Here is a 288,358-nt window from a genome sequence, read left to right as displayed (position 1 = left end):
GGCTGGAATTACTTGTACATCATGTGCAGGCAAATAGTCGTCGTAATTCACAGCAACCAGCAAAATTGTACGAACAGTAATGTGTGCATGTGGGCTTCACATCCAAGAAGTCATCTCCTTGGGCAGTCCCTTGGGATCGAGGATTATTCGCTTCCACTCCAGTCTTGAAAGTTCAGAGGTGCCTGACGAGGCCGATTTGGAAACTCGAGATCTTCCACAGATGGAGCAGGAAGCGCCTGACAGGGTGCGTGGGTGGATAGTTTGTGAGGTGATGTGCTCCATCCATCACTTAGACAGGGCTCTTAATAGATGGGGTCCAATTTCCCAATACCATCCTGGATGCTCCTTCTCCACTTTGAGCAGTCGTGAGTCAGACATTCCCAGGTGTTAGCAGGACATGGCATTCTTTCAAGAAGGCTTTGAACACATCCTTGAATCTTTTCCTTTGTCCCTGGAAATCTCTTAATACTACAGATATGGGAATATGTTTCGGGAGTCTGGTGTTCAGTCTGTGAACAACGTGATTTGCACATCGGAGTCCACCGAATGTAATTAGGGCCTCAGTGTTGGGAACGTTAGGCTGGGAGTCTATGTGCTTCTGAATCTGGACAATGTCACCATCAACACAACTTAAACCAGGTTTTAATCGCATACAGAGAGCCCAGTGGTCACATCTAGAGGAACCTTCTCCCAATTTGTGCTATTTAAAGGAACCATCCAGTCCTTGAGGTTCTGCTGGTAATTGTTGGACCCAAAAGGTTTGAGAGTTCTTGAATGGAATGCGAAGGGCAGAATTTGACATTGAGGCACAAAATGAGAGACTAGGACAGGTGAGACACAGCTTGGTCAAAAGTTAAATTTCAGGAATTGTCTTAAAAAGAGACAGATAGGTTTAATGTGGAAATTCCAGAGTTTAAGGCATAGGCAGTTGGAATCTTGGAGACCATTATAAGAGCAATTAAAATCAGGGTTTAGTGCCTTCTGAATCACTGTGAACTTCTGAAACTTAAATTATTTTAATAATTTTACACTACCTTGCCTCACCTAGCTTTTGATCTGACTAACTTGCTGGTGATGTAAGCAATGCTGAGTTGTGCAATCGATCCTTTTGTCTTCCTATTTAAAGAAAGATATTATTTCATTGAAAACAGTTCAGAGGAGGTTTGCTAGCATGATCCTGGGTCTGGAGGGATTGTCCTATGAGGAAAGATTAAACAGGCTGGGACTCCTCTCACTGGAGCTTAGAAGACTGAGCGGCCATCTTATTCAGACATGCAAGATAGGAAGACTAGATGCAATAACAGCTGAGAGGATGATTCCTCACATAGAGAGGGTCCAGAACCAGAGGACATGGTCTCAGAATAAGGGGCTGCCCATTGAAGACTGAGATGAGGAAGAATTTCTTCTCTCAGAGAACTGTGAGTTTTCAGAACTTTGTCACAGAGAGCTGTGGGGGGAAAGTCCTTGTGTATATTTAAGGCTGACATAGATTTCTAATCAGTAGGGGAATTAAGGATTATGGGGATGGACAGGGAAATGGATTTGAAGAACTTTGGATCAGCCATGATCCTACTGAATGGTGAAGCAGGCCATAGAGACATGTTACGATCTCTTCCATATGTTTCAATGGTGATTTAGATCAACTGATTGATGTTAATATAAGTTTTCCCTTGAGCAGCCTTGAGGTATAGCTAATGGTTTGCACTTAAATAATGTTAAGAGTAAAACTTATTGGGAAATGCTGACAGCTCTGCATCAACAGTTGCTTTTTATGCCTGTAAAACAAGTTAAGGACTCCTTGCAAATTTGGATGCCATCATTCTGCCTTGGGGTTTCTGACTCTGTTCCAAGATTGGATTCCAGATGGAGTCTAGCAGCAGAGGGTGAACTTAGTGCAACTCCCCAGCAACCTGCTAAAAGAGCAGTGAACCCCTTTGTCAAATGGAGAACAGCTGAAAGGGAATCAGACAAGCATGAGGTAATGTACACTACTTTGAATTTATTGCACTAAGATGAAATTTTTTTAGTGTTTTTAAATGTTCCAAAAATTTTAATGTTTTATTTTTAACATTTTAATAGTGTTTTTTTAAAAATAGTTCATTGATTTGTTTACAGTTTTTGAAATGTTTTGAATGTGAGAAACATTCAGAAACATTCGAAGTCCTTGACAAGTTTGACAGGGTGTAGCTTAGCTGGCTGTCAAAGTCTTTTCATGTGTTTCGTGAACAGAGTTTGATCTGGGCCATCTACGTAAGGCCTTGCCACCATGCATTCAGGATTAGTCGAGCTTTGGGCCATAAATTTACACTGGCAAATCTGGAAAACGTATCTTCATACTTAACCTTGTAGGTCAGCATTAACGGTCGGTGGCTCTCTGCTAAGTTCTAGATATGATGGTGCAATTAACTGTTCTTGACTGCCTACATTATCTTGGACAGTCAGAGTACTGATTATTGATGACATAGGGTTACATAATACACAATTTGGACACATGTTTCAAGCCCATTGATTGCTTTGCATTCAGTGTAATATCCTGGCTGGTACTGGAAAATCTGTTAAGTAATATAAGACAGTTGTGAATAAATCCAATAAGCAATGCTGGATAATTTTTTTATGTGAGAGTCGTTAGTATGTGAAACCCAATATCAAAAGAAATAATTGAGGTGAAGATCATGGGGAATATAGGAATAAAAGGATATACTGATTGTCAGGATAGGTGGACTTTTGGTAAACAGAGGATTCAAAGGTTATGGGGAACAGCAGGAAAGTGTTGAGTCCAAGATCAGATTAGCCAGGGCTGGCACAGTGGTGCAGCTAGTACAGCTGCTGCCTCACAGCTTCCGCCTCACAGCTTCCAGCGAGCTGGGTTTGATTCCAACTTACAGTGCTGTTTCTATGAGGAATTTGCACGTTTGCCCTGTGACTGTGGATGGTTTACCACATGTAGTTTCTTTTGGTTTCTTTTCAAATCCCAAAGATGTGTGGGTTTCCTCTGGGTGCTCCGGTTTCCTCCCACATTCCAAAGATGTACAGGTTAGGAAGCTGTGGGCATGCGATGTTGGCACCGGAAGCGTGGCGACACTTGCGGGCTGCCACCAGAACATTCTACACAAAGATACATTTCATTGTGTGTTTTGATGTACATGTGACTAATAAAGATCTTATCTTATGTGCAGGTTGGTGGGTTAATTGTCCACTGTAAATTGTCCCTCGTGCACAGCTGAGTGATAGAATCTGGGGGAAGTTGATGAGACTTGATGAAGTTGACAGTAGTGTAGCGGTTAGCGTAACACTATTACGGCGCCAGCGACCCAGGTTCAATTCCAGCCACTGTCTGTAAGGAGTTTGTATGTTCTCCCTGTGTCTGCGTGGGTTTCCTCTGGGTGCTCTGGCTTCCTTCCACATTCCAAAGATGTATGGGTTGGGAAGTTGTGGGCATGCTACATTGGTGCCAGAAGTGTGGCGACACTTGCGGGCTGCCCCCAGAACACTCTACACAAAAGGTGCATTTCACTGTGTGTTTCAATGTACATGTGACCAATAAAGATATATCATCATCATCAGAATGTAGGGAGAATATGGTTAATGTAGGATTAGTGTAACTGGATGGTTGATGGTTGACATGGACCTGGTGGGGTAATTGGTATTGGTATTGGTTTATTATTGTCACTTGTACCTAGGTACAGTGAAAAACCTGTCTTGCATACCGATCGTACAGGTCAATTCATTACACAGTGCAGTTACATTGAGTTACTACAGAGTCCATTGATGTAGTACAGGTAAAAACAATAAAAGTATAGAGTAAAGTGTCACAGCTACAGAGAAAGTGCAGTGCAATAAGGTGCAAGGTCACAACAAGGTCATGAGGTCATAGTCCATCTTATTGTATAAGGGAACCTTTCAATAGTCTTATCACAGTGGGGTAGAAGCTGTCCTTATTTCTGGTGGTGCCCTCAGGCTCTTCTACCCGATGGAAGAGGAGAGAAGAGAGAATGACCTGGGTGGGTGGGGTCTTTGATTATTCTGGCTGCTTCACCAAGACAGCGAGAGGTAAAGACACAGTCCAAGGAGGGGAGGCTGGTGTCCGTGATGCGCTGGGCTGTGTTCACAACCCTCTGCAGTTTCTTGCGGTCCTGGGCAGAGCAGTTGCTGTACCAAGCCGTGATACATCCAGATAGGATGCTTTCTATGGTGCATCGGCAAAAGTAAAGGCCTGTTGCTGTGTTGTACCTCTCCCTCCCTGTGATCTCTTGAAAGGTGGATCTGGCTGGATGGACCACAGGGCCTACTCTCTTATTTCTTATGTGTCTGTGGTGGGGGGAGGTTTATTTGGAGCATGGGCTTCTTGGGATGAAAAGCCTGTTTTCCCATTGCATGTTATGTAATCTTATGTCATTAGTAATCAGTATCCTACTATTAAAGATCATGTAAGCAGTGCAAGGACAATTTATTGGACCATTGGATTTAGAAGTGTAAAGATAAATACAAATGATACTCCATATTTCTGACAAATTGTTAACTATAAATAAAACTTACCTAAAAGTGGTTGGCTATTACATTCTTACAGTCTTTTTAGACTCTGAGTCATTTCATTTGAGACTTGATTTCAGCACATACACTCCTGTTATTCCATGTCAGATCTAAACTAAAATAAAAAGAAGCAAAAAATAACATTGCTCCACCTCATTGCTGAACATTTTTTTCTCTCTCCTGCTCATTTTCATGGCCTATGTTGCTCTATTTTAGCTCTTCATCTGTGAGGTATTCCTACACTGACAAAAGATCATTGACCCGACACATTATTCCTATTTTGATCTCTCCAAAGATGTCGTGTGACCTGTTGTTTCCAGCAAATTTTAGTTCATTTTGTGACTGCTGCTGATCAGGATGTGTTTGGAAACCCAAGAGCTATTGAGCTGGAGATTGTAGAGAAGCATTTCACACTCTCGCTCCATTAGTGTAGCAACACATAAAACAGGCAAAGAAGCACAGTGTGTTTCTGACTGCCGCATTTACTCATTTTAGTCTTACCCAATCAGAGATATTCCCTTTGTTCAACCCATCTCTCCCCCACCTCCTCTGCTCCTGAAAACTAACTTGTCTCAGACCTGAAATTTAAATCTGTTCCTCTTTACAAAGATACTGCCTGACCTGCCAAGTGTTTCCAGAATTTTCTGTTTTAATCTCTGATGAAGCAGACAGGAATTAGAGGAATTGGGTACAATTTGTTTATTAACAAGAAGAATAGTTAAAATGGGATGTCGGTTAAGATGGAACACAATAGATCTTTCTTGCAGTGCAGATAAAGTTTAATGCCTATCCCTGATGGAGGGAATTCCTGTTATTGGAAAGGATTGAACGACTACTACACACTAAAACTTTCCAAGGTGTTTCACAGGAGCATAATCAAAGAGAATTTGACATTGAGTCATGTCAGGAGATACTAGACAAATGCTCAAAGAGAAGTTTCAGTTTATGTCTCAAAGGACATGACAGATTTACAGAAGAAATTCCTAGAGTTGAACTTCATGACAGCTGCAAATGTGGGACCAATTAAAATTCAGCCAAGATTTGGGAGTGCAGAGAGGGTTGAATGATAGAAGAGTGAGATAACAGAAGTAAAATGAAAAATCTGATCTAAAATCCGAAGGTGAAAGTGAGCCGGTATGTGTCATTACAGTCTACTGGTAAAACTGTTGCTTAAGTGGATGCCAATAAATGGCAGTGGTTGTAGTGGTTCTTGTTGTATTTACAGTTGAGATTTACATGAACCGACCTTATTGTCAGCTTCAAGTAACCATAACCTTTATTGACTGCAGTTTGTTCTCAACTAAACAGAAGGCATGGTACAAACAACTTAACAAGATGTAACAATATGACTCGTCCCTATGGAAGTAACAACCACCAACCTTAAGGTAGCACCTCACTTAGCAGCTGACAGACAGACACCACAGAGGTCCAAATGCATAAAAAATGCAAATTTTGAAGATCTAAAATAAATAGCAAGTGCTGGGAGCTCTCACCAGGTCAGACAGCATCTGTGGAAAGAGAAACAGAGGTAATATTTCAGGTCAATAATCATTCATCATTGAAATGTTGACTCTTTCTCTCCTCACACATGCCTCTTAACCCGCTGACAATATTTTCTATATTTATTTCAGATAGAGCACAGGAGTGATGGAAGGTGAAGGGAAATTAATGATACATTGGCAGGGAAGCAGGAAGTGGGTCACTTTGACAAGATGAATACACGAGAGGTGAAAGGAGAAAAACTAGAACGAATTTCAAGTTCAAGTCTGGGCCATGGGGAGAATGTGGAGGAGCCTTGGCCCAAGCTACCAGGGCAAATGAGGGAAGTGGCAGGTGCATGTGGCTGATCTCAAGTTAAACGACTCAGAACTCTCTGGGCTTCTTATGGTTATTGGTGGTGATGTAGGTGGGGAAGACGGGAAGATGGAGGAAGGAAATAGAATTTACTTTCCATTTTTGACTGGCATGGAAACAATGGCTTCCTTTCGTGAAGCAAATCTTGATGACTCGTGATTCTTTGAGAAGGGTTTAAGGTGACTGTTTTAACAGTAGAAGAAAAAGCGAGGGTTACCTTTTTTATTTTGGGATTTGGAGAAGAAACTCACAGTATACAGAGGTTCAAGAAGGTGGCTCACCACCACCTTCTCACAGACAGTTAGAGATGCAACAAATGTCATCAGTGCCTACATCCTTTAAATGAATAAAAACAATGAATTTATTGTTATTTTCCGAAGATAACACAAACGCAGTGACAATGCTCTGAATTAATTTGGCAAGGTTCCAATTGTGGATTAGTGGCTCCGACAAAGAATCGCAGAGTAGGAAGTAACACATAGCTCTTAGTTATAAAAAGACTGAATTAAATGAGGTGACAGAGCAAGCTACAAGTGAGATCAGAAGCCTGCTACCCCAGCCAATAGTCCCCAAGGCTTTGCTAATTTTAATATTAATGACTGATAGGCAAAATGTATAAGTTGCAAAATGGTAGAAGGGCAAAAAATGAGGAACAGTGCTGCTAGTGCATTGGAACAAGAAAGGTTAAATGAAAATCCAACTGAAATTGCTCAAAGTTTTGATGGGTTTTGACAAGACAGAGAAGCAAAATGATTTCTACTCATTGTCACTGATAATTAGGGGTATAATTATCTGATAATCACCAAAAGAATGAGGATTCTCAGGGTTGTTAGGACATGAATACCCCTACGGTTTTGGTCCCATGATAGAAAACAGATGGCTAAATGTTCAATACAGTGGAGCACAGATGTGCACCGCCCTTCCTTTTGGTAAGGGCTCCTGTACAGGCATCCCAGGGCACACTTGTACTGTGCATGATGTGACCATAAGTTACAGAGTCATTATGCAAGGAATTGTGCACCAACAATCAAGCACCCATTTACACTGATCCTAAATGATTTCCATTTTTATATTCTGGAGTGTGGTTATGTCCTCAGGCAGCCAGGCCAATGGCCCTGTGACTTCTGTCCATCAGTGTGTTCACTTCTGATTTCCATTACCCTCAACCTTTGAGTCATTAGGCTTCCCTGCTTTTAGGCTCTTGTTCTGGTTATAGGAAAGATGTGGAAGCTGTAGAGAGGGTGCAGAGGAGATTTATCAGGGTGCTGCCTGGATTGGAGAGCATGTCTTATGAGGATAGGTTGAGTGAGCTACGGCTTTTCTCTTTGGAGAGAAGGAGGATGAGAGGTGACTTGATAGAGGTGGACAAGATGATAGGAGGCATAGATCAAGTGGACAGTCAGAGACTTTTTCCTAGGGCGAAAGTGGCCAACACGAAGTGGCATAATTTGAAGATGATTGGACGAAGGTATAAGGGGGATGTCAGAGGGAAGTTTTTTACACAGAGAATGGTGGGTGCATGGAACGCACTGCCGGCAGAGGATGTGGGGGCAGATACATGAGGGACATTCAGGAGACTCTTAGATAGCCACATGAATGATAGAGAAATGGAGGGCTGTGTGGGAGGGAAGGGTTAGATAGATCTTAGAGCAGGATAAAATGTCGGCACAACATCGTGGGCTGACGGGCCTGTACTGTGCTATAATGTTCTATGTTCTATAATGACTTTGGTAGGCACCATGTGTGATGGAAAAGTTGGAGCTGGATGTCACTACAAGTGGCCTTCTTCAAATCACGACAGTCTTTGACTCCATCAATCAAGAGGGACTGTAGAATACCCTCCTCAAATTTGTCTGACTCAAGAAATTCGCCTTCATCTTGCATTTGCTCCAAGACATTATACAATTCACAATACTAACCAAGAGCTCTGCAACAGAAGCAATGTGAGTGAAGACCAGTGTCATACAAGGCTGCATCATTTTCCTTATGCTTTTCTCAGTCTCTCTTGCTGCAATTTTTTACCTCACCTCCAACAAACTTCCTTTGGGAATGGAGCTTGCCTTCAAAATTATTGGGAAAATGGTTAATGACAACGACGCTCCAGAACCAAAGTCAGCCAAACATCAGTGGTTGGAGTACTGCAGCCAAACTGCAGCATGTATTTGGTGCTTGTGTTTGTGCATGCTTGGAGACCAAGCTCCAAGACATCAGCAACTCATTCATCAAAGCATATGAGAGGATAGACCTTCCACTTGACATCCTTAAGACAAAGGTACTTGACCAAACTGCCCCCTCTGCACCACGCCGCCTTCTGATAACAAAGATTCAAAATGAGACACTGGAAAATGTGGACTACTTCTCATACCCTGAGAGATACCTCTCAGCAAAGGCAGACATCGATGATGAAATTCAGCGCTGCCTTCAGTGTGCCAGCACAGCCTTGGGCTGATTGAGAAAAAGGATATTTGAAGGTCAAGACCTTAGACCTGGCACAAAACTCATGGTCTACCAGACAGCAGTGATTCCTGCCCTCTTAAATGCTTTTGATACCTGGACCTCCTACAGCAGGTGCCTCAAGCTGCCAGAAAAATACCACCAGTGTGAGTGACTTAACATCAGGTTACCCTCCCAGGCTAATATCCCCCATACTGGGGCCCCTGTTACTCTCAGTTGGACACACCTTCCACATGCCCAACACCAGATTCCTGAAACAGACACACTATTCCGAGCTCTGTTGAGAAAGGAGATTATCAGGTGGACGGGGAAAACGATTCAAGGATGTGTTCAAATCTTCCTGGAAGAAGTGCAACATCCTTCCCCCACCAATAAGAACATATGACCCATGACTGCTCAAAGTGGAGAAGGAGCATTCAGGATGGTACTGATTCAATTGATTCAAGGTCATGCATCAGGAGCACACACATGCTCTGCGTAAGTAGCAGAAAGAGTGCACCTCCTCACAAAGTACCCACTGCCCATTCAGGCGGACATATCATGCCACGTCTGTGCAAGCGTCTGTGCTTTCCACGTTGGCCTCATCAGCCACCTCAGAAGTGATAAAACAGGAGTGAAAGCAGGTCATCCTTGATCTTGAGACACTGCGACTCTAGTCTTTAGCTACATTATAATGACCTCCTTTTGTAACCAGGTGAGACTCAGCCAGAGCTTGACTGATTTCAATCTATTTGGTCATGTCCAGCTCAATGATCCTGCAACAGCCAGTGGGAATATAGGGACCGGACAAGGACATTCAGCCCCTCTAATCTGCTGTTCTATTGACTCAGATAATGACTTATCTGTATCCTAACCTCATTCGAGGCATGTTAGCATTATAACTATGTTAGATTAAAGAAAGCTCATTCACTGGTGTTCTTTAGGAGAGAAAATTTGCCGTCCTTCTCTGATCTGGTCTATATGTGACTCCAGACCCAATTATATGGTTGAGCCTTGACCATCATCTGAATGGCTTCGCAAGCCACTTAGTTCAGGGACAATTAGGGATGTGAGATTAATTGGCACATGTTCTCTTGCCAGTGATGTCCACATCTTGTCTAATGGATAAATATTCTGCAATAACCTCGCCTTACAAAAATCTGCTGATCTAAAATTCAAAGGTGAAAGTAAGCCGGTATGAGTCATGACAGCCAACTGGTAAGAAGGTGGCCACAGCTATGTTTCTGATTACAGGAGGCTGGTATTGGTTTATTCTTGTCACATGTACCGAGATACAGTGAAAAACTTCTGTTTTGCATGCCATCCAGACAGATCATGCCATACATAATTACATCGAGGTAGTAAAAAGAAAACAGAATGCAAAATATAGTGTTGCAGTTACATAGAAAGTGCAGTGCAGGTAAACAAATAAAGTCCAACGGCCACAACGAGGTAGATTGGGATACTAAGATTTTAAGAGTTCATCTTTTAGTGTATGAGAGGTCCGTTCAAGAGTCTGATAACGGTGGGATAGAAGCTGTGCTTGAGTCTGGTGGTTCGTGCTCTCAGGCTTTTGTACCTTCTGCCCGTTGGGAGGGGGGGGAGAAGCGAAAATGACCAGGATGGGACGGGTTGGCTGCTTTCCTGAGGCAGCGGGGAGTGTAGACAGAGTCAATGGAGGGGAGGTTGGTTTGCATGATGGACTGGACTGCATTCACAATTCTCTGCAATTTCTTTCTGTCTTGGGCAGAGCAGTTGCCATACCAAGCTTTGATGCCTCCAGATCGGATGCTTTCTACGGTGCACCTATAAAAATTGCTAAGAGTCATCAGGGACATGCCGAATTTCCTTAGCCGTCTGAGGAAGTGGAGGTGTTGGTATGCTTTCTTGGCTGTAGGTAGGGGACTCAAGTTAGCAAGGTCTCAATGTGCATAAAGAATAAGCACATTGTTAAGAAGTAATACAAATTAGCCCTGATATTTTGTATCAAATGAAAATGCATATTTTTCATCCAAAAGTGTGTGAATTTATTTAGTTATTTCTTTGAAGTTCACTTGCTCGAGTTTATACTGTATAAAGTGGATTACTCTCTTAAGAGAGAAACATTTGGATAGCTTGGGGAAGAGGCTTCACAATTGACTAATGGAGTGAGTTGTTTCATACAAATTAGTTTCAATGAAAGCAAAGTCAATAATTCCTTGACATCTCTCTGGAGCTGCAGCCAATGGGTTTCTGGAAGTGACCTGCTCTCCCTCCTGGGCAAATACCATATTATCTGGTGAGAGTGGGCCTCTTCATTTTGATTCACACTTTACCAAGAATGAAAAACATCTGGAATCACTAAGCGCATACAGCAGACTATAGATATCCTTGCAGCCTGTCTTAAAGATATTTTACTTCTTCATTCATCTGCTCACATGGTTCCTGGGGCCTCATAAAGCATGTTCTCCCCTGCTGAATAAAGATATCTATGCCAGGGGTGCAGGGGGTGACTCTGTGTCAATCTAACCATCCTCACACATTGTTTGGACTACATAATGCAGGGCTCCTTGATTGGCAAAGCATAAACAAGTCATAGCAGTCTCCTGAGCAGAGACAGACTCGTAAAATTTTGTGGTTAGTGTCATGGACCAGATGCACAGTGATTAAACGGAACTCCTTTTGATTTATAAAACTCAGGAGATACTTAAATTTCCCCTTTGATGCATGAGTTTCAAGGGCACTGCATGCCTGGGACAACCCTGCTGGCTTATAAAAGTTGAGTGCACACTTTTTTATGTTCTGCATGTTTATTAGAGAAACAAGATACAATGATATAGCTGTCCAAATAGAACATCTATCACCATCAGAATACATTGATGCACACCTGGGTACCACTGTGTTTGAGTTCAACCAAAGGGGTTGTGGAGTGTTCATACATTAATGACATGGGAGGCCATTTCGGCCTATCAAGTCTCTGCCAGTTCACAGAGCAAACCCATTCCATCATTGATTTTCCCCTTAACCTATTCTTCCCACATTCCCACCAACATTTCCCCAGATTCTACCACTCACCCACGCACAAGGGATACTTTACAGTAGCTAATTAATCTACCAACCTGCACATCTTTGGGACGTGGGAGGAAACCAGAGTATCCAGGTGAAACCTGTGCGGTCACAGCGAGAACGTGCAAACATCACACAGACAGCACCTGGGATCGGGATTGATCCTGAGTCACTGGAGCAGTGAGGCATCAGCTCTACTAGCTGCATCACTAAGTCAATTTTTACTGTCACTGTCAAGGTTATGTTCCCAGTTGAAATGGGCTGCAACTTCAGAGCCAGCGTAACTCTGACAGAAACAGTGAAGCTCTAATATATCGTTAAGGAAGCCATACTGAGAGGATTTTCAGGTAAGGCGTAGGCCCCTAATTCTATTATACTCCACTCTCTTACTCCATAGTAGAATTACAAGGATATACCCAGAGGACATTATTTCCTCACTTATTAAAAATTTCAATGGTCCTGTTATGTATCTAGGAACTACAGAAAGGATCCTTTCCTTTCACCGTCTATGGAAAATATGAACCCAAACTCTGGCTGTAACATTGGGGAATCCCTCTCAGAATATGTGCAGGGCTTCCCACAACACATTCACAACGGTGTGTTTCCTTGGGTCAGAAATAGAAAACCACTTTCTATTGGTAGACCTGCTGCCTCACAGCACCAGAGACCTGGGTAAAATCCTGACCTTGGGGGCTATCTCTGTGTTGGCACGTTCTCCCTGCACTCAGGGTTCCTCCTGAGTGCTCTGGTTTCCTCCCACATCCAAAAGATGTGTGGGTTGGTATGTTAATTGACCACTGCAAATTGCCTCTAGTGTGTAAATGAGTGGCTGAATCTGCAGGAGTTAATGAGAATGTGAGAAGAGTAAAACAAAATGGGCTTAATGTAGGATTAGTGTAATTGGGTGGTCGATGGTCAGCACAGGCTCAGTGGGCCGAAGGGTCTGTTTCTGTTCTGTAACTCTCTAAGACTCTATGACAATGGGATTTGGCTACAAGACTTAGTTGTGGTAGGATGACTTCAGCCAAGTGGGCTAAGGCAATAGTAGTTCCCAGTTCCCTGGCGTTTAAGAGTACAGGGTTGTCGTTGAATACTTTTCTGCCCTATTTCCCTTATTTATCTGATAAACCAAACAAATAGAGGGTAATCCAAATCAATGTGTTAAATGGAAGTGAGATGAAGTGTGCTGATATTATTAAAAGCTGTGTATAAAAATTGTGCCTGAGCTTACTCATAGAGACATGGAATTTCTATGCTGTTACAACTGCAGAAGACTGACGTGGTCGTTTGAAGTGAGAAGATTATTTGCAGGAAAGGGAACAGAGGTTCTTCATAACTGATGGACCATCTTTGATATTTATTCATGGGATGCGGGTATCACCAGAAAGGCCAGCAATTATTGGTCATTATTTGTTGCCATTGATAATATGCTGGTGAAATAATTTTGTGAATCTTACAGTCTGTGTGGAGGAGATGATCCTACAGTGTTGTCAGGTGCAGAGTTCCAGAATTTAGACCCAGCTATGAAGGAATGGCAATCTGGTTCCTGGTCAGGACGCTGTAAAACTTGGATGGGAGCTTGTGGGTAATGGCATTCACAGGAACCATGTTTTCTGGTATATGGACAGCAGTGTGGAGATGCTGTTGCATGAGGGTATGAGGATGATGTTCCCACTTACTACCTCACAGAGAGGAGCAGTGCAGTGCAAGACTGGGGGATATGGCCGCTGGAGATTATTCTGTGCCTTTGATCATCCATTCCTTTCAATAAATTACATCTGACCACACATATTCCTTGTGGTGCTCGACATGAGAAGTGCCAAACTTAAAGAGTTGTCAGGGTCCACCTCTCCAAATCTGTCACATACCAGTCCTGCTGAATGTGATGAAGTGTATAGTGTCTTTGGTGCTTCCACCTGGGGATGAATTTCCAGATGTTGGACTTCTGATAAAACTCCACTTAAAGTATTTCAAATTAAGATGAAAGCCATGACAATCCAGCAGTAGCACACAAGGCTGGATGTGAAACAGGCTAAAGAAACACTATTGTATGAATCACAGTGGTGTAATTCAGTAATCTATATCCAAGATCCTCTAGTGGTTCAAGTTAACACACAGCAATTATTTTCAAAGATAATTTAAGAACGGCAGACTTTTTTAATATAATTATGAGAAACAGGAGGATAACTGCAACTACTGGTGATAAGCATGCTGTTCACACAGCTGTTCTTCCAACTGTGTAATATGAAAAGTTTAATAGTGAAATAGACAATTAAACAAATTGAATTGGCAAGGTCAATTCACTGACCAAATCTGACTCTGTTTGATTCAATAAGTGCAGTGCAAGCGCCTTCATGTGGTTTGCAATGTCATGCTAAACATCTCAACCCTGCAGAGGGCACTTCCTCCTGCTAGTGGATGTGTTGGATTTTGCAGAGACAGTGTTGGTTGAATCTCTCCAGTCTCTGAGGTGTCTATTCTTGAGATGCCATTCTTCATATCTCTGAAGCACGCAGGAGGGCAGGGATAACTACTGCCCAGAGATCTCCTGCTTATTTCTGCATTTAAGACTTGATGCATTTGAGTCATTGACTATTCTTTTCTTCAGTGGATGAAGGCTGAGCTGGTGCCCTGGAGGTGTAGTACATTTGATCATGGAATGATGCCTTTGTTGAGGGATGGCACCAGAGATATGGAAAATTATCCACTTCTTCCAGGGATCATTGTGGATCTTGATTATTGGGGAAATAAACTGCTGGAGGAACTCAGTGGTCAAGCAGCATCTGTGGAGGCAGAGAATGGTCAATGTTTTGGGTCAAGACCCCGCATCAGGACTCAACCCCAACCACCGTCCATCCCTCTACCTCCATAGATGCTGCTTGACCCACTGAGTTCTTCCAGCAGTTTGTTCTTTGCTTTAAGTCCCAGCTTCTGAAGCCCCTTGCATCATCTGTGCCTTGATTATTGGGGAGTTATGTTTTGCAGTGGGGGTAAGTAGACAACTTTGTCTTCTGTGCACGCTTCGGTGAACAATTTGATAATTTGGAGAATAGTCCCTGAATTCAAGTGCAGAAGCATGATCTGCTCACTGTAAATCAATGACTCATATTTGTCTCGATAATTTACTGAGTATTGTGGCTGATGTCAGGGTGTACTCTCGTGATACACTGTGTGAATGTTTGCAGCCAGCCACAATACTTAATTTGGCAAAATACAAGTGTTGCCAGAGAGAATCTGGAAGCAAGCCATGTCTCAGCAATTCCAACTATTACTGGGACTACATTTGCTGAAGGAAATGTATGCTAAAAACTTGCTGAGTATCAACATGTGCTTTCACATCTATAATATAGCTGGTTTAGACTTTTACTTCCAGTTAAGTAAGAGGGTGATGGTTAATAAGAGTGGGTGGTGTGGATTTCTACATAGAGGGGTGAAACTCATTGGTAAGTTAAACATGGGAAGACCATTGGCAAAGTGCAAGGGCAGACTGTGGGACAGGTGGCAGAGTGGAAAATGCCGCTGCCAGCTTAAGCTTGTCCAGCACTGGACTCATGGACAAATATGACAAGCTCTGACAGAAGACCCCAGGTGGAAGGAATGTACCCCACTCATCTTTGACCCCGAATCTGATGGTCATTTATTTTAATTGAGGAGAAACAATAGAATAGGGCAACATCTGTGGGATAATCAAGAGCACAAACTAAACAATCCTCTCATGACTTTGTTCACACTGAAAAGTTCAGGTCAATGTTCAGTTCCTACGTATTCATTGGAATCCATCACTGAATTAGTAATAGCTTCATTTCTGATTTTCATTTTTGCTTTCAAATTATGCCCTTATCTAACTGGCATCACAATGTTGTTAACCTTACTTGTTCTATTTAATTTGAGTTAGTATGATGATTATTCCAGACATCTATACCTATAGAGACTTGGAAGAAAATTCTTCATTTAGTTAATACATCTTCAATGTGTGCCAGACACTCGTTGATACAGTTTAAGGTAGTCCACAGGATCCATATGTCCAAAGATAAGTTAGCTCGTTTCTATAACCATATAAATCCTATATGTGATAGATGTAAATCAAATGTGGCTTCTTTGACACATATGTTTTGGTCCTGTCCTCTTCTGGGAAAATATTGGAAAGACATTTTTAACATTATTTCAAACGTATTGAAGATTGATTTACAACCTCACCCTATCACTGCAATTTTTGGATTACGAAGGATAGAGTCTGGCCATTTATCTCCTTCCGCTAACCGTATGATTGCTTTTGTTACATTAATGGCCAAACGATCCATTTTGTTTAAATGGAAGGATCCAATACCCCCTACTACTTTTCAATGGTTTTCTCAAACTATATCATGTTTAAACTTGGAAAAAATTAGAAGTGGTACTGTTGATCCTTCGCTTAAATTTGAAGATATTTGGAGTCCATTTATTCAATATTTTCACATGATGTAGATCCCCTTTCAATAATCTTCCAACTTGGAGGAACAGACTTGACGACATAATATTGCTCTGTTTCTACTGAGAAATTTTAGCCCAGTTTTTTTTCTTTTTTTTGTTGTTTGTTTTTTTTTAAAAGGTTTTTTTTGTTTAGTTTATATTGTTTATAATTTTTTAAATTGATTTGGGTTTTCTTTTAAATTTATATAATAAATCTTTTTCTTTCCTCTATTTTATATTATATTTATTTACTAAGAGATCGTTGGATCTACAGATTTTTTTAAATATTTTATTGTTCTTTATGATTATATGCTATGATTGTTATCCTGATCTCTTTGTATTACATGTATAAATATTGATGCTATATATCAATCTGTATTAATTTGAAAACTAATAAAAAGATTGAAAAAGAAAGTATGATGATTATATGTGCAGGGTTACACAGGATCACCAACTTGTGTCAAACTTGAGCATCGCAATTCAGCTTTCTTTATCATTTTCAAAGATATTGTAACTTCAGAAGAGAGCTGTTTAACGGCTCGCTCACATTACTTGTGCTCCAGAACAATCAAATGGTTATATAGTGTTATGCAGGAAGATTCTGACTGCTCCACATGTGTCACATCATATCTGGCATTATCCAACCGAGGCTGAAAGTAACAACAATCTAATGCCAGCAGCACAAAGACTGATGTAGATTCAACTGAGTTTAGATTAGATCAGACATGAAGCCACATGCATGAAAATAAACTGATTATTCCATATTGTGTCCATAATGCAAACCAGTGGTTGTTAGTAACATGCAGGCACTCAGACTTTACCTCTTCATCCTATAATTCAGGGACTCCAGCAGAAAGGAAGTTATCTGATGTGATTGACACATTATTATTCCCACAGTCAGATGGGGCCATGGGATAGCATACCTAATGATACTTTTGATATTGTATGCAATCAGCATCTTTCCCTCTTTGGAGATGATAATGTGCAGTTCAATCAATGCTTCAAAGCCTGGGGCTTTGGAAAACATTTTGGTGCAGTTTCTCCCAAGACTCGTGTATTATTAATAAGGCAGCCTGGTGACTGGCTGGCTTTAGAAGGTCATCAACAATCTGACAGATATATATGCAAGACAAGTCAATTGATAGAAAACAAATTAATATGTAACTATTTTATTCAGAGGTAATACTTTGCAAGCAAAGAGTTGCAGAAGGCAAAATATTAGGCTTGCTTAAGATAAACCTAAGCACAGTAATTTTTTTAGTAAAAAAGCCCGGCCAGCTCACTGCTAGAACATTACAAAACTAATCTTGCTGGCCATGCTCTCTGCATTGCTTTCTTCGGATACTTATCATAAACTTCAGCTCATCCAAATCTCTGCTGCGTGTGTCTTTAATTCTGTTCACCCAATATTTGCTTTCCTGCATTGGCTCCCGGTTAAGCAATGCCTTGATTTTATAATCTTCATCCTTGTTTTCAAATCCCTCACATTTCCCTAGCCCTTTAACTCCCACTAATGATAAAATTACAAGATGTCTGTGCTCCTCTAATTCTGCTCTCTTGTTCATCTGGTAACTCAACATTGGACACTCTTTGTGGTTTTAATATTTACTTCTAAGAGGATGCCCAAAACTATACATAGGACTAACTAAGGCTAATCTGTTCCCCTGTATTTGTTGTGTAAGGAACAATGGTCAGTGCAGGAGTGGGAAAACTCGGTCACAGCTCTGGTCACTCAGGAGCTAAAGAACTGACAAATCTCAACTACTAGAGCCGGGGGACAGATGAATAGATCATAAAAATAGTATATAGTATATGGTGCTACCCATATAATTTATTTCAACTTCACATAAGCTGAAACCTCACTGTTGTTGACCCCACAGTAAAATCCCAATCTACATCTCCATTTGCCTTTGTAATTTGTACCTTGGCGTCAACAAAGGAGCATAACCTAATCAGTCTTTGTTCCTGCCCAATGTCTTAAATTTGGAATAACCCACATATTTTGTCACCTTAGATACTTAATATTTCATCCCACGTTGGTTAAGGTGGGAAGCATGTGGTTTGGTTATTACAGCTGAATTAGGTGTACTGTGAACATGGAACAGGTGTGACTAACCGTGAAATTCATGACTTACCACGGCTAAAAAATAAAAATTAGCTTTCAAGGACTGGAAACCAAGTCCAAGATATCGAAGGTCTGCTGAAGGAAAAACATACAAACTGAATTTGATATAAAATATAATACATTGAGTGGCTGGATAAAGAATGCTGAATAAAAATTAAAGGATACGGGATTGGAGAGTGGAATACTAACACCAAAAATGTGACACAAAAATGCCAGTATTGGACAAGGTGCAGATCCCTGGGTACAACGATACGGTTAAAGCTGACCCAAGCACAGCTCTAACAAAAGAAGATGTGAACAAAGCTGAAAGCTTTGCAAAGAAAATGGATCTTTTACAGCTTTAGTTCCACCAACGGCTGTTTTTGTGGTTTGAGATGCGATATAATCAATGGGGAAGGTGTATCTTCAGACACTTCAAATTTGGATGATTAGCATACCATATTCAAGAACTTATTCAAGGATCTAATACCACTGGTGTCGTTAATGCAAATGGAACTGACCCCTTCCTCAACTGCAAACCTGATAAAACGTAACCATGCCAAAGGCCATGCCGTGATTGGTGGGAAGCAATCAAAAGATTGGGTTTCACTTCTCACTGCCACACACATCTGGAACTGAAAACATGGCCTGTTACTCAACAGCGGGTTCAAAAAAGCCAAGATGCTTTAACACGTTAACCATGCGCCAGTTAGCTACACAGCAAGCCAGGATGACATTAACAATTTCTACTTCATGACTTCAACATCTCAGTTGCCACATGTAGTTACAAAGAAGCAAGAGAAGCAAGATCCTATTGTCATATTTTATTCACATTTATTTTGACAATTCAGCCCATGGAGTTGATGTCAGCTTCAGCGCATTCTTATCAATCCCATTGCCCCGGTTATTTCCCAATAGACTATCCTCTCATACTTGCCCATTGACCTCATTCTTCTAACAGCCACCTGCAGTCGATGAACTTAACACCAGAATATCTTCAGGATGTGGGTATAAACCAGAACACCTGAGGGGAACCTATATGGTTAAAGGAAAAACAATCTGCTGGAGGAACTCAGCAAGTCAAGCAGCATCAGTGGGGGGAAAGGAATTGTCGACGTTTCGGGTCAAGACCCTGCATCAGGATCCCTTCACATCAGGTCTCCCCTCCACGGCCTCCAACCTGAGAGAGCCCCAACCCCACACTTCCCGCTTCTCCCTCCTATCCATGATCCACAGACAGGACTGTCCTGCTAGGTCCTGCATGCCCTTGCCCCCTTGTGTCTCTAGGTTAAAGGACAACATGCAAACTCCACATAGACAGCATCAGAAGTCAGAATCAAACCCAGGTCGCTGGAGCAATTGGACAGCTGCATTACCTCCAATCTCACATTGCTGTCTATTGCTCATGGATAATTGCTCAGTTCATCCTCCTGTCCAAGGATGAACACTATTCAGTCAGTTTTTCTCACACCCAATTAAAGTTCATTTCCTCAGCCAATGGACCAGAGTGTAAGTTAAAAAAATCAAGATGTTTTCACTGCAAGAAGCTTGCCCATAAGAAAATCACCTGCCTGGAATCCAGCAAAATTTCAATGTACTTTTGCTTCAAGCAATCAACATCCTAAGATGGTGAAGCAGGAAATAGTCCAGAATTGCTTCATGCAAGCATTTGTGTTTGAAATGAATGATAACAAATTCAGAGCATTTTGCCATGTGAGATTATTGAACAAGATGCCAACACTACACTCTTCCCAAAATTAGGATTAGGAAAGGAAGAAATTTTGGCCACTAATGCTACTGCTGATGGTGACAAACCATGTGTTGTACCAAATGATAAAGACACTCAGATACAAACACAGCAGCATGTGAGGGGGTGCTGAGGAAGATGAGAAAACAAATGTCTGCATGTCACCATTGCCGTGGTGTTCAGTAATATAGACTCAATGCATGACCATTTTCAACAGGCTGCCAATGCAAGTGAAGCAGCATTTCAGTTACTGGACCAGCTTCCCAGTCTTGTAGAGAAGGAACAAGTGCCATGAATGAAGCAATTCTTGAAGAAAAATTGATAATGAGACCCATTATCACTCAGCAGTGATAACATATATACCATGTGGTCCACCGCCATCTTGGATCAACAACCTTTATGTGGATAATTCAGGTGGGTCCAGAAGCATTGATCTAAATGAGTGGAAACTGTATCTATTTGACATTGCTTAATTCTTAAGTAGGCATTTTTTTGGGCAATGTTTAACACTGAAACTGCACATGTAACTGTTACATCAACAGTAGCTCTACCAAGATAGTTTTGCATGACAGTAAACAGTGTGTTAGGTCTCCAAAGTGTTCTGTATAACTTAACTTCCTGTATAAATAATGCTGCACATAACCTACTAGCCTTTTGTGAAGATCTCTGAGTGTGCACTTTCTGTGAGCACCACTCATATAATCCATGGTGCCTTGCTGTATCCTCATACCTATCCTCAGTAATGGTACTTTTACTGTATAAAAGCTGCTATACAGGTTATTGTTAGTGGGTTAAAAATTCCCTGAGAAACCAACCGTGCCAATTTGTCTGTAACCACAGTTTCACTGTCAGTTACGGAGTGTGAGACTACTCTTTGTAAATACAAACTCTCTGAGACTCAGTAAACACCGAGAATTCAAAGAATACTAGCACATTTCCTAAGATGCCCCTCTAAATAAAATCACTCTCCTGATTTCAGTTGCCAATACTCCAGCACTCCCCAAACTCCCCATAACACTGCCCCCTCTCCTCTCACGTGGATTTCATGATAAGCTGAGATGGAGTTTGTCATTTCATGAAATTGCCATTAGTAATATTCAGCTAGTTCCCAATACTCTGCTGTGGCAAAGGTTGACTTGAATCTCAATGGAAAAAACAATGGTCTTATCAAGACATAAATTATGAGCAGAAAGAAGGAAAAAAACTGCAGATGCTGGAAGTCCGGAATGAAAACAGAAAATGCCAGAATACTCTGCAGGTCAGGCAGCATCTGTGGAGGGAGAAACAGAGCAATCTGAGATCTTAATCTCTTTTTCGCTCCACAGATGCTACCTGACCTACTAAGTACATATAGCATTTTCTGTTTCTATTTTTTAAAAAATACTTTAAAAAAATTATTTAAACAGCACGGTAACAGGCCCTTCCAGACCAATGAGACCATGCCACCCAATTACACGCAAGTTAACCTACTAACCCGTACATCTTTGGAATGTGGGAGCAAACTGGAGCACCCGGAGGAAACCCACGCAGTCACAGGGAGAACGTACAACCTCCTTACAGGGAATTGAACCCTGATCGGTGGCGCTGTAAAAGTGTTACGCTAACTGCTACACCACCATACTGTAACACAAACAGAAGTTTGTGTACCATACACAAACAGAAGTTTTGTGCAGACAGGACTGATGTGCAAGTCTACAAATCTACAGAGTGCGGTGTCTATCTAAATTTGTTGATAGTAACTGTTAATTAAAGGAGTATTTCACAGTTGCTTTTTAACGTAATCACAAGTTGATTGAGATCTTTAAAACATCAGCTAAGCTGCTCTTTAAACAAACATGACGAAATCAGAAAACGGTGAGATTCCCTAGGATGAAGATGAACAATGGAAGAATGTCTCCTGTAACAGCAGACTATCCTGTCATTTAAGCAACACCAGAAACAGAGGCTGATTTCCCCAAAGGTTATGCTTCACTTCAAGAGAGTTACACTGGGATCACTGTACCCAGATGAGAATAGATGTGGAAAGATGATCCACATGGATACATTTTGAAAATAGTGATCCTAAATTAAGCAAACTCTTAAAAGCTGTGATCTCAGTTGTTCCTCCTTGCACGCCATCAAGATAGAGAGGTCAAGATAAATCCAGTCACATGGCACAGAGAGAAAACAGAAGACAATGGTTTTGTAAAGAAAAGTCCTACCTTCACAGGATACTGTACACGGTAATTTTTCTGGATGGATTTGCAAACTGCTGAAATTAAATTCATTAAAAGCAAAGGTAACTCAAACCCCTTAGGATAGCATTGCAATTTATTTTGTCATTTCCACTGGGGATGTGGAAAACCTCATACTGACTGTTAGATCTGATGTTATTAGCCAGTGAGGTGTTGCAGTGTGGGGTACTTCATTAGCAATCTGTGAGAAGTAATAAGAAAATCACAAACATTTGGAATTAAGTCATGGCCAATATTGAAAAGTGCCTTCACATGAGGAGCAACCATTGTATTTTGGTTTTGAATGACTAAACACAGCTGCTGGTAATTTTGCTGCAGTATTCACATAGAAAAATAGAAATTCAAAGCAATTTTGAGTTCAGTTAATTTAACTTGTTTTACTAATTAATATTTAAGGGGCAGATATTCATGTAATTGAGTGAGACCCTCAATAGAGATATCATCTTCTTAAAATGACATGTTTGCAAGATGTCACTGTCTGCAGATTATTCAATCATTAGTTAAATTTGATTTAAAGTAAAACTGCCATCAAATAACTGTTAGAACTTAACAGATAAAAGGGAAAGTTTGACACCTGGTAGAACTAAGAAGTTGCCATTAATATGATTAACAAGATGTGTGACGCATGAGTGACCTGACTTCCCAGAATGCAGTGTGGCCCGAGTCCCAGTGACCTTCTGTGCTGCTATGAATTGTGGAATCTGTAGCATCCACAATCCTGCTAATAAATAAGTGACTCCAAACCTGAGCTCTCTCTAGCATAAAAACAAACGTTGTCTCAGATCCAATCAGTCCATGAATAGGACTTTCAGTACTGGTCTGCTCAAATTGGGGCAGGTGGTCACCTTGGCCATCACAGGATAAGAAAGGACATTTTCTGTAGAAACAGAAAATGCTGGAAGTACACGGGAGGTCAGGCAGCATCTACGGAAATAGAAACAGAGTCAACGTTTCAGATCTGAGACCCTTTGTCAGAATTGGGAAGGACAGAAAACAAGTTAGTTTGAAGTTGTAGAAAATGTAGAGGAAGGATGGACAGGACAAAGTGTGAGGCCAAGTGGGTTCATGTGAAAGTTAGAAGTAGATCCTGCTTCTTTATCTGTGCAATGTGAGCAGGACAGATTATAAATGGAGCCAAAGCCAGAGATGGAAGAATAGCAGAAGTGGCCAATTCTGATACAGACAAAGAACGAGCAAATTACCTAAAGTTGGAGAATTCATTATTGAGTCCGGAAGCTGCAAATGTGCTCAGACATAAGATTACATGTCATTCCTTAAGATTGCATTCGACCTCATTGTCACAGTACAGGATAAGATAAGATATCTTTATTAGTCACATGTACATCGGAACACACAGTGAAATGCATCTTTTGCGTAGAGTGTTCTGGGGGCCGCCCAGAAGTGTTGCCACGCTTCCGGCGCCAACATAGCATGCCCACAACTTCCTAATCCATACATCTTTGGAATGTGGGAGGAAACCAGAGCACCCAGAGGAAACCCATGCAGACATGGGGAGAACGTACAACTCCTTACAGACAGTGGCGGGAATCGAACCCAGGTTGCTGGTGTGGTAATAACATTACGCTAACCGCTACGCTACCATGGGAGGCCACAGGCAGAAAGGTCAGAGAGAGAGTGGGATGTAGAATCAAAGTGACAAACAACAGGAAGCTTAGGGTTACTCCTGCAGACTTAACACAGGTGCTCAGCGCTCGATCCATGCCTGGTTTCTCCAATGTAGTGAGGCCACATTGTGAACACTGAATGAAATGCACTATTTTGGAATAAGTGCAAGGGGATTGCTGCTTCACCTGGAAAGACTGTTTGGGTTCCTGGGTGGACAGAAGGGAAAGGGTTAAAGGACAGGTGTTGAAATTCCTGCAGTTACATGGGAAAGTGCCATAAAACGAGGTTAGTGGGGATGGAAGAGTGAACCAGGGAGTTGCAAAGTGAGTGACCACCTCCCTCCACCACCCAAATGCTGAAAGGGGAGAGGAGGAGAATATGTGTCTCCCTTCAATTACTCTGACAGATCTGTGAGTTTAACCTGAAGAGTAGGAATGGAGGCAGTGAATAGACAGGGCTGTCACCCTGCAGCCTGTGGAGCCTTGAAAAAGATGCCACTCAGGGTGATTCGCATGGCAGCGTTCCGAGCCAGGAAACCCAAGCTCCTTAGAAGGCAGGCACAGCGATTAAAATCACTTCCCGACAGGAAACCTGGAGTGGTCATAGGTAAACAAAATTACACTGTCTCAATTATTACGGTTTGTTAACCTCTTGGGCCTCTTCTCTCATCAACGATGATGTCCATTGGGCCCAGAAGGGGAAGGATAAGAGGAATTCTTGATGGACCTGGAATGACCCAGGGACTGCTACAAATGGTGTGGTCTCCACCATCCAACTTGGAGTTTGGACACAAGGACCGGGAATGTGACAGATCTGGGCTGCACAAACGTTGGTCTCCAACACTGTGGAGGAGATCTGGATGTGCATCCTCCTCCATTCCTGAAAGCCGAGAAGAGCATGAAAGAAACAACCTGGTCCTTAAGTGAGAATTGAACCTTGGCCCTTCCTCACAGTATTGATGTGGATCCTCTGACTGTGCACAGTCCGTTCAAGAACTCAAGACAGTGAAGATAGTTATTAGGAAGTAAAGAGGGATCTCGATCAGCTGGGTAAGTGGGCCAAGGAATGGCAAATGGAGTTTAATCCAGATAAGTGTGAGGTGTTGCATTTTGGGAAGACAGATGAGGGTATGACTTTCACAGCGAATGGTAGGGCCATGAGGAGTGTTGTAGAAGAGGGTCCTAGAAGTACAAGTACATGATTTCCTGAAAGTGGTGTCACAAGTAGACAGGGTGGTGAAGGTGGCTTTTGGCACACTGGCCTTCATCAGTCAGGACATTGAGAGCAGAAGTTGGGATGTTATGTTGCAGCTGTACAAAACGTTGGTGAGGCTACTTTTGGAATATTGTGTTCAGTTTTGGTCACTCTGCTATAGGAAAGATACCATTAAGCCAGAAAAAGTGCAGAAAAGATTTATAATGATGTTTCCAGGACTTGAGGGACTGAGTTACAGAGAGAGGGGTTGAGCAGGCTAGGACTTTATTCACTGGAATGTAGGACAATGGGGGTGATCTTATAGAGGTGTATAAAATCACGAGGGGCATAGATAGGGTGAATGCACTCAGTCTTTGTCCCAGGCTTGGGGAATCAAGAACTAGATAGGTTTAGGGTGAGGGGGGGAAATTTAATAGGAACCTGAGGGGCAATTTTTTCACTCAGAGGGTGGTCTGTATATGGAATGAGCTGCCAGAGGAAGTGGTTGAGGCAGGTACACTAACAACAGTTACATGGTGTTGGATCCGGTTATTTTCAAATCCGCAGGTTCTTTCAGGAGTCCAAGAATGAGTTGAAATCAACTTGGTGCTTCACGAAATTTTATTGGAAAAGTTTACAACAAAGAAACAGTCACAGAGCACACGGCACTAGCTTTACTACTAGGAGGTGAGCTGAGACAAAGGAACTAAAATGAGCTGGCGGTGAGGGGGAAGAGAGCAAGAGAGCGATTAACAAAAAACGACACCTTTTATACCTGAGATAAAATGTACTCCTGAGCTAACAATAGTCTAATCAGAAAACCTATTAGATAGCTGTGGCAAAATCAACCAATGAGAAAACATGTATTCACCTGATGGACAAACCAATAAACTAAGAAGCGGCCATTCCTTGTATGGCCACTTGAGGTGTATTTAATACTATACATGTTAAAAAAAACTACCTAAAACAAGTCAAATCCAACAATGGATAGGAAAGGTTTCCAGTGATATGGGCCAACCCCATGCAAATGGGCACCTTGGTCAGCTTAGATCGGTCAAGCCAAAGGGCCAGTTTCCATGCTGTACGACTCTGTGACCCAAGGCCTTGCCTCAAGTCTATGCAGATCTTAAATTTTGCATAAATTAAGTAATTTGTGGATCAGTGTTCGCTTTTCCGTGAACAAAATTAAATGATTCAAATGTAAGTGTTTTGATTTAAGAATAGATTAATATAGTAAAGGTCTGATAACCCACTGTCCAAACATTCGGAAATGCTGATAGTTCAGCATCTGGCTTACCAGGTAATGTTTGCCAAATTTCCTTGTGGCTCACTGGGGTTGCGGAGTCATAGAATCTTACAGCATGGAAACAGGCCACTCAGCTCATCATGTCTAGTGGTCACCCACCCATATTAATCCCATCTTCCGGCACTTGGCCCACAGTCTTCAGACTTCACAGTCCTCGGCATTTCAAGTGCTCATCCAGACATTTCTTACATGCTGTCAGCGACTCTGCTTCCACCACTCTCTCACACAGCACATTCCAGGTACTCACCAAACTCAAGGTGAAAATGGTCCCCCTCAGATTCTCTCCAAGTCTTTTACCCCTTTCTCTAAATCTATGGCCTCTAATTTTATCTAACTCTGATATGGGGAAAAGTTTTCTACAGTCTACCCTATCCATACACCTCATAATTTTATATACCTCAATCATGTCCCCTCTTAACCTCCTCCACACCTAGCCTCTCCTCATAACTGAAACACTCCAATGCAGGCAAGATCCTGGTGAATCTCCCTCGAACCCTCTCCAGCACTATTACATTTTCTGCACTCTCTTTAAACTTACTAAGCTCACTGGAAATTTATAATACTGAATAACGGCTAAAAAAGTGAATTAAAAAAATGTTGAGGTGTTAAGAATAACATCAATTGTCTGGAAAATCCGCTAGCCTGGCACCACCAAAGTCCTGAACATGCTGGAGTATCAGTTTTACCGTACAGGCGACCCCTACATTACAGCCATTTGGGTAACAGAAAATTTACCCTCCAAAATTCACAGATCACTGCCCAAAAAATTGAGATATGGAATAACATTGGCTTTCATGCAATTTATGTGTTAAAAAAGCAAATAAACACAAAATTTATTTTTTTACAAATTGTCTTTCTTGACGTGTGTGGAGATGATGTGGTTTCACGTTATGGAAAATTGCGCTACGGACTGTTTTCTAAGAACGCATTCCCCGTAACATGGGACTCACCAGTACTGGCTCTACAATTTATCATAAATTCTATATTCTGCCTCACTGTGGACTTGCCAATTGATAATCAGTCCAGTGATCATATAGTTTTGCATGGTGAAATTATTGCTTATTTTCTTACATTTTCTTAATTTCTACTCTAATGCCTGCACATATTGGTAATCGATGGCAGTCAGCTGCTCTCAGCCAGGATGCTTAGTTTGTTGTAAACCTTTCAAACAAAGGAAGATGACGCTGGTTAAGGTAAACAAAAGAGTGAAAGAGCCTCTGGAGAGAAATAATAAAATCATTTAGAACAGTTGAAAGGAGATGATTGATAGGCCATCAATGAATGCATCCTAATACAGAGGCTTAATCCTCTGTGGGATTGAAAGATTCCGATCTCTAACCAAAGCTCCATTTTGCGTTTAATAGCAGAGGTCTCAAATGAGGAATCATGATTATCTTTCTCATTGTGTCATTTACACTATCAATGCTTTGGAAACACAGTGCAAAAGTAATTATTGAAGGAAGAGAAAGTGGGACCAAATTATGAACCCTACAAGGAAATCCTTTCCTGCCCCTGTGACATTGATAAAGAGAATTGTCTTCCAATGACCTTCCGCAACATCTCTTTTGACCTTCAATAATCCTTTCAAAATCGATTTATTTGACATCACCTTCAGACAGCAGCTGTTCTTCTTTATTCTACAAAGAACAAGCACCATTACTGAAGGGTGAGTTGAGCCCTGAATTAAAGATGCTGTATTAATTCAAACTGTTGAAGTAACTCCTCAAAGAGAATTTGTACTGTCAGATGATTGTAGTGCCCTTTTCTGGAAGAACAATGCTATCTACTTAGGATTTTTTAAACAAAAGAAAGACAAGAAAGAAATGTGTTTTTTCGTGTTAAAATAGATTACAGTTCACCTTCAGACTGTTAAAGTTGTACAGGTCCTCCCCAGGTTACAGCAAGGTTCTGTTCCTGTGAGCTGTTTGTAACCCACCTGGCAGAAGATGCCTGCAGCCCTGCAGCAGCTGGCAAATCCATACCGCCGGACTCCCAAATGCTCATTCATAAGTACAGGCTGCATTTAAGTCGGCATTCGTAAGCTGGGGAGAACCTGTGTAAAGAGCCAGAACTTCAGTTGCGAGGTTTACAGGCAGAATTGTTAGGTGTCCCTGTGCTGAAATGCACGTTGTGAGTTCTCTCAGTTGTCAGCATGTAGCCTAACATGTGCAATCTCTGCAGCCAGCTCTTAAAGTGATAAAGTGAAATAAAAGCAAAATTCTTTCAGCTACATGGGGTGCTAATTATCTTCTTCTTTTTTCCCCTGGGATCAAGGATGACTTGCTCCTATTCTGTGGCTCCTGAGGTACTGCTGAGTCCAGTGTATGAATCACAGACTTTTCCAGAGATGGGGAAGGGGGTGCCCAGTGGGGTGGATAGTTTGTGAGGGGATCTGCTCCTTCCACTGTTTATGCTGGGTTTCTGTACTCTTGACACATGGCCATGAGCTTCTCAGTGGTATCTCACATGCTTCTTCCCTATTTTGCATGTTGATGGGTCAAAGGTTCCCAGGAGTCAGTGGGGATGTTACATTTTCTTCAACAAGGCTTTGGGGATATTCTTGAATCTTTTCTTCGACCCATTTGGGAATCTCTTCCTGCGACTGTCTGCAAGAGGGATACTCCCCTCTGGGATAAAGCCAGGCACTCCTGGCAGGAGGTTGCCAGGGAAGTCTCCGTAAAAGACAATGAATGGCTGCACTTTGGGGAAAGGCGCAATGCAGGAAATCCCTGGACCTGGTCTGCCTACTCCTGTAGTGAAGGAAACATTGATGACGTCCTCCTTCCATGAAAAGTAACTTCCCTAATGCAGCAGCAAGCAGCAAACCGTGAGGTGTGGCAGAAATGAGCAGCAGCCTGGAATGAAACTGACAGTAAGCCTGACTCTGACCTTCAAGAAAAAAGCAGTCAAGGTGTCAAAACCTCGTCAACATCACCTAAGCTGGTAACTGAGACCTGTTACACTGACCTGCTAATCATTTTCTGTTTATATGACTTGTATACACTTATAACATCACCTAAGCAGGTGATGTATAAAACAGCTCAAGTGATGTCACTTGAGGTTAAGTACCATGGTATCTTCAATGTCCATCTAAACAAGGTTTATTTAAATATCTCCTCCACAGGGTGGAACCTCTGACTTTGTGGCAGTCCCCAAGCACTTCTCCAGAGTAGCAGGACCTTAATGTTGTTTTCCCTTAGAAAGGATACAATTCCACCCCATCTAAATCTGGTTTCAGTGGGGAAAATAAAGAATATGGGGAGAAACTTGCCATTTTTTAAAAGGATTAAGCAACCTTCTCTTTTATACTCCTTGCATAAAATAAATGTAAACTTACCAGTGATTATCTCTGCAAGCTGGAGAGGCCACATACTAAACTCATACAGAACTCCTCAACAACATTCCCATCTTAGGGGCTATACTGCCACCTGCTGCTGTGGATGATGATTCAGTTAATCTCCTCAAAAAAGGGAGGAATTGTTTCTGGTGTTCTGCAGAACAGGAGCAGACAGATTTAGTGCAAGTCAGAAAAAGATCAAATTGAGCAATAGCTTAACACATCTGACCTAAAAGGAGCAGCTGAAAAGCTGGCATCGGTTACACTGATGGGACGAACTCATAAGGAAGATGTTATTCAAAACTCCAAAGGGGATAGATAATTTGGTCCTTGATAATATATTCAAGATTTCATTGAATTATAAAGCCGGGGGGGGGGGGGTCAAAGGCTTAATTTTAAAAATACATTTTGTGCAGAAGATGATAGTTGTGACACAGGTTACCCTGGAGACAGGTTACATGGGTACCTTGTAAAGAAAATATTAATGGAAATCAGTTTTCCAAATTTAACATTAATTCAATATTGTCTGTCATACTGGAGTTTAATACCACAGATGCTGAAAAACTGAAATAAAAACAGAATATGCTGAAATATTCAACAAGTCAGGCAGCATCTGCAGAGAGTGAAACACAATCAAATACTTCAGAGAGTGAAACACAATCAAATGCCTGATGGAAGGTCAGTGACTTGAAATATGCTTCACTCTCCACAGATACATCCTGACCTGCTGAGCATGTTCTGTTTTTACTTACGGCTTGATCCTAAACAAAAACAAAATCTTACTTTTACACACGTGAAGAAAGATGTATGTTTTGCAATTTGCAAGGAATTAAGTCTCATTCAGCTAAAGACAAGAGCCAACTGGTCACACCGTGCAACATTTGCAGGATGTGAGCTGAGTGTGGGGTGATCCAAAATAGAAAATCTGTCCTTCAAGCATGATGTTAAACCTTCACCTTCTGCAGAAGGGGTGGAGCCAATTGATTGTTGAGGGGGGAGGGAGAATTAATAATTTAAGAATAGAGAGCACATCCCTAAATCACACCAGATGCTGTTTTTAAGGCCACGGGTTTTAAGGTGTCCAAGTATCCCACTGTGGAAAGATGGGGCACAATATTAATATATTTAAATCAGGCTCCCACAATGTTATAAGCTGCCTACAGAGGTTTGTCTGGGTCCTAGAAGAAGTTCGAGGGAGGCCAGAATGGCCTGTTGTACAAGCTGAGCACCTTTTACAATGCTGCTAATAGGCTGAGAGGAGTAGAAATGTTTACCCCTGCTCCTGGGAACTCCACTGTACCGATTGCTGGCTCCCTCTGCCCCAAGCCCAGCTTCCCTGAATGTGGGACACTTCATCCTCCCCACCAATCAGATCTCAAACCTTACCCAGACTCATTACTGGAGACCAGCCCCCAGAGGGGGACCTATTTGCAGCCTCTGGGCTGGTGAGCAGGAGGTGAATGAACATGGAGTTAATGAGGTTCTACTGTGAAATTCAGCAGAATCGCCACATCTCTGGCAGTGCTGGTTTCTGCGGTTCTTTCTGACGTCATTGACCCTCCCACAAACCAGAGCCTTTATCCGCTCATCAAGAAGGCTGCGAGTGTGCAGTCTTGTCACAAACATTACTTCCTGCACAAACATAAAAGGCAGTGCAGTTCCATCTCTTGCATTTAATCTCGATGTCCACCAGACTGGAGACTTAGCAGGCCACCGCAGCCAAGGCTCCAGAAGTTTTCTCATGTAAATTAATCAAACAGGCTTCGGGAACCAACCAATTCAATGCACTTCCAAACTGCCTCATGAAACTCAATATCCAGTTAGATTGAGTCAGGTTTTTTTAATCTCAAAATAAACCCAATTCATAAACAAATATATACAAGAAATATAAAACAGAACATGGCTTTCTTTACATTCATTGTATTGCCCAGTCTCTACCTTGATAGTACAAAAAAAATTGTTAGATAAAATTCCAGAGTAGTAATTCTGGATCTAAACACTCAGTACACCCAACAAATTGAGTACTTTTTTTAATGCACAGAGACATGGGGAAACCCACAAATTACAATAGGCCGGGTAAGCATTTTGCGTCTGTGATGCTTCATTTTTGTCATTTTCGTGTTGGTTTCATATACTTGCTCCATTTGTTCCTTTTCAGAATGAAGCCATTGCTGACAAGGTCAACATTTAATGCCCTTCCCAAGCAGCCCTCGAGAAGCCGGTCAAGGATGCTCTAGAACCAAGGTCCTTTACTTGTTACTTGAATTGAATTCAGAATTATGGTTTCCACTCCTGAGAGATTCAGAGATTAGTAATCCTATTGTTTGTTGCAGGCTGTTAGATGCATTCATTTTCCAGGCGTAAAATAGAATGATAAATCTTAGCTTCTAAGTATCTTTAGCAGAAATAAAGCTTGAGCAATGGGCTAGTTTACTATCAAAGTTGATTGGTTATGAACTGTAAAGGGAGCAGTGAGCTCTGAGCTCTGCTGGAAGTGATTTTGTTTTACTGGTGACAGATGTGCCAAATCCTGGTAGACCCATTTTCAACATCAATAACAATAGGTTCTTTCAAATTCATACCACTGCCGAGACTATCCTTACAGTAAACTTTCCTGGGTAGCCACTGCTGTTAATAGTGTGTGGATGAAGAGGTAAGTTTGGTAATTTTAAAGAAAAACTTTAGACTCATTGTCCCAATGTGCTTCGCAGTTAACAAAGTGTAGTTAGTGTTGTAATGTAGGGAAATGGAGCTGCTAATCTGAGCACAGCAAGCTCCCACAAACAACAGTGTGACGATCTATACCAATAATTTTGATTATAGCACAAATATTGGCCAGAACACCATGAAATCCCCCAACAGATGCTGAAATGCTTCTTATGGGGGAGGTGGTGGGACCTCAGATTAGCATTTTATCTGCTGATCCACATATGCCACACAAACTGTGCAATGGTTGCATGAAACACAAGTGACACAATGATTAAATTTATATCTTCACCATGTCATGGCTTAATAAACAAACAAAAAAAATTTGCTCAGTATTTTGTCAAGAAAAGCATGCTGCCTTAATAACCAGTTCAATATCCACAGAGGACTTCCTGCAGCCAGAAACTGAGGCAGGTTTTTGAGTTCTGTGCAGGTTTAGGGCAGCTCGCCTCCTGGCGGTGCTCTTCAGGAACTGCATGGTCAGGAAGCCACCGTTTCTAAAGCAAGACATTAATGTTGGCAGTGTTGAGAGATGAATGTTTGGCACCTTCAAAAAAAATTATTCTTTGCTATTTCAGTAGAAACAATATCTAGTTAGAATAACTCAGATTTTTTTTTAAAATCTCAAAACAAACCCAATTTGTAAAAAAAATATATACAAGAAATGCAAAACAGTACCTGGCTTTCTTTACATTTGTTTTATTGTCCAGTCTATACATTCATAGTGTTGTAAGTCTCTACGTTCATAGTATCACCAAATTAATACATCTTATGTACGAAGAACCAATGCCATTTATACACTTGCATTTTCTGGTCACTTCCAAGAGCTCAGGGTATTTCAAAGCACCTCATGGGCAATGAAATAGTATTAAATGAAGATGCTGCTGAAATGTAGGAAGTGAGACGGACAGTTTGCACACTGCAAGCTTCCACAAACAGTAACAGAGAGACTATTTTAGGGAATAAATGTGGCCAGGAATAACTGCCGATTCTTTGAAATAATACATGAAGACTTTCATATCTACCCAACAGGTAAAGATAATATAAGTTTAACATGTAATCTTAAAGATGGAATCACTAACTACTGCATTGGAGAGTCAGCCTGAATTATTTAGTTCTGAAATGGGACAAAACAATAGTTGTCTGTCCTGGGGATGAGAGTGCTCTCCTCAGCTGCATTTAACAATGTTAAGTATTGCTGTTGAGAAACACTGATACAATAATTACTTACTAACAAAGTGTTCCATAAATAAAACCGTGAGGCCAACTTCCCCAAATACTTTCGCTGTGACAGTGGTTCTGAGGGATCTTTGGTGATGCAGTGGATTCAGTGAATGGGGTCACTTTGGCAAAGAGTTGAACCAGAACCAAGAACAACTGTCTCCAGGTTTATCAAACAATTCAATGAAGAGACAGTGCAGCATTTTTGTGGCTGGTACTTCAGCTAATACCATTGCCTAATAGCGACCAGTTACTTGGGACTGAAACTCAACATTAATGTTAATTTCAATTGCTACTTAAAGAGATACTTTCCATATCACATTACTTTTTTATTCATTTTCAGGATCTGGGCATTGCCTGCCAGGGCAGCATTTATTGCCCTTCCATAATTATCCTTGAGAAGGTGGTGGTGAGCAGTCCTTCTGCTGAAGTTACTCCCGCAGTGCTGATTGGGAGGGGTTTTGATGATTACACTCAGTGAAGGACTGGTGATATATTTCCAAGATCGAAGGTCATAGCTAACATACCTAACAACATCACAGGTTGCAGTGACCATGTTTCCGCCATTGTTGAAAGAAATTGGAGCTTTTGTATGCAATCTGTGACTTTTGCTTTTCACTCATAGAAAAGCTTGGCGCACTTTGCATAGGTTTTGGGACTGAGGAAGCATTCTGTAAAATAATTCACTGATACTCCCTTTGCCTCCTTGTTCAGATCACTTCTAAGCTGCATGCTGTGTTTGGGACTCCCCTCTGTGACAGTTTTTTCCTCTACTGTACTGTGGCTGCCATAGAGAAAGTTCTAAATGTGATGACTCACTTTCCAGCAGTCTGTGCAGTAATGAGGCAGTAGTTGCAAGTTCAAGTTCTGGATGCAGCCCCTGGCAGGAATCTCACCATCCCATTTTGGTTCATGAATCCATGTGCTGATCACCACATTTTTACTTTTAATTTTTTTTTGTGCAATTTCATGAATATTTTCAGAAGGTCCAAGTGCACATTTGCAATATATGCAGCACATGTTTATTGCACCAAAAGAGGCTGAAACGCAAAGTTTAGGCAAAGGTGTCTATCAGAATCAGAATCAGATTTATTATCAGTGACTTATATGACATGAAATTATATCTAATGTTTATTAAATGATTTTGATGCAATAACTAATTGATGTATTCACATGAAGTCCTTTTATCTTATATTTTAATTGCATTTTAACACTCTAAATGACAGATAGATAACATGCTGAATTGCAAAATAAACCTCTGAATTATTCAATAGTAAAGTCCCAATGCATGACCCTTCCCCTTCTTATCGATTTTGTTATTGATAACCAGGGTGAGTGAAGTCCCACAGCAGCAAATCAGATGAAGTAAAAGACATTTCTGAACTGTCATCATCAGCAATATAGAGTTTGTATGTTTTAAAAAGGAAGAGTTGCTTTTGCTGAGCACTTTTCATATCCTTGGCAAGCAGCTAAGTGATTTGTAGCCAATGACTTACTCAAGGTATAGAAGGTGTTGTTTAATATGCAAGTGATAGCTGAAGTGCAAACACACTGCCCACACAAAGCACTGGGGTGAATTATAAACTGTGCTCCTCTTTTTCTATTGGTTGCTGGATAAATGTTGGACATTGCGCTGAGAGAGTTTACTGCTCTTTGATAATAGAGTGTTCTAAGGTCACCTACACCCACATGAACAGAAGGATGAGACTTTGTTTTACTGTCTCATTCAAAGAGTGTCTCACTCCCTCTGTGTGTGAGCTCATGAGCTGGAGCTTGAACCCATAAATTCCTAACTCAAACTTAAGCATACATCTGGTTTTTGAAATATATTTGGTTTCCTAGATATATTGCACAAATTTTGGCCACACAGTGGAATTATGTAGGAACTCCATGACATTTTCCCAACCTTTATATAATTCCGTAAAATTTGCAGTGCTTGATAATATGACAACACAATAAATGACTTGATGCAGGTAAGAAATTATGAGGATGTCACCTTCCCCTTTACCCTCTTCATCATTTTAGCGGAAAATATATAACACGTTTACACCATCCCCAAGCACAGTGTACAAAAAGAAGTTAACTAATCTTGCTCAAACCTTTCCTATCAAGATCCCATTCACCTTTTTTGACAGGAGGGAGTTCGGGGAGTAGAATGGGAAAAGGTGCTTAGGATTGTTCCACCTTTCATTTGGATCGTAATTGTGATTCATCTTTACCGCATCGGGTCCATAACTCTTAGTACCTTTGTCATACAGAACTTTAGCAATGTCAGATTTAAAACGTGCATAGCAATAGCCTCAGTGGGGGAGTGAGTTCCAGATTTCCACCACTATTTATCTGATGGAGCGTTCAGTTATACAACCTAACATTGACTATGCTTTGTTGATTCATACAGGTTTTGCAGACAGTAGTGTGTGGTTTTATATTACTTTAGGTTCTATAAATGGCAGCCTTTACCTTTTATCTATTTTCAAAATACTTAGTGGCAAAAGGAACAGAAGTACAAATCCAGGCATTGTGGGGCTCTGGGAGAGGTTCTGCCACAATCTTTTTTGTCAAAAAGGAAATGTAGACATAACTTAAGACCACTTTGTTGGCCACTCGCACGTTGTGTGATGATGTTGGGATGTGTGCTTTTGTGCTAAACAGAGAGAGGTATGGCAGTGTGCAGTTTTTGTCTGCCTCGTATTATAGACCTGTTTCTTGAAGTGGCTCTCCAGTATTGCCTGAAGCTCACTGCTACACTATACCCTGTCCAGTTTGTGTTGTTTGATAGATTCCTCTGCACTAGACAAGCAGAAAAACAATAAAGCTTGTGCACGCATGGTTGATTTAAAGTCACGGCTCACAATTTTGGTCACTGTATGTTGTCTAACAGCTGGAGTAAGGTCAAAACAGGTCGCCGAGCTAAAGGGAAACAGATATCTTAACTCCACTGAGAAAATGACAAAGAAACAATCTGGTGTCAGACATGGTGGCCTGCCCACCAGAGGTGGTTGAGTATGGTCAGAGCCTCAGTGCTGGATATGATAGCCTAGGAGGGAACATAGACATTGTTATAGATTACATTGGAATTACATTAAAGATACAGACCATTTGGTCCATGCTGGTATTTATATTCCACATACCTACATCTAAATACATTAACGTAAGCTTTGATTCCTTCATCCCCATTTCCCAGCTTCTCCTGATATAAATTATAATCCTTGACCTTGAATTAGGAAAAATGGTAGTGGATGATGTCTGGTATATTTTTGGCACAAGGTCAAGGAAGGGTGTTTTCTAAGTATTTTAGAACTTTTACAAGTTAGAAATTTGTGGGTGAAAGTAGATACTGTCAAAAAGTAATGGGCACTTTCTCAGGGCAAGGATTGGAAAGAGAAATTGGTGACATCTGAACACCGTGACTCTGGAGGAACATTGAGATGTTTATGGAGAATCATTTAAACCAGGTGGTTGGGATGGGGTAGGGAGTATCTGGAGGCACATGGGGTTGGGAAGAAGCTCTTCGCAGAATAGGAAGAAGTCAACAAACGGACATGGACAAGGAAGCCCAGAGAAACCATTTAGAAAATACAATCTGCTGCTTCACTAAATTATTTCCAAAAGGAGAGCTACCATCATTTCTCAGTCTCCCCTATATGTAACTAAAATCCACCAATGTGGTTGTCTCTTAACACCTTCTGAAAATGACCAAGCAAGCCACCCGTTCATTGCCAATTAGAGACAGACCTTAAGTGTTGACTTTGCCAGCAATATCTACAACTTGGGGAATGAATGAAAAATAAATAAAAATTTGTGACCTGATCTGACAACAACCCAACCTTGCAATGTTGAAGGTTACATTCCAAATAAAGCAAAGCTCTAATCCCTGGTGCTTTGTTTCCACTTCCTCCGAGCCCTCTCCTTCAGTCACCAAACTCATCCAATATGCTGACATAGTCTTTGCTTCAGTCAAAATCTAATAGTGCATTCCACATCCTCACAATCCTTAATGTAAAAAATGTTCTCCTCCTGCTCTCTGTCCTCAGTCTATTAAATGTAATTTTATTCAGAAACCAGATACCAGGAACAAGCAGACACTGGAGGCCAAGAATGGAAACAAATTTACAATGAAATGTATGGACGTGAATGCGAAAAGTATTAGGAACAAGATTCTAAAATGTTTTGGCAGTGGAGAATTACAGTATAGTGGAAATATCTGAAGCATGCCACATCCCAGACAGTGTTAATGAATACAATCTATGGGTATAGAGTGTTTAGAAAAACTAGTGCAGACAGGAAAGGAGAGAGTGTGGCCCCATATGTCAGGGAAACCTGAGACATCAGACAAGTTGATCCTGAGGAGGTTGAAAGCTATGAAGTGAATTCCTTGATGTGAAGGGAATAAATCTAATACAAAGAGTATCAGGTTAGTATTAAATTATGGCTTTTTGTTTTATGAAGTGATAAGAAGGATATGTGAACACAGGAAATGTATTTAATGGGTGAATTCAATCAACCAGAAATAGTTAATACCCAGGTGGTTTTGTAGTCTGAGTTAATAAACATAACAGTTGACCCAGAGTGGAAGACAATTCGCTAGAGGCAAGCACATCTTGACAGTCACAGTTAGTGACCTAGACAAGCTACAAGGAAAGGAAGCCGTGATGTAGGTGATAGACACCACAGTACAAGTAAAGCTAACTTTAAAAATAAAGAGAAATTTTTAGACAAGGTGCATGTGACTGTGTGAGAGGAGGGGGTTGCTCAACAAGAGAAAATAAGATGATGAAGGTTTAACAAGAAGTATTAATAAGAAGATTAACAATAAGGATGAAGGGAAGTGAAGGGGATGCTATGGGATGCCTTAGGGATCAGTGCTGGCTCCAGTTGTGTCACTGCCTTATAAACACAAGCTCATTTGCACATAATACGTAACTAACCTCATGAAATCAATTTTTATGTGCTAAATAACTGATTGGAAGTGGAAAATTGATAAAGAAACATAATGGGCAATGAACAGCAATGTGTGATCTCTGGGTGCTCAGTGCTTCACTCACTGTAGCTAAGAGTGCAGCAGTGACACCAGTCAGCATGAAACACAAACTTAACTTGACTCCTGCAACTTTTGAGTGAACATCCATGATGAAGGAACAGAATGGACCCCAAACAGAGGGGCAGGTCTTTACAGGAGAATGAAGGTCTGTTTGAGCACATATTAAAAACGCAGTCTTTACCAGAGCTGTAACTGTGGAGTCCACTAGTGAAGGCCTTCATAGGCTCTTCTCCAATGGACCAAATGTCTTGATGTTCCAAGTGAGACCTTCATTCTTTACAGTGAGTGCTCAAGGGCTCTGATTCTTCTTCTGGGTATCTAATTCTGACACCACAATGATCAATCATCATGTAGGGGAACAGGCTGACAACCCTCACTAAGAGCTCCTCCAATGCAGACCCACTTCTTGAAGCAGAGATCTTCATTGAGAACTGTCACTTTCCTGTACTGCTGCAGGATTCCCTACCAGCTCCTGATTTTATGCATGATTACTCTTTGCGCATTTTGTACATAAGAAAATCATCATTCCATAGCCACAGTAAAAACTGGCACCAGTTCTCTGGGCAGTGACATTTTGCACAATTTTCCATTCACTTTAGAAGTCCCACTCCACTGTGCCTTGGTTAGCTGAGGGGAGAGCTCAAGTAGCTTCAGGTTGATTTTAATTAAGTTGCTGTCTCCAATGTTATTAAGTAGAGGAAAGAAAATATAATTTTTTTGGGTCATCAGTAAGATAAGGATTTTTACATCTAACTTCACCAAGGATTTTATCATATTAGTCTGTTTAATGGATATATCATTGCAAAACCAGCTGCATTGCTTAGAACAGCAACACAGATTTTTATCTGTTATGACAGCGATATCCCAACGATTTCTCTTTCTCTCTGAAAATGTAGTTAAAGTGCTTCAGGTAAAATGATATGCAAGAGGCTTATAAATATCAGCAGGAATCATTCCAAACAATTCATAGGAAGATTCCTGTGGGCAGCAGATGGATAAACATTACCACTAAGTTACTTATCGATTTGTTGTTTCGGGTCATCGTTTGAAAGCCTTTGAATTCTTCATTTCTCTAGAGGAATTAAATTTAGGTAATGTTTCTGACTTCAAATAATAAATATTCTTCTCAAATGGCATTATTAGTTTTGTTATGGCATTTTTTTTTAACAAAGGTCTTCAAGACAGTAGTTCTCAAAGAAGTAGCCTGGGTGAGCAGATTAGGTCCAACCCAATATATACCCTTAAATCAACTGAATCTGAGAGTTTTCTCACATCAGTTCTCTGCTCACTTTGCTTTGAATAAATATCCTAAACCTTTAGGGTAGAAGATATCTCCTTAAATGTGCCCAAACTGAATTTGAATACCATAGGAAATCATCCATCGCCCCGAAGTCAGCGTGTGCCTGCCCCTGGGCCACACCCTTTGAACCACCACTTTGGCATGGCTGAGGCTTTTAAGACACCCTGCAGAACTCACCTAATGGCTTTGACAGCCAGTGAGGTTCATTGCTTGTGAATATCTTTGGCATTCCCAAACATACAGTAACACTCAGGGTGTGTTAAAACATGGAAAATATTGTTAAATCAATTTTTTATTTTATACTTAAATGGCAAAAATATGCACAGCCTAGAAATAAATTTAAATTTTGAAACTAACTCAAATAAACAATTGTAAGTAACTGCTTTACTCCCAGAAACCCATGTCTTTCACTCATTTAACCAGTTACCACTGCACTTGAACACGGTCTAATGTGATGAAGGTTCGTATTATACTTCATAACAGAGAAGGAGGCCATTTGGCCAATCAAGTCTATGTCAGCTCTGGAAGTAATTGCATCAGTCTCATTCCCCCACTTATTTCCTTCTAATCTATTCTCTTTCACATACCCATTAATACCATAAAAGGGGCAACATTGCATTATAAGTCATTCATGCTTTCGGTGTCACCTACTGTAAGAAGGATCATCAGGTGATCAGCAGCCAATGCATCCCACCTGCATGCTGCCATTCATCTCTGCAGATCCAACAAATAATTGGGAGAAACCATTTTCATTTCCTCCACCTTCTTCATCAAGGATCCCTGCAAGTACCCTGGTCATCCTCAGTTCAGCCTGAAACTACTTACTCATGAAGCTGCTGCAAACCTGTGCAACATTGATCTATGCTGTAGCTATTTACCCTTCAGCTATTTACCACACTGTCTGGTCAACAGGTTGGCCCAAATAAAGTAGCAGCCTTTGATGTCCAATCATATTGGCACTAATATGCGTTGGGGTCATTTTTCCCTTTCAAAAGGGGCTGAGAGCTGAAGGGAATGAGGTAGCTGATCATACACGTTCTATTAGATTTTCACTTGCATAGGCTTCAGTAGAAAAGGATAAGTGATGAGTGACTTATTGACAGCTGACAGTTTTCTGTCTTTACTGCAAACAAAAGCATAAGAAGTGCTATTTTCTCTAAAGTTCATGTTGCTGAGACACTACTCTCAAACACAAGCATTCATCATATGCACAATCCTAAGATTTCCTGCATTAAGAAATGTATAGATATCCTGTCACTGCGGAGGAAAATGGCTCAAGTTTTGGAATCTGCTTATTAGCTTTTCTAAAAAGAAACAGAGTTGTCATTTCACTACTGCTCATTTGATGCAATATTTGAAGCTCATTTTACTTCCAGTAATAACTGTATTCCCTCCTTTTTGTTGCGCTGACACTAATGGTGATGTGAATCATCTTTGATTAGATTTTGTTTTTCAAATCAGAAGGTCTGCTCTGTTGATGATGGTTATCAATGATAATTGGATCATTTGTACTTTTGCTCAGTGCATATATATTTATGTTTTCACTTTATCATTAGTATTTGCCAAACCCATGTGTGTTATTGTACTATTTTAGCTACAGAAAGATATTTTGGATGGTTTAGGTGTCAAATCTGATATATAGTTGGAAGCAATTTTCTTGTTTAGTAAATACTTGGTGGCAAACTGAGCAATCCTCAGTCAATGTGAAGGAGGGACTATTAGACCATAGAACATTACAGCACAGTACAGGCCATTCAGCCCACGATGTTGTGCCGACCTTTTAACCTACTCTAAGATCAGTCTAACCATTCCCTCCCACATACCCCTCCATTTTTCTGTCATCCATGTGCCTACCTAAGAGTCTCTTAAATGTCCCTAATGTATCTGCCTCTACTGGCACCCCAGGCAGCACACACCTACCACTCTCTGTCTAAAAAACTTACCTCTGATATCCCCCCTGTACTTCCCTCCAATCACCTTAAAATTATGCCTCCTCGTGTTAGCCATTTCCACCCTGGGTAAAAGTCTCTGGCTGTCCACTCGATCTATGCTTCTTATCATCTTGTACACCCCTATCAAGTCACCTCTCATCCTCCTTCGTTCCAAAGAGAAAAGCCTGAGCTCACTCAACCTATTATTATAAGCAAACTCCAGATCATAGGGACAAGGATCACTAACTCCTCCAGATCTGTTGGGAGAGAAAATGGCTTGTGAATACTCATGAAGGTTTTCCAGGAAAGACCAGGTCTCTTTAGTTTTTAAGACAGCTTGGAGTCATACAGCAGGAAAACAGGCCCACTGAGTTCTCACCATCCATCAAGCACCTATTTACACTAATCTTAATTTATTCCCCCCACATTCTCATTATCTCCCCCCAGATTCAACAATTGATCCACACACGTGCAATACTCAAAGGGCAATTTAGGGGGCCTGATTAACCAACCAACCAGCATGCCTTTGGAATGGAAACTGGAGCACCAGGGAAATCCCATGCAGTTACAGAGAGAACCTACAAACTCCACACAGATAGTACCAGAGATCAGGATCGAACCTGGGTTCCTGGAACTATGAGGCAGCAGCTCTACTGGATGCAGAACTGTGCTGTCCATGATGGACATCTAACACAGAGAGTATTGCAGTCAAAGCTTAATTGATTTTGCCACCATACCTTAGTCTCAGTTCTGCATTGTAATCACATTCACCATGGACTGAATTCTGGTCAACACAATGTAAAACACAGAAAAAAGCATTAGCACTGATCTTTGGGAATGGCATTACCAGCGACTCACATATCAACAAAATGCTCTAGATGTAGAGGGGAAAATGGTTCTACTGAATTTTTTTATATTGCACTGGCATTTTCTTGCTAACTTTCACATTTAATTGTTGCGTCCAATGGATTAACTCCCCTGAGACCATTTGCTTATGTTAAGAATTTGTGTAAGGCAGCAAGAAATCAGACAGTTAGAATTGCTGCAAAACTATTCCTCACCTTACTATGTGAAAACTGATGACCATACTGAGACACATTTATCACAAGTCAATGATCTTAGGAAGCAGCCAAGGGAACTGCTGGCCAATGTACAGAATGTAAAGATTAACATGGAATAATTCTGCATGTACTAGCCATCCAGTTACTCCAGATTTATGTTAGCAGTAGCTACTTTTTGTGTGTGATAAGAACAAATTTGTATTTTCACAGTTATTATAATAACAATCTAATGCTTTATCATCGTGATCATTAAGAAAATTATTGATGAAAATTAGGCCTGAAATATTGTGCCCAGGGTATGCTTTTCAAATTGCAACTTTGTTCTCCACACCCATTATCTGCCCTTCATTCCCCACGTTACAACACTGACTACACTTCAGAAGTAGTTTGGCAGATTGTCAGAAAAGGCTCTATATAGAATGCAAGTCCATCATTTTCTTTTTATGTGATAATTGCTGTATTTTGAAGTTTCTTGATTAACTGTAAGCACATAAGAAACAGGGGCAGGAGTAAGCTAATTGACCCTTTGAACCTGTTCTTCCATTCGATAAGATCATGGTCGATCCAGCCTTGGCTTCAACACCATTTCTCGCTCTCTTCCCCTACAAACTGTTAAACTCTATTAACTGCGCCATGTGGCACAAATGTTTAATCCAAATGAAAAAAAATCCCAAAATTATGATGACTTGATTTATTTTGGTCAGATTCCCCCTTATAATCAGTAGTTTAGTCACAGTGCACTTTATTACAACAGCTTCATTGGTGAGGAAAAGGCAGGTTGTAGCTAATTACATTAAAGGAAAAGGATCAATAACACTCAAAGGGACTTGATGATTAAAAGCCTGTGTCATGAATAGGCAGAGCAATCTATCACTCACAGGGATAGTGCTTCTACAAGTCTCAGAGGAAACAAAGGTTTTGTTGATTAGATTGGTTTATAAGAGGCTCAAAAGTTACAGTAATAATCCAAATCAAGGAATTGAGTTTCTTTAAAAAAAGTAACAATGGAGTTATTTGTAAAGATGATTTCAGTGCTTCTTGAAAGGAGAATGCTGCCCTATAAAATCCCTCATCCAAATCTATTGTGACATTGGGATGAAATACCAACCAGCTGTTGCTCGGCCCCTAAGTAAACTATTTACTTGTTACTGACTGCTAATGCAGCATAGAATTACAGAACCAGGACTTGTTTGCAGTTGGGCCCAGGATGAACCAGGTTTATGAGTATAAATCCAATGATGGCAACTAGGGAATTCCAATTCAGTTAATGTAACAAAATAAAAGCAAAAGGCTAGTGACAGTAATGAAACTACCATTAAAAAAAGCATTTCTGCTTCATTGATTCCTTTAGAGAAGGAACTCTGCTGTCCTTACCCAGTCTGGACTGTACGTGACCCCAGACTCACAGTGATGTGATGGATCCTGAATACCCCTTGAATGGCCTACAAAGTTTCCTCAGTTACACCAGATTGCAATGAGTTCTTTAAGAAAGGAACCATCATCCTCAGGGAATTCGAGGAAGGACAATAATTACTGGCCTTGTCAGTGACACATCTCTTGAATAAAGAAAACTTTATCATGCAGAAAGAAGCCATTCAGTCAGGCTTTGTGCGTTCCCATTCTCTGTGAGAACATTCAAAAGCTATTCTCACTGGCTCACAATCTCTCACAGTCCCTTATTTTTCCCTATCCCATATGTTTCAGCAGATTTTCCTTTACACTGTGGAATGGTCTTTTCCTCACTCACCTCTTGAAGAGTTCTTGCCTAGGAACTGAATGTTATTAGAAACTGTTGGTATGGCCTCTGTTACTGATGCCACGTCTTTATGATAGATTTTATTAAATTAACAGAATTTGAATTCCCGAGTTGTATGGTGGGATTTAAACTCATAAACCTGGATTAGTCTGTGCTCACATGCAATGGAGCTCAATTCCCTATTTTTTGGTTCTGCAGCTTTACAGTGCTGCAGTTTAATCAAGGACCTGCCATTGGTAGTTCAGTAGTACACGAGGCTCATTGCACTACAGAATGGGATAAAGCGCTCGAAGGTGCCCGAGGGAATGGAAGTATGTATATTGGCTAAAGAGGACCTACCTGAGACTGGTTCCTGGATTCCATGGCTTGGGACCTGTCAGGCAGCTTCCCTTTGGATAACAACAAAGTAGGCCATTCATGTGTAAATGGCAGTTCTGGAAGTGACATCATATGGCACGTCCTTGGGGGTTATTAGAGATGGGTGCAGAGAGAATGCAATGTGTGGTGGATGGGTTGTAATGGGTAGTGTGGTCTAGCAAAGCCAAGTAATAGAAGCTGAACTATTAAAATAACATGCTTTATTGAAAAGACAGTCATTCTCCGTCAATGGCAACACATGGTGCACTTCATTCTTAAAGGTACCCTTACATATATGTACATGGCAGATCAGGTGTACACCAGTGCGTGTTTCAGAAATGGAAGTATGTGACATGCAATGAACAGGTTGCTCTCTATCTCCAATGTGGGATAGTTGGAGTCCAAATGGATAGGGTGTATAATAGGTGGGCAGTACATTAGGAAGAACACAGCTGGGAAGAACACAGTATTTACATCGAGTGGATAATTGCAGGCAGAGTGGACCATCAGCGATTGGTTCAATCTCACATTACATTTTCAAAAGTTAAAGTTACACAGAACATGCAGATGAAATTAGATGTGTTTAAGGCCATGGCTGATCCAGAATTATAAAGGAGAAGAGGAGAGGGTCAGGGATTGGAAAGGAGGCCTAAAGCATTCCCGGGGTTGAGACAAAAGTCAGCTGTCCAGGAGTCACGGGGCTATGGCTGGTGGTAACAAGGTAGGACAGCCTCCTTCCTGGCCTTTTCTCTATCTTGGACAAAAATCACCATCCACTCCTGAAGCAGATATCACTAACTGACCATCTGAAAATAAAAAGAGAAAAGCTAAGCCAAAACACAGATGGACGACAGGCAAAATGACCAGTTCTAATACAGACAGAAAGAAAGGCATAATTATCAGAAGTTGGAGAATCTGACATAGGCTTCAACATGCCCAGACAGAAGATAAGCTTTGTTCCACAAGCATGCTTTGGGCCTTGTAACTGTGTGGGAGACCACAAAAAGGTCAGAGTGCGAGTGGGATGGGGAATTAAAGTGTTGGGTGACAGGAAGCTAATGTGGACTAAATGCAAGTGCTCAGTAAAGTGATCACCTGATCTGCACTTGGTTTCTCCTATTAGAGTAGACCACATTGTGAACACTGAATGCTGTACACTAGAACAGAAGAAGTACAAGTGAATCCCTGCTTCACTTCTATATGCACTGCTAAATGGTTGGACAGAAGCAAAAGAACTCCTACATGTGGGGGTTACAAATGCTGTGGTTGCATCACATGTAAGAAAATGTATATACCCAAAATTTGGATAGAAGCCATTTCTGACTATTCACTGGTAAATAAATGAATTCAGAAAATCATAGAATAATCCCAGGCAGAAAGAGTCCATTTGGTTCATTGAGTTGGTCATTTTCCTTTATTAGAATAATGTGTGAAGGGATCATTTACTGTATAATAATGATGTGTTCCACAATTCACAGAGGTTGGCCAGTAGAATAGCAGCAGAATCTCAGCCCAGGGAGAAGCACTGATGAATATTACATACATTTTGTCCTCAGGAATCTCTCTAGTAATGTTATTTCTCCATAACCTGTCAGGGTGTATTTGATCTGTTTTAATTTTTTTGTTATCTTCAGCCAGTTAGGAACTCCCATTGTACTTGCCAAGGTTCCCACTTGCTTAAGGACAGCGCTGACCCTTATTATATTGTTCAAATATCCATTTTTTTGCTTTAGGTTTGCTGAAAACTGGTTTTGTGGAGGAGGAATTACTAATGGGCACATGAATGGGAAGTTACACTTGAAATTGCCTGCCTTCAGGCATTCATTTTACCAATTTCAATTTACACTCCAAGTTCCTGCCAGTCTCATTAACATTCACTAGACAGTAAAAGTAGGCAAAAATCAGCGAAAAACAACTGAGTCATGAGAAAACAAACCCAACTCATACTGTATATTCCTCCTAATATATGAAAATTAAAACTTTAAATCAAGCCATTATTCCTACACATTAGGTGAGGACCGGATTGGAATCCTGCAACTTTTCTGTTTTAAGCTAACATACTGTCTCCACAAAAATGGGTTCAATCGTGCTGAGATACAAGGATTTATGGAGCAGGGCAACTGGGGAGCAGTGTTAGCGTATGGATCCTGAAATGAGCCTGGGTAACCTTGAGATCTAATGCTGGGCAGGCAACCTGATTTTATTGGAATCTGGATGCAAAAAAATTCCAGCACCTCGATGGATAGCTTGAGTTTTGTTACCTCCAGCCATTTTGATTTTTAAATTCATTCTCTTCACATGGATGTTGCTGGCGAGTCCATCATTTGTTACTCTGGGTTCTGAATGGACAACAGATTGGCTTGGTCAATAAAGAGAAGGGAAATTATTCCAGTGTCCTGGCCCTCAATCAACACCACTGAACAGGATTACCTGACTTGTTTCTCATTGCTTTCTGTGGGAGCTTGCTGTGCACTTCTTTACTTCTGTTAGAATTTCATACCACTTAATAGGAAATAAACTGCCTTAGGTTCCGTCATGAGACACCCTATGTAAATGCAAATCATTCCTCTTATTTCCAGACTATTTTTGGACAATTAAACTTAAATTTTAAGCAGCCATATTAGGATTAGCGTTTACACAATCTGGGCTATTAATCTAAACCTGTGGAAAATTAATTTCAAAACCTGCTTGATATCATTCTGTATAGATTTTGCAATAACTATGAAAGATTATTCAAAATAGAATGTTGGTTGTCAAAAATACTGGTTCTTAGATTGCTTTAATGGACATATTAGGGTTGATGTGGGTGGAAATTCATTAATAACTAGTAATGTGATTGAATATCCTCTCATGCTGATGCTACTGCAAATATCATATAAAATGATTTAATTAAACTCTATGTTCAATCAAAACCATCTTTTCTTTAACTGAAAATCAATCTAATAATCTACATTGTGGCTCTCATTATTTATTAATTTCCTCCTCTGCAAACTGCTGTCAATAATGACATTTGGGGTAATTTCTTTAAGACAGACTTCTGCGGTTTAACAAATGTTGGGTGATGGAATGATTCATTATTCTCTCCAGCAATTCGTTTCAGACCCAATTTTGAAAGATCACATTGGATGACCTCATCTGCTTCTATGTGAATCCATAACAGTTCCACATTTTCTTCGGTACTCAACCAATTCATCATTTATTTAAACTGTTAAGATGGATATTAAAGCTAGATGTTAGACAATAGTCCCCCAGGGTCTATGTTTGAAAAGTTGAACAAACGTAGGGAGATAAATTTGATAGCCCTCAAAAACAGACATGGGGATTGTTATGTGCGATTAACCTGCACCCATTGATTGCAATACAGGCAGAAATCCAACTTCACGCTGTCTGGTCATCCTGATGCTTTCAGCATCCAGCAAGTATTTTCCGTGCCGTTATGCATCAGCAAGGGGTCAAAATTAAGAGGGACTAGCTGGACTTATAACTAGCCTCCTTCTCTCAGAAATGGCTGTATCTCTTAAAGCTGAACTCACTTCTTAAAGCTAGCCCATGTCTCTTGACCTAAGCTGCACCTCTTAAAGGGGACGCGCATTGTGTCCAGGGAAGGTGCCGGCTGTCAAGTACAAAGTGAATCATTGGACAGAGTCATAGAATCATAGAGTCATACAGCACAGAAACAGGCCCTTCGTCCCAACTGGTTCATGCCAACCAAGATGTTCACCTGAGCAAGTCCCATTTGTCCGTGTTTGGCCCATAACCTTCTAAACCTTTCCTATCCATGTACCTGTCCTACTGTCTTTTAAAAGTTGTTGTTGTACCTGCCTCAACCACTTCACAATGGGAAACACTGATGAATGTTACAACACTACATGGGGTGGGCTCATAGATCTCTGGAGACGGCATTGGAGACCTTGGCGGAGAAGGTCCCCTACGGGGCACTAGTGAGGCCTCATTTGGAATACTGTGTGCAGTTTTGGGCCCCATATCTTAGGAAGGATGTGCTGATGTTGGAGGGGGTTCAGAGGAGATTTACAAGGATGATTCCCAGAATGAAAGGGCTTACATATGATGAGCGTTTGTTGGCTCTTGGACTGTACTCACTGGAGTACAGAAGAATGAGAGGGGACCTCATAGAAACATTTAGAATGTTGAAAGGACTGGACAGAGTAGATGTGGCCAAGCTGTTTCCCTTGGTGGGTGAGTCCAGGACCAGAGGGCACAATCTTAGAATTTGAGGGCACAGGTTTAAAACAGAGTTGAGGAGAAATTTCTTTAGCCAGAGGGTAGTGAATTTATGAAATTCTTTGCCACGTACAGCAGTGGAGGCCCGATCATTGGAGACGTTTAATTTTTTAAAAAATTTTATTTACAGCGTGGTAACAGGCCCTTCCGGCCCAACGAGTCCGCGCCACCCATTTTAAACCCAAATTAACCTACCCGTACGTCTTTTGGAATATGGGAGGAAACCGGAGCACCCGGAGCAAACCCACGCAGACACGGGAGAACGTACAAACTCCTTACAGACAGCGATGGGAATCGAACCCTGATCACTGGCGCCGTAATAGCATCGCACTAACTGCTACGCTACCATATAGTTATCTAATTAGTGAAGGTATCAAGGGATATGGGGATAAGGCCGGAAATTGGGGCTAGAAAGGAATAGTTTTTTTTTCTCATGGACATTTCCCCCATTTCTCTTTTTTTCTTTAACCCTTTCTTTTCTTTGGAGCAGACTTGATGGGCCAAATGGCCTACTTCTGCTCCCTTGTCTTGTGATCTTGTGAGAAGTTGCAAAGTAGGAGGAATGACGTGTATCCCACAAGATGCCAGGAGGCCCTCCAAACACCAGGTCAGAAGCCAATGAGAACAGCCTACTGTGGTGGGCAATGTCATGCATCAAGCTGCAATGCCTTCGATAGTCTGATGCAAGCAGTTCAACGTCCTCACTTGAACAACTGAGGTCAGTGAATGCAAATCCCATCAGCTGCTTCACCATTCTCAGGCTTTGCACAAAACCTCATATCTCATTACCCACCACCGGTAATATCTATTCATCAGGATCCATTGCCTCACCATCCATAGCTTCACCTCACCTTCACATACTTAGCCTTGCCCAACCAATCACTGCGCCATAACGGTAGTCTTGTCTATTTACAATTTCAGATACTGAAGACAACCAAGAGAACAGCAAACAAGAAGACCCACCAACAAACTTCCAACTCAGATGCTGGAACTGTCCTGGTAGGAGCTACATAGGGTGACTCTGGACAACATGGCCTATGGCTAAGCATAGCTCAGGTGCCATCTTGTCCCAGTGAGAGGTCATGGACAGGTTTTGCTGCGGTGGATTCAGGTTAGGGCTTTGATGGGGTGGGCTACAGAAGGCAACTAATGGGGTTGAAAAATGAAATGCTCGGTGCAGTGAGAAGCCTCCAGAATTCTACAGTTTAATGTCAAAGTATAAGGCACCAATGTGGCAAAGTGACTGGTATAGAGTTTGGAGCCCATCCTTTCTGGAATGGAGAGGAGCTCCACAATATTTTCCCTCATATAGACCCAAACATCTGATGCCAATATCACAGCATCCACCACAGCACAAGTGGATGCCACCCAATGTTTTACTGCTGCAGGGGAAGTCAAGTATGGCACCCATGCTGCCATTCAAAGGTACCTTGCTGCCATAGAAGCTCCAGCATTCAGCAGGTCCAGTAATGTTTCACACCAGCCAACCTGTTGGTCTGACAGCATTTACTTGGATTTTTGCAGCACCACCCTGGAGGAATGGATGTGGCTCCATGACAGGGCAGTGGTACCGTGGAGCATCAGAGACTCGGTGGATTGGCTGTGGCTTTAGGGAATGGCAGTGGCTCAGTGCTGAAATGTACGGGTAATGATCTGTATCGAATTACAAGTTATTGAAAAGGACAGGGACCAAATGGAGCAAATTTTGTTTCACTTTGCCAACGTTAGACCATTAACATGCAAATTCGGAGCAGGAGTAGGCTACTCAACTCCTTGACCCTGTACTGCCATTTGCTAAGATCATAGTTGATTTGATTATAATCTCAACCCCCCCCCCCCCCCGTTCCTGTCTCCCCTTGGTAATGTTACATCCCCTTGCTTATGAAGGATTTTGCCATCAAAGTATTCAAAGTCTCTGCTTCTACCATCTATAAAAAAATAGCCTCAATCTCTGTCTTAAATGGACAACCCCTTATTTATAAACTGTGACCCTTTGTTCTAGATTATCCCACAAAAGGAAACATCCTTTCCACATCCATTCTGTTCAGACCCCCCCCAGAATCCTACATGTTTTAATCCTGTCCTGTTTCACTGTTTTATTTTCCAGCAGATATAAATGATGGAAGTATTAGATGTTAAGGACACATCACTCGTAATGAGCTCTGCTCATTTACCTGCTTAAATTTGGGTAAATTTAACCTTCAATTTCTAGCCGAGCCATGGTTAGATGGAACGTATGTTCTGTCTATAATATCTTCTTGAATAAGTAATAGGGTAATATGTTCCAGTGAATTGCAGTACATTAGAAAGGTTCCTACACTTGAGGGTTGCAATATTCTACTTAAATTTTAGAAAGGTAAAGACCCACTGAACTACAACAGATGAATATTAAATATTGATTATGTTTACAGAAAGCAGTACAACTTTTAAGTCTGAAATCATGAAAGTGGCAAAATATCCAAGGACTAAGGATGGAAAGGTTGCTCATCCAATGAGGTAATTCAATGAATCACTGGTGGAAAAAGTCTCCAGGCAAAAACTGCTCCAATCTGACAGAGCCAGAGTTACTGGAGAAGAGGAGGTGGCTCCTGACAAGCCAATAAACACCTGACATATCTCGGGAGGATCATTCATTTTGACTGCAGCATTATTATCTCATTTCCATCATCTGATTGCTGCCCTAAATAACCATTTGGTTACAGGTTGTGCTCACGGCTGTTGACCTAATGTTCAGCAAAAGAATTATTCATGTGAGAATGAAACACTGGCTTGTGATGAGACAGTGGTTAAAGAGATGGAGGTGCACAATTAGTCTTGATGTATGCTCAACTTGAGTGCAGAGCACTTGATTCCTTGAGGAATTTTAAGGCACCTTCTGCTATAATGAAGGTTAACACTAAGACACAACAAGACAACACAGGACAAACCGCTGAAGATTTCTAACGTCCCTGCTGTATGATTTTGCCCCTGGAGTGATTTTTATTCAAATATTGATTTTTTTTATTTGTTAATATCCTGTAAACAAGTGTTATTGTTAAATTGTGTTATTTAAGCTGTAAATAGTTAAATAGAACATTGCAATTTTATCAACATATTGCTCAAGGTGGACCCCAGTAACACTGGGGTATTAAAATGCTCTATAGCTGATACAGTAGCATTATTATCTCATATAATAGTGGGATGATCTGTGTCACAGCTGATATGCTGGCACACAATAATACTATTGAGTACCAACAACTGATATTAAGTACTGTACCCAGAGTGTATTACAGGTGATACTGTCTGTACTCAAGCTGTACTTCTGCTGATAGTGTCTGCACTCAGGCTGCATCAGAAAGTATCTCAAACATTGTTTAGTGAATATTTCACAATTGTGAGAAAATTTCTGATCTTGATATAACTGAACATCTTCTCATAAATACTTCAGTCAACTGCAGACTACAGTCGGTGATACTTATGTTTAGTTAAGCACATCGTTTAGGATAGTGAAGACCAGGCTGGGTGAAGGTAACTATCTGGGGTCTCTCCCTTTGGTGTTGAGTAATTCCCACGTTGGAGAAATCCGAATGTGACCTTCAGCTGCAGTGCAAAATTCATAAAGGGCAGGAAGCAAGATTGTTGTGTGCCTGATAACATTTTTATTTTTATACTGTCTTTTAGATACCATGATAAAAATTGAAATGCACTTTAATGTACATATAACAATTAATGCAGTACAAAGTACATGTATTCCAGAGCCTGATTTTAGATAGAGTCATCACAGTGAAGGCAAACGCATTTCATTTTGAAAATTCTCAGCAAGAAGCTCATTTGGTGCTTTTATAAAACATTTATACAAATAAAAACTGGCAAACATCACTTGGCCACACAGGTCACCTACTGGCACTGGCGAGGACTTGTGCTCAGCCCACAAGACCATTTTATAGAATAAGTACAAATCATTATACATGCACAAACTGCAAATATTGATGCCCAATATACGGTGAACATATCTTAAAAAAACTTCACATTAAAAGGTTATTCTGATATGCTTACAATATTAAGTTTAAGGCAGCATTGATCTACACGGGCCACTCCACCACCTCAGCATGTATTCAGATAGCAAATATATACATATAAACAGAATCCTCACCTACATAAGTATCATAACATGGGCAGAACTGTAAAACACATAGACCAATTACTCTGATACATACATGCATATTTTTATTACTGCTAGTAGCATGCACCAATATTTGATGTAACTTCACACTGTACAGTACATACAGAATATAACAACTGGATACACTGACCACTGTAAAACTTTTGCCTTTATATCACTTTAGCTGAGCTGTCAAGGGCAATATATAGCTGAGAGTCAAAATAACATGTGCCACAACGATAATGGCTTTAGTGCAAGTAAAATGGCAGTGATTGTATGGGAGCTTTCTCCTCTATCACCCCATGTGATTTTTCTCACCCCCACCCCTGACATGGGTTGAAGTCTGCATGGGCGCAAGCATTGCTACATCACTATGCATAACAAACACTAGCAATAACTGAAGCTTGGTTCTCAGCATTCAAGCTTGAGTTCAAAATAATTAAGAAGATTACACACCCGTCCCTAAGGCGTTTACAAGCAGGAGGTTCCTGTTTTTCTAGCTGCTCTGTGTTTCCATGATCCTTAACACAAATTGATTTGGTAGAAAATGAGTTCATACAAGGTTTGCTGGGTGTGGAAGTAAATAACTGGGGTAACTCACAGTGGCCAGCCTTAGCTTCACCGTTTCCAATGCTGCATTAACCAATTATCTTGGACTAAAATGAGCACAGTGGACACTTGCAAAATGTGGCAGGTGAATGCTAGCTGCAAATTAAAGATTTTTCAAGAACTGCAATATAGGTGAGGCTTAATACCCCAAAAAAATCTAAATCACACCTTTCCCAATGCCGTAGCAGTTCTTAAATTTATTCGTAATTTTGACAAAAATTGACAAGCTTGTTGGAGATTTACCAGTTTTACTTCAGTGAATATATTCGATTCATAGCAAGTGCCACTGACCTAGCAGCTTCCTATGCACAACCTAACTCTTCTGGAGGCTTATTTATGGTAGTGTTGCCAATAAATAGTCCTAATCCCAGAAGATGCTGTAAACATTATTTAGCGGTGGACTAAATTAGCATCATACTTTAAATATCTGCCTCCATTAGCGGTTGTGCTGGATTAATTGTACTGTAAGGAGGTGGTCAAGGAAAATTACATTAAAATGTTGTGTTGTAAATCCATTCAATTCAATATTAAACACCACAGGTGTATTTGACTCATACTGACAGCCGTGCTACGTAAGGCACTGGATGTTTGGGGTAATGCCATCAATCACCTTTTGAATAATCAAATCAGAACTTAGAAACTGGTCTGGATGGGGTCTGGGGGTGTTGGCAAGTGGAATGTTATGAAGGGGAGGCAATCCAATCATTTCTAATTCACCTTTAAACTTAAACAAAATCTTTATCCATGCAACTGGGGGAACTATTACTGTTGAAACTTCTGGTGCTCAATGAATTATTTCATCACACCTACAATGTGATTTAGTTCTGATGGCACAAACATGTGTTGGAGATAAATTCAAAGAGCTGATTGTTTACCTTGGCCACCCCTCCTCCCCAACGTCCCCCTGCCCACGTTTCAGCATCCAATGACTTCTGAGTTTTGAATGAAATGTTTTATATTCCTGCAAACTTCCAAGAACAACTTTAAGCCCCTTGGCTTCAAATGTTTACAAAATAACTTCTTTCTTAACTCCACCTATTTGTAGGTACGATAGGCTCAGAAAATTCCTGCATTGTAACTGGTCTTTATGTCTGGACAAAGTGGTTAATTTAAACATTAACAGCTGCAAAGCAACTGATCCTCTGGTGACGTTGCTAGCTATCAGATATTTTGCAGTCATGAACACTTATACACAAACTCCCATGATTTTTGCCTTTAAGATTGTTAATAAATAATGCTGCTCAACAAATAAAAATGCTCCCTATTCCATGGCTACATGTACAATAAATACCTCTCTTACGGTGAAAGATGGATATCTAGATAGTTACCAAAAATTATGTATTCATTTTATCAATCATCAGTTTATATGTATAGGGGAAGACTATAATAAAATGCAGATGGTTTTGCATGCACACCGACCGTTAAGATACACTCATTTGGTGACATGATCTTTAAAATCACTGCAAAAGCTTCCTAAGCATCTCATTCATGGAATTTTTCTTCCCAGTTTGTAACAAGTGAGAAGCAGCAGAAGCAATATAAATGGCATTAAGGTCAAAAGCCTAACCTGATGCCTTACATTAATATTATGGTTTTTACTAAAATGAAACTGGCCAGCCTTTTTACCTGACGGAATAATAATTATTTCCATACTCAGTGACCTATGATGCACCCTGAATACTATGACCAAGAGGATTTCAGGTTGATGCAGCTCAGAAGTTTGATCAATCCACAAGGAAAGTAGACTTAATAATAAATCAGCAGAACGGGTTTAAATAATATATAAATCATTACAAAGAAAAAAACCAGATGATCACATTTGCTCCACAGCATCTGTGACTCTCAGACATCACTTAACTGCAATAATAGCCTCCTGACAACAAAAAAATGAAGATTTACAGCTCAGACTGAAGCAGCAACTCTAGCTAGAAACAAAATAATACTGCCCTGCGCAGCAGTTCCGCTGAACTAGCTTACGGCAGTACAGGGATGCGTTAAGCTGATGCTCGGGTCTGTGGAGCAGGCCCATCTTGACACACACTTGATTGCATTGAATCACTTTGCAAACATTTATTGTTGTTAACTTCCCATGGTACAATTACATGTTAACAAAACACCTTCTCCAATGAGCAGGCAGGCAGGGTTAAGAATGCAGTCACTGCTCATGCACTTCAAGGTGCTTTCCCTCAGCTTCCTTACACCAATAACAGATGACATCCCCTTCCTTGTTTTAAACAGCAACTTTCCCCAAAGTTGCCTTAGATATGATTTATTTGTGATAATGGTGCAGCTCCTCCCCCAACAAGTGTCATTCACAGGCCTCTGTGTGTACGTATTTCAATTGGCCAAGAGGTGAATTGTATAATTTAGTCTCATTTAGATCCACAGTACATCTGGACCCATCTGTGGCATGCTGCACATAGAGCACAAACTGATATGTCTCATGTCTGGTGGCAATAAATGACTCAGGGAATGGACATCTCATTGGCCTGCTCTTTCTCTCTGCTTTCAAAAACTTGATGAGCACGTTCAAGGTCGTGTACGACATCCAGAAGCTTGGCTGCTGCTGCCATCCGTTGATCATGGAAGGAGCCACTCTTCTCCACGCCTGCTGTTTGTGACAGGTTTTGGTTTGTTAGTTGCGAGTTTCTGAAGCAACCCAACTAAACACTCCCTCCTGATGTAAAGATAATTTTATGGTGTTGATGGTAATAAGCATTTTTATAACTTTGAATTTTAAACCATGGAATATTCCAGATTTTTGATTAATGGAGCACAGGACTAGCTCCGCTATGAAGCTGGGCCAGATCGAGACTGCTGTTGCCTTTTCTGTTTGTTCCTGGGCTTTATCAAGAAAGAAACTTTTACAGTACTGAGTTGTTTTTTGCACGTAACTTTTTGTTTAGGAACACTTCCTTTGGAACCTGTAGTAAGTGGATTTTTAAAGAAATGCTCTAACTATTTCATTGTGCGTTATAAATTCTTTCAAAAGATACTATGGATAATTTTGCCATGTGTGGCTCCCAGACCACCCTTCTCCCTATGTTTATTTTCACAATTCTCAGTCATCCGCTCCCTACCCCCCCAACCCACCAAACTATTCCCCCACCGCCCCCGTTGCCCTGATCACATTGTCTGGCTGTAGGGCACTACCCCTGAGCAATGACTATCGGAAATGCAGTTCAGGGATGGGCAGAGAGAGATGGCTGGGCTTTTCCTACTGCCTTTGCTGTTTGTTAACAACTTTGATCAGAACAAGTTGTGATGGATTTTCACTTTCCAGGCCCCGAAAAGGCTTATTGCTAACTTCTGCTTTTTAGCTCAGCAGCGTGACCTGTCCAAAGGTCAAGAAGTGGTTGCTCATTAAGCTAAAATCCCTCTTGCAAGAACAGCAGAAATTATCCAAGGCTCAAGATGCTTGTTGTCTGCTAAGTTAAACTTCTAACCAATATTCCCTGCTCAGCCCCTTAACATTAACAAGAGAACGATGGGGTCCAGTTTACTTCATTAAACCCTCCAGTCACCTGGTTTGGAAATGTGGTTGAAAAAACATCACAGGCCAATGATGTCAACTCAGTGAAAAAGCAGCACAATGTTACAAAGCAGTCAGGGTAGGTGGGGGGGGAATGACAGAGAGAAGGAGTTACAGAAAGAAGACCTAGAATTCATTCCTCAGCCTTTGGTTTTTGTGACGGACGACTTGTTTGTCTGCTACTTCTTGGTATGACTTTTTAGCTTGTAAGACTTGTACTTGTGTTTGGAAATCCTTTGTAAGTTACAAGTCGTTGTTAAGAATTACTTATTGGAATTAAATGTGTCTCACTTAAAATAAAATAAACTGTGTTTAAACTGCTTTGTTAGCTGGAAGTATCTTCTCCTTGGTTGGGAGGAGGAATGCATCGCTCGAAATAGTGATTATTAACAGCTAGACCTTTCTGTAGAGACTAAAGTAGTGAAGTAACCTGGTCCTTGAAGTGCAGGTTGGTACAGTATAATCTCCCTATAGTGAGGGTACTCGTAGATACCTATGCCAGATAGAACTTAAGGTCTTGACTTAAGTTAAGAGCTCTCGGATGGTACACTCAATATCACCACAAAGTCAAACTCCATCAGCGAGACAGTTCTGGTATTGAGCCTACTGCCAAATGGCTGAAGGTGAACCCCATAACTTGATGGGAAATTGGATGTTCAGCTTCTCATAGAAGTCCCCAAGTTAACTATAAATTTTTTTACATGTACTATGCAAGAGTTGCTGGGATTTAATTGCAATAATGGGTTGACCCAGGGACTAACTTCTAGTTCACTTCACCATTTTTCCTTTTGTTCCATCTGTTTAAAGTAGCAATAGAATCATTTATCAGTTCTGAGAATGTATTTAAATTTTTTTAAAACAAAAGGAGATACTATGGACAGATTTAAAGGCACCTGCTTGATATTAAAGGATGGTTGTAAACCACTCCTTTGAGAGTTATGATATCATCAGGGCACTCTGCAGAATTAGTCTTAACTTCAGTGTATGCTGCTATATAAAGCCGTGATCAGACCACAGCTAAACTACTGTGAGCAATTCTGAGCACCACACCACAGTAATTGGCCCAAGAGGATGTGCAGTGCAGGTGTAACAGAGTCTGAATTCCAAGTTAGCAATTAAGAGGAGAGTTCACCAAATATAGGAATGTAGTCCCTGGAATTTAAGGTTAAGAATGATTTGATTGAAGATACGAAGGGGAAATGATTAGCAAGCAGAAGTTTGTAAGAAATTTGGAACTCTTGTCCGCAAATGGTAGTCAATTGTTAATTAATAGATTTTTGTTACTAAAATTATTAAGGGACATGGGGAAAAGGCAGTTCTAAGGAGTTGGGTCACAGGACAGTCATGATCTCACAGAATGGCAGAACAGGCTCCGGTTCCTGAGCTGTACGCTACTTGTAAGATATGCAGCTTTCAGTCAACATTATTATTAAAAAAAATTTTCTACAGTATAATTCTCTACAATGAAAACAGTGCTACTCAAACATTTACTAAATATAGGACTTATAATGCTTAATAATTCTAGAAAGCAAACACTTGTTTCTTGAATAAATATGTTTCCATTGTGTAAAAGTTTGTTCACCTTCTTTAATTCCATCACTGTCCATTCTGTCCCCTTGCTCCTTCACTGTGCCTGTGTCTAAAGATTCAAGGTATTTCTTTCTAAAAACAGAAAACAAAGTTAGTAAAGTCTTCTAGTTTGAGTGTATAATTATTTTTGTTAAAGAGTAAATGTATTATTATTTCAGTTTAATTTGAAATCATTTCCAAATGACATTGACTATCATCTGTCACAACTCATAAATTTATAATTATTCTCAATTCCTGTTTGTTAGAACCTTCAGGGAGGAAAAAGCACCAGACAAAATAAATGCTATTTTAATCAATGGAGATAGAACCAGATACCCAGCCGTTTATAGCTTGTGGAAACAATCTGGTTTTATTTTTAACATGTTATGTTATTTTTGAAATGCAAGAACATACTTCAACATGCATCTGTCAATATAATGTAGGATTTGCCATTTTTTGACAGAGATTGCAACACCTTACCTTTAAACCTTTCAGTTCCACTAACTGTTAAGCATTGCAATTAATACGAAGTTTTGTACTTTTTTGCTAGTTGAACTTTTTGTTTAATATATCAGTTTTTTCTAATATTGTGAATGGATATTAACTTTGAGGGAGGAAATTTACAAGTAATTAACTTAACAGTCACATTTGTTATAGATAAGTCATTGAAAACTTCACGCTTCAACTTACTGCTTAATTTGCAATGATGGTAAATTGTCGCCCCCTAGTGGAATAACTTATGGTTTCAATATCCTGATATTTTTAGGTACTTCTTGATTTCAGTTTGATTGAGCGATTGATTTTATCAAGACTGAGTTGTTAAAGATGGTGGTAATGTTATGATACATTATTTTATAATATTACATTGTTCAGCTGAAAAGGAAATTATTAAACTGTTGCATGTATCTGTCCAGTTGTTGTGGCAGAGTGTTGCCCATTTCTTTTTTCATTTAGGTAAATCTATTACTATAATTTAACTCTTCTGATAACTAGGCCAGTTATATATTCATTCTTACCATGGACATAAATATTGTGAAAAATGGATATGCACTTAACTACAAAGTCCTATACTATGCCACTACCAAAATTAAAACAGAAAGCTTTTCATTATTTGCTGTGTTCATTCTCAACAACTGCATTTTTCTTTCGTAGTTTTATATCATTTAGCATTTTTGTTATATATTGAAATTTGCTTTGAGTTTTAAGAGTTAGAAGCATTCCTAAAGAGTCTGTAAGCTCTTGTATGCAACTGGGATAGAGAAGGGTTGACAGATATACATGTGAATGGGTTGTACTTCAGCACATTCACTATCTCAGAGGGTTGCTAGAGGTAAATACATTTTTGACAGATCGAGGAAAGGAGGGCTATGGGGAACTGGCACAGAAGGAGGAGTTGAGGCCTGGGGTAGATCAGTATTGGGGCAAGCTTGAGGGGCCTGGTGGCCTACTCCTTTTTTTTGTGTGTGTGTGTGTGTGTGTGTGTGTGTGTGTGTGTGTGTGTGTGTGTGTGTGTGTGTGTGTGTGTGTGTGTGTGTGTGTATTGGTTTATTATTGTCACTTGTACCGAGGTACAGTGAAAAGCTTGTCTTACAAACCAATCGTACAAGTCAATTCATTACACAGTGCTGTTACATTGAGTCAGTACAGAGTGCATTGATGTAGTACAGGTAAAAACAATAACAGTACAGAGTAAAGTGTCACAGCTACATAGAAAGTGCAGTGCAATAAGGTGTGAGGTCACAACAAGGTAGATCGTAAAGTCATAGTCCATCTCATTGTATAAGGGAACTGTCCAATAGTCTTATCACAGTGGGGCAGAAGCTGTCCTTAAGTCTAGTGGTACGTGCCTTCAAGCTCCTGTATCTTCTACCCGATAGAAGAGGATAGAAGATAGAATGTCCCAGGTGGGTGGGGTCTTTGATTATGCTGGCTGCTACACCAAGGCAGCGAGAGGTAAAGACAGAGTCCAAGGAGGGGAGGCTGGTGTCTGTAATGCGCTGGGCTGTGCCCACAACTCTCTGCAGTTTCTTGTGGTCCTGGGCAGAGCAGTTGCCATACCAAGCCGTGATACATCCAGATAGGATGCTTTCTATGGTGCATCAGTAAAAGTTGGTGAGAGTCAAAGGGGACAAACCAAATTTCTTTAGCCTCCTGAGGAAGTAGAGGTGCTGGTGAGCTTTCTTGGCTGTGGCTTCTACGTGATTTGACCAGGACAGGCTGTTGGTGATGTTCACTCCCAGGAATTTGAAGCTCTCAACCCTCTCGACCTCAGCACCATTGATGTAGACAGGTGCATGTACACCACCCCCTTTCCTGAAGTCAATGACCAGCTCTTTGTGTGTGTGTGTGTGTGTGTGTGTGTGTGTGTTGTTTGACTGGGATAGCCAGTCAATAGAGGTCTTACTCAGGACACTGCAGGCCTTCCAACTTTTAAACCACTGATTACCAGCATTTCATTGGGCCAAGATGACTCTGTGTGACTCTAGTAAGATCAGTGGGACATTGGCGGGCTCCCAGGGAACATCTATTGTTCAGGTGTAAGGGCAGTTAAGGGTCAGATTGGATCTAGTCACCTTCTTGGAGAACGGTGTCATCGTGATATTCAATGGGGGGTAATAGAAGCACCCAGGGACCATGTTAATGGTATGGCATTAAGGATGCTATCGATAATTCCCACTGTGCATATAGTAGGGGAGGTTATGGGATGGTTGTTATGCAATATCCAGACATGAGGTCACTATAGGTTACTTGAGCCAGCAACTTGTGGTTGGAGTTGGTCTAAACCAGTTCCAGGCAGCATTGTCTGCCCAACCCTGCAGCGATCCCATTATCTCCCCTACTACAGTGTGGCATTCGTTAACCAGGCTGGTGAGCACTATCCCACTGTTTGAACGACAAGCGATTAAAGTAGCTGTTGTTTCTGTTAACACTTGTTAAAAGTAAAGACTACAGCTACCTCACTCTGTAGCTCCAGAGCTTGGCCATCTAAATGGGATGCACTGGGTAGATGCCAAAAGTGATGGACAGAAGTATATTGGACAGCATTCTGCAGGGGAAGTGCCAAGAGTTTTGCATGCAACTATTCCTGTTTCTCCATGTAAGTGTGTGAAGCCCAGACTTGCCGGCCACTCATTTCCAACAGTTTCCCAACAGCACCCCCATGGTGGACTCCTCATGTAGTTCAGTGATGGAGCACAGTCTCCTGCTTTATCTTGGAACATGTTCACTGAGCCTCACTGTAAACCCAACACAAAACCCGAACATTTGTTTCCTTAAATGGAGACGAAGAAAGGGAAACATCATATGACCTACATATGTACATATGCATATGACAATAAACTTGACTTTGATATGTTTAGTTTAATTATGTATGGTCAAGTTATTAATTTTGAATTATTCAGGAATTATTTGATGCTTGAGCTTTTGCTCAATATTTTAAAAAATAAGTTGTTTTTAGTGTTGTTAATAGTTTCTGAATGTCAAAAGACATTCAGAAACATTTAATATTTTTTGATACATTTGACAGTCAATTAAACCAGAGAATGTGGTTTACCTGGCTGACAAAGTTTTTCACCTCTTTCAAAAGCATCGCTTACTCCAGCCTCCCCAAATGATGGCCCAGCCACTGAACTAGGCTTAAACACCAGGCAATGGCAATCTTGAGAGTTCAAAACCATGGGAGATCTGGAAGAGACTAGTTAGTGTCCACTACATTGGTCTGCAATGAGCATGGATGGTTTGTTGCTGGCAGCAAGTTGTGTTCTGGTTTGAAAGGAAATAAAACTACATCTTTATATTGTTACATGGGTCTGATCTGCCCACTTGTTGTGGGGAAATAATAACAATTTCCTTTCTCATCTAAAAGGCAAATCTAATTCTTGCAGTAACTAACCAAGTTTTAAATTAACCCACATTATATATTCATTCTTACTATGAACATAAATATTGTGACAAATGAGCAAACACTTAAATATAAAGCCTTGACTTGCACTAATATTGAAATTTAAAAAGGAAAGTCTTTCAGATTCTCCCCTTCCTGTGACCACGTTAGAGCATTAGGATGATACCCCCATGTAATACTGCAGTGGGGGAGCAACAGTGAGTGTACTGTGTGACTTACTTCAGCTTTTCTCTGCCTTGCAGCAGCTGCTTGTAAACAGTCTGAGTTTCGACGTCAGGGTCGAGGGGGTCACTCCAATCACCGAGAGTTACAGCAGAATGCGTGCGGCTGCATCCCTGCACTGTTAAGCAAATGGAAAGTATTCAACACAGATGGACCATCAAATATTGTAGTCATTCTGTTTGTGTTATGATGTGTTTCCTGATATTGTGGGAAATAGGAACAGCTGCTCCTTGTTAAAAAGCTGTTCAGAGATTTAGTTCAAATACAAAACTTGCTTGAAAGCTACTGCAGGCCATGGAAGGATAATGTGAACACTCAGATGAGATTAGGAAGCATCTTCCAGGCTGTAGTTCCGAAAATAAAGCAGTGTAATAAACCCAAGTTATCTACCTGGAAAAACAGTAGAGATACTGACAAGTTCATGCTTTAGATTCCATAACCATAGTCCAGCAAAGTAACAAAGAGAGTGAGCAGAACCTAAAAAAGGTTGCTCCATTGAAACAGTGATTTAATGATAAAATCACTCGGGTCAACTAACTGGATAATATGCTGAATATTGTTGCATTACCAGTTTTCAAGGGCTAAATTATAATATGGGGTCTGAATAAAGGTTGCCAACCTGAAACATTCAATGGAAATATGTCCTTGCTACACGCACAACATGTGCAACTATTGTAGTATTTACATGTTGTAATCCACTTGCAAAATTCAGTTCCACTGATTTCCCAATTTGTTCATGTGGCCAAGGGTAGATTCCTTTCTGATGACTCTTTCCAGGATTGTCTGTTTATACAAAACTAGACCTTCATGTCATTATCACTCTATGCTTCCTTTATTCCAGTACAGCATATTTAAAACTGCATTTTCAAGCAAATTTGCCACAAAGCCCAATGCACAAACACGACAAATGATCATGGTTGTGATTGTCTTTATCATCTGAACCATGGTGTAATTGAATTGAATGTTTTCACTTGTGTTGATTAAAATATAATCAGATCGCTAGAGTGGCAACTGTAATCACCATGTACAGCAGACTAATTAAAATCTACCTGCAAAATAAATTATATGAAGACATTTAAATCGCAAAAGAAATTCCATTATAAAATCAAATGTTAAGAGTGAAATCAATATCATGTTCAGCTTTTTTGAATGATTATTTCACTTTCTGGTTATCTCAGACTAAATACCCAGTTACCATTCAGGGACGTGTAATCGAACATAAATTGAAGACCCATCATAAAGGAAACTTGAGTGCAAATGTATTACACACATAATTGTAGTTCATCTGAATTTCCTTGCTCCTCTATAGCTGTCTGTCAACCTCTGCACCCCAGTGCATCTTGACTCACATTAATGGTTTCGCACCCAGATTAAAGTGCCATTCATGTCAAATAATAGCTATTATACTGATTCAAAACAGGTGTGTGTTAAGTCAAGATTCTGGACAGAACAGGAAATAAGATACATTTCCAATGAATTACTTCATTGCTTTGAGTATTAAAAATTGAGACTTGCTCTGTGTTTTTATGTTATCAATATATATCTAATTAAAAGTGAGAAACTTTCTAGACTTAATGTTCTGAAGCACTCTGGGGAGAAATTCGTCTTTGGATGCTAGTGCTAAATCCACAGAGCATAATGGCTGCATTGCACTCTAATTCAAAAGTTCATTTCTATTGTTTTTAATACTACATTAGTTTCTTAGTGCTTCTGGCTGAGGCCAAATTTCCAGGCAATGTAGCCAATGTACATGAATGATAGGTGACTCAAAGCTTTAATTTTCAAACATAAAGAAGGAATATACACTGTGAGTCTGGCGCTTTCCTCCAAACCCATTGATTTATGCTGACGTGGGTTTGAAAAACTTAACATATTGGATAATGGTAGGTATAAGGTACTGGAATAATGAAGAGGAGGAAAAGTCAATAAGTCCCTTGGATCAGTAAACCAACATCCTTGGGCTGTAAATGAGTTGACGCTAGAATAATGGATGCAAGAATGGTGATCTGCCAACATTCCTTTCACTCTGCAGCAGCCTCATTGAATTGTAAGGCAACTAATCCGACGCCACTTTTTAGAAAGCATAGAACTGCAGATCAGTTAGACTGAGAACTGTTGTTGGCAAAATCCAAAAGTCCAAAAAAAGCTAAACCCAGCACTGAATTTAAATAAATTTGAACAGTACATGTGACTAATAAAGATATTTCACCTTATCTTAATTGAAAATGTCTAAGAACATCTCATGTCTAAGAACTTCTCATTGGAGAGGAGGATGAGGGGAGACATGTTAGAGGTATACAAGATATTAAGAGGGATAGAATGGACAGCCAGCACCTCTTTCCCAGGGCACCAATGCTCAAAACAAGAGGGCATGGCTTTAAAGTAATGGGTGGGAAGTTCAAGGGAGATGTCAGAGGGAGGATTTTCACCCAGAGAGTGGTTGGTGCATGGAATGTGCTGCCAGGGGTGGTGGTGGAGGCTGATATGTTGGTCAAGTTCAAGAGATTGTTAGATAAGCATATGGAGGAATTTAAGATAGAGGGATATGTGGGAGGAAGGGGTTAGATAGTCTTAGGTGTGGTTTGAAGGGCGGCACAACATGGTGGGCCGAAGGGCCTTTATTGTGCTGTATTGTTCTATGGTTCTAATACTGTTACCTTTCACAGCCATTCTCATTCATTGAATACAATGGAGAAGTCAATCTAAACTGGAGCAGGCTGTTGGAACGGATTCCCCATCAGCAGTGCTGGGGAACCTTCGCAACTTCCTGCTTCCGTGCTGAAGCTGCTGACGAGACCAGTGTCGGTATACAATCGGGAGAACTGCTGCCAATAATGCATAGCAATTTCACGACTTCTGCACAGTGCTAAAATTCCAAAATTGCTGTCACTTACTGTACATAGAAAACGCCAGCAGCTATACAGGTAATCTATTTGTTGTCTGTCCTTAAACCAGTGCACTAACCAATACGTTATCCCAAATTCATTTTATGCTTCATATTTTTTAAGAAGCCTGTGACCTTTTGAAAGTCCACGTACACTAAATCTACAAGTTTCCCATTATCTACCTGCCAGCTACATCCTCATAAAACTCCATTAGATTGTTAAACATGATTTTCCCTTTTGAAAGCCAGGTTGACTCTGCCTGAGCATATAACGGTTTCCCAAGAGCCTGTTTGCAGACTGCTGCTGTCAGACCAACCAATCGGTCATTCTCTGGTTTCACCTTCCTCCCCTTTTTGCAACATTCCAATCGACTAGCAATGGTCCAGAAACTCAGGAATGCAGGAAGATTGTTAACAATGAATCCACTAACACTCCAACCAGTCCTTTAGAATTCTAGGAATCAAGTTGTTTGTCCAGAGGATTTGTTCACTTTCTCCAGTCATTAGATCTGTGGGTTCCCACTATTTCTTCTACAAATTATTTCCTCTGTAGTAAGGACACATGGAACACATTTGTTTGATAGCTTAGCCACTCCTTTTTTCCTTTCCATTATACTTTTTCCTGCCTTTGCCTCTAACCAATATTTACTTTTGCAACTTGCTTTATTTTTTTCCTTATGGCCTAGAAGGAGTCCATTCGGCCCATCAAATCTGTGCCTCTCAGAGCAATCCCATTCCCCACTCATCTCCCTATAACCTATTCTCTCTCACATAGCCGTTAACAGCCCCCTGATTCTTTTATCACCCACCTCCTACACTTGGGGCAATTTACAGTAGCTGACTAACCTACCAAGCAGCACATCTTTGGAAGGTGAGAAGAAACCTGAGCACCCAAGTGAAACACGCTCAGTCACAGGGAGAACAGACAACGCCAGAGGTTCGGATTGAACTCGGGTTACTGGAGGTGTGCAGCAGCTCTAGGTGCTGTTGCCAAATCGTCACCACAGAAAACAAAAATGAAAAAGGTTTATCCCAACCTGGTGACCCAAAACATATTTTCTAAATTTAATGCAGTTGCACCAGCCTTTCTAATGTATTACAATTTGCAATTTGCATAAGAAATATTTATTCAATTCAATTAACTTAGTGACGAGAAAAATAAGAGAAAATCCTTGAATGCTTTTTGGAATGACTACTCTGACAGGAAAAATTCAACATTGAGAAATATTATGTCACCCAGCAATTAAACTGCAAGAAATTGTTTTGCTAATTGATTTAATAGAATTTTGTCGAAACGGAGGTTACATTTTCACTCAGGTAATTATCTTTCTCCTGAACGAAACTGTCCTCCGATATCTAAGCTCCATTTTGATCGGGGAGATTGTTACTGACATACCGGTCTTATCTGTGTGCAGACAACACGTCCAACGGTTGCTCCTGTAAGAACCTGGATGGAAGGAAGGAAGCATACGTTGATTGTAGATACTGGCTTTCCTGATAGCCGACAGCCACTGATTCAGTTCATTAACATTCTAAAAGAGATAATATGCAAGTCAGCTCTAATTATTAAAAAGATATGGCACTATCCTATTATCCTTATGCCATCAGGTTAGTCATTTAAAAACAACATTTTCTGCTTATGGGGTTTTCACTTACCTTGCTCGTGTCTAAAGAAACCCATCATGCATTGAACAGCAGTTCAGTACCATATTGATACAAAGATTGATTACGTTAATTTGCAATATTAGCATTATATCCCATAATAATGACAAAAAAGACTGTTTATGAGCATCAGTTCTTGGCAAAGTACACTAAGAACATTTCTCAAAAAGGAAATATGTTTTTTACTCTGGATTTTATCCTTTCTCCTCATCATGACTTGCAGGGTTAGAGAAAAGCTCACACTCATAAGATGCCCATTGTTCCCATACTGATCCTTTCCAAGAGCTCTCCAACATTCATCATTCCCTGCACTTCCCCACAGCCTTGACATTTTTTCTTTGTTTAGCATTTCTCTACCATTGGTGAGGACAAGAATCTCAGTCCCTAGCATCACAACCCAGAACTCATGAGGATGTGAGCAAATCGTGTGTGATCAATTGTGAATGAGAAACCAGGGTGCACAAGTAAAACGTTATCATGCCTAATCCAGTAGGATTATTGATCAGAAGCAATTGTATTCCGCTTTGGAGTTTATATTTTACAAACCCACTGCTCTGCAACCCTCCCCCAAAAAAGGCAGGCAAAAATGCACATTGATTAGGTTTATAGAGATAGTTTGCAGCATTTCTCTTACAAGACAATCGATCAGCCATCAACACATAAAGATCTGCAAAGTAATGTTATTATATTTCTAATGAAATGCTAATTTATTTCCATACGCTTCCAAGAATATCACCATTGAAGCTTATAACATAAGAGGTCATCTGGCCATTGTGTCTGGGTCAGTTCTTTGGTTCAATGATCCAAAGCAAATGCCTTCACCTGCACTCTCCACATGGGACTGTGACTCCCTCTGATTCAAATCTTTGTCTACTTTTCCCTTAGAATGCAGAAAGCTCCCTGCCTTAACTGCTCCCTGGGGCAAAACAAACCATGCTTCAATAATTCTCCACATAAGCTTTTCCTCCAGTCATCTCCATGGCAATATTGAAGTGATAGTCTCTTGTCACTGATTCTTCAACCAAAAGAAACAGTCTTACCTTGTTCACACATTAAAACCTATATTAATTTAAAAAATCTTTATTAAATCTCCCTGTTCCAGTGGAAGTACAGCCCAATATCTCAAATCTTGATAAAATGTAGTAGATTTAATTTAATCATCTCTGACATCATGAATATACTCATATGAATATCTTGCCATTGTTATAAATGGAAATTAAATAAAATCCAAGCAATTGCTCCACATTGATACAACACACCATAACCTAATTCAGGAACTTTCTATTATCCTACTATAGAGAAGGATAAGGAACGTTGATCTTACACCAGCATACAATACACATGAAAATAATGATCTACTTTTATATTTATGATGAATAATTGTACAAGTTAAAAACTTTTAACTCACAATTGACAATTAACCTTTCTAAAATTTACACTTAAAACCTCTGTCTAGAGGCTTTCTGTCATTTTTAATTATTGTAGCACCATGTTATAAAAGAAGCAGAACTAATATTTTTAAAAAAGCTCTTGCAATTCAAAGTAACATTTTTACCCATGTGTTTTCTAACTGAAGCACTCAAGAGATCATGAATTCTGAAAATTTAACATTGATTAACCAATTAATTACAACAGGAACCAACCTTTTCTGCTAGAAGTTGATTGCTGGCACATAGTCACTAGAAGTTCATCCAAGTCCCCTCATTGATTATATGGGTAAAGTCACAATGAGTGAGGAGGTACTTGGCAGGTTTCTATGCCATGATGAGTAACCATTTTAAGATGAGTAACTGTCCTTAGATTGGGAAGCAATGGGAGGGCTCCTCATATAAGTTCAGCTTGTTTTTTTCCTTCCTTTTTGTCTCCCTCTGGGAGTGGAGGACACGTCCAGGCTGTCTGCTGGACTTGTCCTCCTGCTCTGCAGTTTGCAACTCCCACATTCTTTGGTCTCTGTGGTCTATGTTCTCACTCTCTAACTGCTCCCATTCACTCATTGACCAGGTAATCTTGTTTGCAGCTTATTCCCATTGTCACCCTGGCTTTACCCTATCAGAGACATCACCTCTCCCACTCTCCCTGCAGCTTTACAAGCTTCCTTTGTCTCCTTTTCAGTTTTATCATAGGGTCTCCGACCTGAAACATCAACTCTGTTTCTCTTCCCACAGATATGGCCTGACCTGCTGAGTATTTCCAGTATTTTCCATTTTCATTCTGTCTGGGAGGGCTCCTATCAGCTTCAGTACACCAGGTTATGGTAGAGGAAAATAATTTAGCCACGTTTTCCAAACCCTGATATTCCCCCTGTGTGCAAATTGGGAGCAAAGCTGAGGACAAGATCAGTCTTGATAGTGATGTTTCTCAAATTTTCAAATATCTCACATTGCATATGATGAATGGCTTTAGGTACAAGCTATTCTTTGAAAGGTGAAAGAGGAAAATGCTGAGAAGGAAGGAGGTCCTGCAACACCAAGCAACATTTTTATATCTCAACTCAAGGACCAATAGTTCAATGAAAATGGGGGTTATTCAAGTCCATCCAGCTCTGTAGCTAAGTGAAAATTCCCCTTCCGTATCCATTCCCCCTTCAGCTCACTGCTGGTTGCCGGGACTCAGTTTCTGGCACTCCCTTCCTAAAACCTTCTATCACTCACTATTCTTCAAGATCTTTCTCAAAATACATTTATCTGATCATGCTTTGGCTACTGAGTCTTCGTTTGGTCAACATCTGTTTTCTTCACAATTCTGTGATCCATGTTCTGGAAGGACAGTGAACCAATAGTAATGTACTCTCCCTGACCAACATCCCCACTACTGAGGCCCTCGTTACTCTGCCAGATATGCTCATAAAGTTTTACAGCACAGAAACAGGCCCTTTGGCCCAACTTGTCCATGCTGACCAAGATACCCCATCCAAGCTAGTCCCATTTGCCAGTGTCGGTCCTATAACCTTCTAAGCCTTTCCAATCCATGTAGCTGTCCAAGTGTCTTTTAAAAGTTGTTATTGTACCTGCCTCAACCACTTCCTCTGGCAGTTCATTCCACATACATACCACCCTTTGAGTAGAAAAGTTGCCCCCCATGTTCCTATTAAATCTTTCCCCTCTCACCTTAAACCTATGCCCTCTAGTTCTTGACTCCCGAACCTTGGGACAAAGACTGAGTGCATTCACTCTGTCTAAGAAGAACTAAATTTTTATGTGTTCGATGCTTATGTTTTCTTTTTATAAATGCAAACTACAGATTAAACTCAGTGGACGACTGCTGGATTGCCAGCTGTTACTGGGGCTCGGGGTAGCACTTTCACAAACCAAACTCCTTAACCATTGAGCCTTGAAATTCCCTGACCTGAAACACAGCCAGCATTTTCTCTATGTAACATACTCCCACTTCATACAATCAATCTTGTGTCACCTTCCACCATTACATCTCATTGAAACCTACCGAATATTGAAAGGCCTGGACAGAGCGGACGTGGAGAGGATGTTTCCAGCAATGGGAGAGTCCAGGACCAGAGGGCACAGCCTCAGAAGAGAAGGACGTTCCTTTAGAACAGAGTTGAGGAGGAATTTCTTCGGCCGGAGGGTGGTGAATCTGTGGAATTCATTGCCGCAGACGGCTGTGGAGGCCAAGTCATTGGGTATATTTAAAGTGGAGGTTGATAGGTTCTTGATGAGTAAGGGCATCAAAGGTTACGGCAAGAAGGCAGGAGAATGGGGTTGAGAGGGAAAAATAAATCAGCCATGATCGAATGGTGGAGCAGACTCGATGGGCCAAATGGCCTAATTCTGCTCCTATGTCTTTTGGCCTTATTACAGACTTGGGGTGCTACATTTATCCATTTATAGTGATGTTTGGCAGATACCGAGAGGAGGGAATGCCAGTGGCTCTAGCCGTGATTTGTAATGTTCGAAAGGAATGTGTCTCTGCTACTCCTGGTGTAAAGTGAACCCAACAGTTGTTTTGTTGTATTTATTACCGAAGGGGAGAGAGCTCTATCCCTGCTGCAACCCTGAAACATGTAACAGATTTCAGTCCCTGGACGTCCCAGGCAGATGTTGGTAAGTTGTCTGAAATCAGCCCAGTCCAAAGCAGGGCTAGCATTTGTCTACAGATCATTTGGGCCTCCCGATGGCTACATGTACCAGTGGTAACAATGGCAAATGTGGCTGTTTCCCACACAGTCATTCCAGATTGCATTCAGTTGTTCAGATAAGCTGCCGGTCTGAGAGATCATCAGACTGGTTCAATGAGTCCTTCAGATCTCCCAGGTTACGATTTACAGGCAGCAACTTCAGTTCAGTCCTGTGTGTGTCCCATCTCTCCACATTCACTTGACATCTCTGAAAACCTCACCACCTTCTCATTGTGTGGAGGGTTGCAGTAATTCTTTCTGCAGGCTTTCCCAACAGGTCTGATTATTTAGCAGAGCTTTCTGCCTTGACCATTCAGATATAACTATATCACTTCTTTTTACTTTTTCTTGTTTCTTAGTGACAGGCCAACATGATAAAGAGAAAAAATAAATCCTCTTTCTGTTGCTTCAGTTCTTTTGGCAAATTACTTGCTGCAAAGTCCCCCTGCGGAGGCAGCTTCATCTGCTCTGGCCACTCCATCCTCCATCCTACAATGCACAGTGTGTTGAAAGGAGCCCAGGTGTGGAGTTTATAGTCACTTGGCTCTGTTCCTACCTTGTGCTGACTTAATAGGTTTAAATGTACCCATTAAGACAGCACATGGTAGGAGTTTATATGTATCTGCTACCATATGAATTCAAAATCAATCTTTTTCAAGCCTTACCATTTACCCTCCTTTTCCCAAAGTGGTCCATCGAGTATTCCTCAAAAAACAAGTTGATGCTCCAAGCAAAACTACATTTAAAGTCAATATCGCTGCATTCTGACACCATGTCATCCTGTTAGTTTGCTCTTTTAATAAAGTATGGCTTATCATGTTCTGTGTGTCCTTGGTGAGTCACCTCAGAAAATAATTTCTGGGCTACCCACAAGTCTGCAGAGTGCTTGTCCTGGCAACACCCTCTAACCTGAAAATGTTTGGAGTATACTGTACATGTGTGGAATCTATAATATTGTTGCACACAATCATTGTTGCCTTAAGCTCTCTGTATGTTGCAAGAATGCATGGTGCTGAATGTTCTGCTGTAGATATGTCTGAAAGAAAGCCAGAGGAAGGATCTTCACTGATGTTGTAAGACTTACTTTTGTTCAACAAAATACCTTTGTTTGTTAGTTTGAATTACCAACTAGTTTCCAGTACCTTAGACAGAGATCGACTCTAACAATTGTTGCATTACCATGAGATGGCACTAGATGGCACATTATCTCTCACAGTGTCCACAGTAGGCTTTACAGACCATGCCTCTAAACTTCAAGATTCTTTCGGCAAAGCAGGGATTAATAAGAGAAAAGAGTCTCAGTATTCTTACCTTGCATTGGATGTACATTATGTGTAGTTGTGCCTCATTGTCCTGTGTAATGATCTGCATCATGTGGAGCTGCTGGAAGGCATTTTCGTCCACTCGCTCAACTGCACAGATACACTGGACTGGGATGGATGACCTCACCTGACACACGTCAGACAGAAAGGAAACACAAGGGGAAGCCTGTGTGAGTTCGAAGATCCCGATTTATCAGCTCATATCTAATTCAGGCTGGGGACTGGCATATTATGAGAAAAGATCCGACTATCAGCTGAAACAGGAAAGAAAATGGTTAATCCAAATTGAAGAAAATAGTTAAATGTGAAGTGCAAATGAACTTAAAGTTGAAAGACTGTATTTGGAAGATCATTGTGTGACAATAGAAGAATTTAAATTATATGTTTGTATTGACTCTGTAGACTGAATGCCGAGTCCACATAAGCTGCAGGAACAATCACTTCCGGCAGTAGGTTACTGAACAACACAGGACAGCGAAATAATAAATTAAGTAACACCACCCACCTTACTGGAACAACAAGTGCCAGTGAATTAATGGCATAGCATTGATTTTATTGAGGCAAACTACGGAGGCATCTCTTGGGTCCTGTCTATCCCACTACTATTTTGGTGGTTTCAGGGTAGAGGCAGCAGGAGTAGAACAGTTCTGCCGGCTGGTGCTATCTAATTAGCTCTGCTCCCTTCATTAGGTCATGCTTTCTGGCTGGATTTCCCTCTGAATCATCTTCAGAAAGAGATGCAGTGATTACAAGACTGAGTCCAGCGCCCTGCCAACTCTCTCACCAGTCAGCACCAATCCTCACTTAGATCACTGGATCTGATAATCTTGCTGCCTCCATGGCAGAACATTTAGAACCACCTGCCAAGGCATCATTATTCAGAGAAAGTCAAGCCAACTCATTGAGTTCGTAGCTCAACACTTTAAACCATCAATCTAACTGACACCAAACAAAAAGCATCTTACATAAATTCCCAGCACAAGTTGAAAGCAGATTATTGATGGCTAAGACCGGTTCACTATGAGCCGTAAACTTTGATATCATTCAATCCAATGAGCAAACAAAAATTAAAATACATTTTTCTTAAAGAAAGCAATCTCATCAGCAGAATCTTAATATTGTTCAGACCAGAAACAAAGTTAATTTAAATATCATTCCAAACTATATGATGCAGACTTGGTTTTCCAAGGTCCATCCATACAGGCAATTGGGCCTCCTTTTGGGAAACAAGTGACTCTTCCAGGGTAATTCGGCTGGAGAATGGGAATGAGAGAGATAGATGGATAGTGACAAAGAAGGACGACAGACAGAGCAGGGAGAAAGAGATCAATAGGAGATGAAGAGAGGGGCAGAGACAAGGAAAGACAGAGTTAAAGATTCAAAGGGTGAGAAGGAGATCAGAGACAGAAAAACAGAGAGTGGCAGTGAGAAAGAGAAGCAGAGTGAGACTGAAAGAGAGAGAAACAGAGAGAAAGAGAGAGAGAGAGAAAGAAAGAAAGAGAGAGAGAGAGAGAGAGAGAGAGCATCCAAGTGCATTTACAGAAAGCGTATTGAACAAAATCCCGAAATTCATCAGAGTCTATTGGAGGTGATCAGGTTTTCAACAGAAGACCCTGTTTCTCCCTTTATGAAGTGGTCTCCACTAACTCCCTGACCACTTTATTAAAGGTAGGATAGCTTTGGCCTTCCCTTTAATATAAATCCAAACTGGCCTTCTTCAGAATTGCTGTTCTGCCTGTAATAAAGTGTAATTCCCTACATATACAAGAAATATGATTCCATCCCTAGTTATTGAATGATAGAACCATCTTGGGAGGAGTCCTGACACCAAGTATCACTGCACAAATGGATGGGATCAGTGACTACAGCAAATTCAAGTAAATAACAAAGTTATGTTACTTAAGATGAAAATTATTGGATGCACACAGTGATAGCATTGTATAGCACCTGGTATAATGTACTCATTAACAGACAGTGGTAGTACGTCTGTGGAGTCATGGGAAACAACATGACAAGAATTGGGTTTTATCTCAGTTGTTTTACTCGATGCTCTCAAATTCCCTTAGGGATTCTGCCAGAATTCACTCCACTTCTCCCATGGAATGTACATATTCCAGTCAAGATTAGTATTTATTTTCCTTGAGTCTAATAGCTTCCCGGGTCAGTTCAGAATTAAGCACATTGTTGTGGGTCAGTATCACATACATGCCGGACTGAGCAAGGACCAGCAGACATTATTTTCCCGGTAAGTAAGTGAATCGGATGGATTTTCATGACAATCTAATAGTTTATTGGTCACCATTACTGATACAATCTTTATAATTCCAGATCTATTTAATTAAATTTCAGTTCTCCAGCTGGCTTGGTGGGATTTGAACTCATGTCTCCAGATCAATAGTTCACATGTCCACATTACTGGTCCTGTAACAAAACCACTATATTACCATACCCAACCAGAAAGAGGCGAGCAAGCAAGTTCCAACAGTCCTTAGCCAACCAAGGACTTGGACTTGAGACGTAATATATAAAATCTCTAGCCAACTCTTGCTAGAGATTTTGTACATTACATAGCCAACCAAGACTGAGGGCAAAGAGAGGATGGGGAGGGATCTGGGGCAGAGATTCCCTATGCTAGGATCACTGGAAGAAGAAGAAGGAAAGGTATGTTGTGAGGATATATATCAGTCATCAGAGAAGTGAGGGTGAACCCCAGTGATGAGGCAGTTAGGGCAGGAAACAACCTGAATGTTTGGAGAGGAAGGAATTGCATTTGTTTTAAAATTTATAGTTTTGTATTCTTTACGTAGAGGTCAGAAAGTGTGGGGAGAATCTGGGCATCACGTTCCCCTGATACTGGGCAAGATTCACCCCATGATGAAAAGGTAGGTGCTGGAGTGACACATTATGGCATGTTCCCTGTTCCTGCTGACCCTGTGAACTCCTGCAAGGTCAGGACTGTCTGGTCTCAGCAGGTATCAGCCCAATGTAACTATTAGGATCACAATGCATTTAAATGCAAACTAAAGAAAACCAATAAAGACAACCCATTCCCTATTAACAACATTTACTTCAGGCAGTGAAATATAATTTATTTGACAGCTGCTGCTTTCCCCCTTATTTCTTTATGTTCACATTGCATCTTGATCATGTTGCTTTCTCTATTTGTTAAAAAAAGGGTATTGTTTAAGCTCAGAACATTTTGCTTAATGTTAATAGTTTTGAAATTACAATTAGAAAATACTTCAAACATTCAAATGACATTCTTCTGTTTGAGATTTCAATGGCACACCAACCCATTTACCATAGATGAATTAATGCTGTGGTTAAACCAGTAGGAGAATGTGCAAGAAATAAAAATAATCCAATGTGTCCATAGTCATGCTCAACAGCAGCTTTGTTCCCCTGGAGGCACTTAGGTTTTATATCATGTACTATAACTTCCTGAGTCATGATTGATGCATTGGAAAAGCTGAACAATCTCATTGAAATGGAAATAAATGCCTCCATGTCGTCAAAAACAACCTAGGCAGACAGCTAGCATGCTCCTGCAAGGTCTGCTGTCACAGCTTTCAGAATCACTGCACTTTGTGTGATGTCCATCTCATTCGAACGAAGTTCCCAATCAATATCCATAGGTATCGAAGCATCACGTTACTGCCATGCATGTAGAATACACAGGAAGAATTCAAACCTACTGTGATTATCAACTGCTGTAATACTTGCTTACTTCTTTAAACTGACAATATCTTATTTTATTTTTAGCTTTCACAGCTTCAAATTGAAGTGTGGTTATAAAACCCAGTGTGCTTTGTATCACTGCAATCTTTTCTGCATAATTAAACAGCAGTAAGCTATGATGCATGAACTAAATTTGGACAGCCCAGCTCAGATTGGTAATTCACTGCAATTGAGAACTAATGTTGAACCATTCCATGGGGACCACTCTGCCCTCCACTTTGTGCCAGAAATCAGATCCAAGTTGTCAAATTTTATCCAGGATTGAATAGTTTAGATCTGTACGCACTAGAAAATTACTATTTATTCAAGAGTTTCTAACACGAGATACAGATTCTCAACCCAGCCCATAGAAGTTTTTGAAACCAACAATCCCAAACATTAAGCTACGAAACCAATAACAAATATGATTGATATGTAAACGCTTGGGATGTAGGATAAGCAAAAGTTGTTGGATAAATCTTTGACCAGAATGGGAGAGTTTTCACATAGCAAATTGGAGATTAAATACTGCAGCCACACATTGAAAATTGAGTTGATTAAATTTGGAAAAAGCAGGAACTCAACATAGCGTAAAGCTGATGGAATTGATAAAGCTCAGTCTGATTCAAAATCAAAACAGCCATGAAACTGAAGTTTAAAAAAAAAGCTAGTTTGGTTCATTTTGTGCAGGTAGTGTTCAAAGTGCACACCACTCTTTCCTTTTGAAGGTTTATTTTTAAGGCAGGTCCAGGCACTGCAAGCTCTAAATGTATGAATCATGTGTTATTGTTACAGCTCTCCCCTCTTACCTGCCAATCTGAAGACTTGGCGTATGACAGGCTTTCACTGCTGAGCCAGAAATAGCGCTTTTTGAAAGTGAAACGAGTGACAAGGTTGACACCCTCAGCCTTTCGTTTGTGCAGGTAACCTTCCTTAATGGTTACTGAAGGATGGAACACCAGGCGTTGGTGCAGGTCAGTAGCTAGGGAAAGACAGGACAGACAGATGAGGTGTGGTGCTCTTTCTGTCCTATTCTGCAGAGACCTCAAAAGAATTCTTAATTTAAGAAACAAAGGCAAGTAATTCCAATGCGCCACACTCTGCTATCATGGGAATGCCTCACAATGCTGCACATTCCCAGACTCCAGATACTTCCAGTGGGCATCAAAGGACAAAAATTCAAATCACTATTGCAAGGTTTTCCCATTGTACAAAAACAGGTGCATGATTCAGACAGAATGCTAAATTAATTTAGATTGAGCAATCCTTTGAACATTGTTAATGAGATTAGACAAAGGTATAAAGGCTCAGTGATTCTGATTTGTTGAGGCAGCCCTCCATTATTCTCACCTGGGGCACTTTTGATCCCGCCTCACCTACTAAACGTCACAGGTTTTTCTGACAGTGTTTGCTTGTTCCCATTGGACACACCTCAAACGTTGATGAGCACACTCTTGCACAAAGGAAAAGTATCTAATTTTGAAACTGTCAGAAAGGAGTAAGAAAGAAGGATGGCAATATTGAAGGTCATTTTAAAGCCTATTAAATTCCACATTTGGGATGCCAGAGTTGGGGAGTCAGCAGCTGATGCAGAGGACAAAAAGGTGTTAAGACCAGCAGGAGCAGAAAACCTGATAGAAAGACTGCAAATGTTGGAAATTCTCAGCAGGTGAAGAAGAATCTGTAATTTCATTGCAACAAGGATATCACAGAGCAGCATCATTCAAAAAGGGGTCAGAATTACGGAAAGGGGCAGAGATAAACGAAATGGAATGAGAAAAGAAATAGGATGACCTGTAGAGTTTTCAAGAGAAGATAGATGCTTAACTAAGGAGTGATTTAGCACAAGGTGCTGCGAGGCACATTGGGAGAAATGAAGGAATTTTTAGACACTTATGATGCATAGTGAATATTTGCAGATATCTGGGACCTGGGTAGGTAGGAAAAGAATTATTAAAGTACCACTGATACCTCAAAACCATAAATACTGAAAAACCACGGAATACTGTGGATGCCGGAGTCCTGAAACGTTAATTGTCAGCAGGTCAGGCAGTTCCTGTGAAGAGAGGAGGAGAAGGGCAGAAACAATGACAGTGACTGCAAAGCCACTGGCTTTAACCATCAGCACTTCATGAAACCGACAGCAAATCTGGGGTTTCTGCATGAGTTACTTAACCTGGAAATCCCAAAATTGCTGCTGGTGACTCCGTCCTCCACACATTGTGCTGGTTGCAGCCCTCTTCAACAGAATTAAGGGAAATCATTTGAATTGATGTGAATTTCAGATACTTACAAACTAGTTCTCCTTCAGTAAATCTATTGCACTTTGTTGCATGAGTTCTAATTGCCATGCTAAGAGCTAATTAAGTGCTTAGCATATTCTCTGGCCTGGGGAAACTTATTTTATGTACGACATCCTTGCTCCTGTACTCAAAACCTCTTGCAATGAAGACCAACATATCATTTGACTTTATAACTACTGACTGCACTTGCATTTTGCTTTCAGTGACTGGAATGCATGGACTCCTAGGTCCCTGTGCAAATCAACATCTCCCAGTCTATTACCACCATACGCTACCTTTCTGCTTTTCCTTGTGAAGTGGATAACTTTACATTCATCCACGTTATACTGTATCTGCCATACTTTTTCCCACTCAATTTGTCTAAATCACATTGAGGCCTCATTTTATCCTCCTTAAAACTCACAGACCCACCCAGTCGCATGTTGTGAGTAAACTTAGATATATAACAGACCATTTCCTAACGGTCCCTTAACTACTAGATCATCGGTACACACAGCTAGATCTAATCGAGTTTGTTCCTTCACTGATTCCTGAACAAACTGATCTAAAAGAAGCATCTCTTATACAAAAAGTCCTAGCTTCTGATTTTAGATTCTCTCTCAAATGATCAATTTCAAATTATCAATACTTGTTATTCTGTTTTTTGCACTATTTTGTTTTGTAATTTATAATAATTTTATGTCTTTGCACTGTACTGCTGCTGCAAAACAACAAATTTCACATCATCTAAGTCAGTGATAATAAATCTGATTCTGAAGTTGACTATTAATATTTCCTGGTTTACTACTACTATAAAAATGAAGCAAATCAGAATACGGTAAGTATTATTAAAATGTTAAGGCCAAAGGTTTCATTTGGAATAGCAATTCATTTCATTTAAAGGAACAATTCAGTTTGTTTTCTTGCTCTCCATACTTTAACTAACAAGCTAGATACAAACATTTTTTGTTAAACTAAACCAGGCATTCAAGAGCAAAGCTTAGTTACTGAATTATGTACCTGGAGTAAATTCATGAATAATCCTGTCATATGTACACACACAGGTTTTATTTCTCCATTCATAGGATACAGGCATTGCTGGCAAGTTGCTACTAAGTGCCTTTCAGAGTTAAAAGATAAAAATCATCAGATAACATTGTTGTGGGTCCAAAGTCACATGTAAGTCATACTAGGTAAGGAGACTGAATTTCTTTAAAGAAAATTAAGGAACTTGGAGTTTTGCAATAATCCAGCAACTATTACCAGTTAATTTTTTATTGTATGTAGTTAATTCACCTATCAGAGTGCTTGGTGGGATTTGAGCCCTTCAATCTTTATTCAAGGGGCTATAACTTAATTCATTAAAATAACTATTCTGTTACTGCGCACACAGATATGAAGATTTAAGTCAGAGATGTAAATCTGCACTCTCCAAAAACAAATCAGTGGAGGTCAGCGGTTATTTGCTTAATTGCCAGCAGGGGGAGTAGGGTTACATACACTGCAAAATTGCACATGTACTTTGAGTAAAAGGAATGTTCGTGTTTTATCCATCACACAGGATCAACTATAATCAACAGAACAAATTGTTGGCACAATGATACAGAAATATATGGAATGTGCTGCTTCAGAGGAAACATTTCAAAAAATGAGTCAAAATCCTAAGTTATTTATTCAGCACTGCTTTACCGAAGATACAGTGACACGATGGGAGATGGCCACCAAGTACCAGTAAGTGATTCTCTACAGTTAAATCAACTACCCAAACACTAATTAGGAGTCATAGAGTCATACAGAAACAGGCCTTTCAGCCCACCATATCCATGTTGATTATCAAGCACCCATCTGTACCCATACTTGGTCTGTAGTATTCTATGTCTTGGCAATTCAAGAGCTCATCCAGATATATTTTAAATGCTTTGAGACTACTGCCTCTGACTGTGCATTCCACACTGCAACCACCACTGGGTGAAAACATTTTTCCTCAGATCCCCTCCAACCCTCCTACTCCTTGCCTTAAAACTATGTCCTCTGGTTTTAGATGTAATCATTATGAAGTAAAGTTCCTCATGATCCACCATATCAATACCAAATAAGGCTTATAAAATAAAACCAAACATAAACATTGAACATGGAAACACAATACTAAAATTGAAAGATAATATAAATTTGAGCACTGTACGATGGAAAAAAATCAGTGACACAAAGGTGGCAATTATAAAGTTGAGGCCCAAAAGAGGTGTGAAGTCATCAGATAGTGCCAGTGCCTCCCAAAGCCCTAGGCCTCAATAGACTACTGAGGGTCCCAACTTCCATTTTACTCTCTCTGCTAGCTCCAATATTAAGCTCAAAGATCAGTTGACTTCCATGTTGGGTTCAAACAGGCTTGCAGAGGTCAGTGGTCGTTTTTTGCAAAGACCCATGGACTCAGGAGGAACATTGTGGGCCCATCAATAAAAGAAAATCAAGTTTCCTCTGTCACTTATAAGCTGGCTCCTTTGCTCCCTCAAGGACTACACTCATTAACTAGATTCATCAACATCTGAACACCAGGTATTCTAGGACCTTGAGGAGCATTTGTTTAGCAGGCTCCTGCAGGTTTAAGGTGTTTGTATGAAGGCCATTCTCCATAATATGATGTGGTTCTTCTGCTGTACTAAATGGAACAGAATTGGAACAAATCCAGGTGCTCAGAACTAGGGATCAAAGCCATGATATGGCTCCTCAGAAGCAGTTAAACTACTATTTGTAACCTCATAGCATGGCATATTCTTCACCCAACCATCATCATCAAACCAGAGAATTTTTCACTGCAGCTGAACTACTGGATAGTGGAAGGCCCCTGCCTGGGTCTGGGACAGGGGTGGGTGGGGTTGGAAGGGAGGAATTGGTCTCAATATCAACTCCCAAGAATGAACACACTGAAAACAGAGACACAAGAGACTGCAGCTGCTGGAATCTTGGGCAAAAAACTCAGCAGGTCAGGCAGCATCTATGGAGGCAGGGGGTTAGGCGATGTTTCAGGTCGAGACCCTGCATCGGGACTGAGAGTGTAGAGAGGAGATAGCCTGTATAAAAAGAGGAGAGGGAAGGATGAGACAGGGGCTGGCAGGTGACACGTGGAACCAAGAGAATGCATTTGAAGACTGCAAATGTTGGAAATTCTCAGCAGGTGATGAAGAATCTGTAATTTCATTAAAATGAGGATATCACTGAGAAGCAGCATTCGAACTTGGATCAGAATTAAGGAAATAAGCAGAGAGAAAAAAAATGAAATGAGAAAAGAAATAGGATGACCTGTAGAGTTTAAGAGAAAATAGACGGTTACCTGAGGAGTGATTTAGCACAAGGTGTTGGGAGGCACATTGGGAGAAATACAAGAATCAGAGACACTTATGATGCATAGTGAATATGTGAACAGTTTCAGACACCTGGGACCTGGGTGGATAGGAAAAGAATTATCAAAGTTCCACAGATACCTCAAAACCATAACTACTGGAAAAAAAAGCAAAACTCTGTGGATGCTAGAACCCCAACATAAATTAATTGCCAGCAGTTGCTTTTCTTGCTAAAGTTGGTTAAGAGCAGTCCTGATGGACAGGTGAGGTTTTTTTTAAGAAAGCAACCCACTTGTAAAGGATGCCATTGAGAAAGTTGAAGGTTATTTCTGGTGCAGGGGCTGAGCATTCCTCCCCAGTGATTCTCTGGCTGTTGCTCTGGACTGAGTGAGGACTGTATTGTTGGATGCCTTGCTCTAGATAAGTGGTCAGTCAACCCACTACTATCAAGGCACCTGTTCAGCTACTATTGGAGTAGTGTACTGTGCTTCACTTCCTTTTCATGATACTGCTCACGTTTCACACTGTATGCCTGCATAGCACCCACCTAATACTCTGTTAACCTCCAGCTTCAGGTGGACAGTTTATGGAACTGAGGTGCAATAAGGCTCATGAGCAATGGCTCTTAGGGTGTCAGTTTCATGCCAAGCTAGTCTCGGCTGAGCCACTGCCTAATTATCAGATTAATAAATCCAAATTATACAAATTTTTAGTATAAATTTTGCCCTCCATTTTAGATTGAGGAAGAAAATTAATAAATAGGTAAATTCGTACACAACAGATCACTTAGGGTTTTGTAAGACTGCACGCCATGTTAAGGCATAGAACCTACATGGATCTGTGTAGTCAGGAGCCCACTTGATAACATTTTTGCCCCAAGGTATAACAAATTAGAACATGACATTGAGTAAAATGTGGTAGTGAGACCCACTAGGTTTTGGGCCATGGTCTACAGATGCCCCATCTCATTTCATGTGGAACCTTTGCAGCCAATGAAGGGGAGAATGTCAACATTACACCACTGTGTACCTCATCAGTGTGCAGGGGAGGAGGTACAGGAGCCTGAAGACCCACACTCAACATCTTAGAAACAGCTTCCTCCCCTCTGCCATCAGATGTCCGAATGGAAATCTGAACACTACCTCGTTATTCCTCTTCTGCACTGTTGTTTTGTAACTTTTAGTAACTTTTGTGTCTTGCACTGTACTGCTGCTGCAAAACAAGAAATTTCACAACATGTGTCAGTGATAATGAACCTGATTCTGATTCACAACGGACGGCCAAACTCTTGTCAGGTGATGGGTAGAATCACAAAGGGTTTCCAAGTAGGGTGTGGTGTGGCTGTAACTGTAGGGGAAAGGCCTGCAGACATCCAGTCAGACATTCTGGCCCGATTGTGCTACTGCAAGGTATACGTATAAGGGCAGGCACGGTAGAGTAGCAGTTAGCATGACACTATTACAGCATCAGCGACCCGGATTCAATTCCAGCTGCTGTCTGTAAGGAGTTTGTACGCATGGTGACACTTGCGGGCTTCCCCCAGAACATTCGACGCAAAGATGCATTTCACTGTGTGTTTCGATGTACATGTGACTAATAAAGAAATCTTATCTTAGTTTATGTTTTTGTTGATAAAGCACTTTGGAGAAGTTGCATCTTCAGCTGCCAGTACTAAAGCAGAGTCCTGTTCCAGGGTTTTGACCTGAAACGTCAACAATTCCTTTTCCCTAGCCCATGCTGCTCAACCTGATGAGTTCCTCCAGCAGATTGTTTGCTGCTCCAGATTCCAATAACTGCAGTCTCGTGTGTTTCTGCCTGCTGGCACTACATGTGTGAGAGGATGAGTTAACAGCATTACCCATCTCTGCACACTTGGTTCCACCGACTATAACAGAGCTGCACTGTGGCCCACGAGACCCCTGCCCCTGGTCTGGCTAAAGTCAGGAAGAAAGATTTTCCCTTGTAGCTGTGGTGAAGGTAGAAAGGTGCAGCAGAGATTTCTGGGCTTATTGTGGATGATTGTCCCACTACATCATAAGTCGTGGTGTGTCACTGGTTCCTAACTCACTGGAAGTTGGCGGCCACAGGTGTCCCAATGCAGTCAGTCTTCAAGGCTCAGCACCCATCGCATCTCATCAGATTCAGGGCACCTGAGCCCTGAGGTCATGACGTGACGCAGCTTGTGCCAACAGCATTGCACACAAGTGAACGGTCTCACTGCAGCGTGTCAGTGAGAGGCAAATCATCAAGGCATTCGTAGCTCATGCACCCGGACTCAGTACAGAGTCACAGTTGGTGCTGCACATGCAGGTTCTCAGGATATCAGCTGAAAGCTGATCTACATGAAAACTACCAGCCTGCATTAAATGTAAGTCTAGGAAAGTGTTAGACTTAAATTATTCACTCCAAGCCCGTACTGAAGGGACAACAGCTCAAGTGCTGGGCAGCGCAAGAGTACCAGTAACCAATGCCCCAGAGGCATGACCCTAGTCCTTTCCCCCTTCATCTGAAGGAATGTAATCACGCTTTCAGTGAAACACCTAAAAATTAAGCACCAAGCCCAGAAATACCGAATCACCCAGGCAACCTGTATCTCAGCAACAAGCTGTTCTTCAAATGAACGTTGTCAGACAGTATAAAAGAGAGGAAAGAATTTGTAGAAGATTGTCACTATAATGCTCCAAATCTAATTGGCAATATCAAGCTAATATCAATATTCAGTCCAATTCTAGATTTACTGTGGGTATATACTGCAAAACAGAGAATGCTAGAAATGATCAGCAGATTAGACAGCATAGAGCTATAGAGACCTACAGCACGGAAACAGGCCCTTCGGCCCAACTGATCCATCCTGACCAACATGCCCATTTAAGCTAGTCCTATTTGCCCGCATTTGTACCATATTCCTCTAAACCTTTCCTATCCAAGTATCTTTTAAATGTTGTTAAGATACCTGCCTCAACCTTTTCCTCTGGCAACTCACTTCCATAAACAGACCACCCTCTAGGTGAAAAAGTTGCTCCTCGGGTTCCTATTAAATCTCTCCCCTCTGACCTTAAACCTATGCCCCCTAGTTTTTGATTCCTCAACCCTGGGAAAAAGACTGCATTCACCTTATCTATGCCCCTCGTGATTTTATACACCTCCATAAGATCACCCCTCATTCTCCTATGCTCCATTGAATAAAGTTCTAGCCTGCTCAACCTTGCTCTCTGTCACTCTGTCCCTTGAGTCCTGGCAACATCCTCGTAAAACTTTTCTGCACTCTTTCCAGCTTTCCTGTATGTGTGGAGAGAGAAACAGAATTAATGTCAGAACTGGAAAAATAAGAAAACAAGAACTGTTTTAAATTCAGAGAAGGGGGAGGGGTAGAGGAAACATGGAGTAGTGCAAGAACTGTATAATACGAAACACTGAGCTTCCTGGAAACCTCACGTAAAGAAGAATGCTGGAAGTACTCTTACTGGTGATAAAACTGGTTATTGTAAAAGCAGCAAACAATTCTACAAATGTTATGTCTTATAAATTAAAACTTTCAGTTTTCAGTGCCAGGATATAATAACAACTCAATAACAGAAAAGGTTTTGAAATGGAGCACAAGCTTCTTCACATTTTTTACTTGTTCATTAAATTGAAAGCATGGTAGATTAAAGGTCACAGTGAAAGTTACTGGGGAATGGGATTGGTCAATGAGCTGTCATAGACTCAACGGGATGAAATGTCTTCCTTCTATGTCATAAAAAATATGGAAACTTAGAATTCGTGAACAACTTTGACTTATTTCTCCAGATAAAAGTTGTGCACCATCTCGCCTCCTCACATCCCCCCAAAAAACCCCTATCCATCTAAAATAATTCTATTCCACAGTGTTGGAGGACAGTGTACCAAGTTATATAGTGACCTCTGGTGATTCATTAGTGAAAACATAAAGATGCTGGAAATCCATCCCCAGATGATAGCACTAAAGGATCTTTATGGTAGCAGCACCATGTCTAAAAATCAATTGCCGTGACACCAGTGGAACTTAATTTCAGAAGCAAAGAACAAATTGCTACTACTAAATAGCAGATTTAACGCTGGTATCCAGGGACGCATTTCCAGACAAGGATGCAAGTCGCCCATCAAAGTTTTCTGCTATCCCAACCCTCCCAATAAAAAATTTTGGTAAGATTGATTTCTAGGTGGTTATGCCACAAAACTAAAACTAAATATTGATAGTTGATGCTATAAAATTCACTCTGGCTGCAAATTTGAATAAATCTGAATTTAGTCACTGTGTAAGGTGTATGCACATACTCAACAGCATGCATCTCATATGATTCAAGTAAAATATTACAGTTAAAAAAATCCTAACACAAGATTTTTTTTCAGGAAATGGTTTTGAAAAATGTTTAGTGAATTACAGGAAAATTCACTGGAAAACTAGTTAAATAATTTCCAACAAATGTTTGTCAAGGATTCATGTTACATTCAGTAGGAATTTTCAATTCCAATTTTATTAAGATTACAATCAGTCACCTTAATATTTTTGAAAGGTGATATTTATATTTGAATTTCAAATATATGAATACTTGAAAGCTTATATTTAGTTTAAGTGATGTCCACTTCCTGTGTAGGAAAAAAATACTCATAACTAACGATATAAATGAAAACTTTTCCTCCAAATTGGAACGAGTTCCTATTTAGGCACTTTTTATTTTTTTTAGAAATTATATATGGAGCTGTTCATCCAGTTCAATAAATTAGATCATTGAAACCAGTGATTGTTAGAGATTAATTACAGCTGTCACCGTAGGAAAGAAGTGGATGTCCTAGTTCATGATTAATTATTTACTACAAAGCCAAGAAATTTCCTCAAAAGCAAATCGAACAAAGTGCATTTGTTCAATAATCAACCCACTTTGTTGCTACGATTAATTCTGGTGACGGTGCTCGATTTTATTTTGCAATGTAATAAGATATTTCATATGCAGTCATTACAAATATTCAGTACCTTGTTACAGTGGAGGTACCAAGCACTTCCTGGGCTGGAATTTCCTGGAAGGTCTTGAAATAACTATTGTGTGAAACAGGACTGCATCATTTTTATGGAGGAAATAAGTGTGCAGATGATTTTCATCTATTTTATGCCAATGTGTTACTGTGTGCTAATTTTCTCAGCATCTAGTTGTTTCTCAAATGAGCTTAGCTTTCTCTGGCAACCATTCCATCTACCAATCACTGCACAAAAAAGAGTGCCTAGTATCTATTTAAAAACTTATTCCTCACACCCCTCAGTAAAAGTGAATGTGAAGATATTGGATTATTGTAAAAACCTGCTGGAGGAACTCTGTGCTGTTTGACCTGCTGAATTCCTCCAGCAGTTTGCTTTTTTGCTCCAGATTCCAGCATTTGTAGCCTCTTGTGTCTCTATTGTAAAAACCTGTCTGGTGCACTGATGTCCTTTGGCAGTGGAAATCTGCCTTCTGTACCGAGTCTGATCTTTATGTGACTCCAGACCCAGTTTATTGGACTCCAGACCAATGTGGTTGACATAATTTGGGGCAATAATGGACGGACAATAAATGCTGGCTTCGCCGGTGACATCCATACACTGGGGTTGAAAAAAATATCCTATCCATTCAATGCCACAGAACAAAAACTGGAAAGGAGGACTTGCGTTTATACAGCATCTTTTGGCTTCCTCTCAAAAGAAGTGTAAGAAACACAGCAGCCAGTTTATGCATAGCAAGCTCCCATAAATGCAAAGCAATGATGAACAGATAATCTGTTTCAGAAATGATGATTAAGGAATAAATATTTGTCAGAACAACACATCAGAAATGGTTCCCTTCCCTTCGAAGTAACACCATGGGATTTTTTTTCCTCATCTCTAAAAGTGCAGGCTTATCATCTCCTCTGAAGGAGCAGTGCCTCCACCAGTGGAGCAGTACTGTACTGGAACCTCCACCTAGAAATGTGAAGTATTCATAGCAGAGCCTTCTGACTCAGATCCTAGACTGCTTTGCAGCAGACTGGTACTCTGGACAATGCCTGCCTTTGTAAGAAGGTAATCATATTATGGAGCATGTAATTGAATTTAAGGTACACCATATTGTCTTCATTTAATCAAACAGAAGACTCACCACTTTCATTATCGATGTCTATTAGTTTATCAAGGAAATCCTTCACACAGCTTACACTCTGTAAAATGAATGGGTGTAGGGGGGTCATCCAGAGCTCTTTCCCATGTCCCAACTGAAGACCCAGGTTACCGATACTCTGAACTGCCTGAAAAGTTAAAACACAAAGAAACCCATTACTGTGGTAATACCATTTGCTTATCCATGTGCCTGACTGAATTGATTTTAACTTTATAGACCATGTGCAGTGATTGAAGGACATAGAATGAGGGCTGTAGGTACAAGATCAAATGTAAAAGATTCAGGATAGATAGGAGGAGAAACTTTGAATTCATAATGAGTTGTCTCATAGGGGAACGATACTAGAGCTACTGATTACAACAGAGAACGGATGAGGATAAATTCAATATGTGGTTCAAGAAAGGGGAGAATAATATAGGAATTGGATGGACACATGTGATGAAGACATTGCTTGCGGAGAGGAGAAGCACCGATGTAGATTGGTTGGATGAAACAGCTTCTGGTCCATTCTGCATATTAAAATTAAACTGACTATCTGGACTGGAGCTTGTCTCTGTTGAATGTACTCCTAAACGTGAAATCCTGTAGCTATCCAACCCTCTATCATTATATCTTGATCAGTCTATAAAGTGATTTTTCTGCTTCAGCCTGCCACTCTGATGAACGGTCTTACCTGAAACATTAACCTGAACTTTCTCTTTCAGATATGGGCTAATCTACCTTATCTCCAGCAGTTGCTATTTTTATTCCATTATTGACATAATCAGAAGGAACCAAGTCAGCTAAAACTTGTTTACATGCTAATTTGAAAGTAAGATGTTTTTATTGTATGATCGCTGTATAGGTTTAGTGGCTAATTGCTGAAATTATAATGGAAACTTTAATGAATAATGAATAAGGTGGTGTCATGAGGAATCCACGCAGGAAGAAGTAAACTCAGTTTGGTACCTGAACCACTTAATCGAGGATTGACAACTGGGATAGAATTATCTTACTGCACTCTTTGTGTAACACTAGAAACCCACTGAAAGGATGGTGAGCGTCCAAGCCACCAAATTGGGATCTCTTTGAAGCTGGGCAACAAATAGTAGCAGTTTTAATAAACAATAGATATGATGCAACCTTGTACTGGCAAAACCTCTGATCTGAAGCCAAGTATATCGAAGTAAATTAATTTAAAGCACAAGAAATAGAAGATTCTCGGTGCCTTTCTGTACTAATTCTTTAGACTGGAACGAAATCCCACACCACTGGCTTATAAAAGGACTTACAGGTATCATCTAAGTTTATCAAGGGAGGGAACTCCTATCGAATGACTAATAAGATCACCACAATAGATCTGTTGGAGCATAAAGAAAGAAAACTGGAAATGTTGACAATATTAATTGAAAACAGAAAATGCCTGAAATATACACCAGGAGTGTTGGTATTCCGACAAGAGATCTCTCCAACATGGTGAAGACCATAGTGTGAACAGCAGTGATTGTAAATGGTCCAGCTCATACCTCCCAGGGTATCCTTATTCATACCGTCACCAGTCCAACTTCCTGTTGCAGTTCTTCAGGGTATTTTTTTGTGCTGTTGGACCAGATGCAACATATGCCCAGCCCCCGTTGTCCAGAGCCATGAATATTCCTTCCACAATGGACACCACTTTGTAAATGGCAATTGCTGCTGGTGAAGCAGTGTGGTGAGAACGGTGGTGTGATTCAGTGACGCAGTGATTGTGGAATGCACGAATTCAATTTGAAATACACTCTGCAATAGCACCTGAAAATCTACAGCAAGGCACCAGATTTTTGTAAAAATCCAAATTACTTTTATTAATACCCTATAGGAAGAGAATTCTAGTTAGTGCAGCTGTTATACAACATGGTTGGTTCTAAGTGCCCAAGCACACCATTTAGTTGTGACACCATTATGGATAGGTCAAAAAAACCCTGCTTTTCCAGCATCACCACTTCTCTGCTGAGAAGGAAATAAAACTGGGAAAATTAAGCGTATATTTGCTGATAATTGCCGTTGAATATGTCCTCATTTCTGGACCAGTGACTCCTGGAATACTAAATGTGTTTAAGTACCAGTGTGGACAATGACCACAGAACATACTGTCATCACCCCCTACTCAACCAAGTCATTTTTAAGATTTCACTACAAACCCTGAACAGAGTGCTTTAACCTTTAGGACTGCTCACACTATTGGCAACAGCACAATATTCATACTGTATTTGCATCTATCTGATTCTCTACAGTGAACAGTTTGCAGAAAAATAATTACCTTTGCTATAAGCAGCAGTGTCCTCCCTGTTCTTGTGTCAGCGTGATGATCTCGGAGACCGAAGAGTTTTGGTGTTAAAATAGCTGGAGCAAAGAACCTCAGAAACAGGAAACCACTAATAGCCAAGTACTTTACATCCTAGAAATAAAGTGAAGAAAAAAATAAATTACTTCTATCATATAAGTGACCGTCACCTGAAAAGTGAAAGAGTTCCCAGGCGGCGGAAGATGCCTGCAGCCCCGCAGCAGTCAGCAACACTTCACCGCCGGTCTCCTAAACGCTTGCTCGTATGTAAGGCATGTACGTAAATCAGATGTTCGTAAACTGGGGAGGACCTGCAAAGCCATAAGTTGGAGGTCATATGAATTCAACGATTTCAAAAAGCATGTTCATCTTAGAGAGGCAGAGTTCTAGACTTGTGCCTTTAATAACATGTCTGTTCCCTAGCAATTACTGTCAAATTCACATTGTAGCGACAGTAAATGTTGAGACTTTCACCATTGTTCGGTAGTTTTAACCGCAAACTTTGGGGCGAGGCATTTTTCAGAAGAACGTTATATTTTGATCTCGCAGTCATAATTTATCAAACCACATTCACATTGGAATTCAACTGTACTTACACACCAGCATGTGCTTCTTTTAATCTTGTTAGACAAAACAAATGAATATGACTATACAGAACAGAATGAAACCACTTGGCCCATTGTCTTTGAAAAAGCTATCCAATTACGCTTGATCTACTTGCCAGAGATATGCTAGCATTGTCAGACACTTCTGAGTAGTCTGCCAGCTTTCCTTTCTCATATGCATGTCTAGTTACATTTTGCCATAAATTAAAGGAATGCCAAGACAACACTGGGACAGGCTATCACTACTCACAATGTATGAGCTCATATCATGCCATTAATGGGCTACAGCAACATTTCAACATGAAAGCAAGAGTGCAAAAAAATTAGTTTCCCAGCTTTTAAAATGTACTTGCAACTCCCTTGAGTTTGGTAGCTCAGAACACCTATTATTCAGCGTCAGAAACACAAAATCATTTTCTCAGTTGGTTATGACAGTGAAGGTGGCTTTGTTACTCACTGGGTAATCTGAACATGCTTCCAGCACTGACAGCAGAAATTGTTGTAACAATGACTCATTCAGAAGTGTCAAAACCAAAATAATCATTTTAATTTAATGCTGCAAGAACTTGTTTTCCAAGAATACATATCTCAGAAAGACTTGTTATTTAACATTCTTCAAATGTATTCTTGTGTCAGATTAACTGAAATTAACCCTACACGTTCTTAGCTACTTGATCAGGATGAGATCAGTGCTGTGCAACCTAGTGTCTTATCTGATCCCCAGCCTGAGCTTCACTCCCCAAATCCTATTCCTCTCCAAACCAGTGTTTTTGCCATATTGCCTCTCTCTGCCATCACTTCATCTCACTCAGGCCCAATGCTGTTGAAACACTTCCTCACAGTTTCACCACCCATCAGGCTTCTCTTACACCCTTGTCACCAGCCCCACAAGATCCATCTTACACACACTTCAAACTGCACCTCAGTTACAGTCCTGATCCTCAGTTGCTTCCTTTATGCAGTACCCTAGGGCACATGCCACATGAAAGGCTCAACAGAAATTCCATCTCAGTCCCTTCTCAGGCCTTGAACTCTCAGAGTAACAGTGGAGGCCTGGTTCCATTCCTTCTGTTGGCTACAATCAAGGCAATCACATATTCCACAATAAAATTTGTGATAAATGATAGTTCGGAATGCCTAGGACCAAAATATCGCCAGTAGTTCAACAAGATCATTCAAGAGGAGACCATTCCACACTCTCAACAGAACATTCCCATAGTGAGTCAAATAACAACCTGTACAGTACTCTGATGTTCACTGGGGTTTCTTACACTAGGGGACCTGAAGAGGAAAATAAATTTTGATCTGTTCACCTTGAATCTGTTCACTATCTTCTCCTCTGTAGATTCTACTGTTATCTATTGTTTGATGAGGCTGAGCTACCTCCAGGGACCAATGGAAATACTGTGAGTAATTTTCAAAATATCTTTGGAGAGGCTTTCTATTGTGGTCCTCAGTCCTCAGCGAGCGGATGATATGGTGCACTAGCCCTCCACCGACACATGGTACGGAGCTCAACAGCTGGGGTCACGATGTGAGAATGGGAGGTGGGGGAATCAGGACATGGTGGTGCTGCCAATAGTTGTGGGTAGGGGGTGCAGGGGTAAGATGAGACAGGAAAGTGGCTAACCAAGTCACTCCTCGTATACACTCTACCTGTGCTTGGACTGGATAGTAACTGAGACGTGGGGACCCTGAGCCTTCTCCAATGGGGAATGTTGTTTGAGATAGAGGGGATCAATAGAATGAAGGGAATTTGTTCATGAAGTCAGCCAAAATTAATTGGGAGAAGGTTGCCATTTTGCAGCAAAATAAATCAATGTAGATCAGTAATCCAATGCCACTGTTTCAACCAAGGTTTTATCAATTTTTGGTGAAATTTCAATTTCTAATTAACTTCAAGAGGTTACAAAATCATCGCATGGCTCAAGATGAGAGATTCTCTCCTGGTTACTCACTCATGGGGGTCACCTCAAAGTCTTGAGCCATGTGATGATTTTGTAACCTCATTAGGGTCATCACTCACACCTTCATTGTTTAATTATCCACTGGCTGGGTCTCCCTCATTGTTTATTCACCCACTCACCAGGTCTCCCTCATTGTCAAATTACCCTCTTGTGGGGAATTTCTTGATATCTAGTTTTCCCCTTGCTGACACTCACCTCATTCTCAGCTTCTGGAAATTGCTCTTCCACTCGTTTATGTAATTGCTTGAATGCTACCCGCATAACAGAAGGGCACTGCTCCACTGAGCTCACAATGGCATCCATCACATCAGTCAAGTAGGACTTTAACATCTCTTGGCTGCATTCTCGCACATTGGCTTCCGAAGGACCCCCTTTGAAAGAGATTCTCCTTTCAGATCAATAAAAAGATATTAGTCATTGTAGATATCTTCCATTTATGGGCTCCTTGCACTGTGCTGTTCTGAGTCGAATAGAAAGATTAATTTCATTAGAAAATTGTATTGCACATGTTCATTCATGGTTCAAATAGACTGTTACACCCAGATCATTTACTCCGATGTCTTTAAATATTCAAATACCACAATCAGAATAAAAAATAAATGAGATTCTAATATATAAAAAAAAGGAAGCAACCTTCATTTTGTTTACAGATTTGATTACGTAAGCAAATTACTTTGGTGAATTGGGGTCCCAGTTTACGACGAGGTGAAATGTTAAGACTTGGAGTTGTGTTGTTCCCTGGAAGCACCAGAATGAATTATGGAAAAGGTCAAATACTCAGGTCCTAACCTTGAGCTGGTTTCCATGGGAACATAGCCAAGGAAAGCACCACATGGAAAAAGGAGATAGTGTAAGGGGAGTCGGTCCAGGCTCTCCTCCCACTCCACCCAGAATCAGATTTATTATCAGTGACATATGTCGTGAAATTTGTTGTTTTGCAGCAGCAGTACAGTGCAAGACATAAAAATTACTATAACTTACAAAAATAAGCAAATAGTGCAAAAGAGGAATAACAAGGTAGTGTTCATGGACCATTCAGAAATCTGATGGCAGAGGGAAAGAAGCTGTTCATGAAACATTGAATGTGAGTCTTCAGGCTCCTGTACCTCCTCCCCGACGGTAGTACCATGAAGATGGTATGTCTCGGATGGTGAGGGTCCTTAATGATGGATGCCGCCTTCTTGAGGCACCGCCTCTTGAAGGTGTCCTCAATGGCAGGGAGGGTTATGCCTGTGATGGAGCTGGCTGAGTCTACAACCTTCTGCAGCCTCTTTTGATCCTGTGCATTGGAGCCTCCATACCAGGTGGAGCTGCAACCAGTCAGGATGCTCTCCACCATACAAGATTTGCAAGAGTCTTTGGTGACATACTGAATCTCCTCAAACTCCTAATGAAGTAGAGCCACTAGCATGCCTTCTGCATGATTACATCAATGTGTTGAGCCCAAGATAGATCCTCTGAGATGTTGATGCCCAGGAACTTGAAGCTGCTCACCCTTTCCACCGCTGACCCCTCAACGAGGACTGGTGTGTGTTCTCCCGACTTCCCCTTCCTGAAGTCCACAATCAATTCCTTGGTCTTGCTGACATTTAGTGCAAGGTTGCTGTTGCAAACCACTCAACCAGCCGATCTATCTCATTCCTGTATGCCTCCTTATTGCCATGTGAGATTCTGCCAACAACAGTGGTGTCATTGGCAAATTTATAGATGGCATTTGAGCTGTGCCTAGCCACACAGCCATGAGTGTAGAGAGAGTAGAGCAGTGGGCTAAGCACACATCCTTGAGGTGCACCTATGTTTGTCAGTAAGGAGGAGATGTTACTACCGATCTGCGCTGACTGTGGTCTCCCGATAAGGAAGTCAAGGATCCGATTGCAGAGGGAGGTACAGAGGCCCAGGTTTTGAAGCTCGTTGATTAGTACTGAGGGGATGATGGTGTTGAACGTCGAGGTGTAATCGATAAACAGCAGCCTGACGTATGTTTTGCTGTTGTCTAGGTGCTCCAAAGCCCAGTGGAAAGCCAGTGAGATTGCAGCTGCTGTAGACCTGTTGTGGCGGTAGGCAAATTGCAGTGAGTCCAGGTTCTTGCCAGTTTCCCAAAGGCAGAAGCTAGACAGGTGCCCCACCTATCACCCAAGGGTGAAGATGGCAAATTCATGAGGCAGAAAAAGGGGGAATTATCCTAAAAAATGAGTGAGTTCACTGCTAACAACAAACACCAAGGAAGTGGCCACATTATTACTGAACCTCATGTTTTCATAATGGTATCCAAATGGAGGAATAAAATAAGGCTTACAGTAATGCCACATTGTACAAAAAAGATGATACAGAGAAAGAATAAAATTAAGTTAGGAATCTACACATGATAACGGTCACAAAATATTATTTAATTTTTAGAAATGCAAGCTCTAAAATTGCAGGCTTGAATTATGCATTAAACAAATAATGCATGCAAGATGTAATAATTAGCTAGATTTGAAGGCATGTGCAATAACTTAAAGCTATGAAAATGCTTCAAGGTACACACAGATCTCTGGACTACAAATATTACCGCTGTTTTTATTATAATAAAGTAAATCAATAAAATGTAAGTGGGAGGATGATTTATTGTAAGAAACAGAGGGATTGATTAAATGAGGAAGAAACGGTATTAGATTTGGTTTGAGGAATAACTTCTTCCTACTTGAGTAAGTTTTACACAGCACTAAAGATGTTGGTTCAGTTTCAATACAGGAAGACTGCTGTGAAACTTGGGAGATCTAAATGTGAGGCAAATGATGTGGGATGTGGGAGTGGGAAGAGTGGTGTAGTAGCTGATAATGGTCATGATAGTTTTTAGTTACTGGGTTAATAATCTAGAGGGATTGCCTATTACACAGAGAACCAGTTCAAATCTTAGTGGTACATCCAAAAAGAACCAAAATTGGAATATTTTAAAATTACTTTGGTTAATCCAAGATCCTTGGAATGATGTGGGATACGTCCTCTCCCTCATCCAACATTACCCCTCCCCCAGGTCAATCCTGCTTTGAGTCAGGTTGGTTTATAATCCATGTGATACTGCACAGGGCAGCAAGCCTTTGGACATCGACCTGTTGGGTATCCAGACAAAATGACTCACCAACTAGCCACCCAGGAGTTAAAACCAATCCCTCAACACATCAGCTGATTGACCATCTGAGTCTGAGTCTTTCTCACACTAATTATATTTTCTATTGTTTCAGATTTCCAACAATGGGAGTTCATTACTTTTTATTGTTATCCGAAAGTATTTTAGTAATCTCATTACTCTCTAAATTTTATATTATTATGATTTCTCAAGGTACTGGTATATCTTCAGGGCTCAGTGAAAGACGAAGTTCTGGCCCAATAGACTGTACTGAAAGCTTACAGAGGGATATTGATAGGATGCAGAGCTGGGCTGAGAAGTGGCAGATGGAGTTCAATCTGGAGAAGTATAAGGTGGTATACTTTGGAAGGACTAACTCCAAGGCGGACTACAAGGTTAATGGCAGGATTCTGGGGAGTGTGGAGGAGCAGAGGGATCTGGGGGTTCATATCCACAGATCACTGAAAGTTGCCTCACAGGTGGATAAGGTAGTTAAGAAAGCTTACGGGATGTTAGCTTTCATAAGTCGTGGAATCGAGTTTAAGAGCCGCGAGGTAACGATGCAGCTCTACAAAACTCTGGTTAGACCAAACTTTGGAGTACTGTGTCCAATTCTGGTCACCTCATTGTAGGAAGGATGTGGAAGCATTGGAAAGGGTGCAGGGGAGATTTACCAGGATGCTGCCTGGATTAGAGAGTATGGGTTAGGAGGAGAGACTACAGGAGCTAGGGCTTTACTCTTTGGAGAGAAGGAGGATGAGGGGAGACATGATAGAGGCATACAAAATATTAAGAGGAATAGATAGAGTGGACAGCCAGCGCCTTTTTCCCAGGGCACCAATGCTCAATACAAGAGGGCATGGCTTTAAGATAATGGGTGGGAAGTTCGAGGGAGATATCAGAGGGAGGTTTTTCACCCAGAGAGTGGTTGGTGAATGGAATGCGCTGCCTGGGGTGGTGATGGAGGCTGATACGTTGGTCAAGTTCAAGAGATTGTTAGATAAGCATATGAAGGAATTTAAAATAGAGGGATACGTGGGAGGAAGGGGTTAGATAGTCTTAGGCGTGGCTTAAAGGTCAGCACAACATGGTGGGCCGAAGGGCCTGTATTGTGCTGTATTGTTCTATGGTTCTATGAATTTGGGAATAAACACAGGATATGGTACTAGGATACATAAACCCACAATATTTAAAAAAAACATTCAACTCTGAAGCAGATTTCCAGTGCACACAGCCAGATTAGTACATTGTGTGCCAGTCTAGAGAAAAGTAACCAAAGGTATCAGAAGCGTAACTTAGCAACCACAGTAAGGCAGTTCTATGTGGATAAATGGCTGCCTATTAAACGGTTTCATTACTTGCATCAAATAATATTCTGTTTTCAGTGTAATTAACTTCTTGATCTGTTTGACTTCTAAAGGAAGCCTTTGTTTTGGATTAAAGCCCATTAGAATTATTTCCATTCGTTACTTTCTCTTAAGAGTGTTATTAGTATTTTGACAAAACATTAAGAAGAAATGTCTATTGTGAGTTATTTATGCTGATAATTAAGTTCATGTGGAGGTAACAGGCTTCACTACAGGATACTTGTGAAGTTGCATGGTTTAATGTCAACTACCCAGCTGGTGAGGTGTGATCACTTTTGCAATTGTGAAAACTCACAAGGATTTCCATCCCTATGTTCAAGTGCTTGTCCTTTCACCATAGCAGCTAGTCAGACATACGAGAACACAGGTATAATTGAGCCATACCTTATTTTGTTAAGGTCAATCTTACAAGGATCCAGTTCGATATATTTCTTCTCATCAAAAATACGGTTAACAACTTGCCTCAGCACCTCATGTAAATATGGCATTCCCACCAACTGCAAGAAATGAAAGCCACCATTTAAGTCAGTGTACATGCAATCATTTTATAACTTTTACGTGACTTGCTGAAAGGTGAAGAAACATCCATTGAAAGAACTTCTCCCTCTTAGAGAATAAAATACACAATCCTTTTTTGCAGTATTATTAAAGATTTATTTTATCACTACAATGATCTTGTTGCACAACAGTTGCACAGTAGATCTCATGCTAAACCTGTTGCATTTCTTCCTAATTTTCTACAGCAGAATTTACCAATAACTTTAATTATTTAGATAATTAAGTGCAATTTCCTGATTCACCATCACATTCATTTTATATTGTTAATTATAGAACTCAGTTAGATTACAATGACTAATGTACTTCTTGATAATAATTAAGATAGAGCTACTAAGCACAAAACATTTGGCCGGATACTAACAGTAGAATCTAACCAAATGCAATGAAAAATAATGGAGTATTTATCCTCAAGAAATACCTAAAATATATAAGTTCCTGACAGAAGATGAGATTTTGGATGCAATTTAAGTACGAATGTCTCTTAACCTGTTGTACCCTGCAATTTGAACTTTCCTGATGTAATGCGTGGTCAGAACTTTGGCAGCCCTTCACAGTTTTATTTTTAATCTACTAGGTCAATCTGCAAATCTTCATCACTGCCTTGCCCACTTATAATAGAGAAATGACTCATGCTTTTGATTAAGATGTGCACAGACACACAGGACATCTTCTAAATTAATGCACAATTGACCTATTAAAATTCATTTAAACACATTATCTATCAATTATTTCTTTGATATAGAGAAGCATCCCAATGCCCAGAGGCATAAGCAAATAAAACAAAGGATGTTAAAGCATAAACAGAGGTATATGTTTGGCTGTATAGTTACAACTTATCGAAAGACCAAATCATGAATATAGCATTAGGTTGTTCCGGGCAAAGCATATTCTATTATCGATACCATTGAAGCCATTAGTGATCCAAATCAGTCACCAAAACAGTAGCAGTATGGTTTTCCAAAATAAAAAGGATTGTGATAACAAGTGTTAGGGGGCACTTTACATCAAGTTGGGAGACTCAGTGCCACTGAGTTTCCAAAGGACAAGGATTAGAGCAAGTTACATAATTCGCTGTGTGTATCTTCTCATCACATGCTGGGGAATTCTCCAGACTTACACAAGATGGCTGAAATCTACTTTTGCAGCAACATTAGCCTATGTTTCTTTAAAAAAATACACAAGGAACATAATGGACTGAAAATATTTGATATCTCCGAAGTTGCATCTTTCTGAAACATTTAGGAAGAAAGCGAGGGGCATGTTGTGGCCCATCATTGGCCCTTGTGTAGGAATGGAGCAAGGCCATAAGCAACTGCCTGTTCTACACCCACCCGACCTTCACATCTATTGAACTTGACTGGAAAATTAATTCCGTGGTATAAATTGGCTGCCAATTTGCTATCACAAGTTTCCCGCCATCCTTCTCCCAAGAATAATTTCACCCAAATTAATTGAAGGAAATACTGTTCCTCAGGATCAGGACGCTTGCTGATTTTGCACAGCTGCTGTCATGTCCATCTGTGTCTTCCTCAAATCCTAATGGGCTGGAAAGTGCAGTAAGAATGACAAGAAGGTTATCCACATTCACTGTAGGAATTGAGGACGTCTGACAGGGATTCCAGGAGTACATACGATGCAGTGAAATGCAGAATTCCATGAGATGCTCTCATGATACCCCGCTCCTCCATAGGTTGCACTGTGGCAAACCTTGCCAATAGATTCACCATTAAAATGAATGCAATAGTTCAAACTCACTGTATCTAGCCAATATTTACACTAAAACTATCTGAAAAAGGTAGTTGGTGGAACGATTTGTCTGGTTAATTCCAATAATGAATGAGACTCCCTCATGCTAAATAGTTACATGAACCCCATGTTGGTTAATACAAAAGGATGCTCACTGGTCAGCATGGATGATTTGGGCCGAATGGCCTGTTTCCATGTTGTATGATTCTATGATTTTAAGGTAAGGCTGGTGCATCCAGCCCTCTAATGTCCCTCTTTACGAAGGTAAATAATAAACACAGAACTACCAAACGACAAAATGAGATTTCTGGGGCTTTGACAAAGAACTTTCTATCCTCTCTAACCACAGGCAAGGTCCTGAAGGAATGGAGAGTAGACAACGCTGTCCCTTTGTTTAAGAAGGGAAACAGGGATAATTATAGGCCGATGGGCCTCACATCAGTGGTAGAGAAGCTACTGGAAAGCATTCTTAGAGATAGGATTTATTCACATTTGGAAGAACATGGGCTAATTAAAGACAGTCAGCATGGCTTTGTGCAGGGCAGGTCCTGATGTACAAACTTAATAGCTTTTAGAGGAGATGACCAAGGTGATTGATGAGGGGAGGGCAGTGAATGTTGTCTACATGGACTTTAGTAAGGCATTTGCCAAGGTCCCTCATAGTAGGATGATCAGGAAGATCAAGATGCAAGGGATCCATGGTGACTTGACAGTTTGGAGTCAGAATTGGCTTGCCCATAGAGGACAGAGGGTAGTGTTGGAAGGGTGTTATTCCGGCTGGAGGTCTGTGACCAGTGTTGTTCCACAGGGATCAGTGTTGGGACCTCTGTTGATTGTGATATATATGGCTTGGACAAAAATGTAGATGGGTTGGTTAGTATGTTTGCAGATGACACAAAAATTGGTGGAGCTGCAGACAGTAAAGAAGGTCATGAAAGGATACAGCAGGATATAGATCAGTTACAGTTGTGGGCAGAGAAATAGCATATGGAGTGTGAGGTGTTGCATTTTGGGATGTCAAATGTAAAGGGGAAGTATACCGTTGATGGCAGGACCCTTAGCGAAAGTGATATACAGAGGAATGTTTGGGTCCAAGTCCATAACTCCATGCAAGTGGCAATGCAAGTGGATAGAACGGTACAGAAGGCATATGGCACGCATGCCTTCATTGCCACGGCCATAGAGTATAAGAGTCAGGAAGTCATGATGCAGTTGTATAAAACTTTGGTTAGGCCACACTTGGAGGAACGTGTGGAGTTCTGGTCGCCAGGAAGGATGTGGAGGCTTTGGAGAGGGTGCAGAAGAGGTTTACCAGGATGCTGCCTGGATTAGAGGGTATTAGCTACAAGGAATGATTGGACAAACTTGGATTGTTTTCTCTGGAGCAGTGGAGGTTGAGGGGTGACCTGATAGAAGTTTATAAAATTATGAGAGGCAATAAATAGGATAGACAGACAGAAACTTTTTCCCAGGTACTACAATACTACAGGGCATAGCTTGAAGGTGAGATGCAGAAAGTTTAAAGGGGATGTACAGAGTAAGTTATTTTTTTGGTATTGGTATATTATTGTCACATGTACCGAGGTACAGTGAAAAGCTTGTTTGCATACCGATCGTACAGGTCAATTCATTACACAGTGCAGTTACATTGGGTTAGTACAGAGTGCATTGATGTATGTGACTGCTTTGAGACAGTGGACTGGTCCATGTTCAAAGACTCAGCTGCCAGCCTTGATGAGTATGCCACCACCATCACAGACTTTATCAGCAAGTGTGTGGAGGACTGTGTACCAAAGAGGACAATACAGGTGTTCCCAAACAGGAAACCATGGATGAACCGGGAGATCCACTCCCTACTGAAGTCGAGGACTGCTGCACACAAATCTGGCGATCCTGATCTGTACAAGAAATCCAGATGTGACCTTCGGAAAGCTATCAGGGATGCCAAGAGGCAATACCAACTCAAGAGAGTGGTAGGTGCCTAGAACGCACTACCATGGGTGGTAGTGGAAACAGATACGATAGTGGTGTTCAAGAGGCTTTAGATAGGCACATGAATGTGCAGGGAATGAAGGAATATGGATCACGTGCGGGCAGATAGAATTAATTTAATTTGGCATCGTGTTCGGCACAGACAATGTCGACGGAAGGGCCTGTTCCTGTGCTGTACTGTTCTATGTTCTATGACAAGCCATTCAACCAACAACAGTGGCTGATCCATTCACAAAATGGTACCACACAGTACACTCACTTCCGAAAGGTGCATTCACACCCAGATATTGAAATTCAATTAATTGCCCTTAAAAAGTAAAAGAAATAAACCCATTCAGACCATCAACTATTTAACATAAAAACTGTACCAATTGTAAATACACACTCTGGCTGCACTGCTCTGGGCTGACACAAGCAAGTGCATTCATGCTATGCCCATCCCTCATTGGATCTTTGGAGCTTTTGAACTACCTTCCTTATCTTGATGATAACCCTGTTTCTCTTTCCATAGATGCTGCCCAGCCTGCTGAGTGATTCCAACATTTTTTGTTGTTATTCCATGTAGACCTTGATCGCTGCCTCTCAGTGAAGGCAGACATTGATGAAATTCACCACCTCCTTCAAAATCCTCCAAGTTCATTGGCAGGATAGGCAATCCAACAGTAGCATATATTTCCAGATCAATATCCTTGCAGTGGGACCTAATTACAGCCACTTTGCTCTGAAAGGCAGGTGATGCTGTTTCCATGGTCAACACTCTGAGTCCTTTCCTGGCAAGAGATTACCAGATAGACAGGAGAAATGAATCAAGGATGTTCTCAAAGCCTCCTTGAAATAATACAGCAACCACACCAACAGGAATCCCTGGCCCGTGATAATTCAAAATGGGGAAGGACATTCAGGATACCATTGACCCCTTTGAGTCCCTTTGCCAGAAGCACACAGCAGCCCAGTGTTAACAGCAGAAGGAATGTAGCACCTCCCAACCTACTCATCTACCTGTCTTGCCAAGCACCTCCTTCCCCACCTGTGGCAGTGTCTGCAGGTACCTCAACGGTCTCATCAGTCACCTAAGAACCCAGAGAACTGGCTTTTAAGCAACTCATCCTAGAGCAGGAGGGGCTGCCAGAAGATTTAGAGCATTAAATGCTGACAGAGATCTATTCATATCAATAAGAAAAGAAGTAGTTATTTGTTCAAGAAGAGTGAACAATTAATTTTTGGGATATCTTATGATTTGTTGATTTTTTAAAAAATTATCAGCTTGTGGTCAATAACTGTAGAAAAAGGGTTATTTAGGAGGGCAATTCCATTAGTGTTTGGCACTCACTACTTCGATCAAGCATTGTTACAGTTCCTGCAACAGTTTGCAAGCTCAGTGTGGAAACAATAAAGAATTTTGTGAAAGTAAGGCTGCTTACCTTCATAAACTGCTCCATCGCCTTGGAGGCCAAGGAATTTGATCTGAAAAGTGTGTTTGGATCCGCTGCAATAAAAAATAAAGAAAGGCTAATGATTGAATAATTCTTATTAGTGAAGCTAAACACAATTCTAGAAATGTACAGCAACCTGCATTTTACTTGTTCCTGAACTGAAGTGAACATTTCTTTGTAATGCTTTGCCTGTGAAACATATTGAGTGGGTATGGATGTAATAACGTACAATATAAATTGGTGCCACAATTCCCACTTGGCTGCATAAGAAAAGAAAACATCTCAGCATTCTGCACCATTTTCATCTTGAGATATGTAATTACTAATTAATAATGAATTATGCCAAACACCTCCACATTCATAATTATAAGAACTCTTAATTCAAAACGGTTGTTAGCTCTGCCAGTTCGATTAAACTCTTCTCTCAAATGCAGCAGAAGGAGGTTGGGATGACATTTAGGTGCGTGGCTAAGGAGAGACTTAAGCCTGAATGATAATCTGGACAACAAGGATATTTCAACAGCTTCAGTCCAGCTCTAAGTAATTATCTCACTGTATGAACCTGCTCAGAATTTCCTGTACATCAGCCTGGGACCTCTTGGGATGAGAACGGTGATGAATTTAATGAGATGTGAACGAGGAGAGTCCACACCTGAAAAGGGCTAATTTGAATGGCCTTCATTTCTGCCCCTGACCTCACTTAAGTGCCACCAGTCAGCTCCTTGCCTAGTTTCAGCAGTAATCAAGGACTGGCCAATGTGGATGGATGAATTTCAGACAACCCAGAGGCAGAGAGGTGTTCTGGTGAGGACGGCAGTACATGGAAGCAGGAGAGAGGTTGATGCAAGCAGCATGGGGCTGAGGAGGCCTGTTCTTTTCATAAGTTCTACTGAGCCTCACATAAGAAAAACCCACTTGCCATCTTCAGTGATCCCACTGTTCTGTGGAGTTCTTCACTTTTAGCCACTGAGGACCATCTGCTCAAAAGCTGATTAAAATTTCATTGGGTTCTGTGTATGCCATGGCATCCCCCATTCATCACCATGGCCACCAAAACCCAGCAGTGTTAAAATCAGAGATCAGTAGGAAATAGAACATCTCCATTGCTGATGACCCCTGCTCTTTCCCCAGTTGTCAGTGAATTTAAATATTCCTGCAAATTTCTCCTCAACCACAGAAGCATGTGACTTGACAAATTATTTAACATTTTAAAAATATAAGAATTCTGGAAAAACCATTCTAGAAAGAAGTTGACGAATATTTTATCATTTTAAAATCCATATATTATTTTAAAATCCATGAAATTTTGAAGAAATTATTCTGAAGGACTGAGGACCCATATGTAAATAGTTTTTAAGTCCCAAGAAAGCTGCTCAGAAGAAATTATCACTTATACATTATTGAAATCTCAGTTGCACCTCATTTCAACAAGGCATAAGCATCTTTAGTTGGTTTGTAGGGAGAATGGTGAGTAAAATGTTGAAGTTTACATCTACTCAGATTCTGCACTGATTATTCTGGCAGGGATTTCAATATTGGCACCATGGAGGAACAAGTTATCATTGATGGCACCCACTGGATTTTTGTGGAAATGGCAAAGGTTTCAGATAATGTTACAGACTAATGACAGTAATGTTGATAACTTTATTGCTAGAATCACAGATTCTATCCCAATGGAGCTTGAGGCAACAATGACTCTTTGACACATGGACCTAGATCACACCTGAGCAATCCAAGGGGACCAACAGCACGAACACAGAAAATTGGTCCATAATGCTCAATGGAACAGTACCGATAACCTGCTGGCACCAAGTACAGCTCCAGGGAGAGGTTGCTGGTCACAGGAAATCACTAACAACTAAATCAGACATCAAACAAACAGTCGGGAGTCTCCAGTGGGGAAAGGGACAATCACCATGATAGAAGATGCCAGTCCCAGTTCCAATGTTGAACTCAGAGGAGGATTCATGCTCCTCCACAAAGCAAGTAAACAATATTGCACTTGCTTCTTGGTCCCTTTAAGAAATTCTTTGTTTAGTTTCTGAGTGCTAACGAAACTGGCCCCAGCAAGCATTCATAGATAATTAGGTGTCAGGTTCATTGTCGACAACATATCAGGGTCCTAACATCTGATGCTGCTTGTGTTCCCACACAGAATAAGTGTACACTAGCAACAAGTATCCACGTAAACCTCTAACATACACACAAAATTTTGACAGTTAATGAGTCTCACTCTCAAATAGGTACAGGAAGCTGAAATTCTATTAAGGTTAATCCAGGACAAACACTTGCATTCTGTGACAGCAAAACTTTTGTAATGTGCAGGATTTGTGCCGTTATTATTTTTGCTGTCGTTTAGCAAAATGTTAAGAGAATGATGATAAGTAGTGTACAGGTGAGGTCTCATCAGTCATGGAGAGTGCAATATGCTCTTCTGCATGTATTTGCAAAGCCTAGATTGGCAGGAGAAAATCAGAAACTCCATCAACATTTTGTTATGTAGCTTGCAGCAAACTTGATTCCATGTTTAGTCATGACTGGATCACACATTATAAACTAAGACACAGCCACACAGTGCTTCACAACCAATGAATTACTTTTAAAGGAAAGTACCTGTTGCACAGGCAAGTATGGCAGTGATTTGCATAAAGCAGAGCCCTAGCCTCTGCAAAGGTGGTGAATGAGCAATTAACTTGTAGTCGGCAGTGTAGGATTAGGATAGAGGAACAACAAAAGCCACAAACTTCAGTGCTGGCCTCTTTTGCAACTCGTCTAATGGATTTCCTTTGTAATTTACCTGAGAGACTAATAGAATGAGAGGAAACTAGGACTAGAGCTGGTGCCCAAATTTCTGAGATGACCTCATAGGAAGGAGCTTTCAATTCCTCTTCAACATCCGTCCACATAAGGAATGCACCTTGTATATTGTAGGTTCATTGCAATGATTATTCTTTGAGATCCAGTGTATGATCCTGCCTGTTGAATCTTGAATGGTTATGTGCAGGGTTTGGATTAGCCAGTTGATTTCATCTTATGAGACAACAGTAACATCCATGCCGATACCACCTGCTGCTCAGCATGTCTCAAGTTGCCCAAAGGGTAGTGAAGATATGCCTCAGTGTGGTATTAAAGGTATTCAGGAGAGGCCCAGGGTCCTTATAACAATAATCTGAACATTCACGAGAGGTACTCTAACGAGACTTAGCCAGAGTTTTGATGAAAAGTCATCAACCTGAAATATTAATTCTATTTCCCCATCTCCAGGCATGGCCAGAACTGCCGAGTATTTCCAGAAATGGCTGGAAGCACTCAGCACTTTCTGCTCTTATCACATTGTTGTCATTAATGCCACCTGTTTCAATGCCTCAAAGTGTTCCACCCACTGAAGTGGAGCAAGTAGCTGGTAAAAATGCATTGGACACATTCGAAAGGATACATCAACTTTCTGGTGAACTTGGGGGTTTGAATATAAATCACGCCAATCAGAACATCAGTACCCCAGCAGCCAAGGTCAGAACCAATTTCACCTTGTGCCTTTAACAACCATGAACTCTGGAACAATATAAACTGATAACCCCAAGTATTTTTGTTCCATCGGCAGGGAATGGGGTTCATCCAGTACTTTATGGTCACGTTTTCCTTTATTAATATCAGACAAAGACCCTTCACTTTATTCAAAGGCTCTCACAAGTGCAATTCCTTGGTCTGTTTCCATAGTAATTGTAACCTAATCACTGCTAATTAATGAAATACTCAATTAGTCACAGAGGCTTTGTCTGTTCTAATGTTTTGTTTTCCCACACAAAGTACTGCATATTGCCTCTCAGCTTGTTGCATGACAATGGCTGCCACAGTGTTACATGGCGGCATTACTTTGTCTCCATAACATTTAGCTAGCTGTCTGTTTCTCAGCAGATAACAGTTCAATCAGTCAACCAATACGCTGCTTACAATTTGAAGCAAATCCCCACTGGGACTCATTAATATATTAATGACAAGCAAGGAGTCCTCTGTTAAAATAAACCACACAGAATAACTTAGCAAAATAACTTAGCATCAAATCATGGTAAGATTTGCAGTTAACATTTTTCTAACTTCAGATTAGCTCTGTCCTAAAATTTTTCTCTTCCTATTGTCATTAACACTATTACAGTTTTTAATTTGTAGTTTTAATTCAAAAGGAGGCTGCTACAGTTAAATGCAGTTTGTCCCCACATATTTTGACATTTTATGAAGGGATCTTCCTCTTTGTATGATGATAAGACTGACTGCCAGTCAATTCTCTATATGGGTCACTATCCATTAAAAAGATAGGAGGAAAAAAATACCTTGTACTGATGACAGATCCCAAAATACCTCAATGTAAGTTTACAGCTATTATCAATGAGTAAAAATGTAGTCCGTCCTTTGTGGATTCTTGACTAAGAGATGTAATTAATTCCAATTAACTGAATGCCTAGTAATTGGTTTTAAATTTTCAATATTTCTTTGTTTACATGCTAAACACACAGTGTTTCTATCCCTTTTATGTGAAGAGGGATAGGTATTAGTTATCCATTGAGTCAAACTGCCTCATTTATGCCCTCAGCAAACTTGGCAATGACATAGAACTATGCATGTGCAAAATTTGCAGAGATTACAGGGATGTTATGACATGGAAAAAATCTATCCAGATCATGTTAGTTTTTCAAAATCAGAGATGGCTGGAAGCACTCAGCAGCTCAGGTAAAATCCAGGCAGGCAGAAACAGAGCTAATGTTTTAGATTGATGATCTTTTGTCAGAACTAGGGACACTCTGGCATAAATAAGCTTTAAGATATTGTAAAATGGAGTGGGGAGGAGAGATGATGTGAAAGTCTGTGGTAAGGTGGAATGCAGAAGTGGGTATTGGTGGAGGGGAAAACCAAAGTGAATGGTTCCTTCAACAAGTTGAAATGGTTGGGTGGGAAGATGTGTTTAGTGGTGGAATCACAGTGGAGGTGGCAGAAATTATGAAGGATGGTTTGATACATGCAGACCTGTGGAGATGGGGTGGGGGCATCAGGTGGGGCTGGCCTGATTCTGGGACAGAGAAAGAGCAAGAGCAGAAGTGTAGGAAATGGAAAGAACTGTGCCGATGTCTTTTCTCAACATGGACAGCAGGAAAATTTCAGGTACCTGCCCTGTACTTGTATCTCTCCCTTTCAACAATTATTTAACCTCTCCTTAAACATTGGCTCCCTTACTCAATCATTAACTCAAGTTGTATATTCCAAAGTTAGTTGGACACACAACAGACTGCAGGTGCTGGAACCTGGAGCGAAAAATAAACTGTTGGAAGGACTCAGCAAGTCAAGCAGCATCTGTAGAGGCAATGTGATAATCGACGTTTTGGGTCGAGACCCTGCACCAGGACCAAGAGTTTGTTAATGGCTGAACCCAAAACTGTAACCCAAGGCCAAATGCCACATGTGCAAGCTGTATATATTTGCTACCCACCAACCTTCCTGGAAGGCCATATGATTTACATGCTGCAGGTCATTGCTTCTCAGGAGAATGCATCACTGTCCAGGGTTTCTCCAGCTGCAGTAACCAGCCTGTGATTTTCTCCCTTCCCATTTCAAAAGAGGAAATCTCAGTCTGACAATCACACAACAGGTGAACCATTATTATTACTGAACAGCAAAAAAAGTACTGATGTAAACAGACATATCATATCATATTTCTAAATATAATTGTATAACCCTGCAAAACAAATGTTCTTTCACCTGAATTCCAAGGGCAACTGATTTGTAACCAAAGATTAGTCTTCTGGCTACCTTCCTTAAGCACAGAAGCAAAGCACACCTTGGCCTGTTGGATCACTTATAATAGCAATTATATTGAGCCAAAGGTGGATTTTCTAAATGAAAGGATACTGAGGTTTTGAGAAAACAGCATTTGTCACATTGATCCTCTCCTTAGGCTGCATATGACTATAATTGCAAAGCAGATATCACAAAAGATTTGGAAGGGAGAATTCATAGTACGATTAACTTTTCCATTTATTTTAAGAATGAAACAGAATTCTAGGCATTTATTTCTTTAACTATTTTAAACAAACTAAATATAAAAATACAAGGCATTTTGACAGGATTTTCAATCTCAAAAGTGACTGCAAATTATATTTAAGTTGTTTGAAATCTCTTGGTTATGGTTACATTATGCAACAGGGAATCTATCAGTCAGATATGAAGCATGACTGTGCCTTCAATCTGACTGACAAGGCTACCGCCACTGACAAACAAATTGAAGGAGAACATTGCCTGCCATAAGGCATGTTGCATGCTTTTACATTTATGCATTGCGATCAATTAATCTTTGTGTACAAATCAGTTGTCCTTGGAATTCAAGTGCAGACACTCATAGCTAAAAGCAAGGTATTTCTATTGAATATTTGCCTCTCAGAAGTACACAAGGCTGTTCTGGCACTGCACTCTCAGGACCAATTAGGCACTGATCTATAATCTGAAAGAGCCTTCAGCCATCATCCTTCTTCCATCAATTTTAGTTCTTCTACAGGGAGGGGGCATCTAGTAGCGTAAAATATGAAGAAAAGTAAGAGAAGCAGGAGGAGCCTACTCTGGGGTTCAGATCCTGTGCCTCAAATCCACTTCCCCACTCTGTCCTCATTTTCTCCAAATCTCCATAAGTCTCTTATTCTCACCTTGAGTACTCCGAGCGTTCAGTCCTCTAAAGTAGAGAATTCCAAAATTTTACAACCCTCTGCATAAAGGAACTTCTTCTTGTCTCAATTCTAAATAGACAACACCTAATCCTGGTGTTATGCCCAAGTTCTGTAGGTGAGTGATTTATCTCTTGTTACGGACTCAGTGAAAGTCCCCTTAAGATAGAGAGTGTGTGTGTATGTGTGTGTGGGGCGTGCTTACGTCAATAGAAGATAAAGGACGTAATGACGTGGTTGAAGAAGAAGAAGGAGAGAGAGAGAGAAGGGAGAGAGACACCAGCCTGCTTGTTTTCTCTATCGATGGATGAGAAACAATAACTGTGTTTGCCACTGAAATCCATGTATGGAAGTTGGAAGTAATCCGGTGGAGTTCACTTTGTTGCTGACCTGTAGAAGGAAACAGGTATTTGTGTGTGGACGACCACGGTTCGGATGCTTTTCGGGGTGAGGAAGTCACTACCGAGTAAACACTGAAGTGTCGTTTGGGTTCCATCGTGGAACATTTGGATTTCATATGTACTCTCTCTATGTTTTTCTACATCTACATCTTATCTTCAGACAACGGTGGTTGTTGAAGAAGCCCTTGCTCATGTTTCACCTTATGGCTTGCGGAACTGAACTTTAAGAACCATTCAGGAACTGGGAGTTTTGGACTTTGTCACACACACACACGAAGAGTTTAGTTTTGGGGTTAACGTTCGAGGTTTAACATTTTTGAATTCTAACATACTAACATTTTTACTTTTATTTTACGTATTATCATAAGTAGTGATTAATAAAATAGTTTTTAACACTGAATCATGCTCAGTGTGTTTCTTTTGTTGCTGGTTTGTGACACTCTGCATATTTTTAATCAAGTTCCCTGTGTGGCACATGTTCATCGATGGACCAGATAACCATTGGTGCCAACTCTGCGGATTCACTTTCCTCACCCTATGCTCAGGAGTGCTCTCCTCTCCCTATTCCCTGTGTTTCTACTTTTCCTCTCCCTGCTTTGGTGTGTCTGTATGTGGCTGCAACTACCTTATTCTGTCTCTTTTTCTTCCTTTGAGGGTGTCCTGATACAAATCTTGACAGAGCTCAAGTAAATGCAGTAAATGCCAGGCAGTCAGAGGGAGAAAACAGATTCATGTTTCAGAGCAACAGCCTTCCATCTCCACAAACTGACAGGTTGAAAATTCCACCGTTTTCTTCCAGTGGTTAGTTCGTGATGCCTAATTTTCACCCATGTACCCCTCTCTTTGTTTCTCAATGTTTCAATCACCATCTGTCTGGACAGCCCTCCCTCCCTCAAGCATCGCGTTTTCCTTGGAGGTGTTTGGTTGGTCTTAAATATGAAAAAAAACTAAAAAAAAACTAAAACCTATTTAATGGCAATTTAGTCAACGATCACATAGAAGCTAAAGGACACTCGACCAAAGTGAATGTTACTGCAATTGCCTCCTTCCAAGGTATCTTATGGAAGGGATGAGGGGAATGGGTGGGAGGAAGGGGAGAGGAAATCAGGTTAACAAAGAGCTGCTTTATTAATTTTCACCAAATTCCCATCTGCATGGATGCACCATTATCCTTTCTAGTTAATGTGGAGGGCAAATTGAACCCTAATGATTGATTATGTCTCACCTCAGATGCTCACCCCACACCCACGTACACAAGATCTCAATGTGAAAGGCCAGACCATAATGGCTGGTAGCGTTTATCAAACAACCTGTTCCTTCTCCTGTCCGTGCTCAGAATTCTTGAGAAGTAATTTAAACGTTTACAGACTCCATGGTCTTCAGTGTGCGGATGCAGGAGAAGATACAGTTTCCAAGGCAACAAGGTAAATCTGAGAGCTTTGATGGCATTTCATCAAAAAATGCGAAGTTCGTATCAAATTTCAAGTTGAATTCTAATTATTAGTGGGATGGCTATTCCTCCGAATATGATCCAACAGTAAAACACTGCAGATGCTGGAAATCTGAAATAAAAGCAGAAAAGACTGGAGCCACTCAGGTCAAACAGCCTCTGTGGAGATGGATATAATGTTCCAGATCAATGGCCTTTCATCAGAAATGAGAAGATAAGGAAACAGAACGTGTGTTATACCTAGTCACACTCTTCCAGACCAAGCTTTCGTTATTCCCTAATTCTTTACAACTTTTTTTCGATCACTCTTTCACCTATTTGATATTTTATTCTGTCCTGCTTTGCCCCAGTCACAAACCTTCCCTTTTCTTCCCTCTCTTCTCTCCTTCCCTTTTTCTGCACCTTTAAAATTTGTTTTACCTCTAATTTTTTTTCCTTCCTGTTGAAAGGTGATCAATGTTAAAAGGGGCGAAGTAGCCTGATGTTAATAAAAGCTTGCAATTAAACTGTCACATCTGACTCCCAGCATATATCTTCTTCATTGCTGAGCAAATTCAGCATTTGTAGATAGATACAAGCTGCATCACCGGAGATCCAAATTAAGTACAAAAGGTTTTCATTAGTTGTCATCTAATTTACACATAACTCACTTATGACCCAGTTTTAGTTCTTCCAGTACATCAAGCTGACTTCTTCATTTTGACAAAGACTTGAGTCCAGAGAATCCTCATACATTTAGTTGTAAATCTTTCAGCCGAGTATTTTGTGGGCACCTGACAGATCTGATGGGATCCCTGTAATTAGATCCCCTTTCAGGAATCTGTGCTTCAGTTCAATATTCTGTTGGTGCAAACTGCAGCTGGATGAAATACAGCAACCAACCCTACTCCCACCTTCCGTAACCCTGCAGAGAACAGCTCTTCAGGAATACATCCAAGGCACTTGTAAATGTGTTGAGGCTTTCTGTTTCAACTACTCTTTCATGCAGTTAGTTCCAGATGCCTCCGATCCTCTGGTGGAAACATTTTTTTTTAATCATGCCTCCTCTAATCCTTTTACCAATAACACTAAATCAATGTCCCTGGGTTTTTGATCCCCATGTTAAGGTACTTCATACTTACTCAATCCAGGCCCCTCATAATTTGTACACCTCAAATTTCCTCTCAGCCTTCTCTGTTCCAAAGCAAAGCAATGCTAGCCAATCCCATCTTTCCTCATGGCTACAATATTCAGTCACAGCAATCTCTTTGCAAATCTCCTCTGCAAATTCTCTAGTACAATTACATCTTTCCTCTCATGTGACAAACAGAAATGTTGTGTTATATTCTATGCCTCAATTTGTCCTCATAATCTACCTCGTTATGGCCTTGCACCTTATTGTCTGCCTGCACTTTCTCTGTAACTGTAACACTTTATTCTGCATTCTGTTATTGTTTTCCCTTGTACTACCTCAATGTACTGATGTGATGAAATAATCTGTATGGCTGGCATTCAAAACAAGGTTTTTCACTGTACCTTGGTACATTGGACAATAATAAACTAATTTACTGATTTAAAGGAAAGTCACCTTGATGTAGTAGAAGAGCTACATTTGGGTTTTAAGTGAGTTACGTAGGAAATTTGATGATAACTGAAGGGAACCTTTTGACCAGTGGTGCCTACCTAATATTTCACACAATGGCGTGACCATCATTTGGGGAGGGCAATCATGGCAAAAGAACATAAGAATCAGAAGTATACATTCATAGAACCCCTCGAGTCTGCTTCACCATTCAATAAGGTCAAGGCCAATCCTTTAGATTGTGGGGGCAGATACATTAGGGACATTTAAGAGACTCTTAGATAGACACATGAGTGATAGAAAAATAGAGGGCTATGTGGGAGGGAAGGGTTAGATAGATCTCAGAGCAGGATAAAATGTCGGCACAACATTGTGGGCCGATGGGCCTGTACTGAGCGGTAGTGTTCTATGTTCTATGTCTATTTTCCTACCTGATCCCAAATCCCTTGATTTCCCTTCATGTCCAAAAATCTATCAACTTCACCCTTGCATCCAAAGCCCTCTGGATGAAAAGTCATTGACCTGAACCATTAACCCTGTGTTTCTCTCTCCACAGATGGTACCTGACCTGTTGTGTATTTCCAAGATTTTCTTTTTTTATTTCAAAATCTAATGAGATGCCCAACCCACTCTCAGCCACAGTCATTAGTGTTACTGCCTTTGGTGGTGATGTTCCATACATTAATTAAGTACAGTTAATTAGCAGTACAGTAAGGATCTTTAACTAATTTAAAGACAAAATACATTTTTATAAGGAAAAGCTATCCTTTTAAATATACACAAATGAAAGATAGACCTGAGGTTTCTGGACTAGTTGAAGGAGGGAGAGAAGATTGGACAGGATACATAAACACTGACTTTATCCACAGACAGGAACTGAACCAAGTTTCTGCCGGGGATTAGGGTCTGAGGAGGGCAGAGGTCACATCAACATTCCTCACCCCACCTGAGGGCTCAATGCATCATGACAAGATGGAGCTCCATGAATTCCCAAGGCTTCAGTTTCCTTTACGTGCAGTTATCTGAGTATTGGAACGATACAAGAATCCACATCACACAAGAAAAAAAACAAAGGCCATTGGCTGGATTTTACAATGAGGGCCAATTGTGAATGTTTTAATGAGGGAGAGGGATGGTAAAGGAGGAAAGCTGTCCCATTAGAAACTTGACATCAGTGACATGATAACATAATTAACATCAAAATACAACCAGTGAATCCTGAAAAATGGCCTTGTATCAATACAGAGGAGGCATCTGTTGTGACTTCTCTCCTTCCCCAAAAAAAGTGACACCTGTTTTTCCTTTAAAACATGAACTGAACTTGTGATTTACAGCTATGATCAGCCAACACAAATAAACAATGGAGAATATACAGCCAAACATACCATTAGGGATTAATCATAGCAAATCAAAGATTTTAAGAATTAAAGCCAGTGGGAATAAGGTATAGCACCAAGAGGATGTTATGCAGCTTTAACTAAATTAGGATGGAGAACAGAAACTTTTCTTGAATGAAATGCCCCTTTATAAAACTGTGGGACACAAATACTTAGGCAAAGTAAAGTGAGTGATGCCAAATCACACTCTGCAGTGGCTGCAAGTTAATCCCTTAGTGCTCTGCAAAGTCTATTAAGTAATTCCACACGAAATAAGCTTTCTTCCAAGAATTATGAGATAAAACACTCAATAAATTTGTATTGGCAAAACACAAACAAAAAGACTAATGGAAGAAGGACTGTAAACTCATTTCTTCTTTGGAATCCATAATGATGGTTTTAAACTCCTGTGAGCATTCCATGATTCAAAATGCTGATTTAGTTCACAAGAACCTTAATAGTCAGCCCTCTCCTGAAAAAAAACTGTTAATAAAGTCAACTGGAAATGTTGGTGTACAACAGTTCATTTCCTTTAGCACAAGCCAAAGATACCAAGAGTTTTGGAAATGTAACCAGAAAACTGAAAATACTGAAAAGATTCAGCTGGCTAGGGTGCAACTGTGGAGGTAAAATGGGTTTCCTCCCCACAGTTACCTCCTGACCTGTTGAGTATCCCTGCAATTTTGTTTTTATTTCAGATTTCCAGCAGGCACAGTCTTTTTGCACTTACAGAAAGATATGTTCCACGCTTCAAACTCTATTGTAATTAACTAGCCTCTAAATCACAGGGGTTATTAAGTCAACGTATACTCCCACTACAAGTTCAGCATTAGCATAAAGCAGCTTTTGCTTAAGACCAGCGCTAATTATGTGAGTGTAAAACTGGGCCTGAAGGTCAAAATTGATTCCACAGTGGGAGGTTCATTTCTCTTTGTGAGGTGTCCTGATTCTGCATTCATGTTGTGCTTAGAAAACACTGCTGACGTAAAGCGGGATCTGAGCCATGATCAGCAATATTACCTAATAGAAAGTCCGGATTTGGCCTGATGAATCGAACTGTGACCTACAGTCTACAACTCTGCTGTTAACAAAGACATGATCTTTGGAAGAGGTACCACTGTTTCACTCTATAATGTATCTTTAAGCAAGCAATATGCTGTTTTCTCTGTAACCATTAGTGTACTTATTCTTTTGAAAGGCAGGGGCATGTATTTGCTTCTCAACACCGTCACAGTTTCACAGACACTCACAACATGCACATTGTGTGCTTGTATATAAACCTCTACCTCTTTTGATATTTACCTGTGTCTCAATGCATTCATAAACACATTGCAGCCATTGTCTGGGCCAAGCCTCCTGACAAGTAAAGTCAGTTGGACCTTGGTTTGCATTCAACCAAATTTACACATTTTAAAAATGATTGAAGCACCATCTGCTGCACAACATCCCCAAATTTATGCACATTTTGCCATTACCTTGGTTCAAGTGGGGTAAGAAACTTATGTGTCTGAAGCCACACTTCAAACCTTCAGCGTACAGTGCAGAGTGCAACACTAGAGTGCATTAGAGAAGTGTTGCACTGACAACGTTGCTATTCAGTGAACGAGTCCTCTAAGTCCTGATTGCCTATTCTGCTGCGGTGATGCGGATCGTCAGCAGCAGCCAACTGCACACCACCACAGTCTTTAGCCTCATGTCCCAACATCTCTCACTCTTTGAATTCTATCAAGACAGAAGATCAGCACCGAGTCAATAAGGAGTGCAGAAAAGCAGGCCAGAAGCAGCAACAGGCCACCTAAAAATAAAGAGCAGCTAACCTAAAGAAGCTGCTGTTGTACTTAGGATTTGCACTCCAGAGCTAACTGTGCCTCGAGCCAAGCTGTTCCAACACAGGCATCTACCCGACAATGTGGAAAATTGATCAGGTACGCCCTGTTCCCAAAAAGCAGGTAAAATTCAATCCAGCTAATTACCTGTCAATCAGTCTACTCTTACTCATCAGAAAGTGATGGAAGCTGTCACAGAAGGTATTTGCCAATGATTTATTCAATGATGGCCCAGTTTGGGTTTCATCAGGGCCACTCAGCTTCAAACCAAAGAGCTGAACTCCAGAAGTGCGGTCATGGTGACAGGCTTGACATTAAGGCAACATTGACCAAGTGTGGCATTGGCACCTTGGTTAAACTGTCAATCAGCATCAAATGGAGCACCTCCACTGGTTGGAGTCATGCCTTGCACAAAGGAAGATAGTTGTAGTTGTTGAAGATTATTCATCCAACCCCCGGAGTCCCTCAGGGCTGTGTCCTAGGCCCAACCATCTTCAGCTGTTTCATCAACACCTTGCCTTCCATCATAAGGTCAGAGGTTGCTCATTGATGATTGCATGAAGTTCAGCTCTGGGTGAAGCAGCCCATGCCTGCACGCAGCAAGACCTCAGTAAGTGGTATGGTACATTCATGTCATTAAAGTGCTCGACAATGATCATCTCCAAAACACTCGTGTGGTACGTTTCTAGAATAGAATACCGTATTTACTCATCTAATGGTTACTGGCCACACAAGTCACTGCATGAATGTTTTGAAGCTGCTTCAATGCATAACTGTAAAGGAGACTTACAGGAACAGATAGTCTTATTTTCAAATGTACTGAGGCCCTCAGAAGCTGTGGATCTGTGATCAATGGCTGTATAAATGGGCTGGGTTCCACTTTTAATGACTCCTTCAGAATGCAGAACTTGGTGTCCTTGGCCTCATTATATTAGTGAACAGGGCTGGAGGTGCAGAGCTGAACCTCTGCTCTGTGAGGTGTAAGTGTTGCGGCATGTTGAGGCAGGCCCAGTAATTAGCAGGGGCAGGCACGGTAGTGTAGCAGTTAGCACAACACTATTCAATTCCCACCGCTGCCTGTAAGGAGTTTGTACGTTCTCCCTGTGTCTGCGTGGGTTTCCTCCAGGTGCTCCGGTTTCCTCCCACATTCCAAAGACGTACAAGTGAGGAGCTGTGGGCATACTATGTTGGCGCCGGAAGTGTGGCGACACTTGCAGGCTGCCCCCAGAATACTCTGTGCTGTGTGTTTCAATGTACATGTGACTAATAAAGATATCTTATCTTATCATAAAACTCTAAGGCATTTGTAATAAAACACACCTACAGTTGAACACAAAATTCCTTCTATAATAATTCAATGGAACATTGGAAAAGCAGATAGAGTAACCTTACAGGAACACCCACCAGGGACAGACATTGGGACACCAGGCACAGTCCTAACATTCTCCATCATTCTGGTTTATCCAGCCTCTGAATGTGCATTCCCTGTCCACCAGGTGTTGTGCCAAGAGGATTAGAATTGAGTGGTTTACTCTTCTTTTATGACCCAAATAAAATAAGGAAGAAAGATCTCGTGGCATCATTATGCATTTATGGTGTAGGCAAATACAGTGACATACTAAACTGGCAACCATTTTGATCCAGAGGCAAAATGTTGAATCCCACCACAGTTCAAGCAATTACATTAATCTGGAACAAAAAGCTAATAGCAGTAATGGTGGTCGTCAAAATATCAAACTGCTGTATAGTTTATACTGTTGCATAAACCCATCTCATACATTAATGTCCATCAGGGAAGGAAATCTGCCATCCTTACCCAGTCTGGCCTTTGTGTGATTCCAAACTCCCCAGCATGGTTGATCCTAAATTCAAATAACCTTGTGGGCACTTCGGGCTGGGCAACAGATGTTGGACTTGCCAGCGACATCAACAGTCAGAGAACAATAAAACTAAAAAGCTTCTGATTCTAAAATTATAGATTGGGTGAAATTGTTGGTAGTTTCTCCAAAGAAAAAGATACATGAAGAAGAAGAATATTTTCAAACAACAGTATTTTCTACCAAAATTCTGATTATCCCTTCAAATAGTAAATTATTTCCAAAGTACCTGTCCAGTGCTCTTGCCTTTTACTTAATGGCAAAATTGTTAGTATGTCATCAGTGTAGCTAAACAGGGAGTGGTTTAATTGTGTTTCGCACTTTAAATGCAAGACTGTGTTGATTTCGTTGTTGCAGTTTATCAATGTCATCATATCATCTACTTACAGATTTCCCAGCAATTATGCAATCCACCAAATCCTCTTGCATGGCTACAGAGTTTGAGCTTTTCACAACAATTCAAAATACACCTTTGAATCCAATACTCACTTGTTTTGTTCACTTCTCTCATATTGAGGTAATCAAGGAATGGCACCACCAGGCCCTGACCAAGGAACATCTTCACCAGAGTCACAGCCATGTCTTGTCTGCTCTCTACAGTGGTAACCTCTTCCAACATGGTGAGAGGAGTGATGTCCTCAACCTGGGAAAGGTTAGAAAGGGTTCCCAGTAAACAAGAGCACTTGATAGATTATTTCCCAGTGAAGATCCAGCTATTACTGCATTTAGTGACCTCACAGCCTATGCTTAGAGAAATTATAGCTAGAACTTGGATCATCCCACTTGTTGACTACACCACCAGTCCCCACTTAAAAAAAATGGTTTCAAATCACCAGTATGTCCACCTAATATGCAGAACTGAGGAGGCATTAAAGGTATTCAGAAAACTGCCTCCAGGGGATAATCCAATGAAATGTTATAATAAGCTGTATATTATGTAGATATTCTCTATAAATGAAATAGCCAATATTTTTTTTACTGACAGTTGTGATACATCAGAGGGAGTATTGCAGTAAGTAGTTACTGCATTGATTATGAAAGCACTAGCATTTACATCATCTGGTTTCTTATCCACTGTCTGGAAGGCTAAAATTGGATTCAGAGCAATGTTTTAGACCAGTATAGTTGACAGGTTACACCTATTGAATCAACTTATTGTCTGATATATTTCAGTACGATAGAATGCAGCAACAATCAGAAATAGTGCGGCACGGCATTTGGTTTCTGAGTTTACTTCCATCGTAAGTCTGAAGCAGCAGGTAATCACTTTGACCCCTTCAACCACTTTGACCCTATTCTCATCCTTCCTAACCCTATCCACTCTCTTGCTTCTTCTCAATCTTTCTTAAAGCCCTTCTTTATCACCAATCCAATTCCCAAATCTTTTTTTTGGCTGAGTATTCACAGTTTTAAATTACCTGTGAAGAGCATATATAGATGCAAGGTGGTGTTGATTTTGTTGTTGATGAGACTTCCTCCTACTGCTATGGATCAATATCATCATATCATATACTTGCCATGAGTACAGATTTCCTGGCAATTATGCAATCTGGCAGATCCTTCCAGCTGGCTACAGGGTTTGTGCTCTTCACAACAATAACTGCACTTCAAGAGGTAATTTACTGGTTAGGATTTGCTTCAGAACATGTTAAGGAGCAAGTAAGGTGATAAATGAGTGCAAGCTCTTTTTTCTTACAATTAGATAAGTGGCATCAATCCTATTTACAATGCCTCTCCATTAAATCCTCTCCCATTCAACAGCTCTATATGTAAAGACAATCATGTCCCAAACACTCCATTAGCTGATTTCTTTTCCTTTAATTGTGTTTTCTCAAATTGAGCCATTTGACCCTGAATTTAAAAAATTCAGTCCCAAACTCTGCAATTTCTGCCGTAAAAATGTGCCTCAGAGAAATTGAGGTTGATTGGAAATACTAATTACAAACCTGCAGTCAATAGGTCTTTGTTTCAAGGAGTATTCTGTCCTCCAGTGTATGCTCCACTTGGACTCACTCAACTTTCCCTCAGGTCAGTCATGTAAGTAATACAGTAAGTCATTTATACAAAGCTATCTGTCTTCTTATTGTGCACTATCATACTTATAAAGGCATATCAGGGCACATCAAGATTAAGCGTATCCAATGAAATAAATATTCAAATATTTTAGAATCTAAAATTACAACAGCTTCTTTCATCACTTAATAACAACTTAAATTCCTATAGCACCTTTTGTATTTACAGAGGTGTATGTTGTTAATTGCTTCATAAATCTAGAACAACATTCTGTCTGTTCTCTCCATTTGCGCCCTTGGTGATTTCAAATATGGACCCACTTTACTTAATTGGTTTGTGATTTATAAAGCAATAGTTTTAACCACAGCATTAACTTCACTGGGAAGCCCTCTGTATTAACACCATTCTATTTTATTTCCACTGCCTATAAAACATTGTAATGGTGGGAATTGAAAGAAGTGATGTGTGATTTCCATCAGTTGTCTTTCAGCCTCATGAGATAACCTACTCACTGCACATAGATAATGGGGACATAGGAATCTATAATATTGAAAGGCACCACAATTAACAAACCATTGATCATAAAATCTTGTTCCATTTGTCAGTTTTGGAAAATCACCAGATTACAAATCTTCATTATGAAACAGCATATTAACAGAAGTTCTCCAAAGTTGATTCAATTGTTAAGCACCATTAACTCAATAAATTGCTGAACTGTGCTTTGGACTTTGCTCCAGCCTTTTGGGAAACAAAGTTTGATTATTGTTTTGGTTATTGCAAACTCATGCAAAATTTTGGGCTAATTAGGGAAGAAAGCAATTTTTCAAAAAATGGTTGTAAACTATAACAATGCCTTTGTTTTGCATTTTTCAACATTTTATATCATCATAGAAGAAGTTTTTGACTCTTAAAAGTCTAATGTCAGTCAGCCACATGAAGAGTGTTTCAGGAAACTAGAAAGAGTCACAGAAGAGTCAGTTAAATGTCACCAAATGGAGGCATTCCCGTATTTAGAGAATATATGTTAGTAGATCTACACATTTAGGTTTATTGGAAAGATATTGGAGAACCCTTGTGTCCAGTGTTTTCTGTTTGCTAAAGCAGACTTAAAGACTAATAGATTGGATGACTTAAGCTGCAGAAAAGAACAACAAAATGCCATGAACATTGGAAATTTGGGTTAGAAACATGTTCGAAATATCCAGCAACAAATCTGCATGGAGAAAAGCAGAGTTTAGTCCAGTCTAACACAGTACAGGTATAGCAATAACTAGTGGATCAAACAGCGAGTTTTTGCACAAGGGACAGTTAGAGTATTTTTACACCGTCTTACGATCTATAACTTCAGCACCTACCCAGTTCAGAGAGTGTGCGGATGCAAGGCTTATGTCATAAGCCTGTGAAGATTCAGGCGGAGCGGCTCTTATGCTTGAACAGCCAGTAGCACCACTCTGAAATAGAAGGGAACTTCAAGTTGCACATCACAATCCTTTCATAAATTGAGCAGCTGTCAGTTTGATGGCGGATTTTCAAACTTAAATTTGGCATTAATTTTAGTAACTGCAAAAATGGTACATTTAGTTTTTCTTACTGCCCATACAGCAACACTTGGCTTTGAATGTACACTTGACTTTATACATGAATATAAACCACTTGCTAATATATCAGCAATGTAGAGAGGCTGACCACAGCCCCCTGCAGTGGGAGCTGTTAGCTATAGCTTAGATGGTGACAAGCCCACGTCTGAGTTAGGTTTGTGGATGCAAGTCCCTCTCCAAAGCCTCGAGCACAAATCTGGGGCTGCCAGCAAGTGCTGCTCTGTCAGAGTTGTCATCTTTTGGATATGCCATCAAATCAAGCCTGCGATGCTCTTGTAAGTGGATTTAGAAAATTTCATGATGTGGTGCTAAAAATAGGTGAGTTCTCCCAGCATCCTGGGCAGTATTTGCCTCTCAGCCAACATCACAGAACAGACTATTTTGTTATTACTGTAGGCTGTGGGAGCTTGCTCCGTGCATATATGTTAATGCATTTCCTACCATAACAGTAAATGCACTTCAAAAGTCCCTCATGTCATGGAGCAACTTGGGGGATCCTGAGGTTCTAAAGGGAGCTACATAAATGTAAACACAAATAGAGAATGTGAGTGTGTTAGGAAGGGGAAACAGATTTGAGGCATTTGGTGGCGTTCTGAATTATGGCAGGGGAGTGAAAATAAACGTCATTTTAAGCTCGCTCTGCACTTCTGTCCCCAGTTTCAGACCTTTACTATTCCAGCTCTGCTGTCAGAATTCCAACCTTGTCAACTGCAATTATGCTGCCCTTTACCAGACGACCTTAGTTTTGCTCCACAATTCTATCAGTGTGGTACTGGAAAGGGGAGATTGGGATTTATGTTACCAGAGTGATCAGTGGGCTGTGATTTTTTTTATTCTTGCTACTGTTCTATTCTTTTTAAAACTTTGTCATTCATAATTATTATCCAGCTCTGAAGAATTATCCCAAACCTAAGTCTAGTTCAGTCCCCAGACACCGCCTATTCTGCTTGTTTCTTATTCATTTTCAGAATGTGGCCAATGGTGGCAAGTCGAGCATTTATTGCTCAATGCTAATTTGCCCTTGAGAGGATGGTGGTGAACCCAGCATCTGACCTGCTCTTGTAGCCAGTATTTATGTAGCTGATTCAGTTAAGTTTCTGATCTGTGGTGACCACACTTTCTCTCCAAGGATGTTCATGATGGGTGACCTGGTGATGGTAATGCAATTGAACATCGAGGATATGTAGTCATACTGTCTTGTTGGAGATCATCATTAGCATGCACTTTTGTGGTATAAGTACTTCTTGCCACTTCCTAGCCTATGCCTGAATGCTGTCCAGGTCTTGCTGCCTGCAGTCATGGACCGCTTCATTTTCCGAGCAAATGGAAATTGAATTGAGCATTGTGCAGTCATCAGTGAGCATCCCCTCTTCTTCACCATAAGATGCAAGGAAAGTCACAGATAAAGCAGCTACAGATAGTTTGTCTTAAGACACTACCCCAAGAACAGTGATCTCCTGCATCAAGGTGATAGACCTCTCAACAACCATAAATATATTACAGCTCAGTCCACTAATCGCCTCGGAATGCTTTCTAGCCACTCCCCTTCCCCTCTTTATACTGGTCATCTCGTCTCTCCATTCTCAGTCCTGATTTAGGGTCTCAACGCAAAATGTCAACAATTCCTTTCCTCCCCCAGATGCTGTTCGACCCGTTGAGTCCTTCCAGCAGATTGTTTGTTGCTCCAGATTCCTGCATCTGCAGTCTCTTGTATCTCCATAAATATCTTCCTTTGTGTGAGATATGTTGCCCAAGTGCCGGTTTCAGTGTTTTGTTTCATTGTTAGAATTTCACTGAGAAGAGTTTGTTAAACAGAAGAATGCCACATCAAAGCCTAGAAACCACATGTCATCTTCCTTAGTGCACCAAAACATCATTGCATTTCATATTGGCCCTAAATTCTTAACCCAACCCCTCTCAAAAAAAAAGTTGTTAACTTGGCAAAAGCATTAGAATAATTATTTATTTCAAATCATCCTGTGAGGAAGAAAATGCAAGAAGTAAAAAATGGCCTTGTGGGGTGCAGTGTCTCACCTTCATAGTTCCTTAATTTCTCCAGAAAGCAATCTTTGCCAGTTTGAGCCCAGTCTCAGCACTTTTAGAGATATGTGATGGTCTCCAGTGCATTTTGGAGATGCCTCTGAAGTGTCCGATGATAAACCAAGTTGTTCTTTAAATGACCCCAGCAGTTTACTATTTTGTGACCTATCACGTGTCAGTTGTTTTTGGACCTGGGAGCTCCAGTTTATGCTGGGAAGGCTTCACACATGCATTGTACAAGTGGCATCGTCAGGTGATGTCCGACACTGGCAAAATGTCAAATGGATCTCAACCAGCAACTGGCACAATTTCCCACAGAAACTGTTTTTTAACACAAGTTACTCAAGTCTACATCAGTTTAGGATGACACAGTGATGAAAAAAGGTGTCCAGCTCTTCTTTCTGATTCTTGTGGTGGTATCTTTAAGTTAGCAACTTACCATACATGCCAACAGATGTGATATCGCAATGTTTATCAGTGAAAAATAACAACATATAAAGGGTCTGGATGTGGTTTCCAGGGATTTCGAAGTGCTAAAGGAATAAGTAATGGCAATAAAGAAATGGCAGCGTTTTGAACCAAGAACTCCACTGTGGCTCTCAGACAACAATCCCATCCCAAGGACTTTGCCTCTTGAAGGTAATTATCTTGCTATTTTATGACAGCTGTCAAGTACAGAGATCCAGGAGCTTTTGCAGTGTAATAAAGATGATTGCATCTCAATGTCTCAGGCATCCAAGTACAGAAAAGTAATCATTTACTAATTAGTTATATTCTGCTCTATTAGGATGGCTTATGTTCAAACATCTTATGATCCTTCCCAACAACCAATAATTGCCAAAATGAGAATTTAAAAGTCAGATATCATCATTTTTGATAACAATCCTTAGAAACATTTTACAGTTCAATTATTATTTAATAAGTAGGTTGTGTTAACGAAAAGTGGCAGATAAGCAAAAAATAACATGCTTGGGAAATGATCCACCCAGGGCACCACTATTTACATTTCAATATCATAATGGCTTTCATATGTTTTGCTGGAGAGAAAGGACTTGTAAACAACTGCAGCTAGATAGGATGTAATGTCAAACATTGTGCCTGCTCTGATCTCAACCCTGCTGAATATTGGACAGAGACATGTTTCGGTAGTTCTTTATTGAAATATTAATTTCTGTGCCAGAGGCATATAACAGCGAAGAATTGGAGAAGTCATTACCTGGGAAATCTGTTCATCACAGATGTCAAGTAAAAGCAAGAAAACAACAAGCAATACAACAAGTATCTGGATTTACAGTCAAGGTTTCTGATGACACCATCAATACCAAATCCTTCGAGTGTACATTAGGGCCACTTGTTTGAAATGTGATATGAATTGAATTTGTGTGTGTGCCAAAATAAGCCAAACCTCTAAAGTATATGCACAGCATTTGCTGTCGATCATGGGGCTTACTGGGAGCAGACTGCAAATAGCAGATAATTTTGTATTGAATAACTTTAAATGATGGAGTGCATACCTGTGTTTCCTGAGATGCACTCCCCACAAACACATCCCACTACTAAACAGAAGATTAGATACACAGAATAAGTGTGAATTCATATTTGACATTAGAAATTGTGCCAGAAATCTTGGATGGTGTAAAATACATCTGGCCTTATATGAGTGGGTGTATTATAATTATGTTTAATTAACAGAAATATTTTCCACTACGTGCGTCACAGCAATGTTCTGAACGCCTGTTACTGTGGGAGTGAGGGTAGAAGATATTAATAATGTATAGAATTTGTATGGTACATGTGGATATCAACCAGCACATTACATTAAGAACTGAATGCAATTACAAGTTCCGTGCCACATACCAAAGGGCTCATTCACAGCACATAAAGTCTATTCCTAAATGCAGAGCCTGCCTCTTTACTGAAAGATAAGTTAAATTCCACTCTGCAGAGAAGATGAAAAGAAGATTTACTAGAATACTACCAGGGAGGAGAGGTTTTAGGTATCTAGGTCGAGGCTGTTCTCTCCAGAACAGGGAAGGTTAAAAGCAGAGAAACAAAGGACTGCAGATGCTGGAATCTGGATGAAAAACATGATGATGCTGGAGGAACACAGCAAGGGAGATTTGGGAGAAGTTTTCAAAAAAAAAATGAAGGCTATTGATACAGTAGATAATACAAAGCTTTCCATTGAGCGATGGATCAGAACTAGAAGATAACGTCTAAAATAAGAGAGAGATGGGGAAATTATTTATTCGGCAAGCTGTTATGATTTGGAATACAATGAGAGGCAGGATTGTGGAAGCAAATTCAACATTCACTATCAAAGGAGAACCAGAACTTAGGAGGAAAAAACTTGCACAACTATGGGGTAAGAGGAAGAGAGTGAAATTTTCTACTCTTTTGGAGAGCAGAGAAAGGCATATTGGACCAAATGAACTTCTGTGCTGTGGGATTACTTGTTAGGAGAATCTGAAATCCTGATAGATGACTGCAATTGACAAATGATTTCCAAGAAGCTTAAAACTCAGACCATTATACTGTACTGGCACCTTGGTGGAAAATACATTCACTGGAGACCCATCCTCCGCTTAAACTGTAGTCATCTATTAGATTATTATAAAATAATCTTAAATCAATTAAAGTAGGTTAAAAAAATTCCAATCATAGGTTCTTACTCTGATTTCTACTTAAGTTAAATTTGCATGTGGCCTATATTTTTCATGGATTTTTTCAAATGTGGGTGTCATTGGCAAGTCAAGTGTTTATTTCCCATTCTGGTATTCCTATGTACCTGATGTCATTGTCCATAATGAAAGTAGGTACAGATTTGGGAGGTGCTAAATGAATTTTTGTAGATGATATGCATACACTGCAGCCACCAATGGTGGCGGGAATGAATGTTAAGGGTTGTGGATGGGGTGCAAATGAAGTGGGCTTTTTTTTGTCCTGCACGGTATTGAGCTTCTGGAGTATTGTTGTAGCTGCACTCCATGCACATGGAGACTACATCATCACACTCCAGACTTGTGCTTCATACATGGCAGAAAGACTCTGGGGTGTCAGGAGGTGAGTCACTCACCACAGTTATGATTCTAACCATTGGAATGTTTTACACTTGATGCCCACAGACTTTGGCTTTAGTGGAGCATCTTGGTGTCATACTTGAACAATTGCCATGGTGATAAAGGGGAGTTACGCTTGATATTAATATTGTAAAAATATTACATTTTCTTGAAATTTTATTTTAGGTACAAGGCACATTGGAAAATGAATTTGACCTCCATGCCCACTAAGCATCTATTAAAGCCAATGTCAGAGCTATATGGACAAGGCAGTGAATTAATACACCACTAAAAGTGGTACAATGTTTATTCTCATCACTAATGGTCCAAAGTGACAGATGCTCATATCTGTGGCCCAGCCATTTTTTTTTAAACCAAAGATACTGAGCAGAAATTCAATGGAGGATTTCCTTATTTCCTAGGATATCATTGGCAGCAGATCGAAGAAACCACTGGAGAGACAACCTATTACGGATAAGTTCAAGCAACCATCCCATGGGATTTAGCACTTCCACATAAAAGGGAGGATTTTCCCAAGTCTGCATCCAGAGGTATTTGCTGGCTTGAGTAAAATGAAGATGAGTTAACAGGGTGTTGGTTGGATTCCTTCACTACTCCTTGAGCAATCCATGTGCCCAAGTACGGACCCAGGGAATTCCCCCAGATATTGTTGTGGTTTCACATCCACTAATACTGTTCAGCTTTTCTCATTTGGGATTTTTTTTCTGCTTTGGCCTTCCCTTAACTTCATTGTCTGCTAAGTTCTGCCAAGATTCTACCTTAAAAGAAACGAACCGCCTGTATACTCAAAGCCAAATACCAACCACCAAGACAGACACAACCTAACAATCAGTCATTTAACGAATCATTAATCTCTGTGGCTCATATTCATTTCATAAACAAAGAACAATGATAACATTGTCTCATTGCCAACTAGTTGGTGGGAATCCATGTAAAGGCAATCCTGCATTCCATTATCCTAACATTTGTGTGTTAAATTAGATACAACAATTGCACGGATTTTAATGTGCAGTTACTCTGTACCTGCTTTTAATGAAGGTAAAAATCCAACTTCATGTGGCCTAGGTATAAATCACTGCTAATTGTACTACTGAGTGACTATAAACCTTGGCAGGACACCACGTCATAGGTGGTGTTGTGTGAAATCGTTCTTTTCTGTCTTAAGGATCAAGGACTCTGGACACGAGCTTTGTAGGCCAAAACTAGTTTAATCACAAAGGCAAACGTGAGACAGAATGGATGGGAACAGACACACGTTCACTCACACACAGGATACCACGAACATGAGAGGGGGATCGCAACGAGGGTAAAATACACTCACACACACAGATACAAACAAGCACACAATAACAATGTACAACTTCAGGATATAACACTTCAATGCCTGTCCCACACTAGCATTGGCCCTTAACGCTCCCTGAGTCTGAGTGAAACGCTCCCTGACCATGAGGTGATGCACTCTTACCAATGATCTCTGCAACGTTGTCTCACTACACCTGGGGTCGTCAAAGAGGAAAGGCTAGGGGATGCAGCCCTTTTTATGGTGCTAGGAGGCTGGGTGGAGCCTCACTGTTGTGATTTAAACGAGCCAATGGTGTGGGAGTCAAAGACAAAGGTCCCTGCCACAGCCAATGGTCAGGCAGGTTCAGAGACAAAGGGTACTGGTCAGGCAAGTTCAGAGGCAAAAGGTACTCTCACACCTGAGGGGTGGGTGGAGCCGCACCTTGATTGACAGTAGTATCACTTCCGATCAGAGGAGCAATGCTGTCCTCCGGTCAGCGGGGGTCATTGTCATTACTGTCACGTGACAGTCATGTGGATTTCTCACAACAGGTGGCTTGAATGAGCTTAATGTAGTCCATATTACCTATGGTTAGCTTGCACCTCTTAAAGGTATGGTGCACTGTTTGGGTACACTGTTCACCCTAATCAGACCAATATCTCTTGCACTTTTCTCCATACTCTATTTGTATATTTTTTTAACTGCAGTTTCCTATGTTGATATTATCAGTTTCACTAATCAATGTCACCTATTTAGGCTTCTGGTGCACTTTCTAAGGTCACAGTTCACTCTCTTCCTTAATAAGTCTATAGCTTTCTTCACTGCAGGAAAAGCCACTCCTCCCACACACTCTTGGTATGAACATTAAAAAAAAGCATTCATTATTTGGGAGCTTCACCACACTCAACAGTTATAATTCTGGCTCCCAACCAAACATTAACCAAAATATTTACCCCGCTAAGCATCTCCTGCATTCCTGACTTCCTCGTTCATACAAGGGCCATTGTTATGGTGCTTTTCAAATGTCAAGTTGGATGATATACTTAAATTTTGTCACTTGAGTTACTGTCAACAAAATAACTCTTAGAAGCCCCAATGGAGTCAATCTTCTTAATATAACAGAACACTTGACAGAGCTATTCTATAATAGAATATATGGATTTAATTATGAATTGCTTCACTTAATTTTAAACAATATTATTGCTTATTGAGTACCTTTCTGGTTTAAAAGAACATCTGAGATACAAACAAGCCACCATTCAACTAGTTTAATTCCTCAGGGTGATTAACTTCTGGATTCCATTGGAAATGGCAAAACCCAAATTTAATTAAAGACTTTTCATAGTGAATGATGTTAACCATGGTGAATAACGAAAGTTAATAAAATAAAAAACTTAACAAAAATTAACAGAAATATTTATGTAAAATTCAGCAGCCAATTTTACCTCTGTATTTTTAACAACTTTTAATTGAATATAAACCATTCCAAAGCCACACTTTCTATATTTGTGATTTCAAACCTCTAATTACTTTGCTTAATTATTAACACACAAAACTATATGAAATTCCCTTTAAAAAGACAGAGTGAAAATCAGACTGCTGCTATGGAGGTTGAGAAATCTCCTCTAATGTTTACTACCAATGTAGTGAAACTGGAACTGAGCCACCATTGTCAGATTTTCTTTGGGAAATCTATTGAAACCTGTCCAATCCTCATCCAACAAACAAGATGAAACAGCTTAATCATACACCAACCCGGCTGAAAGTGAAGCATTTAATCCACATTCAAACACCAGGCTTCCTAAACTTTTCTCCTTTCCACTTTATGCATAGAGTCGTGACCTTCATACTTTAACAATCCCCCTGCCCTAAAATAATCCTGTGATGAATGTCACTAAGAGTTAATCAACACCTGCAAATCTGTAAATATAGTTTCCATAAATAAGTTCATGATTTCAAAATATTTTGCACACATAGGTCCCCAATTTGTATTACACTCAATTATAAAAAAGCCCATTGTAATGCCACTGTAGAATGCAAAAGCTCCTCTTTATATATCAAAACTCTAAACAACCATATTTGGATTTAATTATGAACTGTTTCATTTCATTATGAACTGTTTCAGAACAAATATTACTCCTGCTAATTAATTTATTCAGTAGCTTTTTTGTTGAAACGAATGAACATCTGATACACGAACAAGTAATCATTCAACAAGCCCAATTAGATGAGGACTTGAAATTGTGAGTAGTAAAATCTATACAGTGTTTAATTCTCACTGGAATCCTACAACCAATATAATCTGAGCTGGAATAAACTGCCTCCATACAGTAAACAGACACTTTTTAAATCAGTACTGTTTTTTATTCATTTTTTTCTCTCTTTCTCTTTCCTCCTATTTGGCATAGTCTTTCTTATATTGATTTAATCTTTTACTTAAGCTGTGCCCCAGGGGTCAGGGCTGAGGGGATGACTTGCCTCCGCAGATTGGAAGTTGCCTGTGCATGAATTCTTTTAATGCATGGTGACCTTTGCACACCATCACATGATCTTGGCAGGGCAAGATGGTTCAAGACAGTTGGAGATTAAACACTCATGCACCACGCCCATGCCTCAGTGAAGATTACCTCCAAAGGCACTTTTCGTGGAAAGTACGCAAAGTTCAATATTATGTTAATGATGTGTTGGTTACACTTGAAACCTATGGCTTGTTGGAGCAGGTTATTTATTTTAATAAGAAATTGGAGAAGATATGGTGATAATGAAATAGGATGGTATGTGATGAACAGGTAAATACTGATTACTAAGTACTTAAAACTTTTGCAGGCTAAGAAATAAAACAGGAACTTGTTTCTATTTAGTTTCACGACATTCTCGAGAACCTTCCAGATCACCGTGCAGCCAGAGTATCACTTCACAGTGAAGACACTATTACATCAGCATATGAACTAAGGTGTTACAAGCAGTGAATATACAGTTCACCTATTTTTGTAGCTGTGGATTGAGAAATCTAGGCGAAGTACTAAGGAAACTCTCTATTCTTAACTGAAGCCTGAAAGGAGAGATGGTGAATCAGTTTAATGAGTCATCTAGAAGACAACTCAGCAGGCTCAGCAGCACTACAGCATCAACCTAGCTATGTGCGCACATCCTTAATGAAGCCAATCACCTGGTTCAGTGAGAGAGACACTAACTTTAATTTTAGGTGGTTGGGCTTCATATTAAAGAGGAGATTAGTAGGAAGTTGAGGGGTGAAGGAAGTGAGGAGGACGGCGAGGATTTACAAGAACTGTAGTAGTGATGTGCGTGTGTGAACAGGGAAGAGGGAGAGAAAAAAAATTATCCTTGGGTGTCGTGCTCCACTTCTGCAATTCAGTTTCATTGAAGCTACTGCTACATTGTGTGTTCAATGCTTGTAATAAATGTCCATGCATCGGAATTAGGGGCGAGTCTCTAAAGACAAAGAAAGATAGTGATGAACACAAGGCGGAAGACAGGAAAACGATGGTGGACTAAAATATTTAGGGAAAGTGGCACTGGAAAGCAGAGAAAAGGAACTTAAGTGGGGGGAAGATGTAAAGAGAGGGAAGATCCCAAGAAGGGCAAGCTGGAGGGGAAAAGGGTGGATTGCACAGGCAATGAGGTGAAATGACAAAAAGGAACAGGAGAAATGGGAAAAGCAGCACACACTGAGCAATGAAACAGGGGTGAGCTCCAAAATAATAGCAAAATACACCAAGCACAGAAGGAGTGAGGGTACCAAATCCTGTCTTGAGAAAGCTGCTGTTGGATTTGGGGAGCCTGTTATCAGGGAGCTGAGTTACTACTGGCGGGGATGAGAGGAACCACCTGAGAGGAATTTGACGACTCCTACTAAATTGGGATGTATTTCCAGCTCATCAGAGGTTGCTGAAGAAGAAGAAGCTGGAATTCTATTTGTTAGTCTGACAGCAAGATATGAGATGGAAAGAATGCGACTGAAAATTTGTGTCAAAATGTGTCAGACGAAGTACTGTGCTTACAACAAGTTCACACAATTTAGAAATCTGCTGGCATAGATCCCATGACATTGTTCACAGTCAGAGATTACAGAAAAGCATATCAATCAGTATGTGTGAAGCTTACAGCAATTACACAATATGGGCAAGGCATTTAATATATTCATTGTGAAATATAAAGCCTTGTAAAGTTATGCAGAAATAAAATGTCTTGAAAATCTGTAAAAGTGAGGCAAAGAAAGAAGGAAATGCATCCTTTTATATCGTTCAGTTGCATCAATATGGTTTCCAACCAAGTTTAATAATTATTCCTATGCAAATGAGACAACCAATTGAATGACAGGATGCCAAGTGAGAGATTGAGAGGGACTAAGATGCAGAAGGATCTGGGGGTCTTGGTACATGATTTTCAAAAGGCAAGGCAAGTAATTAGGAAAACTAATAGAATGTAATTGTGAATGCAGCTCAGACCATCACGCAAATCAGCCTCCCCTCCATTAACTCCGTCTACACTTTCTGCTGTCTCAGGAACGCAGCTAAAATAATCAAGGACCCCTCCGACCCTAGTCAATCTCTCTTCTCTCCTCTCCTGTCAGGCAGAAGATACAAAATCTTTAGAGTATGTACCACCAGACTCAAGACCAGCTTCTATCCCACTGTTATCAGGCTCTTGAACAGCCCTCTCATACACCAAAAGATGAACTCTTGATCTCCCAACAGAGGGACGTTTTGCTTCATTTATGTAGGGCAATGTTAGGACCACACCTGGACAATTATGTACAATATAGGTCTTGTTATTTAAGGAGGGTGTTCATGTGTTCGAAGCAGTTCAAGGAATGTTTACTAAACTAATACCTAGAATGGGCAGGTTGTCTTATGAAGACAGGTTGGACAGGGTAGGCTTGTTTCCACTGGAGTTTAGAAGACTGAGGGATGACTTGATTAAAATGTATAAGACCTTGAGGGGATTTGACAGAAATGTGAAGGGGATGTTTCCTCCTGCGAGAGAGCTATAATTAAGCGTCACTATTTAAAAGTAAGGGGTCACCTCTTTAAGATCAAGATGAGGAAAAATTCTCTCTCAGAGAGATAAGTATTTGCAACTCTCTTCCACTGAACACAGTTTTGGTCCCCTTATCTAAAAAAAATACTAACATTGGAGACAGTCCAAAGAAGATTCATCAGCTAATGAAAATTAAATAAAAATTGCAGACACTGGAAATCTAAGACACAAACAGAAAAATGCTGGAAAAATTCAGCAGGTCAGGCTGCATCTGTAGGAAGAGAAACAGAATTAACATTTCAGGGCAGAGACCCTTTGTCAGAACTGAGAAGGATTACATCTATGACAAACAACAGATCCCTGCAAAACACCACTAGTCATAGACGTCCATCCAAAGTAAGACCCATCCACCATCACCCTCTGTCTTCTATGGGCGTCAGTTTTGGATGCAATCAGTCAAGTCACCGTGGATCCTAAAATCCTAATTTTCTGGATGACCCTACCATGCGGGACCTTGTTGAACACCTTGCTAAAATCTATGTATAAAACATTCACTGCTCTTCCTTCGTCAAGCACCTCCGTCACCTCCTTGAAAATCTCAATCAGATTAGTCAGACATGACCTGTCCCACATAAAGCCATGCTGATGGTCCCTAATTAGACCATGCTTCTCCAAATCCTATCCCTAAGAATCCTCTCCATTAGTTTCCTTACCACTGACACAAGATTCACGCCCACATTCTCCGCCTCTCAGCAGAATTTCCCTCCTTCATCCTTGAACAGTCCTACCCTCTCCCTAGTTATCCTCTTGCTCTTGGGCAAGAATGCCTTGGGATTCACTTTAATCCTACTTGCCAAGGACATTCCGTGACCCCTTCTAGCTCTCCTAAGTCCCTTCTTGAGTTCCATTCTGGCTCCTTTATAGTCCTCTAGTACCCTGTTCAATTCCACCTTCCTAAGCCTTACGTATGCTTCCTTCTTCTTCTTGACTCATGTTGGCTGTGACCTTGGATTAACCGAATCCTCCCTAAACACTGACATGGGATATGTTGCACTTCCATGAGCAAACAATGCCTCAATTTATTGTTTCCTGCAAGCAAAGAAGCACTCCTGCAGTACAGTACTGCAGGCAAAAGAATAGCTGAAGGGGAATGGGGTAAAAGCCATCTATTTCTGATTTATTAAGAAATCTGAATCCTTCAGCGTAATACACTTCCGGGCAGTTTGCACTCTCTAACTAATGATGGCAAAGGTATAAAGGAGTATGGTAATATAGTCATTAATAACTAGACTAGAATGCAAGGACATCTGTTAATGATTCAGGGACAGGAGTTCAAATTCCAGCAGCTGGGGACTTTAACTTCAATTAATAAATGAATGCTGGAATTTGTAAAACCAGCATCATTCATGGCGATTGTCTTTACCTGATTTTGTCTATATTTAACCTTGGACCCATAGTCACCTTGTTAAATTGTATCTGCTCTCTAAAATACCCACTCATTTCAAAGGCAACCAGTGATTAAATTCTGGCCTTGTCAACAAATCCCATAAAATGTACTAAAAATATTGATTATTCAATAAACTCTTTTTGTCATCTGAAACTATTTTCACATTGATATGGTTCCATGATCTTGTAAAATTCCTTTCTTGCTATCAAGTGAATATTAATTGCATCAACACAGTGTCTGACAATGAAAAGATGGACTGCTGAGTGTATAAAAATGGATGCAGTGAAACCGCAGCCTGTTTTCCATGGTGTTCACTGGAGTGCAATGCCCCCAGAGTACAGGCTGTGGTGAGAAGAGTCTGTGGGAACATCTCAACACTGACTTTTAGTTGGAAAGTGTGACAGTCAGGTAGGAGACTGGTGTGTTTTTTCCTACTTTCTTACAGTTCAAAATACAGTGTGGAAACAGAGACTGAATTACATTTGGGCTGAAGAGTCTGTCTCTGTGCTCTGTAACTCTATGCTCTCATTACTATATAAATGCCAGTTAAAATATCACGAAAGAACAAAAATACTAAGGATGTCTATCATTTGCACCTATTAAAAATCGTGAAAGGTTTGGGTACGTGCTCAAGGCTACAATAGATTCAATCACATTCACTGTCATTAAAATCCTCCAAGTATTCCTCCAACCATCAGTTACATTCTGCAAAACATTCTAAATTAGAAATATCCATGGACTTTTGACAGAAAAGTACAAAGAACACATAAAATAGAAGGGAGTTAAATGATCTGTCCTGCCCCTAATCATGTGCACCTTACTCACAGATCATGAGGCACTCTACCCTTGCCCAAAAGGCAATTCTTATCAGTCTCTGGGCTCTTGCACATTTTTAGGCAGGATCAAAACAAGTACTGGTTCACTACTGTACACCCTTATGAACTTCAGCAACTTCAGGCTTTGGACATATTCTCCATCTTCTTGCAGGTGTGTCAGTATCCAAAGAGAGGGACAGATTGATGTGATGGTACCGGCAGGAATTTGAGATCATAATGTTGCAGGTTATTCTCTTCCAAGGACAGGTGAACCTATCGGCATCAATATTCATGGAGTTTCTCCCAACCTCTGATTTTGTGAACAGAAATTCTATCCTATTGTGCTTTGCTCGCATTTCAGATCTGATGGATTAGGACTCTTTCTGTGGATTACTCTACACTTACCCATACTGGGCTTTATCTGCCATAATTATGCCCACAATTTTTCTGCTGTACTTCCTATTACCCTTTGCACAATAACTGTGGCATCTAACCTAGTATCATCTGCAAACTTGAATGGACAATTCACTGTTCCTTCATCCTCCCCCATTCTTTCCTCGGCAGCCCCTCGTGGTCGAAGATAACTTGCTTTCATTCCAGTTCTGTGGATTCTGAAGTGGCTGTGAAGACCTATATGGGATCCACAGATTCAACTGCAGGAGAGCACAAGATCCCTGAGGTGGTGGGTGGGTGGGAAGTTTGGGAGATTCTGTGTTCCTTCTGTTATCTTTGTGGGAATTCTAGATTCACTTCCAAGAGATCTGAGGTTCTCAGTTTGTTCCAGGATGTTTCTTCTCCATTTTGAGTGGTCACAAGTCAAGGGTTGGAACTTCAGTAGGGATCTATCTGCACCAGACTTGTTCAGTTGGTATACAAACTCTTCAACCTCGTTAGCCTGTGGCAGCAGTGAGACTGGATTAGATGGAGTCAAACTCATTTACATCAAAAACAGAATCGCAGTTGAGCAGTCTTCAAAGTACTCCTTCCAGTGGGCACTGGCAGCCTCTCTGTCCTTGTTACAATCTCTTCCATTCTTGGTTCCCAGTGTGGTGGGCCTTGGAAGTGACAGTGCTGAAGAATCCATGTAAGTCACAGTTATCAACAAGTTGCTGGATCTCCTTTCCACCCACCATCTATTCTATAAGTCATGTATTTCTGTTATATGACAGGCTTCAGCCTGTCTTTAAGTTATTTGAGCTGTGATAAAGTTTCCAATACATGAGCAGCTTGCATTTATGGTTAATCATTTCTGGATTCACTGGTCATCTCATCAAACCCTGTGTTTTCTAGTGCAGGAACCAAGATTCTGAAATTATCGTTCTGGGCAACTTCCATGCCAGAGTGGGAAATGATGCAAACCTCTAAAAAGGTGTGACTGGCTCAGAAAGAGTAGGAAAAGCTCCTGATGAAATGCTTGTAAAATGGCCTTGAAATAACCAACACCTTGTTTCACCAGAGAGACAAGTACAAGAACTCCTGGCAGCACCAATCCAGGCAACGGCACTGTTAGGTTAGGAAATCTTCAGAGTGAGAGACTTGAAGGGTGTCCACATCACCCACACAATGACAGCGGCCATTGACCACTGGACTGACAACTGCCTAACCGTTATTTTCATCTGTTTGGCCCAACAATAATGGCAGCGATGGAAACACTAATGCAAGAAAATCAATGCTGAGGATCTCGTTCCTCTCAGACAGCTGCTCATATCCATTACATTAAAAATATGGTGAAATGCTGAGACCCAGGGAAGCACAATCTTCTACCAAATTAAGCATATACATCTTATTCCTCCTCCAACCAAGTTAAGCCCAAATCAAATATTTCCCTCTTTTTCGACGTACTCTCATTTTTGTTATTTTCTAAATGCATTTCTGATGTTAATAGTATTTGTCTAGCTCTATAATTGGATAATATATCCAGCACTATGATTGGCTACAACAAGGTCATGTGACATACAGTGTGATGCTATTAGCATGTACGCATAAGGCTCTCTCATGAACTGGCCATTCCAATATAGATTATATAATTGTCAGAGAGTTTATTTTTTAATAAACATGTTCATTCACTTCAGCAACTCTGGTATTCTAATTACAGTTAAGAGATAAGCACCAAGTCAAATAAAGGAATCTACATATTCAGTACACAACAATATCTTTTGTGTATAACCTTAAAGCCTCCAGAAGTTATCCCAATGCAATGCTTGTGAAAGTATTTAACGAGTTAGCTGTGACATACCTTTAACAAAACCACATTGGTTCTTCTGTGCACTTTATATTTGTTCAGGTTGTACATTACACCATATATATTCCCAACAATTAACTCAGGAAGGCATTTTATTTGCCACCATCAATTTGGAGCTATTGATGAAGGTGTTAAAAAAAATGAGTGTGTCTTGACCAAAAACATCAACTGTCCCTTTCGCTTCACAGATGCTGCCTAACTCATTGAGTTCCTCCAGCAATTTGTTTTTTTGGTTGAAATTCCATCTTCTGCAGTATCTTGTGTCTCAAAAAAAATGCAAACTGATTTTCAATTAACGATTAGAGTCTTCGTTAAAACAAACCTTAAAACACCTGTTAGCTTGTTCAACTGAGAAAGAAGCAAACAATTCCTATTGAAACTTGACCAATCTGACACTTAAACAATCAGAATCAACATGCTCAGTTCAAACCTGCTTGCTAATGCAGAGTTCCAGATACTCACTTTAGATGGAGAGATTACAGATTCCATTAAGAGGTCAATCAGTGGCTGATAGTACATCGAAGGCAATATCCGGTCTTCTGCCAACCTGACTTTTAATCGTAGTGCTCCTAATTTACCACTGAGAAAATAAAAATATCATTGGATTAGAAACATTTCTGGAGTTGGGTACATGATATTACTGCTTGTAGCAAGAACTTTGTATTTGTTTATACAAGTTATTTCCATGTTTACTGCTTATTTCTCGTAATTATTTTTTACTGCTGTCTTATTCATTGGAAGCGACTCCGCAAAAGTTCTGCTGCAATGTTCCACATTCACTATCCAATGACAAGCTTGATGAACTCCTGACTCAGCTTGGCAAACTAAATTTGCAGTGCACCAGTCAACATTGATTGGTGCGCAGGGTAAGTCATGTGACCAGCCTTCATGTGTGCTGATGGTCTCACTTTCTTTGATTCACAAGTGATTGACATGGAACCCCTTGGTACCATTTCTCAGCTGTCTCCATTTTTGTGAGGGGTTCTGTCCTCATACCTGCCCCATCCCATAAAAGCACACATTTGTGAAATGTCACTGGAACTTCTCTGGAGGAAGCAGGATCCTGTTTAAAAAGAATAAATTAGGGCAGCTTTTCCCTGTGTTTAATTGTTTTCCCAAAATGCCTTTGCCTTGTTGCCTGGTATTCTAGCCAAGAAATTGTCTGGGCCGTGTTAATTAAATTCACCTTATCCCCCAGCCATCCAGTCCAGGAGTCCCACACTGAGCCAGGTTCCCTGGGAACAGCTGGGGTCTCACTCAGCTTGAGCCATTCACTCGTGCCAAATAAGCTCTGTGGAGCTGGATTGCTAAACAGCAGGGGATGTCTGCCCACACAAAAGATGAAAGATTCCACTTCCTGGTAATGTGGCGATGCACTGTCTTCAACAGTGAGTGGGCAGTCGGAAGGTAACTGGGTTGGTGATGGACTAGTCACTTTGCCATTCAGGCTATCTTCTGACCAAAGATGAAGTAAGTAGTGGCAGGTGTACCTGGAACTTCCAGTTCCTGATGGGATGATCTGGACCATTACTTTAAGCTAGCTGCAATTATCTTGAAAAGGCAGCAATATTGTACAGACCAATGACGTTTCACAGTGCTCTTTCGTGCAATGCATTTGGTGTTCATGATGTGGTCTCCTCTACATCCGGGAAACCAAATGCAGGGTGAGTGACTGCACTGCAGAAAACCTCTGTTCAGTCCACAAGGGTGGCTTGAGCTTCCACTTTAATTGTCTATCCCACGCTCACCTCCTGTACGGTCCCAGCAAAGGTCTATATAAGTTCGGACATAGCAACTTTTGATGTTGAATTGCACAATTTCCAATCTTGTGTTTCAAATTTACAGTATTTGGTTTGTTTTTTTCTCTTCTGGTGTTCCAGATTTCATCCATCTCCTCCTATTTATAGCTTTCCCAAAACTTTCCCACCCTCTGTCACATGGCACCACCACCACCTGAGACATTCCATCTCCCCTGACCTCCAGCCAACAGTAAACCGTCCCTATAGTTCTCTTGCAACCTCACCACCTCTCTGTTTCACTGCAACCTAAAACTTAATTCATTTCTAACTAACTGTTCCCAGTTCTAAGGGAAGGTCATTGACCCAAAACCTTTATTTTTGTCTCAACAAGTTGGGCAGCATCTGTGGAGTATTCCCAGTATTTTCTGTTTTTATTACACATTCCACTCACCTACTGAATGTATTTGAGCTATTTTGAGTGTATGTCTATCTTTAGGAATTAAGTATACCATGTGGTATGACTATTGATACATTGTTGTGGAAGACAAGAACATTAGTTAAATAAAGCATGTTCTGTCTTCAACCAATATTTGCCTTTGCAAGTAGCAACAGTAAAGAGCCCGTGGATACTCCACTGAGTGCAAAAAAGTACATAAACTTTCTGTAGCCCCAGCCATTTTTATTCATTCAATATTTTGATGAAAATTGCTTTCAGCAAAACTAAGGAGAAATTCTTCTCAAACCACCCTTTGTTGTTATAGCTCTACCTTCTGAGGGGATTAACCCTCAGTTCTTTGTGCCAAGTGCAAGAAAGTAGCATTGTTTCCTGCATCCAAATATTGATTTCTTTAACTTTAAGGGAACAGAATGCATGTTGGGCACAAGCAACTGAGGATGAATTTTCTCCCAATGGATTCCCACCCCCACTCCAGCGTTGTTAGGCATGGATTATGAACCATTTCAAAGCCAAGAATTGCCTTGATGTACTTCTTCCCCAGCTAAAGTGCTATTCTTTGCAAAATCTTGACCATTTTCCTTACATTGACTTAAAGAAAAACTTTATTTATACAGCACGGTAACAGACCCTTCTGGCCCACCAAGTCCGCGCTGCCCATTTAAACCCATGTTAACCTACCTATACATCTTTGGAATGAGGGAGGAAACCGGAGCACCTGGAGGAAACCCACGCAGTCATGGGGAGAACATACAAACTCCTTACAGACAGCGATGGGAATTGAACTCTGATTGCTGGCAATGTAATAACATCATGCTAACCGCTACACTACTATGCCGCCCCATTTACAATGTTGTTATTAATAGAAATAGTGAAAGTTTTTTGCCCAAAATTGATAGAGAACCAGATGACCATGGAAAGGGTTCAAAGCTGATCCTACCTAACACGAATAAAGAGGCCCAGCTATGATGCTTTTTATTCAACACTGGATTGATGCTGATTCTAATTCACTGTTTTCCCAATTTCTGCTCATATAAACCTAGGTGGACCATTTATTGACAAAGAGACTTAAAAACAAATTCAAAGAAAACAGCTGAAGGTTTTGCTTCCAGTGGAATAGAATCCTCATCATTTGTTCCACAATTAGACATTACATTGTTTGTATTCCACCGACTTCTGAAAGTTGGGCAGGTGATTGAATTAAAATTACTTCAAAAATTTTTAGGAAAGGTAGACAGAAACTATTTCCTCTGCTGGGGCAATCGGAAGGATGACAGCATCATTTATAAGTTAGAGGTAAGCCCATTTAGGAATGAAATCAGGAAGGATTTTGTTTTCAAAAGGTAGCGATCTAGAACTTGCTCTTATAAAACTGTGGAATCTGGATGAATTTTGAATATGGTTCCATTACGTGATGACATAGAGGGATATGGAACAGAGGTGACAAAATGGTACTGAGGTTCAGTTTAGGCATGATCTGTTCTAGTGGGAGAAGAGGTTCCAAGACTTGAATGGCCTAATCTTCTACTTTCTAATGAAAATGTCAGTGAATCTTCTACTTTCAGTGAAAATGTCACTATTTTACTATATCTAAATTCTGGAAAATAATTTTGCTTCCATGGAATAAATTGAGGTTTTTCAGAGTCTCAGCCCATAGCCAGAAACATCAGAAGATTGGGCCACAAGTGAATTTCCAGCCAAATGCACTGATAGTCTGATGATCAAGCACTGCCTGTCTTCTATTGCTAACTTATACCCCTGGTGGATGGCATCTCTCAGCAGAACGACAAGGTCAGAGAATTACTCTTCATGCTTAGATGGTTCATAATCTGCCCTCTTTGTGATCATGAATCTTACTCACGAGATTCCCCTGATGGTGACGGCATTGCAAGGGAAAATTGCCCTGGCAGAAACCCAAATTTATCTATGTAGACAATGAAGCTTTGCACCTGCCAAAGGAATATTCTTTGAAGCTCCTTAGTTAATTAGTCAAAGGATTTATAAACAAATATTTTCAGAGCTTGTTCAAATAAAACGTTTTTTTAGTTCAGATAAAGAATTATCTTGTGCTATCATTAGGAGAAGAGACATAGGGCTAATTATGCAAAAAAATCTGTTGAAACCAGCCCCAGTCTAATGAAAAGGAAAATATGCAACTGGGCTGACTTAGCAGAGAAACAAATTTTAAATCAATAAGGTGGTGGTGTTATTTGAGACACTGATTAAAACCTTCCTGAGGTAGTGAGTGAGGGAGGCTGATGTTAGAAAGGTTATTTCATGTGTGTACGTTACCCAGAAGGAGCCTTAATAAAGGCATTACACAAATTGCAATGGGAATGCAAAATCTACTTCTTAACTACTAACCTAAACTCTTCATTGTGACAAAAAGAGCAAAACAAACCTTGAAAATAAAAAAGCACTGCAGATGCTGTAAAGCTGAAATAAAAACAGAAAATGCTGGAAAAATACAACAGGTTCTGTGGACAGCATCTGTGGAGAGAGAAGCAGTTAACCTTTCGGGTCGAAGACCCTTCATCAGAGCTGAGAAAGAGAGAAAGCAAGTTAGTTTAAGTAGCAGAAATGGTGGGGGAGGGCAAGGGGTTGAACAAAGGGAATGCCTGTGATAGGGTGCAATGATGTAGCCATTGAATGGACAGTTGAGACACAAGAGACTGCAGATGCTGGAATCTGGAGCAAGAAGCAACCTGCTGGAGGAACTCAGTGGGTTGAGAAGCAAGTGTAGAGGGGGAGGAATTGATGACTAAGTTGAGACTGATGCAGTGAATAGAGGGGGTGAGGTTAAAGTGGTGAGGGGAGTGGAGAAGTCGAGGCAGTTGATATCACGACAGCAATTGCTGATGAAACATTCAAGAGAGGATAAAAGGACAGAATGGGTTGTCCATGAAGAAGGAGCAACACACAAAGTGCTGGAGGTCATCCTGAATGAGGGGAGTGTTGGAGGTGCGAGAAAGGGTCATCAGTGGATGACTTGGTTGGGAATGATGTGAAGTGGACCCAAAACGCTGACAATTCCTTTCCCCCTTACAGATGGTTGGACAGTTCAGCTCAGTATAATGTATTGCTGATGTTTTGAAATCTGGCTGACAGGGATGTGGTAGCAGGCCAGAATATGGAAGAAAGAAAAGAGAGCAATGGCAAGCACAAATAGCTGGACCGGACACAAACAAAAAGGCCAAGTCGGAGGATTCAATATTGAGTCCTGCAGGCTGCAATGGGCCCAGATAAAAAATGAGGTGTTATTCCTCAAGCTCATGTAGGGCCTCAGTGTAACAGTGCAGGAGGCCAGAGACAGAGAGGTCAGAGCAGGACTAGGATAGTGAATTACAACGACAGGTAAATAGAGTTGCAGGGTCACCGTGTGGACTGAATACAGGTGCTCAGCAAATCAATCACCCAACCTGTGTTTGGTTCCTCCAGTGTAGAGGAAGGCATATTGTGAACACCAAATGCAATGCACTCGATTGGAACAAGTGCAAGTAAATCTCTGCCTTACCTGGAAGGACTGTTTGTGTCCTTACATTCCCAGTGTTCGATCCATTGCCCTACCCCACCTTCTCTGCTGCTAAGACGAATTTGCCTTCTCTCTTTCTCAGTTCCGATAAAGGATCTTTGACCTGAAGCATTAATTGTTTCTCTTTCTACCCATGCCGCCTGATCTGCTGAGTTTTTCCAGCACTTTCTGTTTTTATCAAAATAAATCACTTTGGATTAAGCATAAGTAGAACATCATCTCAACCAGTGTTTGCAGGCATAATTACTTCACATCTGAGATGATAGATACACGGAAACCAGCACTCTGAATCAAGGAATGAATCATAAGGAATGCAAGAAGTGTTCTCCTGATTAAGAATCTGGGAATTTGGCACAAAGTTGGAGATTAAGATTAACAAAAAAGAAGTTGGAATCTTGGATCATCTTCTGTTCCCAAAATTTGAATTTGTTTCCAAGAGAAATTTGAAGTCTGTTTCATGCAAAGTAGATCAGACACATACAGGGAAATACAAATGCACCCACAGAACAACAGTATCACCTGATATACAAGGCCCTATCTAAATTGCAAAAGAACTTCAAAAATTTGCAGCTGAACTGTGGACACGATGGATAAAAGTACAGAAAAGTGCATAACTGCTTAAAACATTTAAATCATACCATTAAATAAATTTTGTAGAGCAGCATATGTCAGTAACTATCTTACTTTTCAATACATATCTCCTGGTATACTGAAAAATCAAAAAAACCTGCAGATTCTGGAAACCTGAAATAAAAGCAGAAAATGCCAGAAAAGCTCAGTAGGTCCAGCAGCACCTGTGGAAAGAGAAACAGTCAACATTTCTTGTCAGCAACTCTTCCAGACTAGAAACATTGACCGATTCACTTTCCACAGATGCTGCCTGATCTGTGGAGTTTTTCCAGCATTTTCTGGTTTTATTTTTCTCAGGACATGGCAGTTCTTTGCTCCATTCTAAGTTTGATTAGTTTGGTTCCCGGCATCTCCTGCAGAAAAGGGTGAGTTTGGGATCTTGGATTGGGTGGATTGACAGCAAACCCTGGGGATGGCTGAAAGGGAGCCCAGAGACCCCTGGAGCAACTGAGGTGGAGACTAGAGAGCCCTGGAGTAGGTCAGATGATCCAGTCCATTGTGATCCAGGCCTGACATTGCAACATTCACATTATTACAGTGTAGATGGAGCCTTGCCTGTACATTCTGAAACCCACCTGTTGTTCCACAGTTACCCTTTCAACATTATGACTCAGGTACAATGATGTACATACTCTATGACTATAATCCTCATGTAATAGTGGAAATCTGAATCCATGAAACAACAGCAACTATTTACCCTGCATCATCTTCATTCTTTTCAAAAGGCAATAGCCTAAACCAGCCCCTGGTTATTTGAGTCTTCTGAAGTGCATCCAAATTGAAGTCAATCTAGTTAGGAGAAAAAAGCAGACATATTCCTTTATAAACATGCAGGCAATAGTAAACAATGATAAAACAAGCACAAACACAAAAATATATTGGTTTGGTTTCCACAGTACCAATCAGGTCAGAGCTTTCTGCTTGATCAACACACCTCAAGCCTCCAAAATTTGAACTTAATATTCACCCTTCCATAGAGCCATACAGAAGAGAAACAGGACCTTTGGCCTATCATGTCCTTGCCAGCCATTATACTTCTCTATGTTAGTCCCATTTACCTGCATTCGGTCAGTTGTCTTCTATATCTTGATGATTCAAGTGCTTGTCTAGATGCTTCTTAGATGTTGTGAGAATTTGCCTCTACCACCTCCTCAAGTAGCATGTTCCAGATTCCAACTACTCTATGTGAAAGAATTCCCGCTCACATCCGCTTTAAAACTCTTTCCTCTCACATTATGCCCTTTAGTTTTAGACACACCTCACAATGGAAAAATAATTCTAACTATATACCCTCAAATCCACCACGTCCCAATGTGGCCAACAGTATGTACTATCTTTAGAATGTGCTGCACCAACTCATCAAGCTTGCTTAAACCTAATTTCTCAAACCCATCACCTACATCCCCAGGAACAACAAAACTATCACCTTTAGGACCACCTACAAATCATGCACTTGGACAAGCTTCATCATTCTTTATTGCAACTTGACCCAAATCCCCCAAAGACCCCCTAATATTAGGTGAAAGCACCATCACTAACATTTGGGAATTAGTAATTCAGAATTGACCTGGTAGAAGAATCTCTTTTTAAAACATGGATAACAATGCGAGGAATTCCATAGCATGGGAAAAAGAGAAGAGTTTGTTCATTACAATTGCATTTTATGCCAATGCTCATTAGGATTTCTATGGGAAGTCACTTCTGAAAAACTTTTTCTGAATTAATCCCAGGGACTGAAGACTAGAATCCTGCTAGAAATAAAGTAACACCATCCTGAGTGATCTTGTAAGTCTTCAGCTACTATGTTGTAAACAACACTTATAAGACTCATTAGATCCAATTATTATGTCTCAGCCTGATAGTCAATGGGACAATAGAGAACTGACCATGAATCAAGCTCTCAACATTAAGAGGAAATGCTTCCCTACAAACAGGATATGGTTGGAAGTAGAAACCCGGAACATCCTACACAGTAAAGTATGAACGGACTGTGTACATCCCACACCACGTGCAGTCACATCTGCAGGGTTTGTATGTTGCAAGTGAACTCCTGCCAAGTCAGCATGGTACTACTACAGATGAGGATCCATACTGAATCCTCTGTAAACTCAAGCTTTAATCAAGAAATGGGGACTGGATTCTAATCCTGATATCACTAGGGTGGTTGCTGTTGGAAGCTGCCTTCAATGTGCGTTTTCTGATGGACTGTCAAGAATTCAGAGTTTTGCCGAGTCCACCTAACTCTTTGAGATGACCATGTGGGAGAACTGCAAACTATACAGCAATTAGACCTGAGTTATAATTGTTGGCCTAATTTTTGCAGGAATGCCAAGCCTATTGATGCATTACTGCAAATGACAACAGAGCCATACAGTCTCCCACTAAGACAGCAGATGTATCTAACATCTTCGAGGTAATCAGGGGCAATGAATATCCATCAGTCAAATTTAATCAGCTGTAGCCATACTGAGGCACAGCATATGGATCTTATAGGATACAAAGGTAAACTAGTGGGACACTGACCACATTTTCACCATTTGACAAAATGAATATTGAGCTTACAAAAACAGTACATATCTTTGAGATCCATAGCAATACATCTCCAGTGAGGTCTGAAGCTCAAGGAACTTTGGCTCAGAATTGATGAACCAGGGTGTAAGATGCAAACATTACAATGCATCAGGGATGGGGAGAATTTACCTGGACAATCAAGCCCATTGGATTAAGTACTGCAGAACCGGTAAGTCAACGGGAACAGGGGGATGTGACCTTGAATGAGGCAGGAATGGGAATCCAGAAGGTAGCACAGGAGCCTCAGTTCTTGCACACGTTCCAACAGATATGAGGCTCTTGCAGCCTGCAGAGGCTTTAGGGTGGATGAACAAACAGATCACAGTACTGTGGTACAGCAGCCATACATTCTAAGTAGCTATGCAGGGTAGGCCAAAATCCTCTGGAGTTTAGAAAAATGAAATGTGATCTCATTCAAACATACACAATTCTTATGAAGCTTGACCAAGCTGATGCATGGACAATGTTTCCCTGAACTGGAGTATCTTGAACTAAGGGTCACAAACTCAAAATAAAGGCATTCAGTACTGAGATTAGAAGAATCTTGCTCACTCAAAAATGCTGTAGAGGCTCAGTGACTGAGTGTATTCAAGACACGAATTGATACATAGATAAATTTTGGAATAGTAGAAGTAAGTATTATGGACTTAGCACAGGAAAGTGGCACTAAGGTGAAATATTAGCCCTGACTTCATTAAGAGTGAGTGCGAGGGGCTGAATGGCCCATTCCTTCTATTTCCTATGTTCTTATCATCTGCACAAAACACTCCCAGTGGCTCCTACAAAACAACTTCATTTACACTATCCCCTTAACATATAAATATATCAAGATGCTTCAGCTTTTTTGTAATAACAGTTGGCCAAAGGCTCAGAGACAGGTTTACCAAAGACTTCAGTGTGAGGCACAGAAGATTAGGGAGGAATTGGCCAAAGGTCTTTGACCTTTAGTGGAACTGAGATGGTGGGGAGGATGGGGGTTTGCATGTGATTATACGAAGCACACACGGAGATTCAGAGAGCCGGAGTGGATGCAAGACTGGAAGAGGCTTATTGGGTAGGATGGGCCAAGGCTGTGCAGGGAGTTGTATATGAGGAGGAGGGTTTAAAATAAGATACAGGGAGCTGGTGTAGATCAGTGAGGATGGGTGTCCAATGAGGTAGGCAAACAAGAATTAGCACAGGAGCAGATTTAAGCAGTGTTCTGTCTTCTGAACAAGGAAGAGGGATGTTAGTAGACAGAGAAGGAAAGTATTAAATCAATAGTCTACAACTGAAAAAAGGATGTCTAAGGTTTTGTGGTAGGCCTAGGACGCACAGAGTAGGCAATACTAAGCAGTCTTCGTAATATACGGTAAATATGTTTGAAACTGAGGTCTGAGCCACACAGGATGCTATGACTCTGCACAGTCTGGTTTAGCTAAAACATGTAGTAAAGGAAGGAGTAGAGCCAATGCCAGGGCAGAAAAGACCATCATTGAGGTAAAAAGTGAAGATTTAGCTCTTTCTGATGTTCAATCGTAGGAAGTCCTAGTTTATCCATAACTTAATATCAGAAGGCCAAGATAGTGATGGGAAAAATCAAAATGGAGTTAGATGCCACCAACAAACATGCAAGAGCTGATTCTGTAACAGAGGGTGAAATTGGTTTGAGCTTAATTTATTTAGTGGTATATTCAAAATTAGTTTTGATTTGCTTTTCTGTATCTGTGTTATAGCGTAAATTCACAGCAGAGTGTAAAGCAGTTAATGCTCTGCATTATCCTAATTAAACCATGATGGGCATTCAAACTAAAACTTAAATGTCCCCTCCCTGCTGCGTATTTTACAGGTGCATCTTAAACTATGACAAATGGAAAGCTGCTTTTTATTGCAAGGATCCCATCAAATTAATTGGCTCTATATTTGAGTCATTGCAAGAACATTACTTTCCATTTGGTATAATGCAGCTTGAAAACTGAAGGGTTTCTACGGAAAAGTGCAAATAATACAAATACTGGTAGATCAAGGTTTAACACACGTCTACTTCACCCATGTTCTACATTTTTGTACTTTTAACACAAATAACCTACTGTAGTGGTGATTTGGAAATGCAATGGTAATAAGGAAAATGCATTGCTGTTGATCCAGTCACTGCTCAGTATGCTGCAGAAATTCTAATGTTACACAACAGGAAAACTGGTGCATTGCAATTCAAGGCCTAGAAGATTGTCTCCTTTGATGGCAGGAAAGGTACAAGATCAATCAAATGTAAAGGCTAGAAAAAGCAAACAGTAACACTTAACAACTCAAATCAAATAAGTTAAACAATTTTCAAGACAGAGTGTTCTAGCATTTATTATTTAAGATACAATTTCCTAACCATTGCAATAAAAGAATGAGCCAGGAGGTTCCTTAGCCACCAAAATGTTAACAGAAACCCAAATTAAATGTGTAAGCATAGCCTCAGCTGAAACTATCTCAGAGGAACAGGAAAAACAAAAGAATTTCCATCCACAGTGATAAGAGTCCTCAATGGGTATAGCAATGCTGCACATCTTGTACCACAAGGCACCAGGACACAAAGTCTACTCAGTTCCCAAAGCACAAAGCAGTTTGTAATGGACCTTAGAATAGCTAATGCCACCAATAGCCAATGCACTTATTACAGGAACATAACTAGGCCATTCAGCTGCTTGAAACTCCTGACAGTTTGTGGCACAGATCAGGAGCCTGAAGAACTAACTGCCCGGATGAGACCAGCTCCAACACACAAGAAATTTGGCACTACCCAGATACAGGAAATCCTCTTGATTAGCATCTAATCTTAAACATACATTCCCTCCGACACGGACAGTTCACTGCCCCAAACCCGCAGCCTCTACCTTCAAAGACAAAGACAACAAATGCTTGGAAACACCACCACTTGCAGGTTCCCTTCCTGGTCACACACCATCCTGATTTGGAAATATTTTGCCATCTCTTTATTGTTAAGAAGCTAAAAGAAACTGTAGATGCTGGAATCTGGAACAAAAATCAGAACGCTGGAAGAACACAGTGGGTCAGGCAGCATCTGTGGAAGCAAAAGATGTAAGTCAACGTTTTGGGTCTAGTCCCTACATTAAAACTGAGAGGGAAGAGAAACTATTGCCAGTACATGGCAGTATGAGGCAGGGTGGGATAGAGGCAGGTAGGTGACAGGTGCCAGAGCCAGGACAAACATACCTGTCAACCTAGTTTTCTTCTGCCTTTATTCACCTTTCGCATCCCACTCTCTCCATCTGCCCATCATCCCCTCCACATCTTGTATCTGGTTCCACCTATCACCTACCAGCTTCTATCCGCCTCACTCTCATACTGCTATATACTGCAACTCTTTCCTCTTCCCTCTCAGCCCCAATGCAGAGTCTCGACCTGAAACGTCGACCTACACCTCTTGCCTCCACGGATGCTGTTTGACTTGCTGAGTTCTTGCAGCATTCAGTTTTTGGTTCCTTTATTGTTGCTGGGTCTAAATTCTGCAACTTTCTATGCAACCACAGGTGGAGATACCTGGAAGTTTATACTCACCACCACCTTCTCAAGGACAGTTAGAGATAGCTAATAATTGTCTGTCTTGGAGCAATCCCCACATCCTGAAAATTGAGTACAAAAACCTCTTCCTTCATTCAATGGGATCTGTATCCTAACTACTCATCTGCTGTGGCTCTGTGTACCTTCAAATCCTTAGGTATCAATCTCAGATTAAAATTAATTAATTTCACATCCACTTCCTTTTATAAGAGAGTTCTACAACTCTACAAGGCTTTGTGTGAGGAGGTGATTCCTAATTTCTCTCCGAAATAGCCACATGCTGATTTTAAAGTTATCCTGAACTCCCACACCACCAGATTATCTCATTCTATTCTGTCATTTCTTTTCACAATCCCAAATCCACAGTCTAATCCCCTTTAACTATCTGCCAAGAAATTATAGAAATCCTCCTCATAATTTAATTCTGCGAGCCCAGGCATGGTTCTGGTGAATCTGTGTTCATTCCAAGGGAAGTGTTTCCTTTCTGGGTTGCAGTGCCCTGAGCTGCCACCCAGATGTAGCAAAAGTTTCCTCCCTATTACTTTCCAAATCTACAGTTATAAAGGCTTCCATTCTGTTGGCCTTTTGGATACTATTTTCATAAGGAACCACTACACGTGCTGGGCTTATTAAAGTTCCAACAGTGTGTGATCAGGGTCATGCACCATATTGGAACCAGAAATGTAGAGATTAAACATTTGCTTCTCATCATCTTCCAGGAAAGTAAGAAGACAGAAACATGGGCTACTGGAATCTAAACTGTTTTAACCATACCCTATGGATTCAGGCACAAATTTCGTCAAGTGTGAATACCAACAAGACAAATGAGACTAGATCAATTCTGGCATCAAGTACTGTTGTTGTGATATTAATGAACAGGAATGAGAAAGTATGTAACCTAAAAACCTTTCAAAACTAATATTTTAAACCTGAATATGTTTTACTGGAGCAGGGTGCTGTTTTGTAATGCTTCATTTGCACTTTCACAACTGGTATTACTCTTCAGAAGACCCAGGTACTGAATAATCTACTGGAAGTTATTATGAGGAAATGCAAAAGCTGATTTCTTGAGTGGGTCACCTTGAACTGATTAAAATGCACTGCTCTTGACACTGGCTTTGATTAGATTCCTGCTCCCTATTTCCAGTACAGGCATTTCAGTGGGCATGCCATGAAGAAAAAATGATTGTTAAGTAGCGCAAAACTGAGGCACATTTTAGATCTTCATAGGGTCATACAGCATGGAAATAGGCCTTTTGGTCCAACTGGTCCATGTTGTTCAAGATTCCCATCTAAGCTAGTCTCATTTGCCTGCGTTTGGCCCATATCCCTCTAAACCTTTCCTATCCATGTACCTATCCAAGTATCTTTTAAATGTTGTTAATGGAACTGCCTCAACCACTTCCTCTGGCAGCTCAATCCATATACTCACCACCCTCAAGGTGAAAAAGTTGCCCCTCAGGTTCCTATTAAATGTCTCCCCTCTCACCTTAAATCTATGCCCTCCAGTTCTTGATTCCCCAGCCCTGGGAAAAGAACTGTGCATATTCACCCTATCTATGCCCCTCATGATTTTATACACAAGAGAACATGTTCATAAAACATGTTTTACTGTTCAAGTTGAACCCTTGCCTTATTGTAGATAACTACAGTCACTATCAACCTAACAATGGTTTTCAATATATGATTTTGAATTTATTCTTGCTCCTCTTCAACTTGTATTCTGTAGTTCAGCTGGACCTTGACAGAGAACCCTAAGGTGGGCTAAATCTTCCAAAATCCAGCAGCACTTATGGCTTTTGGAAAATGGACAGATAGGCTGGGTGCCCCCACCACTGATAATTCCGGCACAAAGCATCTGAGTCAGTGCACCAAGATTGCTGGATTGTCAGGAACACATCCACGCCTCGTGGACAGGAGCAGGAAGAGAACAATAAGGATGTCCTGATAGTGAAGGTGCAGTGGGATACAAAGGCTTTAGGTTCTACTTTATTTTATTTGGTAATAAATGATGACAACTGATAACTGGTAGAGTAAAAAATAATCTAGGGCAATTGTCCTACTGTGTAGAAAAGAAATTGCGGGGAGGAATCAGCCTTTTATTTGGTAATAAATGATGACAACTGATAACTGGTAGAGTAAAAAATAATCTAGGGTAATTGTCCTACTGTGTAGAAAAGAAATTGCGGGGAGGAATCAGCCTTTTCATTTGGGACATCAAGTCAGAACAGAACGTGTCTGAGCCACTGTTTGCAGCCTTTCCTGGGAAGTTCCAAGAGGAAAGGTTGTCCGAGGATAAACAGCTCATTCTCCATGCAGACAGGAAAGGCTAGCACAAGCCCAAGGAATTGCTTGCTGGAGGAGGGGGAAGGGGAGAAAGGTCTGGTACTGCCAAAGGCCAGAGGAGCGGCAAGCTTATCTGATATCTGGGGACAGGAGCTCACCAAATGTCAGATGGCATTTCAGTGGTGGGGCCAATCAGCAGGGACCAGTCGCCAATTCCGAGACTGCTCAAGAGCAAGCAGTGGAAGGAAACAGTGTGATCCCAATGGCATGTGAGTGGTGAGATCTGCCCTGTGACATTCAAGGCCAGAGCTGCTTTACAGCGCAAGTCACCAAACACGTTCAGCATACACTTGAGGTGACGTGGCTACGGCTGGGCACACTCCCCTTGATCCAAGAGTACAAGCTGTGGGATACACTGAAGTGCAGCCTGCACAAAGGACAGATGGGAAATGGCTCTCACAAGGCTGAGAGATAGAGAACATGATCTGTATTTTGTATTCTGAAAATGAAATCCTTCTGTGCACAATCTTCAATGAATTGTTTTGGAACAATGGTGCATGGGATTCTTGTTTCTCACAGTGCAGATAAAACTTTCTGTAAAGATGAGTAAACAAAATGCATTTCTGGAACTGGAGTTGGGGTCAGAAACTGCTCGTTCACTGGGTTTGGCAATTAGGACAAGCTGCTGCTGTCGCCAGTATTATATTTTGCGAGAAGTAGTCAGTCTGGGCAGCCAGCTCAGCTGTAGGGCCAACTACTCAGAACCTTCAGGGAACAGTTCACATAGGAATTTGCAAGTGCATTTATTATCCCCAGTGGTGTAGATTCTGACCTGCACCCTGAAGTGAATAGATTGCACAATGCTGCAAAACTGATGTATCACAGAAATGCTACCACTTATAGATATAGATATAGAACACTACAGCACAGTACAGACCCTTCAGCCCACAATGTTGTGCCAACATTTTATCCTGCTCTAAGATCTATCTAACCCTTCCCTCCCACATAGCCCCCTGTTTTTCTATCATTCATGTGTCTATCTAAGAGTCTCTTAAATGTCCCTAATGTATCTGCCCCCACAACCTCTGCAGGCAGTGCGTTCCACACACCCACCACTCCCTGTGTAAAAAGCTTAACCCTGACATCCCCCTTATACCTTCCTCCAATCACCTTAAAATGATGTCCCCTTATGTTAGCTATTGTCACACTGGGAATAAGTCTCTGACTGTCCACTTGATCTATGCCTCTTATCATCTTGTACACCTCTATCAAAGCCCTAGCTCACTCAAACTTATCCTCATAAGACATGCTCTCCAATCCAGGCAACATCCTGGTAAATCTCCTCTGCACCCTCTAAAGCTTTCACATCCTTCCTATAATGAGACGACCAGAACTGAACACAATACTCCGTGTGGTCTGACCAGTGTTCTATAGAGCTGCAACATCACCTCGCAGCTCTTGAACTCAATACCCCGACTAATGAAGGCCAACACTCCATACGCCTTCTTAACAACCCTATCGACCTGCATGGCAACCTTGAGGGATCTATGGACTTGCAATGTATAGGAGGTTTTACGACACATACTTATGATCTTTGGACACAATTCACAAATGAAATGCAGGTATTTCTGCTGCATTTTTAGCTTAGTAACCTCAAGCAATCAATAATATTATTTTATGTACCTTTTTTTGGTAACAGTCCTGTGAAGTATCTTGGGACATTTTAATATACAAGTGGTGCTATATAAATGCAAGTTGTTGCATTACTCATTGAAATTACATTAGCTTCAGAGCTCACTAAAGCCCTGAATGGCAAGTGCAGAATTGGAATTGACGAGACAGGTTTTAGCACAGAGTCAATTACTGTGCTACCATCTACTTAAAACCATCATCTATCTTCCCTGGCAATGGGTTACAGCAGGTGGGAGTTAATAAGATTTGCAGGTAAACCATAAACGTGCATTGCCTGTAATTTGCAAAAATTTGCCTAATTGCTTATCTTCATGTTTTCAGTCTGACAGTGAAACATACAATTTGGAAGCAGCAAGTGAAACGATGAGTAGTTGCCCTATGAAAGTAGACTTGTGATGGGGGGTGCATGAAAATTGTAAGCTCTGAGCTGCAGCAGAGACAGATGATTTGCTTCACAGGATGCGAGTAAGCGTGGGCGCCCTGACTGTTCTGTGCAGCTACTGTGGAACTATAATTTAAAATAATGGTCTGGTGCATCTGGAATGAGCTTTTAATCTATTCTCTGTTGCATGAGACACCGGCAGGGAGCAGTGACGCAAGACAAAGGGTTCCTCAGCAGACTGTGTGAGACAGAATACCTATCTGTGGGCGCTAGGAATCAAATGCTTTTCATTGAGGAAGGTGCAGATTTTAAGGTCTGAAATTTGCAACACATGTTGGGATTTTGACTTTTAAGCAATGTGATTTAGCCTGAAATCTTCTGGTTACTGAAGTGTATTTTTTGAAAAAAAAATCAAGCATCACCCAGAGAGGCAATTAACAAGCAACTTAAATTGTAAGAAAGATCTTACACCATATTGATTGCCCACAGTCACAGAAACCTGCTACAGATATATTGATAATCTAGCAAGAATTAATCCTTTTGTCTGAGAAATTTAATCAGGGTTTTATCTTTCTGATTTATAATTCTAATCTAGTTTTAAATGTACTGATCAGTTAAGCAAAAACATCTTAATTACCAACAATGGGATCAATTTCTTATCTTACAGCAGATTCGGGTTCACATTATTACTGCACTTACCACAAGTGCAAATATCCATAAGCAGCACTTCCCCCATCAAACTTACATTTTAAGCAGGGTAGCCTTCTTAGGCCTTGTCATTCAACTAGAAGGCAGCCTGGAAATTCAACTTTTCCAATCGTCAACATTTCTCTTCTACTGCTGCCTTGTAGCAACCTCCTCCTAATTAGATTTTCCTTACCCCCAGATGCTTGGTGTCTTGGGGTATATCCACCTTCAATGGTTTATACCAGCCTACCTCTCATTGAAACCTTCAGTTACCATGGGGAATACAAGTCCCCAGGTGGAATAAAGGTGGTGGTCAGGGCAAAGGAGAAATTCTTCGGTCACTAACTTTAAGCATAAGTAAGAAACCAGCCACTGGTCTTACTCACCTCCATACATTTGTTTCCATTTCAATGTAATGGTAAACACAGAGGTGACTATAGATGGTGAGTGATACTCTCACATGTTTAGCATTTATAATCAAGTTCTGCCCCAATGATGGAGGGGATGTCCTCCATAAACTCAAAGGATTTGCAGTTTAACTTCACCTCCAGCAGAATTCCGCCAAGTGCCTCACTCTCCCCATCCCATCAAATCCAAATAATGCTTTATCACTGAAATTTCACCCCAATGACTCCTTCCTCTCCCCTCATCACCACAGTCTCTGACCACACCTCCCCACCCCTGATCACCATCACATCCACTATCAACAACCAAACACATTCACTTGAGTAAATGAGCCATACTCGCATTTGTTTCTCAGAGTAAAGTTACAATTTGGGTCAAAACTTTGAAAGTTTAATTCACACCCACCAGGAAGAAACTGCAATTGCCTTCTCTTATTGCACATCAGAGATTTATCCAGTCTACTGATCCAGGCGAGATTCCAATTCCATCCCAGAGGTGAAAAGAGATCCAGACCACTGTTCCACCCAAACCCTGAAGAAATATACATTTACCTAATCCAGAGATTTTCATTCAGTTGTTCACTGAGCTGCATGCTGTGACAGAGACTTTCTGTTTTATTCATTGCTCCTCTCTGTTTTCAGACAATTGATGGGTTCGCCTTGCCACTTCCAAGTGTACAGTCAATCAACATAACCACTGCACCACCATACAGATTGGTGGTGCCAGTTTCTAAAATTTGCTCATATTACACAAAGAAATAATCTTGACCCAGTTTAATCCGAAATAGCTGTTTTAGCACTGAAATGCTATTTCACATGGCTTTGACAATGGGAGTCAAAACTCCACATCCTGATACTAATCAAAACTAGCTGTTTATCTACATGAACGTCCCAGCCTGAACTCCCAGCTCAATATCAATGTACCAATTATTAGATATATTATCTACAATATACCATTTCTAGACATTGAGAGACTGTGGATAATAGGCATCTATTCCCTGGAGTATAGAGGAATGGGCAGTGGCCCCATTGAAAAATATAAAATTCATTCATACATTGGAAGAATAGATGTTGGGAAGCAATTTTATCAGGTTATAGAGTTTAGAATTCGGGCGTCACAGTCTCAGATAAAAAGGCTGACTATACCAGTCAGGAGAAATGTCTTCGGACAGTGGGTTCAGTCGGTTGACCTCTAATCCAGTAGCCTGCGGATGAGCGATATTCAAAACTGAGATTGGTAGATCCTAAGGCAACAAACGGATTTGGATGCAGATCTAGAATATGCTGATGAAGAACTTGTCCCATGAGCCATTTCAAAGGGAAATTAGGAAGGCAGGGTATTATTGAAATGAGTTGGATTGGGAAATATTGACGTAAAAAAAGAGCTGGGCACCCTCTTACACCAGTTGCTCAAAGTAAACATGCTGATGCAACAAACAGTAAAGGCGGCAAATGGAACATTAGTCTTCTTTGCAAGAGGTTTTGAGTAAAGGAGCAAGAATGTTTTGCTATAATTGTACAGGAAACCCCCGCAGAATGGATGGGGCTCATGGGGGAAGGGGTTGGTGAATCGTGTTCCTAGAAAACAGCGATTTTCCGTAACGTGAAGACATCAAGAAAACGCATCAAGAAATGTGCGGTGAAAAAAAATAAGTTTTGTGTTTACTTATTTACTTTTTTTCATATAAATTCCACGGGAATGAATTTTATTCCGTATCTCAAGTTCTTGGGTAGTGATTCTGAATTCCACGAGGATGAATTTACGTTACCCAAATGGCTGTAACGTGGGGGTCGGCTGTACAGGGTTTTGGTGAGACCACACGTGGAGTACTCTATGCAGTTTCGGTCTTTTTTACCTAAGAAAGTATATACTTGCCATGGAGGGAATGAAGTGAAGGTTCACCACACTGATTCCTGGGATGTTAGAATTATTGTATGAGGAGGGAGCGAGTCAACCAGGCCTGCATTCATTAGAGTCTAGAAGAATGAGAGGACATCTCACTGAAATGGAAAATTCTAACAGAGCAAGATGTACTGGATGTGGGGAGGATGTTTCTCTTGGCTTTAAAGGGGAAAGGTCGAGAATGATTGCTCACAGTCTCAGGATACAGGGTAAGGCATACAGAGATGTGATGAGGAGTCATTTCTTCTCTCAAGATGGTGGATGCCAAGTTACTGAATATACCCAAGAAGGAAGTAGAAAGATTTCTAGACATGAAAAGCACCAGGTGGTATGTAGAGGGAGTGGAAATATGCTATGCAGATCGAGGATCATATTGAATGGCAGAGCAAGTTCAAAGGACTGTTCCTATTTTCTATGTTTCTATGATCTTACTGAATGATGAATTAAGTTCAAGGATCCTATATGTTATGATTCCTCCAGTAACTCAGAACACATCTCAGGACTGGAATGTATTTTATGTGCTCCACTGTGTACACTCATCAACCGGAGTTTCAGAGGAAATCCTGATGTCAACATATGGCCAGACGACTAACTACGGAACAGCATTGTTTAATGTACCTCAATTGCACAAGCCAGGTAATTTGTAGCAGAGTGAAATGGTTCTACTGCCAATAAACATGCACATTAAATTTACTTAAAGAAGAACATCAATATTAAATCACTCATGGGTAAAATCAAAATTTTGAGGAGAGAAATAAATTTTAAAAATGAATACTCCCCAGTCATGAGCTACATGTCACCACAAATGGATTAATTCATCTGATGTAAACTTTTTCTTCCAAAAATTTTTACCCAACACTGAAAGGATTAACAGGACTTAAAATTCCAATACATTCTCTTTCTAGAATGGTTAATATGTAATCAAAAATATAGCTGGAAAAATGCAAGCACACACATCAGCAATGTTTCACATGATCACAATGATTAGCCTCCCGCCAAATAATTGTGGTTAGATTTCCATTCAAAATTTAGAAAGGATCCACAGACAGAATAAAGAGGAACATAGCTATATCCTTTGCTGGGGATCATTAGACGTTTCCTATTATTTTTGATTTGAAGATAAAAAGAGGCAAAAACAACTCGGAAATCTAAACTGGCCAGTAACACTAAATGCACAGGTATCAGCATGTCACATTATTCCTCTGAAATTCATCCCTTTGACTTTTTCCAGACTGAATTTCAGAGGCAGAGTACAAAATACTGACGCTACTGCATAGTATGTTGACAGCAAGTGACAAACGATGAATTTTAGGCAAATGTGCTTACTCAAATGCCAATATGTTCCAAATCTAGCTGTAGTGGACAGAAGCTGAAATTGACCCTCTTTCTGTGGTCCATGGTTGGCAATGTGTGAGCACAACTTTCAGAGAGGCACAGGCCTAAAAGTTCACTATTATTGGGTATTCAGTTTTAGTTCTCCATGCCTAGAACACACTTATCTACGTACAGTCTCTGGACATATGAAGTGACATTAGACAACATTCAACACTCAACTGAGATCACTTGCACAATATTCTAGAGCACCTACTAAGCCCACAAGTAACACAGGCCTGGAATAACAAAGCATTCTCAACTGGATGGTTGAGATCTGCTTCAACACCAGAGGACCTGATCCAACCTGGGCTTCGTTTAGGAACCCAATGTGGCAGGTTTTCTCGAGAGAGGTTCCTCCCTTAATTTATCATTCTGAGTGATTTCTCTCATTACTCCTCCCCCCCCCCCCCGCACAACTCTTGCTTGTTTATCATCCTTAGGGTCTCTCCCTGACACATCCTCCCTCTAAGAGTCATGCAGCGTAGAAACAGGCCCTCCAGCCCAACATGTCAATGCCACCCTCAATCATTTCCTCAGACCCTTCTTCAAACTTCATCCTCAACCCCTCCCCCACTCCCCCATCATCATCCCAGCCCCTGCCTCCAATCTCCAGCTAACAACTCTATCCCAGCCCTCCAACCCCACAATCTTTTCACTCTTACCATGATCCACTCCCCACTAATTCCTTTACCCAGGCCTTCCCTCCCAATACTCTTCCCCCGCCCACACCACCCCAACACACTTCTTCCCTCATCTCTAGCTATCTGTAACAGTGCTAGGTCATGGAGGAAAAGCCTAACATTCACTGCAAAGCCTATTTTGAAGTCTAGGACTTTGCTGTAGAAGCTCAGACCTTTAACACAACTGATGTAAGGCCTGGGCACATCACCTCTTCAGCACATGTTTTTATGCATTGGAGAATTCCTAGCCCATTCCTCAAAGCAATGGCGCACACTGGGACATAATGCTGGATTAGATAGGGTGTGCTGCCTCTGTACAAATATCCATACCAATACTTCAGCAGATGCCTACGCTCATGTCCTTTATACAATGATATCTTTGATGTTTTTCTGTACTTTTAATGTGTGGAACCAACCTGAAGCAACTGCTGTGACAGAATATTTATAAAACAAGGAAACCTAACTAGGCTCAACACACTTGAGACCTTATCACATTCTGAATAGCCGAACGTCTGTTTTATAAATGCAAGTTTACCGTGGGGGACAGTAAATTTCATCCACACACCCTTCATTAATGTTCTGCTAAATATTTACAAACAAGTGTCAAGTCAAACAGTGGCATCTCACCTTTCCCAGAAAGTCATTCTTTCCCACCATATCCCAATCCCAGACTTCCACAGTGAACATCATGTCTTCCATTGGCTTGTCATCCTCCAGTTCAAACTCAAATACTTCATTCCAGTGAGGAAAACGAGTCTTCTTTATAGTCTAGAGTTGCAAAAGAGTTTCGAAGTCACAAAATAAAAAAAAATAAAAATTTGGAGCATTTCATTTCATGGGGCAAATTGTGTCTGTCACACATTCTAGGCAGAAGCTGCATGACGAACTTAAACTTAAGAAGGATGTTTCATTTTTAAAAAAATTATAGCAAGTGCAATCTATTAAACAGAAACAAAGAAAAGCAACTTTTGATGAAGGCTGTCGACCAACTAGCTCCCCTTTCCACAGATGCTGCCTTTCCACCAGTGGTTGCTGGTGATTTCCATTATTATCTCCCAAACATAATATGATTTTTACTTTAAACAGACTGTTTTCTCCCTCTTTCTCTTCATTAATCTTTCTCTCATTAACACATTTTCTGTTACAGCATCATGTATTTTCCTCTCCCATCCTGTTAGCTTCTGTGCATTTCTTGCAACCATTAGACCCCATTCTGCTTCTACCTTATCCCCACCGTGGTTGTAACTTCATTCCCTCTTTTTTTCCTTTTATTGAGATTACTGGTCACATTAGTCTTTGTCTTCCAACAGGACTGGGAACTTGCAACAGCACCTCCAGAGTTCCTCTTGCATTTTCCCCAATTTGTCCTCACAAGCTTAGCTCATGTATCACCCTTTACACCCCTCCTATTCTCTGACAATTTAATTATATCCTCTTTTTTTATTATTTATTTTCATATGACTATCTCACCTTCCTTCTTCTGAGACCCAGCTGAAGCATTCCATATTTGGGTGCATGTTTGTACCAAGAGGGTTCAATGGTTGTAACTCAGCTCTAAAGCTTGGTCAGTGACCAACACAGAATCCCAGGAACAGGCAATTCATACTGTGAACTTTCCAAATCAAAAAGTGGTGTATGCATTAATTCACATCAAGAAGGCATCACCTCCAGAATGTGGTAGGGTGATGATCTCAGTCATAGCCAGACCTGGATTAAAGATTCACATGCTTCTGAGCACTAATACTGTTGGATGACCCCCTCCATTTCTACCCTTTGTCTCCCCAGAAAACTCCATTCACACAAAACAGGAGCATGAATAGACCACCTGGCCCCTTCAGCCTGCTCCGCCTTTCAATCATGGCTAAACTTCTATCACTCCACTTCCCCTCCCTAAATGCACAAAAAAAACACACCAATATTTACATACTGCACCAGAAAAAAAAGTACCCTAATTAACTTGGTTAATCGAAAGTAGATTTGACGTGTCATGGTGATTTTTACTTGGGACTCCGTATTTGGCTGGGAACCATGGATGCAGCCCCAGAGGTCTGTGCATTAAGCCAGCCTGGTCTCCACGATTAATAGTGTTATGTTTGAATTATAATGAGTCTGAACATTACTGTGATACAATGGCAGATTGTCAGATAGAGTCAACTCAGTCAAATGAGTACCTCTTGGCTTCTTGACCCTGGCTGAGTACAGTCCCTACTGGGGCCAGTCTCTGTGGATCACATTTAAACACTTGCACCTAAAACAAAATCCACATTGGCTTTTGTCTGCTTCTATCTTCTCCACTCTCATATTTCTTACACATGTAATATTTCCTTTGAAAGTGTAAAAACAGAAATGTATCAAACAGCAAAAGTGGGCCTAAAATAAAAGGAGTAAAACCTCTTTGAAAATAGGGAAATTTTAGATGTGTGTTTCTTTATCCATTACCTTGACATGTAGTTTCAAAGGATAAGAAGATTAAGCAATTTACTCCTTGATAATCTGATTAAAATGATATTTGAATAGCTGTGGTAGGATAATTGTTTCTAAACTCCATTGTCCCTTCATGGGAAAATTGTTTCAAACACAGCTCTTCAAAATCGAACGCACAGTCTTAGTGATGTTGAGTTTATAATTCCAATGGAAAGGAGAGGGAAGGAATTTGTGAAATCAAATAAATTTACAGTAAATACAGGTCACACTAATGATTCAATAAACAGTCAATTTTTGTTTTGGTACTAAATCTGAAATCAAATGTGTAAAGTCAAAACAAACTCTGTGTGCACATCAAGCTCCAAATGAAGGATGCAAGTGTTATTAATGAGCAGTCCACTAAAAACTGAATTATCACTAGATCGGAGGGGTCTGAGCTACAAACATTTAAATTCACAACATGTCTCATTTTTTTGTAATTATGTCTTGTACTTCTAACAGAATAGTCTTCGTTATATGTACATACCATGGTTTGTCAGAAATGTTGTAAAAGCAATCTTGGCAAAACTGATTATAAAAGTTAAATTAAAATGTAATTTGGGTCAATTGCAGTGGACAATCTAAGCAACACATTCAGAATTTTTGTGGAAAATAATGGAATATTGAGAGGGAAGATAGTTTAGAGCTGATTGAAATCATGTGGTGTTGAACAGCAATTCTATTAGCTATTTGATTAATCAATGTTTAAAGTATTATTTTGGATTCACCATCATTGCAATTTTAAAACATGTCATCTCCCTGAGATATTTCAGGTGCTTGGGCTTCTAGTGATATGATTGAAAACATCTTTACCAATTTGCCCAAACAACAAACACTGATTGATTAGTTTCTGATTATGAAGATTTAAGATTAGTGATCACAGATACAAAGGAGGATACAAATTTTGTAATAAAGAAGAAACCACCACTTAATCAAACATTATTCTTCAAAATCCTATAAAATATTTGTTATGGTCAGTGACAGCTCTCTGATGAGACAATTGACAACTGTCAGAAAATTAAAGTAAGAAGAAAGGAAAAAAATTTGATCTGTTAACAATCTCGAAGGATAAATTAGTTTCTGGGTCAGAGATTATCATTGCATCAAGAATTCACTAAAAAGGTACTTTGCTGTTAATTGTTGGATGTAACTTGTATGGTGATGTTGAAAGGGAATTAATGCCTATGTCCAACAGAGTCTATGAAATGGAATCACAAGAGACTGCAGATGCTGGAATTTGGAACAGAAAACAAACTGCTGGAGGAACTTGAGCAGCATCTGTGGGGAAAGGAATAGTTGATGTTTTGGGTCTGTGAAATAATGGGGGAGATTAGGGTGAGATCGTGTCTGTGGATAGCAAAATACATAGTGGGATAAATTAATCAGCAATGAATCATGGATTGTCAAACCATGGTGTACTGTTTAAATGCTTGCATTTGCCAGTAAATTTGTGCATTAATACCTCCACTTATTTTTAATTGAGGCTAATTTTTCCAATGAGATCCATTTATTTTTTGACCAGACCTGTCCACCATTAGAATAGGAAATAAATACATATGCCACCTTGTCTATATTAATTGTTAGGTTGTAATTAATTTAAAAATGAAGTAGCTTGTAAAATTAAGCCATTAACTTATTCTTCATTTGCTTCGTGACTTGTAATTCTCCACACTTATATAATGGTCAAGATCCAAACAAAGGTCTTTTGAATTGGACTCATCCGGAATAAGATCCTAAAACAAATGGCTACACGTAGATCAGATTCAATGATCCATTACTCACTTGCAAACACCCAAAACGTGGGATGACTAGATCTATACGGCATTACTTGCACAATTTATTTGATTACAGGAATTTTGACTAATTTCCAACTGCTTTTCACTCCCACAGCTATGAATCTGACAACTCCTAGAACATTAAGCATTAATAATTTGTTACAAAATTAGCTTAAATTCTCACTTCATGACTCATTTGAATTATCTAAAAATAAACATAACTTCTATGTAATGAGGGAATGATCCTTGTTTTAGCTTCCTGGTAATTAAGGTAGAAGACAAATGAAAAATGAAGCCTCCTTGACTTTTTTTTCCTTTTTCCTTCAGCTATCAGTGGGAGAAATTTAGTTATGACAAGATTTCTTCTAAAGAAAAGGCAGTCATGTCCTGAAATGTCAAAATAAATACTGACAAGTGCACTTTGCTCAGAATATCCCTCTGTAAATGTTAGTGGGGTGTCACGGGAACTAGTGCTAGGCCTCAACTGGTTCTAATCTATACTAATGACTGGGGTCGAGGGATCACGTGTACTATAGCCAAACTTTCTTATGATACAAAAGTAGGTGAGTTAGAAAGTTGTGTGAAGGACACAAAGAGCCTGCAAAGGGATAGAGACTGTTTATGCAGGAAGTTCGAAGAAAGAAATGAAAAGGTAAATTATTATTTAAATGGAGTGAGACTACAAAATGTTGTGGTACACGGGATCTTGGGATCCTAGTATATGAAACACAAAGTGTTAGCACATGGGTACAGCAAGTAATTAGAAAGGCTAATGGTATGTTGGTCTTTATTGCAAGGGGTGTGCTATATGAAAATAGGAACATTTTGATGCAACTTTACAGGGTGCTGGTGAGACTGCACTAGAGTACTGTTTTGGTCTCCATATTAAAGGAAAGATCTGCATGCTTTGGAGATCGCACAGAGAAGGTTCACTATATTGGGAAGGAGTTGATACAAGAAGAAAGATAGAGCAGGCTTGTCTATACTCTCTGGAGTACAGAAGAACAGGAGGTGATCTTATTGAAATGTCTAAGAATCTGAGGGGAATTAACTGGGTGAATTCTGAGAGGATATTTCCCCTGGTGGGAGTATCTAAAACTAGGGGGCATAGGTTCAGGGTAAGGGATTACCCATTTCAGATGGAAATTAGGAAGAATTTCTTCACTCAGAGGTTCATGAATCTTAGAAATTCTCCACTCCAGACAGCTGTGCTGACAGAGTTTATTAAATATGTTCATGGTGGAAAATGAAATAAAGAGGGTGTCAAGGGAGTTAAAAAGTGGTGTTGAGGACAAGATTCAATGATCCCACTGAATGGTGAAGCAGAGTCGTGGAGTTGATTGCCCTCCCCCTGCTCTTGTTTCCTATTTGCTTAAAGAAGTGAATATTTTTGCCCCAGATATCTTTGATAATTTGGAGACACAAGAGACTGCAGATGCTGGAATCTGGAGGAAAAAACAAGCTGCTAGAGGACTCAGTGGGTCGGGCAGCGTCTGTGGATGGAAATGAAAAGTCTATGTTTCAGATTGAGACCCTTCATCTGGACGCTAAAGTCTTTAAGTATTTGTTGTGATGTAGTTTCTGGTCAGTGTACTGTGCCATATACTGGTGACCTAAACAACACAGCAGTTGCAGACAAATTATCACAGGTAAACGACATAACCAAATCACAACCTGCTCCTATGTGATGAATACAAACAATACACAAACAGTACACAAAGGAATGAATACTTCCATACCTGCAGTAAAGACTCACTGAATGACCATAAGGTGCAACAGTCCTTACAGGCATTCCCTTCCCTGACCCAGGACACAGAGGCAAACCGGCCAATTGTAGTGGAGTAGCTGCTAATTCAGCACATTAATTGGGAAAGGTTTGAGTGATTTAACCTCTCTCCAGCCACAAAGTGAGGCAGCATTTTGGTTTCCAATATTTATTTGTAGTGTATTTGAGGTATCAGTAAGACACTCAGTTTTCCAATATAGAACATGTTATTATTCCAGCTCAAAAACAAATGCTCGAGATTTAAAGTAAAAACAGGAAATGCCACAGATGTTCATTATCTTAAGTTGTTAAATTCAAAATTGAGTCCAGAAGGCTGCAATGTTCCTCCATGGAAAATGTTCTACAAGCCTACATCTGGGCACAGTGCAGCATTCTGGACCCAGAAGAGTCTTCAACAACTTGAGGTAATAACCATTTACAGTATTTTCTGCTTTTTATTTTGGATTTCTTGTATTCTTCTTTTGGCAATTTCAGACAATAATTTTGTAGCTTTTTTTCACACCTCCTCCTGACTGACATCCTGACTTCACCTGGCATTTCACCCCAATTTGCCATTTAACCTCACCTGGCTTCTACCCTGCCACAGACTTCCTCCAAGACCTGCTTCCGCTGAGCTTAAAAATGATTTATCTCTCAGTTTTCCCAGTTCTTTATAATGTCATTAATCTGAAACATTAACTCTGTTTCTCTCTTCACAGATGCTGCCAGACCTGCTGTATATTTCCAAAATTTCCTGTTTTTATTTAATTATTCCTGTGAAGTTCATTGGTTCCCCTTTCAGAAAGAATAAACTCAATGTGCAGCTGTATAAAACTTTGGTTAGGCCGCACTTAGAATATTGTGTGCAATTCTGGTTGCCCCATTACAGGAAGGATGTGGAGGTTTTAGAAAGGGTGCAGAAGAGGTTTACCAGGATGCTATCTGAATTAGAGGGTAGGAGCTATACGGAGAGAATGGACAAACTTGGGTTGTTTTCTCTGGAGCGACAGAGGCTGAGGGGAGACCTGACAGAAGTTTATAAAATTATGAGAGGCATAGATAGGGGAGACAGTCAGAATCTTTTGTTTTCCAGGGGAGAAACACCAAGTACTAGAGGACATGCACTTAAGGTGAGAGGGGAAAAGTTTTAACGAGATGTGCATGGCAAGTTTTTTTTTACACAGAGAGTGGTGGGTGCCTGGAATGGGCTGCCAGGGAAAGTGGTGGAAGCAGATACATGATAATGATGTTTAAGAGGCTGTTAGATAGACACATGAATATGCAGGGAAGAGTAGGATAGGGATTATGTGCAGGCAGAAGGGAATTAGTTTACTTCAACTTCATGTTTGGCGCAGACATTGTAAACTGAAGGGCCTTTTCCTGTGCTGTACTGTTCTATGTTCCATTTATCACATGCAAACAAAACCAGTTTGGTATTAGCCATAATCAGAAATAAATGAGACAGAAAATTCAAGACTGAGTGACTTACGGCTGTTTCTGCAGTTTTGTTGTTAAATACCACTCTTGCAAATGGGTCTGATGTGCCAGAAATATCTCTCGGTGCAAGATCTCTAGGGAGATGATAAAGAACAAAACATCCATGATATTTTCTTAAATCACAGTGGAGTGGGAAGTTATTCAATTACAGTCTGAGCATTGGGCTCTCACTCAGCTAATTAGCACTGATAAATTGATAAAAGAGTAAATCCATCAGGAAAACCTAAGCTTCAATGTAATACACAATGGAGCTGGCAATCCACTCCTTTACTTAAAACCAAAGTATAGATTAAGCGTCACTGTGATTTGAAGCAATCCAATTTGGTAAAATGGTCCATCTTTCTGGGATTTCTCTTGGCATCCAAGGATGGATGGCGAGGAGGATTTCAGACAACTCACCAGGGCAGAGTGTGTCTTATCTGACTTGGGTGACACAGGCTTCCCAGTACTGAGGTTGACTGATCCAGGTTAGAACTCTTTGGAAATATTACAAGAGCTGAAATGGTCCTATTTCGTACCAATAGAATAGCAGGCAAGAGGTTTGCAGTTAAAGGAGTATGTGTACGTGGTCCATGAGAGTGAAGTTACCCAGTTTCACAATATACTGTGAAGTGTCATAGACTTGCTGGATAGGTGTGTGTGGAAAACTTAAAATAGAGAAGGTGATGGTAAGATTGGAAGATAGAATCTTCATCATCCACAAAGTGAGTTAGAATTAGGACTGCTCATTAATAAATCAAAACCTGACCCAACCCAAACCCATGGACCTGACCACAGAAAATCCAAGTAAAACCCAAGAACAGAGGAATTTTTTTTGATCACTGACCCGATCTGAATCTGGCATTTAGGTGGGCTTGGTTTGTGTAGCCAGGCTTTAGTTGTAAATGTGGGTTTAAAATAAATGCTGTTGTGACTGAGAAACAAAAATGGTTTCAAGAGATAACTCTTGCCCAAGGCAGAGAATTGAAAAGGTGGTTAGAAACAGAAAAAGAGGAAACTCAAAAAACTGCAGATGCTGGAAATCAGAAATAAAAATGGAAAAAACGCTGGAAAAACTCAGCAGGTCAGGCAGCATCTGTGGAGATAGGAACAGAGTTAATGCTTCAGGTCAAAGACCCTTCATTGGAATTGGGAAAGAGAGAGAAACAAGTTAGTTTTAAGTTGCAGAGAAGGTGAGGGGAGACTAAAATAGGATAAAGGGTGATATCTGTAATAGGGTGAGGTCAGGGTTAGACCCTTTCCCAGCTCAGATGAATGGTCTTCAACCTGAAACGTTAAATGTTTCTCTTTCCACTAGTGCTGCCTGACCTGCCGAGTTTTTCCAGCATTTTCTGTTTCTATTAAAGAGGAAACTTAGTACAGCCAAATGGCATTTCCCATTCCAGAAATTTCTTTTCTTGCCTGTAATGTGTAGAGCAAGAGTTCTCAGTCACAACTTAAGAGGAAAAACCTTTTGAAGAGTAACTGCACGATTTGTTTTTCAGGAGATTCATATTAAATCATAGTGCTGTGAAGCCTGCTGATAATTTTCTGTACTTCTATTTTTTCAGTTCAAAGATAAAACATTGCAGATAAAAACTGGAGATACTCAGCAAGCCAGCCAGCATCTCTGAAGAGAGAAACAATCAGGTCAATGATCTTTTCATCAGGATTAGCACTGACACAGTGCTCATCTTCAGTTCTGATGAAAAAAAATCAAAATCCTGAAATATTATCTCTGTTTCTCTCTCCACAGATGCTGCCTGACCTGCTGAGTATTTTCTGCACTATTTGTTTACATTTCATTCCTTGCATCTGTTCTTCACTCTTCCATTAAATTGTAGAATCTTCCAAAACAGAAGGAGACCTCCTGATCAATCCTGCTCATGTGTAATCTTTAAAAAATATTCATCTAATTTAAAGAAATAAGGAAGTCTCATTAAACAGTACTTTTTAGAGTCTCAGGTGATAAAGCACTTCACACCTATGGAATTCATTTTGAAGCATGGTTTCTGCTGTGGTGAAGGGAAAATTAGGATTACCTTGTGCACAGAAAGCTCCCACAAACAAAAAATATGATAATCAGCCTCGGGTAACAATGATTCTGGTTGAGAAATTTACCCAGGACAGTTCCCAGCTGCTCCTCCTTAAAATAGTGCTATTAAACTTTTTTGACCCCCGCACCCCCCCCACCCCCCCCCCCCCCCCAGGAGAGGAAACAGGGCCTCTGTTGAATATTTCTTCCCAATTATGAAATCTCTGACAGTGCAACACTCCATTAGCAGATTAGATTTTTGTGCTTAAATTGCCGAAGGTAGTCTTGAACCCATGATCTTCTGGCTCAGAAACATGACTGCTGCTAACTGAGCCAAGGCTGACACATCCCACAGCCCCGGCTTTTTTCCTCCAAAGCCCTGAAAATAACATCTGAACAATGACTAATGTCTGAAAGTGCTTCTTACGATACAGATTGAAAGGGAGATAAATGTCAAATTGTGATAGGGCTCCAAAGCATCACTTGACTTTCAGTAGATGCCAAAGGACAGAGATCCTGCCGACACACTCACGGGATGCTGTGCCTGGCATTTAAACTCCTGTCAATGTTGTGACCTTTTCTCTGCTGAGTACACTCATTTATAACCATCACTAAATAAGTTCCACTGATGAACAGTATAGGTAAGCACATAACCCTTACATTACCAATGGATTCAGGGAAGTTGACAATGATCTGAAGCTTATGAAATGTAATAGGATAGTATTACGAACATAAGAAACAAGAGCAGGAGTAAGCCATTCTATCCCTCTAGCTTAGTTTGTTATTCACAAGATGTTGAATGATCTTCCACCTCATTACTGTTTTTCTGCTCTCTGCCCACGTCCTTTGATTCCTACAACATCCAGAAATTTGTCAATCTTCAATTTGTGACTGAGTCTCCAGGATAGAGAACTTCAACTATTCACCATCCTTTGAGTGAAGAAATTTCTCCTCATTTCAGTTCTCAGTGGCCTACTCCTTATTTTGAGACTGTGTCCTCTTAGTTCTAAACTCCCTAGATTGGGGAAACATTCCCTCCACATCGATCTTACAAAAGCCTCTAAGAAATGTGTATGTTTCAATGAGGTCACCTCTTATTCTTCCAGGCCAGCCTACTCAACATTCCCTCTTATGGCAGACCTAGTACTGCAAGGACTAGTCTGATGAATCTTCAATTCATTCCCTCTACAGCAAGTGTATTCTTTTTGTCGACATTTTGGATCGAAACCCTGTATCAGCACTCTGGCAGATTGTTTGTTGCTCCTGATTCCATTTTCTGCGGTCTCTTATGTTTCTATAGTCGTCAAAGTGTGGCCTCACCATAGACCCATTTAACTGTAGTAAGACATCTTTAGTCTAGTGCTCAAATCCTTTTGGGATGAAGGTTAACATACCACTTGCCTTTCTAACTGCCTACCGCACCTAAACAACCCTAACCCTACCTCAGCAATGGAACACTATGGACCACCTTTTGAACCGCCATATACTAGTCTACATTTTTTGGATATTTTGTACTAGGATCCTCCATTTGCAGAGTCTTTTTTTTTCACTGTATGGTATAATTTTATGTATAATTTATATTCTGTGTGTACCTATGTGCCTGTGATGCTGCTGTGAGCAAGTTTTTCATTGCACTGTATCTCACCATACTTATGCACCTTACAATAAACTCAACTTGACTTGACTTATTAGCTTTTAGTAACTAGTGTGCACAAGGACACCGAGATTCCTTCAAACATCAACATTTCCCAATCTATTTCCATTAAAAAAAATACTCAGCATTTCTCTTTTCTCTACCGATAGATAACCTCACATACTGTGCTCCTTCTGCCGTGTTGGTGCCCACTCACTCAGCTTGCCCAAGTCCCCTAGAAGCCCCTTCACATCATCCCCACACACATCCTCACCTACATCCCCACCTAGTTTTGTGTGACTAGAAATATTACACTTGGTCTACTCAATCGAACAGTCAACATGGTATGGGAATAGTTGGTGCACGAGTACTATTCCCTGTGCTACTGCACTAGTCACAGCCTGCCAAGCTGACTCTTTGTTTTCTATCTGTTAACCAACTCTCAATCCGTGCTGGTATGTTACCCCAATTCCATATGCTCCAACCTCAGACACCAATCTCCTGTGTGGCAGCTTAATAAAAACCTTCTGAAAATCCAAATATTACCTCTTCAACTGGTTTCTCCTCATCCACTCCACTGGATACATCCCATTGATTGCTCAAATGTGATTCCCTTTTCACAAATCTGTCAAGGTCCTGAAACATCAGAAATAGTTTTGTTCCCAGTTTTCCACTTATTCTAAGTCCAGGTCCTGAAAAAGGACACTTTGGTGAAGCTAAAAGAATACAGTCCCCTTAGTCCTTGATGAGCAATTGTTGGCACTGAAAGCATTCACTGTTGGCAAACCCAGCAAATATTAAAGAGACTTCGTCTGCATTTAAGGAAAAGCTAGCGGGATGCTTTGCAACCAAAGAAAACTCCTGGAATTCCCTGATCTCCCATAAAAATCATGTCAGAGAATCTAAAGAACCTCAGAATTGAGGGGAGTTGCAAAGGAACCTCAAACAAAGCCATTCTACAAGTAAGAACAGGTGAACCGATATTTGTCTTCACCTTTCTCTCTTCACAGTTCTTCAGCCCTTATTACCCTGGGGTTGGAATGAACAGAAAGTCCACTGTGTTTTACTTCTAAATTTAATTCATTTACAGGATGTGCGTGTCACAGTATTTATTGCCTATCCCCAAATGCCCTTGAGACAGTGATGGTGAGCCCCAGGTGAAATCAATATCTGTTCTCTAATATTTCAGCCTTTCTTTGGATGATCCTATGTGTCTGTTTCTTTGTTGTTTTCTAGTCCCTTCTGTTCATTCATTTGTCTTTCAAATATGCTTTGCCAAGTTTCATTAATCTGGCCACATAAACAGCACGGATGTAATCAGTTGCTATGGGTGTGTGTATGACAAAGGGAATTCTGTTTAAATTAGCCTCAATCAATGCAAAGCAAACAATCAAAATGCTGCATTTTCAATGCTGATTGAATGCAGATCTGGTTCATTTCTTCAATCAACATTGAAAGTGAAATATTCTAATAATTTTGTTGACATCAAAATTTATATGAGGATAATTTAAGCATTCTTGCAAATACGCACTTGCTTAAGCCAAAGCAGGCTGTCAACAATAACAGATTTCCCCAACTGAGATTAAAATCTGGAAAGGTGAGTTAATTAAGAAGTAGTTCAAATAAAAGCTGATGCTGCAGTCATAAAATAGATCTATTTTCTGAATCTTCATTTTAGTGAATTCATTCGGGTAAATATATTGGTTTCATCCAAACAACTGATTGATAATTTCACTGGCATTTCCCTACTGACTGAGCATGAGAATGAAACACCAGAGTTCACATTTGTACCTAATCTGCTCAGTATCAGTGGGATGTTATCCTTCTGGAACATGTTGACTAACGCATCAAGTGTTATGACCAGGTTGATGTGCAGGACTTGGGAATTCATGCCTAGGATCCCCAGTCACATAGAGTTGGAGTAAAATTCAGCAAAGAAATAGTGCAAATTGAGTTTGTGATGGGAATAGCTTTATTACTGATGCAGTAAGTAATTACTCTACATTCCCCTTTCTTCATGCACTGTACTGGATATTAGTGTTTTAATGGAGATGGCTGCTTTGGTGGAAGGGGTAGGGCAGGGTTTCTGGAGCCCAGGTTTCCAAGAATTCTTCAGTTAGCTCTGCCCAAGACCATTAAGGATAGGAAGTTCTGTCCTGGCACTGCACAGATTCCAGTGTTATTATTTTAATAAGTCTACCTTTAAGTGACTAATGAGAGGTCACCAGCCTGAACTGATCTGTGGTTTCTGAATTTTCTTGATTAAAAGCTTATTTCAAATGAAATTACATAAAATTCTCAATTAACTCTGAAGTTGTCTTGTAGATTTACAATTTTCATCCCTCAACAACTCAATTAATTAGAAGATTAACAAGCAGACACTGCCTGGAGAATAGATTTAGTTTTCTTATCTTCTTCTGAGAAGTAAGATGGCAGAATTTATATAATTTCTTCCTTGAAAGAAGCAATCAGAATGCACTGAAATCAAAACAAAAAGCAATAGATCACATATTCCTTAAAGAGCTGAGTTTACACTGTTGTTAATCTGCTTGGCATTTGGTTAGACGTCACTTGAAAGTATGCCGCTCAAGATTAGTAATGAGCATGTTGGAGTGAAATGGAAGCAGATTTTTTTTAAATAGTCTGCTGTTTTAAAAAGCTGTTAAAGTGTTTGTTTCAAATGAATTAATGTCTTTGTTAAAACAGTTGTTGAAGGAATTTTACACACATTAGTGGATTTGCCTCCAATGCCATAAATCACTTACAATTAGAGAACTTTTTAAATGTATGGATTTCAGTTAAATAGATTTACTGCCAACACTTGTCAACCAATAAATTGGAGATAAGACAAAAAAGCTGACTCACATTAAACAATCTACTTCATAAGCAAAAGTAACCAAACAACAGCACCTTCCTCCAGTAACAGCTGGCTAATTTCTGCAGAAAAATGCACTATGAAGGGTGGTCGCGTGTAAATTAAATACATGATATCAATCTCAGTCACTTACTGAGTGACATGCTGTCACTGAGCTTGATGGGCAGCAACACTTTCCAGTCATCTCCACTCTTACCGGCCGCTGCGTTGTCAACACATACAGCCAAGTAAATATTGTTCTTCATTGTGTATCATGAAAATTAACATCAATTTATTCTAACAAGACTGAAATTTATTGTTCTGAGGTTCAAAGGAATGTAAAGGACGAGAGCTGACCATTTGTTTCTAACCTAAGCAAAAACCACTTCTCCCTTTATACGAAGCTAAATCAATATTCAAGTACATTGCACATTCCCATACTTACTGAGGACCACTGACTTGGAGAATAGCTTTTATCCCTGACCAAGTCAATTTACCTTTCTGCCTTTGAAATGAATGACAGAACTCAATATGCAGCTCGTGGCTCAAAGAGAGGAATTAGTTTTAAAGGTGCAAAAGCCACTCAAAGTTGAAAGTTCATTCTCTGCAGAATGCTTTAATAATGAATGTGTCATTTCAGGAGAAAACCGAGCAGAGCCCAGCTCACAAAATAATGAAGAGTGAGGCATCTTTCACCTTGCAACATGCTCAAATAACATTCAATAAATAATATTTCATTTGCTTACACTCAGAAACAAATTAAGCCCTAGTATGTTGTGCTGGTTGAAAATGTAGAGATGGACTTTCTGGGTGCTATAGTCAATATTCAGCTAAAACCTGCCCTGTTTCTTAGGATTAACCATCTGTAACAAATGTCTTGTAATTGATGCAAGAAATTACTAAATGATTGAGACTAATTAACTTGGATTTTGAAAAGATGTTTCACATGATCCTGAATAATATAAAGATGGATAAAGTTGGTCTTCCAATATGAAACAAGAGGTCATAGAATCATGTAATGCAGAAGGAAGTCATTTGGCCTATTGTGCTTCTGTCAGCTCATTGAAGGAGCTATCCAATTAGTTAGGTTCCTCCTGCTACATGGCACATTAAATTTTATCTTAATGTTGTCATGGGCACTGTAAGAGAGACACATAAAGTTCAGATGCTATTTGAAAAAAGCAAGATCCAAGAAGAATCCATATTGGAAACTTGAATACAAATTATGTGTGATTTTCACATCAAAAGGCAGCCTTATCAGCACTGCCCATGTCCCAAGAATGATTTTTAAAAAAGGATGATTGAAAAATCAAGTGCTTGGATTTCCAAAATGTGTCCTCTCTATGTATAGTTCACCAAAACGATTCCTGTAATGCCAGAGTTGTAAAATGTAGACCTTAATGTTCCCTTGTTGCCTTCATGTGTTTGTTTGCAATCAAACAAAAATTCCAAACATTTTGTTTATGAACATTTGTTTATGAACACAATCATTCATTTTCTGAGAAAAATCTGTCATGGGTGGAAGAATAGATTGCTGAATAGAACAGGCTCGACTGGTTAAGTTGTGGTTTTGAAGAGTGAGTTGGCAGGTATCAGTACCACCTTACTCCATTATTATTCGTGAGTTGTCACTCTGTGTGTAGAAGTGGTAGTTTGGTATAGGGTACCTCCTTCATAAGATCACAAGCCCCATTTCAGAGGGTCAATAATGCAATGTAGACCAAATCTTGTCAGAGGAGCTTCCTTTTGGATAAGAAGTCAATGCAAAATTCAAGAGGGAACTCATAGTATACTGACCAGCATTAATCTTTCAATTAACCTACAAAAATACATTAAACGGTTGCGGGCATTGCATTACGTACATTTGTTATTGAGCTTGCTTACAAAGTAGGAACCACACTTTAGAAGTAATTAAAAATATATAAGTAGTGCAGGTCTGGAGATTTGAAATCATGACATTAAGTACTGGAAATACTCGGCAGGTAAAGCAGCAACTTTGCAGAGAGAAACGGAATTACTATTTCAGGTTGATGACCTTTTATCAGAAGTTGCCGACTGCCAATGAAGTACCTTTGGGTGTGAATGTCCTGCCTGTGGTAACACTCAGGTTTGCAGATCATGGTTTAATCCTCACTCAAGAGAGTCAACATAGCCGGTCTAAGACAGGCAGCATGGCTACTTTGTAGATGCTTTCATATGGGTGAGATGTTAATTCAAGTTCAGGTGATCTGCCACCATCCTGCTAACATTAATCTTTCAGTTAACTTCAGCTGGGTGAGTGAAAGTGCTATGTATATGTCATTTCTTTACTTATTCCCCTCATGCAATGAACTGCACATTCTACCACTTCTGTCAAATATCATCTCTCTTCCTTTGAACAGGGAAATCAGTTTGCACTACTGAATAAAATGAGGAAGTGGTTGCTTTGCATGTTCTACTCACTACACAAAACCAACCATCCAAATCTGTGATAAGCTGCATAATTTCTTGCTGAAGACAATGCAACTCCAGTTTACTGAAGGTACTTACCTATTGATCCATAAAGCTACACCTACACAGCTCCTTCAGCCGTCATGGCTAATTTATTCTATCTGCCCACTCATTTGACAGAAGGCCATGACAGCAAGCAAGGCAAAGAATAGAACATCAGTTCCCATATTAAGAAAACCTTTTTGTTGTGTTATTCAGAGGTGATAGGCATGTATTTATTCATGGTAAACTGACTTCAGTCAGATGGCTTGAGTTTCTGCTTGTGCTTACGATTTCCAAGTAATTGTTTACCAGTAGAAAAGCGATTCTGCATGGGGTCAGGTGGGAGATTGGTGCATTTTATGTGTTTTTTTTATTTTTCCAATTTAAAATAGTTTTATACACTACATCTCCAAGGGAATCTCAACATTCCTGTGACAATGTTGACTAATGCATAAAACAACCAAATTTTAGTTCATACGAGGGAGCTGACTGGAATGGTTTTCTTTATCTGTAGTCAGAATGAAATATAAACATGGTTGTTCAGTAGCCCAACTGTTTACGTATGCATAGTGATAAATAGGAAAATAAAAACATTCAAATTTTGACAGGAAAATTGTTAAAGGGAATGCTTTTTGCCAGCAATTTTTATAGCCTGACAATAATAAAAAACAAATTTATTACAACTGATTCTTCTCTTGAACCTGAAGCCTTTTTTCATTAGTTACCTACGTTATTGCAAAGTGATTTTTCTTCCCCATAATTCAGAGAATTAAATTGTATTTCTTGCTGAATTAACAGCTCATGTTACTTTGTGTTCTTCCATCATTGATGCCCACTTTTGCCCTCTGCCCTGTTTTGATTGACAAACTACATCCACTCTATCTCCATTCTTTAAGATAGCATTCAGGCATTTATTTTCTACCCTGACACAAACAACAGCTTCTCAGCAACACAAAAGAACCTAACCTACAAAATGAGAGTACCAATGGATTTTCTTAATGACCAATACCAATTCAGCAGCCACATGTAAAACTACCTTCTCATTAACTATGGCCTGCTTCATCTAATCACCCACATGAAATTTACTCCTAACACCTTGAGCTGTATAAAGGGCTGATTTGTGTTGATGCTATTTTATGAAAAGGCTTGCAGAGAATTTGATTATAACTCAGTTAGTTCTCAAATTGATTGTCAAAACGAATGCTAAAAGAGCTTGAAAACTAATGCAGGTAGTTCAACTTGCTATCTGTTGCAAAATTGTTTTAATTTGTTTGTGGGAACTGGGTACCTCTGTGAACACAGCAATTTTTGCCCAGAACCTAATTGTCCTCTGAACTGAGTAGATTACAATGACAGAGGGTGGTTGAAAAAGGCAAATACATTTGAGGGTCTGCAGTCACATAGACCAGACAGGGGAATGATGGCAGACATCCTTTCCTGAAGAATGTTAAGGAACTCTTTAAATAATTTAATAATATTGTGCTTCCTGTAACTGAGACTACTTATTACAGATTCATTCAGTTACTTTAACTTAAATTTCCCTGCCGCAGTGGTGGGTTTCTAAATTATTATCTGGATAAATAACCCAGGTTTCCATATACCAATCCAGTAAATTAATCCTTATACTGTGCAGAACTTTGAAAGATCCTAAAACTTTCATGCCTCTTAAAAGGTTTCCTGATGACAAACATCACATTAGTAAAATTAGTTTTGTGTATATACTTGTAAATTATATATAAAATAAGACACTGGGATGACCAATTGACCTGAATGGGAGTCTAATCTCAATGAAATCTGACTAGAGCTTTTCATATGGAAATAATTTCACAGGAGCACTTATAAGTGACAGGCTATCAACAGAGGCCTAAAGAGAATCCATTAAATCTACTCAGTCAGTCAACACAAAGAGGAAACTAATGCACTCAACCTTCTGAGCTACGAGTAAATGGCTGCTTTGTGTATGTAAGCGTTTGGCCTTCTTCTGTGAATCCAGACATATTCACAAAATAAACACAGAGAATGGAGATAGTTTTCTACTTTGGCATCATTAAAAGCCAATCTCAAGCCTATGTCTCTGACTACATCCAGAACACTGCTTTTAATTGGCCTTCTGTTACTCTCCTATCATCTGACTTCATGTAAAAGGGCAATCTCAAATACAGCAGGAGCCAGCCACCTATAACTAGAATTTTCATGTTGCCAGGATACCTGATTCCACTCTTTATCTGATAATCTTAATATTCAGTAGAAACAGAATGTACAACATGAATTACCTGAAGATTTCTGACAGATTTGACAGACTCAGGTCCCTTGATATAGAATCAAGGCTTAAAAGCCTTACAGTGTAATTATAATGGAGCATCACAGTAATAAAAAAATTGCCCATTTTTCAATACCACACTATCAAACATTTAACTGAGGTGAATCAGTCTGTACCATTACATCTAGACATAGCACCACAAATTATGATCATTTTGCTATTGTAATATTGTAAACATAATTTTGACACCTGAAAATTATTATGTCATTATGGGGCAATTTTTAGAGTTTACAGTGGACCATAGAAATACAACAATGCATTATCTATAATTCTTATAATCCCTGATCCTCCTCCGAAGTGTGTCATCTGCTTATGCCCACACAGTCAATATTGGTTATAAATCTCAGCACAATTATGTCTATTCTCAATAATCCCACAGCACAACAAAGACAGGAGAGTCTTTAATACCCTTCATATGGGTTTTCATTGCCTGAAACAATAAAGATCAATTTCTTTTTTTTTATTTACAATTGAATCTAATTTTAGTCTCCCCATTTATATCTGAATGAAATTCATTTCAATATTTAGGTGTTAAATATGAACGCTGCGCTGATATTCAATTAAATTTTGATCTTATATTGCCTTTGCACTGCCATAGCAAGACAAAGAAAACTGCTCACTATCTACAATATCTTATGTGCTTCATGATAAATGGTCAAATAATTAGTATTCCTGGGCCAATTAATCATCAATAAAATTGGAAATAAGAAATGGTACACAGGTTATGAAGGCTGGGATACTAACTCTGGACCAGATAGTGAGTGTCACCAGCTGGGCCCTGCTGAATTTAGTGGCAGGACCCGATCCATTGCTTCTGTGTCCGTTTGTCAGCCACTGACAGCCAAACTGAGAGTCTGGCTGGGTGCCGGGGCAGGCCTTTGGCACCAGGGGTAGGGACTATGCATGATCCAAAGACAGATCAGAAGTCAGAGAGAAGATCGGAGGGCCAGAACAGAAGAAAAACTGAAGGCCAGAGAGAAGATTGGAAGCTGTGGTTGGGGGAAATGCAAGGCATTGAGTTAGAAATCAGAGGCTAGGCCGGGCAGAGAAGCAAGGCCACATACATATCTTCTGCCTGATGGGAGTGGAGAGAAGAGAGGATGACCCGGGTTGGTGGGGTCTTCAATTATGCTAGCTGCTTCACCAAGGTAGCGAGAGGTAGAGAGACAGACAGAATACAAGGTAGGCGACCTCATGATGATATTAAAATTGCCAAACTGCCTCTTAACTGCCTGAGTTTGCCAGGCCTCTGGAGAGGAGGTGAGAAAGACTGAATCCATGAGAAAGGTGACTGTGGACCAAGTGTTATGGCAAACCACCTGGTAAAGCCAAACTCAGCCCCCAATCTGTCTGTTTCTCTCTCCAATACATCAGGCACCCTCACCCATAATCTACACATACCCACCAATCCAAGCCCCCATATCCAAAACAAATAACCTACCCACAAACCCCTTTGTAGTCTGAAACTACCTGCCTCTCGTGCCTACAGCACTCCTACCATTTCCCTGTGGCCCTGTAAAGCAAGCTTCCTGCCTACTGGCATATCAGTCAGGCAGCCAGTGAGGGAGTACCAGCATCCATTGGGAATACCAACTCTTCTAGGTTTCCCTCCTTCAAGGTGGCTCTCTCATCTCACAATGTGGCTTCCTCTACATTGGTGGAAACAAACGTAGACTAGGCAGGCGTTTTGCGAAGAATCTGTGCTCTGTCCACAACAGCCATCTCGAGCTTCAGCTGCATGTTACTTTAACTCTCCTTCTCACTCCCATGTCGACTTGTCTGTCTTCAGCCTTCCCCATTGCGACAGAGAGGCCAAATGCAAACTGGAAAGACAACATCTCGTACTCCACTTGGGTAGTTTATAACCCAATGGTACGACTTTGAATTGTCCAGCTGCAGGTCTCTCAAACTTCCCCCACCACCACCTCCCCCCCCCCCCCCCCCCCCCCCCCACACACGCACACTTGTCCACCTGGTTTTCTTCTCCCTTTGTTCCCCTTTCCCATCCCCTCCCCATTTGGTTCCACTTATCACTGACCAGCCTCTATCCCATCCTCTACGTATTGCTATACGCTGGCAAATTTTCCTCTTCCTTCTCAGTCCTGATGCAGGGTCTCAACTTAAAATGCCAACATGCACCTTTTGCCTTCACAGATGCTGACTGACGCATTGAGTTCTTCTGGAGTTCTATATTTTTTCTCCCACCTCACCTCCAGCCTAAAGCCAAGGTGGAGTGACTTGACACTTGGTGGTAGTTAGAGTGTGATTATATGGATACAGGAGTACCAAGCTGTGACACATGTCCAGCTGGTCAGGCTGTGCTAATGGAGAGAGAAAAGCAGCCAATATCACAGATGGAGAACTCACAGTGGAAATGGCCAGTTCTGGTACAGAAAGAAAGTCAATTACAAGCAATCCACAAGATGACAATAAGATTGAGGAACAGCACCTTATCTTCTGTCTGGATATGTTGGAGATTTCCAGACTTAATATCACATTCTACAACTTCATGTATCTCGCTTTCTCTGCATTATCACACTCTATCTGCAACCATTAACCCATTGGCCACTACTTATCCTCACAGCAACCCTGGCCTCACGCTATCAGAGATATTCCCTCTGTCCTTTCCATCCTTACCTTCTCTACAACTTAAAACTAAATTATTTTTCCCATTTTCCCAGATCTGACAAAGAGACTTTGACTTCAAACATTAATTCAGTTTCTCTTTTTACAGATGTTACCTGACATACTTTTTTTTTATTTCTGTACTGGCATCTCAGCTTTTTGGTAACTTTATTAATTGCTTAGGTGAAGAAATAGTGAGTTCTATATGCAGATGTTTCAAAAGGTACTAACTTGGGTACACTGTGTAGACAGCAGCTGGGAGTCACTGAGTGCTTTTGAGGTTGAGTAGGCAAGTAGAGTTCATTGGGGGAAATGTGAACCTGTCTGCTCTGGAAGTGAACAAGACAGACTTGACAGCCTTCTTGATGTTGAGAGCCCTGGAACTGTGCAGGGCCATAGGGAAAAAGGAATCCATGCAGACTAATCAGTAGAAAGGAGTTCACAGGTACAAGATCACAATCCAAGAGGCCAAGGAACAGTTGGATTTTATATTCCAGATTTTGGCATCAAAGGCTAGGAGGTTATGCCTAGTTGTACAACCTTTGTCAGAACTAATCTGAAGCTGTGCATTCAGGTTCAGGAGTTGCATCCCAGGTGCTGTTCCGGGTTCAATCCCACTCGTCAATGACATCTGCATGGAGCTCACACCTTCTCCCTGTGACCGTGTCGGTTTTCCCCAGATGCTCCAGTTTCCTCCCATGTCCCGAAGACCAGTGGGTTGGTAGGTTAATTGAGTGGTAGAGTCTGGGAGGAGTTGATGGGAATGTATTGGGGGGGAGTGTGGATTGAATACTAGTTATCACATAAAAGGGAGTCAGAATAAACAGGTCTTTATCAGGCTGGATGGATGTAACTAGTGGAATGCCCTAGGATCAGTTCTTGGCACTCCAACATTTATGATTTATATTAATGACCTGGAGAAAGAGGCAGAGTGTAAGAGTGTTACTGATAATGCAAAAATAGGTGGGAGGGTATGTTGTGATGAGGAATTTTGGACTCTGCAACAGGATATAGATAGGTTAAGGGAGTGGGTGAAAACTTGGCAAATGGAGTTTAATGTGAGAAAATGTGAAGTCATGCATTTCACTAAAAGAAATCTAAAGGCAGACTGATATCTAAATGGAGAAGGAATGCAGATGAATGAAGGGCAGAGGGATGTAAATGTTCTTATGCATGAATCACAAAGAGTTAGCAGGCAGATGCAGCAAATGACTCGGGAGGGAATGGCAGGTTGGCCTTTATTGCAAAGGGTTTGGAGTTTAAAAATAGAGAAGTGTTGTTATAATTGTACAGTTTTGGTCCCCTTACTTAAGAAAAAACATACTGGCATTGGAGGCTGTCCAAATGAGATTCACTAGGCTAATTCCAGGGATAGGAGGGTTGTCCTATCACTAGCAGCTAAAGAAATTAGGTCTACATTTTTTTTGAAAAGAGTTAGAAGAATTAATGGTGACATTATTCAAACATCTAAGATCTTAAGAGGGCATGACAGGGTAGGTATTGAGATGTTAAACCTCAGCGAGGATCTCGACCAAGGGAACATAGTTACAAGATTAGGATACAGCCATGTAAAGCAGTGATATGTAGGAATTTCTTCTTGCAGGGGATGGTGAATCTCTGGAATTTGCTACCCTGAAAGGTTGTAAAGGCTAGATCATTGGGGTGTTTAAAGAGGTAGATAATTTTTTGAAAGATAGGGAAGTGGTACAGAAGAGGAGATGAGGCCTGGGGCAAATCAGCCATGATCACATTGAATGGTGGGGCAGGCTCAGGAGGCTGAGTTGCCTGCTCCTGCTTCTCTTATGTCCTTATGTGGAGAGGATATTTTACAGGGTCACAAGGAGAATGTGCAAACTCCACGCAGACACCATTGAAGGGTGGGACTGAACCCAGACCAGCACCCGGGATGCAACTCCCAAATCTGAATGCCAGACCTCAAAGGGTTAAACGGTCAGGATGAGAAGCATATAATTGGTGTGTTCGCCCTATCAAAATAGAGGGGTGAGCTAATTGAGATATTTAAAATCATTGAGGGAGTTCTCGAAGAAATGAATTTATCCTGTGGGGAATCCAGGAGTCGAGGGCATGTAGAAGCCTTGATATCATTCCTGCATGGACCACACAAGAACATAAGAAAATAGAAGCAGGAGTAGGCCATTCAGCCCCTCGCCTGCCCCACCGGGCTCAACTCCTCTTCCATGCCAGTTGTACATAACTCTCAATTCCTTAGTCTTTCAAATATTTATCTAGCTCCACCTTAACTATATCTAATGATCTGGCCTCCACCACCTTCAGGTACAGAAAATTCCAGAGAGGAAACAGACTTGCCACCTAATAAAGGTGATGATCTCATCACTCTCTCTGTGGAACCCAAGAACCAGCAGGAAGGGTCTGTGGGGTAACAACAATGCAGCAATACCACCCGTCCAGGCTGCCAGCAGTTGAAAACACTGCCATTCCTATAGAGCCACTAAATTAGATTGATTCATTCCATTTGGCTGTATCTAGTGGGTCTGCTAATCCAAGACAGAGTGAGAATGATTGGCTAATTCTGTTACCAACAAACCCTTCGTGACCACATCACTGGAACTAATTGAAATTGACCCAATGCACAAAATTCATTTGTGACTATCCTCCAAGCAAGTGCAGCAAACAAGTAAGAAGGCAAATGGTACATTGGCCTTTATGGATTGAATGCAGGAGCAACTGGTAAAATACAAAGGGCATTGGTGAGATCAGACCTAGTGTACTTTGTGCAGTTTTGATCTCCTTCAGTACCCATCACTGACAGAAATGCTTCAGATCATTGTCCTGTTTAGAGCACTGAGTGACTGTCAGTGCACCGTTCTCAAATCTAGCTGAGAAGTTCAGAACATTTTGCCAGGTTATCCCACTCAACCACCTTCACCGAGGACTGAAATGAAGCTAAGCTAACTGGTGAACAGACCCTTTTATGTCACTGATGCCTCAGGGAGAATGCAAATCTCTGCCGAAACTCATGCCAGCAGAAGTCTTCCATTTTCACATACAGAGTAGAAGATGTCACTGAATCCCATAAATATGCAAGATGCTGAGTTGACCTCATAATTCACAAATTCGTCAAAGTTACAAATGAATTTTGAAGAGCAACTTGCAGGATTAGTATTTATGATATTCAGCAAGACCCAGTCAGATAATTCTAATGATGGAAGTTTCAGAATTCATAAGCTGCAATAAAAAAATCTCAGCTTTATAGCACCTATTACAGAGATTTATTTATATAGAATACAGATGGCTTCCCATTTATCAGGAGTTGCTTTCCTAGAGTGTCAGAACAATGCCACATACACTGATTTTCCAATGCCAACTGCAAACTCAGACTACTGGAGGAATAAATGACCATCATAGGTCATCAGTGAACTTTGAAGTGATATCTTCATTGCTTCTAACTGCATTTTTAAATTTAAAAAAAACTGCATGAGATGGTCACATTGGTCTCCAGCATGGATTTTCATGTATAGATTGAAGGTACCATGGCTAAATGAGTCCAACTGTATCTTGTTCGATGCTGGAATCTAGATGAAAAATACGATGATGCTGGAGGAACTCAGGAGGCCAGGCAGCATCCATGGAGAAAAGCAGGCGGTCAATGTTTCAGGTGAGGGTCCTGACCTGAAATGTTGTCCGCCTGCTTTTCTGCACAGATGCTTCCTGGCCTGCTGAGTTCCTCCAGGATCATCGTGTTTTGTATCTTGTTAGAAATCCCCTTCAGCCCATGTTCAATTTATTTTGCATCTTAAAATCTTTCTCTCATAGTGATTGCTCATGTTTTAATTTAAGTCTTGTGGGATCCATGTTGAGTTGGAAAATTAGATTCAAAATTGGCTTAGTCATAGAAGGCAGAAGGTGGTGGTAGAGGGATGTTTTTCTGACTGGAGGTCTGTGATCAGTGGCGTTCTGCAAAAATGAGTGCTGGCACCTCTGTTTGTTATATTTGGATGAATATATAGGTGGTTTGATGAGCAAGTTTGCAGATAACATGAAAAAGGGTGGAGTTCTGGAAAGTAAGGAAAACTGTCAAATAATACAGCACAAAGTATAGATCAGATGGAAATTTGGGTGGAGAAATGGCAAATGGAGTTTAATCTGGACAAGTGTGAGGTGATGCATTTTGGGAGGTCAGATGCAAAGTATACAGTAAATGGCAGGACCCTCAGGAGTACTGATGTACAGAGGGACCTTGGGATGCAAATCCATAGCTCCCTGTTAGTAGCAATACAAGTGGATAGGGTGGCATGCTTGCATTCATCATATGGGTATTTGAATATAAAAGTTGGCAAGTCACATTGCAGCTGTATAAAACTTCGGTGAGGCTACATTTGGAGTATTATATGTTCTGGTCATCACACTATAGGAAGGATGGAGGCTTTGGAGATGGTGCAGAAGACATTCACCAGGATGTTGCCTGGATTGGAGTGTATTCGCTATAAGGAGAGTTTGGACAATCTTGGACTGTTTTCTCTGGAGCATCGGAGGCTGAGGGGTGGTGGGGGTGAGGGGTGGGGCAATCTAATAGAAGTCTATAAAATTATGAGAGGCATAGACAGGGCAGATAGATCTTTTTCCCCAGGGTGAAAATGCCAAATACCTGAGGGCATAGGTTTAAGATGAGAGGGGGAAAGCTTAAAGGAGATTTTCAAGACAAGTTTTTTTTCCCCACACAGAGTGTGGTAGGTGCTTGGAATGCACTGCCAGGGGAGGTGGTAAATGCAGATATGATAGTGACATTTAGGAGGCATTTAGGCAGACACATGAACAGGCGGGGAGTAGTGGGATACAGACTATGTGCAGGCAGGTGGGGATTATTTAATTTGGCATCATGGTCAGCGCAGACATGATGGGCTGAAGGGCCTGTTCCTGTGCTGTACTGTTCTATATTTCTAATGTATTCTTTTGCTTTCACCTTGACATTGTCCATTGCATGCTGGTGTCAATAAACCACAAGGATAATTAGAAAAGATGTTAAGCACTAGGATTCTTCAAAAGGTCCGTTGGCAGCCAGCAAAATGTTACCATGTCTTTCTGTGTCCTTGTTGGAATGTTTCAGGGAAATTCAATTTGGCTGCATCTGGGGGCTGCAATAAATATACAAATTTTATACACATACATGGATACCCACACGTCCTTAACAGGAGAAGGGATAATCTGCCATGCCTACAGCTAACTGCCCATACCTCATTGCATGGCCCTGGCTTTCAGTAACCACTCTAATTAAATTTGTGAAGCCCTTTTTCTTAATAAAAGCTGCCTGGAGTCCATCCAGTTATATGAAACCCAATGACTGCGCTATTTGATCAACCTCATAATAAAAGCAGCAGATTTTAACATATTCTTGGCTGGCATTTTTATGTGCTGCAGCTTGCATTAACATTAGGACTGAGTAAACTGTGCTCTGGCACAATGAAGACTTTAAAACAAAAGCCTGCATTTAGATGGCACCTTTAACATAGAAAAAGAATCCTTGACATTTCTCAATGCATAACCAAAAATATGAACAATACCCTAAAGCAGCAGGTATTGGAGAGTATTGAACATAAGCAGTATGCATCAAGGAGGAGGGGAAGGTGGAAAAAGACAAAAATGTTTAGGGAGGCTGTTCCAGACCCTAAATGGCTAATGGCTGGGGGGTGGAAGGTGGAAACAGACAAGGAAGGGAAAAAAAGGCAGAAGGAGCCAGGTGGGGGGGAGGGGAGTGTGAAGCTTGAGACAGGGGCTGGAGGGTGATAAGTAGAGACAAATGAGACAGGGCTGATGTGTAGACCACGTACCGGCTGCATTATAGATGTGTATAGCATGTATGTTGTCTACCCATACATGGATGGGTAGACAACATAAGCCTTCTCTTATCTGGTTCTATAAACAATGGGCAAAAGGGAAGGGATACACATAAAAACATTGCTTAATGACCTCTAAATCAGCCTCTGAACAAGGAACAGAAATACACTTTCTACTACATAACAAACTACTTATCTGACAAAGTTACAATGTCATACTGCAAAACAATGTAAGCACAAAGTTAAATTTTGGAAAGGCACTCAGTAGTTGTACATAATGTTCTGTGCAATAGTGTGGGCGGGCTACCTCTTTATTAATGTGAAACACAATTTTTTTCTTTGCTAATGATCCTTTACAGGTCAAATCTGCTCTCACCTAGCTTCGATAAGATGGCACTTGAGGACTTTAGTCTGCTGATCTTGGAGAATCTCTAACCCCAAGTGTATCTCTCCTTGAATCTCCTCATCTGGGTTAATTCGAGTCAGATTTATCCAGTTGTCAATACCTAAAAGACAAATGTACTCATAAAAAAATAAGCTGTAGAAAAATGAAAGCACAAAATTTGGAATTTTTGAAGTATTATATTTGAAAGCAATTTTCAGCAGAACATGCCATATAACAGTGGCCGAGAGTTGTACTTCACTTCTGAAACTTTGATCCATTGAAACCTTAGGGCCAGAACCTGCTGTCTATAGTGAGCTGTCTGTGTTCATAATAGTTTTATATGCCATGTTCATTCTTATCCATAATGGATCTGTTGATATTAATGCTGCCTACAGCCATTCAAAGCTTCCTAGCACTTAAGATTAGAAAAGCACCTGGAGCTAGTGACAATTCCAAGCAGGTTCCAGCCCAATGTCTTTCACCGGGGAGCCTTGGTTGTTGTGCCTCTCGGTCAGTGAAAGTGGTTGGGATGGTAATGAAAAGCCATAAAGATCTAAAGTTTATAAGCAAATCCATCCTGTTACTGCACATTACACACACCCATAATGCGGCCGGTATGTGGTCTGTACATCAGCCCTCTCTTATATGGTTCCACTTATCACCTTCTTTACTTATCAGAGTCCAGCACTTGCACCCCTTGTGCCTCCACTTATCACCCTCCAGCCTCTGTCTCCCAACTCCACCCGACTCTGCCCATCATCCCTCACTCCACCTATTACCTACCAGCCTCTGCTTCACCCCTCATCCCTCTATACTGGCTGTCCTCCCTCTACGCTCTCAGTCCTGATGCAAGGTCTCAATCATAACATTCACCATTCCTTTCCCTCCACATATGCTGCCTGACTTGCTGAGTTCCTCCAGCAGTTTTTTGTTTCATGGTCCAGCATCTGCTGCCTCTTGTGTCTCCAGGTAGATGGTTTTATTTGAGTACAATGTTCATTTTAGTTCAACTGAGTTTCATACACCTTTATAGACTTTCGCTAAATGTTTCAACCAACCAACCTTTCTCATGCTAAATACTGTAGACTGCTGAAAACTGACTGATAATACAACCTCTTGTCAAACCATGTGCAGTCAGGCATCAGGAGAAACCTGTCTCCTTCTCCAGCAAGCAAGATTTCCAGGTTATGAACACTGCAACAGATAATCCTGCCAGAACAGACCAAGTCACCATCCATTCATCACCTGCTGAACCCACAGAGGGGCTAGCCCTTACTTAATATTTTTAAGTTGGCAGACAAAAAGAGAAGACTTTACAAACACTACCATAAGACCTGGACCTGCCGTTTATTGGTTTGGAGCAACAGGACCAGTTATTAATGGCAAAGTGAGTTCCTTAAAAATACAGTGGACAACTTTTGGTTCAAGCTGACAATGACATCATTAACAATCCACTATTCAAGGGGCCAGGACCATTGGATCACCAAAACACAATGAATACATGAAAATTAGACCAGAAGTGTACATGGTCATACCATAGCCATAGAACTTCTCTTTCCCTTTAAGTTAAATGAATGTAAAATCAAACAGGTTCCATTACGAATGGGTAAAACTCCACGGCTGAATTTCCTTAACTCATGGTACTAAGGCAAAGTGGCCAGGGGTAGAGCAAGAAAATCTACCTCCCATTCTCAGAGTATTTGAAGCGCATTTGCAATATGTCTGAGATAGACATATAACAACAACAATCGTTGTACGTTCTGGTGGTTGAGCCAGATCATTGATTGGGAGCAGCAGAACGTAGGAATCAGACATCTTCTTCAATTTTGTGGGATTAGACATCAGGTTGGTCACCCATGGCCTATTCTGGGTGAATACCTGCACACACAGGAGAGCTTTTAATTTCACTTGTGCATCAATTATCCACATCTTCTGTGGTTTGTGCTGATGGGATTTAGAGCTGCTCATGAAGGTCAGAGAAGATCAAATGACCATTTGTGGTTCTGACATGAGGGGTCAGTTGAGGACACCTCCTTCATTTCTGGTGTGGTCCTTCAGGCTTGATGTTGCACTGTTGGGTACAGAAGGTTACACCACGTTAAGGGGCATTGTCAATGTCTTGATTTTTTGTAATCATGGACTTTCCACAGTGCTGCCACTTCACGTAAATTAGATAAAGCAGTGATATGCAATAGTACAGCCAGCCAAAGTATTAGCAGTGTTCATCATGTATCGTTCCCAGCCAACTCACCAAGCTGATGTTACATTTATTTATAAACTTTATATAACATGAGAAACCAAAGCTAATTTCATACATTGTTGAGATTTCATCCTATTGTATCCTTGCAATAAAGGACTGGAATTTACATGTGGCAGTAATTACCCAAATTTGGAAATATTCTTGGTTCATGACAGCAGCCACATACAATGATGAAATTCCTCATATGGAAGGTAAACACTGGTTCAAAGTGATTGAGCCAAATGGCTCATGTTGCAACATCGAGGCTCTTAAATGTTTATAGTTCCTACTTCCCTCTCACCTCCTAAGCAAGATGAACTCTGTTAGGAACATCAACTAGCAATGCAAAACCATACAGAATCCAAAGGTTAACTGGCAGTGCTACTTAGAGGAACTGGAGAAATCAGCTGTATTAGGTGAGTCATGGAAAAGTCACTTTGTTCTAAGCATTGCCTTTGAACGCTGGTTTTGAAGTGCATCCTTGGGTATTGGGACAGTAGTTTCAATCTATACTAAACCCCTATTATGCCCAATTTATAAGAAATTGAAATTGACATCATGTAGCTTTACTTTTTCAGTTAAGTACTGTCTCATTTTATCAGTATCATGTTGACAAAACAAGTACCTCAGACAATAAGACCTAATCCCAGATGAACAATGGCATTGCCAAAAGAGGTCAAAACTAAATCTGATGAATATTGACAATTTAGTCCCTTAAGAGAAATTCTCTCTCTGACTGTTACTTCTTAAGGCCTCTGATTAATAACAGACCCAAACATTGCCAAATTCATCATAAGCAATTCATCTGCCCTACATTATAATCCCCCCAGCCCAGAAGGAAGAATGTAATTTTGTTTTTTTTCTGTCAGTGAAAACTCAGAACAAAACATGCAGCACACGGTTTATTTACATGTTGTTTTGAGATTGTGGTCCAAGCAATGAAGATAGGATCATTAGATGAAGAATAAAGAGGATCCTAGATTTCAGAAACCTCAGCCCTGGCTTCAGGCTACAGGCTACAGCTTCTCACCTTCTCATTACACCATCACCATTGTTAATTAAAGCTGATATATCTGTGATGCTATTTAACAAACTTAGAAGCTAAAATGATGGTGAGTATAACTAACATGTGAATGTTAAAAAAAAGTTGTCTGAAATTCTTCTGCTAATGTAGTACATCTGCTCAAAAATCAAGGGGTAAAGGTCATGATTGGACAGTTTACTTGAATACACTATTTATGGTATTTAATAGTATCACATGAGACAATAAAGATACCATAACGGACATCAGTAGCTTTACTGTATGTGTAAAAATATTACTCACACTGCAATTAAACTAAACAAGCTAAAACTCAACACTCTGCATGCTGTTAAAATACAAACAGTACACCAGCCTTAACTATAGCATAAAAATGAGCCTATTCACTCTCTAGGAGTAACCTGAACAGTATTGTGGTTTAGCAAAGATTAAAAGTAAATATTTATAAAAATCTATTTATCTATCTCACTGTAATCCCCATTAAAAGAAAATCAAATTATTCTGAGAGCATATGAACAGAGCAACAAATTTATCCAAGATGTGCATTATGCAATGTGACCTCCCCTCCCAGCATTAGGCCAAATGTGGCTGAGCTGGCCTATCACCTTGGCTCAGGCTTCCAATCCCCGCCCATCCACACTGACCTGGGTTGGATGTGGAAAGCTGATCTCATTAGCTCTCCACACCCAGTTGATGTAAAATTTACATCATTTAATTTAAACATTTAATGATATAAATATTTTTCTTTTAAAAACCAACCTATTAAGAAAATTTAAACTTTAATTAATTAAAAACAAATTAAAATTCTTACAAATCAGTAAAAAAGTAAAATAATTTAAAATGAAACATTTAATCCCTCTCTCTCCTGGTCAAGAACCTCATTGAAATAATGGGAATTCCAGTATTAGACCAGACCTGACCTAATATGCGATCAGAGATTCCCTAGTGTAATGCTGTTGGGTTTCACGTGGAGCTTGATGAGAGATGCAGTGCTAGCTGTCACTTGGCATGTCCTAGACTTAAATAACATACCCAAGTATGTCTGCAAATCTACAAAATTCCAAGAGTTTATTGAAGGGAATTAGCTGAATGCTAGTGATTCCCTTCAGAGTAACTGAACGCAGCCACCAGAATTTGGTCCACTGTTTCCATCTTAGACTTTACATTGTTTCACTTGTCAGCAGCTTTATAACAATTTGGTCACCTGGTATTAGCCACTGGTGCTCAATAACCTGGCAGCAATTAATGACTGACTGCTTTCAGGAATTAAGCTCTGACCCCAGTCATTTCCCTGGTGAGGAAAATAAGCAGTGCTGTGTAAAGAGTGCTGATGGAGGAGGCGGTGGCCTTTTTGTAAGATGCAACCAAAATGTAATGAGAAAGAAGTGTGCACATTTGCAAATAGTTGTCTAAAAGCAATACCATCCCAAGATATCAGTTACGTAAGGTAACTACACTCATTCAGTGAAGAGAAAGTGGGAGGAGCTAGGATCTACATCACACATTTAGCCAATCAGGAAACAATAAAAATGTCCATTTCCTTTATATATACAACTATTGAAACTTCAGCCTAAGATGGTTGATTTTCTTCTAATTTTGCTCATATCTGAATTTATGTCAATAAAAATACAGTGCATTCATGCAGCACTCATCAGGAAATTCCAAAGTGCTTTGTATTAGTGAGGCACTTCTGAGGTAATTACTGTTGCAATATGGGAGAATACAGCAGCCAGTTTGGCCAAGGGAGGATCCCACAGACCGCAATATGATTATAACCAAGTAACCTGTTTCAGTGACGTTGGTTAAGGGATAAATGATGACCTGGACACTTCCTTGTTCTTCTTTGAAGAGCTTCATGGGTTCTTTAACACCCACCTGAGAAGTCAGGCAGAAACTACACAATGTGTCTCAGATAATTAATAGCAAATGCTGTCATTTTAGACAGGGCATAATTAGCATATACCCAACTGATAGGCTAGCAGTTGAATCCTTGGAGCTGGCCAGATTTAAATTATTTTGGGCAATATTCCTGGTGTGAACAATGTCTGTGATTGGGAATTCATTCAATTGCTTCTGGTAATTATACCTCCAATGAGTGTAAACAACAGCAATTGTCTGAATGGAAAGAATATGTTTTGTTGCTATTGTGGATGAAAGGAGCTGGAGGAAGTTAAAACAGGTGTAATAAATGCAACTGGTCCTGGGACTCTGGACACTGTCCATTTCCTTTATATATACAGCTATTGAAACTTCAGCCTAAGATGGTCAATTCTCTTCTAATTTTGCTCATATCTGAATTTACATCAACACAGTGCACTCACTGATGCAAAATGTTATTGGATTAAATGTGTTAGAGGAGGGTGGAGGCTTGTTGAGATTGGCTGCTTCAGATTGCCCAGACCAGCTGATCAAGTCAAATATAATTATGCTTTGCACTATCAGAGAGCCAAATGTAATATTATAAATACAAGCACCCCTGCTTAAATGGAGAAGGTAAAAGCAGCATTACCTAATGTTAAGCTGCATGAAAAACCTCTCATGCTACTGTACTTAGCCTGAATGTACAACTGCGCAAGTGTTCATTCATTCACTTCCTTCACTGCTTTCCCCATGAAAAACTCATTCCACGTGCCCATAGTGAAGTGCACAGTGACACAAGGCCACACAATCCAACCTCCTCACAATTTGATTTTGGCACTCCCTACTCTGCTTGCAGCAAAAGACATCGAGCAAAAGGCTTGGGGAACCCAGAACACAGCACCTATGAGTTGCCAGCCATGGACTTCTGCAATGGGATGCCACTGGGAGCAGGTGGTTAAATAGCAGGAAGCATGAACCTGCATTGGAGTTTATGGTGGTCTTTAGCTCCTCTTCCTTCCAATTCTTTTTGCACCCTCACCCCAATATCAGAGCGTACACTGAGGTCTTCAAGGAACAGCACTATAACATGCATTGCTCATCTCCTTCTCTAGGTGTGTCCAAGGAGGAAAATCAATAACACTAAGCAACCTAACACCTGCGGTGTCACTAACTCTACCCATCCATTGGGGTTCCCAAGGATCGTTAACACCTTTTGTTACAAGAAGAGCACAATGGTTGATGCATAAAGTGTGAGTTGGGCACAGCAGAGGATCAGCAGGTTTCCATAGTCTCGCCCATAGCTCACAGCCATCCTTAGTTCTGATACAAGGGGTTGAGATCTCAGCATATTCTTTGTCAGCATCAATGGTTCCTGTTGGAATTGGAGATTGTAATACATGACAAGGAAGAATCCAATAAATGCATCTGAACTTTTTTGATGGGGATAATCAGTTTTGCAATCCATGAAGCTGTTCGCAACAACAGTATCAACATCCAAGAGGCAGCACTTTACCTCTAAGCACCCTTCAGATCACTGCCATCAAGTCCCTGGGGTAGAAATTCATCCTCAACATGAATGCTAAAACTGTAATACAGCAGCATATGCATGTTGGACTCCATTTCTGAAAATCCATTCCAGGGAAGTCGCGTAGCGGTTAGCACGACGCTATTACAGCGCCAGCGATCGGGGTTCGATTCCCATCGCTGTCTGTAAGGAGCTTGTACGTTCTCCCGTGTCTGCGTGGGTTTCCTCCAGGTGCTCCAGTTTCCTCCCACATTGCAAGGACGTATGGGTAGGTTAATTGGGTTTAAAATGGGAGGCGCAGACTCATTGGGCCAGAAGGGCCTGTTACCACGCTGTAAATAAATTTTTTTAAAAAAAAACTAAATTAAATATGGAATACTAAACATTTTAGACACATATTAAACATGAATTCCAATAATCTTGCTCAAGAGAAACTTACTGCTCTGAAAAGCATGGACTTTAACATTTAGCATCAAGATGCCTGCTCTTCCTTCATCACTGCACACCATTGACTGCCATACCTTTTCACATTGATCTCCCATTGCATTGCCCTTGGGACATCATAACTAAACAACTTTCACAAAATTCACCTCAATATTACCCTGGTATCTTCCCGTAATTCCTCTCTGTCTGTAAGTTTTTCCATCTTGCTGGCTTCTCCCACTATGTCTGCCTTACTCAGTCTTTTTTTAATCTCTGTATATCTCTCAGTCTGCATGATTTACAACTTGGTTCACATGTACAACCTTGTGCCACAGTCAAGCAAGTCAGACAAGTGAAGCATTTCCTCTCAGGCCCTCTTAAAAATGATTCTTACTTTTGGTGAAAAATCAATGTACTGGGGCAATAAATCTTATTCCAAACATTGAGAGGAAATATTTATAGCACTGGTTAAAAAATAACATGAGAAAATATTCCTCCTAAATAAATCATGATTAGGAAAACCATCAATTTAAAGTAAATCATGAATAGGAGAAATGGACATTTCACTTTCAAACCATATATTATCCTTTAAAAATGTTTTGATTCTTTATTCTTTTTTATCCTTTATTTCTTTAGTTGTCATTGTACTGTTGCAACAACAACACGACGAGATTACGATGGCACTCCCTTGCCTAATAAAAACCAAAATAGTAAATTAATAAGAGCAATTATAACTATAAAATAAAACAAGCAGACTTACACAAATATAAAGTATAAAAAAAATAAAAAGGCAGTGTGCAAATGAACCATGATAATAATAATAATAACTATGTTGGAAGTCTTCAATGTTTTTAAACTCACTGTTATAATCTCTCACATGTTTCATGCAGTCAACTTCACGTGGTCAGTTGTCCTGACTAAGTGAGCAAGAAATCTGGAAAGAATCCCCATGTCTAACTCTTTTAGTGTTATGCATTGACTCTGTTTGATTCCATACCATCTATCCCTGCCACTCTTAAATCTTCAGGAAAGGCATAAGAGGAAGGGAAAGGTGCAGACTCTCAAATACAGAATCAGGCCTGCTTTAAAATGTTAGCTTAATCATCTGCACTTACTCCAAAAGAGGAGGAACAATAATGGCCAGAAACAAAACAAATCAAAAGAAAAGATCTGAGAGCAGTAAATTCTCTTCTTTGTGTTTGTTCGTCTTTAGCTGTTAAATTAATTGCCAGAAGTGCAAGCTCAGGCTTCCCACGCATTCTCTCTGCACTGCTGGAGTGACAATCTGCTTGTAATTAAGGTTTAAAAAACATTTCTCCCACTTGATAATGGGAATTGGCGATATAATCATAGACAAATTATGAGATTCAAACAAGGGGGAGAAAACAAACCTATAGGCTTTGATTAGGTTGAATTAAAAATAGGTAATAATTGTTTGTATTGATTTTTCTAAATAAATCTAAAAGAATACAAGATCTGTAATATGTATTTCTAATATGTGCTAGAGAGGCAGTAGTTTATAGTCTTTGCTCTTGGATTCCCTGGCCTAGAAATTTATTCCCAGTCAGTAGCACTAATGGCATAGTGTGACCACTGCTATGAACTTCAACAGAATGCTCTTCAGAGACAGGTCAACATGCTGAAGTCACTGTGGTGGATTTAGACCTAATACACAAGGATGAATTTCTTGGCAATCATCTATTCTAACCCACTTTCCTATAGTTTATTTTGCTAGTTACAATCTTTTCTCAACAGTAAAAGAAAACGAACAACAGTGGAACTTGCTTGCTCTAATTCCAATTCTCTGCTTACTTACCTCGTAAGTGAGTTGCAATGTACTCCTTATTAAGAGAAATCTTCCCAATGACATCATCGTGCCTGCAAATTTGAAATGGAGAAACATTTCAGTGGAAGTTAGATTTTGTGAACATGTATCCCATTTCAGTATGTGGGCTGGGTTCCAACTAGACCAATACAGGTAGAACATTGGTCCTGAATTCCATCCTCTGAATGGTTTCAGTTCTGCTGCATCATATTTGATATACACAGGCAATCCCATTAGACATAAATATTAATAATAGATATGAATATGACAATTAGATATAAATATTACATAAAAAGGACATTACTCTCTGTAGGAGTGACATAATTCAAAAGTGGCATTATGTCCAGAGTTCATTTGGTAAATTTAATTCCAAAAAATGTTTTTCATCAATCCAGAACCTCATCTAATTTTTTGTATGGAGAATTAATCATTTCTGGAATGGATATCCCCAAATGAATATGATTAATTTCAAAATATTTGCCAAGTGCACTGTGCACTCACTGTCAGATATTAACATAGAACATAGAACAGTACAGCACAATACAGGCCCTTCGGTCCACAATGTTGTGCCGACCTCTAAACCTTGCCTAAGACTATCTAACCCCTTCCTCCCACATAGCTGTCTATTTTAAATTCCTCCATATGCTTATCTAGTAATCTCTTGAATTTGACCAATGTACAATTAAGTGACATTCCCTCCACATAAGGTTGGCATGAATTATCATTCGTAATCAATTGCAAAATGCATCAAATGCTCAGAGTGAGATCATATAAATTTAAGCTTTGTAACCCCGGGAAAAACTGATCCAACAGCACAACACTTATTCCAAAATGTGGCAACCAAACTGGTGTACAAGCAAAACATGGGGAAAATAAATGTCTCTGATATTGCTTGGTATGCTGGAAACTAAGCTTTGTTTGCATCAGCACATTAACTATAGTTCAAGGATTTCAGGTTCTCTGAATCTCTGTGAAGGTACAAACAATCTGCTGGATTGTCCAGTAACTTCTACCCTCATTTTAACTGATAGCTCATTTTACTGCAGGTGAGCTTTCACGTCAGTTCAAAACTCACCAGCTGAGACAGAAAAGAAAGAAATCAGGGGAATAAATTATCTCCTCAGTCTTAAGTAACTAGGTTGGGACAATATCCTACCCATTTCAAACACACAAATAGTTTACTCAGCCCCTGCAGCCATTCAACCAGATTGGAGCTGATCTGACTGTAAACTCAACTCAGCATTCCCGCCTACACTGAGTAACATTTCATTCCCTCACTTATCAAGAATCCATCTAACTCTGCCTGAAGAATATACAAAGACTCTGCTTCCATTTGGGGAAGAGTTTCAAAGCCTCACAACCCTCTGAAATATAAAAAAATTGCCTCACCTCTGGGTCCTTAATTTTAAACATGACCCTTAGTTCTAACCTCACAAAAGAGGAAAAATCCTCTATCTCCTGTCTAGACCCCTCAGGCCCTTACAGTTAAGACCCCTTTCACTTTTCTAAACTCCAGCAGGTTCAAGCCTAGCTTTTGCTCATAAGGCGATCTGGCTCTTGTAGATATCAGTCTAGTAAACCTTCTCTGAATTGCTTTCAATGCATTTGCATCCTTCCTTAAATAACAAGATCAATACACAGCACTCTAGATGTAATCTCACCATTGCCCAATATAAGTGAAGCACAGTATCCCTAGTTTTGTGTTCAAATACCTCATAATAATTACCTGTGTAGCATTTGGCATAAATTTGCCCAACTTTCTGTCCATATACCACACACAGGATCAACTGCCTGAGATGATGGGAAGAGCTCTATATTTTGCTTGTAAGATTGCAAGGAGATCCCCTAGGCCACCCAAGGTAACTGCGGCCATGTTTTCATCTTACTTTTTAGGATTCTTCTTGCCCTGATTTACTCCGCTGTTGTCAAAACAGCCATTTCCCATCCCCCAATAGTAAACTGCCCAGAAACAGCATTATAATGGATCCTGGGGGTCACATCACGTCATTTGACAGAAACTAAAATGAGTCTCTTCCAAGAACAATTCAGCCAGATTGATTCCAGTGCTTATGGAAAAAATACTGGAACTCAAACTAGTTGAGTTGTTCAGTGGTTATCAAGCCTTTGTGATCAATTTAAGCAGATAGATGTCAACGTGGATCATTAATCCCAAATTTGGAAATCTGCACACACTTTTCACTTGGTGGCACTCACCACTGATTTCAACGGAACCAGATTTCAGAAGCAGAGCAGAATGTGCTGCCACAACCATAATGGATGTTTAAGGCCACCAAATGGGGGTGAATTTAAGGCCCAAGACATATGTTTACATTCATAGCTCAAATCATCCTCTATATAAAGACATCTAGTCAAGTGCAGTCATTACACATCACATATTTGAATGATTCCCCAATCCTCTTCTTGGGCTCTCAAATTTTCTGTTGATATCTGCAACAATAATGTGGGAGTTACAGAACATCACGGGACGCATTTTACATGCACTATGTAAAAACGTCCTGATGAAAGGTCAATGACCTGGAAAAAAAAACTGTTTCCTTCTCCACAATTGCTGCCGAACCTATATTTTGTTCTGTACACTATGTACAGTTAGTGACTTGTACAAACAGCAATAAAAGGAAAATGATTACTGAAGGGACCAGATTGTAAACATCAGCAAGAGCTGCTTGTTTGATATTTAATAATGAAAAAGCTGTCAGCTCTGCAGCTTCCTGGCTTTATTGGCATCAGGTCACAGCTTGCTATTCAGTGCTAAGATGGGGTACATCACATTTTGCATATATAATCATTAAAAAAGTACAGATGCAGGAAATCTGAAATAGAAACAGGAATTGCTGGGAATACTCAAAGGCAGGCAGTAATTGTGGAAAGGAAACAGGGATAACTCTCAGGTCAATGATCTTTCATCAGAACTGTAAAATTGAGAAGTACGTTTTAAGGTGGAGAGGTGGACAGACCAGAGGGAATGTTTGTGTCGAGGTACGGACTGAGGTTGTCCAGGTACCACATTCCTATTGGATGAAAGATAATTGATGAATGAGGGCAATTAGAGAAAAAAAGATAAAAAATAAAGCTGGAACTGGAGATGCAGAGCGGACCAGTTGCTGGAAATCTGAAACAGTTAATGCTAGAAATACCCAGCAAATCAGACAACATCTGTGGACAGAGAAAAACTGAGTTAATGTTATGACCTTGCATCTTAAATGGCCCATTCTGACAGTGCAAACTCTTCCCCCTTTCGTCTGCATATTTTAGGCAGGCAACTTGCCTGAAAATCCAGTAGCTCAGGTATCTGTTTGTTCACAGATCCTCAGCTCACATCCTCACCTTTCAGGACACAGAGTCCAAACATTATGGTGTCATTAACCAGCACCTCTGATAAGTACCTATTTCACTTCTTAAAATACTTCAAAACAGCTGGTAAGTTAAAGGATGCTTTATTAAACAAAGTGCCTACAGTAAGAAAGATGGGCAGGCAACAGTGAAACAGAAAAAGACTTTCTCCCGAAACATTATTACAATATGCACAGAGAGCAGTCAGTCATATGCCACAATCCTTAAGGGATCAGAAACCAATATTGCACGTTACACTTATGTTGAGCTTCCTTGAAACTGTTAGGCTGAGATCAGAGTGAGAGCTGGACAGTAAAATAAATTAATTGGCAACTGGAAGTTCAGCATCACAGTTGTAGTGTGAACATTAATACCTTTGTACATACAACTAAACATTTTACCTCCCTACAAAAACACCTCTCTAATGACTGAATATAAAAGTTGATAGATAATTAGCATTCAGAGAGTTTGATTAAATGACATTTTACCAGCTACATTAAACTATACTGTATTGCCATGGAGACAATTAAACTATTTTAGATATTTCTCAATTTCTCTTTAACGATCCATCATGCAATGATCAAACAATCTGCTTCCCAATAATCTTTATATGGTTCCACGTAACATACATTACACTTCACCGGTTAGAGGACTACAACTGGATTTCAGTTGGCTCTAGGTGATAACAGAAGTAGACGTGAGAATGAACGCTAGATGTAAGAGAGGAATCAGCTCAGCATTAGTTTGCCATGGGTGTTTTTTGACTCAGTGTTAATTTGTATATAAGCACGCTATAACCAGTCAGGAGATGAACGAGTGGTTAATGGACTAAATATTATTGACACAGACCTGAATGGCAGGCTTACAAATAGAATCTGTTTTACAAGTGGCACACAACTTCTTTATCTGAGTTTATTATGCCAGATCCACAATTTCAATCTACATTTGACTGCAATTTCTCAACTCAGTGTGGCTACAGCAATGGCCCAGAGGATGAGAGGACTGCTGACAATGCATGTTATTTATAAATGGAGGAGGTCTGATTCCAGACTAGTCAGTTAAACTTTCATGGTCGGCAAATTATTGAAATCAATTCTGAGGGGCAGCATCAACCTTCAATTAGAAAGGGACAGTTTAATCCTGGACATTCAGCATGCATTTGTTGAGGTACTGTCAGACTAAATTGATCAAATACTCAGAGGAGGTAAAAAGGAGGATCGATGAAGCAGTGGGTTTGATGTAATGTACCTGGTCTTTAGTAAGGCTTTTGGCAATGTCCTGTATTACAAACTGGTCAAAAAGTAAAAACTCATTGGATTTGAGGGAGAGTATGAAGTGTGAATCACCATGATTCTCATTGGAAACATCATATGCTGACTCTTGAGCAGTAGTTGGACTCACCTCAGAACATCTTTAATCTCGCAGCCTACTATGTGGGACCTTGTCAAAGGCCTTGCTAAAGTCCATGTAGGCAACTTCTACTACTCTGTCCAAGTTGATCCTCTTGGATGCCCCTTCTAAAAATAAACTAATTCCTGAAGCACGATTGGCACGGTGGTGTAGCAGTTAGCATTATGCTATTACAGTGCCAGCAACCTGGGTTAAATTCCAGCCACTGTCTGTAAGGAGTTTGTACGTTCTCCCCGTGTCTGCGTGGGTTTCCTCTGGGTGCTCCAGTTTCCTCCAAATTCCAAAGATGTATGGGTTAGGAAGTTGTGGGCATGCTACGTTGGCACCAGAAGCATGGCAACACTTGCGGGCTGCCCCCAGAACACTCTACATAAAAGGTGCATTTCACTATATGTTTCGATGTACATGTGACTAATGAAGATGTCTTGTCTTGTCTGCTATTTTCCCAGAAACCATCAACTACAATTAAGTGGCCAAAGTGGACTTGCTGGAATTTCTTTCCAATTTTTACAAACTAATTCCAAAGCCCCTACACCTCCACTATCTCCTCAATGTCCAAGCTCTTCAGCTCCAATCTGTTAGGAAGTCTCAATAAATGAACTTTGTCACACAAGCTGAACTTCTCCCTGCAGCTTGTGCTGTGATGCTTTCTCTGCTTTAATTGCCTCTCCTCCACTCCCCCCCCCCCCCCCCGAACTGAGTTGTACGTGTTCCAAGTCTTCTATTTGTTAACATTTCAGCAGGAGTTGTATGCTGTGGTTAGGGGAAATACTGCAGGTCTGTGTTTCGTGGTAATGTTCAGTTGACCTTCCATAACCTGTTTATTCCACCCTGTGAGCTAACCTTTCTCCATTTGAAGCTGGTTGGTAAGGAGAAGCAAAGCAGGCGGTCAACGTTTCGGGTCAGGACTGAAGAAGGGTCCTGACCTGAAATGTTGACTGCCTGCTTTTCTCCAGGGATGCTGCCTGGCCTGCTGAGTTCCTCCAGCATCATCTAGATTCCAGCATCTGCAGTCCTTTGTTTCTCTGGTGAGGAGAAGCGAACTGGTACTTTACTCCATTGCTTTATATGTGAATCATTCAAATTGAAACAATCTGAACTGTGGGCTATTATCTAATACAATTTACTTGAGAGGTCAGTGTGTGGCAATGATAGATCTTAACTCCTCTCTTGTACATTCTGTAGTACACAGTCAGATGCTTTATTTCCCACCATTTTGAGTACCATCAATAAAAGTTATTCACCCCATGTTCACAACATACCAATCAATATGGACCAACTTTAATGTCTTCAAAGCTACTTCCACACCTGAGGTGGTGCTCAAGAAATTTGCATTCTGCAATCCTGACACATCTCCTAGTCTTCAATATCCTTGCCCATGTCAGGCTGACAGACAGATCACCACTGCCTTCATATTCACAATACCTGAGTGCAACACATGGAATGCTTCAATAATTTTCCTTTGGTGTCATCGCTCTGTGTCTTCATTTTGTACAACTTTTATCGGTGGACCTTTCTTAGCATCTGTGGTGATACGAGTTTTGTGGCCCTTGATGCTCATGTACAAATCTTCGAACATCTCTTCACACTGTACCAGATGTTTGCTTAAACACAGTCAATAATGTATTCACACTGTTCATTTTTCCGATCTGTTCTCAACTCTTTCAACCCGTCTCCTCCCAGCAGAATCAATCTGTTGACATAATCAGCCACTATAATTGATGGACTTGCCTTTTGTCCATTATAGGGGACCACACATTCTCTTTGTCCTAACATTTACTACCAGAGCCTGTTCTCAATTTTCATGTGCTTCTGGTCAAAGCACCTTGCTAACCTTCTGGTTACACATTCCCTTCTCATGATGGAGCCATCTGCAGCAATTCCAGTATTCAATATCTTGATTATTAATTCTTATTCCAATTTTGAAATTGCTGTATTCATTGTTATAGCTACTAATGGTATATATGATGCTTAAAATGCACTTGTCATATTATTCATTCCCCTCAATGTTATGCACACCTCCCTTCTGGTTTTCTATCCCTGGGGACACCAGTCTACTGCGACAGTTTAGCCTTGCTGTGTTGTTTATTTATGCATACATAGGCTATGTGTTTTTGTTTTCTTCATTTGTGGCAACTTGATGCTCTGAATAATTGTGGTGGGTAATTCACTGTAAAGCGTTCCACCAGATCACTTTTCACGCTATGCGCAGTCACATGACCTAACCTCAATGTTAGAGCTCCTGCCTTGGCTCCTGTTGTTGGCCAGTGTTGCACTTATACACTATTGTACTTCCTACCTGAGATACGTCTGTATTCTTAGAAGATATTTCAGTAGCTACTGCATTGGGCGGCACAGTGGTGCAGCTCGTAAACCTAGCAACCCAGGTTCAATCCTGACCTCCGGATTGTGTGCTAGTCTGTGTGGAGTTTGCACATGTTCCCTTTGATGCCCGAGTTTACCAAGCATGTTACGGTTTCCCTTCCACATCCCAAAGACATGCAGGTTGTTATGTTATTTGGGCACTGTAAATTGCCTCTAGTATGTGTAATCGAGTGATAGAATCTGGGGGGAGTTGATGGGAATGTGGGGAGAATTAAATGGAGTTACTGTAGGATCAGTGGGTGATTGATGGTCAGCATGGACTCGGTGGGCTAAAAAGCCTGTTTCCATGCTGCTGACTCTATGACTCTATGCTTGTTGCATGTCCATTTGAGTATTAAGTAACTTGGGCTGATATGCTCATCCATTAGTCCACACAGGAATTTATCACACAGCATGTGATCCCAAAACACACCATGTTGCAATACTGTAGCAGAACTCTATAGTAACTAATCAACTCTTCTAATTTCTGGTAACAGGTTCCAAACCTCTGACTTTACACAAACTCGGACAGTAATGAATTGAAATGATTTTGCAGTTTTTCTAACACTTAAATGTGGCATCGATTGTCATATACGACATAAGTAATTTTCCCAATACGGAAGAAGCATCTGACCTTATTTTTACTAACAAAGTTGACTCCTTGCATTCACCTGTGCTCCCTTTCCAAGCATCTTCACCCTCACCCTCCTCTTCAATAGTTTTAATCACCATTTTGTATTATCTCACATGATGACAATTACTTGGTTTGGGTATTTAAATGCAACTTCGTGGTCACTACCTTTTTTTGCTTTCCTTGAACTTATGTTTGCACCTTAGACTTGCTGTGATTAATCATTTCATGGACTCACCAAACAGTCATGAGGTCACCCAACACTATCAATGACTCTTGTCATTTTTAATGGCTAAGATTCTTTGCCCTCCTCATTGTCAGTGTAAAGTACATGTGCTCAGCTTAACCTCTGACAAGGTCTGTGATACAGACTTATACACGAGACACATGGAGCTTAAATAAAGTGTTAATGGTTTACTTAAGGACTCTTCACAGGCTAATCATATCTCCTACATTCACATCCGAATTGTTTATATACAGACAAAACAAACAGCCAGAATCCCACTACCAATCTCTGCAATACACCACTGTTCGTGGGTTTCTGATTGCAAAAGTAATCCCCGACCATCACCTTCTGCCTCCTATCACCAAGCCAATTTCAAATCCAATTTGTCAAATTGCCCTGGATCTCATGGGCTCTTACCTATTGGACCAGTCTGTGAAGAGCCCTTAAATAAACCACGCACAGTTTATTTAACCCAAATTACTTAATACTCAAGACTTAATGTCAAACGGACATGCAACAGAGTTACACAGCATGGAAACAGGCAATTTACAGGAGCCTTATTAATGACCTTAATGAAGTCCATGTAGACTGCATCAACTGCACCATTCCTTTCAACACACTGTGCCACCTCTTCTAAAATTTCAACTGAATCAGTCATACAGAATGTCCCCTTAACAAAGCTACACTGACAGGCCCTGATTCTTTTCTGCCTCTGCAAATCCAAATTAACTCAGTCACTCAGAATTTTTTCCATTAATTTCCCTACCACCGATGTTGAACTCACAGGCTTGTAATTAGCTGGCTTATCCCTGCTGCCCTTGTCTCATAAAGGTACTGCATTCACTAACCTCCAGTTATCTGGCGCCTCTTCTGTGCCCAAAGATTTAAACATTTCTGACAGAGTCCCAGCCTTGCCTCCCATGCTTTGCCTCCTCTTTTTGATTGTTCAGTGATCCTGAACTCTCTCAAGCTGTACTTCCATTAACTAATGTTGTAGTTCAACACTGGGTTAAAGCTTGCTGATAAATTCTGGCAGTTCTGTGGCAAAATGTTGGCATTTACCCCCATAAATATCCGTGTTTGGGACGTCAGTGCACACATGTCCAAACCCCGTAAGTTCCAAACTTAATGACAGATTCCACCTGGCCAACCTGTCGGTACACTCTGCGTCTCGCACACACACTGAGTGATCAGCTCCCAGATCCAGTGGCAGGTTAAACCTGGCAAAGGATTCACAGGAATGGAGATTTAACAGCTGCAAGTTACTTATTTTTAATTATTTGTCTTTGCTGGAATTATTTTTAATGTAGCTTTATGTGTTTGGTATGATATTATTATTTTCATAATTAAAAATACTTGTAAGAGACCTTCCAAGGCATTCCAAAAGCTTGTCAGCTTTGACAGATAGCAATTTCGGGTGTTCTACAGGGCTGTCAGTTGGGGAGAAGGATTATTTGAGCTAACCAGGCCAACGTGTCCGTAAGAGTGATCACCAATACCTCCTGAGTAAAAAAAAGTGATGATTTATTTCTATCAGCTGGCACTCTCCCAAACTGTTTGGAAATGGTATCTTGATTTACAAGATTAACCGGGAAAAATTGAGCTATTTCAACCATACACAGGTGGGATATCATTAAGTCTCACTTCCTGCTTCTTACCCAGGCAAATGCATTTGTGAAGACAACCAGAATATCTGCGACTCCTGCATTACGACTGTTTGAATTACAGAAATTCAGCCTTACAGAACCAACAAGTCACTACCCAAAGATTCGCTCTCACAGAATTAATGTGAAAAAAAGTAAATAAATCAACATAATATTCATTTTCAACTCATGTTTCTTGACACATGTGCAGGTGACGTGGCATCACGTTTTGGAACATCATGATACAGACCATTTTCCAGGAATGCAGCACTCCCATGATGCCAGAGTTGCCTGCACCTCCAGCACCACGTTCTGATACAGGGTAGGCTGTTGATATCTGTTACACACTGTGCTAGTGAAGCACAGTTTGTCAGCACAGACAGGCACACTCTCTGGCCAACATTTGGGCTAATGTCTATGATATGACAAACGAGTAGAGGTTGTAACAACCATCAAAAATAACAACTGCAAACACTGGAAATTTAGCACAACTGCATCTGATGAAAGGTCAGAGACCTGATCCTCTTGTTTCTCTCTCTGCAGATGCTGCCAGACCAGTTGAACATTTCAGAATTGCAACATCGGCAGTAGTTTGCTTTTGTCTAATAATCGAAAAACTTGCATGAAATAAGCATTGTGGTATTCTGAAACTATTGGAAGCTCCCAATGGCTTTTTCCTCCCAGAATTAATGGTACAGCACAGTTACAAGGTTTACAGTGACAAAGAATGGATCTTAAAAGTTAGAATTAACATCTAACTGGTTTTCCATAGAACCATACTCACCAAGGTGAAAAAATAGACATATTTCACCGTTTTATAAAATTTCCTGATCTTAGATTTTGACAGGATTTAGACACTGACCTTGACCTGCTGCTCACTGTTGCACATTGCAGTAGTCACAAAAACAGCAAGAGCTAAGAACCTGATGTAGGTTTAATTATGCATTAGATTTGCAATAATAAAGATGGACTCAACACCATTGCTATATTGTAAATAAGATAAGATGAGATGTCTTTATTAGTCACATGTGCACTGAAACACACAGTGAAATGCACCTTTTGTGTAGAGTGTTCTGGGGGCAGGCCACAAGTGTCACCACGCTTCCAGTGCCAACATAGCGTGCCCATAACTTCCTAACCCGTACGTCTTTGGAATGTGGGAGGAAACCAGAGCACCCGGAGGAAGCCCACACAGACATGGAGAGAACGTACAAACTCCTTACAGACAGCAGCCGGAATTGAACCCGGATTGCTGGCGCTGTAACAGCATTACACTAACCGCTACACTGTCCCTGTTGCCCAGATTTTATAATTGCAATACATACATAAACCAAATGATGAAAATGCAGGTTGTTTATCAAGTACAAACAATTATGCAATAATTTGACTGAGTGTCTATGCATAACATAGATGTTTAGATACTAACGGTAGACTAATTACTTTTATGATGTCAACAAATTTAAGATTAAGCTCCTTACTCCCAATCTTGCAGGCATTGCTTTTGCTGATATGGTAATCCAATTTTTCATTTGGGAAGTACAGCCTACCAAAACTTTGGTATGTACTTAAAGAGTTATTATGGGCTATGATCCTAGTGTTGGAAGGTAGGATTAGACCGGAGAATTCTTCTTCAACCAGCACAAATGCAATGAGCTGAATGGCATGTGTCATAAATTTTCTATGATCCACTTCCTATTCTCCTCTTTGGGGTGCCATTGAGAGGATTTATAGGTGACGTTTTGAAGACAATTGGGGTAAGGTCTGCAGAACACCTTTCATTGTCTGGTTTCTCTATTCTGTTTACACATAGTAAGTAAGAATAGCAAGATCAACTGAAATCAAAGCTTATTTTCAGTATTCAACTAATTAAATTTCCTGGCAGAACAAGTTAAGAATAGGACTACACCAAACAGCATTTTCAAGCAAGGATTATATAAATGTAGAAACAACACAACTTACTAAGCAAAAGAAGTGGCTGATATTGGTGTCAATATTTAGCACCAATATTTATTAGAACAGAATAACTATATTTGATGCTGGTTTATTTGATTTTAATGGGTACCTTGCACATAATCGCTTTTTAACCCATTTACCTGAAACAATTTAACCTGAATAGTTAAGAAAATGTACAAATGACCTATTTCCATTTCTTTGCCTCTGCCCTACTAATGGCTAGCAAGATTACAAGATATCTCCTGAAAGAGCACTGAGAAACAAAGGGCATTTTCTCTCTAAAATCTTCAGTTGTCACCAGTGTAATTGTTAACTGCTTTTTCTAGGCTGTTGGAAATTGAAAAACAGTTGGAATTTTCTTGTACATTCTTGAAAACTTACCAGTAATCAGAAAACCCACTTACCCAATGGTGTCTTCATCCATAACATAAAATGAGAGGTTGTGAAAGCCCATGGGCAGGTGGAGAGTATATTCTTCGCCCCAGAATGGATTTAAGTCCCTCCATACTGTCGCAGTTCTAAATAGGAAAAGAGTAGTAATCAAAATGTGAGCTACAATCTAAAACAACTCATCCCTGCCTTTTGTTTCAGCTTGAACCAGCATACAAGGCTCTGATCATAGAATCAGGAAACAGGTTTCAAATTAGATTCAGCATACATGGACATAACCTTACCTAGGAGTTGGAAGCGGTACTGAGGAAGCAGGTTGCATTCTTTGACAAAGTCACTAAGTGAAAGCCTTATCTGTCTGTTCAGCTGGACATTGAAGGAGCTCATATCACAACCAAAAAGTGAACAGGCTTGAGCTCCTTACCAATATCCCTCGTGCAATTGACCCCCTCAAAAATAATTGAACTAAACTTATACTTCCAGCTGTCCATAAAATTATTATCGGTACAAAAGAGCTTTAATCTTCATAATCAGGCTCTGGACTTATTTTCTACTTGCAACATTTTAAGATATTTTGGAGAAACATGCAAGACGTTGGGCTAGATTTTGTTGCAGTAGGAATGCAATCATTAGACCTGTTCTTACATGTTTATAATTTTACTGGCAAGCTGCTGAACATGTGAGCCGAAGAATCAGGGTGCAGTGCAGAGCAAGGACACCTGATCTGAAATTAGTCACTGCAATGCTGTTCCAACCACAATGCCTGACTGAAATGTCTGGTCAAGTGGGGAGGACCTCCACACATCTGCAGTTTTCTCCAGACCCACCTCTATAAGCAATTAAAGTTTAAACAATCAGGAAGTATGGTTGCATCATCTGCACCATTTAAACATCTACCTCACAGATTTAGAATGTACATAAGAGAGGGGACACTGGACATCATTTTCTCTGGTGTAAAATCACATTAGAATTATAACACATGCAGTGTCAAGGCTAGATCATATGAGAGAGTGGATACCATGACAAGTTCTTGGTCAAATTTCTAAATTATTTAACTGAACAAATAAAAGAGCAGAAGTACAATGAAAGAGCTCTCAACACAGAGTACAAGAGTTGGAAGCTCTGAGTAGAAGAGTTGGTACATCACATTAGAGCTGTACAAGACATGGTGAGACCATACTTAGAGTATTGTATGCAGTTCTGGTCACCATACTATAGGAAGGATGTGATTAAGTTTGAGAAGGTGCAGAAAAGGTTCACAAGGATGTTGCCAGTGTTGAGGGGCTTGAATTATCAGGAGAGACTGGATAGGCTGAGGCTGTTTTCCCTGGAGCATAGGAAGCTAGGGTTATAAAAGCGTGAGAGGCATAGATAAAGTGGATGATCACAGTCTTTTTCCCAGGGTGGGGGGGTCTAAAACTAGAAGGCATAGGTTTAAGGTGAGAGGGTAAAAATTTAAAGGGGACCTAAGGGCCAAGATTTTCACACAGAGGCTGGTGATGATCTGTCAGAGAGGTAGTAGATGTGGGTACAATTACAATGTTTAAAAGACGTTTGGACAGGTACATGGATAGGAACGTTTAGAGGGATAAGGACTAAGCCCAGGCAAGTAGGACAAGCTCAGGGAGGCACCTTGGTCGTCATGGATGAGTTGGGCCGAAGGGTCTGTTTCCGTGCTATAACCCTCAGATACTATAACTGTCCAAGTTCAAACTAATAACAACAATTTACATATGTACTTAAAACCTATACAGTACAAAATATGTTTATGTTTTTTATCCAGCTGACTGGTCCCAAATTTCTGTCTCTTCAAATTTTCTCAGTTATGACTATATAGGTCATTTTATCATAATAACATTAGATTATAAAATTGATAGGGGCATGATTGCAGCTGCAAATACAGCTCTATAGAAATTAATGTTATGAATTAGTTTATGGGTGCAAATTGTAAACACATTGGGAATGCATGTAGCATGATGTAAAATAGCAAATTCATTAAATCTGCTAACAGATGATGCATGCCTCGAACAAAGCAAGTAACAGATGGACTCTTTGAATACTCAAAGAACAGGCTTTCAATGATTAAAGTGGCAATATCACAATATGGGAGTAGTAGATGGCTGATAGGAGGATCAGACTTAAGATCATAAAGATAACCACTAACAAAGGGACACCTTCTATACAAACTTACAGGCTCACCATCATGGCATTGCTATTTAAATGATTCAGCTTTTTTCTATCACATTCACATCCAAAAAAATTATTTAACATTTTGATTACCTGTGAGCAGAAGGATTCTGACAATTCTCAAAACAATGGATATAAAGAACATGGATAATTTGTTTGCATATCAGAGCAACAATAACATTTTGCCTTATTTCATCAGGTAATACATGAAATTAATAAGCCTCTAAGTGGAAAATCATTTCAATGAGGTGAATAAATGGCTCCTTCATCAAAAACCTGCAGATGCTGGAAAGCTGAAATATTCAGCAGATGTGGCAGCATCTGCTGTCAGGACATTGACCTGAATTGTTAACACTGTTTTTCTCTCTCCACAGATTTCCCTCCAACCTGCTGAATATTTCCTGTATTCTCTTTTTCTACTCACTTATAATCCTTCATATTAGTTACCTATAATCAAAATAGCATCAAAATGGAATATGGAATGGTTGCTGCTAAACAAGAAATGATCTCATTGTGCCTAGATTTAAGTGAACACATCACTTCTTGTGCATTTGTCTGAAGTTGTCACGATATACAAACTAAATGTATGTGGAAGTGCAGTATGGTTTTATATGTGTAACAGCTATGCTTATTAATAAAATCACCAAAAGTATTACACAGTGAACCCTAAGAGTTAAATGTATCAGGAAAATTTGCCTGAATCAAATAGGCTTCTAACATTTAGATGTACAATAGTAGAAAAATGTGAAGAATGACAATTGTTAATGATTAAGGCAATTGAATTGACAGCCAAAAGCAGCAGAGTGAGGTCACTAACCACATTGGAATTGTTCAATTAAACTGTAATATCTGAGTAAGAATGTTTGGAAAGACTTGCCTAGAAATTCAATCACGCTTGAAAACAAGGGCTCTGCAGTGGTTTGTCCTGGTACTGCTGGTATATCATGCACCTGTAAGTTGCACAAGAATCATGCGCAGTCACTCTACGTAACTACACTGAAATTCCAGGAATTTTGCCACTTACATGCACACATCCTTGTATGTGTGTGAAAACTGCACACCAACAGTCCCTCAAAGACGGACATGGATGCAGCACTAGGCACCATTTCAATGAAGGTGTTCATGCCCATTACAATACAGAAGTCAATGTATTCTGAACAACAAAGCAAATACAGTGATGAATCTATGAGTGTTTCAAATGTGTTTCATAATCCATCGACATAAAGACGTAGGTCTATAAATTTCCATGGATAATTCTTCCATAATTTGCCAAAGAAAGATCTGGCACACAACCAAGAAAGTTGGAAAAAGGGGCCAACCTATGTTTCTAGATACTTTTCTAAATATTCTTAAAGATTTTGTAGCAAGAAGATTGAGTTAGTAAGGAAATACATCCATCCAGTATACTTTTCCACTAACATAGTAGGAAAAATATTATGAAAGTGTGCATACCTTCTCTGTGAATGGAACATTGATATCTGTAAGGTACAGGGGTACCTATTGTCATTCTTACATGTTTCTTAATAGTCATTTCAATAAAGGCCACAGAGATATCTAACACTAAATATTTAATCTGATATCTATGTCCTGCATTACTAACCCATCAGCCAGTCTATTATTATCTTTCTGTCTCACCACTTCATAATCTTAAATAGCTCTATCAAATCTGACCCATAATCTCTGGTCTAACGGAAGAGATAATTGCTTTGAGGTTTGGGTGTCATATTGACTGACGTGGACATCCAGGAGAAGCAAATTTATAACACACTGAAACTAGAAAAAAAAGCCCTGAGCTTATCTCCAAGTCTCTGATGCTTTTGCTTCCATTAAGAAAATTAAAATTATGATCCAATTCTTTTTCAAATTGCTGCAAGATGGAATGACAACTTCTGAAAGATTTCCACAGTTGTACTAGTTGCAGGAAGCGATTTGGCAATCTGAAAACCATTGCATCACCAACTAGAAAAATGAAATATTGGCAACTTTCTGATGTAAAACCAACAGGAAGAATGCAGCGTATCAATGAAAACGATAGACTAGCAAACTCAAGCAACCCAATTTTCCAACAATATTTATGATGCTACAAATTGGCATTATCCTGATCACAACATTACAAGACACATAAGATAAGATATCTTTATTAGTCACATGTACATCGAAACACACAGTGAAATACATCTTTTTTGCGTAGAGTGTTCTGGGGGCAGCCCATAAGTGTTGCCATGCTTCCAGCGCCAACATAGCATGCCTACAACTTCTTAACCCATATGTCTTCCGAACGTGGGAGGAAACCGGAGCACCCGGAGGAAACCCACGCAGACACATGGAGAACGTACAAACTCCTTACAGACAGCGGCCGGAATTGAACCCAGGTCAATGGTGCTGTAAAGCATTACGCTAATTGCTACACTACCGTGCCTGCCCAACAAACCTCTTCAATCTGCTGGAAGTGGGGGGAGGGATGATGGTGATTGTGGGAGTGAGATAGAAATCAGCAATAATATTTTCTAATAATAAATGCCAGATTAAATAAATGAAGTTTCATCAGATGATGAAAGTTCATCAACTTGAAATGTTAACTCAATCTCTCTCTCTATTAATGCCATTTCACCTGCTGACTATATCCATCCATTTCAGTTTTTATTTCAGATTTCCTGCATCTGCAGTTCCATACTTTTCTGAAAAAAGACCTCAGTGGTATTAGGACTCTGCACTTAGCTCTTGTTGCTTCTCAATCCAAAAGTCCTTAGATTTATGCCACAAGTTTAATACATTTATGTTGTGAATATAGCTGACTTTATGGTAGGGTAATATATAAGAAATTGCTGCATACTCTTCCATTCAGTGGTGTTGACACAAATGTTCTAAAGAAATAACATCAAATTATCAAGTTGTGAAAAATGTCTGGCATAAATGGGATACTGTCATATTTCACTGACTCTTATCATGTGAAGATTGGAAACATGAAATATATTGGGCCTTTTCTCTACTTAAAAGCTAATGGCATCTGAATGACACTTGTATTATTAATGTGAAGATCAACCAGCAACATGTTGCGAGCAGGAGATTGCCAATGAAATATGAATCTCCACAGTTTGAGCTGTACCACTCCACAATTAACTTTATAAATAAAACTATCTCCCACTTAATCTCTGTGAGTTCTTTGAAACTGTTGTATTTGGACATTAATTTCCCATTAAACACAGAACCAGGAGATATCTCTTGTAACTTACAGCCTGAGTACCCATGTACCAAGTTGCTAATTATGAAAGATAGCCAATCAATTGCTCTTGCCCAAAACCTGAACAATATGAAGGTGGTTTGGAATCTCATTCCTTCAGATTGTGAACTGCTTTAGAACATTGCCTTTCTTTCCTACCATCCCCTTATTTTGATTCCTGTAGCTGGCTTGGCACTGAATTTCGTGTAACATTAACTCAGTTTCTGTCTCTCCACAAATGCTGCCTGACCTGCTAGGTACTTCTAGCAAGGCTAGAAAGCAGGTTTTCGCTTTTAGAACTGATGAAGAGTCTTCGACCTGAAATGTTAACTGTTTTTTCCTTCCACAGATGCTGTTTCACTGGCTGAGTTCTTCCAATGTTTATGTTATTCCAGAATTTTTATTGTTTTCCTAATCTGTGAGATGCCATACAACAATTAGATCTGGCTTGTTACATTTTATCCATTATTTCCTTTTATTAGGCATGAGAAGATCACACAAAAACAATAAGAAACAGTAGCAGGATTAGACCACTAATATCCTCATACCTGGTTCACCATTTAATAAGATCAAGGCTACACATCCTCATTTCTCTTGATTCCTTTAGTATCTAAAAATCTGACAATCTCTATCTTGAATTGACTCAACAACTAATTCTCCACTGCCCTCTTGGACAGTGGATTTCAACGATTCACCATATCTGGTTGAAGGAGTTTATTCTTGTCTCTGTCCTGAATAGCTGACCCCATTCACCCAAAAATGGACCAGAAAAAGCAAACAGCTGAAAGTATGGAATTATAAGTAAGTATTAGAGAACACTTATTAAAGGAACAAATTTGAAACAAAATCCAAAATTATATGCAATCTTTCTTTTCTTCTGTGCAATGTGTGTGTTGCTGGCTAATGCTGACCTCCAGTTCCCACCTAACGTGAGTCACCTTCTCAAACTACTGCAGTCCTCAAAGTGAAGGTACCCTCAATGTTCTGTTGGGTAGGGAATGCCAGGATTTTGACCCATCAACTGTAACAGTACAGTCATAGCATTCCAGATCAGGTTCTAAGCAATCTGGAGGGGACCTTGCACTACTAGAAAGAGAAATCGGTAGTTTGATAAAGGACAATAAAACAGCACTTGACTGGCACTGTACTCAGCAAGGAGGAAAGTATCAACAAATTTTCAGAAGAAAAGAAAGGATTTCTTCCATCCTGTTTAAAGATTTTAAAGATTAAAGTGCATGGTGATAAGCAGTCAGACAGCTTTAACCTTATATTAATAATTACTGATTGTGTCATAAAGTGCTTTTAGAAGTGAAAAGCAGATCTGGTGTTTGCTCTGGGCTAACATTAAGAAGCTCGTTGACAACAGCAAGTCTGAGCTCTTACAATGATAAATATTTCTCCTTGGTGGAATATTTAAATCCATGCCATTAACTTCTCCAAAACATAAACATTATCAGTAGAAAGCATGATCTAAGTCAGACCTGGTGGGGAGAAAATTCCACCCCCTCGACTGCCCTATAACATACCTCTATATTCTCAGTTCATTCCATCCAATGTTCGAGCCTTCCCCAACTAAGGAACAGTCTTTTTAAAAAGCAAGTTCATCCAACAGCAATTAAAACTGAGCATGAAAAAAAGCAGACCAAAACTCAATCCAATTATTCGTTTTTTCTCATGCCAGCAGTAAACACTTCACAGGACCTTGTTGGAAAGCCCCGAGAGGCAAAGCATAAACCACAAAAGCAAAGAAAAAGCAGAAACTAAGGAACTACTGCTTTAGTTACCAGTGTTAAACACCCTTGTATTTTGTTTCATCTCAGTTATAGTCTCCTATGCCCGTCACTGGCAGCCATAAACAGAGAGTTCCACCTCAACTGCATTTCATCCACCCAGTTAGGTGAATAATAGCAATATACACTGGAGCAATGTGTCTATCAATATCAGGTACATTATTGCAAACTGTGGTTGATATGCAACATTTAAAAACATTATGCTGAAAAAAAATACAATTAAATATAATTATCTAAGCTTACCCCAATACTTAATACCATTACAGATATCAAAACATTGCGCATTACCTACTAATTTTGCCTACAGCACTTACAACTTAAGCAGGAAGCATTCTGTCAAAAAAAAAGTTTTCAAGGTCAGCCAGATCTGATGCTCCAAGGTATTAGGTGCAACTAACCACAGTGCCTGTGCCATAATGTTTCTTGCTTTTAAGTTTTCTGCCTGGCAAGAATCCTGGTGTGACACAATGGAATGCTATTGAAATGGTGTAAGTAAACACAATGATGCAAAGTGCAATTCAGTTCAATTCAGGAGATTAAAGGCACATATTTTTATGAATGTTCATAAACTCTCACAATTACACAATATGTGACTGTGATAAAGGTGACCTCATCTTCATCCTTGTCAACCAGTATGCAACTTTTGACATTCAATGCAACAAAACTTCAGCAATGACATGTTGTTTTTGATAAGCCTTAAAAACTATTTTCATGAATTAAAAGAGACTGCAGAAAACAATGGGCAAAATGCAGACAAAGTAAGACAGGCCAAATTAACAATCAATGCAAGATAAAGATGCCAAAAGTGTTGGAGTGGATGTATATGAAGAAAAAAATACCTTCCCTTAGTTTTCAGCTCAGAATGTAGTTATAGACCTAAAATATAGTCTGTTTTCTTTGCTACTGCTGATAACTTGCTATGTTTCCAGGCTTATTTTATTTCTTTTTTTTATGTTTTAATTTGTTCACAGGACGCGAATGTGGCTGCCAATGTTGGTATTTGTTGTCCATCCTTAATTGCTTCTGAAATGGGAAGACAGTTAAGAGTCAACCACACTAGTGGAACAAGAGTCACATATGGACCAGACTTGGTAAGGATGGTAGATTTCCTTCTCTGGAGGAGATTAGTGAACCAGTTGGATTTTTAGGATAATTCATTTGTTCCATGGCTGTTGAATTTTGAATTTTAATTAGACTGTTGCAAAGCATGAAGACACTTACTTCTCTTTCCTCCTTTGAACACTTCATAAAACCTAACTCTTTCACCAAGTCCTTTATCATCCTTCCAACATTGCCTTACAGAGATTGTATCAGATTTTGTTTCATAAATCTACTGTAAAGCATCTTCGGACAATTTACTCTATAACAGGCACTTCAGAAATACAGGTTGTTGATCTGCAAGTGAAAATTATCTGTATCTGGATGGGCAGAGGGGAGACAAAGACAGGGGTTAGGACAATGACAGGGGTTAGGACAATGACAGTGGCTCTGTGAGGGCAGTATCAATACATCTGGGCTGAGGGACTGTTCAAATGGATTTAAGAACACAAGAAGCAGGAGCAGGAGTAGGTCATTTGCACAAGCTTGCTCCAACATTCATCAAACTCATGGCTGATCTTGGGAAAATATGGATCTGCTTGGTCTGTTCAATAATGAATTTGGATAAGCTCAACAGTTGCTTATTAAGCCTATCTTCAGACTAAAGACCTAAAGGCTGTTTTAAAATAACACTTTAAGATGCACAAATTTTAAAGCAAAATTTCAAAGTCATTCAATATTTAGAAGAACACAGTCTGGGTGGGGACACCAATGGAAGGAAAATAAAATTCAACAAATTCTCCCTGAGCTCTAACATGAAACTATCTGTGGGAGGTGTTTTGCATTCTGTGTGATGTATGTGGGGAGGCTTTGATGCTATTTGTAAATATCTGAATTTTAGGTACTTAAAACTGAGGAAATGTTACAAATGTTGCTTTTGCTCATGGACAGAAACTGAAGTCTAATTAAGTAAAGTACCATCACAAATTAAACTCAACCTCTAAAACAAAATGTCCTTCGTATGGTGAACGCTAAGAACTATGAATAATTCGCCCAGATGACCTTGTAACAAAGTACTTAAGGGAATTGGTCCATTGGCATTGTAATCTCAGTAGTGAGTCTCAGGACCATGTCTCCTTATAAGGTAGTGTAGGAGTTTATTGGGGGGTTGTTTATTTATGAGCTGAACATCTCACTGAGGAGATGAAACAGGTTAACAATAGTCAATACTGTAAGATCTATTAAAGGCAGTAGTTCTCAATAATAAGCAGCGTTATCTGCTAGCTAAAAACTATAAATACTAGAAATCTGAAATTAAAAAAACAGAATGCAGGAAATACTCAGCAGGTCAAACAGTATCTGTGATGAGAGAAACAGAACTATTGTTTCAGGTTAATGATCTTTCATCAGGTCTTAAATCTGTTTAATATTTACAGCACCTCTGTTTTTCTTTTATATTTCTACAATGTTATAGTAGTGTCTCTCAAGAGAGAAAGGACTTGCATTTATGTAGAAACTACCACATCCTTTCCAGGACATAGCAGAGAACTTTTCCCTGGTGTCACTGTTGGAATATAGGGAATATAACAGCCCATTTGTTCCCGGTAATCTAATATAGCCGATATGTATCAAATTGAGTTATTAACATACTAGGCAAAGAGGTCAAAAACCAGAGGTTATGGACAGTCCAGGAGGTTGGCTTCAATCAGGAGAGTTTAGACTAAATTCCATTAATGCCTGTTGTTCTTTTCTGCCTGGAGCACTGTAAGTTTGAAACACTCTCCATCACACACCACTTGGCTATGGGGGAGGCATTGCTGCTGTACTGCCCAGCATTAGCATGGGAAAATTCCTCTGGTGTCATCCTTGGTGATTGTAATGAGCCATGATCCGGCTGGAGGTATGCATCCCCTGCTGCCTTGGGTCAAGATAAGGAGCCAGGAATTTCTACATGCAGAGATCAAGACAAACCATTTCAGGTGGTCAGAAAGTAGTTCACCTTGCTGGGCATAATTGTATGATGGTCTTTTGGATTTAGGCTGAATCTTTGAATGTAATTAGAACATCTAGAAAACTGCATTCATCACACATTGCCGATTAAATGAACAATGGTTTATTTTAATCTGAAAATAAAAAAAAACTGTAGATGCTGAAGGTCTGATGAAGGATCTTTGACCTGAAACATTAACTCTGTTTCTCTTCCCACAGATGCAGCCTGACTACTGAGTAGGTCCAACATTTTTTGTTGATTTTAAACTACCTTTTTAACATTATAGTTGGAAGCTGATTTATACAGATCCTCCCCAGATTACGAGGGCATTCCGTTCCTGAGAACTGTTCATAACTCAGTTTGCAAGTCGGAAATGCGGCTGCCTGGCAATATATTTAAATAAAGACATAGGCCAACCAAGGGCAATGTATAATTAACCCAGTGCATTTGACTCAACCATTCAGATTTTGCCACGAACCGAGTTCCCACACAGCAGAAGATGCCTGCTGCCCCACAGCAGCCAGCAAACCCCTCCCACCGGTCTCCCAAACACTCATTCGTATGTATGGGCTGTACATATATTGGGCATTGGTAACCTGGGGAGCACCTGTACACATAATCCCATTCATTGTCTCATGCTTCCTTTGAAGCATTAACTCTGATTCTCCTTCTGCAGATGTTGCCTGAGCTGAGCGTTTCCAGCAGTTTCTGTTTTTGTTCCTTGTAATCCTTGCTCTGTGTGATTATTGGTCTAAATTTGCCCAGTTTGCTCCCAGCACCGGCTCCTCTGGAATTCCTGGGACTAGTGAGTTCAAGTGCATGTTGGATCCATCTGGAGCACCCACCTGTCCCAAACTTCCAGAAGCTCTGATGTCACTCTGTCCCCCTAATAAAAGCCTTAATATAGGTACCATTCTTTCCCCATCCACGGCCCACACGTGCCCTTGGAAAGGTCTGCACCTCATTGAGAGCAGTTGGCTCCTCCAGAATGTTAATACACTGGGCTCCTTCTGAACAAGGGCCCCACACACATAAAGACTTTCCATCAGCCTGCCTGGCTTCATCTATTCAAACCTTAAGAAAAACTGATTTCTAGCATGTTCCTACTACTGAACTATGAATGGAAAGATATTTTTAAAAAATGATCACACAATAGTAGTAACTTTGAATGGTGATCACACAGAGCAACTTGCCACTGCAGTGTGTTCATACATTCAAAATAAACAAAAGTTCTAACAATTCTTCATGATAATTGCATTTTTATAGAGTAAAAAATTCTGGCATAAAGAATATAAGGATAGCATTTTTTAAAGGATCATAAATGCACATTAATGCCAACCAGTGCTAGAAATGAGAACGTCTCCTTGTCCTGTGCTACCTCTCACCACTCTCCCTACCCTCAACCTTGGAATACCTTCACACATCAGTGTGATATTCCATTCGATTTTTTTCCATCTGTCTATCCACGGCACTGATTTTCCCTCCATACAGCACAGGTTCCCATCACAAGCTTCCCACTAAATGTTCACCAAGCAAGGTAATGCCCAACATTTCCCTTGGCTCAAATTTGGTCACTTGATCCTCACAGAAGTCATTTCAAGAACAGTGCATCACGACATTTATCAGGAACGGAACTGAGATGTTCTTTGACGTTGCTAGCCAATATTTGTTAACCTATATTTTGAACGCAGAACGTGATTTGATTCCAATATGGCTCCGATCTGAACTGAATGGTAAACTTGCCCTCGCTTTGGTCGCTGGTTGCTCATCACATTCCTTTACCAAAGATGGACTGTACCGTCACCACCCGCACAGGTGCTACAGGCGCAGGAAGATGAAGTTATGCTTTGGACACTTCTTTTACTTTGCATTGCTGGGACCACCCTGATCACCCCTCTGCTGATTCAACCCGAATGATTGGGTCATGCAAAGATGAGGTGTACGGAGGGGTCGGGCGGCTGCTCTCAAATATCCATCCAAGTGCCTGCACATCTTGGCTAGATACTTGCAGTGTAAACCGAAACGGTAGTCCAGGATATGGTTTTAACCAGACATAGCAGCTTTTCGGGGGTGCATTGTACATCTGGCATTATTTGTGGGTTCCTGCGGAATGAATAACACTACAGCTGGCTAACATTCACCGAGGGAACGGAAACTGCGGCGTCTCCGTTCTGCAATCGAACTGATGCACCTGTCAACATTGAAAATAGATATCTGCAAAGACAACGTGGATAATACTGGCATGACATGCATGCGCGAAAATACAGAACACTACACGTCCAGCCGTCTCATAAAGGGTTCCCTGAATGCAACAAGTCAGTTAGATTGGGATAAAACTTCCACAGGTTTGCAATTGAAAGCTATGTGCGCCTCTGGACACACTCTACAGGCGAATCTCCTCCAATTCGACACTCGCCTTGACGCTGCAACACGCCCAAAGTAATAAGGTTACTCACCTGGCCACCACTTCATTGTCCACCCTGACCAGACAGTACGGGTCGCTGGTGCCAGACCTGAAACAAAAGCAGACGATGCACAACGTTACAGTGGCATTTGACGACAAAACAGCTTGTGCCTGGTGTTTTCTACAACGTAGGTAACAGAACCAAATTCTACAAGACGAGAAACTTACACGTCCTTTGCTGGTAAATTTCTTCCTTCGATAATACGAAAATACAAGGACGTATTTTTTGCCATGCCGGCTCTTCACAGTGAAAAGTTTGGGTTATTTATATGGCGATATTGTAGCACTTGACGCTTGTTGGATTCATCCTCGCAGCGGGAATGTCGCTTGGCAGCCGGCAGCCCGACAAGCTCTCCCACCTTGCCTCAGTTCTACGAGAAATTCTGGAATCTCTTTGCTTGCTGTGCAATTGGCAAAGTCCGCCCGATCGATGAGCCGTGGTCAGGTCGAGCAGAGACCAACACCTCCGACTCCCTCTTATCAAGTTGCTCTGTCGCTTTCCGTTCGACCCAGAACTTGGAGCCCGTGATATCAGTGGCAAAATGCGTGTGCTAAGTGTAGGATTTGGCAGGGTTTGAATGAAAGCAGCCACAGGCAAGACTTAATAGGTGAGGAAATACGTCCTTCTCATTGGATTGGGGAACACGTCTGCCTCCTGTTGGTAGCACAGCGGGATTGCCGAGTTAAGGCATGTATTGGCTACAAATCTGTTCGTGCAAAATAACCTCACAGCAACCTGACAATGTGTACTGAGATGGAGACACAAGAGACTGCAGATGCTGGACCCTGGAGCAATAAACAATCTGCTGGAGGAACTCAGCGGGTCGAGCAACATCTGTGGGGGTGGGGGGGGGGGAGATTTGTCGACGTTTCAGGTAGAAATCTTGCATCAGGACCGATTAAAATGAAAATTAGTACTAATCCTTCACCAGGCTTAAGAGAAAATTATGGGAACACATTAACATTACCCCAATAACGTATGACCTAAAGTTGCAGTGAATTCCATTAGACTGGTTCATCAGGGGCACTTCATTTGCTTCATTTTCAAAGCTTCCTTGATAAATGGTATTGGTTTATTATAAGATATCTTTATTAGTCACATGTACATCAAAACACACAGTGAAATACATCTTTTTGCGTAGTGTTCTGGGGGCAGCCTGCTATTGTCGCCATGCTTTTGGCGCCAACATAGCATGCCCACAACATGTATCGAGATACAGTGAAAACCTTTGCTTTGCAAGCCATCCATACAGATTATTTCAAAAACATATAAGTACTTTGAGGTAGTACAAGGGAAGAGCAATAACAGAATGCAGAATATGGAGTTATAGTTACAGTTACAGAGAAAGTGCAGTGCAGGTAGATAATAAGATGCAATGGCCATGACAAGGTAGATTGTGAGGTCAAGCGTTCATCTTCAACGTACAAGAGGTCCATTCAAGACTCCTATGACTGCAGAATAGAAGCTGTCCTTGAGCCTGGTGGCGCGTGTTTTCAAGCTTTTGAATCTTCTGCCCAATGGAAGACAGGAGAAGAGAGAATGTCTGGAGTGGGAGGGGTCTGCTATTATTTTGGACGCTTTTCAGAGGCAGTGAGAAGTGTGGACAGAGTCCATGGAGGTGAGGCTGGTTTTTGCGATGGACTGAGTTATGTCCACAGCTCTCTCCAGTTTCTTGCAGTCTTGGGCAGAACAGTTGTCATCCCAAGCCATGATGCATCCGGAACATTCCCCGATGACTCATGAGAATCCATGGTGTAGGACGGCTTAAAATGGAGAAGGATAATTCGAGATGGCATTAAGAACACCAAGTCTCTATCGGAGGCACATTGAAGTGTAAAGGGCGGAATGAATGCATCACCTTCCCAAGAACCCATCCTCCCACCGCAACAAGAACCTCTTGTCCCTTCTATGGCAGACCCTACGGATCCCACACTGGCCTCGGCAGCCATCTCAGAGACTAAAGAACTGGAGAGGAAGCAAGTCACTGTCCATCCCACAGGACCACCGAAGAGAAGCGAGATCACATAATGATGAAAATTAGTGCTTCTCCTCCAAAAGTCTTAGCATCAGTTAGTGGGAACACATCAACATTGTGCTGGTAAGGTCACAGCGATTGGTGCAGACTGGGTCAGCACCTTTCCATGATGATGTGGAAGCACAGGATTGGTGTGGAGCATTTCTGCAGTTTGCTTGATTGCTGATAAAAATTCCTGAAAAGGATCAGCAGCCAAGGAGTTATGCTCCAGCTCACACCTCAAGCCCTCTCCCTCCCCTCAGCACCCCCATCCCATCCTACCCACTCCCACACTCTGATTCCTGGAATTAGCCTCAACATCCCCTGGATTCTTTACACAGGGCTGCATCCTGATTAGTAACCTTATCATTAACAGTGAATGGCTCCACGTTATAAAATGCAAAAATAACTGGAAAAGATAAGCCTCTGCTTAGAATTGTGTAGGATATCGTTTTGCCTCTGCAAATCATGGAGCAGCCTCTTTGAAATAGAACTCGTTATGATATTATCATTTAAGGGTCAGTTAGACAGGCACACAAACAGGTAAGGGATGGAGGGATGTAGACCATGTGCAGGCAGATGGGATTAGTTTAACATGGCATCATGGTCAGCACAGACACCGTGGGCCAAAGGGCCTGTTATTGAGCTCTACTTTTCTATGTTCTATATGCTTTATGACTCAACTGGGCAATCTCAGTTTCTGTCCTATATCTATGAGATAACTAGAATAAAGCAGTATGTTCATTATTTACCATTTAGAGCGTCTACTGGACTGTCAAGGTCTTGAAAATTAATAATCACTAAAAATCACAAGACCTTTATTGACCTGGACAATTTGTGTAATAGCTGAACAAATTTCACCAAAACATTAGCTAGATTTCAGGTGGCTTAGGGTTCATATTTAATGGGAAAAAATTGCATATGAGGAGATTATTATGGATGAAAAACACATTTGTTCACAGGTAGCAGTGAAGTACCTGCATTAAAATGACTTTAACATAATAAGAGATATGGAGAACTGCAAGAAGCAGGATATTGACTGCTACAAGGTGCAGAGGGCAAAAGAAACCTGTAAGTCTCTATAATAAGAACTTTGGAGACATGACATCACCAAGATATTCCTTCATTTTCTAACTCATGAGGGAGATGAGACAAAAATACTGGTAACGTGTTTATACACTGTTCAGGGCACCATGCTATTCACTGAAAGTAAATATCAGGCATGTGTAGTGAATGTTAAAACAGATGCCAGTAGTTCTAAACACATCATGTCCATTGTCCATTTATACCTGAATTTCACAGTGTTCTGTAAAGAAGAAGTTAGATTTAAGCAACAAATCCTCCTCAAATGACATGCAGTCTTTGGTCCTACTTCCATGAATCTGAATTTCACATTGACAGAAAGCAGTCAGCTGCATCCCAGGTCAAACCCTATTCCTCAAAATCCCCTTAAAGCCTTTGATGATCACATCCAAGGTGAAGCAGAAAAAGTAGGTTGGATGGCAACAGTGTGGAACATTATTCAACATCTGAGGCACCCTCCCCGCAAGCCCCCACCCCCACTGGCCAAAATCCAGCGATCATCAGGAATTTTCACAGAGATCATTCTATATAATTTTTGTTTGTATGCTAAGTGTCTTTGGGGTCTTTGGTATTGCTTCTTATTAAGGCAGGTATCAGAGATAGAGGTGTCTATAGAATGTTCTTTATTGAGGAAAGAAATGCTCAATAGCAGTATCTGGTACAGCAATGGATCAAAAATCATATCCTATATTATGCTCAGTTCTCAAAGGTACACTTATACTCCACACAGCTACCCCTTTAAAATGTATTAAACCCTAAGACATAAATTATACAATTAACTACTTATATCAATTTATAGTTTGAAATTCAATGAGCCATCAATTAAAGATGCCATTGCAACTGAGATTAATTGGGATTATAATTCTTAAATACAAGATTAATCACAATTACATTTTTTCACTTTACCAGCCTAATCGTAATGTAACTAGGGAACTTGCACACTTCAGCTCAATTCAATTCCGACAGAGCATTTTATGGGCTTTTCCCAGGAACGCTGCTACTCACCATTGTTAACTTGATGGAAGAGAAGATCGTTTGAGATCTCAGTCTGCGTGTCCATGCCCTTGGAGTGATAAATAATGAGTTGATCAGCCCCAAAGCAGGCCTGGAAATCTGAAAATTGATTATTCTATTTATGAATCAGTACCTGTGACCACAGCTTGATTGAACTTGTGTTTTAACGTTCAAATGGACTCCTGGCATTTGGAATAAGAACTGCACACTGCTCCTTGGTGGAGCCGAGAATGAAGACCTAACTTTTCTGCCATTTAAGTGAAGAACATTGACAATGTCATAGAGAAAAAGACTTCAAAGCACAATGATATAAGAGTTCCACTGCCTGAGCACTGGCATCAATAATTGTCCATCAGTGTCTGACAGTGAAGTTACAATGGTCATTAAGATGTAATTTTTCAGAATAGCATAGGACAGATTCGTAAAGTTAATATCTTCAAATCTCAAGGAAGATTAAACTGTAATAGTCTCAATTACAAAAGGCCTCAACTATTTTTTCTAAAAATGTGACTCCTTTTCTGATTAAAGGAACACATTTTATAGCTGTCATAAACCCATTGTAGCAGCCTATACCATTTATCAGCAGTTTTTGTAGTGTAGTACTGCTTTGATCAGTTAATGGAAAGCAAAGTAACTTTTCATAAACTCTCTACTAATGAGGTACAGTTCAATGCAGGTTTTGATTGAGAAGTACACCATGATATTTCCATCGACTCATCTTCTGAAGACAGTGGTGAGCCGTACAGACCAAGAACATTCTTAGTGGGGCAATGATAAACTTAATGTCCTCAGATTATGAGGAGTAAAATAATAAATCATCTGGAGTCCCTCCTTCTTGCTGTGTTTTTATGTTAGTGACTTTTATTGGAGTGATAGATAGAGATTTCAATTAAAACAAGATTGAGGTCAACTCAGTGATCTAATGTTGTCTCCAGAATGTGGCCAATACTCACAGAACAATCCCTTGGCAGAACAGAGAAAGAAAATGGTATAAAAAAAAGCAATCATGAGCAAATCAATTAACTGAGGTAAATATATTATCTTTTGAAACCCAGTCCTTGAAAGTGTCCATATCTATTGTACATTATACACACACATGCACACACTAAGCTGAATTCCCTAATAAGGGTTCTAATTAGAACTGTGAATGAAGTAAAAGAATAAGCCACGTACTACCAAGACCAGGTAACTCCAGCATTAATGTCATGAGTGACAGGAGAGACAGGATGCCTTGTTCCGCAATATCCTCCACAACCATCAGGACGCCACCTGGTGCATTGGAAGCCCATGACTACCTGAAAGGAGGAAAACCAAGGGAATGGGGATGGTGACAGTGATGACGAGATGACAGGTGGATGTTTACCCAGAGGCAGCAATAATTCAGGTGGTATAACGGTTTGGGAAGGAAGTGGAATACTGGAGTGTAAGAAGAGTGTGGGGCGTGGGTTGTGGGTGTGGAGTGTGGGGTGTGAGGTGTGGGATGTGAGATGTGGGGTGTAGGATGTGAGATGTGAGATGTGGGGTGTGCGGTATGAGGTGTGGGGTGCGGGGTGTGGGGTGTGGGGTGCGGGATGTGAGGTGTGAGTGTGGGGTGTGAGTGTGGGGTGTGAGTGTGGGGTGTGGGGTGTGGGGTGTGAGGCGTGAGGTGTGGGCTGTGGGCTGTGGGCTGTGAGGCGTGGGGTGGGTGTGGGGTGTGGGCTGTGAGGTTTGATATGAGAAGTGGGTTATGAGGAATTGGTTTGAGAAGTGATTTGATGGGGTGAGAAGTGGGTGTGGGGTAAAAAGGGTGTGAGGGGTGAGAAGTGTTTTGTCTGAGAAGTGAGTCGGGTGAGAAGTGAATCGGGTGAGGAATGTGTTGGGTGAAGAATGAGTCGGGTGAAATGTGGGTGGAGGTGTGAGAAGTGGGTGAGGGGTAAGAAGTGGGTGTGAGATTAGGACAGGGAGAGGAGGAACGTGAAGCTGGGATGTGAGGATTGGATGTCAGAAGTCAGATATGAATAAGCTTCTGTCTTCAATATCCTCAGCCCCTCTACCTGCTGTGGACCCACATCATGTCCTCCACCACAGTGGCTGACAGGCCGGTGCTTCCATTGCTGATCTGCTTTTGCTGACACTGGTCAGGCTCCACTTTCCTTAAGGTGAGTCGTGTTTAATGAACGTGTTACAAGGTGCCTGGGTCCTTTGGCTATCATGGTTGAGTAACTGGAATTCTGTGGAAGCTGTGGGTGTGTGTGAGACGTTGGGCAGTTGTACATGTGTGTGAGGATGTGGAGGAATATATGACTGTCGGATTGGAGTCAGGATTAATATAACTGGTTGCTAGGCAAGTGCCGAGGCTATGCAGCAATGTGCGTTGTGTGAGACACAATGAATGTGATATTCACCATTCGACAAGCCATCATCCACCTTATGTGGCATTTGTGGACTTCACAAAAGTTGTCAATTCCTCTGTCAACTGAGTATGAGTTGGAGAATCCTTTTCTGCTTTGTCTGCCCCTCAGACCCGTCACCAACTTCTGTCAGCTCCACAATGTGAACTGTGATCCTCTTGAACATTCACCACAACCCAATCCCAGTGCAGACTGGGTCAAGCAAGGCTCTGTCATCGCACTAAACCCCTTCTCAATCTTCCTTACTGCACTCTTTCACCTCACCTCCAATGAGCTTCCCACAAAAGAAATGGGAGGCTGTTCAACCTGCATTGCCTCCACTGAGTTACAAGTGCAGATGACACTTGTGTACATGCACACTGAGAGGCTGAGCTCCAAACCATAGATGATTCCATCTCTGAGGCATACAACAAGTTGAGCCTTCAAGTAAACATCCTTTGCCAACTTGTCCCTGCCACAAAACACCCAACAGTCAAGATCCCTGACAAGACTCCAATTAACACAAATATCTCTGTGAGGGTACACATTGCCAGCACTACCTCCAGTGTACCAACGCAGTCTTTGGCCATCTGAGGAAGGTAGTGAAGATGAGAACCACCAAGCTCAAGGTCTAATGAGCAGCAATGATCTCCAATCTTCTGTATGCTCTAGTGGCATAGATAACATAAAGAAGGCACCTCAAAGCTTTGTAGAGGTATCACCACCACCACCTCCACAAAATCCACCAAATCCACTGATCAGACGTATATACCAGAATCCATGTCCTGTCCCAGACCAATATCCCCAGCACTGAGGCTCTCCATTTGTTCAATTACTCCGGTGGACAGGCCACATCATTCACATGGCTGACAATGGACTCCCGAAACAGACTTCCAGCAGGAGATTCCCAGGAGGACAGAGAAAATCCTTCAAGGATATTTTGAAAGCCCAATTGAAAAAATGTAATCTCCTCACTGACACTTGAGGTCCCTGGGCCAAGACTGCTCAGAATGGTGGAGAAACATCTGGAGAGGTGCCAAGCACTTCATGTCCCTCTGATGGGAACCTGGAGGCCAAGTCCAAATAGGGGAAGGAGAGTATAACATGTCAAGCAACTCAGTCACCAAATCCATCAAACTCCACCTGCCCCACCTGTAGCAGAGTCCACAGGCCCCACACTGGCCTCATCAGCCACCTCAGAACCCCAGAACTGGAGTGGAAGCAGGTCATCCTCAATCCAGAAGAAATGCCCGTGAAGAAAGGGCAGTTGTTGGAAGATGGGATTTGTCTTCGAGTCATACAGCACACCAGCAGACCTTTCAGCCCACCCTGTCCATGTCACCATTGAGTTCCCGTCTATATTATCTTACCCTGTCTTATTAATCTCATTTACCAGTACTAGGTCTATAAGCTTTGGCAATTCAAGTGCTTATCTAGCTACTTCTTAAACGTTGAAAGTGTCTCCCCTCAACTTCTCCACGCCAAGAGAAACAAATCCAGCTGATCAGTCTCTCCTCATAACCGAAACACTCCATTCCAGGCAACATCCTGGTGAGTCTCCTCTGCACCGTCCCTGGAGCAATGACATCCTTTCTATAGTGTAGTGACCAGAACTGCACAAAACTGCATTCTAGATGTAACCTCACCAATATTTCTCTCTAACTTTCCTATACTTATATTCTATACCCTGGCTAATGATTGTTCATATCCCATACGCCTTCTTAACCACTCTATTTATCTGTGCTGCCACCTTCAGGTATGTTTGGATTTGTACACCAAGATCCCTTGGTTCCTCAATACTGTCGGGTCCTCCTATTCATTGTGTATGTTCTACCCTTATTTGCCCTCCCAAAACGCATCACTTCACACTTATCAAGATTAAATTCCATCTGCCATTGTGCTGTCCAACTTCCCAACTGATCACTGTATATCCTGACACCATCCTCACTATCCACAACACCAATTTTTGTGTCACCTGCAAACTCATCCAGCTAATCTTCAATCCAATTTGCCAATTTGTCTTCAACCCCACGGGCTCTAACCTTTTGGATCAGCCTTTGAAGATATATTCACTGATCTTGTACACAAGGTCACTGAGCATTGTGACACCACTTCAGTATCCTTGAGGCTTTGGTCCTGGGGTTGACCACAAGTGCAACCTCCACCGATTGCTGTTCAACCATGAATCTCCACCAATTCCACCAAAGTGTCCAGAGTGGTGATGGAAAATTAGGTGGACTGTTCTAAACCATACTCCATTATGGCTCCAACATTCCCAATCCTGTGAAATGACTTCAGCAGCAGTTTGGGAAGTGAAGTACTAGCCACTCACATAAGTGGACCTTGTGAACATGCATTAAAGAGCAGGGTTGTGTGGCCTGGATATTGAAGCTGTAATAACGAGCTTGGAGCATGAAATTTATGTGTGGCAGCTCCAGATCCAATAACTGTAGGTTAATCAAGGATCACCACATCACCACGCATTTTCTAGTGTTACCCAATTTGTCTCCTTACCAAAACTTATATGATTGAATATTTCTGATGAAGAATACCGAATCAAAACTACATTTTCTCAGATCTGTATTTTCTTTGTATTTCTTGCCATTTCATGCTCAATGATTATAGATTTTTGGTGACATTTGACTGCATTTGTTTGTCTGCACTGCACCAGCCTTGAATTTTAAACAATTTTAATAAATGAGGCTGCAGATGCTGGAATTTGGAGCAACAGACAGTCTGCTAGAAGAATACAGCAGGTCAAGTAGTATCTGTGGGAGGAAAGGAACTGTCGATGTTTCGGGTCAAAACCCTGCATCCGGACTGACCCACTGAGTTCATCCAGCAGACTGCCTGTTGCATTTTAATGAATGAAATTGACATCTTGGGTTCAGGAGGATGCAAACAACTGAGGCCTCATTGACACTCATCTCAGACCTTCCTGGAGCTAGATAGGAGTTTGAAAAATCAGGACCAAAATGTCAAGGCCCCACGTAGCTGATGGAGGCAGGCTTCTCCACAAAATAGAAAGAAATCTTAAATGACTTAAGAATATTAATTACATCAAGAGCAGCATGCACTGCCCTTTCTGATAATATATCCCTTTCATCATCTGGCAGCAGCGCAAGAATACAATGGATTAATTTTCAGGAAAGTGTGTGGTGCCCATTCCAATTACCTGGAACATTACCTCTGTTTTTCACTCCACAGGTGCTGCCAGGATGGCTGAGTATTTCCAACATTTTCTGTTTTTATTTCAATTAGAAAAGATTCTTTGTTAGCGGAGTGAAGGAACATTTGCATTTATAAAACCAAATTGTGTTCAAAGACTTCACTTGCAATGAATTAATTTAATGTGTACAGACTGTTACTCTGCACAGCAAGGTCCAACAAACAACAATGAGGTCACTGTTTTTCACTTTTCTCCCTTGACAAAGAGCCTCTCCTCTTGGTTCCAAGCCGTTCTGAACATGAGGAGTGAACTAATAATAATTCTTGTCAGTATTATTCACCCACTGGACTCTGGCCTAACCTAGGAGTTTTCCAAAGTTGGATTCCCAATGTGGAGTCCCAGGAAAGTATATTAGAAAACCACATGACCCTGAGCACAAACTCTAACTGGTGAAGATTCCTTTAAAAAAGTACATTTCCAAAGTGGGATGAGTTTCCACACCCCTTTATATCCTAGTGGTAATCTTTCTATTGAAGACTTAAGCCTCTGAATGTACTGTCATTATGTGACAGCTCTTGAACCAGTCACTCCCAAAATCAGTTCTGATGAAAGGCTGTCAGCCTGAAGCTTTAACTCTATTCCTTTCACCACAGGTGCTGCCTGTGTTGTTGAATATTTCCAGCATTTTCTGGTTTAATTTCACATACCTAATTATATCCTTCCTCCTTGGAAATTGCGCAGTCTCCCTCTAGCTCTTGCCAAGGTGATTCTGATTAAATGTTAAATCATTGCTTCTAAGATTAGATAATATATTGCTAACTAAACCCTGTTCAATCTATAACCATCTCTATGGTGAGACTCTTCCACTTGTTTTGTTTTGTATTGATCTCAAAATTCTCACCCTTGCTTACAAATCACTCTGTGGCCTTCTCTTCACATTGCAGTATACACCTCAATTCCTCTAATTGTAAACTTCTCAGTTATCTCTCCCTCCATTCAGCTATTATCACCTGTTGTTCAGGCAGTCTGCTCTAATCTCAGGCTCACCAACTTCCTCGTGTTTTCACAGGATTCCTTAAAGCTCATTCTTCAATCATGTCTTCAGTTCCGATTCTACTCATTTCTTGTCTCTCAGTGTCCACACTCAGTGTTCATCACATTGCTTTCCTGCCTAACGTAAAGCATTCAGATATCTAGTTTGGAGGACATGTAGTGCTGATCTACCACGTTGACACCTGCGCTCTAGGGACTACATTATACAGAGGGATTACACAAAGTAGGATTGATTGTCATTGAATTTGAAGAGGCTAATTTAATTGAAGACATTAAGAAAAACTGAAAGGTGGACAGGGAGAAATTATTTTAAAGAGAAAAAGTAATGCTGATACTGGAAATCTTAAATAAAAGCAGAAAATGCTGGAAACACTCAGTAGGTCAAGTAGATCTTTGGAGAGAAGAAAAGTTAACATTTCATTAGAAATGCCAGATCTGGCCAGGGCTTATATAAACTGGAAAGGCTGGTTATCTAATGGAGTCATGGAGTTGTACAGCACAGAAACAGGCTCCTTGGCCCATCATGGCTCTTCTTGCCCATCTACACTAATCCCATTTACCTGCAGTGGGTATGTATCCTTCTATGCCTTTTTAAGTGCCTGTCTAAATGTCTTTTAAACATAGTGATTGTATCTGGTGCTACCACCTCCCCTGGCAGTGTGTTCCAGATATCAGCCACTCTCAGCGTAAAAAACCTTCCCCTCAGATCCCCTTTAAAACTCCTTCCTCTCAACTTAAACCTACACCCTCTTGTTTTTTATATGCCTACCATGAGAAAATGTTCTGACTATCTACCCTATAATTTTATATCCCTCTATCAGGTCACCTTCCTTCACCCGGGGAAAAATAGAACCAGCCTATCCAATCTCTCCCCAGTACTAAAGACAAACCAGGCAACATCCTAGTGAATCTCCTCTGCACTCTCTCCAGTGAAATCACATCCTTCCTATAGTAAAGCAACCATAACTGTACACAATACTCCAAGTGAAGTCTAACCAGTGTTTCGTAAAGTTGCAAATAAGGTCCCAAAATGTATATTCCATGCCGTAACCTATGAAGCCAAACATGCCATATGCCTTTTTCACCACCCTATCTTCCCGTGTTGCTACTTTCAGGAAACCATGGAGTTTAACTCCAAGAAATCTCTTCATCAATATTCCTTAGTGCCCTACCATTTATTGTATATGTCCTACCCCTATGTGACTTCCCAAGGTGCTTCACCTTGCACTTGTCAGGATTAAGTTCCATCTGCCAATGCTTTGCCCACCTTTCCATCTGATCTATATCCTGCTGTAGCCTTAGACGACCTTCCTTGTTACTCAAAACATCACCAACTTTCATGTCATCTGAAAACTTATAAATCATACATTTACATCCAATTATTAATACTCCTCCATTCCACTTGCTCATGAAAGATGCTATCTAAAAACAATTACTATTGTTATTAGATGCACCGAAACAGGGAACTCTGTGCCTACACCACAGAAAGTTGCAGAGCCATGAGTTGTGCATATATTTCTGTACCTCAGGATGCGCATGCATGACAGCAACCACAAAAAATGTCATATTTGCAGATCATTGCAGACAAACACTGAGGAGAATATGCTGCTCATTACTGATTGTTGATTAACAATTATCTTAACATGAGTCATTAAAACAAAGGTCACTCAAATCAACTCCAGCTTCAACAGTCATCTCACCACCAAAGGCTGTGCATTTACCTGAGCACAACTGAATGTCACAATAAAGATGACAAATGCTGAACGGTTTTTATATCAGAAAAGCCAGCCCTACATTTTGAAAACAATGAAGGTGTGTCAGAATCTCATACAGAGCTGTTGGCATTACATTCATTGCATTCTCTGGTTGTCACTGCTGTCACTCTCACTAGTCTGTGAGATCCTCGTGGATTATCACTATTGTGGTTATGCAGCTTAAGCTGCCCTTGTCAGAGTACGATTCATTGGATTTTCTGTGGGCACGGATGTGTAAAGGGGCAAGACTTTACTGACCTGAAAGTCCAAGCAGTAACCTTGTACTACCTAACCTGAATATTGTGGGTGAACTTGTCCATCCAAACACCTCTGATTGAAATTCCAATGAATCCCTGTCTCGGGACTTTAAGAAGCTCTAGTACCTACATTCTGATCTGGAAGTTTGGGCATAGTCCAAAACATCGGAAGTGATCCTTGTGCCTGAAAGAGCTGAACACTCATTGCCATCAAGCCAGCCAGCGACCATGTTCATCCCCAGGAACTCACCAGAGAAGAAGATGTTAAGATTTTACAACTACGACTCCATATACAGGCCACAGCTCCTCAAAGGCAGGTCTGTCCTTTTTATTTTCCCCTCACGATCATTGTGTATGGAAATCAAAATGTACTTCAATGTCACTTATTATACTGAGGATTTAAGAGAGCAAATAACACACATTAATTATGCTGTTAGAACATAGAACATAGAACAGTACAGTGCAAGAACAGGCCATTCGGCCCACAATGTTGTGTGGAACCAATTACATTATTAATAAAATGCCCAACTAAACTAATCCCTTCTACCCTCACAATGTCCATACCCTACCATTTCCCTCACACTCATGTTCCTATCTAAGAGCTTCTTGAACATCCCTATTGTATTTGCCTCCACCGACACCCCAGGCAGCACATTCCAGGCACCCACCACTCTCTGTGTAAAAAACTTGCCCCACACACCTCCTTTGAACTTACCCCCTACCACCTTAAATGAATGCCCTCTGGTATTAGACATTTCAACCCCGGGAAAAAGATACTGGCTGTCTATCTATGCCTCATAATCTTATAAACCTGTATCAGATCTCCCCTCAGCCTCCTTCACTCCAGAGAGAACAACCCAAGTTTGTACAACCTATCCTCATAGCACATGCCCTCTAATCCAGGCAGCATCTTGGTAAACCTCTTCTGCACCCTCTCCAAAGCCTCGACATCCTTCCTATAATGGGGTGACCAGAACTGAATGCAATATTCCAGATGCAGCCTATCTAAAGCTTTATAAAGCTGCAGCATAACTTCCTGACAAACTCAATGCCTTGACTAATGAAGGCAAGCATGCCATATGCCTTCTTTACCACCCTATCAACCTGTGTAGCCACTTCCAGGGAGCTATGGACTTGGACCCCAAGATCCCTCTGCCCATCAACACTGTTAAGGATCTTGCCATTAACAGTGCATTGTCTCTTTACATTTGATCTCCCAAGGTGCAACACTTCACATTTGGCCGGGTTGAACTCCATTTGCTATTTCGCCACCCATATCTGCAGTGGATCTATATCCTGCTGTATCCTTTGCCAGTCTTCGACACTATCCACAACGCCACCAATCTTAGTATCATCTGCAAATTTACCAAATCATCCATGTACATTTTCATCCAGGTCATTTATATACATCACAAACAGCAGAGGTCCCAGTATAGATCCCTGAGGAACACCACTAGTCACAGACCTCCAGCTAGAATATGTCCCATTGATCACTACCCTCCGTCTTCTATGGGCAAGCCATTTCTGAATCCAAACGGCCAATTCACAGTGGATTGCATCTTAATCTTCTGGATGAGCCTCCCATGAGAGACCTTGTCAAAGGCCTTACTAAAATCCATGTAGACAACATCCACAGCTCTACCTTCATCAATCACCCTCGTCACCTCATCAAAAAACTCAATCAAGTTAGTAAGGCACGATTTGCCCTGCACGAAGCCATGCTGACTGTCCCTAACTAGGCTATGGTTTTCCAAACACTCATAAATCCTATCCCTAAGAATCATCTCCAGTAACTTCCCTACCACTAACGTGAGACTCACCAGTCAATAGTTACCAGGACTATCCCTGTTCCCCTCCTTGAATAATGGACGAACATTAGCTACTCACCAGTCCTCCGGGACCTCGCCTGTGGCTAGAGAGGACACGAAGATTTTGGTCAAGGCCCCAGCAATCTCATCTCTTGCGTCTCTCAATGACCTGGGGTATGTCCCATCGCGCCCTGGGGGCTTGTCCATCTTAATGCTCTTTAAGAGACCCAACACTAACTCCTCCTTTATCTTGAAATGCCCCAGCATGTTAGCACGCTCCACACTGATCTCCCTATCCTCCATGTCCTTCTCCTTGGTAAATACTGATGCAAAGTACTCTTTAAGGACGTCACCCACATCCTCCACTTCCAAGCAAATGTTCCCTCCTTTATCCTTGAGTGGTCCTACCATCTCCCTAGTTATCCTCTTGCTCTTAATGTATGTATAGAATGCCTTGGGATTCCCTTTAATCCTACTTGGCAAGGACTTTTCATGGCCCCTCCTGGCTTTCCTAATTCGCTTCTTGAGTTCCTTTCTGGCTTCTTTATAATCCTCAAGTGCTCTATTTGATCCTAGCTTCCTACACTTTACATACTTTTCCTTTTTCTTCTTGACTAAATTCACCACCTCTGTCGTCATTCAAGGTTCCCTTACCTTGCCATCCTGTCCTTCCTTCTTACTGGAACATACCTGTCCTGTTCTCTGTGCAGTTGGTCTTTAAACACCCTCCACATGTCAGATGTGGACTTGCCCAAAAACAGCTGTCCCCAATTAATTCTCCCTAGTTCTTGCCTAATCCTCTCGTAATCTCCCTGCTCCTATTTAATACTCTCCCACAAGGTCCATACTTATCCTTATTCATAGCTATCTTAAAACTTAAGGAGTTGTGGTCACTGTTCCCTAACTGTTCTCCCACTGAAAGGTCGGTCACCTGGCCAGGCTCATTACCCAATACCTGGTCCAGAACAGCGCCTCCTCTCATTGGACTATCTACATATTGATTTAAGAAAGCCTCCAGGATGCACCGAACAAATTCTGCCCCGTATAAACCTCTTACTGAAAGGAGGTCCCAGTTTATATTAGGGAAGTTGGAAGTCCCCCACGACAACAACCCTATTAGTTTTACATCTTTCTCTCATCTGTCTGCATATCTGTTCCTCAATGTCCCGGTGGCTATGGGGTTGGAGGGGGGGGGGGGGGTGTGCGGTCTGTATTACAATCCCATCAAAGTGATTGCACGTTCTTCTTATTTTTGAGTTCTACCCATATAGACTCAGTGGACGAGCCCTCCATTATGTCCCCTCTGAGTGCAGCTGTCATATTGTCCCTGATTAGTAGTGCAACTCCCCCTCCCCCCCCCACCTCCCTCTCTATCTTTTCTAAAACATCGAAACCCTGGAACGTTAAGCACCCATTCCGGTCCCTCTCTCAGCCAACTCTCTGTTATGGCCACAACATCATCGTTCCATGTACTGATCCATGCTCTAAGTTCACCACCCTTACCCATAATACTCCCAGCGCTCAAATACACACACTTCAAACTATCTGTCCCATCGTGTCTATTACTTTACTCCTGCCTGTTCTCACTGACCCTGACATCTACCTTCCTCTCAATCCATCCACCTTCTGACCTGTTGCTCTGGCTCCCATCCCCCTGCCAAACTAGTTTAAACCCTCCCGAGTAGCACTAGCAAACCTCCCGGCCAGGATATTGGTTCCCCTCCAGTTGAGGTGCAACCCATCCTTCTTGTACAGCTCACCCCTGCCCCAGAAGAGGTTCTAATGATCCAAGAACCTGAAACCCTTCCCCCTGCACTAGTTCCTCAGCCACTCATTCATCTGTTCTATTATCCTATTCCTGCCCTGAATAGCACGTGACACCGAGAATAATCCAGAGATTACTACCTTGGAGGTCCTGCTCTTCAGCCTCTTTCCTAACTCCCTATACTCACTGCGCAGGACCTCTTCCCCTTTTCTACCTACGTCATTGGTGCCAATGTGCACCACAACCTCTGGCTGCTCACCCTCCCCCTTGAGAATGTTCTGCGGCCGCTCTGAGACATCCTTGACCCTGGCACCAGGGAGGCAACACACCATCCTTGTGTCTCTTTCATGGCCACAGTCTCTGTCTCTCTATCGAGTCTTCTATCACTATTGCTCTGCCTGATTTTACCCTTCCCTGCTGAGCCGCAGAGCCGGCCACAGTGCCACTGACCTGGCTGCTGCTGCTGTTGTGCCCTGATAGGTCATCCCCCCAGCAGTATCCAAAGGGGTATACTTGTTGCTGAGGGGAATGGCCATAGGGCAACCCTGCACTGACTGCTTACACCCCCTACTTCCCCTGGTGGTCTCCCACCTATCTGAAGCCTGTACCCTGGGTTTGACCACCTCGGTTGCCCAGTTTGGGAAAATTTAAATGCAATTGAGAAATTGCTTCTTTTCCATTCAAATTATTCAGATTACAGGGCATATGATAAGAAGTGTTTACAATGAAAAGAGCAGAAAGAGTTGAAAAAGATCAATATTTTCAGCAGTTTGGAGACTGAAGATGTTCTCTTACAGTTAGAGATTTAGCACAGACAGCAAGATCAACTTCTTTATAATAAGCATCCCTGTCTACAGAATTCTCTTTTCACTTAGTGGATAAGGCAGAGACCACATCAACCTTCAAGGTTAGATTGGAGATGTAGGTGATGGGGTGTGGGAAGAGGATGGGTACATGTTCAGAATTAAGCTGAATACTATAACAGCTGTGTCAAATAACAGCTCCAGTGTTTAAATTTTCTGTGTTTGCTTTCACGTCAGAAATTTCCTTCAGATCTATTCCTCCTTTTACAAATTTGACACCCCTTCAAGTCACCTCACTCTGATACATTTCTTAAAGTCCAACAGATAAGATAAGATATTTATTTATTAGTCACATGTACATTGAAACACACAGTGAAATGCTTCTTTTTGCATTACTGAGAACGTGCTGAGGGCAGCCCGCAAATGTCACCACTCTTCCAGCGCCAACATAGCATGCCCTCAGCTCCTAACCTGTAGGCCTTTGGAATATGGGAGGAAACCGGAGCACCCGGAGGAAACCCACGCAGACACACAAGGAGAATGTACAAACTCCTTACAGACAGCAGTGGGAATTGAACCCGGGTCGCTGGTGCTGTAACAGCATCACGCTAACCGCTACGCTACCGTGCATGTAATAACCCGCCTTTACCTTCAACCTTCAGATTCTGATGATCGTGGTCGAAATGCTTTGAATGCGGTATCCGACTACCTTCTCAGTTTGTCATAGAAACAAACTATCGGATCCATTACCAGATCCAATATTTCTAATAGGTCATCCAGTAGGTCCAGCTCCAAGCCTCTTCCCATCCGGATGCTTTGCTCAACCATATATAATTTTTCAAGTGTGGACATGGGGAATGGGGTAACTGCGACAAACTGAAGACATGGAATCAGAACTTATCAACCTGAGAACTTTCTTTATATCTGCCTTCCCCGCCAAGAACACCTCCTGATAACCAGCTCAAGAATGTGCTTTATAGCTTTTTAAATATGCAAACAGGGCTCGTTGTGCTGGGCCAGTTTAGCAACAGCTCGTAAACAGCCAAAAATCTGCAACAAGGACTATAGTGACCAAGATTAATTTAAGTCTTAGCAACGGCCGCAACAACCCCCCCCCCCAACAACAATGACCTAAAATTAGACAGTGGCTATCTTTATACAATTGTGCCAGACTCAGAGTCAGAGCCACTCAGACACAGCTGAGTAGACATTTGATTAGTCACAGGAAGTTCCAACTTGCAAGTCAGAAACTTTGAATGATGACGCAGTCCCATTCGAGCATCCGAGCCTCTTACCCAGAAAGGCAGCTTGCTCCTAACCCATGCCGCCGCCACAGTGAGTCAACATCTGTCGGAGCTGCAGTGGTTTGCCACCTAACTGACCGCTCTGCATATCGACTTTTTCTGGAAGTTACCCATTTTAACCGGAAATCAGTGTAAGGTATACCTTTCAGCTGTCAGAAGCATCTCTGCAAGGAGTATCCACACGTAGAGCTTTTCCCTTTGAAACCTGAACTTTAATCCAGGTTCTAATCATAACATTTAAGAACACTGCATTTGGAGAATCCCAGAGCAGTTCACACTGTATAACAATGTTAAACACAGCCATATATGCAGCAGAACAATCATATAACCACAGCTAGATCTCTGTACAATTATAGCTGATGATAAACTCTAGGTGACAATTTGATCCCCAAATGTAGCAAAACCAATAATGGAGATCCTCCATCAGGAGAGTGCCTCATCTTCGAGTCAAGTTTATTGTTGTCATAGGCTTACATACAGGGTAGAAATGCCATAAAAATTAGCTTTTTGAAGCAGCAGCACAGTATGTTACAAGACAAGGACAAACATAAGTTAACATGAATTATACATAACTGAAACATGTAAGACAAGCATAACGACCCTTGTGCAAGATCAAGAGAGAGAAAAAAATCGTCCTAGGTGTTACCATTAGCCTGTGAAGTTGTACGGTGTGAGTATCTATTTCAATTGTACATCCTGGATGCCTGGTGATCTACTTCTTGATTCATTAATGTTGGAAGAGAGGAAACCCCTAACTGCTCAATGAAACAAATGTGCGGGCTCTGACCACGTGACCAGAGCACTGGCAGGAGCTTCTCATTTGCTGCAATGCCCTTTGCTTTCTGAGGTGCAACTTGGATCTGCATGGTGGACTCTGAGACTTGCGGCTGCAGTGATGGTCAGCCTCTGGGACTTAAAGCTCAGCGCAAATTTCCTGGCTCCATACTGAACGTTCGGCATAAGTACTGAAAATTTCTCCTGCCTGCCATGTTTCATAAAGTCAATCTTATTGACACGTTGAAATTTGGTTCTGACCCTGCCTCAGCTGATCAGCTGGTGAAATCTCATCTAAGCCTCAGTTATTCCAGTACACTCTGATAAGCTTCACTTGTCCTACCTTCTGCAATCTAAAACTCTGATGCCATGCCCTAACTCACACAATCCTGCCCATTCATGTGTAAGTGGCTCTCACTAAAGCAACGCCTTGATTTTTTTCACATCCTTGCTTTCAAATCCCACCATGCTCCTGTCCCTCCTGATATATGTAATCCCCTCTGGCCCTACAACTGTGCATGATCTCTATCCTCCTCTAATTTTGGCCCATTGATCAGCCCAAAGTTAATTACCCTACCACTGCAGTCCCTAAACTTTGGAACTCCCTCCCCAAAACTCTTTGCCCCTCTGCCTTCCCTCCCCCCCTAAAAACCATTGCCCTACATCTTCCTTTATGGCTGAGCATCAGTTTTAGTTTGATAATGTTACTGTGACGTGTTTTGTTACATTAAAGCTGCTATAATAAAGAAATTGCTGTTGGAGAGTAAGAATGCACTTAAAACAACCATTGGAAATCAGTTTTCCACGGGATTTTTTGCTTTTGTTCTTTCAAAGTATTTGGATGGAAAACAAAGAATTTTCTTCTATATACACTGCAAACATTCTTGGTCATCAGTCCTGCACTAAAATATAAGCAGCTGTTGCTCAGCAACAATGGTGAATAAATGTCAGCACAGTTTGGTGGGTCCCAGAACTGTCCAGGCCTAGGTCTGGGGAAGATCCTGACTCCAGCCATGCACTTATCTATTCTCTATTAAGGAGCAGCTGAGGTGGCTTCTGCATGGTTTCCAGTTACACTCCAGGAAGGTTTGCAGCCAACATGAAAAAGCTTACCTACCCTTCACCCACACCCACATGGTCTGGTAGATGGCAAATCACTCTTCGCCACTGTGGTCTCTGTTAACTGGGGCCATCCAGAGTTGGACCCAAACCCTGTCTGAGATGGGATCCAGCCACTGAGTCAGTGGTCACTCTGCCAACAATGGAGTGCACTGCTGGATGTGAACAGATATTGTACTGTCATCTCCTCTTACCAGATCACAGAACACAGTTTCTGTTTGGGACCTGCCCTCACTAGGTTGGGCAGACTTGGGTTGTTTTCTCTGGAGCACCTGACAGCAGTTTATAAAATTATGAGAGGCATAGATAGAGTAGACAGTCAGCTTCTTTCTCCCAGGGTAGAAATGTCAAATACGAGGGAGCATAGCTTTAAGGTGAGAGGGGAAGAGTTTAAATGAGACGTGCAGGGTAAGTTGTTTTTGGCACAGGGACTGGTGGGTGCTTGGAATGGGCTGCCGAGGGGCGAGGAGAGTGGAAACAACTACGATAGTGGTGTTCAAGAGGCTTTTAGATAAACACATGAATAGGCAGGGGATGGAGGGATATGGATCATGTGCAGGCAGAAGGGATTGGTTTAATTTGGCATCATGCTCAGCACAGGCATCATCTGTGCCTCTCCTAATTTTGTTGGGTTTTATTAGGTCCCCCTCAGCCTCCTTTGCTCCAAGGAAAACAACCCCAGCCTGTCCAGTCTCTCCTCATAAATAAAACTCCTCTAGTATCCTCTCCAGTGCAACCAAGTACTTCCTTTGGTGGGATCTGCACACAATATTTCAACTGCGGCCTAACCAATGTCTTATAAAGTCGTACCAAGACCTCCCTGTACTCTTCTTGCCTCCTACAAAGCAGCAGTGGGTAGTGGAGTGTTGTCTGGGGCATTCCTCGGCAGGGGTCTTGAGCCAAGGTTTCAGAGAGTGTGGGTGACCCTGACATTTACTCCCAGCAGCACAGATACTTGTGCTTGCTTGTTCGGCTGACGTCTGGCGTAATGTAGTGAATGGAGGGTGGGATGGGGTAGGGAGAGCTGGAAGTGTGGGGGTGTAGTGACCGGGGGTTGGGGGTGAAGACCTCGGGGGTGGTGGTTTAGTGAGTGGATGGTGGGGTGGGGAGATCTGGAAGGGTGGGGGTGTAGTGACCAGGGGGGGTAGGGGAGGTGATGGGGGGTTGGTGGGTGTGTTGACTGGAGGGGGTGTGATTGAGGGTGACTGGGGGAGGAGGGAATGACCAAGGGAGGGTGACCTTGTGGGTGGTGACTGGGGTGGGGGGGGGGGTGTTGACCCATGGGGGGGGTCAGAGGTGCCAGAGGGGTGTAGTGACCATGTGGGTGTCTCTACTGGGCGGTGTTAGTGACCAGGGTTGTGTAGTGATGGTGGGGTGACTGAGGTGGGTTCTGGTGACCATGGGGAGTGGTGTGTTGACTGGAGGGGAGTATTGGGGGTGACTGTGGGGGAGATGGTCACTGGAGGGGGGAAGGGGGGAGGGGGAGATAACTGGGGTGACCAGTGAGAGGTGTTGGTGACTGCAGGGGGTGTGACCAGGGATCCCAGTGTGTTTCAGTCTACTCGAAGTTTGTCTTGCAGTAAGCTCTGCAATGTTCTGCAGTAACTGCAAGAGAAACGTGTCTAACACTTTGATTGACATTCAATTTGAACCTTCCGCATTATTAAAGGCAGCTTCCTCCGTGACAGAACTGTGCCATCGTGACCCAGATCAATCTGAGTGTAAACCTCACCAGAAATGTTTCCTGTGATGCAACTGTAGATGTCATTTGGGCAGCTGGACTTAAATCAGCAGTAGGCCAGACAAATTCCCACCTCATCAAGTCTGTCTTTATTAACTACTGGTGTTAACTCACTGAAAAGTGCACAAAATTAGTTAACACTCTAAAAATGCTTTTTTTTTGTCTGCGCTTGGCTGGTTTTTTTGGGCGTTGTGCAGATGAATTTCCAAAGCTTTGACTTCCTGCCAATAGCCCAAAATCAGGAGGTTGCTTTTATACACTCAATAAAACATTGAAACAAGTAAAGGCAGGAGGAGGGTGACAGAGTGGCACAGCTGGTAGATCTGCTACCTCAGTTCCAGGTTCAATCCTGACCCCTGTGGAGTTTGTACATCGTCACTTGGTGGGCCAAAGGTCTGTCTCTGTGCGATATGGCTCTCGGACAGGAGTAGCCCATTCAATACGTTTATGGCTCATTCTCTCTCTCTCAACACCTTCCTCTTCTTTCCCCATACTTCTTGAATTCTCATCAATACTCTTGCTTGAAACTTTGAAATAATTCTGAATTTAAAAGGAGTCACATTGTTTTCAATAACCTTTCACTCTTGGCTATTCCCATTTGTTTCAGTGATCCCACAGCCTCACAAGCCTGATAGAGTTCTTTGAGGAGGTGACCAGGAAGATTGATGAGGGCAGTGTGGTGGATGTGGTTTACATGGATTTTAGTAAGGCGTTTGATAAGGTTCCTCATGGTAGGCTTCTTCAGAAGGTCAGAGGCCAAGGGATCCAAGGAAGCTTGGCTGTGTGGATTAGGAATTGGCTTGCCTGTAGAAAGCAGAGGGTTGTGGTGGAAGGAGTGCCCTCGGATTGGAAGGCAGTGACTAGTGGTGTCCCGCAGGGATCGGTTCTGGGACCTCTACTTTTTGTGATATTTATAGATGACTTAGATGAGGGGGTGGAGGGCTGGGTTAGTAAGTTTGCAGACGACACTAAGATAGGCAGTGTTGTGGATAGTGTGGAGGGCTGTCGGAGCTTACAGAGGGATATTGATAGGATGCAGAGCTGGGCTGACAAATGGCAGATGGAGTTCAATCCAGAGAAGTGTGAGGTGGTACACATTGGAAGGACAAACTCCAGGGCAGAGTACTGGGTGAATGGCAAGGTACTTGGCAGTGTAGAGGAGCAGAGGGATCTGGGGGTTCATATTCACAGTCCATTGAAAGTTGCCTCACAGGTGGAAAGAGCAGTTAAGAAGGCCAATGGGATGTTGGCTTTCACAAGTCGCGGGATTGAGTTTAAGAGCCGCGAGGTGATGATGCAGCTTTACAAAACTCTAGTTAGGCCACACTTAGAGTACTGTGTTCAGTTCTGGTCGCCTCATTATAGGAAGGATGTGGAGGCGTTGGAGAGGGTGCAGAGGAGATTTACCAGGATGCTGCCTGGATTAGAGAGTATTGAATATGAGGAGAGGCTTAAGGTGCTAGGGCTTTATTCACTGGAAAGGAGGAGGATGAGAGGAGACATGACAGAGGTATATAAAATACTGAGAGGAATAGATAGAGTAGACGGTCAGCGCCTCCTTCTCAGGGCACCAATGCTCAAGACGAGAGGGCATGGCTTTAAGGTTATGGGTGGGAGGTTCAGGGGAGATGTCAGGGGGAGGTTTTTCACCCAGAGAGTGGTTGGTGCATGAAATGCACTGCCTGGGGTGGTGGTGGAGGCAGATACATTGAACAGGTTCAAGAGCTTGTTGGATAGGCATATGGAGGAGTGTGGGATGGGGGGATATGCGGGAGGAAGGGGTTAGGTAGTGTGAGGGTGGTTTGATGGACGGCACAACATGGTGGGCCGAAGGGCCTGTTTTGTGCTCTATGGTTCTATGGTATTCCTGGCAGGGATCCATTTCATTCAACAGGAATTTCGGTTGAGGAACGTGGACATATGGGCAAACTTCCTGCTAGAAGCCAGGATTGGCCACTACTTCCTTGGTTTAGTTGGTATTACTGCTACTTTTGGATCAGAGCATTCGTAATGTGTCAAAGTCTCATTTCAGCTCATTACTGAGGCCAACATTCTTTCAGTGTTAGCGGTTAAAACATCCTGATCTTCTCTTCAAACGAGATAATTACTGCATGAACTAATTGGAGAGGTGCAGTGAAGGGATGTGTGGTAACCCCAAGTCAAAGGAATGATCAGCTCCCTGGGCCTTCCTGTGCTGAAGAGACTGAGGAGCACTCAAGAGGAGAAGTATGATAATGAAAGGACTGGGCAAACTGGATTCAGGTAAGGACTTGTGTGTGTGAGGGAATTAACTACAACATGCCACATTGACACATTAAGGGTCAGAACAAATAGGAAAGGAAGGAAAAGCATTTCCTAAAGGTAGGGATGTGGAACACATTAGCAGCACTGGTACAGAAACAAGAAAGGTACAAGATGGATTCCCACTAAGGAACAGGGTTCAGTTGTATTTGTAGTCCATGTGGGAAAATTATGGGTTTAATGGCTAAAATGTTACTTTTTAGTAAAATAGCAAAGACGTCAATGTTCAGTCTGATCAGTGGCTGGTGAAATAACATTGCATGAGGAAACACTACCATCTAGTGGCTATCTAGGAAATAACTTGGCATTCTCCCCTGAACTCAAATGGATATAAGAAACTGGTACAATTTTACAGATCCAAGCATTCTGGGCTATGATCCAGGACCATATAGATTCAAGTGACGGAATTGCAATCCTATTCGAGTCATTCTGCTCCCAACCGTACCTTTCCTCAAGAGTTTGATAACTGTCTGTTATGTGCCAACTGGCTCTGTGTCTGACTGACTCCCTGAGGCTAACACATTTCAAAGCACGAAAAGCCACTGTGCCGATATGCATACTTACAACAACTGATTCACTCTTCCTGTAGAAATCATGGTAAGATGTATTACTGCTGCAAAACTTGTTGCTTCAGAAGCACAGTTGTGTAGTGGTTATATTACTGGACTAGAAAATCCAGGGAGTTGAATTAATAACCCAGAGCAATGAATCCAGATCTAGTCATGGCAGCTGTGGGGTAGAAATTCAGTTAATTAAATAAATTGGTAGCTAAAATGCGTAACCATGACACCACCAGATTGTTGAGGGGAAAACCCATTCTGGTTTACCAATATCCTTTACGGATTGAAATCTGCTACCCTTACTCAGTCTGTCCTATATGTGACTCCGGGCCATATGTAGTTGGCCCTGACTGTCCTCTGAACTCATCTAACCTCAGTTGTCATCTGCACAAGGGCAATAAGTGCTGACCTTTCCAGGAATGGATGAGTAAAGGTAATGTGGTTTTGACAGTAATTAAGAACAAAGTCAGTTTATTGATGTAATTATCAAGACAAAATTTTTTAGATAGCTGAAAAACCCATCTTTTTGTTCTGCTAATTTTCAGCTATTTGTAACATTTATATTTTTGGAGAACTGAGAGAAGTCATTCAGGTTATCATTTACATCATGACGTGCTTGTTTTCAAGGGCTTCCTTCATACTCTCCAAAGCAGAGGCATAAAATTTGCATCTTTAGTCTACCGGTTACTACCGTAGATTTCATACGAGCTGGTTGTCAAAGCAATAATCACTTCTTCTAGGGCAAGTTGGAGGCTGAATGTTCAAGAGGAACAGAAGCTCCCTCCTGTGGCCATGCTGATTAACTTCACCCTCTGAATGCTATTGAGATCAGTCTTAGCATTAAACTCACAGTAGGTCTCTGTTTTAAGCCCATGCCAGACTGAGATGGAGCTAGCCATCCTCCTGCTCCAGAAATCAGTTCTGTTTTAAATCCTGGGATTCACTTAAGACAACTGCCTGATTCTGGACCTGTTCTGAGTCAGGTCCAAGGGATTGAAGGGTTGAGGCCCAGAAACTGCTGCTAAAACCAGAGAATGAGTATAACAGGTGACCTACAGGGACACTAGAAGACCATGGCAGGGGAGGACTAGGCTTTTCTCCTGCTGTTCTTTCAGATCCCACAAGTAAAGTGAATAAAATAATTAAAATCCTAAGTCTGTAGAATCCTAGCACAAAGCTGGCTTAGCATGAAAGTCACAGCAGTGCATTGCTCAAGCCACTATTAAAATATGATGTAATCCCAAAAGCTCTTGCTAGTTGCACTTTTTTCTCCAAGGCAGAAGGTTCAGGGTCCAAGGGTCCAAGGCTGGTACTCCAAACCAGAGCTTGGAGAAAGTAAGACTGTGCTGCTGGAAATACCATCCCATGGGTGTAATAGAGTCACAGAGCCATAGAGTCATGCAGCATGGAAACAGGCCTTTCGGCTCAACTCATCCGTGCTGACCAAGGTTCAAATCTAAGCAAGTCCCATTTGCCCACGTTTGGCCACGTTTGGACAGGTACATGGATAGGAAAGGCTTACTTTTAAATATCGTTATTGTATCTGCCTCAACCACTTCCTCTGGCAGCTCATTCCATATACTGCAAACCCTCTGGGTGAAAAAGTTGCCCCCTCAGGTTCCTAATAAATCTCTCCCCTCTCACCTTAAACCTATGCCCTCTAGTTCTTGATTCCCCAACCAGAGGGAAAAGACTGTGCTTTCATCCTATCTATACCCCTCATAATTTTATACACCTCTATAAGATCACCCTTCATTCTCCTATGCTCCAATGAAAAAAGTCCCATCCTGCTCAACGTCTCTGCATAACTCAGTCCCTTGAGTCCTGGCAACATCTATGATAAAACAAAGCCCTGTCTACTCACCCAGGTGGATGCAAATGATCTCATGGTCCAGCACTCGAGTTACCTCCAGTGTTCTGACCAGTGCTTGTCCCTCAATTAACATTCCTAAAAAAAGATTGTCTGGTAATTATCATACTGCTACTTGTGGCAGTATCTGCACACAAATTCTCTGCAATTTCTTCCTACTTTACAACATTGGATACAATTGTAACTTTCATCATTAAATGTAAAATAATTTGGAGTGTTTTAAAATGGTCATGAAAGGAGTCATATAAATACTAACATTTTCTCCTTGGCAAGGCAATCTAAATAAAGGACCCCGTTTGGCTTTGGGGAGGTGTCCCTGATGCCTGATCCAGGATGACTGACTCAAATTGACATGACTAATTGGACATTTGTTCAATTTCCAAGGTGCAGTAGGATAAAAAATCCCCACCCTCATTCCATCTTGGCAAGTCGAGTAATTTTATTATTTCAGTGCATTGACAAGCATCTAAGTCATACTGCTGAGTGACTGGATACAGAGAAGTAATCTAGTTCAGTTTGCACCATGTTTTTGCCTCACTTTGTTGCACTGAACAATGAGAAGAACTCTTTCTTATTTCATTTAATTCTGTTACTTTAAATGTATTTGATTGTTTTTAAATGCATATGAGTATTTTTTAGTGTTTTAGTGTATTGAATTCAGTTTAAATTTCTTATCCAACTCCAGTCTACACTCTGGACCCACTGCTCAAATTATTGCTCCATTTCCGTTATGTTATTAGACCAAAGAAGGAAGACTAAAGGAAAAGAGGAAGTGAAATTTCTTTGACAGCATTCGAATGAAGGCATTACATAGATTTTCCATTTTGATTCACATTGGAGCATGTGATTAAACTAGTCTGGAAATATTTGCTGTTAATTGTGGTTCCACTATCGTCCTCACGGGAGCATCATGGAAATCTGAGCAACATCCGTGATATTTTCTATGGAAGTCTCCGCTTCGTTCACAACTTCCTGTTGTGAGTGGTCCTCTGCAGGTCAATTCTCTTTCAGTCTGTCGTCCAAGTAGGTGTGAGCTTTGACACAAGTGCGGATACATCACTGAGGGAAGAGTCCCACTGGGGTTCAGTTTTTCTTGCACCATGCAGCTGTTAGCCCCGTGACTGTCACAGGGTATTGATCCCTGTGTACTATCTGCATCGCCCTGAGACCTTTTCATCTTCCATACCAGCACAAATCATCCTCTTTCAACTTGACTGGTTTGGAATCAGAAATTTTAAACCAAGAAAGGAAAATACTGCAAACATTCATACTTAAAAATTATTACAGTAAAGCCCCAATGATATGGCACACTTGGGGCTTTGGTGGTGCCAGACTAACAGATTTTCCAGATAATTGCATACAACTCCTATTATCCAAACACACTTTTATTTCATTTTTCCCATGTTATACAGTAGTATCCTAAATTTTCCAGTGAACCTATGGAGTATAAAGGGAGCAGGAAAAATACAAGTGCTCTACACCGCAACCCTGGTCACAAACCCATCCGTGACCCCGACCCCTGGTGTTCCACATCCCAATCCCAACTCCGGCCGCACTTCCAGCCCACAGTCCAGCCCACAGTCCAGACCCCAGCCCCAGCCACAGTCTGGTCCTCAGCTCGAGCTGCACTTTCTGTCTACATTCTGGACACACTGCTCAAATTCTTGACCAATGAGTAAGCCAAGTGCCAGTTCTTCAGGATTTCTGAACAATCGGATGCCAATTTTTTACTGTAAATGCATAAACTAACTGAATTAAATGAAATGAATGGGTCTGCTTATCATTCTCTCAGCATCCATTTCTTCCCATTCATTTCAGTGAGCCCACTGTTACCCTGCACCCAACTCAGTGGCACGTTCCCAGCCTAGGGGCTGGGAACTCTGTGGAAGTCTCTGCTGTCTCTCCCAGGGCCTGGAGTGGAAGGCTGCACTTCAGCCTGACCCCAGGGGTCCTGAGCTAACCAACTGTGTAGAGTTTCATGTTCTCCCTGTGACTTGGGTGAGTTTCCCCCAAGTGCTCCAGTCTCCACCCACATCCCAAAGACGTGCAGGTTGGTAGGTTAATTGACCACGGCAAACTGCTCCTAGAATGTGGGTGAGTGGTAGAATATGACGGGTTGATCAGGATGTGAGGAGAATAAAAAATGTGATTAATGTAGGATTAGTGTAAATGCATGGCCATGGCCAGCATGGTCTTGGTGGGCCGAAGGGCCTGTTTCCGTGCTGTATCTCTCTACAACTCTATGGCTCCATGACTCACTGAGTGGATCTACTAGCTATTAATCAGAAGATCTACTCTTTCATATTGTGCAGTTCCACTGGGGTGAGTGCTTGATTGTGACAGAATGAATCATAGCATGGTTGCAGCACATTGAACGAATTGCGTCCACACCAGCTCTCTGCCAGAGTAGTTCACTAGTTCCACGCACCAGCCTTTTATCCTTGGCCCTGCTATTTTTATTCACCATGTACTTATTCTATTCCTTCTTGTACGTTACAATGGAACCTGCTTCCAACATATGTGCAGGCAGTGCGTTCAAGATTCCCACCACACTCTGGAAGAGCACAGGAAAGTGTTGCTGAAGCCAAGATTGGATTACCCTTTATCTTACTGAATGGCAGAGCAGGCTCGAAGTCTGACTGGTTTACTCCTGCTCCTGGTTCTTACGTTCTTGTGTTCTGATGATCTCTGAAATAAAACAGTAAGTGCTGAAAGGTCATTGACCTGAAATATTAACTCTGCTTCTCTTTCCATTGATTCTCCATAACCTGCTGAGTATTTCCAGAATTCTCTGTTTTATTCAATATCCATATTTACTGAATATTTCCAGCATATTCTTTTTAATATAAGGCTGTCTGGGCAGATGTGGTGGGAAGACAAATACCTGGGAATTCGATCCATCACCGCTTGTTTTCCATGTGGAAATTGCACACAAAACCTATTTAATCCGGATCAGAATGCATTGGTGGTCATTTGTGTGCGCAACAGGCAGCTGGCTGAGCACTTCCACACAAAATTCACCTGAGCATAGTTGAAGGCTTCTCCTGTGTCATTCGTGCACCTTATTATTAATTTCCCCAAACCACTTGACTGCTGCAGTTTAAATATCTGTGCCACAAGTCACACAGCACAGATTCCCTCCCCTGATGTTATGAGTTGGTGCTTTTGACTGTAATCTACAACCAACACTGAACACCCACAAAAAAATTAGAGATGCATTATGCTCAATAAGACACCAATTAGAAGGTTTCCACCTTGACACTGATGTCTTGCACACAGCTTTTGCCAGCTCGAGATACAGTATTTGAAAACTCACTGGCATCCATCACTGAATGCAGCCTTTTTATACCAAGTACATGGAGCTATTTTCTCTGACTCCTGCCTCACTGATCGCTCCAAAGGCATGGGTACACTTTCTGCAAGGGATTAGACCAGGGCATATGGCCATGTGGTACCCACACAGATGTCCTCCCTACTGCTTGCTTTCTCTTACCTCTATGGTAGCCTTTTATGCTGCGGCTCTGTGCCCGCCATAGAGAGGGAAACTTAAAGTGTGATGCCCTTCCCAGTGACCAGTGTGGCAAAAATACTCCAACTGGCAGCTTTAAATGTAGCTCCGACTTTAGTGTGCAATTCCAGGTGTGAACCATCCCAAAGCTTTCGCTAAATTTTTTTAGCCAACCTCACCATTTTTTGCAGGGGTCTGTTTGGGCAACAGTGCCATACGCAGCACACTTAAAGGCTGATATTCAGTATCTAGCCAAACATTCCCCTGGGACCTCTGGATAATTCCTGTCAAATTTAGATTTTGGGGGGAATCCATAAGTCTTCAGTAATTTGCAGATCTATATTAGCAGGACTGTAGTGGCATTGTTCACATTGTCTTCTGACAGCTGAGTATTCTCAACAAAGAATAATAGGTAAAGTGTTTTTAGGAAGCATGCTTGATGTTTACAAGGAAGACAGATTATGTGCAAGATTGTAATCAATTAAAAATGAATAACCAGTGTTGCCTTTTCATGAGTGAACTAAGAAAGTCAATGAATGCAATCCAGGAATAGTTACTGGAGAAAAACTCCTTGAATATTGAAGTCATGTCAAAATATATTCAAATAAGAGAATTGGTGTCAATCCTGGAAAGAAGCCAAAAACGTTATTTACTATTTTCAGCAGATGGATCCCTTTTTTTATGGAAGTGGTCCAGCTTTTCACTGATCCATTCTGAGAGATTTTGTCAGTGCAGTGATCCTGATAAGAGATGAGTCTTAGGAAGTTAAAAATATATTGAACAACCATGTCAGGAACTAGTCTGTGGGTTTTGTGGCAACATTTTAGTTGCTTAGCCTTCCATTTCTCAACTTTTCTCTTCCAATCTGTATATATGTTGAGTAACATAACCAACAGTGAACCAGCAAAGTAACAACCAAATGTAACTGTAGAAGATACATTATTGTTCCTCACAGTGCTATGTACTGACCTACACAACACCTTTCCTCATGCACTACTGAGTCTCTAATATGGTGGGAAGGAAGGGTTTGCAGATTTGGCCTGGACATTATATTTGGAACGGACAAATGAGGGGCATCCTTTCCCCATCTGGAAGAATTTAGTTTAAGGATAAAGAATGTAGAGCCAGAAAGAACGGAATTAATCCTTATGACCCCACATTAGAAAGGTGTAGTGGCCAATTATGCCCTGCCCCCTTCATCCCTCCGAATTACCATGGCTTCTATTCTGACCTTGATACCCCCCCCCATCCCAAAATCTCTCCTCGTGGGTCAGATGAAATCAGTGGTCATGCAAACACAGAAACCTCCTCACTGAGGAAAATAAAAATGAGGCTCATTGTTTAATATTTAAAGATCATAGTCCTCCTCACTCTGGAGGCAAGGTTTGCAAGCTTAAATGAGTGTGCCTGTTTCCAAATTATGATCACTTTAATTCCTCTTATTCCAGTTCCCCTTTGTAATATGATAGAGAGTAATAGAAGTTTAATTGGTGATCATCTTCATCAGTGTCAGAATGATTCTGCACCAAAGGTGCAACATTTAGCAGAGAAGGTCTGCAGTATACGGTGGCATCCTCTTTACTTTTCCCCATTTCAGAAGTAGATTAAGTTGTTTTTCATAGTTATAGAACAAAACAGTAAACTTTCTTTGATGTCACCACAAATGTTCTTCAACATTACTGGTAGAGGGTGTTGAGTAATAACATTGCAAGAAAAAAAAACATTATGAAAGAGCTTTATTGTAAAACATGCCACATAACTTGAAACAAAAGTTTACTGGAAAATATTTTAGCTAGCAGCTGTGAAAAGGATAGCTAGGTGAACTATTGTGGTTTCAGTGCTGGGACCTCCAGTCTACACTGGTACAATGTCTCTCATCCCTCCTTCATCAACAAGAAGTCCCTCGTGAAATTAATTTGAAGAAAATTTCACCCCAATGACTTCAGGTTTTAACTCCATCAACACCCATTGAACTCATATTGCTAGTTTGACTCTAAGAACGGGGAAATCTCTGTACAAAGAAACTCTCTGGTGATTTAATTTAAACACCGTGGTGCAGGTCAGATAGCTTAAATGCATTAGCATTGAGATGGAAGTGCTTGGCTAATTCAAGAGGATGGATTCAGTAATCCTGGCAAAGATGGGTGCAGGTTTATTGTGTTCCTGTAAACATTCTTGTAATTAGAAAGCTGAGCTTATCTTGCCAGACTCAGCTCATGAAAGTCATCTGAATGTTCTCTCTGCATGTTCTTCACAGGCAGCGGGAATTCAGTGAATGGGGGCAATGGGGCAATGGGAATTTGGTGAGGATCAGCTCTAGCTGCTGGTCTATTTGGCCATATCAGGTTGCTTTGAGGGAACGTCACGAGAGAATAAATTTTCTTCTGGAAGAGGAGCAGTAGAGGAGGGAACTTCAGTTCACCAAAGATTACCCTCTTGTTCACCACAAGTTTTATGGGAGGATGGAAGATTAAATACAGATATTGTGGTTAAAGGTAAGTTCAAGTTTCAGATATGATAAATGTGGAGAGGAAATGTCAAATGGTTTACTCTCTTTAAAAGTAGTTAAATCACAAAGCACAGCTTCAGAGAAGCAAGAGGGAACTTTCAAAGGCTTTATCATTTAAAAATTCTCTTTGACTAATGACATGGTGCCAAAGGACTGCAAACCTGTTAGTGTCTTGACGACGCTTATCAATATTTAGAAAGGGAGAAAGGTATAGACCAAATAACTACAAACAAGTCAGTCTTACATCAGTGGTGGGTACATTACTGGAAAAACCATTGAAGGACAATCTAAATCAGCATTTAGAAAGGAATGGGTTAATCAGGGACAGCCTTAACTACTTTCTGTAACTGTCCTGCTGCCTTCAGAGATCTGCTGACATGTATCTCAAGTGTGAGGTAATCTAGGTGGGGGTAGGAAAGAGGGAATTAAACAAGGCACAGTAATAGGTGGGAAAGTGAGGTGTGGAAGAGCCAGAGACCTAGAAAGACATGTCAACAGATCCCTGAAGGTAGCAGGATTGCACAAGAGGTGGTTAGTGAGGTATACAGGTGAGCCAAGTCATGGAATATAAGAGCAATGAGATCATGTTAAAACTAGATAAAATGTTTGTCCACAACTACAATACTATGCACAGAGAGGATTTAGAGGTGATTTGCATGGACATCACCAGAGCCGAAAAAGTTTGGTATTAAGCAAAGGTGGAAAGGGTTTGGGATTCCTCCTTCTGGAGCATGGATGAGCAAGGGAAGATTCAACAAAGGCAATTAAAATTCTGAAAGACTAGAATAGGTGAATTGGAAGAGCCTATTTCCTTTAGCAGAGAGGCTAACAAGTAAAAGACAATCATTTAAGGTAATGGGGAGAAGGATTGGAGGGATGGTGAGAATATAAAACTGACTGCCTGAAGGAGTAATGGCAACAGATACCTTCACACATAAACCGTACCTGAATGAGTACTGGAAATGCCGCAACTTACAGGGCATAGACTGACAGCTGGCAAGTGGGAATAGTCTGAATGGTTGTTTTTCCACCATAAAAATTATAGGGATTTATCTGCTGAGTTTCAAACTCTTATCATTTCTATGGTTCTATAAAAGGTTGATGGGGTGAATGTCCATTGTGATATTGGAGACGGAGAAGAAATATCAATCAGAGAGGAATCTACACCAAGGCAATGTTTCCCTTTATTTTAAGTGGGGACCACAGTACTCATGTCCTTAAATTAGTTACAGGATTTGAGAAGCACTGGTTTGATAGTTCATGTATTTTATTTACATCTCCACATCTATAAAGCTTCAACTTGAACTTTTTTGATTCAATCATATATGCTGTACATTTAGCATCAAGTCAAAATGCAATTGGAGAGAATATTTGTAGCACTCCAGACATTTGAATGTCAAAATCTAGGCTGATGTTCTAGTGCAGTACAGAAAGAGGGATGCAACATTAAACCAAGATTCTCTGTCCTCTCAGGTAGATGTAAAAGACCCCATGGCATCATTTTAAATAAAGCTGGGAGTTATCACCAGTGTCCTGGGCTATATTTAATCCTCACTAAATATTTCAAAATATCGACTTCAAAAAGTACTTCATTGGTTAGGAGGTTGTAAGGTAGTGGAATAATAATGCAAATGTAATCACTCATTCATATATTTTTGATCTCAACAGTTTAGAAGTGAGTGTTCAGTAACTTTTTCTAAAAAGTAGTTACACAACAACTACAGAGACAAACTAAACAAGTGATAAGCATACCAACTTACAACTCCCTAATCAACCAAATGAAGCAACCCTTCAAATTAACGGAGGCAAAGCAATTGTCAACATGGACCAAGAAAGTTTGTTATCTCAGTGCTAATGTAAATCACTCATGCATATATCTTTGATCGCATTTTATGGGTGTACTAATAACTAAATGCTCATTGTTGTAAGTTTGACTTCCGTGGAATTGGAAAGAGCAAAGGTGCTCTTCGTAGCATCAACTAACAAAAGGCTCTTTGTTTCCCTTTTACTTATTTTCTCTTCAAGGTCACTCATTCAAATTCAGGCACATCTGCCTAATACTAGTGGCTAACACTCAGCATAGTATAATTTGCAGTATCTGCTCAACTATTCCATGTAGACAGGATGGTAACAGATCTTCCTCTGCTATTCCAGATGAAACTGATTGCATGCCCCATTCTCACCTCCAAGTTGGAAGGTTGTGGATATGGGTCCACTCCAGACATTTGAATGAAAATTCTAGGCTGACGATATAGTGTAGTACTGAAGGAGGGATGCAATGACAATGTCATTTGGATGCAGCATTAAACCAAGACTCTGTCTCCTCTCAGGTAGATGCAAGAGACCCCATGGCATCATTTTAAATAAAGCTGGTGATTTGTCCCCACGGTCCTGGGCTATATTTAATCCCCAGTAAATATTCCTAAAGATTGATTCAACAAGTACTTCATTGGTTGGGAAGTTGTAAGGTAATGGAATAATAAAGCTAATGTAAATCACTCATTCATATATTTTTGATCTCATTTTATGGGTACACCAACAATTAATTGCTCACTGCTGTAAATTTGACTTTTGTGGAATTGCAAAGAGCAAAGTTGTTCCTTGTGGCATCAGTAACCTGCCCTGTCCATCCTGCAGATGACATCATTGCCTCCCAGGCCTACAGTGGTCATCACCTCCTGCAGACATGGGTTATCACCAGATAAACAAGCAGGTTATCTGAATCATGATCATGGTGCACCAGGACAAATTTAGTTTATTCCAGTGGTTTATCCAACTTACTGCTCCAATGCCAAAGGGATACCTGGTGTAGACCACCAATGAATAATGTCCCTGATAATTCTGCAGCACAAGAGGGGGCCATTAGCCCACCATGACTTCCCTGCCTGACTCTCACATTCCCCCATGCTAATTTATCTTCTTCTTTTCAAATAATTATACATTTCCCTTAAAATATGTTATATACTCTGTTTCCACTATTGTTGCTGGTGGAACGTGGCATAGTCTCTCAATCCTCTTTCCAAAAATGAAGTGGTAACTTCTCACATGGTTAACAATGACCTTCATCACCACCTCTGTTCCAATTAAGTGAAGCCATGACCCCCTGTTAATCAGCATCATGCAATCATCTTCCTTACCGCTCTGTGATCTTACTCTGCTTTCTAAGGGAAGAGGATAGGGGACCAACCAATAATTTGCATAGATTAATATTGTTAATTTTGTGACCTGTACCTTTATTTAAAAACCCAGGAGATGATGCTCGTTGTAAGATCATTGGATATTTCCCATACCAATCATGCCACTGTGAAGAAGGGGTGTAACTATCCTCCACTCACTGTATTTGATGGAAAAATTACCCTGCTTTTGCTGGGAGAAGTTGTTGTAGTTTCTATCATGTTTCCTTCCCTCTTTAAATAGACTGATTTCTGAATATAAAGATTGTTTTCTGTAAAGCAGAGTATTTGCTGTGATCCCAGAGACATGCAGCTCCCACACCCAGCACCATGCCCTCCTGCCAACTCACTGGCCAACAAAAAGTGTTGTCAGAAAGATGATTGTCAGTCTGTCCTGCTAGTTTTTAGGGGTTGGTACATCTCAACATGTGTATGATTTGGATTTTTTACATTGATGTTTGCAACATGGAAAGAAAATGAGCAAAGCTTACAAATATGCAATAGAACATTTACAGAATCAGCACAAGTCAATCAGAATCATATGCCATTTCAGTAAAAGCAAGTCAAATTTTCATGATTCAGCAGTAAAATCTTATCATCTTTGCTGACTTTCCAGTTCCAGCAAACACTGGTAAAATGATAGCAACCTAAAGTTAAATGGAGATAACTCAGAGTTTGATTACTTGAATTATATCTTAAAAAAATCTGTTATCAGATGGACAGCATGACTGTTTTCAAAAAAACCTGATAATTCCACAGCTTATACAGTGCCTATGGCATTATTTAGTGTAAGATGACAACCTGTGGAAATGATTTATCCTGTAAAATGTACATTGATAAGTACAATACTACAAATATTCTTTTTAATTAGTTCAAACTTTTTATTGACTCCATTATCAGGTGAAATAAAATCCTTTCAGAATCCCTGACAATAAATACACTAAATGCACCACTCCTCTGCTATGTAGGATGAATGTCAAATACAGCATTTCTTATAACAATGCTAACTTGCATCAGACCTGTTTGCTCTAACACTAAGATGTCAAGAATGAGTCAATAGCGGTAACAAAAAAGAGCCCTGGAAATACTCAGCACAGTATCTGTGGTGAGAGAAACATATCAGATTGATGACCCCTCATCAGGACAGATCATTGACCTGAAACATTACCTCTGTTTCTCTCTTCACAGAATCTGCCTGACTTGTCGAGTATTTTCAACATCCTCTATTTTTAAGATAAAAAACAGAAAATGCTGGAAACAATCAGCAGGTCAGACAGCGTATGTGGAAAGATAAACAGAGTTCATGCCTCAAGTTGAAGATACTTTATCAGTACTAGGAAAAAGACAAAACAAGTTCGTTTTAAGTTGCAGGGAGAATGGGGAAGGGATAGATAGGATAAAGGGAATCTTTCTTATAGAGTGAATCTAGGGTTGTCATGAGAATGGGCTGTTGATGAAGTTCTTTCATTGATTGTTCATATTTTTTCTCTTTCTCTCTCTTTCTCGTTCTCTCTCTCTAAATTTCCTCATTATCATATTAACCATATAATTAATAATTTACCCTCACAGCAACTCTGGCCTCACCCTAATATGTTTTCTCTCATTTCCAATTCCAACAAAGTATCTTTGACCTGAAACTTTAACTCTGCTTCTCTTGTTATCAATATTGCCTGACTTACTGAATGTTCTCAGCATTTTCTTTATTTCAGATTTCCAGCATCTGTGGATCTTTTTTATTTTCGTTTTCCATTTTTGTTTTGGATTTCTAGCATCTGCAGATTTTTGCTTTTCAACAAGACAACAGACTTCCATTTTTAATTTCTCCGGCATTCCATGTTATCACTGACTTTTCATTTCATTTTCTCCTCCCCTCCCTGCTTTCTCTACATCTTAAAAATGTTCAACTTTAACTTTTCCCAGTTCTGTCAAAAATGCATCCCCTAGGTTCCTTGCTCCACAGATGCTGCTTGAACAGTTGAGTATTACCAGCATTTTTGTTTCTGTAAGACTTCTCTCTTCCTCCTCCTCTGCCCCACCTCTTTCCCCAAGCCCACTTCCAAAGTCAAATTACATCTATCATAAGACTAACATAGGTTTAAATCAAAGCAGCCAAAGTTTTTTAAATTTTCACAGGAACCTGAAGTCCACAGCCAAAGGAGATTAATGTATCTTATCTGATGCAATTCTAAAGTGACTAGAGTTAAATGGGAATTTTGTTATTCAGAAATGGAAGATCAGAGACAAATTGTCTATGGGACTGAAACACAATCTAGGTATTAAATACATTGGTCAGACTTTTAACAAATCTTTGGAAATCAGATAATGTTGGAGCACCTGCCTATTAGTATTCAACGCAAATGCTTGAACCAGTGTGTCTTTAATCATGGATGGTAGACAGTTATATGTTCTGAAGTGTTCTAACAGTCTTAAGACTGTAAAGAAAATTCCCAAGGCAATGATCCTGGTTAGAGATCTGAGCTCCATCAAGAAATTGAGATCTGCACTATGTTAATATTGTGAACATTTGTGAAAAGGTGCCTCAACTAAATGACTGTTGTTTATTAAATACTGAAAGAAATAAATACCACAGGCCACAAAAATAAACCTTACTTTTTTAAGTGTTGGTTCATACTTTGCTGTACTTTATTGCTTCAGCAAGTTATTAAATTTCTAATTATGGATGGTCAGAGAGATGATTTTCTTTCTTTCAAGAGAGGCACAAAATAAAGTGGTTGTAAGTGTATCATGTAATTCACATCAGGGAAAATCATTAATTTTCTGCAGCGATCTTAAACACAGCATGTAGAAGTGTGTAGATTTCCAGATGACGGGAGATCGGGTAAGAAATACACTGCCCAATTTTTGAGCACTGCCAACACCCCAGGTTTCTAGGATGGCATCTGTGAAACTTATGCACACTTGTGACCTGAAGCAGGCCTGTCACCATTATACTGCCATGCTGGGGCTGTGTAGGGCAGACAGATTATGGGCTCAATCCCAATGCAGTGCTGGTGGGATGCCAGTTTGTAGCTCAGCATCTCAACAACACCCTCACTTACTCTCACACACATAAACATGTATTGTGTAGTGTGAAGAATCTCCAACCAGTGCTATTTAAAGGGATTATTGACTATTTACGAATTGATTGCAGTTTCGGGCTGTTACTGATTTGTGGTGTTTTTCATAAAGTTGCCCTGACACAATCAGTGATAGGGTATGGCAGAGGCATTTTTTGATGACATCAAGACTTTTGCCCAAAATCAGTTATTCCCAAACATGGATACATATGTTGACCTCGGAATATGCAAGACTGGGAGAATGAACCAAGGGGCCTGGGCACTCAGAATATACCTGCTGACCACATGTGCATGGATTATGTGGTGGAGCCATGATCTATGTCCTTGTTGCCCAGGAGCCACCTTTTGATTGATGTGATGCTGGAATGAAAAGAGGCAAGGCTCAGCAGGACAAGCTTGTTGGGGTATTGCAGAAGGCTAGGATGAGAGTGATGACTTAACATTTCCATGACTATTGCTCCAGCGTTCTCTGCCTTCCCACCACTGAGGTGATGTGGTTTGGTGATCAAACTATCAGCTCTCAGAGAACCTCACAAAGCTGACCGTTGTGAACTCTGCTCATTATCTGTGATCAGCACTTGAGAGTTGCCAAATAACTGCTGATGAATGGGAGCTTTCTAAGAAGTCTGTCTCCCAGAAATATGAAAAAGAATCCCCTATCACCAGATGATAGGGGATTCTTTTTCATATTTCATATTACATGTCCCATTCTTGAAGAAATATATCTGACCCAGCTTTGACCCAGAGTCTGACTGGGATTTAATGAAAGTGAAGCATTTTCTTTGGTCAATTTCTTCCCTGAGATTGTCTGATCCTGCATTTCTGTACACAGTCCCTGATCTCACAGTTTACCCTTGGCCAGGAGGTAACTTCTCTCACTCTGCACAAGTAACCATTCACTCCCATTTGTGAGGAATTACCTTTCATCATGTCCTACCTTCAAAGTTTAGGTACAATTATCCTTTTCCCTCTGAAGATCAGGTCACCTGGAATGCCCAGTGGAATTATGGTCTGGGAACAGGTTAAATCTCAAGCCGTGTCTCTTTCCATTTTATCTGAATCACTTGCTTCAGGCACTGCATTGTCTCTGTGGAGGGAAATGGACAGTTGATGTTTTGGATCGAGACCCTTCACCTCAACATCGACTGTCCATTTCCCTCCACAGATGCTGCTCAACCCGCTGAGTTCCTCCGGGATCTTGTTTTTTGCTCCATATTCCACCATTTACAGTCTGTTGTGCCTCAGCTGCATTGATTCAGCCTGCCTGGTTCAGTCCATGTCAGAGAGATGGCAATTGTCTCATTATGTGATCATCCCATGTTGAACGTCCTCAGCATCCCTTGTATCATTGTACTCACTGAGTGATAGAGTCATGCAGCACAGAAACAGGCCCTTCCGCACATTGAGTCTGTGCTAACTATTAAGCTCCCATTTACATTAATCCTACCCTAATCCCATTTTATTCTCCCCACTTTCCTAACAATTTCCTCCAGAATCTACCACTCATCTACAGACTAAGAGCAATTTACGGTGACCAATTAACGCACCAACCTAAATATTTGGGACAAAAAGCTGGAAGAACTCAGCAGGTCAGGCAGCATCTATGAAGGGAAATAGACAGTCGACATTTCACCAGTCCAGGTGAAGCGTCTCAACCCGAAACATTGACTGTCCATTTCCCTCCATAGATGCTGCCTGACCCGCTGAGTTCCTCCCGCTTTTTGTGTGTTGCTCCAGATTCCAGCATCTGCATTCTCCTGTGTCTCTAAATATTTGGGACATGGAAGAAACCCAGAGCACCAGGGGAAACGTATATGGTCAAGGGGAGAACATGCAAACTCCACACAGATTGTACTGGAGGTCAGGATCTTTACCTCTCGCTGTCTTGGTGAAGCAGCCAGCATAATCAAAGACCCCACCCGCCCGGAACATTCTCCCTTCTCTCCTCTTCCATCGGGTAGAAGATACAGGAGCCTGAAGGCACGTACCACCAGACTTAAGGACAGCTTCTACCCCACTGTGATAAGACTATTGAACAATTCCCTTAGACAATGAGACGGTCTATGACCTCACAATCTACCTTGTTGTGACCTTGCACCTTATTGCACTGCACTTTCTCTGCAGCTGTGACACTTTACTCTATACTGTTATTGCTTTTACCTGTACAACATCAATGCACTCTGTACTGACTCAATATAACTGCACTGTGTAATGAATTGACCTGTACGATCAGTTTGTAAGGCAAGCTTTTCACTGTACCTCGGTACAAGTGATAATAATAAACTAATACCAATACCCTGTTAAGACCCTTAAGGATTGTGTGTTTTGCCTCTCACTAGTCTAAACTCCAGCAGACTGTCTCTCCAATCCTTTCTTATAAGACAACCATCCCATTCTGGGTACTACTCTATTAAACCTTGTTTTAACTGCCTCCACTGTCTTTATATCCTTCCTTAACTAAGAAGACTAATACTGTACACTATGCTCAAGGTGTGGTCTCACCAATGCCCCTGCATAACTGAAGCAAAGTCCCCTACCTTTATATTCAGTTCCCTTAGTCATCATGCAAATGACCAGGCAGCACCAAGACATCAAGACATGCATTCAACAACCAGAGGTTAATTGCAATTCCCTTGCCCATGTTCAGTGTGTATCTAGTTTAACCCCTCAGTGGACTCCAGTGTTTGGTGTGAACAGAAGGTAAGAGAGGAGAGAAAAGCCTGAAGTGCAGCGGTATAAATTAGTTCTAAGTGTCGCTTGTACCATTCATTAATCAAATCTGGTACAAATTAATCCGCTGAAAATAATACATATTCAATAGTATAATCATAATTAATTAATCATTTTGATATTTTGGATTAGTTAGAAGTAGTTAGTTAGAAAATTATGAAACAATAATACTTGAGCAGGGCTACATAATGGGCTTGAACAGGTAGATGAGTAGAAATCAGCAAAATTGAGAAGTGAAGAACTATAGATGCCAGAAATTTGAATGGAAGATCATCTGGTGAAAAGTCAATGATCTGAAACGTTAACTCTCTTTCTTTCTCTACTGATGCTGACTGACCTTCTGAGTATCTCCAGCAATCCCAAACTGGGTGAAGTTAAATCAGAGGATGTACTTCCTCAAAATGAAAGGACATTTTTAATCAGTTTATAGATCATGGGCTCTGTACATAAAGGCTATCTATATGTGCTTAGATCCAGAAATGTAGCTATGTTCATATTTGGGTCAGAACATGCCAGAAACATTAAGCAGATGAGGCGGCATCCACCGGGAGAGAAGCAGAGATAACATTCCAAGACACTGACCTTCCAAAGGACAAAAGGTAAATATTCTACTGAGCCTTCCAATGAAAGGGCAGTGGCTGTGACATGCCCTTCTGCATAGTATGGCTTTAGCAGTGGGACAACTGCGCTCCCTGTTTGGAATCCTCATGGTGTCTAAAACTGCAGCACAAACCTCTGCAGACTTCCCACCTCCCAATTTATAAAATCCATCCACTGTACCCATGCCAGGTTAGCCTGCTGAATGTACAGCGTGCCCAGTAAAATCAATAGGGGAAACCACCTGCAGGCAAAAGGTAAAGGTTTATTTTTGAATTAATTAACTGTTTTAATTATTTTAAATGTATGAGCCTGTTTACCCCTTTTAACTTTAAATATTTTATTAAATAATTTTAGATGTTTTTTACATTGTTTTAAAAATTTTGACCGGTTCTAACACTCACAAACTTTCAATGTAAAGAACAGGATTGACAGCCAACAAGTCAGGAGTGAGAAGACGGAGCTTCATCAGCCCTACATTGCCCAGCCTCCCAGTACAAGAATATTCCCAGATCACACCAGAAGGAGCAGAGTGATCAGACAACCAGTGGGCTTGGGTAGATGAAGATCTGTTCCAAGAGCTATTCTTTCTCTCCCAACTTGCTAAATATTGCTACAGAATTTTCTGTCTCCATTTCAGATTCCCAGTATCTGTTATATATTTATTTTGTTTTATAATTAAGCCAATAGGTTATGTTCTGGTTTTTCAATTCATGCTCATCTACAAATGTGTGAAGTTGCTTCTTGAAAATGTTAGTCAAAGAGCAGACAGTGATTTTTGATGCAAGTATAAAATCGGTTCAATCCATTGCTTCAGAGAGTGTAAATCCCACAGAGCAAATGCTGTTTTCTCTCCCTCTTTTAATCATGCATTTGACTGTAATATTGTTATTTTAATCTTCAGATCTTATTTCAAGAGAATTAAAGTGGTTAAGCCTAAAGTTTCAAAGAGTCACAGTTCATTTTGATCAACAAAGGGTTCCGTTTCCTGCTAGGCTTGAAATATTACAAGAATATGATATGCTGATATATGAGAAGGCAAAACCGTAGAATTCCCCTTTTGATTAACCTAAACTTCAGAGTGCCCATGCAAACTGCTACACTTATCAGAAAACAGGGTAATTTACCCATTACAGATAAGGTGCCCTTTGTATTGTTTAACGTCTCTGCCATAATACCAACTATAACCAAATTCCTGATAACTTACAATGTCTCTATAATTATTATTATTATTCTGATGTCATTGAGAACTAAACTGCAATGTTTCAAAAGCAAGAGACATTCCTTAAACTATTACTGAAAACCTGAAATCTCAAAATGCATTGCAAATTATCTCAAAGAAACTTCTTCATAGTTCTAATTTTATGCAAATGAGGCAGTAGTAGAGTACAGTGAGATTTTACTAAGGAGATGCAAAAAGTTACTTAGAAAATAAAGACTGAACGGTACAGAGATGCAGGCCTAGAAATATATCCCTGGCCTATAGTGAAAAATAGACAGTTAATGCATCATATTTTGTCTCTGAAACTCTTTCGGCCAATATAGTGCCAAGTGTGCTATCAAGCTACAATATTACAGCTGCACTCAGAGGGGACATAATGGAGGGCTTGTCCACTGAATCTATTTGGGTAGAACTCAAAAATAAGAAGGGTGCAATCACTCCGATGGGATTATACTACAGACACCTGATAGCCACCAGGACATTGAGGAACAGATATGCAGGCAGATTAGCGAAAGGTGTAAAACTAATAGGGTTGTTGTCGTGGGGGACTTCAACTTCCCTAATATAAACTGGGACCACCTTAGTGTAAGATGTTTAAACAGGGCAGAATTTGTTAGGAGGGTTTTTTAAATCAATATGTAGATAGTCCAATGAGAGGAGGGGCTGTACTGGACCTGGTGTTGGGTAACGGGCCTGGCCAGGTGATTGAACTTTCAGTGGGAGAACTGTTAGGGAACAGTGACCACAACTCCTTAAATTTTAAGATAGCTGTAGATAAGGATAAGTATGGACCTTGCCAGAGAGTATTAAATTGGAGCAGGGCAAACTACAAGAGCATTAGGCAGGAACTAGGGAGAGTTAATTGGGAACAGCTGTTTCTGGGCAAGTCCACATCTGACATGTGGAGGGTGTTTCAAGACCAACTGCACAGAGAACAGGACAGGTATGCTCCAGTAAGAAGGAAGGACAGGATGGCAAGGTAAGGGAACCTTGGTTGACAAGAGAGGTAGTGAATTTAGTCAAGAAGAAAAATGTAAAGCTTAGGAAGCTAGGATCTAACAGAGGAACTCAAGAAGGGAATTAGGAAAGCCAGGAGGGCCCATGAAATGTCCTTGGCAACTAGGATTAAAGAGAATCCCAAGGCATTCTATACATACTGTACATCAAGAGGATAACGAAGGAGAGGGTAGGACCACTCTAGGATAAAGGAGGGAACATGTGCTTGGAAGTGGAGGATGTGGGTGAGGTCCTTAAAGAGTACTCTGCATCAGTATTTACCCAGGAGAAGGACGTGGAGGATAGGGAGATCAGTGTGGAGCGTGCTAACATGCTGGGGCATTTCGAGACAAAGGAGGAGTTAGTGTTGGGTCTCTTAGAGAGCATTAAGATGGATAAGTCCCCAGGGCCTGATGGGACATACACCAGATTATTTGAGAGGGGCAAGAGATGAGATTGCTGGGGCCTTGACCAAAATCTTCGTGTCCTCTCTAGCCACAGGCAAGGTCCCAGGGGACTGGCGAGTAGCTGATGTTGTTCCATTATTCAAGAAGGGAACATAGAACACTACAGCACAGTACAGGCCCTTCGCCCCACAATGTTGTGCCGACATTTTATCCTGCTCTAAGATCTATCTAACCCTTCCTGCCCATATAGCCCCCTATTTTTCTATCATTCATGTGTCTATCTAAGAATCTCTTAAATGTCCCTAGTGTACCTGCCCCCACAACCTCTGCTGGCAGTGTATTCCATGCACCCACCACTATGTGTAAAAAACTTACCCAACATCCCCCTTATACCTTCCTCCAATCACCTTAAAAACATGTCCCCTTGTGTTAGCCATTGTCACCCTGAGAAAATGTCTCTGACTGTCCACTCGATCTATGCCTCTTATCATCTTGTACATCTCTATCAAGTCCCCTCTCATCCTCTTTCTCTCCAAAGAGAAAAGCCCTAGCTCGCTCAACCTATCCTCATAAGACATGCTCTCCAATCCAGGCAACGTCCTGGTAAATCTCCTCTGCACCCTCTCTAAAACTTCCACATCCTTCCTATAATGAGGTGACCAGAACTGAACACAATACTCCAAGTGTGGTCTGACCAGAGTTCTATAGAGCGGCAATGTCTAAAACAGGGATAATCCTGGTAACTATAGATGAAAGAGTCTCATGTTAGTGGTAGGGAAGTTACTGGAGATGATTCTTAGGGAAAGGATTTATGAGCATTTGGAAAACCATAGCCTAATTAGGGACAGTCAGCATGGTTTTGTGCAGGGCAAATCGTGCCTTACTAACTTGATTGAGATTTTTGACGAGGTGACAAGGGTGATTGCTGAAGGTAGAGCTGTGGATGTTGTCTACATGGATTTTAGTAAGGCGTTTGATGAGGTCCCTCATGGGAGGCTCATCCAGAAGATTAAGACACATGGGATCCATGATGGATTGGCCGTTTGGATTCAGAACTGGCTTTCCTGTAGAAGACAAAGGGGAGTGGTCAAGGGAACTTATTCTGGGTGGAGGTCTGTGACTAGTGGTGTTCCTCAGGGATCCCATACTCGGACCTCTGCTGTTTCCGATGTATATAAATGATCTGGATGAAAATGTACATGGATGTGTTAGTAAATTTGCAGGCGATACAAAGATTGGTGGTGTTGTGGATAGTGTCGAAGACTGGCAAAGGATACACTGGGATATAGATCCACTGCAGATATGGTTGGAGAAATGGCAGATGGAGTTCAGCCCGGCCAAATGTGAAGTGTTGCACCTTGTGAGATCAAATGTAAAGAGACAATGCACTGTTAATGGCAAAACCCTTAACAGTGTTGATGGGCAGAGGGATCTTATGGTCCAAGTTCATAGCTCCCTGAAAGTGGCTACACAGGTTGATAGGGTGGTAAAGAAGGCATATAGCATGCTTGCCTTCATTAGTCGAGGCATTGAGTTCAAGATTCAGGAAATTATGCTGCAGATTTATAAAACTCTAGTTAGGCTGCATCTGGAGTATTGCATTCAGTTCTGGTCACCCCATAACAGGAAGGATGTTGAGGCTTTGAAGAGGGTGCAGAAGAGGTTTACCAAGATGCTTCCTGGATTAGCGGGCATGTGCTATGAGGATAGGTTGGACAAGCTTCGGTTGTTCTCTCTGGAGCGGCAGAGGCTGAGGGGAGATCGAATAGAGGTTTATAAGATTATGAGAGGCATACTGTAGATAGAGCAGACAGCCAGTATCTTTTCCTCAGGGCTGAAATATCTAATACCAGAGGGCATTCATTTAAGGTGATAGGGGGTAAGTTCAAAGGAGATATGTAGGGCAAGTTTTTTACGCAGAGAGTGGTGGGTGCCTGGAATGCGCTGCCTGGGGTGGTGGTGGAGGCAAATACAATAGGGTCATTCAAGGAGCTCTTAGATAGGAACATGAATGTGAGGGAAATGGTAGGATATGGACATTGTGTGGGCAGAAGGGATTAGTTGAGTTGGGCATTTTATTACTGATGTAATTGGTTCGGCATTACATTGTGGGCCAAAGGGCCTGTTCCTGCGCTGTACTGTTCTATGTTCTATGTTCTAAACTGGAATGAAATTCCAGACAAACATTGTTACTTCTTCCTTAGAATGTGACAATTTTTATAATCCAACAATTTCATTGCAAAGCTCACCCCATAGCATTTATTGCTGGGACACTTTAGTGCTGAACTGCTTTCATTGTGGCAACCAATGAGTGTACATTTATAAGCAACTGATTCTGACTTCCATGTAGGTCACTGGAAGTAGGCAGTGGAGGCTAATCGTGACAAACTCAGTGTACAGCACTGACTTGAGGTGAACACTGCAAAGTCTGAGCTTCACGAACTCACACAGCTGAACCTGCATTCGACAGGAGTGACTCACTACTGGTGCAGCTCCATGGGATTGTCGACAGTTTGAAGGTTAGTTCCTGGTTCAATGAGGAATGCAAAGGGCACGCCAGGAGTACCATCAGACATACCTAAAAATGCTGAGGTGTTAGCCTAGTGAAGCTGCAACACGGGACTGCATGCACGCTAAACAGGATACATCAGGCAGAGCAAAATGATCTTGCAACCAATGAATCAGATCGAGACTCCAACTACTTCTGGTCACGTTTGATGGTGAACAATGCAACAGCCAACAGGAGAAGGAGTGCCCAAGAATTCCCATCAACAATTCTGGGGCCCAAAATGGGAGTGCTGAAAACAAGACTGAAGCATTTGCAACCAGGTTCAGCTAGAAGTGTTGAATGGATCATTCATCTCAGCTTAGTCCCAGATCATCACCATTCCTGCAGCCAGTCTCCAACCAATCTGATTCACTCCACATGATAACAAGAAATGGACAAGTGCACCAGATACAACAAAGACCATGGGACCAGAACACACCCAGGTACAGTGTGAAGATCTGTTCTCCAGAACTAGCTGTGCCTCTTGCCAACATGTTCCAGTATGGTTACAACATTTGCATCTACCTGATGATGTAGAGAATTACTTAGTTATGTTCTGTTCACAAAAAAGCAGGAAACCACAATCCAAATAACTACTGCCCAAGCAGGTCTACTCTCAGCCCTCAGGGAAGTGATGGAAGCTGTCACTGACAGTACCATTAGGTTGCATATTGTCACCAAGAACCTGCTCACCAATGCACAGTTTGGGTTTTGCCAGAACCACTCATCCCCATTCCAACATTGGAGCAAACATGGACCAAAGATCTGAACTCCTTAGGTGATGTGGGATATACAGATCTGGGCATCAAAGCACTGTTTGAACAAATGCTCATCAAGGTGCCCTGGTAAAACACAAGTCAATGGGCATTAAAGGCAAGACTCCAATGGTTGGAGTCAGAATTGCATCACAAGATCACAAGATCACAAGACAAGGGAGCAGAAGCAGGCCATTCGGCCCATCGAGTCTGCTCCAAGGAAAAGGGAAAAAGAAATGAGGTGGGAAAAAAAAACCTATTCTAATCCCATTTTCCAGCCTTATCCCCATATCCCTTGATACCCTGACTATTTAGATATCTGTCTATCTCCTCCTTGAACACCCCCACTGATCTGGCCTCCACTGCTGTGTGTGGCAAGGAGTTCCACAATTTCACCACCCTCTGGGTAAAGAAATTTCTCCTCATCTCTGTCTTGAAACTGTACCCTCTAATTCTAAGATTGTGCCCTCTGGTCCTGGGCTCGCCCACCAAGGGAAACAGCCTAGCCACATCTACTCTATCCTTTCCTGTCAATATTTTAAATGTCGCTACGAGGTCCCCTCTCATCCTTCTGTACTCCAGTGAGTACAGTCCAAGAGCCAACAAACGCTCATCATATGTAAGCCCTTTCATTCCCGGAATCATTCTCGTAAATCTCCTCTGAACCCTCTCCAACGTCAGCACATCCTTCCTAAGATGTGGGGCCCAAAACTGCGCACAGTATTCCAAATGAGGCCTCACTAGTGCCCCGTAGAGCCTCATCAACACTTCCTTACTTTTATACACTATACCTCTCGAGATGAATGCCAACATAGCATTCGCTTTCTTAACCACCGATCCAACCTGGTGGTTAACTTTTAAGGTATCTTGTACGAGTACCCCCAAGTCCCTTTGTACTACCGTACTTTCAATCTTCTCTCCTTCTAGATAATAATCTACCCGCTTATTTCTGCGTCCAAAGTGTACAACTGCACATTTCTCATGATGGAAAATAGTTGTGATTATTGGATCTCAATCATCCCAGCCCCAGGACATTACTAAAAGCATTCCCTTGGGTGGTTTCCTTGACCCAACCACCTTCAGCTACTTCCTCAATGAATTTCCATAAGGCCAGAAATGAGGACGTTTGCTGATGACACAAAAATTGGTGGTGATGTAGAAAGTGAGGAGGAAATTTAGGTTCCATAATGACATTAATCAGTTGGTAAGACGGACAGAGCAATGGCTGATGGAACTTAATCCTTGTAAGTGTGAGGTGGTGCACTTTGGGAGGATTAATAAGGGTAGCACTTACACAATGAATGGTATGACCCTAAGGAGCATTGAGGAACAGAGGGACCTTGAGTACAAGAAAGCATATGGGATGCTTGTCCTCATTAGCCAAAGCATAGAATATAAGAGCAGAGAAGCTACAACATTATAAAACATTGCTTAGCCACAGCTGGAATGCCATGCATCATTCTGGACTCCAGACTATAGGAAGGGCATGATTGCACTGGAGAGAGTGCAGAGGAGACCAGGACGTTGCCTAAGATGGAGCATTTCAGTTATGAGGAGTGACTGGATAAGCTGGGTTTATTTTCATTGGAGCAGAGAAAGCTGATGGTGGATCTGATAGAGCTATACCACAGTATGAGTGCCATAGATAGTGTAGAACAGTGCATTGGTGAACAGATCATTGGTGACAACATGTGACTTGATATCACTGTCAACAAAACTTCTATCACTTTACTGAGTGTTGAAAGTAGACTGACTGAAGAAGTAATTATTTGTATTGTGTTTTCCTGATTTTTGCGAACAGGACATAGCTAAGCATTTTCCTACATCCTCAGGTAGATCCAAGTGTTCTCCCCAGTAGCAAAGATATCTAAAACCAGAGGCCGTAGTTTACGGTAAGGGGTAAGACAATTAGGGGGGATCTGAGGAAGTATGTTTTCATCTCATCAAAGGAAATAAGCAACAGGATGTAGACAACATTGAGCCATGGGCTGATTGGCAGCAGGTAATATTTATGCCATAAAGTGGCAGACAATGACTACATCCAGCAAGAGATTCAATGGTAATCCCATAGCTGAGTCCCCTACTAATAATATTCTGGTGGTCACCGTTGATGAGAAGCTCAATTAGATGAGTCTCATAGATACAAGAGAAGGACAGAATCTGGGTTTCTGGTGATGAGTGACTCACTTCCTTTCCACCACCTACAAGGTGCAAGTCAGAATCATGATGGAATAGTCTCCATTTGCCTGGATGAGTGTAGGTCCAACAATACCTAAGAAGTTCAAGGACAAGTAGCCTATCTGATTGACACCACAAACACCACCCTAAATATTCATTCTTTCTGACAGAAAATGCCCCACAGTTACATGCCTGAGCTACTCTGATTGCACCTCCCTCACTGCTGGGCAGAGGCTCCATAATAGTTGTTACAAAATGGCAGGCATGGAACCTAAATGATGAAGACACCCCAGCCTCTGCTATTGCCTTTGGTGTGTACCACCTTGTCCTGAGAGAGCGAGAGCAAGAGCGCGAGAGAGAGAGAGAGAGAGAGATGAGTCAGTAACTGGCATGCTATATGTATGGCTCATATGTCTATCACAGCCAGATAGCTGCTGTGCGTGAACTGTTGAGATGTGGGTGTGAGAATGGCAGCGATATTGAGTGTGGGAGTGAGTTAGACCCTTCAGGCCAATAGGTACAAGTCCTGACTGATGGTGATTGGTGCTAGGGGAGCGATGGGGTGTGGTGTATCGACCAGGGTCTGAGGCTAGTGGTACAGTTGGTAGGATTTGAAGATGCATTTACCGACCTTGACCACACATGTAAGGTTGTTGAATGTCAGCAGCCAGATACACGCTTTTGACTCCTGACATTGACCATCGCAGCTAAGTCCTCCCTTCTGCCTTTCGAGTATGTTTGAGTGCCTCTTGAGTACCTATGGGTAGATGAGCTCTCTCCTCCTGTCCGCAGCATCCACTACTGCAGCATTAATGTACCATGGGGCCCAACCCCTCATGTGAAGTTCCATTATTGCATGTCTTTTTTTAAAATCCAAAATAGACTTTATTCATCATAAAAAAACAAACTATATACAACAATAAAACAGTGCAAACTTTTACATTTGTGTATGGATCAATCATTAGTGTTACCTTTTTATATATAAAAAAACACAGCACCGATGTCACTCGTGTGGCTCTGCTTTGATAAATCTTCATTAGTGCTATGCTGCGAGGAAAGAAGATCATCAATTCTGTCTTTTAACTAAATATCAGGGGAGGGTGAGAACGCAGTCCCCCACTACCACAAATTTTGCAGTCGAGTATCCCGCACTTGCATGTCACCAAGGTCAGCTTCCACTCCAGAACAACAGGCAGCACCTGGCCAGCCTCATGGCTCCAGCCTGCTCTAACTTGTGCTGTCCACCTTTAAGTGATGCCAGCCACTCACAAAGTGATCCCCTGCTGAGGTTATAAGCTCACAGATATGGCATGCTAAAGACATTATGACAGGTAGGCAGCACAAATATGGTGTGCAATCTGCGTTAGGTCTGACAGTCGTGGGCTAAATTGCATATTATAATCCTCTCAGACACAAAAAATTCTGCAGATGCTGGAATCTGGAGCAATACATAAAAAGTGCTGGAGGAACTCCGCAGGTCAGGCAGCGTCCATGGAGGGAAATAACAGTTGACGTTTCGGGCTGAGACCCTTCATCAGGACTGGAAAGGAGGAAGACAGGAGCCAGAATAAGAAAACGGGGGAAGGAGGAGAGGGAGGAGCACACGCAAGCAGGGGACAGGTGAGTTCAGGTGATAGGCAAGTCCAGGTGAGAGGGGGGAAGATAGTGAGTGGGGAGGGAGAGAAGACCTTATAAGCTGAGAGGTGAAGGGTAGAAGAGGCAAAGGGCTGAAGAAGAAGGAATCTGGTAGGAGAGGGCAGTGGACCATGGAATAAAGGATTGGGGAGGGGAGGAGAGAAGATGGTCAGGTCATCAATGCGGGGGAAGGGAGCCACAGGAATAAGGGAAGACAAAGGAGTGGGGGGGGGGGGGGGAGAAAAAAGAAGGGGTGGGGTTACCATAAGTTAGATAAATCGACGTTGAGGCCATCAGGTTGGAGACTGCCAAGGCAGAATATGAGGTGTTGTTCCTCCAGCCTGTGCCTGGCCTCAATGTGGCAGTAGAGGAGGCCATGGATAGACATATCAGTATGGGAGTGGGATGTGGAATTGAAGTGGGTGGTCACGGGGAGGTCCTGCCTGTTGCGGCGGACGGAGCGAAGGTGCTCGACGAAGCAGTCACCCAATCTACGTCGCTGTTTTCTTGTCAGCTCTATTTGGACAGGTGTGGGTTCATTCAGCATTGTGCTCCAAAGCCTGTCTTTAGGGGCTTTCCAATTTATTCTCCTTCATGCCCTGAAAGAAATACTGAACCAGGTGCATCAAGTTTTAAAACGTGCAGAATTCAGCAGAAATAAGGGAAGATGGATAGGGTAGATATTTTTTGATAATAGCTTCGATATTGCCATATGGAAAGCCATTTGGAAATTTGAGCATCGGATGTCTCTTGTACCATTACAAAAAGGAAACCTACAAGCGACAATGCTCATTGAGTTAGAGGCATCAGATTATGTACGAAAGCCGAGAGGAATTTCTCTTTCCTTGACCTCCTATGTTGAATATTCATTATGTAGAGGTCAAAGTGTCACAACTAGCTCACTTCTGCTTTTTAGGGAGATTTTAGGTAGTATTTACTTTGTTTCTTCACTTAGTCTGACTAATTCATCCCCAGTTCTAAATATTGTTCCTGTGAGGTAAAGAGAGCAGAAGGGATGAATGAAGTAACATTCCACAGCTGCCAATGAGCTGCCCTTCCCCAATAACTGACGTCAAGAGTCGATTGGGATCCTTGGACACCACGTTACAGGAAGGGTGTGATAGTTCCAAGGAGGGTGCAGAGATTTACAATGATGCTGTCAGGATTGGAGAATTACAGCTATGAGCAGAGGTTGACTATATAAGGGCTATTTCCTTTGTAACAAGAGACAATGAGGGAAGATTTAATTAAGATATACAAAATGATGAGGGCCTTAGGCAGGGAGAACAGAGAGGGTCTATTTCCCTTGGCAGAAAGGTCAGTGACTAGGGAAGATACATTTAGTTAATTGGTACATGGACGAGAGGGGAACTGAGATTTATTTTCACCTTACCTCAAGCACTGTTGTAATGAATTGATCAGTATGAACGGTGTGCAAGACAAGTTTTTCACTGTACCTGGGTACATGTGACAACAATAAACTAATTTCCCAATTTACTGAAGAGTAGTGGTGTTCTGAAAGGATGGTGGAAAGAGAAACCCTCAGCACATTTAATGGGTCCCTGGATGAGCACTTGAAGAACAGTAACCTACAAGAGCTGGGAAGTGGGACCAACCAAAAGAACCTCCTTTTGGCTGGCATGGGCACAACACACTGAATAATCTCCTTCTGTGCTAAAAGAGTTTGTGGTATGATTTCCCCTTCCCCTCCATTTTGCTTTTTGACCTCACTGAATGGTGGATGGACACAAGATCTTCCCCTTAACCAACCCCCATCCAGCAACTAACCTCCCTGCTTGTCTTGAAAATTCTCCTTCTAGGATCAAAAAATGAAGCACCTGAATGGAAAAATGAAATGTCAGATTCCATTAAATCATCTACCATGGGGTTTGTTGAGTGGGAGACCTGTTACTTCCCTGAGCAACCCATTCCATTACAATGCAACTTCATTCTACCTGAGTCATAATGAGTACAGATACCTCACCCACAAACACTGCAGTCAATACAACATTTCCACTTGTGGAGCTTGATGTGCACAAATCAAGATGTCATGATGCCGGTACGTTGTGATCAAAAATAACCATCTACAAATGCGAAGGTAGTGGAATGTAGCTAAAAAAGAACACTTGACCTATCTTTAAGATGTACTGTAGGGCTCTTATTCAGAAAGGAGGAAGTATTCATTAGAAGATTGAACTCTTTGCCTGAGTGAAAGAACTGGAAACTATCAATAGAGCCTGGACACGCAGCCTCAGCCCACCCGGAGCCCTCCTTGTCTACTAAGGGCAGATCAGATGATTACTTTGATAGAACATTTGGGTTCAGATCAGGCCATGCCATGCCAGCCCAGTTCAGGTCAGGTATCACCACGTGTCTGCTCTGTTCTTGGCCAATATGGTGACATCCTCAAGCACATCAATGGCACACATCAGGTTGTTACATTCGTGGTGACGTTCAGTGAAGTTACAGGTTCTCAGCATTGGGTTGGGTTCAGATTAGCTGTGGCTGAGTTGGGTTTGGGTTGGGCTTTAACTTCATAACCCAGAGAGCAGAAAATTAGAAAACGCCAAGAAGAAACAGTGGAGAAACCATGTCCTCATTCTCAGCTCCACAGATGGCCTACATAGTTATAAGATTTCTTTATTAGTCACATGTACAACGAAACACACAGTGAAATGCATCTTTGCATAGCATGTTCTGGGGGCAGCCCACAAGTGTCGCCACGCTTCCGGCGCCAACATAGCAGGCCCACAACTTGTTAGCCTGTAGGTCTTTGGAATGTGGAAGAAAACCAGAGCACCCGGAGGAAACCCACGCAGACACAGGGAGAACATATAAGCTCCTTACAGACAGTGGCTAGAATTGAACTGGGTCACTGATGCTGTAATAGCATTACGCTAACTGCTACGCAACCATGCCACCTATTTTAATTTAATTTAGTGTTTTAATTTAGATTGCATTTGCAACGAAAAAGCATTGACATTTACATTACAGAAAGGAAATAAATCTAGAAACAGTCTGACTTTAACAGGTACTACAGTTCTCCATATTGAGAAAATTTGATTAAATGTGAGATCTCACTTGGTTGCATGAGATGAATAGAATCTTTGATTTAATTTGCCTCCTTTGTAGAGTACAAGAGAAAGTTTGCAAGCATGATGTGGAAAATGGTGCATATGTGATTTTTATGAAACTGAAAGACATTAATGAGCCTCGGTGTGCAATCTCTGAAGTCCACATTACTTTTGTAACAATACTTTCAATACGGAAAACACCATCTCTGCCAATCCCACTGCAATATTACTATTAGATTTGTGCTTTTTTCTCTTTCCTCCCTCCCTAACTTCCCTCCATCTTTAAAAAAGTCTCTCATTTCTTGGAAGTGTTCTGACAGCAAGGGGTGAGTGGGGGGGATTTCCATGTAGACAGTACAATGACATCCCACTTCAGGAATGACTCCTGGAAGCAAGAAGCTAATTTTAAATGTAAAACCTTTGGTGCTACTACAACGAATATTTGCCAAGCTCATCACATACAGAAACTTAACCTTCCATAGAGCAGAGGTTGGAATTGGGCGCTGTGGATGAGAGAAGTGGTTTGAAAGAGCCATCAGTCAGGTTTTCAGGAGATTTTTGATACCCGCTGTCAAGATAGCAAAAATAATGGTGAATGATTAACAAGCCATTTCCAACTTCTGCTTAATAGTGGGGATCCAAGAAGAGCTCCAAAGTATTATAAAAAAAACTATCTACATTATTGTACATGAAAGCATGTTATTTCTATATCATGGTACCAGATGATATGGCAGTGACTTTAGTCTCTGAGATAGTGACTGAGATAAAACACTTTCACTCCAGTTTACAATATCTAATCCACAAATACACATGTCCTTGGATGTCCTCGGTGAGACCACACACAGAGTGTTGGTCACCTTACGAAAAAAGGATACACTTGCCACAGAGGGAATGGAGTGAAAGTTCACCAGACTGATACCTTGGATGGCCGGACTGTCGTATGAGAAATGAGGTCTTCTAGGTCTGTGTTCACTGGAATTTATTTGAATGAGAGGGAATTGCATTGGAATGGACAAAATTCTGATGGGGCTCAACAGACTGGATGTGCAGAGGATGTTTCCCCTGGCTGAGGGAGGCTAGAACCAGGGGTTCAGAGTCTCAGGATAAGGGTAAGACATTTGGGAGTGAGATGAGGAGAGATTTCTTCACTCAGAGAGCAACAATCCTGTGGATTTCTCCACCACAAAAGATGGTGGAGACCAGGTTGCTAAATATATTTAAGAAGGAGATAGATTAATTTCTGGATAGAAAAAGTATCAAGAGGTCCGGGGAAAGAACAGGAATATGGTATTGAGATAAAAAAAAAGATTAGCCAAGGGGTCATATTGAAGGCAGAATAGGCTGAAAGGTCTGAATAGTCTACTCCTGCTCCCATTTTCTGTACAAATCCCACAATATGAGCATCCTGCTAAGATTCTCTCAATGAAACCAGCTGCCGTTTCTTTCATCACTCAGAATTAGAGTTTCCTTTCCCAAGTAACCTCTCCACTGCATTCACATCCATCCTAGAGCAGACTCAAAACATTGGACAAGCTGTGGGCGAACAATGATGAGTATGGGTTCCACATAGTACTTTCACTTTATACACCAGGCTCCAAAAAAATAGAATGTAAGACACAACCGTTATTTGCACATTATTATCAACATGTGATGCCAGTACAAAAGATTCATAAACATGAATCAAACTCTGCACCCCTGCACCTTTTTAAATGTTACTACTCATACTATAATCACTTTTCATTCTTCCTTCCAATTGCATACAGGACAATAATCTTTATCTGATGGACCAATGGCAAGAGCAGCACTCGGTATGTAGGGGTGTGGGGCAGATATGAAGCCAGAATGGTCAGTCTGGTTGTTTGCGCCATCAATAAAATAATCTGTGGTCCCTCAAACCCAGCACTTTGACAATATCTGGGGCACACACACAGTAAATAGTCAGTCAGCCATGGATCAGACTGAAGGTGGGTGGCAGCTTAGTCCTACTTTGTGGTGTTGCATTAGAGGTCAGCAGCTGAGAACTGCAGCCAGTGAGTGCACCCCCGACTATCTCGCATTCACCCTTGGCCACCGATACCAGACCCAGTCCATCAGCAGCAAATCACAGGTGCACGCAGTCTATGCACGCAGCCCTGCTCTTGCATGGACCAAAAGATCAGGAAGTGCCAACCAAAGCAGCATCCAGAATCTAAATCCAGGACCTTTCTGTGAAAGACGTGTAGTAGGGCTGGAGGGAGCAGGAAGAGAGGACACTGTCACCGGGGTCATCACACTCCATTGTGAGTTAAGGGAATGAGGAAATCCCACTGTTGATCATTCTCAGAATGCAGCTGGTGCCATATCCCATCCGACCACTCGAACTCCTTCATTCCATACTCCCCCTGTTACCCACCCAGCCTGGTGGATATTTGTGGATTTCCTTGGCAACTCCAAACAGTTCCAAGACTCTGCATTACATCTTAATCATGGTTTCATCTAAGCTTAAGCCACCATGACGCTTTCTTGCTGTTAACCGTGCCAATTTTATTTTTAAAATTCACTGGAAATACTCAGTAGACACTGAGGTTTTGAAGGAGTGAATTGAACAGAAGAACAGAAGAATAGTTAATGTTTCAGATTCATAAATTTCATCAGACCTAGTTCTGGAGAAGGGTCATTGATCTGAATGAAACATTAACTCTTTTTTCTTGCACTACTGCATATTTTTGGCACTTTCTGTTTTATTTCAGATGTCTAGCTTTTGCAACATTTTGCTTTTGATGCAATGTTTATTTTGCTTGCTTTCTTTAGTATGGTGAATACTTGCCTAATCTCATTAACAATTCAGTTGCCATCTATGGCAACCGCACCTAGCGAAACAAGTGAGGAGCTGGCACTGGTGATGAGACTACTCAGGAGATGCACAGCAGAAAGTGACATCCCATTCCAGGTCCACAGAGAGACAGAGGTACAGGCCTCCGTGGATCAGTTCTACAATGATAGACGTTTGAGCCACGTAATAATTACCCAACTAATCGTAAAAAAGAAGACTCATAATAATATAGTCCTTTTCAACTCTGTTTCAGAACATCCCAAAGCACTTTACTGTCAATTAAGTACCTAGAGTAGTGAAGTCACTTCTGTATATGGGAATTGGGTTGCCAACTTGTGCACAGTAATCTCGCAAGCAGCAATATCACAATGACCAGATAATCTGCTTCAGTGAAGGAAGCATAAATGTCAGCTAGGGAAGGGGAAACCTTCCGTGCTCTTCTTCAAAATGGTGAATTTCAGTTTTCATTCTCCTTGAAGGGATGATATCTCCAGTAGTCTCTTAGTACAGCAAAGAAGAGATTGCATTAGTGTACAAAATTATGAGGGGTATAGACAGAGTAAATGCGAGTAGGCTCTTTCCACCTAGATTAGGAGAGATAAGTACGAGAGGACATGACTTTAGGGTGAAAAGGGAAAGGTGTAGGGGGAACATTAGGGGGAACTTCTTCACTCAGAGAGTGGTGGGAGTGTTGAACGAGCTGCCATCTGACATGGTAAATGTGGGCTCACTCTTAAGTTTTAAGAATAAATTGAATAGATACATGGATGGGAGAGGTCTGGAGGGTTATGGACTGGGTGCAGGTCAATGGGACTAGTGGAATAAAGTTTTGGCACAGACTAGAAGGGCCGAATGGCCTGTTTTCTGTGCTGTAGTGTTCTAAGGTTCTATGGTTCTAAGTACCAATTCAGATGGAGCCCGTCAACAATTTTGAGCACCATAGTAGGGAGAATGGAGTTCACTTGCAGCATGTTTGAAGCTTCTATTCTCCAGTCTGCCTTCAAGCCTGGGGAAGCCTCCAAAAATCCCCTTGCCATTCTCTTACAACATGAAGGTACACCATCAGCTGTTGAAGCTTTGATGAAAGGTCAGAATATTGCAGTTCAGACATAGGGTTCCAGCGTTACTGGGAGGGACAAGCTGTAGAATTCCGGAAAGGATCACTGAGCAGGCACGCCACAAACACTGTGTTGACAAACTCTGATAAAGCATTTATGACCCCGACATGATTCGAACACACAGCCTTCTGATCTGGAGTCAGACATGCTATTGTTTTTCATTATTCCAAAATAAACTTCATTCATCATAAAAAAAACAAACTATATACAAATAAAACAGTGCAAACCTTTATATTCCTGTACAGATCCATCATTAGTGTTACCTTTTATTAAAAGACCACAGCACGGATGCCACTCGTGTGGCTCCCTGGGGTGATACCCCAATCCCATATTTACAATATTTAAGGGGCTTCCTCGCCTGACCCCGCCCCTCCCTCTCCAGTGGCAGAAGAACCCTAAACTGTAGTCCATCCCCACCGAGCCCTTGTGTTGGCTGCACCCAGCTTCAGTGCGTCCCTCAGCACGTATTCCTGCAGCCTGGAATGTGCCAGTCGGCAGCATTCCCCATGGACATCTCGCAGTGCTGGGAGACCAACAAGTTTTGGGCAGACCAAAGGGCGTCTTTCACCGAGTTGATGACCTTCCAGCAGCAGTTGATGTCCGTCTCTGTGTGTGTCTCCAGGAACAGCCCATAGATCAGAGACTCCTCTGTTACACAGCTGCTGGGGATGAAAGGTGACCAGGACCCTTCCATCTTTCACCACACCCTCTTTGCAAACCCACGGCCCTAAAAGAGGTGGGCAACCATCTCGTCCCCCGCACAGTCCTACCAGGGGCAGCATGCACTAGGACTTATGTTTCGACCATGCGGGAAGGATCTGACTGGGAGGGCCCCTCTCACCACCAGCTAAGTGAGGTCTTGGTGCTTGTTGGTGAGTTCTGGCGATGAGGCATTCTGCCGGATGGTCTGGACAGTCTGCTCAGGGAACCACCCCATAGTATCCATCGAGTCCTCCTCCTGCAGTATCTGCAGGATGTTCCGTGCTGACCACTGCCTGATGGACTTGTGGTTGAAGGTGTTGGTCCGGAAGAGGTTTTCCATGAAGGACAGGTAGTGTGGCAACATCCAGCTGACTGGGACGTTGTGCGGCAAATGGGGAGGTGACCTTCCACAGAGCAGTGATGGTTGGGCCACCAGACAGGCAAGTATTGTCCTCTCAAATGGAAAGATGTGTACAACGGCCCCACCCCCTTAACCAATAGCTACCATGGTACCAGAAAATAAATTAGAAAAGATATCCACCAAAGCTCCAAGGATGTTGCCGGGACTATTTTCCCTAGAGCAAAGGAGGGTGAGGAGTGATCTTATAAAGGTTTTTAAAATCATGAAGGGCATTGATAAGGTAGATGGTTACACTCTTTTTCCCAGGGTACGGGAGTCTAAAACTAAAGGGCATAGTTTTAAGGTGAGAGGAGAAAAATTTAATGGGGGCCCTAGGGGCAGGTTTTTCACACAAAGGGTGGTGGGTAAAAGGAACAAGCTGCCAGATGAAGTGATAGAGGCAAACAATTACAATGCTTAAGAGATCTTTGGACAGGTGCACTGATAAGAAAGGTTTAGAGAGACATAAGCCAAACACAGGCAAATGAATCTGGCTCAGGAAGGTACTTTGGTTGGCATGAACAAGTTGGGCTGAAGGGCCTGTTTCCATGATGCATAAACGATTGACTCTATGTAGTTCACAGCCATCTCCCTCTAGAAAGTCAAAAAGACAAATGATATTGAGCAAGAGCATTGCAGATGACCTGCAGCAGTTTCCCACCCACTCTGCTGAAACCACTAGGAAACACCCCAGCGAAGAGATTGCATAAGTCTGGGTGGGCTGAAACTTGGATGATTAATTCCCAAGATCAAATAACTGTGTTTGGGAGTGCATTGTACCCTTTATTCCTCCTGCCATGTTGACCAATGGTATGACTGTAGCACAATATTTGATTCTGTCCAGTCAGAAAGTCAAGAAAATGTGAATATTGGAAGAATGACGTCAGTGATGGGGAATGCATCATAAAGGAAGTGGTGGCTGTGGTTTCCAGGATCATTAGTGTGCCGAAGGGGTGGGATATGGATTTGCTTCAGTGTTCAGGACAGGAGGCAGAGAAAATAAATTGATCTATTACACAATTAAATCATTCCTTTCAACTCCTGCTGATGCCCTGGTGCACCTCGTGACCTTGTCCTTCAGGCTCGCCCTTAACCAGCTGTTGTTTGACATTTATGAATTCATTCATCCAGCTGCAATCCTCCCATTGTAATATACATCAAACCACTAATATGCAAGACACTCTTTCCATTGGATGTCACAGGAGACCTATTTGACCTACTTAGCTACCTAAATCTTTGTTTTAGAAATCCTGGAAGTTAACCCAATGTTGCTCTTCATAGTGCAACACACAAAAAGCTGGAGGAACTCAACTGGTCAGGGAGCATCTGTGGAGGGAAATGGACAGTCAATGTTTCGGGTCGAGACCCTTCATCTGGACTGGAAGATAGATGAGAGATAGCCGGTATAAAAAGGTGAAGGGAAGGGGTGGAAGGAGGGATGGAGCTCTCCTTGCTCTTCATGGTGGCTTGCTTCTGGTTCTATACACTGAATTTCAATGAGCTCCTTGAACATGAGACAATAACAACGTAAGAATTAGGAACAAGTATAGGCCAACTGGACCTTCATGACTGGTCTGTCATTCAACAAATTCCTTACTGATTTTCTACCTCAGTGCCATTTTTCTGCACCGTCTCTGTATCCCCTTGATTCTCTTAATATCCAGAACTCAATTTCAAGACTCAACATAATCAATTTCAGTTTTGAATAGACTCAGTGCAGAGCCTCCACAGCCCTCCAGGGCAGAGATTTCCAAAGATTCAGGACCTCCTGAACGAAGAAATTTCTTTTTGTCTAGATTCTAAATACTTATTCCTCATTCTGAGACTGTAATTCTCCGTTCTAGTCTCCTCGACCAAGGGAAACAACCTCTCTGGATCCATCCCATTGAGCCCCATAAGGACTTTGTCAACGAGATCACCTCCCATTTTTCTAAACTCTGGAGAATTCTGGTATATTCTACTCAATCTCTTCTCACAAGGAAAACCCACCATTCCAGAAAGAGAGCCTTCACTGCGTTATGGCAAGGTTTATACTTAGGTAAGAAAATCCTAACTCCAACCCAAACTTTAACCCTAATGTACAGAATCCCAAAGTGCAGTCTCACCAAGGTCCTATATAATTAGGGTAAGACCCTTAGTCAAATCCTCTGCATTAAAAGTCAACATACCATTTGTCCTCCAAACTGCCTGCTGTACCTGCACTTTAACCAAGTCCCTTTAAATATCAACATTACCCAACCTCTCACAATTAAAAAAAATAATGCTTTTGTGGACCAAAGTGGATGATTTCACATTTTTCCCACATTATATTCCATCTGCCTTATTTTTGTAGTATACTCTTTAAACTGTGAGAGGTTCTATCCCCTTAAAACATTTTACATCCTCCTCACTACTCACAATCCTGCCCTGTTTTCAATCATTGGCAAACTTTGAGACATTTTTTTGTTTTCTCTTTTTCTTGGTTGATATAGATTGTGTATAGCTGTGGCCCAGGAACGAGTTTTAAAGTACCCATGAATCACAGCCTGCCAGCCTGAGAAAGTTTCATTTATTCCCACACATTGCTTGCTGTTGGAGGGATCTGTGCATCATCAGCTTTTACAATTTATATAAATTACTTAGATGAAATACTGAAGGTATAATTTCTAAATTTGCTGACGATGCAAAGGTAGGAAAGTAAGATATAGAGAAGACATGAGGAGGCTACAAAGTGACATGGGTTAAGTGAGTGGGCAAAGATCTGGTAAATGTACTATAATGTGAGGAAATAGTGAAATTATCTATTTTTACAAGACAATTTAAAAGAAAATATTTTACCCAATTACTGAAAGATTACAAAGCTCTGAGACACAGAGAGACCCAAGTGGTCTAGTGCATGATTCACAAAAGGCTGGAATTTGGGTCCAGAAATCATTAGTAAAGATAACAGAATGCTATTGTTTATTGCGAGGGGAATTGAAAACAAAAGGAGAAAGGTTATGCCTCATTTCAAAAGGGCATTGATGAGACTCCATCTGAAGTATTGTGTATGGTATTTATCCTTATTTAAGGAAGAATATTAATATATTAGTAGAATTCCGATGTTGTACAAGTCTAGGACCTAGAATGGGTGGGATGTTTAATGAGGAAAATTTGCATTCTGCATTCTAGAGAAAGTATTGCAGCCAATCCAAAGGACCTTTCATTTTGGCTGTTTCTATCCATTGGGAATGTGATGGCAGGACATCATTTGCATTTCTCAGCTCCTTCATTCATTTATGCACCAACAGCTGGAGTATGTGAGCAATGTTCCCCATGGCTGCCATAAAGGATCCATACATAGAAATCCAGGTGTAGTGAAACTTCAGCCCTCAGGTGATCTCAATGATCCAAGCCTCTTTAGTCCAATGTCCAATGAATCTGATACCAATTCTTCCAGGTATTATCATCTAAGCTTGTGGATGGATGAGGGTCCTGCAGTTAAACAGTAACAAGGTGTTTGGGATCTAATTGTGTCCGAGATTTCTGATTTGCACTGCATTCCTTTTCTTGCCTAAAAGTTAAAATTCCACCCAACGGTCTCAGCCCTGTAGCTCAATTCTTATGAAGTTTGTTCACTGAGAATTAGTAATAAACTTGCACTGAGTTTGATAGCCAAAAGAGGAAGAGGAAATGATCATTGCGAAACCAAAGCCCAAAGGCCTGTGAAGCACCAGCTCCACATTCTGCATCCTCAAGGTCTTCAGTCACCAGAATATCTTGGGATGAAAATAACTCAGACAGTCCATGCTACAAAAAGGAGTACTGAATTTATTCTGAAATTGGATAGCTCTGCATTTTGTTTTGAATGGGGAAATGGAGCCCTGATTCACAGACATTTAACCTTTAACTCAATTTTGATGATAGCCTAACAAGACCGTCAGCACTTTCCTTAAACTAAAATATGAAAAGTTAGACTATAGATGATGTAAAGCCAAAATGGAGCCAGTCTACCTCCCTAAAATGCATTCAATGTGCTGTCTGTTCAGTGGCTTTGACTCACCAGTAATTAGCCTTTGCATCAAAATGATGGAAAATCCAGAGTATGACTGGATTGTTCCCAGGTATTTAATTCATTTTGCATGTCATTTCCTACTTAACTTTAGGTCCCCTAAAAACAACATCTGACAGGCAAAGGAAAGACTCCTCTATAGAGCACTACCTGATGCCATTATTTCTGCTCTGTCCCAGGATGTACTTGATTACTATCAGTTCTCTCTTCCCCTTCCAGAAGTCATAGATGCATTTAGGGTTTCACCCAGACAGCCGAGTGGGCTCAGGAAGTTGCAATGTGGGAAATCACAGGGTGGAACCATCGTCTGGCATTCCAAGGCGTGGTACATTAGCACATCCAACTCCAATGTGATCAGCTCTCATTTGTAACTCTGTGTATTGATATTTACAGAATGTTTGGTCATTTAGAGTAACCGATAAGGGTTGTGTTGCAATGAAACCACAATGACATCAATAAAGTACTTCTTCCATTTTAAGAAAGGAAATGTCTCTGCTATATAATGACCCATAAAAAGTTCAGGGATGCAATTAGCAACTTTTATCACCACATAAGAGAAATTTATCTCAATTTCAATAAAGAAATACTTTAAGAAGTGTTTGATATTCCTTACACTGTACATTAATTAAATGTCTCCATTCTTGAACTGTTTACACCATCAGAAGAGAAACTCCAGATAAATAGTGTAGAACTCTGTGGGCCCATCAGTAAATGTTGGTGAGTCAATTACACAGTCTGCACTAAGGTGTATCCAGCAGTTTGTCTTTCCATTTGAGGTATTATATCTCTTGAGGCAAATCTGCACCACAATTCCTTTCTATGTGGGAATGCCCAGTCCACTGCAACTGGTACTAATCTTCTGAAGTTGCAGAAGTCTAGAAATGCATCCTTGCTAAAGAGCAATAAATGCACTATATGGAAACAATGATTTGAATTCTGAAGGCAAAGTACAATGCATTGACTCTACCATAAGGGCATTTAGTTCAACCAACCAGGTATGATTTTGAGGCAAGAACCTATTAACAAAGGATGTAATCTGCTAGGTAATAATTAATAAAAGCATTGTAGTCAATATAATACCATTTCCATTATATACCAAGATAGGAATAACTTTCAGAAACACCTTCATTAACAGCTAATTGCCAAAATATGTATTGATTACCTCACCATAGGAGATATTGAGCCTAACAATACAAGGAAGCTAATAAATACATAGTTGAAGCATTTCAAAGTTAATGAGGATCTCTGGATCCTCAGAATTGGTGATCCTTTGCAATTTTTTTTTCCAGTATTACAGGAACAGGATTAAACTACAAGGCTCAAGCCCATTTTATCATTCTTCATAAGATCATAGCTTTTTAGTAACAATTCCATATTCATGCCTCTTCTCTATATCCCTTAATATTTTTCATTTAAAAAATCTATGAATTTCAGATTTAAAATCGACTTCTCATTAATTGCCATTTGTGGAAGGGAATTCCAAATATCTGTTACCCTCCATTATTGAGGGTTTCCTAACTTCAGAGAACAGACTCTAATTTTTTATTAGATCCTCTGTTTCTAGACTCTCCATCCAATGGAAATAGTTTTCCTCCACTTACTCCAATTAACCTTTCACCAATTCCCATCTCGAAAAACTAATCAAATCTCCCCTTAACATTCTAAACTTCAGGAAATGGAATCTAAGTTTCCATAATTTCTCCTCATAATTTAATCATATATTGTATATTATATCATCACTGTGGATATCAAAATAAGGAATATATTTCAATAATAGCTCCTCAATATTCAAAGATAAGAAGGAAGGCCAGCAGATTTTACAGAAAAGTAGTCAGAATTGCAAATTCAATCTTCAAAATGATGTGAATTGATCCCATGAAATTTATATCCAGGGTATAAGGGTGATCACCTCAGGAATTACCCTGTCAAATTTCTGGAGTAACCCGTGTCTACTTGGATATGCTCTTTATTGCATTTCAGTCTGGAGTAAAAATCACTTCTTTAGCTGCATAGCACTGAAAAGAAATTGTTAACCACTTGAATTTATCTGCAACCAAAATATGACAAAATTGCCAAGGAGACACACTGAAAATACTTGCTATTCTTTATTTAGAGACAACCAAAGAGACCAATCAGAAGTCATTCTCAGTGATTGACACAATTATGTGCTTGAAAAGAAAAAGCAAAAGAAACCTATTCACATTATATGTTTAACAAATCAAGGCCAAGATTCTCAGGAATTTGTTGAATTGAGGGTTGAAAGACTGATTTAGGCATGATAAGCAATGAGGAGGCAGGTAGATCAGCTGGTTGAGTGGTGTCCCACAACAATCTCGCACTC

The 288,358-nt window shown here is 40.9% G+C and overlaps 1 protein-coding gene across 1 annotated transcript; it reads right to left on the bottom strand.

Annotated features, from left to right (window-relative positions):
* Positions 1 to 55,926: 55,926 nt before the first annotated feature.
* On the bottom strand, positions 55,927 to 222,020 carry LOC127579416 (rasGAP-activating-like protein 1). Its single transcript, XM_052032211.1, has 21 exons — positions 221,956 to 222,020; positions 221,780 to 221,836; positions 209,113 to 209,226; positions 197,122 to 197,183; positions 188,211 to 188,340; positions 168,096 to 168,177; positions 161,231 to 161,371; positions 145,773 to 145,864; positions 139,183 to 139,300; positions 122,571 to 122,666; positions 119,692 to 119,845; positions 103,996 to 104,060; positions 98,663 to 98,775; positions 93,998 to 94,190; positions 91,207 to 91,344; positions 88,911 to 89,055; positions 77,975 to 78,147; positions 67,729 to 67,864; positions 63,446 to 63,566; positions 59,339 to 59,418; positions 55,927 to 56,835 (listed from the first exon to the last, which is right to left on the bottom strand). The coding sequence occupies exons 1-21, from the start codon at positions 222,018 to 222,020 to the stop codon at positions 56,690 to 56,692; spliced, it is 2,421 nt and encodes an 806-aa protein (XP_051888171.1). The 3' UTR covers positions 55,927 to 56,689.
* Between the last annotated feature and the right edge of the window lie 66,338 nt (positions 222,021 to 288,358).

The sequence above is a fragment of the Pristis pectinata genome, chromosome 17 (assembly GCF_009764475.1).
Source record: "Pristis pectinata isolate sPriPec2 chromosome 17, sPriPec2.1.pri, whole genome shotgun sequence".
NCBI lineage: Eukaryota > Metazoa > Chordata > Chondrichthyes > Rhinopristiformes > Pristidae > Pristis > Pristis pectinata.
The sequence above is the reverse complement of the archived record's forward strand: the minus strand, read 5'-3'. Positions and strand labels throughout refer to the sequence as shown.

Bases quoted from the DNA above. Each gene is read 5' to 3' on its own strand.
- LOC127579416 (XM_052032211.1), bottom strand. From the start codon at position 222,020: ATGGCAAAAAATACGTCCTTGTATTTTCGTATTATCGAAGGAAGAAAT. The intron at 221,837-221,955 runs GTAAGTTTCTCG...CTTTTGTTTCAG, and splicing joins AATTTACCAGCAAAGGACGT to GTCTGGCACCAGCGACCCGT. The intron at 197,184-209,112 runs GTAAGTGGGTTT...TCAAATTTGCAG, and splicing joins ATGGATGAAGACACCATTGG to GCACGATGATGTCATTGGGA.